Source organism: Leptodactylus fuscus, chromosome 3, assembly GCF_031893055.1.
Source record: "Leptodactylus fuscus isolate aLepFus1 chromosome 3, aLepFus1.hap2, whole genome shotgun sequence".
Taxonomy (NCBI): domain Eukaryota; kingdom Metazoa; phylum Chordata; class Amphibia; order Anura; family Leptodactylidae; genus Leptodactylus; species Leptodactylus fuscus.
This window is the reverse complement of record NC_134267.1, coordinates 102,433,435-102,721,792: the sequence shown is the minus strand read 5'-3', so window position 1 is coordinate 102,721,792 and position 288,358 is coordinate 102,433,435. Positions and strand designations below refer to the sequence as shown.

Genomic DNA, 288,358 nt, shown 5'->3' with positions numbered 1-288,358 from the left:
ACACTGAGTGGCCAAAAGTCATGGGAAGGTAATGGTTAATAGCGGGTCGCCCCTCCGTGAGCCCTGTTAACTGCAGCAAGACGGCGAGGCATGGACTTCATGAGGTGTTGTTAGAGTTCTGGAGGGATATTGATCCATGCAGTCTGCACTGCAGCCCAAAATTGGTCCTATTTAGTTGGCGCTGGGTGCATGGAGCGGGCACTGGTATCCACAGCATCCCATAAATGCTCTATGGGGTTGAGGTCAGGCGAGCAGGTAGGCCAATCAAGGGTCGTGAGGTCTCTGGTGTGTTCATTAAGCCAGTCCCGTGCCACCAATGAGCAATGACATGTTGCATTGTCCTGTTGGTGCACAGCATCCCCATCAGAGAACAATACCAGAAAGGGGTACAGATGGTCTGCCATAAGTTGCATGTATCGAGCACTGGTCATTGATCTCTGGACCCGGACAATGGGACCCAATTATGACCATGTGAACACGGCCCAGACCATGACGGAGCCACCTCGTGCCTGGACACATCCCTGGTGGCTTGAAGGATTCATGGCTTCATGGGGCATATGGCACACTCTCACACACCCATCGACTCTGTACAACTGTAACTGTGAGTCATCAGACCATGCCACATGCCGCCACTGTTCCATGGTCCAATGACGATGGCCATGGGCCCATGTCAGTCTTCGATCTCTGGGTTGTGGTGTCAGCAAAGGGACACAGATCAAGGGTCGACTGTTGAAGCCTATGCGGTGCAGTTCTTGACATACAGTCCTGGTGGAAATGGGGTCTTGGTGCCCCACATTCAAATCGGTGGCGATTTGACCCACAGTAGACCGTTGAGAGCCCCATACGACTCTGCGGAGGTGACGTGACATCTGTTCATTGAACAATCGTGGTCGACTGGTGCACTGGTTTACACAGCTGCCAACATTGTCTCTGCAATATTGCAAGTCCACCCGAGACACTGTTGACCTTGGAAACCCAAATTCCCAGGTAATCTCCAAAATGCTATGCCCCATGTGTCTTGAACCGATTATCATCCCATGTTCAAAGTCACTTAACTCGTGATGTGCTGTCATGTTCACGAGATTCCTGTCTGCATCAGACTGCTCAGATATCCTGGCGTCACTAGCGCCATAGGCCATATCGCGTCACATTGTTTGAGTGTCATATCCGACAAGTTTCTTATATAAAGGTATTGCAAAGTTTGTTATCTTTACCTGAACTATGGATTTATGGAAAAAAGGTTTAGTTCCATTTAATGGTTTTACTGATCTGAAATACAGGTACCAATGTATTACAAAATAAATGGAGAAAACAATTCCAAAATACTAGCTTTACACTGTTCAGGTAAGTATGCCTTCTTTGTCTCTCCCTCTCCGTCAGAGCTCTCCAAATAAGTCCACCTTGGTTGACTCCACAGAAAGCTCCTCAGCATCCTATCTTGCTGTCTGTACACCACATTGTGAAAAACGACTACTATACTCAATATCTTCAGTTGACTCCAGCTGCAGAGAATTTGCACTCTATGTTCTCCACCATTGCTGGTGTGACCACCACCTCTACTGAGCTAGCGGCCACCTATATCTTCTTTACCCCCAGGTTAATGGTTGCAATTCCAGAAAATCTTCATAAACCTCTGATCTTCTTCCAAAGTTCAGATGTTGTCATGGTGGCCCGCTGATTTACTGCCCCACTTCTACTACTACTGGGGATGAACCTTCCAAAGTCCCTGTTGTACCTGCTTCCTCTGACAATGATGATAGAGGAAAAGCCTTAACCAGGAGTCACACGGTGGCTCAGTGGTTAGCACTGCAGCCTTGCAGTGCAGGAGTCCTGGTGTTCAAATCCCACCAAGGGCAAAAAACCATCTGCAAGGAGTTTGTATGTTCTCCCTGTGTTTGCATGGATTTCCATCCCATATTCCAAAAAAGACATAATGATAGGGAAAAATGTACATTGTGAGCTCTATGTGGGGCTCACAATCTACATAAAAAAAAAAAAAGAAAAGCCTTAACCCTTTTCCTTGCATTTCAAGCTGGTGGAGCGGATGTTGCCATGGTGGATGGACTTTTTGAGTGCCACAAACATGCAGGGACATAAGATGTTGTGGTGTACCACTCAAGCTGAGTCTTCCAAAGGGTGCAGCTCCAATATGGATAACCATTGTTGGGATAAGACGCCCATTTCAATCTTCCCATCCTCTCAGGTTGATCAATTCACCAGCAGCATTGAGCCGCCAAGTCATACATCTGTGGCACATGGCGCAGATGATCTCCTATCTTGGGGTGTCCGTACTTCTGGCCTCTTACATGTGGGCATCTTCAACAGGGTGTGATTCATGCAGTCATAGGCTGCATTGCCATGGTTATGATACGGGGTTCTTTGCATCAGTTTTCTCACTTATTAGCACATAGCTATTATTTCCTGTGGGCAATTTTTGAAACAAATCTGGAATGAAATCTTCAACACCGACGTCAATACAATTTGCAATGTGAATTTGTTGAGTGGGTGTGGAAACTGGTGCAGATTTTAGATCTCACTCAGGCCCCATATGGCTGAAAAGGTTCTTTTTTTTGTTGCAGATATTGCTGAGTTTTTTAGATCCAAAGCCAGGAGTGTATTTAGCTGAAGGTAGAAGTATAAGAACTTCTTTTATAATATTCATTCCTTCTTGAGGCTAATGCTTCACATAGCAGGCATGAAAAACCACACATCTTGTTTTTTCCTGCAGCGTTTCTCACAGAGAGTCTGCAGAAGTTTCCTCTGTTTACTTTCTGCTTTAATTATACCCTTAGGGAAACCGTCAACATTTCCGTAGGTGTAAATGACATGCTGCGATTTCCAAAATCACAACAATTTTGGAATTTGCAGCATTTCCACTGTGAATATTTTCTGCAATGTGTGTATCCACTTTGCAAGGACTGTAAAACAATGCAGTTTTTGCCGTGGCATTTACACCCTGACCAAACCACAGCGTTTACACCGCGTGGGGCTCCAGTCTTATTCACTCCTGGTTTGGCTTCAAAAAACAGTAAAATCTGCAACAAAAAAAGATCTGTTTCTACAATGTGGGGCATTAGCCTCATACTATTATGTGCTGCTTAATAATTTGCATTAGCAAATGTACACCAATATTAGTAATAGGTCTTAAACACATATGACGTACAAATCTTTCCATTATACTTTCTTTCTAGATTCTACTTCTGGTTTTGGAACAAAATTACTGATGCAAGTATACCCTTAGGCTAAGGCACCATGATCCAGAAACGCAAAAAGAACACTGCATTTTACAGTACCAGCAAAGTATATGAGATTTTTATTAAACTCATCTATACATTGCAGAAAAAAAGCAAAAACCGCATTCACAAAAATGCAATAAAAAAAAACGCTGTGGAAAAAAGAACGCAATGCAATTTTCTGAAATACTGATAAAAAAAAAAAAGGATTCCTTTCCAAATATCAAAAAAGTGGATTTCATTGACATCTCATCTATTGAAGTCAATTGAGAAATTCCATGAACAAATCTGCCACCGAACAAACATTATTCTTTGAAACGACTAAATGAAGATCATCATGGATTCTAAGGATTAAGACTATATTGTGGAAATCCACCATGACTAAACTTGCCTCAATTAATCTAATAATTTTCTAGGAACCAATGTGGTTAAGAGTGGCAGTTACTATGGCGTACATTTGTTATGTCTAGAACACGATTCTTTACTTAGTAGCTGAACTTTTCTGTTACCATGTACCAATTCCTCCACTTCGGTTTGCTTTAGTAGCTCATGTACGTCCATGACCTTGCAACTCAGATCAAAGAGCTGTAAAAGATCATAGTGATCATGTCCAAATGATTAATGATGTCTGTATGTTCGGTCAGTCGGCAATCTCCTTACTACAAACTAAACAGGAATTATTCTTCTTGTCCAATATTCTACTTAACATATTTATTCTAATTCTTTAATTACTATTAATTACATTCTAATCTGATTCTTTCTGCTTGCAAAAAGTTTCAAGACCTTGATGCCGCGACGTATGTCTGTTTTTCCCTCAGCTGTCTCATCAAACAGTTCATGTTCTAAAGTTACAGGCCAGTTTCTAACTTAGTGGTTGTCCCGACGCATCAGGACAGGAGGCACATGATCTATAATTTATGGGGACACAGAGCTGTCATGTATAAGGCAGGTGGTGAGAAACAGGCAATCAGCCTGAGCGAAGAAAAAGAGTGTGACCTCAGCCTGGAATACTGTAAACTGGTAGCTGACATGGTCACAGGATAGCAAGCATTGACCTAAGGCGCTTTATAAATAAAATCATAGGTCATCATGTTAGAGTAGACTCTCGCATCTGATTCCTGGTAAACACAGCAGGGGAAGCAAAGTGATAGCAGTTCAATGAATTCTCCTGCGGCAAAGTCCAGTCCCCTTAGCTTCAAATATTTCCATCAAAAGTGCATATAGTAATAAAAAGAACAAAGCTCCCTATTTGCAGATGCATTGTGTATGGTGCTGGTTTTCAGAGCCGTAGTGTTTTGCAGAGCAGGAATGTATTGGTATATCTTCTAGACTCATGCATATGTAGAACTGCAAATGGTATATAGTGAAAATCATTTAATAGGAAACATATCTATAAAGTGGGAACAGTTTCACCAGTTTTTCATTTAGAAGCAGTTTCTTGGTTTGGCTCAAACACTAAAACATGTTGCAGTATTGTATCCAGTGTTTTTACTTCTATTTCTGTTGTATAAAAAAAATGGGCTCCCTCATTAGATCTGCATTTTTTAGGCTAAGGCACCACATTGTGGAAACGCAGCTTTTTTTGTTGCAGATTTTGCTGTGATTTTTTGAGTCAAAGTCAAGACTGGATGGAGCAGAAGGGAGAAGTATAAGAACTTCCTATATATTCCTCATTCCTTTTGTAGCCATTCTTGGCTTTGGCTCAAAAATCTGCAGTAAAATCTGCAAAAAATAAAATAAAAAATAAGCTGCGTTTCTGCAACGTGGGGCCTTAGGCTTAGAAATGAAATTACTAAAACAAGGGGTACAGAAAATGAATGTAGTTCCAGTAAACCCCATGTACAGGTCATATAGTTCTCTAGCATGGAGCTGCCATTCCTCTGTCTGCTTCTGCCTCTGTCAGGTGTCATATACACAGATATATTATCACTATAGGGTGAGTATACTTCCTGATATGCAGTGGAGCATGCCACAATCATTTTTCATTAAAGTTTATATGAAATCTAAGGGTCAGTGTACACTGAGTTTTCTGGCGCTGATTTTGACGCTGAATCCGCCTCAAAATCAGCCTCCAAAAAACGCCTCCCTTTAGAACTGTATTGGGAAGACTGGTTGGAGACTGATTTTGAGGCGGTTTCAGCATCAAAATCAGCACCAAAAAACTCAGTGACCCTAAGGGTCCATTCACACAGAGGAAAATGGTGAGGAATTTGGTGTGGAATTTTCCACGCTGAAAAAAAAAGCCTCCCATTGATTTCAATGGGTTCTGCTAGCTTTTTTTCCACTAGCGGAAAAAAATGGACATTTTTTAGTGAATTTTTGTGAGCCTAAAAATATAGACCCGGAACCAATAAAATCTAGAACCAGATCCAAAAATTACTCATTAAAAACATTATGAAAACTTGTGTTGTTCAGTTAAATTACACATAATTAAGAAATAAAAAACAGAAAACAAGACACTAATACATATGTTTAAAAACAAACAAACATGCAGACGCAAAAAAATACTGTAATAAAATGTTTACAGCATTTCTAATGAGTCTTTTGGGCCATGTAAAAACCTATTGAACTGATATAAACTAATATTGTATGCAAACACAAGTCAAACACATCATGAAATATACATAATATAAATGTCTTGCTTAGATTGCACCAGAATCATTTAAGTTAATAAATCTGTCTGATTTTTTGGTTTTAACCCCTTCCCGCCGACAGCATTATTTGATTTTCGTTTTTAGTTTTTGACTCCCCCACTTCCAAGACACTAAATGATTTTATTTTTCCACTCTCAAAGCCATATGAGGGCTTAATGTTTGCAGGACAAATTTTTCTTCATGATGCTACCATTAATTATTCTGTACAATGTACTGGGAAGCTGGAAAAAAAATTCAGAATGGGGTGGATTTGAAGAAAAAAGTGCATTTGTGCATTTATATGGTTTTATTTACATTTTAACCCCTTAACAAAAATCCAAAACTGTGCCAAAATTTTTTTTTTTCTAAAAGTCGCCATATTCTGACATCTGTAACTTTTTTTATACATAGATAAGAAGAATAAGCATACAGCTCACCACCTCCAGTTAGCTTGATAAGTCCTTATAATTTCTGGGTGCACGATCCTGGCCTCCGACTAAGGCAGTTTGTAGTTGAAGCATATAGAAAAGGATAGTAGGTTCCGCTCGACCAGATAAGTTAAAAAATAACTTTTAATCCGACATGGTTTACTTTTGAGTGTTTTTTAACCATGTCGGATTAAAAGTTATTTTTTAACTTACCTGGTCGAGCGGATCCTACTATCCTTTTCTATATGCTTCAACTTTTTTATACGTCCGTGTACGGGGATGTATAGGGCGTCTTTTTTTGCAGGGCTGGGTGTACTTTTTAGTTATACCATTTTGGGGAATTGTTATTGCTTTGATCATTTTTTATTCAAATTTTTATCAGAGGCAAAACAGTGAAAAAACAGCGGTTTGGCACTTTTGACTTTTTTTCCCGCTACGGCGTTTACCATATAGGAAATTTTCTTTCTATGGATTTGTAGAGCGGGCATTTTTGGTCACAGGGATACCTAATGTGTACGTGTTTTACAGTATTTAAGTGCTTTTATATGTGTTCTAGGGAAAGGGGGCGATTTGGATTTTTTATACTTTAAATTTTTTTTATATATTTTATTTTTTACTTTTTGTTTTTTTGCATTTCTTAGACCCCCTAGGAGGTCTTGAACCCCAGGGGGTCTGATCACTAATGCCATGTATTACAATGCTAATGCATTGCAATAAAAATCATCATTTCTTTTGCAGACTGCATAGAGCAGCCTACAAAACAAAATCACTGCAGACAGGCCGGAGAGCCTTTACAAAGCTGCCGGCTGTCATGCCAATGTGACGACGGCCCTAGAGCTTGCTCCAGGAGCTGGCGATCACTGGCAAAATGGCGGCGCCCATGCGCCGCTGGGAAAATGATACCTTGGTCAGCTTTGACGAGGCACCAGAATGGTTAATGCCCACAATCGGTATGGGCACCGACAGTGGGCATTAGCACATGGTGTCTGCTGTATGATGTAGCAGACACCAGGCGGCCGCCATAGTTAAACACCCAGCATCCGCCGTACAAGTATTTTGGGACTAGTCGGATGTTGGGAAGGGGTTAATAAGAAATAAACACAAGTGTCATTAAGTACTGTTCATTTGTATAAAAAAAAATAGAAAATGCAGCTAAAATCTGGTCCTAGAATCAAAGCCTAGATCAAGGCCCTAAACTAACTTAAAACTCAAAATGACTGAAACAAGACATTTTATTTTTTTCACAATAGATGGAACAATTGTTGAAGGATCTGACAATGGAATTATTTCAATGTCATCTTTTTTATTTCTTAACAGTAATACAAGTCCTCTTCGACAAGAATAAAAACCTATATATTCTGCTGTTTTTATTTAAACAGAAACTCAGATAAATTTAGTGTTTTCAGACTCAATCCATAAAAAAGCAAGGAATGAGCCTAAAATTGCTAATGCGGAGCTTTTAGAGATTATCCTTTCCTCTTTCTATTTTCTTTTGTAGATAGAAATGTAGCAAAGGTAATAACCGGTTATTCCATTACTAGTAGAAGGCAACGTAATGGGATTTGTCTTATTCTTATTTTAAAACAAACATACCGTATACTGTAAAATACTGGTCAAATGATGTGTGTAACTCGAAATTTATAACTGAATCAATAAGTGCATGTATAGACCCATATGTCGTTGTGATTTTGTGGTATACTCTCAGCTTTATATATATCAAACAATATAGTGATATTATACAAACATTTCTTTATTGTCATTGTTTTATTAGGTCTTGTAGTACTTTCCAGTCAATGAATTATTTAGTTAGGGGACCTGCACACAACTCTGCGTGTAGCCGAGTTGTGATTAATGGATAACATCCGTGTGCTCCCCATGCCTCCAAGGCCCCATTCACTGATGTCAGTGAGCGCAGACCGCAAAACGGACAGGAATAGGACAAGACAGGAATAGAACCTGTTCTGAGTTTCGCCCTGGACTCACTGCCCATACATAGGACTGTGAAAATACATGGTCTTGTCTACTGGGCTATAGCAATGAAAAACATGGCTAATACAATGAGAATGCACACGATTGTGTGCACGAGGCGTCAGGATACGGCCTCACGTTGCGGAAATGTAGCGTTTTTACTTCTGCGGGAAGGCTGCAGAAAAAAAAAAAAAACACTTTTACAGTACCAGCAAAGGGAATGAGATTCTGGCTAATCCCATCCACACATTATGGGATAAAAAATGTTGCGGAAAAGCTGTGTTTTAAAAAACAAGTGACTTTGGAAAATGCAGCATGTATAGATTTAAAAAGAAAAGAAAAACCACAGGGGAAGAAATGCTGCAAAAATACAATGAAAAATGCTGCAGAAAAAAGTGGTGTTTTTTAGCTGCAATCTGCATCGTGGGGGCTTAGAAAGTTATAACTTGACGGCGTAGAAGACTGACGGCAGAAAAATATGCTGCCCTTATTATTTCTATTTTATTTTAGAATAGACGTATGTTTATCCCAGGCATGTTTTAATAATTTGGGGGGTTATGGTTTACCAGCTTTCTGGAATACGAGGCATGAAAAAGTTACAGGGGATATGAAAGCTGTTGTTGAAAATGACATAAAATGTCTTCAGAAATCTTCCCCACTGACTGTAGGATTCCCAAACACACATTCTGGAAATTTGTTCCAAGCCTCAACTACTTTGACACTATTGATACCATAACATGTATCCCAAGCCACATCTCTTCACTAAATATCTTTAACTACTTTTTACAGTACTAAAGCTAATAGTAAAGTCTTTTGTTCTATTTATATATACAGTATTTACATTAATAACCAGACCATGACTGTTATACAGAAAAATATTATGGTGATGAGTATAATAATAATAATACATTTTATTTATATAGTGCCAACATATTCTGCAGCATTTTAGAAAACATTGAGTTCAAGTACAGACAAAAAGATACATTACATAGATATACTGTAGTCCAGTCACACAATGGGACTGAGGGCCCTGCTCGCAAGAGCTTACAATCTATGTTTTTAGTATTTTTAGTTTTTAGTATTTCATTCATTTTTCTTTAACCGCAAAAGATTATCAAGTGCTAGCAAGTTCATCCCTGCCCCAAATATACCAAACAGCGGATTTTCATAGGGAATAAAAGATGAATTTCTCAGCGGCAAGACTTTGACACAGGAAAGATATGTTCACTATGCCATTAACTGGCCCTAGAACAGCATATAAGTGGTTTATAAGCAGTTTTGGTGGTGCTTGAATACTTTTAAGAAAGGTTACCTTCCTTTATTCAGAAGGGATCCAGTCCCATTCTTGACACAGAATATACATCAGCCTCACTATTCTGCATAACAACCTTTGCAAGGGAGAATTCAGTATAGCATTTTTTTATATCTTATATACAGGATAGCACGACTAATGCTTCTCATTAGTTATGCAAAATTTTGGTGGAGACTTATGAAACAATTTAGAAGATAAAACTGTCCTTATTGCTCATGTTAACCAATCACAAGACAATTTTCACTTCATATACTATTCTGGATACCTGAAAGCTGTGCTGTGATTCGTTGCTATTTGTCATAGAGTTTTTCTTTTAAGTGGTTTCAAAAATCTGCATTAGTCTGGGGCCCTGCATTGCAAAAATGCAGCGTTTTACAATCCTGCAAAGTGGATGGGTTCTGGCTAATCCCATCCACACAATGCAAAAAAAAAAAGCTGCGGAATAGCTGCAATTTGAAAAGCGCTCATATTTTTCTGAAAATCGCAACATATCAATTATACCTACAGAAACACTGACATATTCCATACAAGTATAATAGGGGTAGAAAGTCCATGGAGGAAAACTCTGCAGCCTTTTTTTTTTTTTTTTTTTTTTTGCTGCGGCTCACTACGTGGGGCCTTAGGCTAAGTTTAGATGTAGTATTTTGTACCGGAATCTGAGGCGGAGGTTCCGGTCCAAAATACAGGGTGGCCGCGACTGGATGCTGGTGCAGTGTACTGGCATCTAGTCGCGGCACTGTGATCTGGATTAGGCCCAAATGAATGAGCCTAGTCGCGAGTGTCGAGAGATTGAGCATCTCCATTCTTTTTTCTGGGTGCTGAACAAACCGCTCCCGGAAAAAAAAACGACCGGCTCCCATTGAAATCAATGGGAGCTGTCCTTTTGGACAGGATTTTGAGGCGAATTCAGCCTCAAACTCCTGACCAAAAAAACTCTGTGTGAACTCAGCCTTAGCCTCACAATATTTTTCCTTCATTTTTTTTACCCCTCAAATGATAAGCACGCTTATCACAGTTCTACAAGTTCTTTTTTTTTCCAAAGTCTACAAAGAGTAATGGACGTGTATCACATTTCATAAAACAGGCAACAGTTTTTACTATGGTTTTCAGAAATGGCATGTGGATAGTGCTCAATACCACAAATATTATTACAAATATTTTTTTATGAATTTATAAATTACTGTTTCACCTACAGGTTTTATTGCAAATTATAATTCATTTATAAAAGGAGTGGCTGTCATTTCAAAAAACAAAAATGAACATTTTAGCATTTTACATTTCAAGTACTTTACGGTAAAGTTGTTGAGAATGACCTTACAGCACAGTACAAGCTGGTAAACAGTTCCTTCTGTCCTTGCTATTGTCCTTGAAAGTAACAATCGCATGAATAAGATTTGCCTGGTATATGTGTTTTACTTGTCTGCAAAAATCTCAACATTATTGTAAGGCTCAATTTATAAGATGGAACATGGAAAAGGGATTCATAGGTTAAATCCTTATATATAATCTAAGAAATATGACAAGGTGACATCGCTTTCCACTTGCTACACAGTTAACCACTGACATACCAAAACAGACATTTTTCATTCCCTAAACAGATATATTTACAGCTTAATAGAAGAAAAGTGCCATTACGTTTTTTCATATGTTATTATCCTTATACCCTGTTCACATCTGCTTTTGGAATCTGTCCAGGGGAGTCCGCATGAGGAATCCCTCGAACAGAATACCAAACACAATTGCAAGCTCTGTGCTGTGCTGTAGAAGCACACGGACCACATAGAATATAATGGGGACCGTGTGCTTGCCACCCGCTGCCCGCATGAATGATGCGGACAGGAAAGTAGATTGGGAACTACTTTTCTGTCCGCAAGATCCCTGCGGAGATCTGGCGGCAAGTACACAGACCCCATTATCGTCAATGGGTATGTGTGTTTTTACTGCACCAGCGCTTGCAATTGCATTTGGTATTCCGTTCAGGGGGGTCCCCATGCGGACTCCCCCAGACGGAATCCAAACGCAGATGTGAACGAGGGCTAAGTCAGTTACCTAAGTCACTTGTGATTGGCTGACCTGAATGTGTCTTACCTGTTAGTCTCCTGTGTCTTGGAAATACCGTTTTCTTATTAACTCCTTAATCTCACATTAAGTACTATTAAGTGCTCAGGAGCTGAGTCCTCTCCATACCTGTCAGGTGCCAGCTCTATTATACAGCAGGAAACAGCCACTAACAGCTGATATTGGGGCCTAAGACCAAGGCCATGGAAATCAGCATTTAAACACTGCCATATTGATCCTAAGCACCACCCCAGGAGTCAATGATCAGTAACCATGATAGCCAGGAGCCTATTGAACCCTCTCAGATTTGTCATTATTAAGCTTCTATTATATGCTGCCACAAAAGAATGGATTTTACAATGTACTTCAATCCAGTGTCAATAATGAACCACTACTAATAACACAAAAGGTCACTTTCTAATTCAAGGTTTTGGCCATTTTTATTAACTTTTAAATAGTATTGAAATCAACACAAAGGGATTCATTTATGCCATTATTAGCACCAATGACTTGCATTCATTGGTCAACAGCAAGCTTGTTTTTACCAGTATTTCAAGTTACCTGTGTAGTTCTACAATCCCTACGTCATTGTTGGGTTATGTGACCAGATAGGTGTAGACTGGCTTCCTCTATTAAATAACACTGCACACATTAAATGAAATGGGTGCAGTGCCATGCCAGTATTCTTCAATGGAGATTGTTGATGGACAAGTTGGGTCACATCAGTGGACATTAGTTGATCCTCCATCAGTGGCCATGTTGGAACTGAAGGGCCAAAGCACTGTATAGCCAGCTTTGAATACTGATGAAAAGAAACTAGAGGTTGAAATGTGAAAGTAGGCCATTGATTTCATGAGTGGATATCCATAAATCACTTGGATAAGTTTGAAAAGTTACTAATACATGACCAACTTTTTTAAAGGGGTTGTCCCATAACAAGGATCCTATCTAAAATGTAATGATCCGTCACTCGGTATTTAATTGATTAGGTGCTCAGAAAAGGCATCTCACCGCCATATTCAATGAAGAAAGAATATTTCTGGCACTCAATGGGAATTTTTCATATATTTATTTTAAGCATCCAGAGTTATACAAGTAGACGTTTCGGTCAATTTAGACCTTCCTCAGTACAACTACAAGAAAATAAACAAGAAAATCCATACAATAAATGAAAAAAGTCCAAAGTTTAACAAAAAATTGGAAACATAACATATTATCCCCCAAAAAAAACACAGAAACATCTATGTGGTATATAAGGTAGTGACAACAAGGTATCAATGAATCCAATAAAGGTAATAGAGAGTAATGAGTACAATGCAATGATATATGGATATACGGTCGTCCATAGATGTAATCAAAGTACTGGGGGATATCCCATAATTGTATAGTACAGCATAGTAACAAAATGAAGCGACATGTGATGATACATGATAATAATACAACATAATAATACAACTGTAGACTAGAGGGTGGTGCCCAGCTTGTAAGTATATTGATGGTCTGAAAAGTAAAATGAGCGTAACTATACAATCTTACCGGATGCAGGAAGAGTGAACACATGGTGATTAGGAAAAGGTCCAGTGTAAGAAAAGGAAGTCGAGGGGGTTTAAATAGGGAAGAGGATGGCGCCAGGAAGCTGTCAGACCGGAAGTGACGTCACAATGGGTGGTGCCGCCTCCGGTCCAGGTGCATCCAGTTGTAATTATACAGGGTAATTTTCCTCCCATGGAGAGGAGCAACATAGATCAAAATAATAAGGAAGGAAGCGACATAGGTGGACAGTAGTGTAATGGAGAGACAATGAGATCTGAAATTCGGCAGTGTATGCCGAAAAACCGGAAGTTGCGTCATGCATTCCAGTGTGGAACGCATGACGATTGGAAAAAAGGTCACTTCCTGTTTCGGAAACTTGAAACCGGAAGTAGCGCCATGCGTTCCAGTGTGGAACGCATGACGATTGGAAAAAAGGTCACTTCCTGTTTCGGAAACTTTCAGATAAGCATGATGTAATAGTTGCCAGTGTGATCTGATAACCTCGTTCAATGAATTTGGATCTCATCTCACTCAATCTGTAGGTTTTGAAAAAAGGTCCGTTTGTAGGGAACCGGTTCCCTACAAACGGACCTTTTTTCAAAACCTACAGATCGCAATAGCCTTCTTCATTATACCAGTTACCACCCATCTGCCACAAAAAAGTCACTACCAATGTCCCAATATCAAAGAGTGAAACGTATCGTGTCTGACGACTCTTTGAAACAAAAAAGATTGAGTGAGATGACATCCAAATTCATTGAACGAGGTTATCCCCCTCATATTACAACAACTGACGTACAACAGAAATCCAGACCCACACTTGACAATAAAGACCGCATACCTTTCATCCATACATATCATCCATTTTCCTACAAAATGCACAGAATCATCAGATCACACTGGCAACTATTACATCATGCTTATCCGGACATCCCCGCCTTTGCTAAACCTTTTCTTCCATGCTTTAGAAGGGCGGGTAACCTCAAGAATAAGTTAGTACGAGCTGACATCGGCTCTGACAGAAAACTTCCAAGACAGACATTTTTAGCATCCCGTAAGTTTGGTACTTTTCCTTGCCTGAGGTGCCCCCAGTGCAATAATATCCAAAAGGGAGACACCATTTCACATCCCCACACTGGAAAAAAGATCCGGATCAGAGATTACTTTTCATGTGATACCAGTTTCGTAGTCTATCTGATAAAATGTCCATGCGGATTAGGATACGTAGGCGAGACCACACAACCAATCAGAGACAGGATATCCCAACATAAAAGTACGATTCGTACTAAAAAATTTTTATTACCTATCCCACACCATTTCCATGAAGCGAAGCATTCGATCTCACAACTTTGTTTCCAGATTTTGGAACATATACCAATGGCCAGAAGGGGTGGCGATAGGGTCAGAACTCTTAAACTCCGGGAAGCATTCTGGATACATCACTTACAGACCCTTGAACCCCACGGTCTTAACCGGGATTATGACATCCGCAGCTTTTGTTGAATGATATTTTTACTTTGTACGATTGCTTCACAATTTTAATATACTCTTTTTTCCCTTTCTTACAGAATCGTTAAGCCCTAGGAGGGTATGGTGCCCGGGCAATCGCCTCTACCGGAGATGCAGTCACGTCTCTTTTACCACCTTGCATCACTCTTTATTTCTTTTTGTTTTCCTTTTCTTTGTCTCATCATGATACATTACCTCCTTTTCCCTGCTTCTTTAATAAAAAAATTTTTTATTTTTTTTCATTACTTTCTCCCCCTTTTTTCTCCCTTTTTTTCCCCATTGTTATTCTTTCTTTCCCCTTTGTTTTCCTTTTTTTCTTCCTTTTTTCTTTTCCCCACCCCCCTTTTGTTCCCTCTCTTTCGTTCATTATATCTGTCATTCTTCCTTATCTTATGTGCACATCATGCGTTCCACCTTGGAACACATGACATCACATCCGGTTTTCCCTACTACTTCCGGTTTCAAGTTTCCGAAACAGGAAGTGACCTTTTTTCCAATCGTCATGCGTTCCACACTGGAATGCATGACGCAACTTCCGGTTTTTCGGCATACACTGCCGAATTTCAGATCTCATTGTCTCTCCATTACACTACTGTCCACCTATGTCATTCCTTCCTTATTATTTTGATCTATGTTGCTCCTCTCCATGGGAGGAACATTACCCTGTATAATTACAACTGGATGCACCTGGACCGGAGGCGGCACCACCCATTGTGACGTCACTTCCGGTCTGACAGCTTCCTGGCGCCATCCTCTTCCCTATTTAAACCCCCTCGACTTCCTTTCCTTACACTGGACCTTTTCCTAATCACCATGTGTTCACTCTTCCTGCATCCGGTAAGATTGTATAGGACGCTCATTTTACTTTTCAGACCATCAATATACTTACAAGCTGGGCACCACCCTCTAGTCTACAGTTGTATTATTATGTTGTATTATTATCATGTATCATCACATGTCGCTTCATTTTGTTACTATGCTGTACTATACAATTATGGGATATCCCCCAGTACTTTGATTACATCTATGGACGACCGTATATCCATATATCATTGCATTGTACTCATTACTCTCTATTACCTTTATTGGATTCATTGATACCTTGTTGTCACTACCTTATATACCACATAGATGTTTCTGTGGGTTTTTTTGGGGATAATATGTTATGTTTCCAATTTTTTGTTAAACTTTGGACTTTTTTCATTTATTGTATGGATTTTCTTGTTTATTTTCTTGTAGTTGTACTGAGGAAGGTCTAAATTGACCGAAACGTCTACTTGTATAACTCTGGATGCTTAAAATAAATATATGAAAAATTCCCATTGAGTGCCAGAAATATTCTTTCTTCAAGGATCCTATCTATACTGCTATTTTATGTGGATATAAGACTTTTTCTCAATACATTGCTTTATCAAAACTACTTTGTTTGGCTGCTATCTTAATTTATTCACTTCATTGTTGACACTGGCCCTTGGGATTATCTGCTCATTTGTCAAGTGACAGGGAGGGGGAGGGGAGATCTTCGAGATTACTATGCTGTCTATCTTCAGCTTTATCACTTATCAGCCAGTTTAATTGAATTTGGCTGATAAAGGCTGAGATAAGTAGTCTGTTACCTCTGTATGTAATGCAAGCTGACTCAAATTCAGCTCTGCTACGTCAGTTTCCACATCAGCATCATACTGTGGATCATAGCAGATAGCAGAGCAAGTGAAACCCTGCCCACCAATGTGCGAGAAATTCAAGAAGTGAAGAAAGTACAGAGCCTTCAGGCTGCAGAACGAACAAGAGTTATGGGAATACCCCTTTAAGGTTCTGGAATTGTGTTGCAGTTCCTAAAGCAAAAGCATTTAATTCTACGTAGATATACTTTACACAAATAATCTTGTTTTTCAATGAAACTGGAATCTACCACCATCAAATCACTTCTATAATACTTATGATGTTTTAGAGTTAGTGGAATAGTGATCATACCATTTTTGCCTGTTTTCACTATTCAGCACTTTACAGTATTCACAAGGATTTTATGTCCAAATCAGAAGTGCTATTATTACACTCTGTGGTCTTTTTCAAACCCGACAGTATAAGCGGAGACCTTGGGGAGGTGCGGAAACATAATAAGCATTGGTAGTTAGGCCCAGTTCACATCTGTGTTCGGGTTTCTGTTGGGGGAGTCCTCTTGGGGACCCCAAACGGAAACCTATATGCATGAAAAAGTGGTTATCAAAGAAAACCCGCGGACCCCATAAACTATAATGGAGTCTGTATGGTTTCTGCTCGGTTTCTGCACCAAACATGCAGCGAGAACAGTGCTGCTTACAATAATTTTCTCTCTGCAAGAGTAATGTGATGAATCTCCATTTGTTCAGTTTTATATGAAAAAAAACAATTTGTGTTAAATTGGAATTGGGGTTGAACTGATGAGCTCATCTCTAGTTATCAAATAATAAATCTCAGAACACGTCTTTGAGGCCGGGGCCCCACTTATTAAAATGCTGTGTTTTGGTGGGTATGAAAATGTCATGTCAAAAGACACTGCGTTTTACAATACCTTCCAAGTGGAAGGGATTCCTTTTTTTTTTGCAAATTGCATGTAAATTATATCTACGGAAACACTGGCATTTTCCGTATAGGTATAATAGAAGCAGAGGAAAACTCTGCGGACCTTCTATGAAAAACACTGCGGAAAAAATAGCGATACGTTGCACAGTCTTTTCTGCAGCTCGCTACCTGGGACCTGAGGCTAAGGCTGGATTGTTGATAAACTTATTATTCTGTTCTGTTTAGCACATGTGAAATGTATAGAGAAGACCACAGGCAGATGTCCAGTAAATGCTGCAGACAAAAGCACTGGTTGAATTACAGTAGTACAGTCATAGGAATGTGAACTTGTTCTGGAATTTGTTAAGGATTTAGGCAATGTGATTATGCATCTGACTACAATAATGATTGACATTCCAGGCTAGCATCTCCTTACTTATTTATATTACTGGCCACCCATTTGCCTTTAAAAGACAACACAAAGGCGATAAGGATAAGATGTTCTTAGAAAACAGTGGAACTGCAAGTGTCATTCAAGGATTCAATGAATCTCCAGAATTTGTATGAAGTTTTATGTACATTTGTGTTACTTTAAAAGGAATTGTTCCTCATACCAACACTAAAAGGGCTACTGAATGACCTGTGGTCTATTACATTGTAGGGATATGTTGTGTGGTCAGCTCTGATAGACACTTGTTGATAAGTTTTACAGTGCATACATATTAGTTGCAAAATAGTCAAGAATGTCTCTCTAAGGACTGGCTGTGCCTGGTATGCCAATGAGTAAAATGTATGGCCACAGCTGTCCTGTCCCCACTGGAAATCTTCCTAACCCTCTAGCTGACAGCTGCCTTTCAGTTGCCTCCCTGAGAGCAACAGATGCATGTTCTCTTTCATGTAACAATTTCACTACATGTAGTGCATTCAGCAACAGCTAAATGTAGATGTTTCTACATCTTGACTACATCCTGTTTTACTACTTTTTACCGTGAATTCAAATAGTGGATTGCACTCATGAAATATCTTATAACATCTAGGGGAGATAAATCATGAAGAAAATAAAAATCAGATTTGCTTGAGTCTGTTTGCCTTAAACCTTAAAGGGTTATTCCCGTCTCGCCAAATTGTTGCTAAGTCTGGAAGCCTGGAAGTCGTGACTAGCAGGTCATGACTTATCGAATCTGATGAGCAGTGTATATAAATCTTTATTGTGATCAAGTGTTAAAAGAATTAATACCCCACCACTACCCTTCTGCCCCATTTAGGCTAAGGCGTGAACACATAGCGGTTCTTTCCACAGTGCTTTTAAGAGAAAGTTCACAGAGTTTTCCTCTGTGGACTTTCTCTTAGCATTATATCTACGGGAAAGCCGCCGGCGTTTCTGTAGATATAATTGACATGCTGCGATTTTCAAAGCTGCAATGGCTTTGCAAATCGTAGCGTGTCCACGCTACGATCTTTTCCGCAAAATGGGGATGGTATTCGCATGAATCCCATCCATTTTGCCTGCACTGTACCACGCCACGATTTTTCCGGCAGCATCTCCGCTGCAGGCAAATCGCAGTGTTTACGTCCCGTGGGGCCCCAGCCTTACAATGCTTCTCTCTGCATAATTCGTGGGGACACAATGTGGAAAACACATTATAATCTATGGGGTCTGTGTGGTTTCATTGCTCACCGCTTTTTAATGCATTCGGTATTCCGTTCGGGGGGTCCCCAAATGGACTCCTCAATCGGCATACCGAACGCAGATGTGAACCAGGCCTGACAGATCCTACTGACTTATATTAGGATCTGTTAGTTTTTAAGGCTTTCAGTAGTAAACTATATGAAACTGCTGAATAAAGTTAATAAAGCCAGATGGAACATCACCATTCTGTATCTGGTTGTGAGCATCTGTACTATCGTATTTTTAACCTTTATTAGGTAGCACATTATAACTGTGAGCTAGTCCATGTCCATCTGACAACTACAGCATTCTACTACCACTGGTTCTTAACCTTGTTTGAGGTACCGAACCCACCAGTTTCATATGCACATTCACCAAACCCTTCTTTAGTGATAAACCAAATATGATTTTTTTCCAAATCCAAGACATAGGTATATGTTTTTTTACTGGTACACATAATGAACTGTGCATACGTAGAGATGAGCGAACACTAAAATGTTCGAGGTTCGAAATTCGATTCGAACAGCCGCTCACTGTTCGAGTGTTCGAATGGGTTTCGAACCCCATTATAGTCTATGGGGAACATAAACTCGTTAAGGGGGAAACCCAAATTCGTGTCTGGAGGGTCACCAAGTCCACTATGACACCCCAGGAAATGATACCAACACCCTGGAATGACACTGGGACAGCAGGGGAAGCATGTCTGGGGGCATAAAAGTCACTTTATTTCATGGAAATCCCTGTCAGTTTGCGATTTTCGCAAGCTAACTTTTCCCCATAGAAATGCATTGGCCAGTGCTGATTGGCCAGAGTACGGAACTCGACCAATCAGCGCTGGCTCTGCTGGAGGAGGCGGAGTCTAAGATAGCTCCACACCAGTCTCCATTCAGGTCCGACCTTAGACTCCGCCTCCTCCGGCAGAGCCAGCGCTGATTGGCCGAAGGCTGGCCAATGCATTCCTATGCGAATGCAGACTTAGCAGTGCTGAGTCAGTTTTGCTCAACTACACATCTGATGCACACTCGGCACTGCTACATCAGATGTAGCAATCTGATGTAGCAGAGCCGAGGGTGCACTAGAACCCCTGTGCAAACTCAGTTCACGCTAATAGAATGCATTGGCCAGCGCTGATTGGCCAATGCATTCTATTAGCCCGATGAAGTAGAGCTGAATGTGTGTGCTAAGCACACACATTCAGCACTGCTTCATCAAGCCAATACAATGCATTAGCCAGTGCTGATTGGCCAGAGTACGGAATTCGGCCAATCAGCGCTGGCTCTGCTGGAGGAGGCGGAGTCTAAGGTCGGACCTGAATGGAGACTGGTGTGGAGCGATCTTAGACTCCGCCTCCTCCAGCAGAGCCAGCGCTGATTGGCCGAATTCCGTACTCTGGCCAATCAGCACTGGCTAATGCATTGTATTGGCGTGATGAAGCAGTGCTGAATGTGTGTGCTTAGCACACACATTCAGCTCTACTTCATCGGGCTAATAGAATGCATTGGCCAGCGCTGATTGGCCGAATTCCGTACTCTGGCCAATCAGTGCTGGCCAATGCATTCTATTAGCTTGATGAAGCAGAGTGTGCACAAGGGTTCAAGCGCACCCTCGGCTCTGATGTAGCAGAGCCGAGGCTGCACAAGGGTTCAAGCGCACCCTCGGCTCTGATGTAGGAGAGCCGAGGGTGCACTTGAACCCTTGTGCAGCCTCGGCTCTGCTACATCAGAGCCGAGGGTGCGCTTGAACCCTTGTGCACACTCTGCTTCATCAAGCTAATAGAATGCATTGGCCAGCGCTGATTGGCCAATGTATTCTATTAGCCTGATGAAGTAGAGCTGAATGTGTGTGCTAAGCACACACATTCAGCTCTACTTCATCGGGCTAATAGAATGCATTGGCCAGCGCTGATTGGCCAGAGTACGGAACTCGACCAATCAGCGCTGGCTCTGCTGGAGGAGGCGGAGTCTAAGATCGCTCCACACCAGTCTCCATTCAGGTCCGACCTTAGACTCCGCCTCCTCCAGCAGAGCCAGCGCTGATTGGCCGAATTCCGTACTCTGGCCAATCAGCACTGGCTAATGCATTGTATTGGCGTGATGAAGCAGTGCTGAATGTGTGTGCTTAGCACACACATTCAGCTCTACTTCATCGGGCTAATAGAATGCATTGGCCAATCAGCGCTGGCCAATGCATTCTATTAGCGTGAACTGAGTTTGCACAGGGGTTCTAGTGCACCCTCGGCTCTGCTACATCAGATTGCTACATCTGATGTAGCAGTGCCGAGTGTGCATCAGATGTGTAGTTGAGCAAAACTGACTCAGCACTGCTAAGTCTCTGCATTCGCATAGGAATGCATTGGCCAGCCTTCGGCCAATCAGCGCTGGCTCTGCCGGAGGAGGCGGAGTCTAAGGTCGGACCTGAATGGAGACTGGTGTGGAGCGATCTTAGACTCCGCCTCCTCCAGCAGAGCCAGCGCTGATTGGTCGAGTTCCGTACTCTGGCCAATCAGCGCTGGCCAATGCATTCTATTAGCCCGATGAAGTAGAGCTGAATGTGTGTGCTTAGCACACACATTCAGCTCTACTTCATCAGGCTAATAGAATACATTGGCCAATCAGCGCTGGCCAATGCATTCTATTAGCTTGATGAAGCAGAGTGTGCACAAGGGTTCAAGCGCACCCTCGGCTCTGATGTAGCAGAGCTGAGGGTGCACAAGGGTTCAAGTGCACCCTCGGCTCTCCTACATCAGAGCCGAGGGTGCGCTTGAACCCTTGTGCAGCCTCGGCTCTGCTACATCAGAGCCGAGGGTGCGCTTGAACCCTTGTGCACACTCTGCTTCATCAAGCTAATAGAATGCATTGGCCAGCACTGATTGGCCAGAGTACGGAATTCGGCCAATCAGCGCTGGCCAATGCATCCCTATGGGAAAAAGTTTATCTCACAAAAATCACAATTACACACCCGATAGAGCCCCAAAAAGTTATTTTTAATAACATTCCCCCCTAAATAAAGGTTATCCCTAGCTATCCCTGCCTGTACAGCTATCCCTGTCTCATAGTCACAAAGTTCACATTCTCATATGACCCGGATTTGAAATCCACTATTCGTCTAAAATGGAGGTCACCTGATTTCGGCAGCCAATGACTTTTTCCAATTTTTTTCAATGCCCCCAGTGTCGTAGTTCCTGTCCCACCTCCCCTGCGCTGTTATTGGTGCAAAAAAGGCGCCAGGGAAGGTGGGAGGGGAATCGAATTTTGGCGCACTTTACCACGTGGTGTTCGATTCGATTCGAACATGGCGAACACCCTGATATCCGATCGAACATGTGTTCGATAGAACACTGTTCGCTCATCTCTATGCATACGGCCTAGGGTTCGATCGAACACCGGTTAAGAACCACTGCTCTACTACTTTGCAATTCTTCATTTTCTGATTACAATTTGTATGTATTTTGTGATTATTCTATATATATGGATTGAAAGGTTTGTGTTATTTTTTTGTTGTTGTGTTAGCAATATCCTGCTTGTCGACTTCATTTTTAGGGCTTTAATAAAATTGGGTATACCAGCCCTGATAACTGTAATGTTTGATCAAAATTTCATATTTTACAGTGATGCACATTCTAAAATATTAAATCATGATAATCCTGCTATTGCTTATTATTATTATTATTATTATTATTATTTTATGTCTTGGAAGGGGATGTTTTTTATTACATTTTCATTTTATTTGAAATCATACCAAATGACCAATATCCTCCATTTTGAATGAACTAATACCACACTTTAATACTATTCCTGGACATCTTTCCTATCACAGCAACAGTGTTGGCCATTTTTCAATAGATGCTTTGTGATTGCTATTTTGCTGTGAGTTGTCCAGGATCTTCACTGGTTTCCAATGCCCTTCCAACTAGCTTATTTAGCTAAAGGCTCTGAAGCTGAGTGAGTGGAGCTGGAGATTCTCAAGATTCCCACGACATAGCAACCATGCTTTAGTGAGTTTCTACAGCTTGTTATGAGGCATGCCACTCATGGTTAGAAGAGCTATATTTTCATTTAGTCTGAATGCTTGGCACACTCAGACCGTAAACATAAGCCTAGGTACAAATAGAAGGGATTATTGGTTTTGAAAATGCCATGATGAAAGTGATTAATAATTATTATTACTAACACCTTTCAAAGATAAAACGTCCAAAGGCAAAATGTAACCACTTCCTAAGTGTCCGATACGACGTGTCAGGAAATGATTGCTAGCTAAGATCCTAAGTTTAGTTCTGTGAGCGGGTATTATTACTAAAATCCGTATGTCCTAGATGCTATGACGTCATTTTATTAAGATTGAATTGCATTGTAGTGCCTACATGAAGAAGGTGAACATGTAAGAAGTGCAGCTATAATTCACACATTTGCAACAATATTTATATAATTTATGACAAAACTACAAATGATTTCTATGTTTTTAAATAATAGCTTAAAAGCTTAACCACTTCAGTACCGGGCCAATTTGTGGTCCAGGACCAAACACATTTTCGGTTTATTTTGTATGTGCGGTTTTGAAGGCTGTAACATTTTTCTCGTATGTCTCATTCAACTAATTTTTGCGTCTTTTTTCAGGGACACATAGGGCTTTATTTTTATGTTGTTTTTATTTTCGAATGTGTTTTAATTTTTTAATGTCCGGGAAAATATAAACATAATAGGAGGGAAATTGTGTCTGGTTTTCACTTTATTATGATTTTTTATTTAATAACACAAAGTGCTACTGAAAAACTTTATAAAATAGTTTTTCCTCTCAGTTACGGTAATTTTTATTTTGTATGGTGTTCTTGAGCGTGGGGCTATAACCTTTAATAATGGCGTTTTATTAGCATATTATTTTATTTATTTTTTAATTATTTTATTTTAATTTTTTTTAACTTTTTTATTATATTTTATTAATTTATTATTTTTTCAGATTGTGTCCCCATAAGGTCATAAGAGATCTTTGGGGGCATCTGATCACTTTTTTTTTTTGTTAGGAAGGCTGATTTCCCCTGCAACTGAGGTTGCTACATTTAGCCTCAGCTGCAGGAGGAATACAGCCTCCTGCACACTGTAGTTTACACTTACAGAGCTGATCTGGGTCCTGTAGGACCCAGCAGCTCTTGTAAGACACTGAATTCGGCAGATCACGTGACCGCCGGGTCAGAGGGCGTCCGCATCATGTTGGCGCCTATAGCCGTGTATAGCCTCCTTGAGCGCTGTATACACAGTGATCTAGAAGGCAGGGAAGGAATAAACCTTCCCTGCCATCTCTCTGGGAGCTCCGGCTGAAGTTACAGCCGGCTCCCAGCTTCAGCAGCTGCACGATCTCTGTGCAGCTCCTGTGTTCTGATTGGACGTACCAGTACGTCCTGTCAGAACTAGACAACCACTTCCTTGATGTTTATAGTCTATGGGCGGTCCAGAAGTGGTTAAAGAAGCACTTCAGGAAAAACATTATGTTTGATCCCTGCCCTCCACACCTGACTGTCACTCCCCAGACTTTTTTCATGTATACTGCCCTCATATCCCTACACTCCAGCTTCTCCTCACTCCAGATCAGACTCCATCTTAACTTTTATATTTCTCTGCGCTATCAATCCAAGGATGCGTCAGTACAGAATCTCATGGGCAGCTAGAGGATTATACTATCACTGTTGCCAGGGGGCAATGGACTCATCCTTTTCTTTATACATTGTCCAAAATAATCAAAGAAACCAAAAATATCCAGACAGAGAGCCTGTACTGTGATCTCCAGTAGTAAAAAAAATAAAAAATAAAATTTGCCAAACTGCAGTTTTTACACTATTTTGCTTTTGCTAAAAATTTGAATAAAAAGTGATAAAAAATAGACATTTCACCAAATGGTATAACTAAAAAGTACAAAAAAGACGCCCTTTGCATTCCCACACATGGAAATATATAAAAAAAATTACAAGGGTCAGAATATGGCAACTTTTAGAAAACATTTTTAGATTTTTGTTAAGGGGTAAAAACTAGAGATGAGCGAACACTGTTCGGAACAGCCGTTCCGAACAGCACGCTCACAGCACGCTCCCACAGAAATGAATGGAAGCGGCCGGCACGCGGGGGGTTAAGCGACCGGCCGCCGACAAAGCGTACATGCCAGGTGCTTCCATTCATTTCTATGGGAGTGTGCTGTTTGGATCGGCTGATCCGAACAGTGTTCGCTCATCTCTAGTAAAAACGTAAATGAAACCATATATATTTGGTATCCCCGGAATCGTGTTGGAGCATAGAATACAGAGTATTGGCTGCAGAGTGAACACCGTAAATACGAAATCCATAAGAAAGTCACAGAAATGCACTTTTTCTTCAAATCCACCCTATTCTGACTTTTTTTTCCAGCTTCCCAGTACATTGTACAGAAGAATAAATGATAGCATCATAAATACCAATTTGTTCCACAAACATTAAGCCCTCATATGGCTCTGACAATGGAAAACTTAAAAAGTTATGAGATTTGGAAGGTGGGGAGTCAAAAAGAAAAATAGAAATCAAAAATGTCACTGGTGGGAAGGGGTTAAGTAGTAATAAATATTATGTTATGAATGGAATTATACATTTTGGGAGCAATCCAAGTTTACCGTAGGACTACTGGAAGGAATTCAAATTTCACGCAGCTTCTCTTTCTTTGTGTCAACAGGTTACAGACTAATTTATGACTGGTTGTGGAATGGTCCTCACGTACGGATCATGAGGAAAAACTGAAAAACATGAAATATTTGAATGGTTCATATTATCCTGAAGCAGAGTTACCCTTCGTTCACATCTACATTGGTATTCCCTCCTGGGGAGTCTGCACGGAGACCCCCCCAAATGTAATTCCAAACACAATTGCAAGTGCTGTGCAGTAAAAGCACATGGATCCCCATAGACTACAATGGGGTCCGTGTACTTGCCGCCAGATCTCTGCATAGAACATGTGGACAGCAAAGTAGTTCACAATCTACTTTTCTGTCCATATGATTTGTGCGGGCAGCGCATGGCAAGCACATGGACCCCATTATAGTCTATGGGGTCTGTGTGCTTTTACTGCCCAGCACTTGCAATTGCATTTGGTATTCTATTCGGGGGGTCTCCATGCAGACTCCCCTGGATGCAATACCAACGCAGATGTGAACGAAGGGTTACTCAGGTTAGTTTTCTTGCATATCACTTTCAGGAGATCTGGTTCTTTCACTGATGGTGGGAGGGCACATACTCAGGTTTATTGATGCAGTGTTTGAAGCCAAAACTAGATGTGGCTCATAAATGCTAAGAACTTATAAGGCTTAAGCCCAACGCATCACGTTTTTTCCCACAGGCTTTACACCATGTGGGACCCCGGCTTGAGGCTGAGGCCCCATGTTGCTGAAACGCAGCTTTTTTGTTGCAGATTTTGTTGCGTTTTCTTGAGCCAAAGCCAAGACTGGCTACAAAAGTTATGGGAAATATACAGTATATGAAGTTCTTATTCTTCTCCTTCTGATCAATCCACTCCTGACTTTAGCTTAAAAAAACGAAAAAAAAATCTGCAACAAATAAAGGTGCGTTTCAACAACGTAGGGCCTCAGCCTAAAGGACAATTTGTATATCTCAACTTTTTCAATCCACTTCTGGTTTGGCTCCAAATACTGCATCAATAACCGTGAATATGTGTCCTAAAAATATTTTCAAATGTTTTTTTAAATTATTTTAATAAAAAAAAGTATATACAGAAGAATAAATCCCTTGAATGTGCTTTGCAAGGGACTATCAAAAAATGTATTGCTTACTACAAATGCTTATAAAAGTGTTAATTTGCACACATTTATAAATATTTTTTAAATAATTTTTTTAATGTCCTATGTCATTATCTATGGAATAAATAAAATAATTTCATTTTTTTTTTTAAATAAAGCATAATAGGCTCAAACTTCCAATTCTGTACATATCAGTTTTATAGTTATTACCATCACAGAGCGCATGACAATGAATGGTAACAGCTACATACTGAATAGGTAGGTTTCTATGGTTGATATGGCTACTGAAAAGCATATTTCTAAAATAATGGTAACTATAGCTCAAGCAAGATGATTGTCCTATAATAATGTGTGAAAAATAGAATTTAAAAACTTTACAATTAGAAAATAAAACAGATTTAGAAAAAAATATGTATCGGTATAGGGTTTAATCATATACATGTTGATGTTCATACTCTATCATGTAGTCTTCACATTGTCATGTGTATTCTTTGTTTTACATTTTTGTTTTATTTTTGAAAAATTGTATGTTTTAGTTACTTAACCTGTTCCTACACAACATTATAATAAAATATTTGCAGTGGGACGGCAGTCACGAACATATTTTTCTTAAAAAAATTAGCATGTAGAGGACAAGACATGGAGTGAAAGGCGCCTATGTTTCTCGTCCTTGAACAAGTAAATACATAATATTAAAAACAGATGCTAATTTAACCAAATTAGACCATTTTAGTTGTGTATACATTTATGCATAACATTGGTAAAAAATGTCATAATTGTTAAAATCCATGTATAAAATTTTCATACAGATAAAGATACTTCTTAATGCTCAAAACTGATGGCATCAGCTTTTGGTTCACTTTATTATAGTACAGTGTTCTAAAAATAAAAAGTACAGTTACTAAAGATGGCGAGAAATGCACACGTTCCTTTCTTACCTCCTTATTATTAAGAAATGACAGGTGTCTATGTAAAGCGCCGATTCTCATCGACCTAAAGCTATTATTCTATGCATTCATCATTTACTAACATATGGCGTGCTTTAATGCAAGAGTACAGTGAATCCCTGTGATAAATCACATTCACTGTTCATGCCTTTGAAAAATCACTATAGCAGCTGCACATCAGTAGTGACAACTGTACACAATATCATTCTAAGAGGACTAACAAAGCAGACTTTTTATATCTAGGAGGTATTCACAAAGTGGCGTAACTAGGAATGGCAGGGCCCTGTGGCGAACTTTTGACATGGGGCTCACCCCCTCCTCCCCTGAAAACCCTGACCGACTGACCGTCCCCCCACACACACTCCTGAACATACTATTATGCCCCATAGTGGCCGTACACACTGTATTATGCTGCATAGTTGCCCCTGTACACAATATTATGCATCATAGTGGCCCCTACACACAGTCTGATGCTCCATAGTGGCCCCTGCGCACAGTATGATGCCCCACTGTGGACACCCATGAAAAATTATTATACTCTGGGGTCTTTTCAGACCCCAGAGTATAATAATCGTAGACCCAGGGAGGAAAAAAACATAAAAAAACACTGTTACTTACCTCTCCCTGGCTCTGGCACACTCCCTGCTGATATCAGCCATCTTCAATGATAGAAGAGATGTCACTTGAGCCGGGGCTTGTTCTGCGATGCATAAGGACACAAGCCCTGGCCACGTGATGTCTGGGATGTCACTCAACTAGCCCTGAAGCCTACTGGAGCCAGGAGAGGTAAGTAACCCTCCGATCAGGATATTCACGACATTGGTGCGAGAGCTGGGCAATTAGAAAACACCCAGACATCCCTTCTAATATATGGAGAAGCAACCAGTATGGTTGTTACTGCGTGCTAATCGCACCTGAACTTGCTCTGATAAGGTCAAAGCCATGTTTATGACTAAATGACCAATAATCCTGGGTAACTTCCATTGTCCTAATTAATTAGGCTGAGTGCCAGGCAGTAAAGAAGTCACATCACTCTATATGTTGGTATTTGTTCCTCTCTTAACCAAGAAGGAAATACTGACATACTTTTATTTAAGACCACCGGGGTTAAATAGTAGCAGAGAAAGTAAGAGAGATAACAACATAAATTTTCATATTCATTCCTGATTGGTATAGTACATCTCAATCAAAAAAGTTTAAGCAGTTCCATATATAGCCAGCTACTCCCGCTCCTGTGTGGTAACCTTAGGCAGCTGTCTTCTGGCAGCAAGCCAAGCATTTGTTTTTCTTGTACCCATCCTGAATGCAGGCGCCATCTTATCATATAATATTATACCAGTTTCAAGCATAAGCAATTATATATTATTATATAACAGTCCGTGGAGTCTCATCTTCCTCTTGTTTGGTGACAGCTGGACACGTATTGGGCAGCGATCTCCACAGTGGCCTCTTCTTCTCCCAGTAGGATGTAGAGTTTCCTCTTCTCGTCTGCAGATATGAAGTCTGGGATGTGGGCAGAGAGTCTTTGGTAGACGGCCCTCACAGCTGAGTATTTGGTGCAGTGTAGCAGGAAGTGGGTCTTGTCTTCTAGGGCCCCCTGGTCACAGTACTGGCACAGTCTGTTCTCCCATGGCTTGTAGTCTGCCTGTGTCACCCCGTCTCCATCTCCAGGTTGTGGGCGCTCAGTCTGTACCGGCTCAGGGCCTGTCTGTGTTTGGGGTGGCGTATTCTCTCCAGGTAGGTGGCCATGGTGTAGTCCCTTTGCAGTGACTGGTACACAGTGAGTTTCTTGGAGTTATTTATTGCGCTTCTCCATTCCTCAATGTACCGCTCTTTGTCTCTCTCAATGACTCCACAACCACAAAGATCTTTGAACAGGTCCTAAGGGGATGAAGACCCATCTACTCTACAACTAGAGAGAGCTCACAGGGGCCCTTTGCCTCAATCCCATAGACGGGGAACCCCCAAAGACATTATTTGTAAACTGCTGCCTTTCCATGTTAAGGAAGCTGTCCTCAACAAGACTCGACTTGCCTCTGACATTTCGTTAGAAGGTCACAAATTCTCTTTTTCCCAGGATGTATTCCCCGTGATGCTAGCCAAACATTGACAACACAAGAGCCTCACTGATCACCTGAGAGTGCTGAAAACACCCTACAAATGGCTATTTCCCTTCAGCATCTCCTATCATTTCAGAGACCGTCAATAAAACATCTATCATCCTAATGATCTGCATGCAGCTTGTCCCCCCTTGAAGTTGGATCCGTCCTCCATCCCTTAATGGGTCAATTTTCAAGATGTCACTGCTCTCCCTGACCTGCCTAAAGTTGAAGTTTGGAGGAAAACTAAATCTAAAGTCCAAAAAAAGAAGATGCATGCTGAACCAGATTCAGTTCTTTGCTGTTGTTTTCTACGTACTTCAAACTTGTTTCCCTTCACACTTCCTTTTGCTTTAGTTAATTAACTTTGCACTAATAGTTTTACTATCCTATCCTCATGTTTCATCGCCCTGTCGTCCCATAATCAGGATCGGTGGCCGTTTATATCACTAATCACTCAACTACTCCAACTACTTTGTTTCTCCATCACACTTTAAAGAGTTTAACACACTGTTTACTTCCCTTCCACCCCTCCATACTGATCCTGCACTCACTGTAGATCAGTGCATTAACTAACCTTTCCTTCCACATTTATGTCTTGTTATAATAACAACTTTATCATTTTCTCTTATTTTGTATGTCCATAGCACTTACATGTCATCAAAATGAGCTAAAGTTTCTATAAAACCATTTCTTTTGCAAAATAACGTCCATGTGTGTATAAAAACATGGACAAGCACATTTCCCCAAAAAGGGGTTAATTTTGAGAGTGTTTCAAATTTTAAAATGTGTAAAAGTGAGTGGTGGCAAAGTGTATAGTTAAACTTGAAGTTTGTATCCACTTCGGACCATCTGTTTTTCCACAGCCATACATATCAATTTCATTTTGACACTTTATTAACCACTTCCGGACCGCCCATAGACTATATACGTCCGGGAAGTGGTTGCCTTGTTCTGACAGGACGTACCTGTACGTCCAGTCAGAACACAGCAGCTGCACGGAGATCGTGCAGCTGATTTCAATGGGAGCCGGCTGTAACTTCAGCCGGAGCTCCCAGAGAGATAGCAGGGAAGATTTATTCCCTTCCCTGCCAACTAGATCGCTGTGTATACAGCGCTCAATGAGCTCTGTATACACAGCTATGGACGCTGCCATAATTCAGCTGCCCTCTGACCCAGCGGACATGTGATCCGCCGGGAGCAGAGTCTTGCAAAAGCTGCTGGGTCCTACAGGACCCCAGATCAGTTCAGTAAACTGTATATACAGTGTGCAGGAGGCTGGATTTCTCCTGCAACTGGGGTTAAATGTAGCAGCCCCAGTTATAGGAGAAATCAGCCTCAAGTACAAAAAAAAAGTGATCAGATCTTCCCAAAGGTCTCTTATCACCTTATGGGGACACAATCTCGAAAAAATATAAAATAAAAATATAATAAAAAAAGTTTTTAAAAAATGTAAATAAAATAATAATAAAAAATAAATAAATAATACACTAATAAAACGCCATTATTAAAGGTTATAGCCTCACCCCCGACGACACCATACAAAATAAAAATTACCATAACGGAGAGGAAAAACTATATTATAAAGTTTTTCAGTGACACTTTGTGTTATTAAATAAAAAATAATAATAAATTGAAAACCAGACACAATTTCCCTCCTATTTTGTTTATATTTTCCCGGATATAAAAAAAAATTAAAACACATTTGAAAATAAAAATAACATAAAAATAAAGCCCTATGTGTCCCCGAAAAAAGATGCAAAAATTAGTTGACTGAGACATACGAGAAAAATTTTACAGACCTCAAAACCGCACATACAAAATAAACCTAAAATGTTTCTGGTCCTGGACCACAAATTGGCCCGGTACTGAAGTGGTTAAGGGTCCATTCACGCGTGCTCAGTTTGGCAAAATACAAGTGTAAAAAATACACCTGTAAAGATAAGACTCCCATTGACTTCTACGACATTTTTTTACACATGTAAAAAAACACGTCAAAATACATGTCAATATAGACGTTAAAAAACAGGTCAAAAAACACGTGTAAAATGTCATTGAAGTCAATGGGAGTCTTATTTTTTACACGTGTATTTTGCCAAAATGAGCGCGCGTTTACTCCGTGTGAATGGACCCTATCTTTGGCTGTATTTGCCCTAGTGAGCTAGAAATTGGATAGATAGTTTTTTACGCTACACCACCTGATCCAGAATTAGTTACGTTTATAGGATATATGGAAAGTCAGTAATGAGGAATTAAGCTTCAGCCTGCAAAACTTTCAAACAATTTTAGATTTTCTGGCAACATTATTGACCTTAATAGATGCAGTAATGTACTTTTATGTTTTTTTCTTCTTTCCGCATTCTGTCACTCTGTACTCTTGTCAGAAAATCAATAGGTGTTCAACAGTTTAGGTACACTTTAAATGATGTTAGGAAGCCTCATAGCTTGGTGCTGCAGGGAAGGACTTCCTGCAAACCATCTACTTTTACAACAGAATCATGGTGCACACACAGAAACTGTGTGCTCACACCATGCTTAGCAGGTGTCAGCCTTTATACATGGCTGACACAGTCATCTAACACACCCTTCAGAGCTGAGCGCCGATCTCGGGTTTCACTATCTATTGGGGCCCCGATTGCCCTTGAAGTTTTCACAGGGATGCCAATGTTCTTATTTAGCATCCTGGGTCTACAACGCCACTTCCATTTTCTCATTTGAAAAGTTTTATTATGTAACAAAATAAAACAAAAAACAGTACATTTGGTATAACCACATCCGTAAAAATCCGAACCATAAATCTAAAACATTACTTAACCCGTATAGTGAACGATGTAAAAAAAGAAACATAGAAAACCCAGAAAAAATAATGATTTTTTTCGCCATCTTGCCTCACAAAATGTTCAATAAAAATTGAACGAAAGTCCTAAAGTCAGATCCACAAAGAACAAACTCTAAACCAGCTCTGACAGCAGAAAAATAAAAATGTTATGCCTTTCTTTAGATGGTGATGCAAAAAAAAAAAAAAAAAAAAAAAAAACAGATATTTTTTCACTTAATAGAATTTTATTCTGGAAAATTAGTAACACATAAAAAATAACATGAATTAGGTATCCACATAATTGTACTGACCCATAGAATAAAGGTGACACATATATACTTATGCTGTATGCTGCATGGCAAAAAATTTAAATGTTAAAAAGCAATTTTAGATGTGATGGGGTTTTTTTTTTACATCCCACCCAGAAAGAGTTAATAAAATGTAGTCAATAAGTGATAAGCACCCCAAAATGGTGTAATTAAAAAGTAAAATGTTATCACGCAAAAATCAAGCCCTCATATGGCCAGATCGCCAGAAAATAAAAAATATAGGTTGCACAATGTGAAGACAAAAAAAAACCAAATAACCAAATCCTTAGGTCAAACTGGCTGCGGGTACACCCCAGCTTTAGAGCTTATAAGGGAAAATACAGCAGAACTGACACCCGCAGAACACCCCACCACCACGTCTCATAGTAGCTAGTGGGAAAATAGCATGGGATTTGGTGTATCCAATGTTCTCCGCACAGCTTACATATTCACATCTGGGATACTAATGTTCACTACACCACTTGATAAATTCTTTGAGAGGTGAAATTTTCAAAAATCGGGTCACTTTCTGGTGGATTCCTCGTTACTGATCTGTAAGGTCAAAGTACTCACTGTACCCTTTGATAAATTCTGTGAGGGGTCTAGTTTCCAAAAAGGGGTCACTTGGTATCACCAATAGTTACTTTAATAGATTTTTGCTTTTATAGCAAGGGTCTACAAGCATGACTATCCAAAAGTCATCCCATGCTAATCCTCATGTCCTCATCCTCAACATTAATTTTCAGGCCCTTGGGGTGAGCCCTAAAAATTATTTTTCAGGCCCTTGGGGTAAGCCCTAAAACATTATTTGTAAGGCCCTTGTGGTGAGCCCTAAAACATTATTTGTAAGGCCCTTGGGGTGAGCCTTAATAGAGTTATATTAATAATTACTTTTTAACGGTGATGGTGGTGGTGTTAGAGGAGGAGGACGACAAGGAGGAGGAGGAGGAACTTGTGAGCTGGCAAAGAAACATGGAACTGTGTCTTGTCACTAGTACTGTCCACAGCCACTACATCGCCAGGAGAGGCAGACTGTTGTGTTATTACACGCCTGGAGGCAGTGGCTGACTGGCTGGTGCAAATGCCACTGGAAGCAATATCTGCTATCCACTGTAACATCGGTTCCTGGTGCTCGGTCCTCGTCCGCAAGGTACCCTGCACCCTGCTTGACGTTGTGGATGAGGCACTGCTGGCTGCCCCTCTCCAGTAGCCATTGGATCCGCAGTAGCTCGACTGCGGCCTGGATCCCCAGCTGGATTTCCATGTTCCCGTCCTCGTCCCCGTCCCTTTGTGATACCCTGACGCATTTTCAGATGTGTACAGGTGATGACAGTATGAAGCTTTCTTCTCACCCCTATGAGACAGGTATAGTGTATACCACTTGTAATCAATTTGAGCCCTAAAAAGGGATTTTGTGAAGTTTTAGCAGGTTGAGTGTATATACAGTTCAGTAAATACACTCTTCCTGCAGTGTAGCTCTGAAAAGAGCTTTTTGTTTTCAGCTTTCCTGCCTAGCAGAAGCTAATCGCTATCTGACCCTCACTACTATGTCTCTCCCTATCTCACCAAACTGCATCTGACACAAATATGGCTGCCACTATTCTTATAAATCCGAGGTCACCTGATTTAGCCAGCCAATTACTTTTTCCTATGTTTTCTTCGATGACTACGTTTTCCTGTATCCTGTACCACCTTCCCTACACAGTTGTCGGTGCAAAAATAGCACCAGGGAAGGTGGGAGGGGATTTTTACTGCGTTTACCGCGTGGTATTCGATCAAAATCGAATATGTCGATTACCTTAATATTCGATCGAATACCTATTCGGTTGAACGGTATTCGCTTATCTCTACACATTATCCTAGATAATATCTAGGGGTGATAGTAACTCATCAACTGTAACAGATTGACAGCCACATAGTAAACACAATCTTTTTGACCGATCCTATGCAAAACTAATGCAAAAGTCAAAAAAATATGTTGTAAATCTTTAATACATAGAATATAGAATATGATGAAAATAAATAGTAATATATATAATTAATAGAGATGAGCGAACAGTGTTCTATCGAACTCATGTTCGATCGGATATTAGGCTGTTCGGCATGTTCGAATCGAATCGAACACCGCGTGGTAAAGTGCGCCATTACTCGATTCCCCTCCCACCTTCCCTGGCGCCTTTTTTGCTCCAATAACAGCGCAGGGTAGGTGGGACAGAAACTAAGACATCGGTGACGTTGAAAAAAGTAGGCAAAACCCATTGGCTGCCGAAAACATGTGACCTCTAATTTAAAAGAACAGCGACACCCAGCTTCGCGTCATTCTGAGCTTGCAATTCACCGAGGACGGAGGTTTCCGTCCAGCTAGCTAGGGCTTAGATTCTGGGTAGGCAGGGACAGGCTAGGATAGGAAGGAGAAGACAACCAACAGCTCTTATAAGAGCTAAATTCCAGGGAGAAGCTTGTCAGTGTAACGTGGCACTGACGGGCTCAATCGCCACAACCCAGCTTTCCCAGGATCCTGAATGGAATACACTGACAGTGTATTCCCGTATACCCGATATATACCCCCGATACCCGTTCCAACGGTGTGCCCCCCCACCTTCACCCCAGAAATACCCTGCAAGTCCCCTAGCAATAGAATTGGGGCTATATACACCCACTATTTTTGCTACTGCCATATAGTGCCATTGTCTGACTGGGAATTCAAAGAATATATTGGGCTTACATATAACTTCAATTCCAGGGAGAAGCTTGTCAGTGTAACGTGGCACTGACGGGCTCAATCGCCGCAACCCAGCTTTCCCAGGATCCTGAATGGAACACACTGACAGTGTATTCCCGTATACCCCATATATACACCCCAAATCCCCGTTCCAACGGTGTGCCCCCCCACCTACACCTCAGAAATACCCTGCAAGTCCCCTAGCAATAAAGTTGGGGCTATATACACCCACTATTTTTGCTACTGGTATATAGTGCCATTGTCTGACTGGGAATTCAAAGAATATATTGGGGTTACGTGCACCCACAATTTTTGCTACTGGTATATAGTGCCATTGTCTCACTGGGAATTCAAAGAATATATTGGGGTTACGTGCACCCACAATTTTTGCTACTGGTATATAGTGCCATTGTCTGACTGGGAATTCAAAGAATATATTGGGGTTACGTGCACCCACAATTTTTGCTACTGGTATATAGTGCCATTGTCTCACTGGGAATTCAAAGAATATATGGGGGTTATGTGCACCCACAATTTTTGCTACTAGTATATAGTGCCAGTTTCTGACTGGGAATTCAAAGAATATATAGGGGTTACGTGCACCCACAATTTTTGCTACTGCTATATAGTGCCATTGTCTGACTGGGAATTCAAAGAATATATGGGGGTTACGTGCACCCACAATTTTTGCTACTGGTATATAGTGCCATTGTCTGACTGGGAATTCAAAGAATATATTGGGGTTACGTGCACCCACAATTTTTGCTACTGGTATATAGTGCCATTGTCTCACTGGGAATTCAAAGAATATATTGGGGTTATGTGCACCCACAATATTTGCTACTGGTATATAGTGCCATTGTCTCACTGGGAATTCAAAGAATATATGGGGGTTATGTGCACCCACAATTTTTGCTACTGGTATATAGTGCCAGTTTCTGACTGGGAATTCAAAGAATATATGGGGGTTACGTGCACCCACAATTTTTGCTACTGCTATATAGTGCCATTGTCTGACTGGGAATTCAAAGAATATATGGGGGTTACGTGCACCCACAATTTTTGCTACTGGTATATAGTGCCAGTTTCTGACTGGGAATTCGAAGAATATATGGGGGTTACGTGCACCCACAATTTTTGCTACTGGTATATAGTGCCAGTTTCTGACTGGGAATTCAAAGAATATATTGGGGTTACGTGCACCCACAATTTTTGCTACTGGTATATAGTGCCATTGTCTCGCTGGGAATTCAAAGAATATATTGGGGTTACGTGCACCCACAATTTTTGCTAGTGGTATATAGTGCCATTGTCTGACTGGGAATTCAAAGAATATATGGGGGTTACGTGCACCCACAATTTTTGCTACTGCTATATAGTGCCATTGTCTGACTGGGAATTCAAAGAATATATGGGGGTTACGTGCACCCACAATTTTTGCTACTGCTATATAGTTCCAGTTTCTGACTGGTAATTCAAAGAATATATTGGGGTTACGTGCACCCACAATTTTTGCTACTGGTATATAGTGCCATTGTCTCACTGGGAATTCAAAAAATATATTGGGGTTATGTGCACCCACAATTTTTGCTACTGGTATATAGTGCCATTGTCTCACTGGGAATTCAAAGAATACATTGGGGTTACGTGCACCCACAATTTTTGCTACTGGTATATAGTGCCATTGTCTCACTGGGAATTCAAAGAATATATTGGGGTTATGTGCACCCACAATTTTTGCTACTGGTATATAGTGCCAGTTTCTGACTGGGAATTCAAAGAATATATTGGGGTTACGTGCACCCACAATTTTTGCTAGTGGTATATAGTGCCATTGTCTGACTGGGAATTCAAAGAATATATGGGGGTTACGTGCACCCACAATTTTTGCTACTGCTATATAGTTCCAGTTTCTGACTGGTAATTCAAAGAATATATTGGGGTTACGTGCACCCACAATTTTTGCTACTGGTATATAGTGCCATTGTCTCACTGGGAATTCAAAAAATATATTGGGGTTATGTGCACCCACAATTTTTGCTACTGGTATATAGTGCCATTGTCTCACTGGGAATTCAAAGAATACATTGGGGTTACGTGCACCAACAATTTTTGCTACTGGTATATAGTGCCATTGTCTCACTGGGAATTCAAAGAATATATTGGGGTTATGTGCACCCACAATTTTTGCTACTGGTATATAGTGCCAGTTTCTGACTGGGAATTCAAAGAATATATTGGGGTTACGTGCACCCACAATTTTTGCTAGTGGTATATAGTGCCATTGTCTGACTGGGAATTCAAAGAATATATGGGGGTTACGTGCACCCACAATTTTTGCTACTGGTATATAGTGCCATTGTCTCACTGGGAATTCAAAGAATATATTGGGGTTATGTGCACCCACAATTTTTGCTACTGGTATATAGTGCCATTGTCTCACTGGGAATTCAAAGAATATATGGGGGTTACGTGCACCCACAATTTTTGCTACTGGTATATAGTGCCAGTTTCTGACTGGGAATTCAAAGAATATATGGGGGTTACGTGCACCCACAATTTTTGCTACTGGTATATAGTGCCATTGTCTGACTGGGAATTCAAAGAATATATGGGGGTTACGTGCACCCACAATTTTTGCTACTGGTATATAGTGCCAGTTTCTGACTGGGAATTCAAAGAATATATGGGGGTTACGTGCACCCACAATTTTTGCTACTGCTATATAGTGCCATTGTCTGACTGGGAATTCAAAGAATATATGGGGGTTACGTGCACCCACAATTTTTGCTACTGCTATATAGTGCCATTGTCTGACTGGGAATTCAAAGAATATATGGGGGTTACGTGCACCCACAATTTTTGCTACTGGTATATAGTGCCATTGTCTCACTGGGAATTCAAAGAATATATGGGGGTTACGTGCACCCACAATTTTTGCTACTGGTATATAGTGCCATTGTCTCACTGGGAATTCAAAGAATATATTGGGGTTATGTGCACCCACAATTTTTGCTACTGGTATATAGTGCCAGTTTCTGACTGGGAATTCAAAGAATATATTGGGGTTACGTGCACCCACAATTTTTGCTACTGGTATATAGTGCCATTGTCTGACTGGGAATTCAAAGAATATATTGGGGTTACGTGCACCCACAATTTTTGCTACTGGTATATAGTGCCATTGTCTCACTGGGAATTCAAAGAATATATTGGGGTCATGTGCACCCAAAATTTTTGCTACTGGTATATAGTGCCAGTTTCTGACTGGGAATTCAAAGAGTATATTGGGGTTACGTGCACCCACAATTTTTGCTACTGGTATATAGTGCCATTGTCTGACTGGGAATTCAAAGAATATATTGGGGTTACGTGCACCCACAATTTTTGCTACTGGTATATAGTGCCATTGTCTCACTGGGAATTCAAAGAATATATTGGGGTTACGTGCACCCACAATTTTTGCTACTGGTATATAGTGCCATTGTCTCACTGGGAATTGAAAGAATATATTGGGGTTATGTGCACCCACAATTTTTGCTACTGGTATATAGTGCCAGTTTCTGACTGGGAATTCAAAGAATATATTGGGGTTACGTGCACCCACAATTTTTGCTACTGGTATATAGTGCCATTGTCTGACTGGGAATTCAAAGAATATATGGGGGTTACGTGCACCCACAATTTTTGCTACTGGTATATAGTGCCATTGTCTCACTGGGAATTCAAAGAATATATTGGGGTTATGTGCACCCACAATTTTTGCTAATGGTATATAGTGCCATTGTCTCACTGGGAATTCAAAGAATATATGGGGGTTACGTGCACCCACAATTTTTGCTACTGGTATATAGTGCCATTGTCTCACTGGGAATTCAAAGAATATATGGGGGTTACGTGCACCCACAATTTTTGCTAATGGTATATAGTGCCATTGTCTCACTGGGAATTCAAAGAATATATGGGGGTTACGTGCACCCACAATTTTTGCTACTGGTATATAGTGCCAGTTTCTGACTGGGAATTCAAAGAATATATGGGGGTTACGTGCACCCACAATTTTTGCTACTGCTATATAGTGCCATTGTCTGACTGGGAATTCAAAGAATATATGGGGGTTACGTGCACCCACAATTTTTGCTACTGGTATATAGTGCCATTGTCTCACTGGGAATTCAAAGAATATATTGGGGTTATGTGCACCCACAATTTTTGCTACTGGTATATAGTGCCAGTTTCTGACTGGGAATTCAAAGAATATATTGGGGTTACGTGCACCCACAATTTTTGCTACTGGTATATAGTGCCATTGTCTGACTGGGAATTCAAAGAATATATTGGGGTTACGTGCACCCACAATTTTTGCTACTGGTATATAGTGCCATTGTCTCACTGGGAATTCAAAGAATATATTGGGGTTATGTGCACCCACAATTATTGCTACTGGTATATAGTGCCATTGTCTGACTGGGAATTCAAAGAATATATTGGGGTTACGTGCACCCACAATTTTTGCTACTGGTATATAGTGCCATTGTCTCACTGGGAATTCAAAGAATATATTGGGGTTACGTGCACCCACAACTTTTGCTACTAGTATATAGTGCCATTGTCTGACTGGGAATTCAAAGAATATATGGGGGTTACGTGCACCCACAATTTTTGCTACTGGTATATAGTGCCAGTTTCTGACTGGGAATTCAAAGAATATATGGGGGTTACGTGCACCCACAATTTTTGCTACTGCTATATAGTGCCATTGTCTGACTGGGAATTCAAAGAATATATGGGGGTTACGTGCACCCACAATTTTTGCTACTGCTATATAGTGCCATTGTCTGACTGGGAATTCAAAGAATATATGGGGGTTACGTGCACCCACAATTTTTGCTACTGGTATATAGTGCCATTGTCTCACTGGGAATTCAAAGAATATATGGGGGTTACGTGCGCCCACAATTTTTGCTACTGGTATATAGTGCCATTGTCTCACTGGGAATTCAAAGAATATATTGGGGTTATGTGCACCCACAATTTTTGCTACTGGTATATAGTGCCAGTTTCTGACTGGGAATTCAAAGAATATATTGGGGTTACGTGCACCCACAATTTTTGCTACTGGTATATAGTGCCATTGTCTGACTGGGAATTCAAAGAATATATTGGGGTTACGTGCACCCACAATTTTTGCTACTGGTATATAGTGCCATTGTCTCACTGGGAATTCAAAGAATATATTGGGGTCATGTGCACCCACAATTTTTGCTACTGGTATATAGTGCCAGTTTCTGACTGGGAATTCAAAGAGTATATTGGGGTTACGTGCACCCACAATTTTTGCTACTGGTATATAGTGCCATTGTCTCACTGGGAATTCAAAGAATATATTGGGGTTACGTGCACCCACAATTTTTGCTACTGGTATATAGTGCCATTGTCTCACTGGGAATTCAAAGAATATATTGGGGTTATGTGCACCCACAATTTTTGCTACTGGTATATAGTGCCAGTTTCTGACTGGGAATTCAAAGAATATATTGGGGTTACGTGCACCCACAATTTTTGCTACTGGTATATAGTGCCATTGTCTCACTGGGAATTCAAAGAATATATTGGGGTTACGTGCACCCACAATTTTTGCTACTGGTATATAGTGCCATTGTCTCACTGGGAATTCAAAGAATATATTGGGGTTATGTGCACCCACAATTTTTGCTACTGGTATATAGTGCCATTGTCTCACTGGGAATTAAAAGAATATATGGGGGTTACGTGCACCCACAATTTTTGCTACTGGTATATAGTGCCAGTTTCTGACTGGGAATTCAAAGAATATATGGGGGTTACGTGCACCCACAATTTTTGCTACTGGTATATAGTGCCATTGTCTGACTGGGAATTCAAAGAATATATGGGGGTTACGTGCACCCACAATTTTTGCTACTGCTATATAGTGCCATTGTCTCACTGGGAATTCAAAGAATATATGGGGGTTACGTGCACCCACAATTTTTGCTACTGCTATACAGTGCCATTGTCTCACTGGGAATTCAAAGAATATATGGGGGTTACGTGCACCCACAATTTTTGCTACTGGTATATAGTGCCATTGTCTCACTGGGAATTCAAAGAATATATTGGGGTTACGTGCACCCACAATTTTTGCTACTGCTATATAGTGCCATTGTCTGACTGGGAATTCAAAGAATATATGGGGGTTACGTGCACCCACAATTTTTGCTACTGCTATATAGTTCCAGTTTCTGACTGGTAATTCAAAGAATATATTGGGGTTACGTGCACCCACAATTTTTGCTACTGGTATATAGTGCCATTGTCTCACTGGGAATTCAAAGAATATATGGGGGTTATGTGCACCCACAATTTTTGCTACTGGTATATAGTGCCAGTTTCTGACTGGGAATTCAAAGAATATATGGGGGTTACGTGCACCCACAATTTTTGCTACTGCTATATAGTGCCATTGTCTGACTGGGAATTCAAAGAATATATGGGGGTTACGTGCACCCACAATTTTTGCTACTGCTATATAGTGCCATTGTCTGACTGGGAATTCAAAGAATATATGGGGGTTACGTGCACCCACAATTTTTGCTACTGGTATATAGTGCCATTGTCTGACTGGGAATTCAAAGAATATATTGGGGTTACGTGCACCCACAATTTTTGCTACTGGTATATAGTGCCATTGTCTCACTGGGAATTCAAAGAATATATTGGGGTCATGTGCACCCACAATTTTTGCTACTGGTATATAGTGCCAGTTTCTGACTGGGAATTCAAAGAGTATATTGGGGTTACGTGCACCCACAATTTTTGCTACTGGTATATAGTGCCATTGTCTGACTGGGAATTCAAAGAATATATTGGGGTTACGTGCACCCACAATTTTTGCTACTGGTATATAGTGCCATTGTCTCACTGGGAATTCAAAGAATATATTGGGGTTACGTGCACCCACAATTTTTGCTACTGGTATATAGTGCCATTGTCTCACTGGGAATTCAAAGAATATATTGGGGTTATGTGCACCCACAATTTTTGCTACTGGTATATAGTGCCAGTTTCTGACTGGGAATTCAAAGAATATATTGGGGTTACGTGCACCCACAATTTTTGCTACTGGTATATAGTGCCATTGTCTGACTGGGAATTCAAAGAATATATGGGGGTTACGTGCACCCACAATTTTTGCTACTGGTATATAGTGCCATTGTCTCACTGGGAATTCAAAGAATATATTGGGGTTATGTGCACCCACAATTTTTGCTAATGGTATATAGTGCCATTGTCTCACTGGGAATTCAAAGAATATATGGGGGTTACGTGCACCCACAATTTTTGCTACTGGTATATAGTGCCATTGTCTCACTGGGAATTCAAAGAATATATGGGGGTTACGTGCACCCACAATTTTTGCTACTGGTATATAGTGCCAGTTTCTGACTGGGAATTCAAAGAATATATGGGGGTTACGTGCACCCACAATTTTTGCTACTGCTATATAGTGCCATTGTCTGACTGGGAATTCAAAGAATATATGGGGGTTACGTGCACCCACAATTTTTGCTACTGGTATATAGTGCCATTGTCTCACTGGGAATTCAAAGAATATATTGGGGTTATGTGCACCCACAATTTTTGCTACTGGTATATAGTGCCAGTTTCTGACTGGGAATTCAAAGAATATATTGGGGTTACGTGCACCCACAATTTTTGCTACTGGTATATAGTGCCATTGTCTCACTGGGAATTCAAAGAATATATTGGGGTTATGTGCACCCACAATTATTGCTACTGGTATATAGTGCCATTGTCTGACTGGGAATTCAAAGAATATATTGGGGTTACGTGCACCCACAATTTTTGCTACTGGTATATAGTGCCATTGTCTCACTGGGAATTCAAAGAATATATTGGGGTTACGTGCACCCACAATTTTTGCTACTAGTATATAGTGCCATTGTCTGACTGGGAATTCAAAGAATTTATGGGGGTTACGTGCACCCACAATTTTTGCTACTGGTATATAGTGCCAGTTTCTGACTGGGAATTCAAAGAATATATGGGGGTTACGTGCACCCACAATTTTTGCTACTGCTATATAGTGCCATTGTCTGACTGGGAATTCAAAGAATATATTGGGGTTATGTGCACCCACAATTTTTGCTACTGGTATATAGTGCCATTGTCTGACTGGGAATTCAAAGAATATATTGGGGTTACGTGCACCCACAATTTTTGCTACTGGTATATAGTGCCATTGTCTCACTGGGAATTCAAAGAATATATTGGGGTCATGTGCACCCACAATTTTTGCTACTGGTATATAGTGCCAGTTTCTGACTGGGAATTCAAAGAGTATATTGGGGTTACGTGCACCCACAATTTTTGCTACTGGTATATAGTGCCATTGTCTCACTTGGAATTCAAAGAATATATTGGGGTTACGTGCACCCACAATTTTTGCTACTGGTATATAGTGCCATTGTCTCACTGGGAATTCAAAGAATATATTGGGGTTATGTGCACCCACAATTTTTGCTACTGGTATATAGTGCCAGTTTCTGACTGGGAATTCAAAGAATATATTGGGGTTACGTGCACCCACAATTTTTGCTACTGGTATATAGTGCCATTGTCTCACTGGGAATTCAAAGAATATATTGGGGTTACGTGCACCCACAATTTTTGCTACTGGTATATAGTGCCATTGTCTCACTGGGAATTCAAAGAATATATTGGGGTTATGTGCACCCACAATTTTTGCTACTGGTATATAGTGCCATTGTCTCACTGGGAATTAAAAGAATATATGGGGGTTACGTGCACCCACAATTTTTGCTACTGGTATATAGTGCCAGTTTCTGACTGGGAATTCAAAGAATATATGGGGGTTACGTGCACCCACAATTTTTGCTACTGGTATATAGTGCCATTGTCTGACTGGGAATTCAAAGAATATATGGGGGTTACGTGCACCCACAATTTTTGCTACTGCTATATAGTGCCATTGTCTCACTGGGAATTCAAAGAATATATGGGGGTTACGTTCACCCACAATTTTTGCTACTGCTATACAGTGCCATTGTCTCACTGGGAATTCAAAGAATATATGGGGGTTACGTGCACCCACAATTTTTGCTACTGGTATATAGTGCCATTGTCTCACTGGGAATTCAAAGAATATATTGGGGTTACGTGCACCCACAATTTTTGCTACTGCTATATAGTGCCATTGTCTGACTGGGAATTCAAAGAATATATGGGGGTTACGTGCACCCACAATTTTTGCTACTGCTATATAGTTCCAGTTTCTGACTGGTAATTCAAAGAATATATTGGGGTTACGTGCACCCACAATTTTTGCTACTGGTATATAGTGCCATTGTCTCACTGGGAATTCAAAGAATATATGGGGGTTATGTGCACCCACAATTTTTGCTACTGGTATATAGTGCCAGTTTCTGACTGGGAATTCAAAGAATATATGGGGGTTACGTGCACCCACAATTTTTGCTACTGCTATATAGTGCCATTGTCTGACTGGGAATTCAAAGAATATATGGGGGTTACGTGCACCCACAATTTTTGCTACTGCTATATAGTGCCATTGTCTGACTGGGAATTCAAAGAATATATGGGGGTTACGTGCACCCACAATTTTTGCTACTGGTATATAGTGCCATTGTCTCACTGGGAATTCCACAAATAATTTGGGGATTCATTCACCCTACATCTCAGGCTCTTGCCATATTCACCCAGGTTGTCAGTGCTGCACCAGCTCGTTCCCAGACAGCTCGGCCCGAAAAACATGTTACCTATTTAGAGGATTTGGACAATGAAGACAACATGTTCTAAATCTAATGTCTGCACCTTCTCCAGAATTAAAATAAAGGCAGCGTTTAACTTTCAAATAGCACTGCACAAAGGAAGAGCTTATCAGCTTGTCTCATGACATGCTACTGAAAACTGTCATTTGTGTATCTTAATGTAAATATAGTTGTATAAGCTTTTTGGGTTTTAGGCACTGCCAAGTTATTTATTACCACCCGCTCCCTTATAATGATGATGACGCTAAAGTCACTGTGGGTGTTCAGAGCTCACAGCTTTGGTTGACATTTGTCTTGCTCTCTGTCGGTACCAGCTGTCTTTTTGGATACCGTAAAGTTATGTTGACTTTATTAACAGCTATAGAAGCTTTAGCCAGGTTGTGACAGTGTGTAACCCTAACAACACTAAGTGGGATACACATTAATAGTCAGTCTATGTACGCTAAACGTATCACTGAAGTAATTTTTTTTCCCTCTCCCCTAATATAAGAAAGGAACAGACATTAGACCTAGACCGGGGTTCGAGGCTTGTAAAAATCCAGTATTATTTGTTCTCCATGATGTGAAATATGTGTTAGACTCTTGAAAAGCAACCCAAGATGAAGTCAGCCATGTGTGCCAGTGTGTTACTTGGCATGCCTTTGCTGGCCCCAACTGTAAGGGTCACTCTCCATTTCCTCCATTTTCCACTCCCCTTCACACCATTTGTGGTGAAGCAATGGGATGCACTGAAGTGCACCCTCTAGCCTCGTGTGGGACAGGGACATCAGATGCCACTCCAACCCCCTCGTCTTCCTCCGCCAGCCAACGGTGCGAAGATGAGAGGAGTGTGCTCTGAATGTTTTCTGCCTAGCAGAGGCTAGTTCTCACTTACGAAAATGGCCCCACTTTAACCTGTATATCAGGCACAATGGTGTAGGTTTCAAAGAAACATGGCACCAACAAGTTGGAAAACGTGGGCCATGCGTGGACCGTGTTTGAGTCTGGCAAGCTCCAGATCTGCTACCAGGTTCCAGCCATTATCACAGGTGCAAAAATGCCAGGCCCCAGGTGTAGCAGGGAAAAAAAATGCCATCTCAGCCAGGATGGCATCCCTGACCTCGGAGGCACTGTGCTGTCTGTCCCCCAAGCTGATCAGTTTCAGCACGGCCTGCTGACATCTCCCCACGCCAGTGTTACAGTGTTTTCCGCTAGTAGCTGGGGTGGAGGTTGCAGCGTCGTAGGGTTTCAGTCTACTCCTGCCATGAATTTTGGCCTGGGAGAGGAGATAGGACACCCCAGTTTGCACCCGGGGACCAGACTCCACCACATTCACCCTGCCTGTCATTAAAGATAAGCACTGCAGCATCCTTGACCACAGGCGCTTGTCCATGTGTCGGTGGTCAAGTGGACCTTGCAGCAAAGCGCAGAGCTCTGGGCCCGACTGATGTTATGGGACACATGCAGGCGCAAGGCAGGGACAGCACACCAAGAGAAGTAGTAACGGCTAGGCCCAGCATAGGGAGGTGCCCCAGCTGCCATCTGCTGACAGAAGGCCTGGGTCTCCAGAAGCATAAACAAACACCAACATCTCCAGGGCCAGCAGTTTATCGATGAGGCTATTAAAGGCTTGGGCATGGGGGTGGGTTGTGTTGTACTTCTGCCTGCAATGAAAAGCTTGGGAAATGTGGAGTGGCTGGGAAGAGGCGCATGATGGTGCAGGCCAAAAGGGCGCATGAGGGTGAACTCCCCAATGTGTCAGAGATAGGTGTGTAGGTGTCCTTGCATCATATACTTGCACCATATTTGGCTTTGGAAGTTAATTTTGTGCCAAAAAGTGGTTAAGACAGCGATCCCTCAGCTACTCCCGTTACACTGTCTAGTGAATTTACCATCTTTGGAAGTGGACCACCACTTGTAAGATCCCAAAGGAAGCAGGCAAGAGATGTGCAGTGCAGAAAAAAAGATGAGAAAATAAGTGTAGGCTGTAGAGCACAGAGGGATCGGAGAGGACAGAGCTGGTGTCGGCCAGGTATTCCCACAACATGCGCCTATACTTGACCCTCCTGGTGACACTAGGCCCCTGAGTGGCAGTAATTTGTCCAGGGGGGCCATTAACGTGTTCCAGACCTAGGAATAAGTCTTCCAACAGGGTAGAGTTTTGCATGCCTTTGCTTCTACCCACTGTTTTTGCTGCTTAGTTTCCCTCCACATCTACACTGCTTTCACCCCTAAACATCACCCCAGTTTATGCCTTTGCTTCTACCCTGTTTTTTTTTTTTGTTGAATTAGCTTCCCTCTACATCTACACTGCTTTAGCCCCTAGACATCACCCCTGTCCATGTGGGGTCGGTGGCCTCGTCATCCACCAACTCCTCTTCCAATTGTGCACTGGCCCCTTACTGCAAACCACACATGACCACAGCTTGCCCTGATGGCAACTGTGTCTCATGATCCCCACTTAGGTCCAGACAAGTCGGTGGCGGGTCCAAAACCCCAAAATTGGAAGGAAATGGCAGATGCTGCAGTATTTCTAACACCTGTTCCTGGTGCTCGGGCCTGGTCTGTGTTGTACCCTGCACCCTGCTTAACGCAGCTGCCATATCCGAAGTTGTGCTGAGCGCATGCTAATGTTTCGTGTCCAGTGCAATGGATGGGATGGGATTTCACATAAGTCTGCCACCCATGGCCACTCATGGTTGAGCAACTGAGGGAGTTGACTTTGACGAACCCGAGGGTTTTGGAGTTGGAACTACATCAAAGGTCTGTGCTGCTCACACACTCTGCTCAACACATGATATGTTTAGTGCCAGCAGTGTGGAGACGTCGCACAACAGCCGTTGTTCCAGCAGGTACAGGCGTTGTAGGAGTGCATAGAGGCTAGCAGCGGCAACTATAGGTTTTAAAAACTATCCGCACAAGCGCCACACTTTCACCAGTAGCTCAGGAACATTGGGGTACCTTTTTCAAAAGATTAGCAGCAATGAGTTAAAAACGTGGCCCAGGCATGGAATATGTTGCAGGCTGCCAAGCTACAGAGCCGATCCCAGGTTACGGCCATTATCACACATGACAACATGCCTGGGCCCAGGTGCAGTGGCAAAAACCACATTGCCGTCTCATCGAGGATGGCATGACTCACTTTGTAGGCAGTGTGCTGTCTGGCCCCCAAGCTGATGAGCTTCAGCACGGCCCGCTGACGTCTCCCCACACCAGTGTTGCAGCGTTTCCAGCTCGTAGCTGCGGTCAATTTAACAGCGGAGGAGGGTGGTGTTTCAGCCCTCCTCCCAGGAATGTTGTGTGGGGAGACAAGTCAGGCCACCACATTTTGCGACCCGGTCCACGCCTCAACTACATTCAACCACTGTGCCAAAATTGAAAGGTAGCGTCCCTGTCCGCATGCACTTGTCCATTCGTGACTGGTCACGTGGAACTTTAGGGCTAAGCGCTGAATTTAGGGACCGCCTCATGTTTGGGGGAAAGTGCTGGTGTGGACGGCACAGTGCGGTGGCGCAGTAGACACTCTGCCCAAAAAGGGCAGAGTGTCCCCCAGCCGGGATTCCAACATCTCCTGGGCCAGATTTCTTGAGATGAGGCCGTTGAAGCCTTGGGCATGCGGGTGGGTTGCGCTGTACTTTAGCATGAAATGAAAGGCTTGGGAGATGGGGAGTTGCTGGGAAGAGGCGCATGATGGCGCGGGCAAAAGGAGAAATGGCAGGAAAAGGTGAGGATGAGGGTGAACTCCCCAAAGTGTCAGAGGCAGATGTGGAGGTGTCCTGGCTGCTGGTCTGGACTGCAGCACCAGCCCTGTCAACAGTGGGAGAGGCAGTGGCCGCCAGGCCAAACGACGATTATCCTGCGCTTGCTCTCACCCACTGAGCCCAGGGCTTGCCTTCCAAATGATGGCACCCGCAAGAGGTGGTGAGATTCCTCTCTGCAGATCTCCAACCCATCTTGGACTTGCAAATTGCACTAAATTTGTCATGTAACTGACATGTATATGATGAGTCTATCCTTTGTCTGTTCATTTTGGTGAAAGTCAGCCTGTCAGCTGACAGACAGCTGTGCTTGTCAGTGATGATGCCACCGGCTGCTTGTACCCCCAGTTTTTGCTGCTTAGCTTGCCTCCACATCCACACTGCTTTTGCCCCTACACATCACCCCTATCCATGCCTGTGCCTCTAGCCATAAGTCTGCCACCCATGGAAACTCATGGTGCAGAAAGTGAGGGAGCTGACTCTGAGGAACCCTTGGGTTTTGTAGCTGGTACTCCATCAAAGGTCTCTGCTGCTCACACACCCTGCTGAACATACGGTATCTAGGGTTAGAGCGTGTGGTGACCTCGCACAACAGTAGGTGCTTCAGGCAGATGTAGGCCTTGCTGGAGTGTATTGCGGCTAGCTCCAGGTACTGTAGACTTGGGAAAGTGGGTGTCCAAGTGCCGCACTTTCACCCTTAGCTCAGCTAATTTGGGGTATGTTTTTAAAAATCATTGCACCACTACATTGAACACGTGGGCCAGGCATGGAACGTGTTGGAGGCTGGCAAGCTCCAGAGCCCTCCAACAAGACAAAAAAGACTGGCCCCAGGGGCAGCGGGGATAAACAAATTGCCATCTCATCCAGGATGGCATCCCTGACCTCAGAGGCAGTGTGCTGTCCGTCTCCCAAGCTGATGAGCTTCAGCCCAGCCTGCTGACGTCTCCCCACACCAGTGTTGCAGCGTTTTCAGCTCGTAGCTAGGGTCAATCTAACAGCGGAGGAGGAGGAGGGTGGTGTTTCAGCCCTCCTCCCAGGAATGTTTTGTGGGGAGACAAGTCAGGAAAATTCTTGAAACAGGGGAGAGTTTTGCATCTTTGCCCTTGCTGCCTATGGACATCCCTTTGCCTCTAGCCACCATTTTCCCTGCTTTGCTTGCCTCCACATCCACACTGCTTTTGCCCCTAGACATCACCCCAGTCCATGCCTTAGCTTGTACCCCCAGTTTTTCCTGCTTAGCTTGCCTCCACATCCACACTGCTTTTGCCCCTAGACATCACCCCAGTCCATGCCTTAGCTTGTACCCCCAGTTTTTCCTGCTTAGCTTGCCTCCACATCCACACTGCTTTTGCCCCTAGACATCACCCCAGTCCATGCCTTAGCTTGTACCCCCAGTTTTTCCTGCTTAGCTTGCCTCCACATCCACACTGCTTTTGCCCCTAGACATCATCCCTATCCATGCCTCTGCCCCTAGCCATAACTCTGCCACCCCTGGAAATTCATGGTGCAGAAACTTTGGGAGCTGACTTTGAGGAACCCTTGGGTTTTGTAGATGGAACTCTATCAAAGGTCTGTGCAGCTCACACACCCTGCTCAAGATATGGTATTGTAGGGTTTCAGCGTGTGTGGATGACGGACAACAGCCTGTGTTTGGACAGATGTAGGCCTTGCTAGAGTGTTTTTAGGCTAGCAGCGACTCCTGTGCACTTGCAAAAGTGGGCGCACAAGCGCCGCATTTTCAACAGTAGCTTCGGTACATTTGGGTATGTTTTCAAAAAACTTTGCACCACTAGGTTAGACATGGGCCAAACATAGAACGTGTTGGAGGCTGGCAAGCTCCAGAGCCGCTACCAGGTTCCAGCCATTATCACAGGCGTAAAAATGCCAGGCCCCAGGTGTAGCAGGGAAAAAAAAATGCCATCTCAGCCAGGATGGCATCCCTGACCTCGGAGGCACTGTGCTGTCTGTCCCCCATGCTGATGAGCTTCAGCACTGCCTGCTGACGTCTCCCCACACCAGTGTTTTAGCGTTTGCCGCTAGTAGCTGGGGTGGAGGTTGCAGCGTCGTAGGGTTTCAGTCTACTCCTGCCATGAATTTTGGCCTGGGAGAGGAGATAGGGTACCTCAGTTTGCACCCCGGGACCAGACTCCACCACATTCACCCTGCCTGTCCTTAAAGATAAGCAGCATCCCTGACCACAGGCGCTTGTCCAAGTGTCGGTGGTCAAGTGGACCTTGCAGCAAAGCGCGGAACTAAGGGCCCACCTGATGTTGAGTGACACGTGCTGGTGCAAGGCGGGGACGCCACACCGGGAGAAGTTGTGACGGCTAGGGACGGCATAGTGAGGTGCCACAGTTGCCATCAGGTCCGGGAAGGCGGGAGTTTCAACAAGCCGGAACGCCAACCTCTCCTGGGCCAGCAGTTTAGCGATGTTGGCGTTCTAGGCTTGCGTGGGTGGGTGGTTAGAGGTGTATTTCTGCCGGCACTCCAATGTCTGAGAGATGGTGGGTTGTTGTAAAGAAGCGCCTGATGGTGCCTTTGATGGTGCAGGAGAAGGAGATAAGACAGAAACAGGGGAGGATGAGGGAGAAGTCAACAAAGTGGCGGAGGCAGATGAAGTGATGTCTCTGGAGTGCATCGCCAGCACTGTGAGCAGAGGCAGTGGCATGAACGGCGGGCGACGTTTGTCCTGCCGTTGCTGCCTGCCACTGATTCCATTGCTTGGATTCCAAATGACGGTGCATTGAAGTGGTGGACAGGTTGCTCTTCTCAGGGCCCCTACTCGATTTCGAGAGGCAAAGTGTGTGGACGACACTATATCTGTCCTCGGCGCATTCCTTGAAAAAACTCTACACCTTCAAGAAACGTGCCCTCGATGGGGGAGTTTTTCTGCGCTGGGTACAAAAGGGAACATCTTCGGACATTCCGGGTCTGGCCTGGCTTCGGCAAAGCAGCTGACCTCTGCCTCTGGACATGTCTCTGCCTCTAGCTACCCTTTTTGGTGCTGCACCTGCCTCAACATCCACACTACTTTCTCAGCTTGACATCCGCCTTGTCCAGGTGGGGTCGGTGTCCTCGTCGTCCACCACCTCCTCTTCCAACTCCTGTCTCGCCTCCTCCTCCTGCACAATGCGCATGTCAACTGGCTGCCCTGACAGCAACTGCGTCTCATCGTCGTGGATGAGGGTGGGTTGCTGGTCATCCGCCACCAAATCGACCGGAGATGGAATGGAGGAGACTCTAGTGTTTGAGCATCTGGACACAGATACTCGTCTGTTAGGTCCGTGGAATCGCGAAATGGAGGGGCAGGTTGCGGTACAGTCAAAGGAAGGGAGAACAGCTCTGGGGAGCAGGGACAGTTGGGGTTATTGTTCTGGGAAGATTGGGAATTTTGGGTGGAAGGAGGACAAGACTGTTGGGTAAGAGGAGGTAGAGGCTGACTGGCTGGTGGACAATGTGCTTTAAGCGTTATCCGACAGCCATTGCAAGACCTGTTCCTGGTTCTCGGGCCTACTAATCTTTGTACCATTCAGCCTAGTTAATGTGGAACTTTTGTGCAAAGCGCAGAACTTAGGGCCCGCCTGATGTTAAGGGACACACGCTGGTACAAGGCTCAACTCACCCTAAGTGCCAAAAACACTGCTGGTGCAAGGCTCTACTCATGCCAAGGGCCTCAATCTCTGCTGGTAGCTCAGCTTAAGGTCCTGTAACTTTGTTTGGAAGGGCTCATGTTAAGGGCTAGAAAAGTGAATTTTGGAAGGTCTTACCACATCACACACACACACACACACACACACACACTCAAAATGACAGTTAAGGGTGAGGGCTTTTGGAATTCCCATTGCCTATTCCATTTGTGGTTGTCATGGGGAACGTGATTTAAAGGGGTGGTTGTTACTGTTTGTTGAGCTTAAATTGGGGTTTGTGTCCATCCATTTGGGGAGTAAAGAAGGTTTCCAGGTATTTTCCCACTTTGATAGAGGTTTTTTTGAATGTGGAAAGTGTGTAGTTGTTAGGCTGTGATGTTGGGGTAATAGAGGGTCTTTGGTGTGTTAGATGCCCCCAGACATGCTTCCTCTGCTGTCCCAGTGTCATTCCAGAGGTGTTGGCATCATTTCCTGGGGTGTCATAGTGGACTTGGTGACCCTCCAGACACGGATTTGGGTTTCCCCCTTAACGAGTATCTGTTCCCCATAGACTATAATGGGGTTCGAAACCCGTTCGAACACACGAACATTGAGCGGCTGTTCAAATCGAATTTCGAACCTCGAACATTTTAGTGTTCGCTCATCTCTAATAATTAACAAATGTGCAAACACTTTCCAATGTAACAGCAGTATTTAAGAGCAACAATCACCAGTAGCACAGATCCCTGAGGATGGAAACCACTTTTTAATTTTTGGAAACGCATCGGAGGAGTGCTGATGGTCAGAAATAGAGATTGGACTAAGTACAAGTGATGTCACGTAGTGAAGTTAGTTGCTGGATGAAAATCATGTTTTTCCTGCAGTCACATGGGACACTACCAGCCAGATTGTTCCCATGTAGCAGGCTTTCAGGACAATTGACAATGGTTTACTACTGTCTATGTATAGCACAAAGATTATGTTTTGCTGAAGTGGTGCTCTCACTGTAAGGATTGGAGTCAGGGTCAGGCAGTGCAAAGTGACACAGCTGGGAAAGCAACACTGTGCAACTAATGACAAAAGGGGTCGTAGGCCCTGCGGCTATGACTATGCTGTAGTATCTGAGATGAGGCAGACCAATGCACTTCCTAATTGAAGTGCGCCTACCACGACTCCTTACGCTTCTATCCCGGCGGCTAGGATAAGGGAAGAGGAGGCCCTGAAAGTGCTAGGGACTGGAGTCACGGGGGTCACACCTAAACAGAAAGCACAGTGTAAATGCAATGCAAAACAAAAGACTAAACAGCATGGAACCAGGGAGGACCACAAGTCCCAGCAAGACACAGAAGAGAAGGCGAGGTCAGACGAGCAAGAGGTCGAGCCAGGAGATAATAATAAAGGTACCGAATCAAAAGACAAGGGATAGTCAAAAATACAAGCCGGGATACAAACCAAGGAACAGACCGAATACAAACAGACAGGGAATCAGACTGAGCAGGGGAACCAGGAAACACAAAGTGAATGGCTGGCAAGGATCCATGCCTGGGTGGGGTTTAAATAGCAGCAGAGAACACATCTGATGGCTAATGGCATGGAGACTGAGAGCAAGGAAAAGATTAACCCTTAATGACCTAAGCACACCCAATAGAACTCCTAACACGTCTCCCAGGAGACCAAGGAGACCGCGGCGACTCTGAATCCTGACAGTACCCCCCCTTTGAGGAGGGGCCTCCGGACCCTCAAGAGGACCCCCTGGCTTAGTAGGGTAAGAACGGTAAAATTTCTCCACCAATCTAGGAGCGTGAAGGTCTCTGGCTGCCACCCAAACACGCTCCTCTGGTCCATTCCCCTTCCAATGTATGAGGAACTGAAGGGAATTCCGCACTCTGCGTGAATCAATGACCCGTTCCACCTCATACTCTAGTTCCCCCTAAACGATCACTGGTTCGGGTGGGGAACGAGTGACCATTGCCGGAACATACTTTTTGAGTAGGGACTTATGAAAAACTGGGTGAATATGGAGGGACCTAGGAAGTGATAATTTGAATGACACAGGGTTGATTATTTCAAAAATGGGATATGGACCAATAAAACGCAGGGCAAATTTAGTAGATGGAACACGAAGTTGGAGATTTTTAGTGGATAACCAGACCTTGTCACCCACCACAAAGTCAGGTCCAGGGCGGCGCTTTCTGTTGGCGAAATTTACTTGATTAGCCTGGGCTTTTCTCAGCGATGCCAGGCTTTCAGCCCATACAGTACAGAGAGATTTAGCAACGTCCTCTACTGAGGAAAAGGCGAATTCATTGCCTGTTCCTGAGGAGAATCTGGGGTGAAAACCATAGTTAATGTGGAAAGGAGACGACCGAGTCGAAGAGTTGACATGATTATTTAGTGCAAATTCAGCCATGGGCAAATATTCACTCCATTTATCTTGGCAATCAGACACAAAGCACCTCAAATACTGTTCCAAAGATTGATTCAATCTCTCTGTTTGACCGTTAGTCTCTGGGTGGAAGGCTGAGGAAAAAGAAAGAGAGACTCCCAACCTGTTACAAAAGGCTTTCCAAAACCTGGACACAAACTGTACGCCCCTGTCCGACACCACATTTGAAGGAATACCATGCAGACGTAAAATGTGGCAGATAAACAACCAGGCCAACAATTTAGCTGAAGGCAATTTTTTCAAGGCAACAAAGTGGGACATCTTAGAAAAACGTTCTACTACAACCTAAATTACCGATTTCCCTTTAGAGGACAGGTGATCGATAATAAAATCCATGAAGATGTGTGACCAGGGTCGATTGGGTAGCGGGAGTGGATGTAAAAGACCCGCTGGAAGTTCATGGGGCACCTTAGATCTGGCACAGGTCTCGCAAGAATGAACAAAATTTTTAACATCTCGTTGCCAAGATGGCCACCAATACGTTCGTGATAACAGATTCCCAGTACCAGCAATGCCTGGATGACCCGCCAGAACAGAGGAGTGGATCTCCTCTAAGAGCTCCAAGCGGAGGTGGCTAGGAACAAACAATTTACCTGGTGGTAGCGCACTAGGGGCAGCATCCTGAGTGTTGAGAATACGGGTTTCAAGATCCGAGGTCAAAACTGCCACTACCACCCCAGGAGCAAGTATATTTTCAGGTTCCCCATCAGAACTACCACTAAGACCAAAACTTCTAGACAAGGCATCTGCTTTAGTATTCTTTGAACCGGGACGGTAGGTAATTACAAAGTGGAACCTAGTGAAAAATAGAGCCCACCTGGCTTGACGGGGATTTAATCTTTTCGCCTTGTCTAAATATAATAAGTTTTTGTGGTCAGTCAGTACAGTAATTTTATGTCAGGCCCCCTCCAGGAAGTGTCTCCACTCTTCAAAGGCCCACTTAATCGCCAGAAGCTCTCTATTGCCAATATCATAATTGGCCTCGGTAGTGGAGAACCTCCTGGAAAAGTAGGTGATAGGTTGGAGGTTGGTAAATGGTTCAGTGCCCTGAGACAGGACGGCTCCTACACCTACTTCTGAAGCGTCAACCTCTACAATAAAGGGTAATTCAGGATCAGGATGGACCAGGACTGGGGCAGAAGTAAAGCGTTGTTTTAAGGTGGCGAACGCTACCTCCGTCTCTGGTGTCCAGGAGGCAGGATCCGCCCCCTTTTTGGTCAAATCGGTGAGAGGTTTAACAATAGAAGAAAAATTTTGGATAAATTTTCGGTAATAGTTGGCGAAACCCAGAAACCTCTGAACTTCTTTTAACCCTGCTGTTCTGTTTGCATTTGCTATACACTTGTACTGTTCCTGGGTCAATATGACCCGACCTATTAATTCTTGATTTTTAGCTACTCTAATTGTTTTATTTGAATACTTTTTTCATTGAAATACTGTATGTGAACATGTTTGATCATAATCAAAAGAAAAATTTAAATTCAAACTTAATTATTATTTTTTTTTTTTTTCATAAAAAGGTTACACAGGCTTTTTGCAATTATCTTCGATTGTTGACATTCTGCACACAAATAATAAAGAAGCTTTACATTACTATTACTAAAACATGAAATTTATCTTTTTGAAAACAAATTTTATAAATCAACAAATGAAAAATCATAAAAACTTCAACCATTTTAGAAAGAAAAAAGAAAAAACTGAACATGTTCATGCGTTTTTACATTGAGCACAATAATAAGACATGTCCTTTACACAGATATTTTGAACATCCAGCACATGTCAGATTAGTCTTATTGTCACAGGAAGATGGACAGAAGCTACATCTCTTCCTTTTTTTGCTGGTAGCTGTGCTGGTGGAGGCCGTGGATGTGGAGTCTCTTTCTTGAGCATGCTGGACACTTTTTACAATGGCTGCTGCTCCCTCACTTCTGGGGGTCACTTTTCTGCTCTCAATATATGGCCTCACCAGGGATTTTCCCAATTCCTCAAGAAATAATCTTCTTTTATGCAGCTTATTCCGGTTCCAATCGGGGTCGATTTCTCTCCATAAGACAAATGCATTGTATGCAGAAACGTCCAGTATGTTATAAAATAAAATCATTGGCCACCGATTGGTTTTGCGTTTGCATGTATATGTTGATATTACTTGGTCTAAAGTATCAACTGCTCCCTTTGTGGCATTATAATCCATAATAATGTCAGGTTTTCTGTCTTCTCTATCACTTACGGCATTGTCATGGTGCCTTGTGCTCATGAGAATTACCTGTTTATTTTTTTTTGGAACATAAGAAACAACAGTTGTATTTCTAGAAAAATAAAAAGTTGAACTGTACACCTCTCTCTTGCTAAGGATACCTTGCGGTAGTTCAGGTTTGTTTTTTCTCATAGTACCCAGCATGGTAAGTTGTTTTTTCTTCAACATCTGGCCTAGTTGATAGGATGTAAAAAAGTTGTCACATGTGACATTTTGTCCTTTTAGTCCATGAGTCAAATCTAGAACAACACGCATACCCTGATTTTTTTCAGGTCTTTCATCAGGGGCTTTTCCTGTATACACTTGAACATTTAGAGCATATGAACTTTTGCTGTCGCAAAGTGTCCAGATCTTGATGCCATATTTTGCTGGCTTACTTGGTATATATTGTCTGAATGGGCACCTACCTCGGAATGCCACCAGTTTGGAGACGAAGTACACATAAAAAATCATAACTTTTGCAGTCAGAAATAATCAGAGACCTGTAGAACAGTATAAAATGCTATCGGGTCATATTGACCCGAACAGTACAAGTGTAACAATCAGTGTGTAGCAAAAAGTAAACAAAAAACAGACAAAAAATAAAATAAAAATGTAGAGCTCCACAAATGAGGAGAAGTCAAGGAACCACTAGTTTCAAATCCTCATTAAAAAAAAATCTGCAGGGTCTCAAAAATAATTTCGGGTCATATTGACCCGAACATAACAGCAGGGTTAAGGTAGTAGGTTTCTCCCATTCAAGTACTGCAGATACCTTTCTGGGATTCATACCAATGGTACCAGGAGTAAGGATGTATCCCAAAAAACCTATCTCCTGGACTCCAAATTGACACTTGGATAACTTAGCACAGAGGTGGTTTTGACGTAGGCTAAGAAGAACCTCTTTTACTTGTTGCTGATGTGACTCCCAGTCCGGTGAGAATATGAGGATGTTATCTAAATAAATTACTAGATATCTACCTAACAGATCCCTAAAAATGTCATTCACAAAACGTTGAAATACCGCCGGAGCATTGCTCAAACCAAAAGGCATAACTAGGTATTCAAAATGACCTTCAGGGGTATTAAATGCGGTTTTCCACTCATCCCCGTCTCTTATCCGAATCAAGTTGTAAGCTCCACGGAGGTCAATTTTAGAAAACCACCGAGCCCCCACCACCTGGTTAAAAAGATCCGGGATGAGTGGCAGAGGATGTTGGTCTTTGACCGTAATTTTATTCAATTCCCTGTAGTCAATACAAGGTCGGAGGCCACCATCTTTTTTTTTCAACGAAGAAAAACCCCGCCCCCACAGGAGAAACTGAAGGTCAGATATGTCCTTTAGATAGGCTCTCTTTAATGTACTGGCGCATGGACTCGCGCTCTGGAGCTGAAAGGTTAAAAATGCGACCTTTGGGTAGTTTAGCTCCAGGAACCAAATCAATTGTGCAGTCATAAGGTCGATGTGGAGGCAAGGCCTCTGCACTGAGCTCGTCAAAGACGTCTTTGAACTCGGTAATAAATTCCGGAATTTTGATATCATTTTTGATAGTACAAATAGTATTAATATGAGAAGTACAGGAATCTCCCCATCTAACCAACTCCGAAGTTTCCCAATCAAACACTGGATTATGTACACGCAACCAGGGTAAACCAAGAATAACGTCTGCAGCCAGTTTTTTCATAACAAAAATGACACTTTTTCAACATGTAAACTGCCAACAAAAAACTGCACCTCAGCAGTACAGGCTAAGATTTTCCCTTCAGACAAAGGAGTTAGATCTGCTCCAGATACCTGAAATGGGTATTTCAAGGGAATTAATTCAATTCCTAGAGCTTGCGCCACCACTTCATGGATGAAGTTCATGGCGGCACCTGAATCCACCATCGCCTGACATGCAAAAGTTTTATTACCATTAACAAGAATAGCAGGGAGTAAACATTTCTCAATATTATTAGGAGGTACCTGTGTGCCTGAGTGACCCTCCCGGAAATCACTCAGGCATTGGAGTTTCCCTGCGGTGGTTTAGGTCTGGTTGGACAGTTTCTCAGGATATTTCCAGGTTTGCCGCAATACAGACACAGAGCGTTTTCTAGGCGATACTTTCTCCTGGAGGCGGATGTGGACCCCAATATCATTGGTTCTTCTTCAGGAATAGAACAAGAGGTAGGAACAGCAGAAGGAGGTATAGGTTCCGAAAGGACAGACCAGGATTTAGCTGAGGACCCAGGTTTGCTTAATTTCTCTCTACGCCTTTCCCTAAGCCTCCTATCAATAGAAATAGCCAAGGATATAAAGTCTCCTAGATTTTCAGGGACTGGATGACTTACTAGAGCATCTTTTACAGAATCAGATAAGCCTTGTCTAAAAAGGGTTAACAAAGGTCTGTCTGTCCACCCTGACTGAGAGCTCCACTGACGAAACTCCGTACAATAGTCCTCGGCAGTTCTAACTCCCTGCTGAATAGACAACAGATGGGACTCGGCCAAGGCAACTCTATTAGGGTCATCATAAATCTGCCCCCTGAAGAAGCAGGGGCGAAACGGTCCGTCGGGGCTCAGAGTGGAGGTCGCAGCTGGTGAGCAGTGGTTTAAGTATATGCTTCACATTTTGTCCTATGTAGGTTGGCTTATGTAATATTGGCATGTGTGTGTAACTTTACATTGGTTCTGTTACCTGATATGCTCTTACTATATAGTGGTGATGTGGGTATGATCTTTGCAATGCTACAGATATTTTTCAATTAGTGCCCTAATCTTGTGATATTGTGGGCAATAGGAGCCTATTTACATTTATATATACAAAATACTGGGCCTCTCTATACACACCTTTATTGTGGCTGTTCTCATCCCCTACACCACTAGCAGATTATACACCTGCTGGAGCTGCTCAGTCCAGTGCGACCTCCACTCTTGTTGTGTGTTTTTAAATGTTTTTATGTGTTTATGTTTTCCTGATACCAATATTTTTTACAATTAAAAACATTTTTGTAACAATAAATTTAGATTTAAAATCAAAAGAATTTTTTGTGTTATTTATACATTGATACTTAGTTGGTGCTTTGAGTTTTTGCGGGTATCTTTGTTTTTTATCTAGTATTGAGATTGCTTTGGGTTTGATCATCATAAATCTGACCTAATGTTTGAAAAAACTTATTTAATGAATTCCATTCAGGAGCTCCAGCAGGTAGAGCCAAGGCCCAGTCTTGTGGTGACCCTCGTAGAAGGGACACCACCAGCACCACCTGCTCTGCTTCAGAAGAAAGGAAATTAAAACGAAAAAATAAATGGCAAGATTCCCGAAATGTTCGGAATCTGTCTGGTTTACCGTCAAAACGGTCAGGCAAGAGCATTTTAGGATCCTGACGGGTATTCAATATAGGAAGAACTGGCGTTTTAATAGAAGAATCTGCAGCGGCTGATACTGGATCAGGCAAAGCATCCAGACGCTGCGAGACTTGGTTAATTAACCCAGCCATGCCCTGCACCTGCCTTGACAGTTCGTCCAGGCAGTCAGTTACGGAGTGTTCGGCATCCACACTAAACCGCCGGGCGGCCTGCCTAGGGTAAGGGCCAGCCATTATGTAAGGACTAGAGTCAGGGTCAGGCAGTGCAAAGTGACACAGCTGGGAAAGCAACACTGTGCAACTAATGACAAAAGGGGTCGTAGGCCCTGCGGCTATGACTATGCTGTAATATCTGAGATGAGGCAGACCAATGCACTTCCTAATTGAAGTGCGCCTACCACGACTCCTTACGCTTCTATCCCGGCGGCTAGGATAAGTGAGGAGGAGGCCCTGAAAGTGCTAGGGACTGGAGTCACGGGGTCACACCTAAACAGAAAGCACAGTGTAAATGCAATGCAAAACAAAAGACTAAACAGCATGGAACCAGGGAGGACCACAAGTCCCAGCAAGACACAGAAGAGAAGGCGAGGTCAGACGAGCAAGAGGTCAAGCCAGGAGATATAATAAAAGGTACCAAATCAAAAGACAAGGGATAGTCAAAAATACAAGCCGGGATACAAACCAAGGAACAGACCGAATACAAACAGACAGGGAAACAGACTGAGCAGGGGAACCAGGAAACACAAAGTGAATGGCTGGCAAGGATCCTATGCCTGGGTGGGGTTTAAATAGCAGCAGAGAACACACCTGATGGCTAACGGCATGGAGAAGGCAAGGAAAAGATTAACCCTTAATGACCTAAGCACACCCAATAGAACGCCTAACACGTCTCCCAGGGAGACGCCGTGCAGCAAGGAGACCGCGGCGACTCCGTATCCTGACACTCACCTTGAAAAACCAAGTAACAAACATTGAACAAATAGATCCTTGGTGTGGTTTATTAAAGTGCAGTGTTATGTGAGTTACATTGGAGTACGGTTACAAATATGTTGGTTGTGATTTAAGTTTTGTTGTTACTGTGGGCTTTAATAACATGCTAACAGCAGCCCTTACTCTATGGGGATTTTTGGAACTCATCCTTTCAGGTGCAATTTCACTAATTGTAATTGCTAGGTAGCAATTTATAGTAAGTAAGCTTCTATCGTACCTTTAAATAAGCTCAATTTTGTTTGTTTTTTTAAAACCCCTTAGGGGGCATTCACACGGAGTAATGTGGCGCTGATTCTGCCATGATAACTCGCGGCAGAATCAGCGCTGATAAAAAGACTCCCATTTACTTCAATGGGTTCCGTTTAACGCACGTAACACATTGAAATCAATGGGTAAAAAAGCCTCCCATTGATTTCAATGTTCTACACGCGTTACGGACACAGCAATTTTCTATTTTTGCTTTTTGGGATTTTTCACCCATTTTCAAAAATCTATAACTTTTATTTTTTTCTGGGGTTTTTTTTAGCATAAATTGTACTTCATAATTGCACAATTTATTATTTCCTAAAATGTACTGGAAAGCTAGAAATAAATTTAGACTGGGATGGAATTTAAAATTATTTTTTTTTTATTTAAATAATTTTGATGCATTTCACTCCTACATGGCTCGTCATTAAGACTAGTATATTTACTATCTTACTATATACCAGTCTTAATAAATTAGCTTCATTGTATTCAGAATGAGTACCCTATTAATAAAGCACTTGGGTGATTCAGAGTACGATTTTTTTTTTATTTAAACAATTTCTCGACTTTATAAAAACATAACAGGGGGGCCTTTTCACATTTTGCTATGGAACCACTAAACGGAACTTGCACACCCCATTATTTAATTCGCTAAGGGTCCCAACAGTTGAACACAAGCAATCAGACATTTATACCTTACCTTGTGGATAGGAAATAAATGTCATTTCAGAGAAAACCCTTTAAGGATAAGGCCTCACGTGGTGTCCTGCAGCAAGAAAGTGTTTTGCCGCCACAGATCTTCCTGCAGCACTTTGCACAGAAAGGTAAAAAAGGAAACCTCTGCAGACTTTCTTCTTCAATTATACCTATAGGGCAGGGGTAGGGAACCTTCGGCTCTCCAGCTGCTGTGAAACTACAACTCCCAACATGCTCTATTCAATTCCATGGGAGATCCAAGAACAGCAGAGCAAGTATGCATGCTGGGAGTTGTAGTTTTGCAACAGCTGGAGAGCCGTACGTTCCCTACCCCTGCTATAGGGAAACCACTAGTGTTTCTGTAGATATAATTGACATGTTGTGATTTCTAACAGTTTTATCGCAAAGTGGGGATAGGATTCGCTAGTGATTGAGCCAAACCTAGTACTGACTATAGAAGTAATGGAAAATAGGAACTTCTCACTTCTGCTTAGTCCACTCCTGGCTTTGGTGCAAGAAATAAAGCAGCTTTTCTGCAATGTGGAGCCTTAGCCTTAGTCTTTATTAAAGCAGCAGAATGTGAACTAATTGTAAAACTTAACTTTTATTCATACTCATAATACTCAAAATACTCAAAATTAGAGATGAGCGAACACTGTTTGGATCAGCTGATCCGAACAGCACGCACCCATAGAAATGAATGGAAGCACCTGTGACGCTGACTTTGCCGGCGGCCAGCCGGCATCACAGGTGCTGCCATTCATTTTTATGGGTGCGTGCTGTTCGGATCTGCTGATCCAAACAGTGTTCGCTCATCTCTACTCAAAATATATCATATTCATACACATAAAAAAGGACAGATAGCTTTACAAAGGGAACAATCTTTCCAGGAAGCCAATTTATCGATATGGTCCTCTGGTTCCAAAAAGAAAGGATGAGTAGCTATCTCAGCCTACTCTCATCCTAATTCCCCAAAAATTAACTCTCTTCCTGACATCGGCGGTTCCCAAGCATCACCTTATCAATATCTCACAAACCATGAAATCAAGAGATCTGCAAGACAGTGTAAACAAAATGCGGGACTTGTCACTACATAGGGTTATTTCTAATTATCCCATATACATTTATTATCCTTTATTGGATTATTAAGTAAAACATATTTCAAGATTTCATATACAGGGTGATTCTGTAAATGAAAATTTATCCAACACCTTGATAAGCCAAGTTATATATATTGTAGCAAATGAATAAGAGTTTCCAGTCAGACTAAAATGTTTGAGCTATAACATCATACTGTTCCTTTTACATTGATGCAACCAGAGTATCAGTGATGGGATCCAGTTGCCATCCAAGTTTCCATATTCTGTCACTTAAGGTCACATGACATTTGGGGACGTTAGACTTTGATTACCTCATTCTGCTGGGCTATATTTCTCCTGGATCTGTCAGAAGATACTGTAGAACCTTAATTGTAATCCTGCAAGTAACATTGACACATTTAACAACACCCTGCATTGCATGTATCCTTTGTTGGACAAAAACACAAGTGTTCTTCTAAGTCAACTAATTATAACATGGATTTGGTATTTGCTCATCCACAAGGCTCCAACTTAAAGACAAAAATAGGAGGCTTTTGTGGTGGTCATTTGTTTGTCAAGTAATAGGGCAGCGAGCCAAGACACATTTAAGACAGAAGGAATTTCTTGCTCCTGTGAAAATACAGTGCTAATATCATCCTACCCTCTCCTCTCTTTAGACACAAGAGGATCTGTAGTACGGCTAACTGTCACCCGAAACTAACAAGCAGGGCATGTCTCTTTGCAATCTGAGCTTCGGTCAAAAGTTCATGCCTTGGCAGCCCAATGCCAACTTGGAACAAGATTTCAGGAATGGCTAGAAAAATATTTTAATGTAATTCACCTTGCTGTGGTATTTCATTGATAACCTTTAAAAATGTAAAGAGTGTGGACTAAGAATGCCTGCACATGCAAGGCATATTGCTTGTAATGATGAAACATGACAGGCGAGATGTTGCCTAACCACTGGATTTTTATCCCCATGGCTTTATTTTCAAGTATATCATATAAAGGATTATTGCTGTGTTTACTAAGCAAATGGTTTCAGTTATGGTTGTCTAAATTTTAGAAACGAGAGCTAACAAGGCTATCCTATTGTTATTGACTTCTTTACATGTAAATTATACCTATTGAAAATGAGCCTCCCACCACCAAAATCACTTCTGTACCACTATAGGAGCAGTAAGTGGTGTAGTGAACATACCTTTTTTGCGTCAGCATGCAATTCTGCTGCTGAGTAGAGATGAGCGAACACTGTTCGATCGAATAGATATTCGATCAAATATCAGGCCGTTCGAGGTATTCCATTCCAATCGCACTAAAAATTCATATTCCCTCCCACCTTCCCTGGCGCTTTTTTTTTTTGCACCAATAACTGCGCAGGAGAGGTGGGACAGGAACTACGACAACGGAGGCATCGAAAAAAAATCAGAAAAAGTAATTGGCTGGCTAAATCAGGTGACCTCCAATTTATACGAATGGTGGATTTAACATTCGGTTAACTTGAGACTGTGAACTATGTGACTGTGAGACAGGGATAGATGTACAGGCAGGGTTAGCTAGGGACTACCTTTATTTAGGTGAGAACGTTACTCACCCAGCTCTTTGGGGCTCTATCTGGTCGGGATCCCTGTCAGCTTGTGATATGCGTGAGCTGACTTTTTCCCATAGGAATGCATTGGCCAGTGTTGATTGGCCGAATGCCATACAGAGTACACCATTCGGCCAATCAACGCTGGTTCTGCCGGAGGCTCGTCTGTGAGAAGGCGGAGTCTAAGATCGGACCAGAATGGAGACTGCTGTGGACCGATCTTAGGCTCCGCCTCCTCCGGCAGAACCAGCGTTGATTGACCGAATGCTGTACTCTGTATGGCATTCGGCCAATCAACGCTGGTCAATGCATTTCTATGCCGAGATGTAGCAGTGCTGGCCGTGCGCTTAGCTTGGCTACTCCGGAGTAGTCGAGCTGAGCGCATGGCCAGCACTGCTACATCTCGGCATAGGAATGCATTGACCAGCGTTGATGATGTGGATACATTATACTGTGTGGAAGGTCCGCTATGAGAATTTATAATGTGAGGTAGCCACTATGTAACATTATATCATGTGAAGGGGTCCCTATGGGACATTTCACAGTATAATGTCCTACAGCGTCTCCTCCACACAGTATAATGTCCTACAGCGTCTCCTCCACACAGTATAATGTCCCTATTACATACCTCCCAACTGTCCCGATTTCCGCAGGACATTCACGATTCTGGTGACGTGTCCCGCGGTCCCGGTTGGAGGGAGGTATGTTCCGATTTCAACTCAGATCTGCGTCCAGAGGACGCAGATCTGAGTTGATCACATACTCGGCTAAAGCAAGGAGCTGTCATAGTTCAGCTCCTTGCTTCGCCGCTGCACACTGCCTACTGGCTGTGTAGACGCGATGTAATGACGTCACATCGCATCTACAACTGTGTGCGAGTGAGAGAGAGAGAAGGTAAGAACAGGGGGAACGAGGAGAAGGTAAGTGTAATGTGTACACTGAGGTGGAACGTGAAACTGGGGGCAGATGAAGGAGAGGACGGCACTGGGGGCAGAGATGTGGGGACAAGAATCTGGGGAGAGAGATGGAGGGGACATGAATCTGGGGGCAGAGATGGAGGGACATGAATCTTGGGGCAGAGATGTGGAGACATGAATCTGGGGGCAGAGATGGAGAGGACATGAATCTGGGGGCAGAGATGTGGAGACATGAATCTGGGGGCAGAGATGGAGGGGACATGAATCTGGGGACAGAGATGGAGGGGACATGAATCTGGGGGCAGAGATGGGGGACATGAATCTGGGGGCAGAGATGGAGGGGACATGAAACTGGAAGCAGAGATGGAGGGGGGACATGAAACTGGGGGCAGATGGGCAGATAAAGGGTGTATATGAAACTGGGGGAGAGATAGAGGGGGAACATATAATTTACGGGTGACTGTAGGAGGATTATACTGTGTGCGGGCACATGAAAAATTAATGAGAATGGGCGGAGTCAAACAAAAGTGGGCGGGGCTAAATTTCCCATGGCGCGCTACGCGCGCCGCACATTTTGATCCCTCTTTCTGGTTCTTCAAAAGTTGGGAGGTATGCTATTATGTGGATGAGCCGCAATACCACAAATATTGGGTAATATCGGGAATATTGCAATTGAGTAAAATTATCCACTGTCCCTGCATGGCACGTCCTAAATTTCATGGTACACTGCTTTATTAACCCCTTCCAGCAGCAGGCATTTTTTGATTTTCATTTTTGATTTCCCACCTTCCACAGAGCCTTATGAGGGCTTAATGTTTGCAGAACAAATTGTACTTTGTAATGATAGAATTTAATATTCTATTTGGTGTACTGGAAAGCTGGGAAAAAAATCAGAATACAGTGGAATTGAGGAAAAATTGCATTTGTGAGACTTTGATTTTATAGGGTTCACTGTGCAGCCAAAATAACATATCATTTGTTTTCCTTCTTTTTTTTTTTATGTAGATTGTGAGCCCACATAGAGCTCACAATGTACATTTTTCCCTATCAGTATGTCTTTGGAATATGGGATGGAAATCCATGCAAACACGGGGAGAACATACAAACTCCTGGCAGATGGTTTTTTGCCCTCGGTGGGATTTGAACACCAGGACTCCAGTGCTGCAAGGTTGTAGTGCTAACCACTGAGCCACTGTGTGGCCCCTCATATCATTTGTTTTCTATGGGTTGGTACAATTCCATCAATATCAGATTTGTATAGATTTAACCCCTTACACAAAATTCAAAACAAATTCTTGAACTTAACATAATCTGGCACAGTTAACTTTTTTATATTTCCATGTACAGGGAAACATAAGACATCTGTTTTTTGTAGGATCAGATGTACTTTGTATTTATATCAATTTGAGGAATATGTAATGTTTCGAATGCTTTTTATTCAAATTTTTATTGCAGGCAAAACAGTGACAAACGCCAATATGGCTCTCTTTACGGTATTCGCATATGGGAAAAATATTTTTATGTTTGTAGACCAAGCATTTCCGAATGCAGGAATGAGAATGCGTTTATGTTTGTATTTTTATTTATTTTTATTTCAAATCTTGGGAAAGGGGGTGCTTTGATATATATATATATATATATATATATATATATATATATATATATATATATATAATTTTTTTTTTCTTTTTTTTTTTTTTTCTTTATGATGATGTTGACTAAGATGTGGAAACTGTTCGTCTTCCCTGCATTGCTTGAGTGTGTTTCCTGTAAGATAAACAGTAGAGAAATCACATTACAGATGCTATAGTTGTCCCTGCTGATAAATTTGGTGGTTTCTTCAAAAGGCTTGAGAAGCCGGCACACTTTCCTCGTGAGCCTTCAAGAATATATCTTAAAATAACACATTGTCCCTGTGGTCTTCTGTATGCAATAATCTGTATGCCTTCTACTTCTCACATAGATGCTCCAGTATGTTTAAGGTGGAGTTCCACCGAGTTGGAACCTTGTACATAAGGTGGAGCAAAGGCAGACCATTATATTGCTGCAAATGAGGCAGGGTGATTTTGCAACATAACAACAGTGAAATGCATAGATATTATTCTGCCCATGATTAAAGCGTAACTAAACTACACAGTAACATTCAGTGAGAGGCATAAACAGCTCTCAATACAGATTCAAGAGAAAGAGAGAAAAAATATGAACATAATAAAAGGAGCAAAACGGGGGGTACTCACCGAAGACCAAGTATCTTCTAAAAACAGTCCTTTATTGAGCGGATATAAAACCAACAGGGAAGGAGCGATGTCACAAAGGTAAAAGGCAACAGCCGTTTCGCCCTTACAACGAGCGCTTTTTCATCCGTCTTTTTTAAACGGACACCTTCACAATGGAATCCAATGGTAGTGTGAATCCTACCTAATTATACAATTACAATTTAAATCCACTCAAGTAAAAATAAAACTGATTCAATGGATAAAAAGCATCACATTGTTTTCATATATAAAGATATAAAGGGACAATGCATATAACTCATAGTCCACATAGATCAAAAGTGAATATGCATAATATTATATAGTAAAACAAAATCAGTGCCAATAATCCAATAAATGTACATCATGTGCAAAAAATCTCTCTCTCTCTCTCTCTCTCTATAGATATTTGTATACTGTGTGCTATATATGTGCTGTGAGCTATGTATAAATGTGCACAGTATGAAATGTCTACTCTTTATACAGACGATTGGCATTACTACTTCTGTTGCCCTGTATTTACAACAAATGCCCAGTACAGTGGTACTTCTATTACCATTGATATAGGGACACTGCATAGTACCACTACCCTGTTTCCCCAAAAATAAGTCATCCCGGAAAGTAAGACATAGCAGAGGTTTTGTTGAATTGCCTAATATAAGGCACCCCCCAAAAGTAAGACATCCCCCAATAATAATCTTTGTGCGCAAAGATTGTATGAAGAAAAACATTGCAGCTGGGTGCTGACGCTGCTGTAATACGTTGCATCCACTGTTCCTGCTGCTGTAGGATGAGCTGAGATATGCCGCTGTGTATGCACTACAGTAAGCATTGTATACTGTGGGGGGTCCACTCTCCCAGCTCATCCCACAGCAGCCAGTGGATACAATGTACAATACCAAAGCAGCTGGAACATTGGATACAATGTACAATACCAAAGCAGCCGGAACAGTGGATACAATGTACAATACCAAAGCAGCCGGAACAGTGGATACAATGTACAATACCAAAGCAGCTGGAACAGTGGATACAATGTACAATACCAAAGCAGCTGAAACAGTGGATACAATGTACAATACCAAAGCAGCTGGAACAGTAGATACAATGTACAATACCAAAGCAGCTGGAACAATGGATACAATGTACAATACCAAAGCAACCGCAACAGTAGATACAATGTACAATACCAAAGCAGCCGGAACAGTAGATACAATGTACAATACCAAAGCAGCCGGAACAGTGAATACAATGTACAATACCAAAGCAGCCGGCTTTCCTGTGCACACAGAGTACTGCACACAGCGTTCAACCGGCTACAATGTTTTACTTCATACAGTCTTTGCGCAGCGAGCACATCTCAGCGCAGTGCAGTGGTGGCAACAGCACACAAAAGTAAAGTAAGACATCCCCTGAAAATAAGACATAGCATATCTTTCGGTCCAAAATTTAGTATTAGACACTGTCTTATTTTCAGGAAAACACGGTACTACTTCTTTTGACCTAAATGCTGGGTGCAATACTTAGTATCTGCGCAATTTCTGTATATATGAGTATTACACAGTACCAGTTCTCTACTCTTCTATTAGGGCTAGTTCACACAGAGTTTTTTGTCAGTGATTTTGATGTGGGATCCACCTACAAAAACACCTCCCGTTCAGTTCAATAGGAGCCACTAACTTTTTTTTCCATTACTGTTTTTTTTCAGCTAGCGGGGAAAAAAGTGACATGAACTATCTTCAGGCGGATGGACTGCTTGATAGACATTTGGTGCAGACAGACTCAGTTCTGCTGCTGCTATGACCACCTACCATCTTACTATCAGATGATGTGGCATGGGTGCTTCCTCCTTGCCCATGTTCATTGTCCACCTGTCTTTTACCAGACATTTAGAGGTACTCTTTGTAACAAGAGAAAGCAATAAAGTGTAATGAAGTGAGAAGTATAACTGTTGCTCCGGTGTCAATATACTTTCAATTATTTTGTAACTAGACACTTACTTGAATATAATTAATAGCATTGCATTGGTACTATATGCCGAGTTGCCACTTCACTTTGACACAGAATATAGGGTGTCTGTCACCAGAACCCAGCACATCAACCTAACTCCACAGGATAGAGTCAACTGACTCAGTGTTTTTCTTATGTTGATTGATGTTTCCATTGCACAAGATATCACTGTTTTTGTCAATATGTAAATGAGATCTTTAAAGTAATGAGGATGTTGCTTTTGCTCCAAAGAGCTAAGCGGGAACACCCTCGCCGCTCCAAAGAGCTCATTTGCATATTAATAAAAACTGTGATATCTCGTCAATGGAGGCAACAATTCACATGGAGAAAATGCCATTGCTTATTATTAATTTAATTATTTATCATTATTAATTATTATTACCACTTATTCAGGTGACCCCAGTTTATCTATCTGTGGGGCTGGGTTGAAAATGGTGGAAGATGTGGAACTAGGTCTGGGTTCAAGAACTGAACTTGGGGAGGAAAGGGATGTGGGTATAGAGGGGGAATTGGATTATTATTATTATTATTGTTATTATTATTGTTTATTTATATAGCACCATTAGTTCCATGGTACTATTTCATAGTCAGAGAATGAGGGTGCTTCTTACTGTGGCAATGATGATAGTGACATTGAAACTGGCTAAGAAGATCAACCATGTAGGCGGGTGTGGAGACATCTTGGTCTTCAGACATGCGGGTGAACATGGCAATCTGCATGGTTTGTTACTTCCATGCTGACAGGCATATTATTAGCATCAAGCAAAAGAACGACTATTGGATAGCCATGTCTTTAGAGCCTCACTTTAACCCCTTCCCAACATTCGCCGTAATAGTACGGCGCTGCAGGGAAGGGCTTCCTGCAAACCGCCGTACTATTACTGCGGATGCATGGTGCGCACACAGAAACTGTGTGCGCACCATGCACAGCGGGTGACAGCCGTAATACACGGCTGACAATGCCCCGTAACACCCGCGGTCGGAACCGGGTCCGATCGCGGGTGTTAACCCCTGAGATGCCGGTGATCAACATGACCACCGGCACCTCCGGGGTTACAACGTCATATGGTGCCGATCGGCACCCCCCGCGCCGGTTTCGGGGGGTGCCGGTGTTCGTAGGGGGCAGCCCGGGGTCTGATCAGTGACGCCGGGTCTGCCCCATCACTTACCCCGTCCTCGCTCCTGGCAGATCCTGCCGTAAATGAAGCTGTCAGCCTGTGCGTCTACACAGGCTGACAGCTTCCTATACTCTGCAATACACGTGTTACACGTGTATTGCAGCGTATATCTATTGAAGCAGTGATCAGCCGATCACTGCTTCAATCCCCCATGGGGACAGAAAAAAAAAGTGAAAAAAAAGTCAAAATAAAAAAGTTTAAATAAGTTTAAAATAAATTATAAATAAATAAAGCCCCAAAAATCCCTTTTTCCCCATATAAAATGTTTTATTATGTAAAATAAAGAAAAATAGAAAAAAACATTACATATTTGGTATCGCCGCGTCCGTAATAACCTGAACAATAAAATTAAAACATTATTTAACCCGAACGGCGAATGTCATTAAAAAAAAACGTAGAAAACCGCACAAAATAATGATTATTCACCACCTTTCCCTTACAAAATGTTCAATAAAAAGTAATCAAATGGTCAGATGAAAACCAAAATGGTACCAATAAAAAGAAGAGGTCTTCCCGCAAAAAATGAGCCCTCAACCAGCTCTGTCTAGCGAAAAATAAAAACGTTATGTCTTTCAGAAGATGGCGATGCAAAAACAATAGATTTTTTTCCCTGAATTGAATTCTATTCTGCACAAATAGCAACGCATTAAAAAATCATATAAATGAGGTATCGCCATAACCGTACCGACCCGCAGAATAAAGGTAACTTATGCTGTACGCTGCACGGGAAAAAAAAAATGCTAAAAAGCAATGCCAGAATTGATGTTTCCTTTTACATCCCACCCAGAAAGAGTTAATAAAATGTAGTCAATAAGTTACACGCCCCAAAATGGTGGCATTGAAAAGTACATCTAATACCGCAAACACCAAGCCCTCATATGGCCACATTGCCAGAAAATAAAAATAAAAATCTACCTTGTACAATGTGAAGACAAAAACCCCAAAAGTCGCCAAATCATTAGGACATAAGTGGCTGCGACTAGAAGGAAATGTGTAAGCGGTGCGAGCGTTTTCAGGGGACACCCCATATTTAGAGCTTATGAGAGAGCATACACCAGCGCTGACCCCCCAGAATGCCCCTCTTCCCCGTCCGCGTCATAGGAGCTGGTGGGAAAATAGAATGGGATTTGGTGTACCCAATTTACTCCGCACAGCTTACACATTCACTTCGGGGTTACTAATGCTCACTACATCACTTGATAAATACTTTGAGGGGTGCGGTTTTCAAAATGGGGTCACTTTCTAGAGGTTTCCACTGTTTTGACTCCTCAAGGGCTTTGTAAATGCGACATGGTTCCTGAAACTGATCACAGCCAGATCTGCCCTCTAAAAGCTCTTTGGCGCGCCTTCCCTCCTGCGGCTCGCTGTGCGTCCATATATTAGTTTACACCCACAAGTGGGGTACTATGGTAGTCGGGAGAACTTGCCTAACAAATTGTGGGATGCGTTTTCTCCTTTAACCCCTTGTGAATGTGCAAATTCTAGGGCTAAACGAAAATATTAGTAAAATAAATTCAAATTTGAAAATTTCACCTCCATTTTGTATTAATTCCTGTTAAGCACTTATAGGGTTAAATTACTAGGTATATGTTGTTTTGGCTTATTTAAGGGGTGCAGTTTTGAAAATGGGGTGATTTATGGGGGGGCTTTAATACAAGGGTCTTTCAAAACCCCTTCATAACTGGATTAGGCCCTTTAAAAAATGGGTTTTGGAAATTTCTTGAAAATTTTGAATATTGTTGTTTCACTTGTAAATCTTATAATGTCCGTAAAAATTAAAAGGGTGACTAAAGTTTGATGCCGACATAAAGCAGAGATCTGGGACATGAGATTTATGATATAATGTTGGCGGTCTGACTATCTGTATGTACCGTATTTTACGGACTATAAGGCGCACTGGACTATAAGCTGCATTGCCCATGAGCGCCTTATAGTCCGTCTTGGTTCATATATAAGGCGCACCGGACTATAAGCCGCAGTCCGGTGCGCATTATATCTTATTGAAAGCGGCGGCAGGCAGACTTTGCCAGCGGCCGCTTAACCCCCCGCGTGTCAGCCGCTTCTATTGGAAGCGCTCGGCAGGCGAGGAGGGGCTCTATCAGCAAAATCATGCTGATAGAGCCCAACCGTAAACGTTAGGTTAAACTACCCCCCCCCCCCATTTTAAAATAAAAGCCTGAAACAGAATGTCAAACTTACCGAGCGGTGTAGGGTGGGCGGGCATTCAGGCCTCCTCTTCCTCCGATGTTCCGTCCTCCTCCAGCGCTCGCAAGCTGATAATGGCCAGGGCACATGCGCAGTAGAAGCATTATGATATTGCGCATGCGCCCCGGCCATTATCAGCGAGCGCCGGAGGAGAAGGACGGAACATCGGAGGCAGAGGAGGCCTGAATGCCCGCCCGCCCGCCCTGCACCGCTGGGTAAGTTTCACGTTCTGTTTCAGGCCGGCGTGACAGCAGGGCTGCCGGACACTTCCTATTCATTTCTATGGGAGCCGACATGCGAGCGCTCCCCATAGAAATGAATGGACTGCTTTTTTCCATTCATTTCTATAGGGAGCGCTCGCATGCCGGCTCCCATAGAAATGAATAGGAAGTGTCCGGCAGCCCTGCTGTAACGCCGGCGTGTACGGCTGTGATACACGCCGGCGTTCGGTAGTGTGAATGCACCCTTATGGTGCCTTTTATGTATGTATGGAAGCGGCACGCAGTCTTTGCCGCCGCTTCCATCCATATATAAGCCGCACCGGACTATAAGCCGCACTTACGATTTCTGAGGAAATCGTAGGTTTTTATGTGCGGCTTATAGTCCGGAAAATACGGTAATGTACATCATTTCAAACTTTATAAAATGCATATTTTTCAAAATTTCCACCAAATTTCCAATTTTTTTATAATTAAACACAAAACATATCAACCAAAATTTACCACTAACATGAAGTACAATGTGTTACGAAAAAACAATCTTAAAATCACTTTGGTAAGTTAAAGCGTTCCAAAGTTATTGCCACATAAAGTGACACATGTCAGTTTTGAAAAATCGAGCTTGGTCAGGAAGTCAAAAAGTGCCATCGGCGGGAAGGGGTTAAAGGCAAAATGTTGTTTTTTGGGGGGTTTTAACTGTTTCCCAAATGGAGAAAAGTTTAAGATAAGTTCTGTATGTAGTTTGCAACAGCTTTTCCCTGTCTGCTCCTCTCTTAGTCAATACTTCACTACCTCTACAACAAGTACTACTAATAACAGAATAAGAAACAGCAACTGATAATACAGCATCCGAAACTTGATGAACCAGAATTTTTTTCTGTCGAAGTACTGTATTAACTTGATGCACACATCACCTGTGGAAAAGGGAGAGATATTGGTCACTTGTGATGTAATAGAATTTTTTTTCTACCTGAAGACACAGATTATAACCCTGAAAGGAAGGAAGGAAACATTTTGTCCTCAAAACCTTCAAATCTATACTTGCTAACAATTACTTTACTTTTAACAGCTGCTTCTTCCTACAGACCTGGGGAACAGCAATAGGAACATTGTGTGCACCCACCTTCATTAATTTGTTCCTCTGGTGGCAGAAGTAGATGGGTATCTTTGGAGACACCTGGGCCTGCTGCAAGTACAATGTCACTATATAGAAATGTTAAATAGCATTAATATTGTTGTTTTTTTGGAGAGGTTCAGAAACAAAAATAAAGGAGCTCATTGGACACTAATGACTTCCATAACAGACTTACCCTGGAGTATTGTCATAAAGAACTTCCCTTCATGAATTTAAAAATCAAGGTATATTTGGGTGGAAGATATTCAAACTGATCTATTTTGAAAAAGATACAGAGTTTAACATTCTCCTCGATGCAAAAAGGCCCACCTGTCCAGAACAATATTTCTATATTCCTAGTGGAAAATTTTGGCATCTCTGAAGAAACTAACTCTTGATACAACAACAAAACAAAAGCATTTAAAGTGTTGACTTCTGGAGTGAAACTATTCTGGAAACATGGTCAAAAGGGCCTAGAGATGTACACTCCTTAGGCCAGAGTTTTGGAGAATCAAACAGTAAGGTTTAAAGTCAACAATGAGAGAGTTTTCCAGCACTTCGGGACCTCTTTGTTAAAAAATTAGCTTTTATTTCGGAGACATACTCCCATTAAAAAAAGTCCACATCAGAATAGAGTGCAGAAAGGATGGAGGGTCGCCAGGTTTTTTCGGCAACCCTCCATCCTGTCTGCACTCGGTTCTGATGTGTATATATATGGACTTTTTTTTTTTTTTTAATGGGAGTATGTCTCCGAAAAAATAAAAGCCAATTTTTTACCAAAGAGGTCCCGAAGTGCTGGAAAACTCTCTCTCATTGTTGACTCTTCACTGCCTTTGCCGGATTAGGCTTTCCGTGCACTGGAACGACGCCTCTTCATTCGTCTCGCTGCATCAAACATGTAAGCTGCAATGCTTTTTATTTTTATAAATTTGGTATGTTTTGGGCTGTGACTATTTTTGTTTTGACAGGAAGGTTTAAAGGTTTATCACCACATCCTATCCTACTAATATTATAAATGTGAAAGTTTGGATGTTTGTGTGTTTGTGTGTTTGTTCCTCAATCACACAAAAATGGCTGAATGGATTTGGCTAAAATTTGGCACATACATAGATAGGAACCCCGATTGAAATATAGGCTACTTTTAAAATGACGTCACTACATGACCGTTAAGCTCGAATTTAGACACACACTACGTTTGAGGACCTTTGATGACGTCATCACAGGCCCTTCAGTCGTCCCATAGGATCACGCTATGTGATGGGTGGGGCTACATGCTAATTTGAGGGTGGAGCTAAACAGGAGGGCGTCAGACAGTGTGAAAGCTGAAGAAAATTGAGTCTCATAGAAGATCAGGAGACTACAGAACATGCAGGCTGTGTCTGGACAAGAGGAGTGTATCGGGTGTAGAGTTTCAGTAAGTAGGACGAGGAATCTGTTGTTCTGCCTCGGATGGGGGAGAACTGTTGTACATTTCAGCAACATCAGTTCAGCTGTGTCTAACACACAAGCTGCTCAGACACTCTCACACAACACAAGCCCTGTATTCAAAATCAGCAAATGTAGCAGAGCTGAGGTGGCACGCTAGCAGTTTGTGTGTTTAATACAGGGGAAGGTGGTCTTCGGATGTGCTGGGGGTGGGGGAGGGTGAACTGTGTCAAATTTCACCAGCAGCCATTCAGCCGTGTCTAACACAGACGCTGCTAGGACACTGAGACAAGACAATTCCTGTGATACAAATTGCCTGATGTAGCCGAGCTGAGGAAGCACACCTTGTTCTGCTCTCCATACGGATGTGCATACAGCTGGGGCTGCTGCGCATATGCACAGATGTAGCAGAGCCAACACAAGGACGCAGGCGGATCACTACCAACCACATTTGGCTAATTATAAGTGGCTCATTGCCAACAACAACCCGCAGACGAAGTCGCAGGCAGAAGCTAGTTAAATAATAACTGGGATGAAATGTTGACAATTATTAGTCACCATTTTGCTATTGTGTCAGGGGGTGTGTTGTGAATAATTGAGTAATATACTTTATTAATCTATAAAATTTCCTTTTAATTGAAAATAGGCTGTAAAGTTCCCACTAGATATGCTGTAAGCATTACCAGGGAGACTCCATACACATGTACTCAATGCAGCGTGTAGAGCTGAATCATTTACCAAAGTGGAGTATGGTTGCTTCAAATGGCTGTATCTCCAGTTTTATACCACCTAGAAAAATGGTTCTGGTATCCCAAGAAAGCTGAGATCTGTGCTGTTAAGATTATATGTAACAAACGCTAAGTAGCTGTAGGAGAATTCGACACATCACTAAGTAAAAAATAGAGTCGGGAATGAGATTTTATATACAGCATGAACTAGGTGGTATACAACTGGAGATACAGCCATTTGAATTGACAGTCCCACCTTTGGTAAATGCTGCAGCTCTGCATATGTTACAGCCTGTTTTTTTATAATAAAGAGGAATTTAGTAAGGTTATAAAATATACTGCAAAAATGGTCACCAAACACCCCCCGACACAATAACAAAACAAAAAAGAAAGAAAAACAATGGGAGTTACACTTAAATGGGTTGACCACTTTCAGACCAACATTGACAGACAAATGCTATGGTTTGTATAATAAAAGGTTGCACAACTTTCCAATATACTTTCTGTATCAATTCCTCACAGTTTTCTAGATCTCTGCTTGCTGTCATTCATTCTGTTACTTCTAGAGGACAAAACTCTGACCATGGTCATGTGATTTACGGTCCATGGTCATGTGATTTACGGTCCATGGTCATGTGATGAGTACACAGGTGCACAGCTGATTACCAGGCAGATGTCTGATTACTGTGCTGTGACTATAACGAGCGGCACCTGTGTGCTCATCACATGACCATGGTCAGAGTTTTATCTGGTAGAAGTAACAGAATGAATGACAGCGAGCAGAGATCTAGAAAACTGTGAGGAATTCATACAGAAAGTATATTGGAAAATTGTATATCTTTTTATGTACAAACAATAACATTTGTTTCTTAATATTGGTCTGAAAGTGGCCAACCCCTTTAAGTTACACTTATGGTTTACTTCCATATCCTCCCTTTACTTACTTGTACTCCCTAGGTTTTCACTTTGGTATGGGTATCAATCCAGAGAAATACATTGTGGCCTCTTTATCTCTCTTTTATATGTCCAATGTCTGCTTTGTGTGCCATGTTCTATACTGTACTACCACAGTTGCTGCCACTGCTACCACCACCACACAGCCAGACATTGTGTCCTGCCTTGACAGTTGTGCTCCATACCTTACTGCTGCTGGTGACACTGTTAGCGCCATCACCACACAGCTGGACATCTCCTACCTTGTGTGCCATGATCCATACTGAATTGACACTGCTGCCACCACCCACAGCTGCTCATCATCTCCTGCCTTTTTTTTCATCATTGAACCAAAGAAGTAAAGAAGTGTGTATAGTGTGGTATTGGTCCTAGGAACAAGAAAACTTGAAGCGAGTGCAGCAGCTTCTAATGGTGACAGGAGATTCTGCTGATCAGCATAGAGCTATACATGTGCATATACAGCCCCACCTGGTGAGCGCCTTTCTACCTTTCTTTTTTTTTTTTTCATTTTCCATTTATCAGTATTACACTAGGAGCGCCCCTCTGTTTTGTGTTTCTTCTTTTACATCATTTTCCATCCTGTTCCATACTGTATTGCCTTTTGCTGCCGCTAACACTACCAACCGCCATGTAGCCAGACACCTATTTATCTGATGTTCTAGATCTTTAATTTGCAGACTTTCCAACCTGACAAATCATAAAATTATACTGTCTGGTATTTCTATTCAAGAAACATTGAGAAATCCTGTCATGTAATAGAAGTATTATTATGTTACACTGATATACACTTAAATCTTTATAAATGTAATTGTGCCCAGTCTGACCCTTTAGGGAATTAGGCCGCTGTGACACTAGGTCTGTACGTGTTCTGGATTTACCAGCCTGAACACTATGTCGGGAGAGGGACTCCTAGCATTATAGTTATTCATGATGATTGGAGTCCCTGTCTCCCAACGAAATACTATCCCATGGGGAGAGAGAAACACTAAGCACCATAACTGACTATAATGCTAGGAGTCCATCTCCCCTCTGACTTATATGATAAAAGAACAGATTGTTTATTATTAAATGGTTTAATAAAACAATGAATCAAACGTAAACAAATGGACATCTTGCAGTCAGTTTAGTGTACAAAGTAATTCATGCCACTCATAGTTGATGAGACAGGACTTTAGCATACACCAGATAAGATAAAATAAGATAATCCTTTAATAGCCCCACCATGGTGAAATTCAGTGTGTTACAGCAGCATAGATAATACAGTAATAATACAAAATACAAATGCTCCACAGTAGAGGCATTACAGTAATAATGGGTACAGATAAAAGGTAACTAATAAAGAAGATAGTAGGAGGGCTACCACAACTTCAGGATCATTTAGTTCTCTGTGTGGAGTGATCTCTGCTTAGCCTGATGTTGATTATACAGCCTGACTCCGGTTGGGAGGAAGGATCTCCGATAGCGCTCCTTCTCACACTTGGGGTGAAGCAGACGGTCACTGCCCAGTGCTGTCACGGTCTCATACATGGGTGGGAGTTGTTCTCCATGGAGCTCACCACGGACAGTATCCTTCTGTCACCCACCACCTGCACTGTGTTCAGGCATATAGGCAAAAATTGCTAGAAGGTAATTGAGGCTGTTTACATGCTAAATCCGGATGTTTCTATCATCATGTGACCTTCCTCAGCAGATATCTGCACCAACCTTAATGAAACATGGGGGCCTGATGGCATTAATTCTCCTACAATCCAACATAGCCACTAGAGCTGTCCTCACAGTCTTTGTATACAGATGGCGGTCACATGGCATACTACTATTATCCTGGCTTTAACCGCTGGAGTGGTGATGCCAGTAGTACAGCGTGTGACCACTGTGGTCGGATGTTGGCAGAAGGACAGCAGAAGCATCGCTGGAGAAATAAAGGCTTATTCATACGATTTTGTTCTATCAGTGAAACACGGTCTGTGCGGGCTGTATTTCCCAGACTGACTGTGGCCGTGTGAATGGAATTCATGGCATCATGGTGAGTTATGATGTAATGACTCCTGAACGGTCAGATCACTACTGCGCTGACAGCTCCAGCTCAGTCCATTCGGACATTCAGGAGCTCTGTACACAGACCATGTTTCATGCATGCATCATGGGTGTGTGACAGAGGTTTGTTTTAGACCATGTGCGGGTGTATTTATTTAAAACCTGCATAACCCCTTTTAATGTGCACGCGCCTCGCAGCTTATTTACCACTTGCCTAATTGTTTGTTAGATTTTTAATGATTTATATTATTTTCTTTATGATGACTTGATGTCTTTAGATTTTAGACACATTGCATCAGCACAGGGATCCTCTCGCATGTCACAAAGAGTCCTAATGTTTTATGGGACCTTATATACTGGCAGCCAGATATATAGATTGTAAGCCCTCGCGGGCAGGGCCCTCTACCCCACCGTGCCAGTCCATCACTGTTAGTATTATATCTACCTGTATATTTTGTGTACCATATGTAAACCCCCAAATGTAAAGCACCATGGAATTAATGGAGCTATATAAATAAACAATAATAATAATAATAATAATATGTTACATATAGCATTCTGCAGACACACAATTATCCCATATATATATGTATATATATATATATATATATATATATATATATATATATATATACATATATATCCCACCTTCTTAATATAGTGAGGGATATGACTAGCAGTTTTTGTTAACCCACTGTTTAGTATAATTTGCCTGTGTTCCCTTTAGCTAGAATGTGAATAGGGTCCTAGCCGCAGCAGTGTGAGCACTAAGGGTTAAGCGCAGCAGACAGTAGTGTGCACTACACCTCATACATGGACACGTCGCCGCCCCAGAGGGAGTGACTAAGATCCCTGACAAGGGATTTCCCTACAAACAAGGTAATGGAGGAGGATCCTTGCCAGGGGCTTCAGGCTGCAGGGGATACATATGTAGCAGTGGGAGGGGTGTCTCCCTAGGTGATGACTTAGGGGGTATACATTAGGACTGAGAGGATAGCACACACTGGCTCGCATAGGTCCTGGGTTTTACCTCATGCATGAATAAAGTGTGGCCATTGTAAGCTGAAGTGCAGGATCCAGCTTTTCTGTGGACGAGGAGCCGCACGGGACATTAATGAACCAACACGCCAGGCAGAGCACCCCTCCAGCAGCATCGCCCCCTGCCTCTCCTGCTAGCCATGAGCTGTCTGGATGTAATGTACCAAGTGTATGGTCCTCCTCAGCCTTACTTCACCGCCGCCTATAGTCCCTATCATCAGGTAGGTGATACTGAGGGGAGGGGAGTCTGTCAGTCCCGGCATTACTCACCGGACTACAATGGCACCTGTAACACTGGGCACAGCACTAACTCAGTGCCACTATATGGATTTGTTTAGACTGCTTGACTGTGGTTATAGGACGTGTGAAAGTCCTCAAGTGTGAAGTGTCCGGCACATGGCGAGCTCTAGATAATGAGGTGCTAAGCAAATATTTACTGACACTCTTACAGCAAATAAGTTCTGGACAGTGGCACAAAGCTAGATGTATACATATATGTCTTCTACTATATACATACTGTATCTACACATGAACAACTTCTAACACAATGCAATGTATTCAGACTGAGATATAGATATATATATATATATATATATATATATATATATATATATATATATATATATATATATACACACACACACATAGCCCATAGTTCATTGCTAGTGAACAGGTGTAGCAGTAGTTTGGACACAGCTCTTTGTTTGGTAATTGTGCAGACTTGGGTTACACTGTGTTTCCCATATCCTGCACCTGTTCTAGTCCATTTCATAAGCATCTCAGACAGAACTACTGTAGAAGAGTTCCCCTATTGTTACCGCCGCGCTGAGAGCTCTGCTATACCGCACTGTATTCGCGCACTGGCCATTGAATTTGTTTGGGAATTGTGGTAAGTTGCAGGCTTCAGGCTTTGGCGCATCTTTTGCACGTTGAGGTTGTTGTATAGTTATGGATTTGTTTTGCAACTGCAGTGAACTTTTTGTATGAAATCAGAACAGAAATAATATAGAAGGCGTTAAATCATGTAATTTTATTATTATGCATACACTAGTAAACAATAATACGTTCTGAGTACTATATGCAATCTGCACGATTTCTGATAATATGTCACCGTTTTATGTTGTGTTCATAATATATAATATAAACTATATCCTATTAGTTGTTCAACGCACCAGTTAACTTTAGAGTTCCCACTGGCTCATAGTTCTTTTTTACATTCTTTTAGAAGCTAGCGTTTTACTCAAAAATGCAGGAAGCACCTGAAAGTGCCAGCAGCAGTGCCAGTAGTAGCACCAGCAGCAGTGCCAGCTCATTCTCCACCCATGCCCCAGCCAGTATTAAGGAAGAGGACTGCAGCCCGGAGAAGGAGAGACCCCCTGAAGCGGAGTACATCAATTCCCGATGTGTCCTATTCACTTATTTCCAGGGAGACATCAGCTCGGTGGTGGATGAGCACTTCAGCAGAGCCCTCAGTCAGCCCAGCAGCTACTCTCCCAGCAGTGCCAGTGCCAAGGCGTCTCGACCTGCTAGCTCATGGAGAGGTAAGGGCAACAACACATAAATTCATTAATAATAATAGGTGGCAAAACTGTGGTTATTTTATGGTCATAGGGCAAAGCTTTTGTTTTAATAATGTCCGTCTATTATTATTCTTCCGTTGGACACCGGAACCCTGGAATATTAGTTTGTACTGAAAATGGTAAATTGAATCCAAAAGATGTACATAGGTAGAGCGCAGTCTATTAAAAAGGCAGATAAATAACCTAGGGTAGGACTAAGTCAGTGTCACTTTACTCATAGAAAGCGCTTTACAAAATATTTTTTTTAATAACTAGTGATGTGATATTTTATTTCATCAGAGACAACAAAATGTGTAAGAACTTCAAAATATTCCTGATTTCTTTTATACTTTTTGCTTACATTATAACTATAATGTAATAAGATTTATTCTCAAATTTAACTTAACCGGTTACTAAGTACAATAAACACACACTATAACATAAATGTATTTACTTATTACTGTGTGAGCACAATTTAAAATATAACTGCATATATAAATATATAACTAAGTATACCTTCTCTGGCTTGGTTTGTTTGCAGTTCTTGTAAAATAAAGCAGCTTTTTCCAAACATATCAAAATCCATAACACATATTACGTTACTGATATTAGAAGTGAGATTCCGAGTTGTGGTTATTGGGTGAGTTCACATGTGTCATGTTGTTCAAGTTTTTGAAGCTTATGTCAGAATTATATCAAAAAGTAGGAAGAAATATATAGAAAATATTTCACTTTTTACAGCAAAAATTGCATCAAAATGACATATGTAAAAGAATAAAAGAACTCTCAGTCTTTCCTCATTTCTTCCATTTACCTTCCTCTAAAGATAAAGAGGATTGTACTTTTTGCTATAATGTTTGGAAATGCCATGTTATATAAGTAAAACTGTTAATATCATGAATTTTAGGCAAATTGTTTTAATAAGTTGACAGATGATAAGATTTATTGCAAATGATTAATACAAGAGTCTATGGCTATAATGATAGCAATGGATACCTATACGTCTCTAGTTTCAGACTGGTAGTAAAGTGATGTAACTTTATTTTTGTGGTTAGTTCTGTATCTATCAAAGTAGTTTGTCAACTCAGTGACTTTGAATGGGCAAGGACTGCACAGGAACAAGGAATGAAAGAATTAACCACTTATAGTATTTTTCTATGCCAACAATCTGTTTGTGTAGCCCTTGACATTAAAATGTTGCAGACATAATAATAAAGTGTCATTTTACCCTTTTTACCATCTATAACAATAATGCAGTTGGTTTAGTTGTAGTCCAACACATTTTGACATTGAGAAAAATCAAGCTTAAAGTATTAGTATACTAGTATTAATGTGTATGTCACTTTTTAAGGTGTAGAGAAAGTCATATAAAACTTTACAATGTACCTTTAGTGCGCTGAATTTGGACACCAGTAACATGCAGAGGCTTCCTCTATAAAAACTCTTATTTCTATGTGTGCCCTACACTATCTGCTCTATTCTGTTTGTATTTCTACTGAAATTTACTGACAACCCCTCTCCCCCCTTCCTTTCCGAAGCGTTCACAGACTAAGAATCTGGGCTGGGACACACTGGGAAGAAAGGGGCGATCGGGGCTGTTAGTAAAGCTACTTAGTGAGTTGTTGAAGGGACACTTTACAGGCCATTTTCTAATTAAAATTATAATGAATATTCATATAAAAAAGTAAGTTGTGTATTCCTTTTTATCTCTATCCCTACAAATTATAAAAAAAAAAATTAAATAACACTTAGGCTATATTCACACAAAAGATAAAAATAGCCATGTGACAGACATTTTTTAGAACACATTGATTTCAGGGTTTTTTTTTGCCAGTCTTGTTCTAAAAAACAGGAACATGTCCTATCTCTGTCCATTTTCACGGATTCCTCAATAGACTTAAAGCGGCTGCAAAAATGGACAGTTTGATTTATTTCTCACAGCCATGTTTTACAATGTTCATATGAACGTAACAAACGTGACAAACTTGTCTCTGCTACGACTGATTTATTCACAATTAACTAGTAATAGCTGATACACCAGATTGTAAAAAAGAGTATGTAGTATTTATTAGCTCCTGTCAATAGGGATACATGAACGTCTTTTGGATGTAAAAACACATCCTAAAATATCACTTTAGTCAGATCCTTCCATATCTTTGATTTTCTTGACTCTTTCTCTGTGAATATACTTTCCCTCAGTTGAGCTGCAGCTGTCAGAAACAACTCTGCTATATCTGTGGATCACATTTCTCTTTTCCTTGTCTTTTATTAAACTTACAAGGATTGCGTTGGACATCTGTAAAAGGTCACATTTTTCCATGGTCTACATGTATTTTGTCGATGAAAAGGTTTTCTAAAGAGAATTCTATGCACCAAGTTCACATGCATGCAGCGATGTTATGAAGCTGGTTCGCATCACGTACAGATTGTTCCTTTTATGGTGACAATGATAGGCTTTATAAATGTTCATTTTATAGGCTATATGATAGAACCTTGAATAATAACGTGACCCTCAGTATCATGTGCTTTATCATAAGTCCACTAGAAGCCAGGGTATTATATGGAGGAGCTTTATTAACATTACAGCATTTACAAGGACTGGATTGCTGCTAATGAATAGACAGTTTCCCTCATCTTGTGACTTAGCAGAAAGCTATATACAAAATCTGGAGGTGAGATACTCATAGAAACCACTCTAATATACATCTTTAGTTTGTCTTCAGTGCCTATGAAACATGCAAAGAAAAGAGAAGTTCATATCCCTGGAATGTGACACCACCATAAGACTGTATAAGCAGGGAAAAGGCTCAACATGGCAAATTGGTTGCTAAAATCCATCCCATAGACCTAAAATCAATGCACATGGTGCAGGAGCAACGCCATCTACATGTATGGAGCAGAAAACTGGTACAGTAAATCTGCCATACGTGTAAATAATTTTACATTGTTTCTATGTTTCTTAGATAGAATTGCTTATGTACCATGTAAACGGAACATAGTTGTATCTTCAGGCCCAAGTAAAACCAAAGATAAATGAAATGACAGCTATATTCCATTACAATCCGAGATGTACTCCATCTGTGATCGTCTTTAGGGACACATTTAAAGGTTAACTAAAATTTGATTTTTTTTTTTCATACAATATTCCAGGTGTCTATTTTTAAAAAATGCATGTTTTTTCACTTATTTCCCTCCTCCATATCCCTGATCAGATCAGTACACAGAAGTCCGGTCAGCCTCTAGCTGCAAGTAGTAGTAGTCTATAGAGAGGGGAGGGGGAAGAGGAGGATGGACTGTTCAAGGGAGACAGAAGGCAGAGAAAGATGTTGGAAATGTTTTATCTCACCACAGAGCTGAATTATCAGTTGAATTACTGTTCAGCACCCTTGTGAGATATGTCACTAACTGTATCGCTTTATGCATGGAAGTGATGAGGGAATTTAGAAAAAGGATGTATGCATTTTTCTTTAATAGAATATACTATACAACAAAGTTTGTTATCTTCACCTGTACCGTTGATTTATGAAAAAGAAATAAGCTTAGTTACTGTTTACACGGCCTTTTACTGGTTTGATGTTTATCAAGGTTTTTTAATATACAGCAGAGGAAAATGACCTACACTGGATTTTCTACACTAGTCTCAATCTCTTGTGCAATGGACTAGAGATGCAACTCATCTATAAAGAGGCACATGCCGCCTAATGAAATAGGCACATACTCTGCTCTGTGCACCAGAAACTCAAGCTACCAGCAGACATAGATTTGAGTCAGGGGGTGTTCACACTACCGTTGATGTCCGCTCAGTAGTGTCCGTGGCTATTGTCCGTACAAGACTAGGACTAGCTGGTCCGTTTGCAATTTCCATTCATTTCAATGGGATTTTATCTTGTGTCCTTTAGTGTCCGTTTACAACCGTATGCATTTTTTCAAGGGGACAACAAAATCCTACATACAGGACTTTTCTGTCCATTTGGAAAAACGAACAGTAAGTGTCCTTTTTTTTTTTTTTTTTTTTTTTTTAACATTGAGGTCTATGGGCAACGGACATATAACAGACAGTAACTGATAGCCATCAGTTACTGTCCATTTGTGTCCGTTATGATAGGTGTCCGCTTTTTGTTGTTTGTTTGTTTTTTTAAAACGGACACCTTCTGAGCGGACTCCAACAGTAGTGTGAACCTCACCTTAGTATTTACACCAGCCTCTGACATAAATTATAATAAATCTGCTGGGCCATCGGAAGCCATGTTCTCTATCACTAAGCCCTACCCCACTCATCCACTATTTCGAAAAGTGGCATGTGGATCACAAAAAGATAAAACATTACTCTCTCTTTCGGCAAAAAATCAGCTGTGCATCAAAAATTATGTCTTTTCTCTACCAGAAAACTGACTCAAAGTTTAATAAATTTCTTCAATAATGTGCAGATAAAAATCAGAAGCTAACACCCTTTCAGACTTTACACTTCTCACAGTGTAAGTTTTGCCTGTATTGCATCTAGAATAGGGACAGCTTGCAAACAAGGCTGACATATTTTATATATTGTAAGGGTGAGTTCACGCGGAGGAAAGTGGAGCGCAGTCTGGCACGTATACACGTGTGAGCAGATTGCGCTCGCAAAAACATCCCATTCATTTCAATGGGAGTTAGGATCGTATACGCCGCGTTATTTTGCGGCCGTGATTTTGCGGCCGCAAAATAACGTGGCGTATACGCTCCTAACTCCCATTGAAATGAATGGGAGCATTTTGAGCGCGTCATCTGCCGGCATGTGTATACGTGCCAGATTGCGCTCCACTTTCCTCCATGTGAACTCCCCCTAACAATCTATTAGGCAAGAGAGAGGTTTGTGCTGCAGGAACATTGTGAGTGTACTGAAGACTGAACACATGTAGCAAACTCTTAGCTTTGTTAACTGTAAGGCCTGGTTCACATCTGCATTGTAGGACTTTTCTCTCTGCATGTTTCGTGCGGAAACCACAGGGAACCCATTATAGTCTTTGGGGCCTGCAGGTTTCACCGGTAATGCGTATAGATTTCCGTTCAAGGGGTCCCCAAGTGGACTCCCTGAAAGGAAACCCGAAAGCAGATGTGAACCAGGCCTTATCTCTACAAAAGTTTTCAGCATCTGGATTTAAACAGGGTTCTTGTATTCACTGACTGCAAGCAGATTTTGAAGATGAAGATTGATATTTTTAATAAAGAAAGAAATATCCTTTAAGTGCTGTAAAAGGGGGTGCCCATAATAAAGGTTTATCACCTTTCATCAGGATAACAATTGGGTTCCAACCCCCTGTTTCTCCTCACTACATAATTTCAGTGAGGAGACATTTCAGTGGTTTGGTGGCTGAGCATGTACCCTGTTTTTTATTCAGAGTCTATGGGGCTATCCAGCTTCACCAGCCTCATTAAAGCATATGCAGTGTGATATACCGCTAGAAAGCCAACAGTACGCTGAATTCAGCGCATTATCAGCTTTCCCGTTCTGTGCCTCCGATGAAGAGCTATTGGTGCCGGTACCATAACTCTTCACCGTCAGAAGGGCGTTTCTGACAGTCAGTCTTTTCCTCACAGCAGTATCTATAGCGCTGTAATGTGAGAGCGGTGAGCAACGCCTCCCCCAGTACTCGTCTATGGACGAGCACTATCAAGAGGGGAGGGAGGTGTTCCTCCCCGCTCTCACAGTACAGCGCTATAGGCGCTGCTGTGAGGAAAGGCGTTCCTGACGGACTGACTGTGAAGAGCTACAGTACCGGCACCGATAGCTCTTCACCTGGGGCACAGATCTTGAAAGCAGACAGTGCGCTGAATTCAGCGCACTGTCAGCTTTCTAGCGGTGTATAAACCGCATGTGCCTCAAGTGGTGCAAGGTCCTCTTTAAGAGTGGGGGCATATGTAGTGGACATGTTGTGCCTGGAAACTACACTGACACACATTTTACTAATTTCTATTTAATATAGAAATATATTACTACTTACTTATATTACTACCTAATTGCTTAGTGAAGCAGTGAGCCATTGCTACAATGTGATATGAGACTCTGGTGTATGATGTCACCAGTCTGCCTCTGCTCACTACATGGAGGAGGCTTTGCTGATGTCTAATATTAGACATTAGCACAGCCTTTGGAGAAGGTTTTAGGCTACAACGTAGGTAGTAATCTGAAGTTGTTCAATGTCCGTGATCTGAATTAGAGTTGCAGAGGCTGTGTCCAAATGCTAGTGTGATTTCCATGGAATTAAAACATTATGATTTTATGTAGGTATTGATTGATCCCTTTGGCATTCTGTGGGAAGTGACTGGAAGGTTACTGTTGCTGAAGCTTTATAGTTGTTGCAAATAAATGATTGTTTGTTATGTTCCCTTTAACATGGGACCTCCATGAGGTAGACAAATGTAAGTGAAGAAAATGAGGTGTAATATATGGCACCAATATTATTTTAGTGATTATCATTTGTTCTCATTTCTAAAAACTTATACTTATTAATTAAAGAATTTTAATGATCACCCCTAAAAGTAATTGTATCATGGTATTAATCTATTTGGATTATCAATGATATATGTACTATATCACAAACACAAGTCATACCACACATAGTATTGATATATATGATGTGTCTATGATGCACACATACACATTAGACTCACACATGTACACAATACACTTGTATCTATACACACACATACACCCCTAATGGTAATTGCTATATATGTTTGGTTGTTGCTCTGTGTGGTACCATTTGTTAGTGCCCCCAAATGATTTACTGTAATAGAGTATACAAATAACCATACTTAATGCTACAAATGATGTTTTTGTGTTATTTCACAGACCCATCTTTCCCAATGAGTCAACGAAGCTTTCCTCCATCCTTTTGGAACAGCAGCTACCAGCCGTCTGTAGCTCCACCAACCCTGGGCAGCAGCCTAGCCAGTCCTTTAAGTGGTCCTCATACTGAAATCCCTTTTGGAGCAGACCCTTATTCCCCTGCTTCACTTCATAGTCATCTACACCAGGGACCACCTGAGCCCTGGCACCATGCACACCATCATCACCATCACCACCACCCATATTCTATTGGGGGAGCTATAAACAGTCAGGGTTCCAGTTATCCACGAGCTGGCATGCATGAGGTATACAGTACACACTTTGATCCCCGCTACAGTTCGCTACTTGTCCCTGCATCAGTCAGGCCTCATAGGATCACACCTGCAGGAACAGCACCTAGTGCCACACAGTGTGATCTAAGTAAGGGAGAGTCAACTGCATCTGCATGGACAAGCCCTGGGCCATATCCAGGACCAGCAGGAGACATGGGACAAAGTCTTAGCCTCAATGTTGATGCAGGTAAGAGGGGTTGGGATTTATTCAATACCTCTTACAGATGACACTTCTGGAGGTGTCATTCTATACAATAATTCTGCATTTTGATCAGTGTTAGTCATTATTATTATCATTGATGTAGATAAAATGGCGCTTGAGTTAGGCTGGCTTTGTATGGAGGGATTCAGTTTGGGAGATATGGATCAGATGTTGGCAGTATTTCCTGGACTGAACCTGAGCAGCGACCTGATTCCCAGCATCAGTCACTTATGACGCTAGAAATCCCTGCTTCCCTGTGACACTACTGTCTCATGCTGTAGTTATGTTTTCAGTTAGGGGCAGGGGAGCTGCAGGTAAGTAATGACTCCTAGCATCATAAATGACTATAATTGTAGATGCTCGGGTCCCAGTTTAGGGTTCGGTCCAGGAAATACTGCTGGCATCCAGTCCATATGTCCCAGACAGAAATTGTCCTTGTGAAGCCAGCCTTAGGGTGCATGCACACTACGTATCGCCGGGCGTGTATGAGAGCCGTACACGCCGGCGTTACAGCAGGGCTGCCGAACACTTCCCATTCACTTCAATGGGAGCGCTCGTAACAGCGGCGTTTACGAGCGCTCCCATTGAAGTGAATGGGAAGTGTTCGGCAGCCCTGCTGTAATGCCGGCGTGTACGGCTCTCATACACGCCCGGCATTACGTAGTGTGCATGCACCCTTACTTTGATTATTTTTTCTTGAAAATGCTAAAAAGCACATTTTTTAAAACACAGCTTTTCGACAGCATCAAAAAAAGGCTGCTTTTCCTCAATGTGGGGCTTCAGCCTTAGGGTGAGGACATTCTTTGTGGAAAAGCTGCATTTTTTGTTGCAGAAACTTTGCTTTTTTTTTCGAGCCAGAGGTGAATCATTCACACGGAGTAACGTGCCGCGTGATGTTGCACGTATATGGCGTGTGAGACTTTGCGTGCCGTAAAAGCTCCTATTGATTTCAATGGGAGCCTGGATCGTATATGCGGCATTATTTTGCGGCCGTGATTTTGCGGCCGCAAAATCACGTCCGCAAAATAACGCTGCGTATACGATCCAGGCTCCCATTGAAATCAATGGGAGCTTTTACGGCACGCAAAGTCTCACACGCCATATACGTGCAACATCACGCGGCACGTTACTCCGTGTGAATGGACCCTTATGGTACTTTCAGGGTCCATTCACATGGAGGAAAATGGTGCTTTATTTGACGCTGAATTTTCCACACTGAAAAAAAGCCTCCCATTGATTCCAATGGTTTCCGCTAGCTTTTTTTTTCACTAGTGGAATGGGAGGATTTTTTTAAGCGTGGAAAATTCAGTGCCAAATAAAGCGCCATTTTAGAAGAGTTTTTTGACAATGACGTTTATATAACAATGAATACATGCACAGAGGTTTTTTTATGATGTTTTAGAGGTGTTATTGGGATCTTTGGAATTTTTATCATGCATCATACTCTAGGTATGGTGTTTTTTCTGTAGAGTCTTCTCAATAGTTTTGTTTTTTTAAAAAAAAAAAAAAAAAAAAAAAACAGAAAACCACTCTTTTAAAAAGACTCAAACACATGTATAAAAAATACCCTAAGGCTAAAGCCCCACATTGAGGAAACGCAGCCTTTTTTGGTTGCAGATTTTGCTGCAAAGGGTCAGTGCACACAGAATTTTTGGGGGCTGATTTTGACGCTGAATCCGCTTCAAAAAAAGCCTCCCAATAGAGTTCTATTGGGAGGCTTTTTATGGAGGCTGATTTTGAGGTGAATTCAACGTCAAAATCAGCGCCAAAAAACTCCATGTGTGCACTGACCCAAAGGCAGGAATGGATTGAGCAGAAGGTGAAAGTATAAGCACTTACTATATATTTTCCGTTCCTTTTACAGCCATTCTTGACTTTGGCTCAAAAAACCGCAGCAAAATCTGCAAAAGCTGTGTTTCCGAAACGTGGAAACTCAGCCTAAAAGATGCTTCAAATTGAATGAAGCTTGCCATGCATAGGGAAGATATATATCATACTTAGTAATATTTTGTGATGGGCAACTCCATTAATTCCACCATTTTATTGTTCAGTAGGACATTCAGTAGATCATTTGCCCTCAATTTTACAGTGTCTAAGACCTCTGATAAAATATAAATGACTAGCTCTGAAATGATTCTCTCAAAATTTCCATAGATATCTGTTATTTGTCACAGTTATGCATCCGTATTTATGCCATGTTTCCAGTTTGGTTAAATTTTGCCATGTAGGGTCAGCTGATGGCAAGCATAGCATCTTGGCATCTTACTCTTCCATGTATTCTCCATTGGAGCTCAAAATATAATTTACTACCCCAATTCAAGCATACAAGCCATTTACAGAATAAGTCTAGAGAAGGAGCCTATAATACTTCTAGGAAATATAAAATAATTGTTCCACAAAGCATCAGAGAACAAAAGTTACTTATTAACACCCATCTAATCTATCTTGTTGTGGTTAGCAGACTTCTCACTTAAAGTTCTTTGGAATTGTTTTTCAGTATTTGCACTGCTGTTGGTTAACTATTCATGCCATCCATGCAAAACATTCCTGCCCCCGCACGCTTGTTTCATTGTCTTTGTTTGGAGTTCTCTTTCCCGGATTGTAAAGATATTGTTACAGGTTCTTTGAGTCAGGATTTAGATAATTGATCAGTTCAAACCTTGTATATTGTGATGTGCTTTCACCCAAAAGCAATCCCTGTAAAGACTGATATTGGCAGCCTTGTTTATAGAAAACAAGGATGGTGTCATTCCTTCTTAACCACGGTAGAATAATATACTCTCAGGTTCTCAAGAGGATTACTTGCTGAACTGTTATGGCATGAATCCTGTACATTAGTTACTCCGCAGGGTTGTCAAGATGATTTTTTTCTTTAAATTCAATCATTCATTCCTATGGGTGCGTGCTATTTGAAACGGCCGTTTCGAATAGTACTCGCTCATCTCTATTCAATACAACAAAAATACAAATACATCAGAAAACCCTACTGGATCTTAAAGATTTTAAGTAATCTCTCTCTCTATTTCTCACAATACTGATACAAAAACATTTATAGCATTCACTGTATTAGCTGTATAATAATTATACTTATGGTCACAATATCCTACACAAACCACCAAGGTTCAAAATATATAACCAACATTATATAGGCTCTATAAAAAGTTACTTTTATAAATGGTCCAGGGATTTACTGGGGCTCAATAATCATATTATGAACTTTGCATCATCAGATGAGTTTTTAGCTGTTGAGATATATCTCTATTCAAAGTGTTTAGTCACAGTGGCAGAGACTGAGAGTTAAATGAAGTCTGTAAGAAAATTTTATCTTGAAGTTATGAGGTAGGCACAGGGAGAAAATCTGGGTCAATGAGAAAGGCAAAACTTAAAAAAAGTGGGTATGATGTCAGGAGAAGGAGGAAAACGCTTGGGGGGGGTTGATAATTGAGAAATAAGACAGCATAATAATAGCGGCAGAGGTAATATGGAGCTACAGTAAATACAGCAGAAGAGCCACAGAGATGAAAGCTCAGGTATATATATTATACTGTTTAACATAGGAACACAATACAGTACAACATTTTTGTCCTTTGAAAAGTACAGGCTCCAATTGCTCGTCTAAATTCTCTTATATTCATCCAACATTCACACTGAAATTTTAAGGGCTGTTATAGACACTTTATTTTAAACAGTGAAAGGGGTTCTATTGGTTTATATCTGGTTTGGTGTACATATATATTACATTTAGATATCTGTTTATATTGATTTACGTATGTCAACAAATATTGCCACCAAATACCTTGAGTCCAGAACATAAATTTAATATAGACGATATTGTGCTATATATATGCTATTCTATTTCTCTTCTAATTACGGCATATAGATCTATAGAATCCCTTATTATTTCCTCACTGCACCTATTTCCTCAGGCAGTGGCCACCCATACTATTATTATACCCTCTCCTTAAATATCTTGTACCTTTATTTCTTTCCACCCTTTGCAACCACCTCTCTCTTCCTCACTCTCCTTCTCTGCCTCCTCCATTCCCAGGTTTACAGCCTCAGGATAAAAGCAAGGATCTGTACTGGTTTTAAAACCTGTTGCCCCTGTAGATCCTCTCCACCTTGTAGAATTGGTGGCATTCTGAGCTGACATGGAGTTGCTTTGGTTTGGTGGTAACAGCTTGTGATCTTGGTTTACAGCTCGACGTTACACCTTCTGTGGAGGACCTCTCCTGAGCTGATCTTCTCAAAGACTCTCAGCCAATTCACTTAATCCAAGGCCCAGAACACATGTGTTCCAGCACTAAGACTGCAAGCAGAGGATGAGAAAAGGACTCCATACCACCGGCCATGCAGTAGACAATCTTAATTCCTACTTGCTCAAAGACTCATATTTTTATTTAAAATGTGATCGACAAAAGAATTGGTGCCACCAAAAATATATATAGAGATATAATTATATATTAATATAATTAACTTTCATTCGTATGAGGAAAAAGGACTTATTTTTGTTGTGAATATTTTTTATGTCTATGTGAAAATGTACTTTCCAAACCAAGCTGCCTGAAGAACAAACGTCCAATGTGATTGTAGTATCCTTTTTGTGGTTATACAGACTAAGCACACACATTACACATGCAGACTATGGACATAAATGAAAGGACTAGAGGTCGACGGACTAAAAGCCCATATGTGGACATTCAATCCAGTCTGTTATGAGTGGGAAGAATCTATCCAGGGCCACCTGCCCAAAGCTTATACAAATGCAGCTGTTAGATGGACAACTGTTCGAACTTCAGAAATATGACAAGCAAGGTGGCACTTCTCAGGGTTTAGCCCAACAATCGCATTTGATTTTTTTTTTTTACAAGAGAATTTTATGATGAAAGAATTGCTTTTCAAAACTGACAGCATGTACATGGATGGAACAACTGCAGCAGTGAAAGGTGATACTCTGCAGAGACACATTTCAGTGTGGCCAAAGTGTGTATATGTTGCTGTCATCTTGTCACTTTAATTTGTTTGGGGTACTGTGAGAGATGTATTTAATTGTAGGGTTTCTGCATTAAAATATCTTCACATCCTTAGATGTGTTGCTTTTTGACTAGGCCGCATGGGATTATTATTATTATTGTTATTCAGGGCTTATAAAAGCTTTATTTCATCTACCTGGTATAACACACAACCTACTTTTACCATTGCAATAGTTTTTATAGACATGGTGGCAGCTTATGAAGTTCAGTTAGGTACAGAACATGCAATAAGAGACCATTCTTTCCATACTTATTTTAACACTGCTGGCACTATACACAGTCGTCAGGATGGATAAATGTTGTTATTACACTCAAGTATCTGCCTGGGTGAGATTTCTGTGTCTAGAAATATTTCAAGGGAGCAACAGCTTGGTGATTTATTGCCTTGATATCTAATCCCATGCCCACTTTGTCCAGGTTCATCTGGCAATACCACAAGATAGTGTCTAATAATATACGAAGGATTAGTTTAATTAACATTCTGTTTCATTTATATGTGACACTATGTGGACACTTCTCAGTATGTCTACTCTTATCACCTGGTAAGTTCTACAGGTCTATGTCATACTATGCTCGATGACACGTCACATTCTTAACTTCGCAAACAAGGTTGGGTTCAATCATATGTGAAGAAAGAGGTATAATATATTTGTCTCAACCGTGGGATATGTGTGTCAAAATATGTCTTGCAACATATGAAATGAGATAGAAGAAAGGGAAAAAAAATGGGATGGCACGCCATATGTTCAACTGCTTGCAGAATAACATTTTAATTGCACATTGGTTCTGGACTCCTAGCTGCTCCTTACACTCCTTAGGTAATGGTTCCTCCAATGGGTTGGATTGCAACAATTTACCTCACTGCATCTTTGAGCCTATGCCTGATGAAGGGTTCATCCTGAAACGTTGCTATAACAAAAAATGTATGTATACAATTGGATATATTCCTACTGTGATATTTTCCGTGCTGTGAACCAATGTGCAATTTCTGCATGCATAAAAAAGTTACTCCCTAGCCCTTGATAGTCTTGAAACTTCTTAGTGTTCGCAGTAGCTCTTGTATCCATTCTATTAGATTTTCTTGAATTTTATGGCAGGAATAACACATTCAGGAGCAATATTTTTGCAAAAACAAAACTATATTAAATATCATAGGAACTTAATGAATCCTATTATAAGCCAATCAGCTATTTCAGGCTTTATCAGGATGACATGCTGCAATTTACAAATACAAAAGCATTTTTGAAATCGCAGCATTTCCACTACAGATATTTTTCTGCAGTGTGTGGATGAGATTAGCCAGAATCCCTTCCACTTTGCAGGTACTCTAAGGAAGCATTCACACGGAGTGAAGTGGCGCTGATTCTGCCATGATAACTCTCGGCAGAATCAGCGCTGATAAAAAAAAGACTCCCATTGACTTCAATGGGTTCCGTTTTCTGCGCAAAACACATTGGAATCAATGGTTTAAAAAGACTCCCATTGATTTCAATGTGTTCTTCACGGAACCCATTGAAGTCAATGGGAGTCTTTTTTTTATCAGCGCTAATTCTGCCCCGAGTTATCGATTTAGAATCAGCTCCACTTTGCTCCATGTGAATGCCCCCTAAGGGTCCATTCACACAGAGGAAAAGGGTGAGGAATTTGGTGTGAAATTTCAGCACTGAACCCATTGAAGTCAATGGGAGGCTTTTTTTTTCAGCGCTGAAATTCCAAACCAAATTCCTCACCATTTTCCTCGTGTGAATGGACCCTAAAACGCTAAGTTGTCTTGGCTCGAATAATAAGAGAAACTGTAAAGCTAATGTGAACAGAACCTTACAGGGATTTTAGAATGAATTACAGAACAGTATTAATGGAGGACTGACCTCTGGGTTCCCCACTGATAACAAGAGTCTCAAGTCCCCTCATCTACATTGAGTGGAAACAGATGCTACTGCGCAATTATGACCTTTTATTATTATTGTTATAAATGTATTTCATTAATTAGATAGTGTAAATCCATGTTATGATGCTTTTCACACATAAGGCAAATGTATAGCACAGACGGTTGCTCAGTTCAAATGTGTTCAAACATGGCTGTAAGTCCTATTCAAATGTATAGGAGAGAAGAGTTGCAGAAATAACATAATAACAGATCATTATCCTGCATGAATTATACAGGAATGAGGTGTTAATGGATATTAGCTGTACTCTGAAATACAAAGCAATACCATACATGTGTTTTCTAATCTAATAACTACAGTTATGCTCAAGGTTATATTTAATAGATGGAGACATTTTGCATCCGTTCTGTTCTATTTTTGATGGCCGAGTATTAGACCTGGCTCACATCTGCGTTCGGTATTCTATTTGGGGAGTCTGCTTTGGGACACCCCGAACGGAATACTGAACATACTGATAAGCGGTGAGCAATGAAAGCACATTAGACTATAATGGGGTCTGTGTTTATTCCGCGTGGTGTCCGGTGTACTTCAAGAACTACTTTCCATATGATTCATGCGGACACTGTGCGGAAAACACACAGACCCCATTATAGTTTATGGGGTCCGTGTGCTTTCAATGCATTCGGTATTCTGTTCCGAGGGTGCGGACTCCTCGAATGGAATACTGAACGCAGATGTGAGCCAGGCCTTACCTGTTCAGCATCAGTTTTTAAGTGTCTGGAAAAAAAAACAGATACATTTCATTTGGCTTTCCCATTGATCCATTTGTAATGGACTTAACACAGATGTCATTCCGTTTTACACCAGTTAAAGGAAGATCCATTGATTTTTATTAGGAGTATATGTCTGTGAAAACAAAGATAGAACATGTTAGTTTTTTTTTTACTGCCATGAAAAACATTTTAAAAAAATGATATGAATAGTTGCATCAATGTTCTCTCAAAAAGACCATGTAATGGCTGTTACAAAAACATCTGTCACTCAGCCATTTCTTCAATATCGTGTGAATAAGGCCTAATATTATGTAAAATTTAGATTATTGCAAACATAGACTAGATAGATGTAAAATGTACCTGACTTATCACGGTGACTGATGCTGGATGGTATATCTGCTGCAGATTTGGAATGTCTAGTCTAAGTTTATACCGCCTAAGTTGACTTGCCAAAAGGAAGAATATTTGAATTGTGGCACATTGAAGCATCTTAGTCCCTTCCTGATATCCGCCATAATACTATGGTGAATGTTGGGCCTTTAAAGATGGTAGCAGAGTAACAGCGGAGACCCGGAGCTAATGCCATGATCAGAATTCACTCTGATCCGGGCATTGTTGGCCAGGATCTCCCTCCCCAAGTTAAAAAAAATCGTATCTTTATTGTTGATGGCCAGGTGAGATCACAGGAGTCGACCTGTTTCTTTGACAGAGGGAGCTTTCTGAAGGTTCTCAGCCCTGTTATATGAATATTACTATTGAGGCTGGTCTATGAACAGCCTCAATAGTAACATAGCAAATCTTCCATAGACTGCAATACAGCTGTATCCTAGTTTATGGGACATGCAATAAAACTAGTGCAGGTTCAATCCTCATAGAAAGGCTAATAGAATAGATACTGTATATAGGTAAATAAATAAATTTAAAAAAAAAAGTTTTTAAAAAAATAAACTTTCAAGTCACCCTCTTTCCCTAGAGTACATATTAAACAAAAATATTACTGTGAAACATATACACATTAGGCATCCCTGTGTCTGAAAACACCAAGTTTACAAACTTAGAAAAATATTTTTCCTGTACGGTAAACACCATAGTGAAAAAAAGAAAAAAAATCAAAAGTGCCAGATCTCCTTTTTTTCACTGTTTTGTCTTTGATAAAAATTTTAATAATAATGGCATAACTAAAAAGTACAACTGGCCCACTAAAAAAAAGACACCTCATGCATCCTTGCACACAGTAAAATATAAAAAATTTACAGGTGCGGCAACTTTAAGTAAAAAGTGTTATTTGCAAAGTTTGTTATTTCGTTAAAGGGGTTGTCCAGGCAAAAATGGACAACCCTTTTAAAGTTTAAATAAGCTGGGGGCAGTGAAAAAAAAAGTATATTCACGTGTCCCCATTGCTCTGATATTCTCCTTCACCTCCCGGTTCATCTACTCCCGCGGTGTCTTCCTGAGGTCTATGGTAATGTGACTGCTGAGGCCAATCAGTGACTTCAGCACAACACCGGAAGAGACCTGGGTGAGCAGACGAATCAGGAGGCACAGGACGACAATGGAGCAACCCGGACAGGTGAGTATGCTTTTTTTTTTTTTTTTTTTTTTTTCACTGCCCCCAGCAGATTTACACTTTAAAAGTTTCACCTGGAAAACCCCTTTAAGAAGTTTAAACGTAAATAAAACTATATAAATTGTACTATAACATGGAATACAGATGACATGTCATGTTGGGTGCACAATGAACACTGTAAAACGAAGCCCGTAAGAAAGTTGCACTTTTTCTTCAATTCCATCCCATTCTGAATTTTTTTCCAGCTGCCCAATACTTTGTACGGAAGAAATGGCACCAATATGATGAACAATTTGTGCTGCAAACATATGGCTCTGTGAACAGAAAAGTAAAAAAGTTATAGGGTTTTCAAGTCAAAAATGAAAATCAAAAAATACCTGCAAAAAGAAGGGGTTGAAGTTTTTAGCATCTGTTAACACGTTCTGCTTCATTGCTTCCAGCACGGTTGGAATTTTCTCTACAACACTCCTGAGCAACAATTGTTGTAAATTTTGATACCTGATGGGCCATTTAATCTCTATAATGTCAGAAGGGCACTGGCAGGCAGGGTGTGTCTCAGTGAGCTCAGACTTACACCCCTTGTTGAATCCTGCCAGACACTGCCTACTGGACAGTACAGAGCCTAAATAGCATAACAGGCACTAAAAGAACAGCATTGATTAGTTGGGAATGGTAGGGGCTACAGAAAAATTTCCAACTGTTCTGGAATCAGCAGAGTGGCACCCCTTAAATAATGTAGAGAGCTGGACTTGTTGGAGGTGGTAAAAGGTCTTATTTAAGCTCCCCATCCTTTTGTCAGGTCTCACCCCATTCCCTGGTATAGATGCAAAGTAGGATAAATGGGGAGGGAAAAAAGTTATGGCCCACTTGCAAAAAGCATAAAGAAAGTCTTTGACGCACGTCATTCCTGAGAATACAGATGCACGGATGAATAGGTTTCCTCAGCTTGAAACTTGAATCCAACAATAGAAAAGATTTAAAAAATCCAGCAATCCGCTTCTTCATAAAACTTCACTTTTAATAAATTTTGACATGTTATGTAAAAAACAAGGTTGCTAAAAAAAACAAGCATTGCCTCAACTATATGAACAACATCTTAGCTCTAGCTGACGCGTTTCAGAACACGAAGAATGAATAACATGAAGAAGCGGACTGCTGGATTTTTTATCTTTTCCATTCCCTGGTATGCCAAGCCCCATTTTCAGGTAAGGCAAAAAAGTAAAATAGGGTACAAGGCATAAAAAGTCACAAAAATTTTAGCAAAACATGGTTTTGTGTAAAAAAAAAAAAATAATAATTGACTTTTTTCCACTCTGCATTGCCTTTTCCATTTTTCCAAAAGTGGGACATGGCAAGTGCATACAAAGGGCAAGGCCATCACCCTGCCATATTTAACAGAATTTACACCAGAAATACTGCTACAGAGCAGCCTCCATAGCTACCGGGTCTCCACTGTACAATGGAGATCTGGTGCTAGTGCCCACAATCAGACTCTGATCATGGGCATTGTGTGGCTCAACCCACCCCCCAAAGTCTAAAACTGTCCCCTCAGCCAGTTCCCACCGGTCCCTTACCTTCTTCGTTTTTCCAAATAGCTTCTGCATGGCGAGATCACTGGAGCCGTCCTGTTGCCTGGGCATCCAAAAGCCTTCTGAAGGCTTCCAGGTCTGCAATAGTAATATTACTATGGAGGTTGGTCCATGACCAGCCTCAATAGTAACATAGCAAATTTTCCATAGACTGTAATACAGTAAAACTAGTGCAGATTCAAACCTCTAGGTTAAAAATAGTTTAAAAAAAAATTAAAAAATTAATGTTTTTTTAACTATAAAAAAACAACAAAAACCTAGAAGTTCAAATCACACTCTTCCCCTAAATTTGTAATAAAAGTAAATAAACAAAAACAAACATAAACAAATTATATATCTCTGTGTCCAAAACTGCCCAATCTACGGTGAACACCATAGCAGAAAAACATCAAGAGTCGAACCGAGGTTTTTTCACCATTTTGCCTCACACAACAATTTGAATAAAAAGTGATCAAAACATCAGACATTCCACAAAATGGTATAAATAAAAAGTACACCTGGCCCTGCATGGAAATATAAAAAAAGTTATGGTGATTTCAAAAAAATTGTTTTGCCAAAGTTTTGTGTTTTTTAAGGGGTTAAACCATAAAAAACTATAAATTTTGTATCTTTAGAATCGTACTGACTAGAACAGCCGATCCGAACAGCACGCTCCATAGAAATGAATGGATGCACCTGGTACTTCCGCTTTGACGGCGGTCGGCCGCTTAACCCCCGCGTGCCGGCTACGTCCATTCATTTCTATGCGAGCGTGCTGTTCGGATTGGCTGATCCGAACAGTACTCGCTCATCTCTAGTACTGACCCATAGAATATAGTTGACAATATGTCACCTGACAAAATGTCATTTTGGCTGCACAGTGAAGACTGTAAAAACAAAGCCCACAAGCGATTCTCACAAACAGTTTTTTCCAATTCTCCCCCATTTTTTTCATCTTTCCTGTACGTCACACAGAATATTAAATGGTATCAATACGAAATATAATTTGAATAGAAAAATAAAAAGTTATAGGATTTGGAAGGCAGGGAGTCAACAATGAAAATCAAAAAATTCCACTGGTGGGAAGGGGATAATCTTCCCCAATGTGTCTAAACACATAACATATACATAGCCATTTTATGGCACAAATGAATCCAGACTTCTAGTGGAATACATTGCATTCACTCCAAAATGGGTAAGAAGAAACTGCTAAATGGTTCCCCCAGTTGGGCACATGTAAAGTTTAATGTATTGGACAGCAAAAGATGATCCCATTTGTGCGAGTTCATGAGATCTATCATCAAGAGTACATAAGATCTTTCAACAACACGTTGATAATATTGGCATCTCAACAAGATCTTATTACACAGTTAGGAGCACTGGATGAGCCCCAAGCATTTAGTGTGAAATAATTTCATAAAAGGGTTTAAACGTTTGTCTCCCAGCTCTTCAAAATGTCAACAACACCTACATTTGTAGGGGTTGTCTGAGATTAAATATAAGGCTTTGCTTTTACTAGAAACAGTGCCACTCTTGCATATTGGCCATATCTAGAATTGCAGCTCAGTCCCATTCTAGTAAAACTAATGTGTTGTAAATTTCTCATTAACTCTCATGAGTATAATATGTCATCTTAAAAGAAACATATATAAACCTATCATTTTCTTATCACTAACCCTTTAATTTTGGATAGATTGTCAATATTGCCACTTAGGCAACAGATTCCAGCACAGTCAGTATGTGTACATTTGTTCTCTTAAAGGTAAGCAGATGAAAAGGTGACCTCTAGCTACTAGATAAATGGTTGGTCATTTTTAGCATATTCCTTGAATGAACAGGTGCAGGGTTAGGTTTTGAGGCTAAGGCCCCAGGGGACGATATGCAGCGCTAGAGCGCTGCGGGAACAACCATGGTGGGAACACATCGCAGCACTTTATACAAAAAGTTCACAGAGTTTTCCTCCACGGACTTTCTGTTGCAATTAATATCTACGGGAAAGCCGCCGTTTTCCGTAGATATAATTGACATGCTGCCATTTTCAAAACCGCACCAGTTTTGGAAATCGCAGTGTGTCCGAGCTGCGGTTTGAAACACAAAGTGGGCATGGGATTCACATGAATCCCATCCACTTTGCAGATACTGTGAAATGCTGCGATTTTTCCTGCGGCGTTTCTGCCACAGGCAAATTGCAGCGTTTCCGGCCCGTAGGGCCCCGGCCTAACACTATACTCTCTAGAGCGTTCAAGTCCTTCCACAAAAGTAAAAGTAAACTAGTCTCAAATGTGCAACTAAAAGGAATAAACATATATGCAAATAAGGGCATGTATATTCTTCTACATACAGGGAAACTGGGTCTATTGCTATTTCCTTGATTCATATTGGTCAAAATGATCTGTAACAGTGGCTGTGCACTAAACACTGTCTCACCAGCAGTGATGGATAGAAAACTGACTTTCTATATGTTCTGAGGTATAACTAGAAGCTTCTGAGCCCAAATGCAAAATCTGTACCAGAGCCTCCATGTACCATCTGCTATGTATAAAACTGGTGCCTTCATATGCTGTATCAGTGGCGGATCCAGGCTTTGCGGGGCCCTGGGCAATTGACTGTGGCGGGGCCCTACTTACAAAAACCCGACATGCAGGTTTTTTCTGTCCGCTTGAAAAGTAGGACATCTTTAGGACAGGCATGGAGTGTAAAACAATGCACCCGATGTCCATTTAAAGGGGCTCTATCAGCAAAATTATGCTAATAGAGCCCCACATATGCGTGAATAACCTTTAAAAAGGCTATTCAGGCACCGTAAATGTTATATTAACCCCCGGTCCCGTTTTTAAATAAAAGCATAAAAACATATATGCAAATCTTACCGAACATGCACCGGGGGCGGTGATGCACGATGCCGCGTCATCTTTGGGCACGCCTGCCTCTTCTGTCTTCTTGGAGTGACGCCCTCTGGTCCCGTCTCTTCTGCCGGCTTCCTATTGGTCTTCTTCCGGCTTGAGGTCTTCAAATCTCGCGCCTGCGTAGTAGCGCTTCCCTCCGGATCGCTACTGCGCAGGCTCACTCGCCATTTTACTTAATGGCAGTTCGCAAGCGTGCAGTACGCTCGTGTAGTTCTACGGGGACTGGCAAGTGAGCCTGCGCAGTAGTGCCCCGGAGGGAAGCGCTACTACGCAGGCACGGGATTTGAAGACAAGAAGACGGAAGAAGACACGGAACCAGAGGGCATAACTACAAGAAGACAGAAGAGGCAGGCGTGCCCATGGTGCACGTTCAGGTACGATTAGCATATATGTTTTAATGCTTTTATTTAAAAATGGAACCGGGGTTTAATATAACATTTACGGTTTTTTAAAGGCTATTCACGCATATGTGGGGCTCTATTAGCATAATTTTGCTGATAGAGCCCCTTTAAATGAATGCAGAATGTCACGGACGCAGCTAGTGTCCGCTGTTAATATCCGTGCAAGATTTTGAACGACAGTAGCAGTGGACACTGACAGTAGTGTGAACGCCCCCTAAGATACTCCATGTGCCTCATATTAATAGCAATTAACCCTATCATGTCCTTCACATTAACCCCTTGTGTGCCTCACATAAGAGTTACTGATATGTGAGAGACATGGAGGTAATAATGAAGTATCTTCATGATTAGTACCCCCATATATCTCACACATCAGTAACCCTTATAGTGAAGTACACAGGGGGTTAATGTGAGGGACATGATAGTGTTAGTTGCTATTAATATGAGGCACATGGAGTTACCAAAACTAAATGAATAACTCCAAATGCCTGACATTAATAGGTATAGTAACCCCCTCCCCCCTCCAGCCTGTACCTGTGTGTTCTTTCTTTACTTTCATTTTGCTGAAGCTTTCTCTTCACCCTCTCATGTGTGCAAGATGCAGGATGGCAGGGTCCATCTTTTATATAGCGATAAGCTCCGCCTCCTGGGCTCTCCTCACCCTGTCATTGGTTGACAGAGGGCAGCCAGAGAAGGGGGGTGAGGAGGAGCTTCCTGAGAGCGCTGAGTGGAGCGTCCTCTATCCATGGCTGCAGCTCCCTGCGCTGGCTGCTCTCTATTAGCCGATGCTACAGGTACACAGTGTGCTTCACATATATACTTCCTAATAGAGAAAGTATATGTGTGAAGCACACTGTGTACCTGCAGCATTGGCTAATAGAGAGCAGCCAGCGCAGGGAGCTGAAGCTACTGATAGAGGACCGACAGGGGGCCCCTGCAAGTGCTGGGGCCCTCGGCAATTGCCCTGCTGACCGACCCGACCTGCGTTTTGTTAGGTCCGAGCCCTGCCGCGGGGCCCCGCTAGGCACGGGGCCCCAGGCGGTTGCCCAGCCCTGGATCCGCCCCTGTGCTGTATTGAGGCCTTTGGGCCTCCTCGTCCTCCGGGGAATGGTAGCAACTGCTTCTATAACTACTATAGCTCTGACCCAAATTATGCCACACATTTCACTAGGACTTTCTTTTTCTTTCATGGATGTCCAAGGAGATCTAATTATTTTGAGAGTATTCCATTAGCTTCGAAATGGGGTAAAATAAGCTGTGCATGACAAAATATATACCAGGAATCTATAAGATAGTGAAACCTCTGCCCTTTCTTAGAATTCTTACACTCCATGTCTATGGACAACATTCATATTATCATATAAAGTATCCAAACTAAAGTTCATATTTCCCTTATTCATAGCCGCATGCTCCCCAGCACACAATCCTATTGATTTTATGGACATGTTGTGACTCTATAACTGATTTATGTTTCTTGTCTGTAAAAATGGATAAACCATTTATTTTACAAAATGCCATACTTTACACTTGGATCCATTAAAAAAGACTACACATGGGTGGCCATCTTGTGCTGGATGTGGTATTCATGGACTCATAAACTCTAATGGGTGTGATTGGTCTGCACAATGAACTGAAATTGAGCAACTTTTTGCTACCGTATATACTCGAGTATAAGCCGACCCGAATATAAGCCGAGGCCCCTAATCAGTGCTGCGCCTCACCTTGAGGCGACCTGAAGCGACCGCTTCATGCGGCGCTATGCCAGGGCCATGGGGAGGCCGGCATTTTTGCTGACCTAAGCCAGTCCAGGACAAGCTGTCCTGGACTGGCTTAGGGTCACCGTCACTGAGCGGTGGATTGGGGAGGTCGCTGGAGCAGCGCTGCTCCAGTGCCCGCCCCTCACGCTCAGGCAGAGAGTAGGTCCTCTCCCTGCCTGCTAAAGATGATCGCTCCGCTCCACCCCACCCCCTAAACTTAGCCCGCCCCTACGCTTGGTCCACCCTGCCCCCTTCCGCTCGGTCTCGCCCCCTCCTCCGGGGGGTGGGTGGGTGGCTTTCTGACGTCTGCTTCAGGCGGCAGAAAGCCATGGATCACCCCTGCCCCTAATTTTACCACAAAAAATCTGGGAAAACTTATTGACTCAAGTATAAGCCTAGGGGGGAAATGCAGCAGCTACTGGAAAATTTCAAAAATTAAAATGGTCAGAGTTTTTGGGTGCAGTAGATGCTGGGGAAGGGGAGGGGGTGTTTTGGTTTTCAGTCTGCCCCTTCCCTGAGCTTGAGGACTGTTTTTTCTTCCCCCATTCAGCCTGGCTGAATATAGGGTATCTGCAATGCTCCTATTAACCCCTTCCCGACGGAACAGGAGCACTGCAGATACCCTATATTCAGGCACTTTCAGACACATGGATACCTAATATGTATGTGTTTCACAGTAATTTTCAACTTTTATATGTATTCTAGGGAAAAGAGTGATGTACAACTTTTATTTTTTTATTTTTTCTAAACCTTTTTTTTTTTGCATTATTTTATGAGAGATTCTATACATAGATATTGTGGCTGGTCATAGATAGAAAGTTAAGTCCATACATTGCAATTTGCAGAAAAGCAATTAAATAATTGTCATTTACATTACTCACGGGTTTGTACTATCCGTGTATGCCATGGATACTGAGACTGAAGGAGAGAGCCAAGTACTGCACCCAGTGTCTTTGACAAGTTTTCATAATTAGGAAGAGGGGGGCGAGCAGCGAGTACCAGCAACATGACACATATCACTTACCCTGTGTAACTCATTTCAGAGTACAAAAAAAAAAAATAAATAAATAAATAAAATAAATGGCCAAAAGGAAAACGGTTCCTATTTTCAGTAGATATTATAAATCCTCCCCAGCCAACTGCAACATGAGTGCTTAAACAAAGTGACAAAATAAGCAAAGAAAACAGGAGATTGGAATCTGTGGTAATTCCACACCTCATCCATAAGTCAGAGATTTATTGCAGTTCATCTATACAGTACTTCCATGTCACTTGAACATCTTCTTCGGCATAGTTGTACTGAATACTTACTTGTGTCTTGGAGGGTATATTGCACCCAATTTTATGATAGAGAGAGGACAGTAACAAGATACCCTGGAAACTGTCCATCCTAACATGACTCCTGTCGCCATATTATTCAGTACCTTTAAATTATCCAAAGCTTGCAGGGAAATAAATCTTAAAGGTTGTCTCAAGTTTCTTCTTCAGTCAGGAGCCCACTAGGATCTATCACTTGAGCTTTGAAGTTCTATTTAGATCTACGCCAAGCACCGGCTGAGATTAAGCCTGGATCTCTGAAAGGTTAGACATACTCCATGTTTTTGGACCCTGTGTCCTGTTAGCTGGGGTTGTATAGTGAGAAGAATAAACAGCAGTGTCATTATGATGTCCATTCGAGATTTCAGCACAGTAAGTGCTTGGACTGGGAGATGAAGTCATGGGTGTGTCGCTGAAAAATGGAGTAGTTTACTTTAGGTTTTAGAAGCGCTATTGTTAAGTTTTCAGATATTGCTTTTTTGTATATCAAATACACCTAAATTCACACTCTCCAGGAACATATGATATGGCATCTGCTCTAGAAGCAGATATAAATGACTGAATTGTACATATAGATTGACCATTTAGAGTTCAAATATTCAGGAGTAACCAATTTTTACCTTCAAATTCATTTATATGTTTGCAAATTATGACGTAGTGTTAAAGGGGCATTCCCATGTACATAATCATATCTATATTTGTAGATATTTAAAAGTTAAACATTTTTGCAAATATAAGTAATTAAAAATTCTGCAGAGTTTTAAAGACTTTCTATAACTTTCTTAGTGGTGACAGTCTTTTATCTTAATCGGTTGCCAAGGGTTACAACCACTAATACAGAAACATTCTATGGTCTAGGACAGGGGTCCTCAAACTTTTTAAAAGGTGGGCCAGGTCACTGTCCCTCGGACCATTGGAGGGCCGGAATATAGTTTAAAGGGATTCTACCATTAAAATCACATTTTTTCTCGATAACACATAGGAATAGCCTTAAGAAAGCCCCTTCTTCTCCTACCTTTCGATTTCTCCTTTGCCCCGCCGTTTGGTTAAAATTCCGTTTTCTGTCGGTATGCAAATTAGTTATCTTGCAGCACTGGGGGCATCCCCAATGCTGCGAGAGAACTCTCCAGCGCCGCCTCCAACTTCTTCTGGAACGTCGTCTTTATGCGTCTTCTTCTGGTGAAGGCAGAGCCGAATGAGCATGCCCACAGGCCACAAGAAAATGGCCGCTTACTTACTGTGCAAGCGGCCATTTTTCTTGTGGCCGCGGGCATGTTCAGTTGGCTCTGAGCGAGGCCCAAGGCGTACAAGTTTCAACGCCTGCGCGGGAAGAAGACGCATGAAGATGACGTTCCAGAAGAGGATAGAGGTGGCGCTGGAGAGTTCTCTCGCAGCATTGGGGACACTCACAGAACTCATTTGCATACCGACAGAAAACGGAGTTTTTAATGGTAGAATCCCTTTAAAGCTGACCCAGCGGAATGCACACACCAAACACAAGTGTGAATGCCCCCTGAGGTGTTATTAATCCTACAGTAAGATGATATAGTGCTTACTTCAGGGGGCACAGATAGGGTCTGGGATCCAGGAAGTCAGCAGGCACTAAACCAAACTAGTGAGGTGGCTTTGCCCACTGTAATTTGGGCTGCCTCAGGTCAGGTCATGTTGCTATGGTGACCTGACTGACGAAGTGATGCAGATGGGTACAATTGACTATATCGGGCCAGTCCATGGAGACAGCGCGCTTCACTTAACCTATTGGAGGGCACCACTCCTGATGTCTGCGAGATCTGCTCTGTCTCCGGTGTCCACCTGTGTCCTTCTGTCACATCGCAAGTATGCGATGTAAGGAGGACACAGGCGGACACCGGAGGCAGAGCAGATCGCACAGACATCAGGAGTGGTGCCCTCCAATAGGTGAAGTGAAGCGCGCTACATGGCCCGGACCGAGCTCCCCAGGAGCTTCATTATAAATGCGCGCCTGCCGGTGGTGCCGGCGGGCCGGACAAATGTGCTCGGTGGCCCACATGTGGCCCGCGGGCCGTAGTTTGAGGACCCCTGGTCTAGGACTTGTCAGGAACACAGCTATGATTTTCTTATTGTACCTGGGTTATCAGGCAGGGACACTACATGTATCAGAAGATATCCCGGCCACAATAAGGAAATCATGGCTGATTTTGTGACCTTAGAAAGTTGCTGCATTAGTGGTCGTATCCATGGCAACCTATCAAGATAATAGACTGTCACCACTAAGAAAGTTAGAGAAAATCTTTAAAACTCTGCAGAATTTTTAATTACTTACATTTGCAGAAATGGGTACTATTCCGTTATCGGGCCAGCAGCAGCGCAGTTCAGCAGCAGCTTTCGGGACAGCAGTTCAGCAGCGGGAATTACAATGACATCCGAGGACTGCTGGCCCGATGCTTGTGCCCAGTAACCAGTACATCGATGACCCCCCTCCCCCATCCTTCTCCTCCTGCCAGTGCTGCCCCCCAGCTCTCCTTACATCTTCCCCGTACCCTCTCCCCGCCACACGACTAGGCCTCACCTCAGCGCTAGTACCGAGACCGAAAGGAAAGACACCGGGGCTCAATCCAGGCCCTGACAAGAAACACGCCGACTATAGGAACGGTGAGCTACAGCGAGCCGGAGGGACAAACTTTCTGCAGCGTCCGGCGGCTATCTAGTAGCATTCATTGCTCAAGATTTACGGTGAGGCCTATTACAGGGAGAGGGTACGGGGCAGATGTAAGAAGAGCTGGGGGGCAGCACTGGAAGGAAGAGGAGGATGAGGGCATCGATCGATGTACTGCCTACTACACACAAGCACGGCCTCTATCATCGGGCCAGCATCGGCTTAGTCATGTGGCGGGGAGAGGGTACGGGGTAGATGTAAGGAGAGCTGGGGGGCAGCACTGGAAGGAGGAGGAGATGGAGGGGGGGTCATTGATGTACTGGCTACTGGGCACAAGCATCGGGCCAGCAGTCCTCGGATGTCATTGTAATTCCCGCTGCTGAACTGAACTGCTGTCCCGAAAGCTGGTGCTGAAATGCGCTGCTGCTGGCCCGATAACGGAATAGTACCCAGAAATGTTTAACTTTTAATCATCTACATACTCCTTATTTAACCACAAGCATACGCCTTATTAGAGATGAGCGAACACTAAAATGTTCGAGGTTCGAAATTCGATTCGAACAGCCGCTCACTGTTCGAGTGTTCGAATGGGTTTCGAACCCCATTATAGTCTATGGGGAACATAAACTCGTTAAGGGGGAAACCCAAATTCGTGTCTGGAGGGTCACCAAGTCCACTATGACACCCCAGGAAATGATACCAACACCCTGGAATGACACTGGGACAGCAGGGGAAGCATGTCTGGGGGCATAAAAGTCACTTTATTTCATGGAAATCCCTGTCAGTTTGCGATTTTCGCAAGCTAACTTTTCCCCATAGAAATGCATTGGCCAGTGCTGATTGGCCAGAGTACGGAACTCGACCAATCAGCGCTGGCTCTGCTGGAGGAGGCGGAGTCTAAGATAGCTCCACACCAGTCTCCATTCAGGTCCGACCTTAGACTCCGCCTCCTCCGGCAGAGCCAGCGCTGATTGGCCGAAGGCTGGCCAATGCATTCCTATACGAATGCAGACTTAGCAGTGCTGAGTCAGTTTTGCTCAACTACACATCTGATGCACACTCGGCACTGCTACATCAGATGTAGCAATCTGATGTAGCAGAGCCGAGGGTGCACTAGAACCCCTGTGCAAACTCAGTTCACGCTAATAGAATGCATTGGCCAGCGCTGATTGGCCAATGCATTCTATTAGCCCGATGAAGTAGAGCTGAATGTGTGTGCTAAGCACACACATTCAGCACTGCTTCATCAAGCCAATACAATGCATTAGCCAGTGCTGATTGGCCAGAGTACGGAATTCGGCCAATCAGCGCTGGCCAATGCATTCTATTAGCCCGATGAAGTAGAGCTGAATGTGTGTGCTAAGCACACACATTCAGCACTGCTTCATCAAGCCAATACAATGCATTAGCCAGTGCTGATTGGCCAGAGTACGGAACTCGACCAATCAGCGCTGGCTCTGCTGGAGGAGGCGGAGTCTAAGATCGCTCCACACCAGTCTCCATTCAGGTCCGACCTTAGACTCCGCCTCCTCCGGCAGAGCCAGCGCTGATTGGCCGAAGGCTGGCCAATGCATTCCTATGCGAATGCAGACTTAGCAGTGCTGAGTCAGTTTTGCTCAACTACACATCTGATGCACACTCGGCACTGCTACATCAGATGTAGCAATCTGATGTAGCAGAGCCGAGGGTGCACTAGAACCCCTGTGCAAACTCAGTTCACGCTAATAGAATGCATTGGCCAGCGCTGATTGGCCAATGCATTCTATTAGCCCGATGAAGTAGAGCTGAATGTGTGTGCTAAGCACACACATTCAGCACTGCTTCATCAAGCCAATACAATGCATTAGCCAGTGCTGATTGGCCAGAGTACGGAATTCGGCCAATCAGCGCTGGCCAATGCATTCTATTAGCCCGATGAAGTAGAGCTGAATGTGTGTGCTAAGCACACACATTCAGCACTGCTTCATCAAGCCAATACAATGCATTAGCCAGTGCTGATTGGCCAGAGTACGGAACTCGACCAATCAGCGCTGGCTCTGCTGGAGGAGGCGGAGTCTAAGATCGCTCCACACCAGTCTCCATTCAGGTCCGACCTTAGACTCCGCCTCCTCCGGCAGAGCCAGCGCTGATTGGCCGAAGGCTGGCCAATGCATTCCTATGCGAATGCAGACTTAGCAGTGCTGAGTCAGTTTTGCTCAACTACACATCTGATGCACACTCGGCACTGCTACATCAGATGTAGCAATCTGATGTAGCAGAGCCGAGGGTGCACTAGAACCCCTGTGCAAACTCAGTTCACGCTAATAGAATGCATTGGCCAGCGCTGATTGGCCAATGCATTCTATTAGCCCGATGAAGTAGAGCTGAATGTGTGTGCTAAGCACACACATTCAGCACTGCTTCATCAAGCCAATACAATGCATTAGCCAGTGCTGATTGGCCAGAGTACGGAATTCGGCCAATCAGCGCTGGCCAATGCATTCTATTAGCCCGATGAAGTAGAGCTGAATGTGTGTGCTAAGCACACACATTCAGCACTGCTTCATCAAGCCAATACAATGCATTAGCCAGTGCTGATTGGCCAGAGTACGGAATTCGGCCAATCAGCGCTGGCTCTGCTGGAGGAGGCGGAGTCTAAGGTCGGACCTGAATGGAGACTGGTGTGGAGCGATCTTAGACTCCGCCTCCTCCAGCAGAGCCAGCGCTGATTGGCCGAATTCCGTACTCTGGCCAATCAGCACTGGCTAATGCATTGTATTGGCGTGATGAAGCAGTGCTGAATGTGTGTGCTTAGCACACACATTCAGCTCTACTTCATCGGGCTAATAGAATGCATTGGCCAATCAGCGCTGGCCAATGCATTCTATTAGCGTGAACTGAGTTTGCACAGGGGTTCTAGTGCACCCTCGGCTCTGCTACATCAGATTGCTACATCTGATGTAGCAGTGCCGAGTGTGCATCAGATGTGTAGTTGAGCAAAACTGACTCAGCACTGCTAAGTCTCTGCATTCGCATAGGAATGCATTGGCCAGCCTTCGGCCAATCAGCGCTGGCTCTGCCGGAGGAGGCGGAGTCTAAGGTCGGACCTGAATGGAGACTGGTGTGGAGCGATCTTAGACTCCGCCTCCTCCAGCAGAGCCAGCGCTGATTGGTCGAGTTCCGTACTCTGGCCAATCAGCGCTGGCCAATGCATTCTATTAGCCCGATGAAGTAGAGCTGAATGTGTGTGCTTAGCACACACATTCAGCTCTACTTCATCAGGCTAATAGAATACATTGGCCAATCAGCGCTGGCCAATGCATTCTATTAGCTTGATGAAGCAGAGTGTGCACAAGGGTTCAAGCGCACCCTCGGCTCTGATGTAGCAGAGCTGAGGGTGCACAAGGGTTCAAGTGCACCCTCGGCTCTCCTACATCAGAGCCGAGGGTGCGCTTGAACCCTTGTGCAGCCTCGGCTCTGCTACATCAGAGCCGAGGGTGCGCTTGAACCCTTGTGCACACTCTGCTTCATCAAGCTAATAGAATGCATTGGCCAGCACTGATTGGCCAGAGTACGGAATTCGGCCAATCAGCGCTGGCCAATGCATCCCTATGGGAAAAAGTTTATCTCACAAAAATCACAATTACACACCCGATAGAGCCCCAAAAAGTTATTTTTAATAACATTCCCCCCTAAATAAAGGTTATCCCTAGCTATCCCTGCCTGTACAGCTATCCCTGTCTCATAGTCACAAAGTTCACATTCTCATATGACCCGGATTTGAAATCCACTATTCGTCTAAAATGGAGGTCACCTGATTTCGGCAGCCAATGACTTTTTCCAATTTTTTTCAATGCCCCCAGTGTCGTAGTTCCTGTCCCACCTCCCCTGCGCTGTTATTGGTGCAAAAAAGGCGCCAGGGAAGGTGGGAGGGGAATCGAATTTTGGCGCACTTTACCACGTGGTGTTCGATTCGATTCGAACATGGCGAACACCCTGATATCCGATCGAACATGTGTTCGATAGAACACTGTTCGCTCATCTCTACTCCTTATTCAACCACATAAGGACACCCCCCCATTTTTCAAATTTCATATAGGTCACTTTCTATGGTAATAAGGGTGGAACACTTTAACTTACCCAAGTGATTTTGAGATTTCTTTTTCTTTACAAATTGTACTTCATGTTAGTGGTAAATTTTGATCCATTTGTTGTACATTTATATATGAAAAAAGGAAATTTGGTAAAAATTTTGAAAAAATACAATTTTCAAAATGTGAAATTATTTTCATTGCATGGTCAAATGAATAAACACTTTGTTTTCCACATCTGTTTTGTATCGGTTATTATTAACTGTTAGTGGAAAAAAAAAGATTTTTTTTGACCCAACCTACTCATCTGTTTTTAGAGAGGATCTGTCACCAAATAAAAAAAACGCTAAATAAAATACATGATTTGATTCTTGTTGTTCCTCTTATCAGAAAGAAAATGAATCTGTCCACCCATTCAAGATTCTACATAAAAAGCTCAGATTCTCCATCTGGGTACGAATCTTATGTTTATTTATGGAAAAAAAAAGGTTCCCACCCACATGTAGAATTATCGTTCATTTAGAGAAGGCGTATCTTTTGAATAGATCTTAAAAAAGAAAAACACCACATTTTTCAGGGGAATGACAGGAATCAAATCATGTATTATATGTAGCATTTTCTACTTGGTGACAGATCCTCTTTAACATCAGTGAAACTAATACATCACCCTGAAAACATGTTAAAAACTGGGTCCATCAGGTTGGAATTTTTTTTAACAACTCCACAACACCACAACTTGTCTGCTGCATCCAGGCTGAATTGATATTATTACAATTCAATCATATTGAAAGTAGGTCACTTCAGTGGCTTACTGTCAATGTGATTGGAAGTGACCCCAGTCACATAGCTAGTGAAGAGACTCTTAAATAGTTTAGGAGTCCCTTCATTAGCTCATTCTTGTGCGCACACCTTTAGGATGAGACAATTCTGTCTTATCACCAGTCCCTTGCGTCAAAATAGAAGCAAGAATTTATTGGTCTAGTTTCTATTCAATCACCAAAGAAGAAAATAAATCAGTAGTAGGTGAGTATAATTTAAAAAAAAAAAAAAATTATACTCTTGGGTTTTTTTTTTTCCCTTTTTGTTTTTCAGGTTACTTGTAGAATTGAGTGAAACAATTCGTTATAAGTTGACATGCTTCGCACAATGAAAATACAGAGAAGACACGTGTGTGATGTCCTGGCATCACCTGACATTACCTGATAACCTCTCAGCCAATGGTCAGTGGTAAGAAGACACCTTACAGAGCTTATGTGACATATAGAACATAAGATGCTATAGGCAGGAAAAAGCAATCTAAATATAAGTTAAGTTAGGGAACAGATGTATTATTCACCACATAATCTAATGTAATTATTCCATTTTCTACTGTAACTTTTAAATAGTACTACAGAATCATAGGGGTAAGAGAAGTAGAACAAAGTGTAGTTAGATTTAATCAATTACAGGCAGATAGATCACAGGAGATAAATCATAGGATGGAGGGAAGACTATTTGCACTGTGCTGTGAGTCTGTGACTGCTGCATTACAGGCACTGGCGAGTTAACCATTTCATTGCCAATTATCAATCTGTTTTGCAATAGAGAAATTTAGAGCAAAACACTGATTCTACCTGGGCTAATCTGAAAAATTTGTTTCTCAGGCCATGGCCCCTTCTGGCATAAACGCCGCAGAAAAGAATGTGGCATTTTACACTCACTGCAAAGGACTAGGGAATGCCATCCACACATTGCAAACAATATATGATTTCCAAAACCATTGTGGTTGTCAACACCAGCAGTTATAATCATGTAATGTATGAAAAACATTGTTATCCTTAAAAACTAAATACTAGATATAGTTGCTTATGCTTGAAACTGGTATAATGTTATATGATAAGATGGTGCCTGCATCCAGGATGGGTACAAGAAAAACAAATGCTTGGCTTGCTGCCAAAAGACAGCTGCCTAAGGTTACCACACAGGAGCGGGAGTAGCTGCCTATATATGGAACTGCTTAAACTTTTTCTGTTTGATTGAGATGTACCGTACCAATCAGGAATGAATATGAAAGCTTAAGTTGTTATCTCTCTTCCTTTCTCTGCTACTATTTAACCCCACATTGTTTTAATAAAAGTGCGTCAGTATTTCCTCCTTGGTTGAGAGAGGAACTAATACCAACATTGTGTGTCTGTGTAATTTCCTTACTGCTGGCTCTCAGCCTAATTAATTAGGATGACGACAGTTACCCAGGATTATTGGTCAATTAGTCATAAACATGACTCTCACCTTATCACCTTCACTATAGATATAATGGACGCAAAAAGTCAACAGAGGAAACCTGCTGCAGGAAAAAACACAATGCATTGCCGTGGGGTTTTAGCCTTAGGTTAAGGTTCCACGGGACGTCCCACAGCAAAAAAGTGTTACAGGAAAAATTGCGGCGGCAACGCATCATGACTCTTCCCGCAGCACTTTAGACAGAAAGTTCTTAGAGGTTTCCTCTGCGGATTTTCTATTTCATTTATGCCTGTGGGGAAAACCACCAGCGTTTCCATAGGTGTAATTGACAGGATGCACGCCAGTTTTGGAAATTGAGGCCTGTCTGCACCACGTTTTTTCCTGCAAATGGGTATAATCGCTATAATCCAATCCACTTTGCCCTGACTGTAAAATGCAGCGATTTTTCCTGTGGCAAATACAGTAAATGTTACAAAAACATCATCATTATTATAGGGAAGCCAATTATTATAATTGTGCACTGTCACTAGACGTGTAGTATGGGGGGATGTAAAAAGAGATGAAGCAGGAAGAGAAGAGAGAGAAGGAGGGAAATAAAGCAAGTAGGAAGGAAGGAGGAGATGAGATAAGCATACCTCCCAACTTTCAAAGGACAGAAAGAGGGACAAAATATGCGGAGCGCATAGCATTCAATTTCTCTTTATGTTCCCTGCACAATAACCCCATACTATAATGTTCTCCTCAAATTGATCCCACAGCATAAAATCTCTCCCCTGGTGCACCCACAGTTTAATGTCCCCCTCCAGCTGCCCCCACGGTTGAATGCCCCCTCTAGCTGCCCCAGTTTAATCTGAGCGGAGGGAGCTGCCCCAGTTTAAACTGGGGGCAACTAGAGGGGGACATTAAACTGTGGAGTTAGCTGGTGGGAGACATTAAACTGGGGCAACTGGAGGAGGACATTAAACCGTGGACATCACATGGGCCTCTTCGCCTATCTCAGAAGGGGTTTCCCTTGCAGTAAGGTGTTGCAACCAAGTGAGGGCTGTGGAGCTAGAACCAATTGAAATTTCTTATAAAAAATGAGTGGAAAGCTATCAAGGCCTGGACTCTTGCCCACAGGAAAACTATGAAGAGTATCCATCAATTCTTTCAGCAATATAGACTCCACTTGAAGGGACATAGAAGTAATGGACACTGTGGAAAGACGGTGTAGAAACTTTTTTATCAAGCAGAATCTCTCTTCTTCAGCACTGTAAGATGTCCACCTACCACTGACTATTGGCTGAGAGACGGTCAGGTGATATCAAGTGATGCCAGGATGTCATAGTGACTCACAGACACGTCGCTTCAATATTTTCAGTGCGCAATGCATATCGCTGTAGCCATTTTACTTCATCCAAAAAGAATCAGCCATTTTTCAAACAATTTAGAATATTTGGGTCAAGCCCAACTTGGAACAAATCAGTTCACCCATCTCTAGTTTATGGGAATGAGAGGGGATAATAACCATAAATAACGAATGTGTGAAGAATGCAGAAGACTGCGATGGAAACATGCAAAGCTTGGCCTGGTAACCTTATTGTAAAATTAGTGGACTATGTTATAATGAATTGCATTGCCACGATAAGCAGCATGATACCCAAAACAATACTTCCAAAATTTGTTGATATGGAGATATTGCAATTTTTTTTTAAAAAAATTGTCATTTCTTGTTGCTACACATAACAGTGAATTACCTGTGATGTAAATGTTGTTATTGTTATGTATTCATTTTGCCAGCTTGTTATTTAGAGTGTCATTTACAGATGTACACGTTCACCATTTAAAGGCTAAAATCGGCTCGAAATACATAAAAACGTTTATAGATAATTGGTCATTTTGACCTTTTGGTAACAGTGTGGTGTAAACATCTTGTTGTTTGAAAGCAATTCCAATTAAAGAAAGGTTATCTTGTCTTTATTTGGAGAACGTGTCTGCCTTCTTCTCTTTTCATTACTATAGGGAAACACATTGTTTTTCCTTTTTATTCTCAGAGTATGTCTAATATAAAATCCATGGTGTTATTATTTGAAAAGAAGGATGACTATAAGTACAATTGTTACTACCAGCTGCCCCACTTATCTTTAGCAATCTCTTTTCTATCCATTCATCAAGTCCTTTTTTTCAAATCCTGCCTGTTGCCCAGGAACAGAGTATTCATGTTTTACGTTCAGTTTTCTCCCACCGTTTTGCTAAAGATAATAATTCCCATGCAAAAAGAAACACTGTGGGCATTGTTGTTTCAACATCACTCAGATCTATCTATCTATCTATCTATCTATCTATCTATCTATCTATCTGTCATCTATCTATCTATCTATCTGTTCGTTCTATCTATCATCTAGCCATCTATTTGTTCTATTTATGTGTCTATCTATATATCTATCTATCTACATCTGAACACAACAGAGACAGTCATCAAAGTTACTATCATTTCAAAATGTAGCCAATACAGAGGAGGAAAATGTTATTGTAACTCTTTTGAACCTGGCTTGAAGAAATTCTAATTACTGACTTAGTTATGTAGCTAAACTATTCCTGCTGTATTTGTATTGTTACATGGGATTTTACTCTTCATAGCCTTGGTACTACTCTGAAAGGAACCTGCTGTAATTATTTTCCAACCAAATAATAATAGAATCGGAATCATTCAGCTTTACTACATATGTTAAACTACATATTGAACTAGACCCCCGCTGGTTCCATGACCAGTCCACACAACACAGCAAAAAGTGCAACTGAATTAACATTAATAGAAGATTAGAATTTCAGATATAATAAAGGTTTAACAGCATAAAATGTCTAAATACTGGAGAAAGGATGATCTCTTCAAATAAATAAGTAAATGGACAAGTTATCCGTTTGGTAGATCTTACTACACATACTAATCACAGTTTGTAGTATAAGGAAGTGCTCATTCATTCATTCACTGAATTTAATAAAAAACACAATGTCAGCCCATCTAGTTATAAAAATGAAAAATCATATGTTTATCTAACTTGTAATTTGTTTATATTTCTCTCCAAACCTGTATAATGTAATATACATTTACTGCGTATATTATTTGATCTACATTTCTATTAGATTTGTAGTAATCATAATAAATAATCTCTCATGGTAAAGACAATGTCTATATCTAATGAGGTACTTCATAGTGTTCCGTTCATCAAAGAGGCAAAGCCCACCCACACACTTTCTGAAGAATACAGGAAGTAAAAAAAAAAAACAGCAGGCAAAGCAGCTGGAAAAGTGAGATGAGAATCTCCCTGTAGTCTAAAGCCCCACGTTAGAGATTTTGTTGCGGTTTTTTAAGTCAAAGCCAGGAGTGGATTGAGCATAAGAGCTTCCTATATAGTTCTCATTCCTATTGTAGCCATTCTTGTCTTTGGCTCAAAAAACCGCAACAAAATCTTCAACAAAAAAGCTGCTTCTCTACAATGGTGGGGCCTCAGCCTTAATTGTCTTTCCTTGCACTGTAATGCACATGCATCGCTGCAGTGCTGTTTGGAAAAACAACATTTTTATTGGTTTGGTATTACAAGAGATATTCTAGTTTATATTATTATAAAATATAAATAAAATATTATATTATTATTATTATTATTTTACTTTAGACCATTCAAATCAGTGGCTTTTCAATTTACGTTAACATACTGCAGGCTGCTGCAGCCCATCTGAGCAAAGTAGGGTTATTTTGACAAAACTATGAATCAAGGGATAGTTTGTCTGATATTAGGTATAAAAAATGCTGAATTTGTTCCAAAAGATTCAAATAGACTGTGGATCTCCATTAATTTATTTGCTAGTCCAAGAGATACTTCTCACAAATACATGTCCTGACTTTTCTATCTTCTCCCTAGTCCCTAAACCTTTGTTAGATTATGATATGGGCAGTCTAGGTGACATCTAGGACCCTATACTCATATGATAATCCACCACTGGTTACAGCTAATCTCTGATACAAAGAAGAAGAGTGATGAGCAGATCATACAAAGAAGCAATACTACAAAAAGGTGGCACACAGACAGAACAAAGAGATCTGAGGTCTGGAGAAAAGAGACTTAGTGTTACTCTGCTGTACGTAAGTGGGATGTCCAAGCTGAACAGTGGAACCAGAGTAGTAAATCTCCTAGGGATGGAAGAGATGGTGGTGCACAGCAACAGAGACGCATTATCCCTATCAGATTTAGTAGGTACAGAGGTGGGCTATGGCAGTAAACGTTCCCAACTGAACCCTAGCGTTTGCCCTAGTATCTTAGTCTATGGACTAAACCCAACAGGCTCAAAATTGTTATCCCTTAATGAGCTTCTCCTGAAGACTAAATATTCATTCTCCTGTTTTGGTGCCATTTGGTACAAACAGAGCTTCAAATACATGCATGTAAGTATGTTCAACCCCTTTGCTCATGTGATCAAAGCTTTACTTCTGTTTCAGCGGCGCTTTACATCAGATAAATGTCTGCAGGATGGAAAGGCAGAGAAACTGTAGATGTCATGATCAATAGCAGCTGCTTCTTCTGAATGGCTAGTAAGAGGTAAAGGGCATCCTCGGCCCTCGCCACCAGCTCACATTACACAATCATTTTGTTACTTACAAGCAATAGTGCTTTGGCATGCAAATGAGAAGATCGTGAGATGGGTTTTTCCAGGCGGAATCCACTTGAAGATTGGTCATGTCACTTTTTTTTTACACTAGCTGAAAAAAAATGCTAGCGGAAAAAACTGCTAGTGACTCACAGCAACAATACAAGTGAATGCTAATCTATATGAATACTATGTAGACAGTAAGGGGGCATTCATACGAAGTAAAATGGCGCTGATTCTGGCAAGATAACTCGCGGCAGAATAAGCGTTGATAAAAAGACTCCCATTGACTTCAATGGGTTCTGTTTTCCACACGGAACACATTGAAATCAATGGGAGGCTTTTTATCCCATGGATTTCAATGTGTTCCGCGCGGAAAACAAAACCCATTGAAATCAATGGGAGTCTTTTTATCAAAGCTTATTCTGCCGCGAGTTATTGTGCCAGAATCAGCGCCACTTTACTCTGTGTGAATGCCCTCTTAGGCTGAGAAATCACGGCCATATTTTAGTTCCATTCAGATGGATATCTAGTAAATACGCATTATCTATTCACAAATAATCCTTTCCAATACTAGGGAGTTATTAAAATGCATTTATAGATTACAATCCTAGGGTTTCAGAATGCTAATAAAATATTTTTTGAACTACTTTGACAAACTCCAATGTAAAGACTTCACGGCTAAGCCAAGGTATGGAAGGGGAGAGACCGTGGTAGCATTAGCATTCTTGCAGTTGCTGTTTGTGTGTAACTGAATCTGGGTATTTGCTCAAGCAGTGCAGTTAGACAAACAATTTTTCTTCATTACCATTTCCTTCATTCCCCACCTCCTTTGACTAAAGTGAGTGGAATCCTGACACAATGTGCAATTTCCAGCGCTGCCATCTCTAAAGTGCTCTCTTTCTGCCTTCATCTCACACCAGCTCACATGCCCACAAATGATTATTCTCGTCTCATCCCTCCAGGCTTAGGCAGACAGCTCTGCCTGTTCCTAACTGCAGCTTCAGGCTGCTGGATCAAGGCGAGATACTTGATAGCTGCTGTTTCCGTGGTTGAAATATTTGTGAAGTTAGCGCATAATCTGAAAGCAGAAGCTAATAAATTATAGGGTGCTAATTGGGGCCGGAGTAGAGCTGTCAATCACCTTCTCCAAAACACACAGAGACCCTCATAACCTAAAAAGGCAAGAGAATGTCCAAGAAGAGATCCCAGTTGTTTCTAGCCATGACCTCCACATGAAGGAAGAGCAGCAACAGAACTGAATGAACTGGAAACTAAGACGGTGCCAAAGGGTTTGGATTAAGTGCGACACACTGGAGGCCGGGGTGGGACAATAGATAGAAGTCAAGTCGTTTAAAGCGAAGAACATTATTTTTATGCACATTTATATTTGCAATTAGAATTATCTGCAGCTATTAATAAATTCTAAAGAAGCTCGAAAATAAAATAATAATATTTTAATATTAGGAGACACAGTCGTTATTGTTTTTTTGTGTAATTTCTGGTCTGATTTCTTTCATTTTGTCTTTTGCCTGTTGTGTTCTATTTATAATTGATTTGCAACTTTTTCAATTATTTTTAGACTTTTTCAAATCTTTAGAGTATGTGGCATCGATGGAACATGGAGACTTTCTGCAAAAGCCACATATTTGTTACACAGATGGCATATACAATGAAAGTGCAGCCCCTTCCCACCTATAGCTGTTAGTTGCTGGAATACAAAGTAGATGTAGTGATTTTTTTTTTTTTTTAAGCCTTTTTTTTGCAATTGCGGCAACGCATCACAGTTCTTCCCGCAGCGCTTTAAACAAAAAATTTGTGGAGTTTTCCTTCGCAGACTTTCTGTTACAAATATATCTATGTGGAAACTGTCAGCATTTCCGTAGATATAATTAACTTGATGCATTTTCCAAAACTGCGCCGATTCTAGAAATCGTAGCGTGTCCGTGCTGCCGTTTTTACCGCAAAGTAGGCATGGTATTCACATGAGTCCCTTCCACTTTGCAGTTACTTTAAAACGCCTCAATTTTTCCCGTGGCATTTCCGCTGCAGGCAAATCGTGGCGTTTCCGACCTGTGCGGCTCTGGCCTTAAAAGGTTTTCCAAGTTCATATGTTTATTATTTAATACTGCAGCTACTCGGGATATAAACACAAGCCATTTGGCTGACATAACCAATGATGTCCCATTCTTCACAAATGGCATTGTAGCCACACTATTAAATGAAAATATGAATTGGACAATCCCTTTAACACCTTCCCGCTGCGGGAATTTTTTGATTTTAATTTCTCATTTTTTGATTTTAATTTCTCTTTTTTTTTTTGACTCTCCCCCTTAAAACCCCATAACCCTTTTATTTTTCTGCTCTCAGAGCCATATGAGGTCTTAATATTTGCGGGACAATTTGTTTTTCATGATGCTACTGGGATGCTGGAAAAAAAAATTCAGAATGGAATGGATTTGAAGAAAAAGTGCATTTGTGCGACATTCTTATGGTCTTTGTTTTTAAAGCGTTTATTGTGCAGCCAAAATGAGATGTCACCTGTATTCTATGTTTCGGTACGATTCCGAGGATACCAAATTTATATAGTTTTATTTACATTTTAACCCCTTAACAAAAAAACAAAACTCTGCGAAAAAATTTTATTCTAAAAGTCGCAGAGGTCGTCATTCTTTGCAGTACCAGGTGAACTTTTTAGTTATACCATTTTGGAGAATTGCTATTGTTTTGATAACTTTTTATTCAAATTTTTAAAAGAGGCAAAACAGTGAAAAAACGGCGGTTTGGCACTTTAGATTTTTTTTTCACTCTAGGGCGTACACCATATGGGAGAAATATTTTTATAGATTTGTAGACCAGACATTTTTGGACACAGTGATATCTAATGTGTAGGTGTTTCACAGTATTTAAGTACTTTTATATGAGTTCTAGGGAAAGGGGGGTGATTTGAAATTTTTATTTTTTTTACTTTTTTTAAAACATTTTTTATGAATTTATTAGACCCCCTAAGGGTCTTGAACCCCAGGGGGTCTGATTGCTAATGCATTGCAATGCTTTGCAAAATAGAGTAGCCTGCAATAGAATCCATTGAATAACAGGCCAGGAAGCCTTCACAAGACTCCCTCTTGTCATGGCAATGGAATCCTGCTTCCGAAGATTGCTAGGTGTGTTATACGTGCGTATTACATTCAAATCAATAGGGGAAAAAGCCTCCCATTGATTTCAATGGGTAGCGCGCATATGCTGGCACTCTGGCAACCATTCAAATCAATGGGAGCTGCTTGTTACGCGCTCATTCTGAACGAATTTTACGTTCAGAATGAGCGGAGCGTAACATCGTGTGAATGCTCCCTCAAGCACTTAAGGCTGGTGTACCACATTGCAAATGCTTAACGGTTTGGCCGCGGTGGAAAAACTCCAGCAAAAAACGCTGCGTATTAGGGGGCATTCACACAGAGTAAAGTGGCGCTGATTCTGCCACGATAACCTGCGGCAGAATCAGGGCTGATAAAAAGACTCCCATTGACTTCAATATGTTCCATTTTCCATGCAGAACCCATTGAAGTCAATGGGAATCTTTTGATCAGCGCTGATTCTGTCGTGAATTATCCAGCCAGAGTCAGCGCCACTTTACTCCGTTTGACTGCCCCTTTTACTGGCATTTTACATATAGGTATGATAGAGCCAGAAAGCCAGCAGAGGAAAATCTTAAGAATCTGTCAAAAACACAGAAGAAAAAAAAAAAAGTATCTGCTGAGGTCTTTTAGGGTGCATTCACACTGAGTAAACGCTAGCTTATTCTGAACGTAAAACACATTCAGAATAAGCGGCGTCTAAAGCAGCTCCATTCATTTCTATGGGAGCGGGGATACGAGCGCTCCCATAGAAATGAATGGGCTGCTTCTTTCACTCCGTGCAGTCCCATTGAAGTGAATGGGGAGTGCCGGCGTATACGGCAAGCTCTGCTCATGCCGGAGCGTACACGCCGGCACTCCCCATTCACTTCAATGGGACTGCACGGAGTGAAAGAAGCAGACCATTCATTTCTATGGGGAGCGCTCGTATCCCCGCTCCCATAGAAATGAATGGAGCTGCTTTAGACGCCGCTTATTCTGAACGTGTTTTACGTTCAGAATAAGCTAGCGTTTACTCAGTGTGAATTCACCCTTACAGTGTTTTTTTGGCAGTGATTTGATGTGTGGGGCTTTAGCCTAAAAGGATTATTAAGTATCAACTATTGATGCCCTATCCTTTAGGGCCTATAACCTTAGGGGGCTTTGTGAGCCCCTGCTGCTTTTTTTTTATTAGGTCATTTCCTGCAGGAAACCCCAACAGGTATCAGACCCTATATATTTACCAATCCCTTTTCCTGATCAAAACCACCTTCGTTTCCCCTTCTGCCCTCCGTGGGGCCCTGGGCATCTCATATCATGTCACTGGGTCCCACTGGAAGGAAGAAGGGGAATTGGAGGTGGCCGTGAGCAAGAGTGGGGATCAGTAAGTAAGGCCGCGGGCCCAAAGGAAGGATATTTATTGGGTGAAACCTAACAAATACTGCTAATATTATACTGCAGTGTCTCTGCAGAATATGATCAGAGTTTGTGGCTGGTGTACCCTAAAAATTTTGAGTTCTTCTTAATCAGAAATTGTTGATTACAATGATCACTGTAGAGGCCATGATGAGACATAATACTGCATGGAGGGGCCACTATGGAACATAACTATTGAACATTATACTATATGAAGGCCACTTTGGGACATTATACTGTGTGGGGGCCAGGAAAGGGGACGCTAGTTTGCTATGGTACCCAGTCTTTGTTATTTATGCCCTGGGTTAAAAATTAATGAAAACAACAGGATGCATTGACAAATATAGCCATAGATTTATGAAAAAAATACATTTACTTACAATTTTTAACCCTTTCCCACCACAGTCATTTTTGTTTTTTTAATTTACTTTTTTACTCAGAATGGAGGGATTGAGAAAAAAGAAGACATGACTAGTAATGATGAAGGTTGTAGTGGCAGGGGTTGTGGTACTACTACTGATAGATGGTCTGGTAGGGGAGTTAGAGGGAAATCTGGAGGTGGCAATTCTGAGGTTGCGCATGGCTATGATGTTTCAGAAAAAAGTGGGGAAGATGATGAGATTGCCAATTATTCTTTTGCAGATAGGACCTGGCAACTTAATCAGGGTGACAAGGTGACATCAGATGATAGTAGCAGTAATGATTATTGCACAGATAACCAGAAAGCCTGTCCATGGCAAACCTAAGGGAAGCTCATGGGATAGGCGGATGGCACTGGTGGTGGTAATGGAAGACATGTTTCCACTGCTGCTGATAGTGGCAGCAGCAGCAGCTACATGAACTGGTAGAGAGGTTTTTTTTTACACAATATATAATAGTTTACAAATATACAATAGTTTAGAAAATTAAATTGTTAGTTACTATTTATCTTCTCTAGTCAGTGTGACTTGTTGGTACTGGCACCCTGAACCCAGAGCATATGATCAAGATGTAACCTCTTGTCTAGGAGATGCTATATATCGTGTCTGTGTCATTGAAATAGACAATGAAAATAGTTTGTAAATGTCACACATTGTGAAAGTTCCAAATTCAGCATGTTTGAAAGACAACAGCAAAATGCTCCCTAGGATACCTGTAATTTCTCAAGTGTTTGCCACAGAGTCCATTGCTACCGTTCGCTGGAGTCTGGTAAGAATGTGAGCAATGCTTTCGTTGCATAGCATCTCTTTATTATACTTTAGCAATACACATGTCCTACATGCCTGGTGATTTGCGACTACTAACACTAACATTTTCTGCATAATTCAGGGTTAACATTTCACACGCCTTTCACATGTAATGTTTTTTCCAACATCAAACTGCTGTTAAAGTTGCTGGCAAGTAACCCACTTGGAGCAACTTTAAATACTTGAAACATTTTAAAAATGTTGATGTCTCCCAAGCTGGTATCTTCATAGCCTTTGTTCCCTACGAATCAATTATCTAGGGAATAAATCCTAAAACTATGTCTTATAGCACCTGGGAGTCTGCTATGGAGTATTACTAGTTTTTCAATATAGAGGAGTTCTCCAATAAACACATATATGACATAACCTATGACAGTTCTGTGATCCCCACCTGTAGTCAGGACAGCATTCCATTTATTCACCATTTGAGCAAGCTAGCAGCTGCACATCTCAGGCCTCATTCATATCTGCATTGGTATTCCATCTGGGGGAGTCCACATGAGGACCCCCAGAAGAGAATATCGAACGCAACTGCAAGCGGTGTGCCAGTGAAAGCACACGGATCCCATAGACTATAATGGGGTCCGTGTGCTTGCTGCCAGATCTCCGCAGGGATCATGTGGACAGGAAAGTAGTTCAAAATCTACTTTCCTGTCCGCATGATTCATGCCGGCAGCATGCGGCCAGCACACGGACCCTATTAAAGTCTATGGGGTCGGTACTCCATTCGAACGGAATACCGAACGCAGATGTGAACGAAGAGTAAGTGAAGCCTGAAGTCTGCAAGATGGCTGAAAATCCATTCTAGTGACCGGGAGGTAATTTGTTGGAAGTGTCAATAGTGATGATCTATCTCAAAGACACAGCACCAATCTTGAAATCGTAGAAAACTCCTTAAGGCTAAGGCCCCATGGGCCGTATCCGCAGCACTAAAGCGCTGCGGGAAGAACCGCTGCGTGAACGCATTGCGGTTCTTTCCACAGCGCTTTTAAGAGAAAGTTCACAGAGTTTTCCTCTGTGGACTTTCTCTTAACATTATATGTACGGGAAAGCCGCCGGCATTTCCGTAGATGTAATTGACATTCTGCGATTTGCAAAGCGTGTCCGCGCTGCAATCTTTTCTGCAAAGTGGGGATGGGATTGGCATGAATCCCATCCACTTTGCCAGCACTGTACAACGCCACGATTTTTCCGCAGCGTCTCCGCTGCAGGCAAATTGCGGCATTTCCAGTCCGTGGGGCCCCGGCATTAAAGGAAAGGCCACCAAATATGAACCAAACTTTTATATCCTATTCAATAATAAGCAGGTATAATATATAGTGGATAAGTATTTATTTCAAGAAAATCTGTTAGCTGTATTAATAGAATATGTTTTTTATTTATGTAATACTCATAAAGATGAAGGTGGCATACAATACTAATCTATACCAGTTATTTGGCACAGATGAGTGTAAATGTGGTGTATCTTTTTGTGCATGTCCCTTTTCTGAGACAAAAATGCGCCACATTGTTGGTTCTGTATCCCACTCACCATTTTTTTTTTGTTAAACTGGGCAGAGTGTGGTGAATGCCTTTGTCTAACAAATTTACTATAACTCAGGTGCAAGCAAGTCCCAATATGCAAAAAAGCAAAACAAAAGGATATATATATATATTGTAAGCCGATGGCTGGTCTGGTAATGGAGGGGGTGTACATCTCACCCAGACTACTCAGGTGGGTGAGATGAGAAAACTCCAACTTTCATCTGCTGAGCATTTTGGTAAATGCTCAGTACTGGGCTGGATTTTTAGGAATGACAAGTAGGATTGGTAGTGGGACCTGTCATTCCGCCCCCCCCCCCCCTTCCCCTCCAGTCCAGTCCACACTTTGGAGATGTTCTGGCAGCGACTCAGCTGCAGAGAGTCTCCTCGTCAAGGAGGCTTAAGAAGTTGCTCCAGCAGCAACACTTTGGCAGAGCTTGACTGGAGAGCTGACAGAGAGGCCATATTTTTGGAGCTGTGTCCTGAGTGATCCTACTGTCTTTTGGATTTCTGTTATTCTAGGTGAGGTAACCTATTCTATGTTTAGTTAGAGCCTAGCCGGGCAGGTATTTATTTTTGTATTGTTTCCTTTGTTGCTGCACCACCTTTTGTGAGTGAAAATAAAACTCTACTCTTGTTTTGGACTAAACAAACTGGACTTGTGTGTCTATGCCACCCCACCTAGCAACTCCAGTCCCTGACTATATATATATATATATATATATATATTGTGGGGAACTGCTCAGGTAGATACTCGGTAGCAGTACAGGAAACAGGGACACAGACACTAGGCTGCACACAAGTTCAGGCTTTATTCACTTGCAGTGCATTAATTGCCTTTGCAAAGGCACAAATAACCAAAACAAAACCTTCTCGGCTGAGAACTAAGCTAAACACAAGCAAACTTTTCCCTGTCTATACAGAAGCTGGGCTACCAGACTCCCACCTTGGTAACAACGGGTGGCACAGTACCTGCTTTGTATGTTCAGTCTGGACAGGTCAGCTCTGTCAGTGTGGTGCCACACCGCTAGTCTTCACACACAGACTATTATCAGGCCTTGATTAGTCAGCTGACCTCCCTGGTGTGGGCCTTTACCAAACACCCATTAGCTGCCTTAGGCTGGGACACAGACTACAACTTTCACTCTCTCACTATATATATACAATATACATATATATATATCCTAATCCTAATATTCCAGGCACATTTTGAGCCAGTTGGAGAATTGAATTAGGGCTTAGTCGCACAGTGGAAAATTGGCTGTGTGATGGACGTTTTTGAAAATACATTGAATTCAATGGAAAAGATTTATGAAGATTGGCATGGATGGACATGGCTATTTGAATAAGTTATAAGTCTGGGGTAGGAAACACCAGTCTCTATAAATCCCTCCAGTATGCGTACTAGATTGTACATAAGATACTGATCTTTTAAATAGGTTGTACCGGTTTAGAATAACATGGTTGCTTTCTTCCATAAACAGCACTGTCTTTGAGGATAATAGTTTTCCATTCCTATACAATGCCTTTAAGAGCCTATTGCTAGTCATAAAAAGCATAGTTTACCTTAGCCCCTGTAAGAACCACAACAAAAAGCTTACAAAGGAGGCCATTATGTAATTACTTATTATGCATTCATTGTAAAATGTTATTATCCTTTCCACAATATTAATGCATGAGCATAACTATATAATCATCAGAATTGCTGACACAATGGCGTCTTACCACCTCCTAGTAACAAATATATTAACCAATCCATCTATTAATGGTTTAATTGAAATCATATTATATGTAATCCTTTTGTGGAAAAGAATTAGCACAGTCTTAGAAATATCTGACAAAAAAGTTAAATCGTGACATTTTAAGGCATCAAAGATTCACAGATTAGAGGAGAAGGACAAACAGAAATGGACATTTACTAAATTGTTGCATTAACCTCATGGCATTGTTGCTTAAAATCCTCACATAAAAGACACATTTTAAAACATGATGACAATACCACAGTATCCTTGCATCTGAAAAACATTCAAGACTTTAGTGAAATATGCACATCTACACATATTTCTTTTGTATGTGTTATATTAGAAAGTTAAGGGCCAAGGAAGAAGAAAATTCCTCTCCTATTTTCATGTCACTTGAATAGGTCACATATGATCAAGGACAAGGCTTCATTTTTCTTCTAAATGACTGATGTCGCATTTAAAAGACATAACTTTCACTTACAAACACTTAAACAACATTGCGGAGGAAAAAAAAATCTGTTTTGTTTGTATTTGCATTTTGTAGAAAAAAATTAGAAAGCATCTTGCAAAATGCGGATTTAGTCGTGAATAGCCTTGATACAAATAATGATCGAAAGGGAGCTGCTATGTTTTGTAATGAGAACAAGGGCATAATGCTCATGTATAGCTATGCTGTAGCTTCGCACATAGAAGGAAGCTTATATAATATGTTCCGGCATCTCGTGACAATAAAACGAAAAACAGGCGAAATTCTAAAGCACATGTAAAATAAGATAAAAGTGTACTGCAGCAATTTATTATGCTGTATATGGAATTCACTTTAATAACTCTGCATACAGATGCATTGTGAGGGAATTAAGATCATACAAATCATGATGTAAATGGGAATTCAGCAAGAGCGCTTTGTAAAGGATTTATAATACATTGATGAAGTTAACCAACCTTGCTTAGTTATAATGTTTGCTCACGTTTTATTGCAGCTAGGGTTGAGCCGATCTTGAGATTTCAGGATCGATTTTAAAATCTGATTTCCGATCATTTTCCAGCTGATCCCGATCGTGAAATTTGCTCGATCGCTGATCAGGATCTGATCTTACCCAATCCCGATCACTCAACCCTATTAATGATATATACATGAATAGGGTTGAGCTGATCTTGAGATAACCTCTGACCTCGATCCTGCCAGAAAAGATTGGGATCAGAATTCTGATCGCTCAACCCTAATTGCAATATCTGCAGAGACAGCAGAGTATCATGGCAATAAAACAATAAATCTACAGGCACTCCAGGCTATGTAAGGGCTTGTCTAGTATGCAGAACTAACTTTGGAATATGGAGTCTCTCATTCAGGAGAATTAAAAATATGGTAGTTCACTTTGTATGTTCTCCTCGTGTTTGGATGTTCTAACCGTGTTTGGATGTTCTGCCTGTCTTTGAATGTTCTGCCTGTCTTTGGATGTTCTGCCCGTGTTTGTGTGGGTATCCTCCAGGTACTCCGCTTTCTTCCCACACTTCATAGACATACGGATAGGGAATTTAGAGCTTGAGCAAGTGATTATATCATTTGTACAATGCTGCAAATGAAGTTGACGCTATATAGGCAAGTAAAATGCACAGAATACACACAATACTTCGGGTAAACATGGTGGCTCAGTAGTTAGCACTGCAGCCTAGCAGCGCTGGAGTCCTGGGTTCAAATCCTGCCAGGAACAACATCTGCAAGGAGTTTGTATGTTCTCCCCATGTTGGTGTGAATTTCCTCCCCTTCTACAAAAGACAAACTGATTGGAAAAAAAAAAGTTCATTGTGATCCCTATATGGGGCTGACAATCTGCATTAAAGAAAAAAAAAAAGGAATACACATAATACTTTGGCTAATGGCATTGAAAAGCTATACAACCACCATTATAAGATGCATAAATAAAATACCTCTGTATTATAAGATACAATTGGACAGACATTAGATTATGACCAATTACTGGTTGAATAATGTCTATTCCAACAGTTTTATATGATCAGACATGTGGCCATTTAATGCCCAACAATTGTAAAAAAAAAACAAAAAAAAAAACAGCTGGGATACTTGAATGCGGCCACATAGATCTGATATCTTGCAGACAGTTTTAAGATCCTTTCAACAGATTTTTCAGCATTAAACTATTCTTATAATATCTTATTCCGAGGAGCAGTTGTAGGCTGTTTAAAGATTTGGCTTCCACGAGAGAATCCACCTACAATCTGCGTAATAAGTATAGAATTTGAAGAATGAACACAGCCTTGTAATGGTTTGGGTTGGATCCAAGATTTTTCTTTTACAGGTTTTTTTACAGCTGTGAATTTTGCTAACAATGGTTGAAATATTGTAAGGTGAGATCAGGCGTGGGATCAAAATGTTTAACAACTTCCCTCCTTCAATAATATGTGAGCACTGCCCACGGCGTAGACGGACACAGAAAATTATTGTCAAATAATGCAATAAAACAATGACAGTGATCCAAATAATCAACATATTATCTTGATATATTTTTATTAACAGTTATGTAACAGTTACATTGTATTATTTTTTATATTATCTCGTGTGGAATAAATGCTGCAAAATAAGAATAGTTTAAGAATAGTTTTAATACAAAATAGTTTAAGGCCGGAGTCCTAAATTGTATAAACAGTTTTAGGCTAAGGCTGAGGCCCCACGTTGTAGATATGCAGCTTTTTTTGTTGCAGATTTTGTTGCGTTTTCTTTTTTTATAGCTAAAACCAGGAGTGGATCGAGCAGAAGGTAAAAGTATAAGAGCTTCCTATATATTTCCCATTCCTTTTGTAACCATTTTTGGCTTTGACTCAAAAAACTGCAACAAAATCTGCAACAGAATAAGCTGAGTTTCCGCAACGTGGGGCCTCAGCCTTTCAATACCTACAAAATGGAAGGCATTCTGGCTAGTCCCATCTGCACATTGCAGAAAAATATCCACAGCAGAAATCCCATAATTTAGTGACTATTTAGTATTATAAATATTATATATTGTAGGACTAAATGTTAAAATTTTAAGCTTAAAAACAAAACTTTCTTTCAAGTCCATCAATTCTTCCTGGATTTCCTGCATGTCACATACTTACACAATGGCATTGTACCACACAGAATTTTTGTTAAAGAAAATTTCTGAAAACTGCTTGTCCTTGAATGACCACAATAAAACATTTTTGAATGGATGTTGCCGCATAGCAGCCACATATACAAGAGATAAAACATGTACCTATGTTATTCAGACTTTGTAGCAATGATAAAATTTGGTAGTTTTCGTAACTTATTGTAACACAAACAGCTGCAGACCAAGATCAATTTTTTAGCAAACCTGATAAATATTCACATAAAATCAAAACGTTTAATATTCTCATTTGGATTGTTACAAATTTGTTCAAATAGCATTAGCTTTATATTCTCTTTATGAATATATTTGTTATCTGATATGCTGAGCATTTGGAAATGGTGGGTAATGCTATGACAGTGAATAAAGGGGTCCATTGTCACAGGTCATCAAAATATAGGTCATGTACTACATTTGGCAGTTTTTTAGGGATTCCTCCATACACTGAAATGTATGGGGGATCCATGAAAATGGGTGCTCCTTGGGTGCAACATAGCTGTGAAAAATTGATGTTTTTCACAGCCATTTTGCACATTGGTCATGTGAAATTAGCCTTAGTAGACCAACTCAGACTAACTTTTTCTTTACATTCTATTGTTATTAGCAATGGAAACTATTACCTGCACGGGACACTAATAGGCCATTACTATTGTAATAGTGCCCCCTTAGGTAAAAGCATTACTTATGTGGAGGAGAAAACTATTAACTGTGGGGTGGTCCAGCAGCCCAATCCCCAATACCAGGCCATGGAAAAATTGTCTTCAATAAAATTCGTCCTTTGTGCAAAAAGGTTAGGGACCACTTATATAACAAAATGTTTCTCTATGGTAGGGTTCACATTACCGTTGGTGTCCGCTCAGAAGGTGTCTGTTTATAAAACAAAAACAAAAATGGACACCTATCATAATGGACACAAATGGTCTGTTATATGTCCATTGCCCATAGACCTCAATGTTAAAAAAAAAAAAAAAAAAAAAAAGGGACACTTACTGTTCGTTTTTTTGAAACGGACAGAAAAGTCCTGCATGTAGGATTTTTTTGTCCGCTTAAAAAAACGGACATGGTTGTAAACGGACACTAAAGGACACAAGATAAAATCCCATGGAAATGAATGGAAATTGCAAACGGACCAGCTAGTGTCCGTTGCTAAAACTTGTACGGACAATAGCCACGGATGCTACTGAGTGGACACCAACGGTATTGTGAATGCCCCCTATAAAAGAATATTGAAAAGTGATCATTGTAACCACATTTGTGATTGTATTAATTTTATGAACATGTTGCTTTTATTAGTAATTTACAAAATTAATAAAACAATTTGAATGAAATACATGTCAAGTTCACTTTCAGAAACCTTAACAGCAAAAAAAAATCAAAGACATTATGATGACAAGGAACAAAAAGGACGCTTACTAAAAAAAAGCAATGAGAAGGAGAGCTTTTGTGGACCAGAACATGAACTGAATTCACATCACTGTGACAGCTATGGATTATTATATATGAGAACTTAAAAAAATTTGATTATTACAAATGAAAATCTAAAAAAAACTTTTGATGCATCTTAAGGCAGTTCTACATGCTGAGGATAGAGGATAGACAAACTTGTCAATTTGGGCAATACACATAGTTCTAATATATACAACAACAGGAATATCTGCCAAAGATATTGGAGAACATCTCACTCCTCCCTTTCTACTGAAACAAATATGTCCGCTCAGCTGAACTAAGCATTACGTTGTATGGGGAAGTCAGGAGGGAGAAATGTCAAGTTAACACATCTCATGTGCAAGCTCGTATGTGTAAATCGATTTATTTATTTGTTAAAGGAAGAATTATAAAAGTAGAAAAGAAATCCAAATTGTAAAACATTCTATGAAACCACTAATAATTTACCAATTCAGTCGATGAAAATAAAGAGAATACCTTAAAATAGATTGAAAATAAATTAAAGGTAAAAATGATTGTCTCAAAGTCAAGGATATGATTCATTTATGATTTGTCATCTAACCATATTTTCAGCAAATCCCATTCTATGGGTAATAAATATACAGATACAATGTATCAGTGACATGGATTTCTTCTCTAATTGGATACATATAAATACTTCAAATACTTTGGCTTTCGGAAAATGCGCAGTCTGTTCTCTGCCAAATGTTCAAGGTTTAGCTTTTTTTAAATAATATCTATGGTCCCAATGTTCTTTTCCTCAAGTTTTTTCCCGTTTTCTTTGCTTTATGTACACACCATTAGATAATTGAGGCCATCTACATTTCTTGCTTCCGTAAGGGTCAACGTACCAATTTCTTCTGAAGCTGAACCCGCAGCACTGGCATCTGTATCTGAAAAAGTAAACTCATATCACACATTTATTCAAGCTAAAGGCCAAGGGAAATGATCTGATTTGAAAATTCGAGCCAGTTGATGAAAAATACAACAAGCGTTAGTATATTGTTAATTGAATGAGATAATGGAAGACATGATTAAAAAGCTGCGAGAACGTTCTGCAGTACACAATGGAATGGAATTTAAGTAATAATAATATTTCACTTTCATACATAATGCTGGAGAACAAAGTAGAAACACTGTTTACTGAAATATAATGCACAAACTCTGTTTTACTTTTGATATTACTGTACACACTACATACAAAATATTAACAATTAATACAGATTTTTCATAGAAAATTGTAAAGGTTATTTGCATTAGTGAGATAATGGGTTTTGATTACAAAGAATTACAGAATGTCATTAGAATCTATGGCCTTGATGGAGCGACACACAGCCCCATTTCCAACAATAATTCATCCTATTTTTTTGGCACAAAAAAGCATAGCTAAAATACCAGTATACAACCCCATAAATCCCATTACATAGAGATTTTCTATACATCATTAAATGGTAACTCATGTACCTGAAAAGATATCGCTCAGCTTCAGTGTAGTAAAGCCACAGAACTTGTTGAACTTGTGAATAGTCTAATGTCTGTATGAATAATGTTTGATCCTTATGACATTGTGGTAAGTGAACATAAATTGTTTGACAGTAGCTGATTACATTATTATTAAGTTGGTGGTTGAGCTCTGGATTTACAATGTATTGTGTAGATGTTCTATATCAATGCATGCTTGTAATTGCATTTAGGTTGCTTGCAGGGATTGCAGTGGAGCTTGCTAATACAAGCTCATGCAAATGGGTCTTAAAGATTGTTGCTGATAATTTGCTTGAAGTGACATATTGGGTAAAATACAGCTATTGTATTTTTTTCCATCCAGCTTAAAAGTTTTATGTGGTCTCTGTTGCTTGGACGCAGTCCACAGATGTCTTCCATATAGGATCTTAGGTGGATTACTACAATAGTTGCCTGGGACTCAGAAGGCAGTCGTGTATCCCCCAGTTAGCAGGGGTCATGTAAGTTAAGCCACAGTTTCTCCAACAATGATGAGGAGCCATTGGGTATATTTTGGATAACACATAAGGGGTCAGATTCCGTCTGTGTTCACGATGAAGCTCATGGTAAAGCCCATGTTTGATTTTTACTGGGTTGAAAAGGAATGGAAAATAAAAGTTGTAGTAAATCAGCCTGGACCAAGGCGTCTAAAACTTTGTTACATTGGCGCATGGTTCGGGCCTTGGGGTGCACATATGGCACACGAAAAGGCCTTGCACCAATTCCTTTACACCAGTCTTCTGACATAGAGGGAATGATACATTCCTTTGCTCTCACAGGAGTTGAGCTGCCACCAGAGGTGTCTGACAGTGGTGTATTCCCATTTTACCCATTGAAAACATATAGACGCACAACCAAAAAAAAAAAATAATAAAAAAAAATATATATATATATATATGAGATGGTTGGGATGTGTAGCTGTTGTAATAGCATTCGGCCAACTGTTTTCAACAAATGTCATAAACTTTCAAAAAATGGCTACCGTGCAGTGTCGGTCCTTGACTTGTTTGCTTATGTTTTTTGGCTTCCAGTCTTTTAGATGGCCACTTCATAAATGCAGATCTCAAGATCATACAAGCCTTATAAATGTCCTTGACATCTGCTGTGTGAAGCTTTGTTTGAGGAACCACTTAATATAAAATCCTTAAAGCTAGACTGTTTTAAAGTATGTATTAAATAAGTCTGCACTATTTTCAATGTGCTCTTGAGGGGGAACATAATAATAAGGGTTACTAAATAAATCTTTATATTTATGTCCCAGACAACTGCCGGCCAGCCTGCCTATGTTTAGATCTCTTTCCTGTATAAACGTTGGGTGATGAGGTTTGCCTAAATGAAGCTGAATGAAGTCATGCTGATATTTTTATTCTCTATGTATCTAGGCTTCTATTCCTGTAAGCTGGCTGACTGTGGCATTAGTTTGACTGAGAATTTCTACAGTACTTGAGGTGTGCTTCCGGCTTAACACGGACTAAAGACAATGCTAGCTTTAATAGATTAACATGAAAATGACCCCAGGCTTTGTTCCTTATGATACCTTTAACGTATATTAAAGAAATCATTCACATTTACTAAATTATACCATTGTAATGCAGCTCCTCTCAGAAAACGGAAAATGTACGTAAATACACAACTTAAGCATTAAAGGGGTATTCCCATGTACATAATCATATCTATATTCGTAGATAATTAAAAGTCAAACATTTTTGCAAATATAAGTAATTAAAAATTCTGCAGAGTTTTAAAGATTTTCTCTAACTTTCTTAGTGATGACAGTCTGTTATCCTGATCAGTTGCCAATGGTTACGACCACTAATGCAGAAACTTTCTATGGTCTGGGACACATCAAGAACCCAGCTATGATTTTCTTATTGTAGCTGGGTTATCAGGCAGCGACACTACATGTATCAGAAGATATCCCGGCTACAAAGAAACCATGGCGGATTTTCTGACCTTAGAAAGTTCCTGCATTCATGGTTGTATCCACTGGCAACCGATCAAGACAACAAGACTGTGACCACAAGATATTTAGAGAAAATCTTTAAAACTCTGCAGAATTTTTAATTACTTATATTTGCAAAAATGTTTAACTTTTAATTATCTACAAATTTAAAAATAACAATGTACATGGGAATAGCCCTTTATACGTTCTAATGTGATTTATCATGTGCTGAAGTTTAATCTCATTAAGTATGTGGGGGGAAAAAAATGTCTTATTATGGGGTAAAAAGATGTGAATGTTCCATTAAAAGGATGAAACACTGCCCTTTCCCCAGAAATGAGAGTGATAGAAGAAGTGACTCTGTTGACACCAGTGGCGTAACTAATGAGGTAGTAGTGGCAGCAGCTGCCAGAGGGCACATTAAGGGGCCTGGCGACAGCCGCTACCGCTGCGTTTTTTGTTTTTTTTTGTTTGTTTTTTTGTAATAGGCCGTTACTGACTGGAGTAACTCCAGCCAGTAACAGGCCCCAATTACTTACCTCCCCGGGCTCTGGGCAGGCTTCAGGTCTACCAGTGTGATGTCCCTGATGTCACATGACAGGGGCCTGCATCCATATGCGTCATGACGCAGGCCTAGGTCATGTGATGTCCCGTATGTCATTGAAGATGGCCGACATCAGTGGAGTGGAGTGCAACGGAGCCAGTGTTTTTTCTGATTATTATACTCTGGGGTCTGAAAAGACCCCAGAGTATAATAATTTTTTATGGGTGTCCACAATGGGACATAATAGTGCAGGGGGATTTCAGTTGGGGAAGGGGGCCCTATGTCAAAAGTTTTCCACGGGGCCCCACCATTCCTAGTTACGCCACTAGTTGACACTGACCAACTCTACACAGCAAATCGGGCAAATTAGGTGCCGAAAACAGGAAATGTTATCTACTTTGTGTCTGAGGGGGTTATGTAAAAACTGAATTACTTCAACATATTTTACTGTGTATATTAACATAAAAATTATTTTAAAGAAATCAAAGTAAAAATTTTAGTAGATATGTTTAGAAAAAGTTCTCTCTATCGCAATGGCCTACATATACTAATTCGAAATCGTCTCCATATACTAAGCGCTGAATGAATGACTGACATTCATCCCCATGGCGAAACTATTTTTTTTAACCGGACACAAAGTCCTGCATGTCCATCTTTATGTCCGGTTAAAAAAAACGGTTTCGCCGTGGTCAGACACAAAACACTCACGGGCAGTCACTCTGCAAATCCATTCAAGTGAATGGGTTTGAAAACTGACTGCTGGGTTTCCGTCTCCTGTCCAGTTTCTCGGGAAGATTCCCTAAAGCGGGCACGGGCACAGGTGTGAACCCGCCCTTAGAAAGTAATCTGTGTATGAGATTCCATTCATCCTGACTTCATTAATTGTATGGGGAAAAAAAGCTAAAAAGATGCCATACTGACCTTCAAAGCCTGCATTATCAATACCTTCAAACAATCTTTTCTTTTTGGGTCGGGTACAACTTAAAGAGCAACCTTTGAGTTTTTCAAGTATTTTTAGAATCTGAGCAAAGTTGGGTCTCTGAGCAGGATTTTGTGCCCAACATTTCATCATCATGTCCCACCTAAAAAAAAACAAAAAAAAAAACAATTATTAATGTATAATCCCACTTTACTCTTACTCTTTCATTTAGCATCGTACTCATTTTTTACTTTATCATTAAAAATGTGCACCTAGATTATTGCTAACTACAGAATGTATATAGATATGTTAAAAGCAAAAGAAAAGTGAAGGAGACCATTGGAGTCCTGAAGAATGACAAAGGAGAAACAGTTAACATGGTGGAACAGCAGGTGGAGCTACTAAATTCATATTTTGTATCCATCTTCTCCCAAGAAACTAATGGAAATATCAACATTAATGGTGATGGAGATGAGGGGAAGGAGGACTCCAAGCTGACTATAAGCGAAGGTCTGGTAAGAGAGCACTTAGCCAAGTTACAGGAAACCAAGTCCCCAGGACCAGATGATTTACACCCTAGAGTCCTGAAAGAGATAGCAGAGGAAATAACAGAACCCCTTGCTATAATCTTCGGTAAGTCATGGGAAACAGGAGTGGTCCCTTTAGATTGGAAAAGGGCAAATGTTGTCCCCATCTACAAAAAGGGGAAAAGGGACGATCCAGGAAATTACAGGCCGGTAAGTCTGACCTCGATAGCAGGAAAAATCTTTGAGCAAATTGTCAAGGAACATTTACTTCAGTACCTGGATGGGAAGGCATTAATTAACCAGAGCCAGCACGGCTTTAGGACCAATAAATCTTGTCAGACTAACCTGATTTCCTTCTACAACAAAATCACTGAATGGTTGGACCAAGGGAATGCCGTGGACATAGTATATCTTGACTTCAGTAAGGCATTTGATAAAGTATCACATAACCTTCTTATTGAAAAAATGATTAAGTATGGCTTTGACAAAAAATCAGTTAGGTGGATTCACAACTGGCTTAATGATCGGGCACAACGAGTAATACTAAATGGCTACACATCCAACTGGAAGAAAGTCAAAAGCGGGGTGCCGCAGGGCTCTGTTCTGGGCCCAGTACTTTTTAATATCTTTATAAATGATCTGGACGATGGAATTATTGGGGAACTCATAAAATTTGCAGATGATACGAAGATAGGAGGAATAGCCAACACTAGAGAGGAGAGAGAGTGTATTCAAAAGGACTTAGACACACTGGAACAATGGGCTGAGGCGAACAAAATGGTATTTAACAGGGACAAATGCAAAGTTCTACATCTGGGTAACAGAAATGTAAAAAACATATATAGTATGGGAGGAATAGAACTAAGTGATAGCATAGGGGAAAAGGACTTGGGCATAATAGTAGATCACAAATTCAACATGAGCCAACAGTGCGGTGCTGCTGCAAAAAAGGCTAATAAAATTCTGGGATGTATTAAGACAAGCATTGAATCTAGATCAAGAGAGGTCATTATTCCGCTGTACTCTTCCCTGGTCAGACCACACCTGGAATACTGTGTACAGTTCTGGGCGCCTCAATTCAAGAAAGACATCGATATATTGGAGCAAGTCCAGAGAAGAGCAACCAAAATGGTGGAAGGTCTGCAAACCATGTCCTATGAGGAGCGGCTAAAAGAACTGGGACTGTTTAGTTTGTAGAAGAGAAGGCTGAGGGGAGATTTAATAGCAGTCTACAAATATCTGAAAGGTAGTCACAGTGCAGAGGGATCTACCCTATTCTCATTAGCACAAGGAAGTACAAGAAGCAATGGGATGAAACTAAAGGGAAAAAGATACAGATTAGACATTAGGAAAAACTTTCTGACAGTGAGGGTAGTGAGAGAGTGGAATAGGCTGCCACGGGAGGTGGTGGGCGCTCCATCAATCGAAATCTTCAAGCGGAATCTGGATAAACATATAGCTGGAATGATTTAGGAAAACCTGCACTCGCAGGGGGTTGGACCCGATGGCCCTTGAGGTCCCTTCCAACTCTACCATAAGAATAAGAATAAGAAACATAAAGAAAGATGGTTGAAATCATTTCCGCAGGCATGTCATGCTCTAATGCAGTCCCGCTGAAGCTCTTCTTCTTCAGACTGGCTAATGTTTAGGTGAAGAAACTCACCAGGAGATCAAATACTTTTTCAAATTACTTCAATGTCTTGTCAGATGTAGCTCAATATTTCTATCACTTACTTCTTCAGGCATGCAATATCCCAAGTACAGTTATAGATTGGAATCCCTCCAGTCTATCCTAAAATGTGCTGTTTGACCCTTCCACCTCTTATATTCACTCCTAATGCCAATTTTCACTTTTTTCATTGGTTGTGTGATATACAATATCATAGCCATCCAACAAAACCATGATTAAGACTGGGGCCTCACGTAGCGTAAACGCAGCAATTTGGCCAATTTTAGTGATTTTTATATTACCTGAAAAGTGGATGCGATTCAGACCAATCCTATCTACACATTGCAGAAAAATATCTGCAGCAAACTTGCTGAGATATCACAAACCTTTTGCAGCATGTCAATTCTACCTACAGAAATGCTGGTGTTTTCCATATAGGTATAATTGAGATCGGAAGGAAAACTCTGCAGACTTTCTGTGAAAAGCACTGCGGGAAAAAAAACAACCTAAATACGCTTCTGCCAATGTCTTTTCCACAGCCCTTTTTAGCTTCAACTTGCTACATGGTGCTTTAGCCTAAAGGGTTTGTTTGGGCTAAAAATATTGATTCTAGGGACAAGTTATCATTATCAGATTGATAGAGGTCTGGCCAACTGTCAATGGCAGTGACACCAAATTTCCTTCTGCTGATCTCCTGAAAATGGTCTGGGCAGGGACAGGGATGTATAGTGAAGGTACCACCTTTGTCTGAATGGTGGACAAGAACATTGTAGGAGCTGCTTGTGCTTGCCAGTCGCACAAATGTTCTCTTCTACTGGTCTGTCTGGGCATTATAAAATGTGTTTCCTGTGTGGGCATGGCCTCATCAGAGTACTGCTCCCAACACCTTCTAACACCTCAGTCAATACAGTCTAGATGTTGGGCAGTTCTTCAAAATGACCATCTTACTTCTCTCATTTCAAAATTTCAATGTCCCCTCTCAGTCTGACAACTGGACAAAATGTATTTGGCTGCATCAAAGACGAATGTCTAGCTGTCAAGATCTATCACCAATAGGTACACTACCCAAAAGTAGCCTTTAAGATCCTTTTTATAGGACAGCAGGAAAAGCACATTTATTCCTTGTTGGGGCAAGACCCAATGTCCCATCAGACCACATCTGTATAAATGTATATATCTGCCTGAGACATAACTACATGACAAGTTTTTCAGCAATCTTCTTTTCATGTCAGAGAATGTATCTATGTATAAAATGATAGTGCACAGTATAATAATATATTTGTGTCTCACTATTTATATATAAATGTATTATTTTACATAGTGGCAACATTTTTTGCTCCATATACATTATCGTTTCTTACATCAGTCTCTATCGTCACTGACTGACTACAGTGCTACAAAGGAAAAGCGCTAAACACCATACTGATCTTATAAAAGAAGTGACGCAAGCAAACAATTGTGGCTGCTTGTGCTTAGTAAATCACCTTGATAGCTAAGTTCCTATTGTCATTTCATTTCATTGTAACAGAACTGTTTTCACAGGCTGTCTTATGAATGACCATTAGTTGTTCTGCCTCATTACTAGTGCCGAGTATACACTTCAATGTTTCCCCGTTTCCTGGAAATAATAGAGAAGTCACAGTTCTTTGGCCTTCAAGGGACAGGATGTAAAGCAGATCGTGTTACTGACCAATACTTAGGCTGTTTATGCAAAATACAGATAGACTTTATCAAGTTTTGCCATTTCAAAACACGTGGGTTGGTATTCCATGGCAGAACATAGATAAATGTATCGTATACTAGACATAGACTCATGTTTTTCTTGACCATGACATCAATTTCACATGCACATGATCAAAAAAGTAACTATAGGGGGTATAAAGCTTGCAGTCACACTTAGACTCTGCCTTAGAGAGTCCAGCAATTCATCTGAGAATGTGTGTGTGCAATGTGTGTACCGTAGGTGTATTGTGCATATATGCCTCTGTAATATCTGTGTGTGAAACATATGTGCTTGTATTTAATGTGTATATGTGTGTTTTGTGTACATGTTTGTACTGCTTATATGTGTGTGTGTTGTGTACAAATACATGTTTTGCATACATGTTCATTTAATACATGTGTGTAAGCAGTATATGTACATATGTATCAAACAGAAGTAGTATAATGTATATTTATGCAATAGCGATACTATGTATGAATCTGGTATAGTGATATAATTGTTGATGCAGCCTGTATTAATAAAATACTATGCGATTTGAAATATTAAACTAAATTTGATTTTGTGAACAGTCGTATTAACACTTAGAGAGAGAGAGAGATTCAAGTACGGTAATACATTCTGGGGCCTAAATCAACTCCAAACCCTGAACTCCAAAATTGTCAGGTTCAGCTGTAGTGATGATTTTGGAAAATTCATAAAGCATCTGATTCATTACGAACCAGTTAGACCATCTTTAGACCCTTTGTCTAGAAAGAGTACTTTGGCCATGCTGTTTAGTGTTATTTAAGGCATGGATGAGAGTTTTGTATTTCTTGAGATCACAAAACAAACACTCCCTTATCTCAGCCTCTCTCCTTACACACGCCTTTCTCTTGCTAAGCTTAGTCTTCAAACATAACCACACATATAACACAATTACTGAACCAAAGAGACACAACATACAATCATACACAAGGCCTACCTCACACACAAAGGTGTCCTTTGAAACCCGCAGTGTCAACAGGACACAATACCTAAACAGCGGTCATACAAGTGGGAAGTCACAGTAAGAACAAATTGTCTCTCTCACCATAGTTTGGACCCATAATGGTAGCGTGAAAGTAGATTTTCATTGGCTTTTCCATTGTGAAGTCACGTGTCCTTTCCTTAGACCACAGAGCCCACTGATTGGCTTCAGTGGTCATGTGTGGTGTGGACTTCCACTAAAATAAGACTGTGAAACAGCTGGACCGGACCATGGTGGGAGAACCCAAACCATTGGGACAGGTGAGTATGTTTTGTTTTGTTTTTTCCTTTGAGGTATTCAAATAGTTTTTACATCTTTTGTGATTTTTATTATTCCTTTTTTTATTTTAATATCTGAGAAAATGTAAGCAAAGTGCTACTATATCAAAAATTTAAATAATTTTCCCTCCTCTGTTACAGTTATTTTTACTTATTGTTGTGTCGCTGGGGGTGGGCTAATACCTGTGACAATGGCATGGTAGTGGAATGTTTTTTCTTTTTTTGTATTGTTATTATTTTTAACGCCTTGTGCCCCCATAAGGCCATAATAGACCCTTGGTGGACCATTTCAATTTTTTTTTTTTTGCATACAGTCTCCTATACTGTAGCCCAAAGCAGACCTGGGTCCTTTAGGACCCAGCAGCTCTTGGAGTTCCTGTATTCCCAGTGGTCACGTGACTGATTGTTCAAAGGGGAGCCCATAACTGTGCACATAGCAATTGGGAGGACAGGGACGGTGATAAACCATCCCTACCTTTCCTATGGGATGTCCGGCTGTAGTAACAGCAGCATCCCAATCCCACATCTGCATGTTTTCGTGCAGCAGTCTTTCTTTGCAAGTACATATGTATACCTCATTGCAGGGTTAGGGCTTGGACGCATGTAGTATACTGTCTGTCCCAACAAGGTTAATATTTACAGTATTTTTTCTAAAATAAAGAAGATAGTTGTTGTTTGTAACATAAAATTTGCCCATTGTAACAAGTGACTAACAATTGTATCCCATAACCGATATATGACAAATACTACAACTTATACATAGTCCATTAAAAGTGTAAAAGCTAAGCCATCAGTAATGCAGTAGCTGACTGCTTTAATGAAGAGATGGACGAAGAATATGTTTAGGAAGCTGTCAGAGACTGTGGTATTCTTAAATGTTAGTAAGCTATGTGACACTATGTTTAGTGACAAGGTCACAGTAAAGTTGGAAGGTTTTGGTATGCATGTGAAACGTGAGATGGTCAGTTGATCTGTTAATGGGAAAAATAGCCTTAAAGGAAAAAAAAACAGTAAAAGACAAGTGTGTGCACAGGTCTAAATATATCATTCAAAGGAGCTGACACAATTTTGCTACTGTTCAAATGAAACAAACTGAACCATGTAACCAAATAACTGATCAAGTTTATTTTAACTGATCCTGAAACTACTAGAATATGTAGAACCATAAGCTAAATGCAGATATAATCGAGTGAATTGTAACACAAAAAAATGGAAAAGAAGGAATATCTTGTTCTTAAGTAATTGATAATTTACAGAAATAGCCATTGCTTCATCCCCAACATGAGCGATTACATTCTTACTAACAACTATGGCATTGAGAATATGTGGGCAGTCAGAGGTGACAAAATTATCACCATTTACTGCTATTTAATAATAAAATTTAAGAGGCAAGACAACCGTGCACCAGATAGCACACACAGAGCCCTGCAATGCTGAAATGATCGGCACTCACTTTTAATCCAGTGTATTCAATGAAATAAAAAGCTTGTAGTGCATTTATAGTATGGCTTATGCAAAGTCATCACAATCTGTAGAGTCACATAGCCAGATTGTCCATATGTAATCTCTTTACTGATTATTTATTTTAAATGTTTATATATTATTTAATATAAAAATTGAGAGTACGGTAGTTCAGTTCAGTAGTTGATACCTTTTTAATGGCTAAAAAAAATGATGACAGATTGCAAGCTCTCGAGACTACTAGGGTCTCTTCATCAGGCATGGTATGACACAATTTCTGAAGGGATGCATAATTATACACAAAAGGACCTTCAGAAATTGTGTTACCCATGCCTGATGAAGAGACCTGAGTAGTCTCGAAAGCTTGCAATCTGTCATCATTGTTGTTAGTCATTAAAAAGGTATCAACTACTGAGGACGCTCAATTTTTATATTTCATATCCACTGGCTAATACGGTACAAAGATATATAGTTTTCCTTATAAATATTATTTATAAATTATTGCATCATATATTAACTATAGGCATTTAATACTTCACTGTTGTATCATCATTCAATGGCCCAATGACAGAACCATAAATGGAAGCACTGTCTTCAACCATACTAAAGCGGCCATACAACATTGAAAGGGCACCTGGTGTAAGGAACAGCTCAGCGCAGAAGGATGTACAGCTAATAGCGTTCCCAATTATTGCTACAAGAGTTACACACTTAGATGTCCCATTTAGGCAAGCATTCTGTTTAAGTTATTACCATGCAAGTCTGTCTGCAATAACCTTTGTAGAAAGATTAGATAGCAGTTCTGGTAAAATTATATTTGCTTCTTGCCAGTCACATATTAGAGATGTATACATGTGTTTAGCTACAATCTGTATATATAATGTAGCTGACTTGGATAAGGATATTAATTTACATAGAACAATTTGATAAGCAGAAAGATAAATGATACATTTACTGTTAATAAAATTTGTAAATTTATGCTGATCATACATCATTGCATTAAACAATAATTTTAATTCATAAAAAAGGTCTGTACTAACATCATCACAATATGCAAATTCTGCATCTGATTTTTTAGTAAGAAATGCAAGTAGGAAAGCTCACAAAGTATTTGCAAAGCAAGCAAAAACAACAACTATATAGTATGATAAGACAACCAATTATTATCTGCAAAAAATATCAACACTCTATGTCAAATAATTAAAAAATGGCTTTAAAGATAAGTCCCCACATTGTGGGAAAGCAGCTTTTTTGTTGCAGATTTTGTTGCAGTTTTCTGAGCCAAAGCCAGGAGTGGATTTAACAGGAGGGAGAAGTATAAAAACTTACTATATATTTCTCATTCCTTTTCAAGCCACTTTGGCTCAAAAAACCACAGCAAAATCTGCAACAAAAAAATAAATTTTTCCGCGATGTAGGGCCTCAGCCTAAATAATAAATTATACTGCACCAGGCAATACTTCTAGTGTAAAGATGAATAGGATGCTAAACATGGAATAACAACACTGTGGATTTTCATTATTAAAGGCACAGGTTTTTACAAAGAGGAGCAGAAGTGTGAAAAAGATATTAGTGTTATAGGTAAGGCAAAGGAAGAAAAGCCCATAACACTTAAGTGAGCAATGACTGGACGGGCCCTGGGGCATTGCATTGTGTTTTTAAACCGTTAAGCAGCTATCGTTTTACTTGTCAAGACGACACCTTTTACTCCTTGATCCTTATAAGTCACCGAACATAAAACTACTAGACAGAAAAAGCACTTCAGTATGTCATCAAATTGTAAGAGGCATAAACATTTTCTAATCAATCTCTGTGAGAAATAACTGTTCCAAAGCTGCAATGTAGAATATTGGGATGGCACAACTAGACAGACACAATGTGAATATGCATTGTTATTTTTTACCTATCATGTCTGTCATTCAGACTTCAAGAAAATGAATATGCAAATACTAGTGACCATACGGAAAAACCTGTGCATACTATACATCTTAGTGTTTAAACAGTGCCCTCTAGTGTCCACATCGGTGGCCTCACATGAAACCTGGCTATAGGCTGAGCAAAACAGATCTTAAAAATAATCATTTTTCATTTTGTTAGTTTAATATATATCTATAATACTTCTATAAATAAAGTTACGGGCTAATGCTCCACATTGAAAAAAAATGCAGCGTTTTTGCTGATGCGAAAACTTCGCGGAAAATTACGCTTAATTTAACAGTACCTGAAAAGTGAATGGGATTCTGGCTAATCCCATCCACACCCTGTAGAGAAAAATCTGCAGCGGAAAGGCCCACGGTTTTGAAAATCACAGCATGTCAATTATACCTGCGGAAACACAGACGTTTTCCATATAGGTATAATATGGGCAGAAAGTCCACAGATAAAAACTCTGAGAAAATGCAATGAAAAACTGCAGAAAAAAAGCGCAATGCATTTTTAACGCATTTTTTTTCTGCAGCATTTTTTTGCTGTGTTTCGCTACGTAGGGCCTTAGCCATAAAATATGCTATACAAGTGCTACATTTTGGGAAAAAGACCATAGGCTTAAAAAAAAAATACCAAAAGTAAGAATGATGGGGAAAAGGACAGATAAAAGCACAAATTCATTTTATAATTTCCTATTGCTTTACAACAAACCTCTGTGTGAACAAATGCAATAAACTGCGAATGAGAAAGATATCGCAACAGATCCAAAATGTAAGGAATATACTTTATAAACAGAGGTCAACAATAAAAATGTACAAACAGGTACACGTATTTTAGGATCTAATGTTGAAGGTAGATTTATAAAGTCATTGCAGGGTGGAAAAGCGTAGAGTAATAGGACAGTCCAAATGCAACCGTTAATGATTAGAGATGAGCGAGTAGTGAAATATTCGAGATTCGATATTCGTTTCGAGTAGAGCCTCAATATTCGACTACTCTATCGAATATCGAATCCCATTATAGTCTATGGGAAAAAATGCTTGTTTCAGTGGAAACCACTATTCGACGAGGCGGAGACTAAGATTGGACCACAATGGAGACTGCTGTGGTCCGATCTTAGACTCTGCCTCCTCACAGACGAGCCTCCGGCAGAACCAGTGTTGAGTGGCCGAATGTTGTACACTGTATAGCATTCGGCCAATCAACGTTGGTCAGTGCATTCCTATGAGAAAAAGTCAGCTCCCGCATAACCGCAAACTGCCAGCTCTACCGACTAGCAAGGACGAACCTGCTGCAGAACCAGCGTTGATTTGCCGAATGCTATACAGTGTATAGCATTCGGCCAATCAACGCTGGTTCTCAATCGAATCTTTACTGCGAATAGCGATAGTATTCAAACGAATACCGTAGTATTCTATCGAATACCTACTCAATTGAATACTACTCGCTCATCTCTATTAATGATGTCAGCACCATGCAAAATCTGTTATAACATTCATCTACAAATAAAGTCGTTGTGCTGTAGTATTAAGAAGACAATTCACAGCTAGATGAGCTATCATAGAAAAGCTAGACATGAAATACCATGATAGTATAAAAATAAATGACAAAGTATGGAGCTAAAGGAGTAACACTCGCTCAAATGCTGAAATGTATAGTCACTGAGTCCCGAGCCAACCACTGATGGATTGCATGGAAACTGACAGCGTGTAAAAGTAAAGAAAAAAAAAAAAAGAGACAATTAATGGGCCTTTCCTCTGCTCTTCATGTTCACAATCATGTTTAGGATAAATGGAATGCAAAGAATTCCCCACTTCCATTAATAACTGGGTGTAATGGCAACAGACAATATCCTTTACTGACAGGAGGAGGATACAGGCGCTGAGTGCTGGGTGCATCCCATAAAAAGAAGTTTAATGACTTAAGCAGCTCTTCTGGGTGTTTGTTTAGACAGCAATTACTAATTTAGTTCATTACTTTTTTTTTTGCAAAATTTTTCTTACATCTTATTATAGACAGATAAAATTGTAATTGCTTTTGTTGTTGACATTTAAAACTTAGATGCTAAAAAAAAAACCCTTTGGTTTCCTTAAAAAAAATGCGTGACATGACAAACATTTAATATAATACTACATATAATAAGTCCACTTTTTTCATACTGTCAGCGCAGCCATAAGCTGTTGCAGTCCAAAAATGAGAGGAGACAAGAACAAGGTTTTCGGTGCAGATTCTTGATACAAGCATTATCTTCTGGAAAAGTTCTGGATGTTCACTATGGATTTCACTATATAGGACAAGATTAGTAGTAAATATGTGCACAACCTGCTGCCAAATTGGCATGTACCATGTGCCTCATAGCTAGTTTACCGCATGATCTGCAGTGAAACATTGACTATTCCACTACATCTTATAACCCAATTGGCAAACCACAGCTTCTCTACAAATATTTTTTTTATTTTTATTAAAAGGAGTCTATCATTGGCTATAGTGATTTTTAAATAAGCATATCTTTGCATAGCCCTTATAAAGGCTATTCTAGGCATGCCGTATTTGAATGAGCCCCGTTTTCTTTATATGCTAAATAGAAATGGAGGCGGCTAATGACGCTGCGGTGCTCAGGGAACAGTGAGAAGGCTTCCGCTGCTCCATGAAGAGTAATTAGCATATCAAGAAAACTGGGTTAATTAAAAAACGGCTGTGTGGAGCAATGAATGAAAGGTATGCCTAGAATAGCCTTTCTAAAGTCTATGCAAAGATATGTTTAGTTTAAGTTTGCTATAGCCAATGATAGACTCCCTTTAACAATATACAGTACTGCTGTGCCTGAATTATTTTTTTTAAGGCAGTGGCACACATACATGTCATTAGGTCATCAGTATATGATCTGTGGGGTCCTATACCCAGACTCCACACAGATCAGCTGTTGCAACATAGTCCAAGTACCAAAATCTACCAGTGGACAGGAAGTGTGTGCAGCACCAGAGGCGGCTTCAACAGCTGATCTGTAAGGGGTCTAGTTGTCAGATGCCAACATGTCCCATACTGTTCACCTATCTTGTGTATAGGTCACTCAATTTTGGGCCAGAAAAAACATTTAAGGCAGAACGCAGCTAGAAAAGACTGCAAAAAGAAACAGCTGAAATACATTGTGTTTTTGCTGCATTTTGCTTTGCAGGTTTTTCTTCCGCTATTAAATTTATAGAGAAAACGCAGCTTTTCCACACCATTTTTTGTTCCGCAATGTGTGGATGGGATCATCTAGAATTTCATTCACTTACCCCTCATTCACATCTGCATTGGTATTCTGTTTGGGGGAGTCCGCATGGGGACCCCCCGAACAGTCTACGAAGCGCATTTGCAAGCGGTGTACAGTGAAAGATCAGACAGTAAAGTAGTTCACAATCTACTTTCCAGTCCGCATGATTTGTGCAGGCAGCAAGCACACAGACCCCATTATAGTCTATGGGGTCCATGTGCTTTCGGAGGGGGGGGGTCCCCATGCGTACTCCCCAAATGGATTACCAAATGCAGAGGTCAACGAGGGGTTAGCCTTAAAAAGGAGATTTCCCTCATGCAGCCTCTCTTTGTAAAGCTGAGCTAACAATGGCCAGCTCTCATTTAACAGCTAGAATGTACAACTACTAAAATGTACACAGTATGTTTGGTCTTCAATGGGTTTCTAAACCAAACCTACATCATACACGGAAAAACGGATTGTCTTTGAGACAACTCCTTCAACATACTTACAACTTATTGTGCACTAACAAGTTCATACATTCAACAACAAAGACGATCTCATTTTCTACATACATGTCATCAGGGCAATTGTCTGGAGAATCCATTCTCTGTCCAGAACGGACATAATGTAAAACCTCCATGTTGGAATACCCCTGATAAGGTTGTTGTCCAAGAGTGAAAAGTTCCCATAGAAGAACACCAAATGACCTAAATAAAACAAAGATGTAATTTTTTTTTGTTAACTCCAGCTATTCTCATTGCCAGCAGGAATGATTCTGATAATACAAGAAGTTAAAAAATCTGTCCAAACTATAAAAATACATTGTGATTAGAGATGAGCGAACACTAAAATGTTCGAGGTTCGAAATTCGATTCGAACAGCCGCTCAATGTTCGTATGTTCGAACGGGTTTCGAACCCCATTATAGTCTATGGGGAACAGATACTCGTTAAGGGGGAAACCCAAATCCGTGTCTGGAGGGTCACCAAGTCCACTATGACACCCCAGGAAATGATACCAACACCTCTGGAATGACACTGGGACAGCAGGGGAAGCATGTCTGGGGGCATATCACACACCAAAGACCCTCTATTACCCCAACATCACAGCCTAACAACTACACACTTTACACACTCAATACCACCTCTCTGACAGTAGGAAAACACCTTGAAACATGTGTATTTGGCACTTGCAGTGAGGAGAGCTTGTCACCAGCAGTGAATTTGGCCCTTGTAGTAAGTTGAGGTTGGCACCAACATTTGTTTTGAAAATCAGGGTGGATTGAGCCTCTAACCAGCAGAGTTTGGGCAAATTCATGGTGGAGGGAGCCTCTAAAAACCCCAGTTTGGACCAATTCATGGTGGAGGGAGCCTCTAAAAACCCCAGTTTGGACCAATTCATGGTGGAGGGAGCCTCTAAAAACCCCAGTTTGGACCAATTCATGATGGAGGGAGCTTCTAAACAGCCCAGTTTGGGCAAATTCATGGTGGAGGGAGCCTCTAAAAACCCCCAGTTTGGACCAATTCATGGTGGAGGGAGCCTCTAAAAACCCCAGTTTGGACCAATTCATGGTGGAGGGAGCCTCTAAACAGCTCAGTTTGGGCAAATTCATGGTGGAGGGAGCCTCTAAAAACCCCAGTTTGGACCAATTCATGGTGGAGGGAGCCTCTAAAAACCCCAGTTTGGACCAATTCATGGTGGAGGGAGCCTCTAAACAGCCCAGTTTGGACCAATTCATGGTGGAGGGAGCCTCTAAAAACCCCAGTTTGGACCAATTCATGGTGGAGGGAGCCTCTAAACAGCCCAGTTTGGGCAAATTCATGGTGGAGGGAGCCTCTAAACAGCCCAGTTTGGGCAAATTCATGGTGGAGGGAGCCTCTAACCAGCCCAGTTTGGACCAATTCATGGTGGAGGGAGCCTCTAAAACCCCCAGTTTGGACCAATTCATGGTGGAGCGAGCCTATAAACAGCCCAGTTTGGACCAATTCATGGTGGAGGGAGCCTCTAAAAACCCCAGTTTGGACCAATTCATGGTGGAGGGAGCCTCTAAACAGCCCAGTTTGGGCAAATTCATGGTGGAGGGAGCCTCTAAACAGCCCAGTTTGGGCAAATTCATGGTGGAGGGAGCCTCTAACCAGCCCAGTTTGGACCAATTCATGGTGGAGGGAGCCTCTAAAAACCCCAGTTTGGACCAATTCATGGTGGAGGGAGCCTCTAAACAGCCCAGTTTGGACCAATTCATGGTGGAGGGAGCCTCTAAAAACCCCAGTTTGGACCAATTCATGGTGGAGGGAGCCTCTAAACAGCCCAGTTTGGGCAAATTCATGGTGGAGGGAGCCTCTAAACAGCCCAGTTTGGGCAAATTCATGGTGGAGGGAGCCTCTAACCAGCCCAGTTTGGACCAATTCATGGTGGAGGGAGCCTCTAAAAACCCCAGTTTGGACCAATTCATGGTGGAGGGAGCCTCTAAACAGCCCAGTTTGGACCAATTCATGGTGGAGGGAGCCTCTAAAAACCCCAGTTTGGACCAATTCATGGTGGAGGGAGCCTCTAAACAGCCCAGTTTGGGCAAATTCATGGTGGAGGGAGCCTCTAAACAGCCCAGTTTGGGCAAATTCATGGTGGAGGGAGCCTCTAACCAGCCCAGTTTGGACCAATTCATGGTGGAGGGAGCCTCTAAAAACCCCAGTTTGGACCAATTCATGGTGGAGGGAGCCTCTAAACAGCCCAGTTTGGACCAATTCATGGTGGAGGGAGCCTCTAAAAACCCCAGTTTGGACCAATTCATGGTGGAGGGAGCCTCTAAACAGCCCAGTTTGGACCAATTCATGGTGGAGGGAGCCTCTAACCAGCAGAGTTGTGGGAAAGCAGGGTGGAGGGAGCCTCTAACCAGCAGAGTTGGTGAAAATCAGGGTGGAGGGAGCCTCTAACCAGCAGAGTTGTGGGAAAGCAGGGTGGAGGGAGCCTCTAACCAGCAGAGTTGTGGGAAAGCAGGGTGGAGGGAGCCTCTAACCAGCAGAGTTGTGGGAAAGCAGGGTGGAGGGAGCCTCTAACCAGCAGAGTTGGTGGAAATCAGGGTGGAGGGAGCCTCTAACCAGCAGAGTTGGGGGAAATCAGGGTGGAGGGAGCCTAGTATTAGCAGAATTGTGCAACGCTTATGGTGGATGAGTATGAGGATGCGGAGGAATTGGAGAGGTTGAGTACAGACATGGAGTTTCATGTTGGGGTGCTTTACACAGGTGGGCACAAAAATGAAGGCTCTATCCAGTGGTGGTTCATTTTTATCAAAGTGAGCCGGTCGGCACTCTCAGCTGACAGACGGGTGCGCTTGTCAGTGATGATGCCACCGGCTGCACTGAACACCCTCTCAGATAGGACGCTGGCGGCAGGACAGGACAGCACCTCCAAGGCATATAGGGCAAGTTCAAGCCACAGGTCCAACTTCGACACCCAATACGTGTAGGGCGCAGAGGGGTCGGAGAGGACAGGGCTGTGGTCGGAAAGGTATTCCCGCAACATGCGCCTATACTTCTCACGCCTGGTGACACTAGGACCCTCCGTGGCGGCACTTTGGCGAGGGGGTGCCATCAAGGTGTCCCAGACCTTAGACAGTGTGCCCCTCGTTTGTGTGGACCGGTGAGAACTTGGTTGCCTACTGGAGGAACTGCCCTCCCTGCCGCCAACGTCACATGCTGGAAACATCTCCATCATATTCTGCACCAATTGCCTGTGGCAAGCATTGATGCGATTGGCCCTCCCCTCTACCGGAATAAAAGACGAGATGTTGTTTTTATACCGGGGGTCAAGGATAGCAAAGATCCAGTACTGGTTGTCCTCCATGATTTTGACAATATGCTTGTCGGTTGTAAAGCACCCCAACATGAACTCAGCCATGTCTGCCACAGTGTTAGTTGGCATGACTCCTCTGGCCCCACCGGAAAGTTCAATCTCCATTTCCTCCTCATCCTCCATGTCTACCCATCCGCGCTGCAACAATGGGACGATTCAAAGTTGCCCGGAAGCCTCCTGTATCACCATCACATCATCGGACAACTCTTCTTCCTCCTCCTCCATTAAACGCAGTGAAGCGGACAGATGTGTGGACCTACTCTCCAGCTGTGACGGATCGGATGCTATCCCTAACTCCTCTGTGTGATCTGAGTTATCCCTGATGTCAATCAGGGATTCTCTCAGAACACACAAGAGCGGGATTGTAAGGCTCACCATCGCATCCTCAGAGCTCACCCTCCTTGTGGACTCCTCAAAGACCCGTAGGATGTCACAAAGGTCTCTCATCCATGGCCACTCATGGATGTGAAACTGAGGCAGCTAACTTTATGGCACCCTAGGGTTTTGTAGCTGGTATTCCATCAAAGGTCTCTGCTGCTCAACCACTCTATTCAACATCTGAAACGTTGAGTTCCAGCGTGTGGGGACGTCGCACAAAAGCCGGTGTTGTGGCACATGCAGGCGTTGCTGGAGAGATTTTAAGCTAGCAGCGGCTACTGTCGACTTGCGAAAGTGGGCGCACATGCGCCGCACTTTCACCAGTAGCTCTGGAACATTGGGGTAGCTATTTAGGAAACGTTGCACCACTAGGTTGAAGACGTGGGCCAGGCATGGAAATCCGGCAAGCTCCAGAGCTGCTACCAGGTTCCGGCCGTTATCACAAACGACCATGCCTGGGCCCAGGTGCAGCGGCTCAAACCATATTGCCGTCTCATCGAGGAGGGCATCCCTCACCTCGGAGGCAGTGTGCTGTCTGTCCCCCAAGCTGATCAGCTTCAGCACAGCCTGCTGACGTCTACCAACGCCAGTGCTGCAACGTTTCCAACTCGTAGCTGGGGTCAATCTAACAGCGGAGGAGGAGGCGGTGGCGGAGGAGGAGGCGGTGGCGGAGGAGGAGGCGGTAGAGGAGGAGGAGGCGGTAGAGGAGGAGGAGGAGGGGGGTGTTCTTCTCGTGTCCCTGCCAGGAATGTTAGGCGGGGGGACGAGGTACACCGGGCCAGTTTGGGAAGCAGTCCCAGCCTCAACTACATTCACCCAGTGTGCCGTCAGTGAAATGTAGCGTCCCTGTCCGCATGCACTTGTCCACGCGTCGGTGGTCAAGTGGACCTTTGTGCAAAGCGCGGAACTAAGGGCCCGCCTGATGTTGAGTGACACGTGCTGGTGCAAGGCGGGGACGGCACACCAGGAGAAGTAGTGACGGCTAGGGACGGCATAGCGAGGTGCCGCAGTTGCCATCAGGTCCAGGAAGGCGGGAGTTTCAACAAGCCGGAACGCCAACATCTCCTGGGCCAGCAGTTTAGCGATGTTGGCGTTCAAGGCTTGCGCGTGTGGGTGGTTAGCAGTGTATTTCTGCCGCCACTCCAATGTCTGAGAGATGGTGGGTTGTTGTAAAGAAGCGCCTGATGGTGCCTTTGATGGTGCAGGAGAAGGAGATAAGACAGGAACATGGGAGGATGAGGGAGAAGTCAACAAAGTGGCGGAGGCAGATGAAGTGGTGTCCTGGCTCGTCCTCTGGAGTGCATCGCCAGCACAGTCAGCAGTGGCAGTGGCAGAGGCAGAGGCAGTGGCAGTGGCGTGAACGGCAGGCGGCCTTTGTCCTGCCGTTGCTGCCTGCCACTGATTCCAGTGCTTGGATTCCAAATGACGGCACATTGAAGTGGTGGACAGGTTGCTCTTCTCAGAGCCCCTAATCAATTTCGAGAGGCAAATTGTGCAGACAACACTATATCTGTCCTCGGCGCATTCCTTGAAAAAACTCCACACCTTCGACAAACGTGCCCTCGAGATGGGAGTTTTTCGGGGCTGGGTACGAACTGGAACATCTTGGGAGATTCCGGGTGTGGCCTGGCTTCGCCTAAGCTGCTGACCTCTGCCTCTGCCTCTGCCTCTAGCTACCCTTTTTGGTGCTGCACCTGCCTCAACATCCACACTACTTTCCCCGCTTGACATCCCCCCTGTCCAGGTTGGGTCAGTGTCCTCATCATCCACCACTTCCTCTTCCAACTCCTGTCTCATCTCCTCCTCCCGCACAATGCGCCGGTCAACTGGATGCCCTGACGGCAACTGCGTCACATCATCGTCGATGAGGGTGGGTTGCTGGTCATCCACCACCAAATCGAACGGAGATGGAGGAGACTCTAGTGTTTGAGCATCTGGACAGAGATGCTCCTCTGTTAGGTTCGTGGAATCGTGACGTGGAGAGGCAGGTTGAGGGACAATGAAAGGAGCGGAGAACAGCTCTGGGGAGCAGGGACAGTTGGGGTTATTGTTCTGTGAAGCTTGGGAATTTTGGGAGGAAGGAGGACAAGACTGTTGGGTAATAGGAGGAGAGGAGGCAGAGTCTGACTGGCTGCTGGACAATGTGCTGTAAGCGTTCTCTGACAGCCATTGCAAGACCTGTTCCTGGTTCTCGGGCCTACTAAGGTTTGTACCCTGCAGTTTAGTTAATGTGGCAAGCAACCCTGGCACTGTGGAGTGGCGCAATGCTTGCTGCCCCACAGGAGTAGGCACGGGACGCCCTGTGGCTTCACTGCTACCTTGCTCCCCAGAACCATTCCCCCGACCTCGCCCACGGCCTCGTCCACGTCCCTTTCCGGGAGCCTTGCGCATTTTGAATTCCCAGTTAGAAATTGGCACTATATACCAGTAGCAAAAATTGTGGGTGCACGTAACCCCAATATATTCTTTGAATTCCCAGTCAGACAATGGCACTATATACCAGTAGCAAAAAAAGAGGGTATTTATAACCCCAATATATTCTTTGAATTACCAGTCAGAAACTGGCACTATATGGCAGTAGCAAGAAATGAGGGTATTTATAACCCCAATATATTCTTTGAATTCCCAGTCAGACAATGGCACTATATACCAGTAGCAAGAAATGAGGGTATTTATAACCCCAATATATTCTTTGAATTCCCAGTCAGACAATGGCACTATATACCAGTAGCAAGAAATGAGGGTATTTATAACCCCAATATATTCTTTGAATTCCCAGTCAGACAATGGCACTATATACCAGTAGCAAAAATTGTGGGTGCACGTAACCCCAATATATTCTTTGAATTACCAGTCAGAAACTGGCACTATATGGCAGTAGCAAGAAATGAGGGTATTTATAACCCCAATATATTCTTTGAATTACCAGTCAGACAATGGCACTATATACCAGTAGCAAAAATTGTGGGTGCACGTAACCCCAATATATTCTTTGAATTCCCAGTCAGACAATGGCACTATATACCAGTAGCAAGAAATGAGGGTATTTGTAACCCCAATATATTCTTTGAATTCCCAGTAAGACAATGGCACTATATACCAGTAGCAAGAAATGAGGGTATTTATAACCCCAATATATTCTTTGAATTACCAGTCAGAAACTGGCACTATATGGCAGTAGCAAGAAATGAGGGTATTTGTAACCCCAATATATTATTTTAATTCCCAGTCAGACAATGGCACTATATACCAGTAACAAGAAATGAGGGTATTTATAACCCCAATATATTCTTTGAATTCCCAGTCAGACAATGGCACTATATACCAGTAGCAAGAAATGAGGGTATTTATAACCCCAATATATTCTTTGAATTCCCAGTCAGACAATGGCACTATATACCAGTAGCAAAAATTGTGGGTGCACGTAACCCCAATATATTCTTTGAATTCCCAGTCAGACAATGGCACTATATACCAGTAGCAAGAAATGAGGGTATTTGTAACCCCAATATATTCTTTGAATTCCCAGTCAGACAATGGCACTATATACCAGTAGCAAAAATTGTGGGTGCACGTAACCCCAATATATTCTTTGAATTCCCAGTCAGACAATGGCACTATATACCAGTAGCAAGAAATGAGGGTATTTATAACCCCAATATATTCTTTGAATTCCCAGTAAGACAATGGCACTATATACCAGTAGCAAGAAATGAGGGTATTTATAACCCCAATATATTCTTTGAATTACCAGTCAGAAACTGGCACTATATGGCAGTAGCAAGAAATGAGGGTATTTATAACCCCAATATATTCTTTGAATTCCCAGTCAGACAATGGCACTATATACCAGTAGCAAGAAATGAGGGTATTTATAACCCCAATATATTCTTTGAATTCCCAGTCAGACAATGGCACTATATACCAGTAGCAAGAAATGAGGGTATTTATAACCCCAATATATTCTTTGAATTCCCAGTCAGACAATGGCACTATATACCAGTAGCAAAAATTGTGGGTGCACGTAACCCCAATATATTCTTTGAATTACCAGTCAGAAACTGGCACTATATGGCAGTAGCAAGAAATGAGGGTATTTATAACCCCAATATATTCTTTGAATTCCCAGTCAGACAATGGCACTATATACCAGTAGCAAGAAATGAGGGTATTTGTAACCCCAATATATTCTTTGAATTCCCAGTCAGAAACTGGCACTATATGGCAGTAGCAAGAAATGAGGGTATTTATAACCCCAATATATTCTTTGAATTCCCAGTAAGACAATGGCACTATATAACAGTAGCAAGAAATGAGGGTATTTATAACCCCAATATATTCTTTGAATTACCAGTCAGAAACTGGCACTATATGGCAGTAGCAAGAAATGAGGGTATTTATAACCCCAATATATTCTTTGAATTCCCAGTCAGACAATGGCACTATATACCAGTAGCAAGAAATGAGGGAATTTGTAACCCCAATATATTCTTTGAATTCCCAGTCAGACAATGGCACTATATACCAGTAGCAAAAATTGTGGGTGCACGTAACCCCAATATATTCTTTGAATTACCAGTCAGAAACTGGCACTATATGGCAGTAGCAAGAAATGAGGGTATTTGTAACCCCAATATATTCTTTGAATTCCCAGTCAGACAATGGCACTATATACCAGTAGCAAGAAATGAGGGTATTTATAACCCCAATATATTCTTTGAATTCCCAGTCAGACAATGGCACTATATACCAGTAGCAAGAAATGAGGGTATTTGTAACCCCAATATATTCTTTGAATTCCCAGTCAGACAATGGCACTATATACCAGTAGCAAGAAATGAGGGTATTTGTAACCCTAATATATTCTTTGAATTCCCAGTCAGACAATGGCACTATATACCAGTAGCAAAAATTGTGGGTGCACGTAACCCCAATATATTCTTTGAATTACCAGTCAGAAACTGGCACTATATGGCAGTAGCAAGAAATGAGGGTATTTGTAACCCCAATATATTCTTTGAATTCCCAGTCAGACAATGGCACTATATACCAGTAGCAAGAAATGAGGGTATTTATAACCCCAATATATTCTTTGAATTCCCAGTCAGACAATGGCACTATATACCAGTAGCAAGAAATGAGGGTATTTATAACCCCAATATATTCTTTGAATTACCAGTCAGACAATGGCACTATATACCAGTAGCAAAAATTGTGGGTGCACGTAACCCCAATATATTCTTTGAATTCCCAGTCAGACAATGGCACTATATACCAGTAGCAAGAAATGAGGGTATTTGTAACCCCAATATATTCTTTGAATTCCCAGTAAGACAATGGCACTATATACCAGTAGCAAGAAATGAGGGTATTTATAACCCCAATATATTCTTTGAATTACCAGTCAGAAACTGGCACTATATGGCAGTAGCAAGAAATGAGGGTATTTGTAACCCCAATATATTATTTTAATTCCCAGTCAGACAATGGCACTATATACCAGTAACAAGAAATGAGGGTATTTATAACCCCAATATATTCTTTGAATTCCCAGTCAGACAATGGCACTATATACCAGTAGCAAGAAATGAGGGTATTTATAACCCCAATATATTCTTTGAATTCCCAGTCAGACAATGGCACTATATACCAGTAGCAAAAATTGTGGGTGCACGTAACCCCAATATATTCTTTGAATTCCCAGTCAGACAATGGCACTATATATCAGTAGCAAGAAATGAGGGTATTTGTAACCCCAATATATTCTTTGAATTCCCAGTCAGACAATGGCACTATATACCAGTAGCAAAAATTGTGGGTGCACGTAACCCCAATATATTCTTTGAATTCCCAGTCAGACAATGGCACTATATACCAGTAGCAAGAAATGAGGGTATTTATAACCCCAATATATTCTTTGAATTCCCAGTAAGACAATGGCACTATATACCAGTAGCAAGAAATGAGGGTATTTATAACCCCAATATATTCTTTGAATTCCCAGTCAGACAATGGCACTATATACCAGTAGCAAGAAATGAGGGTATTTATAACCCCAATATATTCTTTGAATTCCCAGTCAGACAATGGCACTATATACCAGTAGCAAGAAATGAGGGTATTTATAACCCCAATATATTCTTTGAATTCCCAGTCAGACAATGGCACTATATACCAGTAGCAAAAATTGTGGGTGCACGTAACCCCAATATATTCTTTGAATTACCAGTCAGAAACTGGCACTATATGGCAGTAGCAAGAAATGAGGGTATTTATAACCCCAATATATTCTTTGAATTCCCAGTCAGACAATGGCACTATATACCAGTAGCAAGAAATGAGGGTATTTGTAACCCCAATATATTCTTTGAATTCCCAGTCAGAAACTGGCACTATATGGCAGTAGCAAGAAATGAGGGTATTTATAACCCCAATATATTCTTTGAATTCCCAGTAAGACAATGGCACTATATACCAGTAGCAAGAAATGAGGGAATTTGTAACCCCAATATATTCTTTGAATTCCCAGTCAGACAATGGCACTATATACCAGTAGCAAAAATTGTGGGTGCACGTAACCCCAATATATTCTTTGAATTACCAGTCAGAAACTGGCACTATATGGCAGTAGCAAGAAATGAGGGTATTTGTAACCCCAATATATTCTTTGAATTCCCAGTCAGACAATGGCACTATATACCAGTAGCAAGAAATGAGGGTATTTGTAACCCCAATATATTCTTTGAATTACCAGTCAGAAACTGGCACTATATGGCAGTAGCAAGAAATGAGGGTATTTATAACCCCAATATATTCTTTGAATTCCCAGTCAGACAATGGCACTATATACCAGTAGCAAGAAATGAGGGAATTTGTAACCCCAATATATTCTTTGAATTCCCAGTCAGACAATGGCACTATATACCAGTAGCAAAAATTGTGGGTGCACGTAACCCCAATATATTCTTTGAATTACCAGTCAGAAACTGGCACTATATGGCAGTAGCAAGAAATGAGGGTATTTGTAACCCCAATATATTCTTTGAATTCCCAGTCAGACAATGGCACTATATACCAGTAGCAAGAAATGAGGGTATTTATAACCCCAATATATTCTTTGAATTCCCAGTCAGACAATGGCACTATATACCAGTAGCAAGAAATGAGGGTATTTATAACCCCAATATATTCTTTGAATTACCAGTCAGACAATGGCACTATATACCAGTAGCAAAAATTGTGCGTGCACGTAACCCCAATATATTCTTTGAATTCCCAGTCAGACAATGGCACTATATACCAGTAGCAAGAAATGAGGGTATTTGTAACCCCAATATATTCTTTGAATTCCCAGTCAGACAATGGCACTATATACCAGTAGCAAGAAATGAGGGTATTTATAACCCCAATATATTCTTTGAATTCCCAGTAAGACAATGGCACTATATAACAGTAGCAAGAAATGAGGGTATTTATAACCCCAATATATTCTTTGAATTACCAGTCAGAAACTGGCACTATATGGCAGTAGCAAGAAATGAGGGTATTTGTAACCCCAATATATTCTTTGAATTCCCAGTCAGACAATGGCACTATATACCAGTAGCGAAATGAGGGTATTTATAACCCCAATATATTCTTTGAATTCCCAGTCAGACAATGGCACTATATACCAGTAGCAAGAAATGAGGGTATTTATAACCCCAATATATTCTTTGAATTCCCAGTCAGACAATGGCACTATATACCAGTAGCAAAAATTGTGGGTGCACGTAACCCCAATATATTCTTTGAATTCCCAGTCAGACAATGGCACTATATACCAGTAGCAAGAAATGAGGGTATTTGTTACCCCAATATATTCTTTGAATTCCCAGTCAGACAATGGCACTATATACCAGTAGCAAAAATTGTGGGTGCACGTAACCCCAATATATTCTTTGAATTACCAGTCAGAAACTGGCACTATATGGCAGTAGCAAGAAATGAGGGTATTTGTAACCCCAATATATTCTTTGAATTCCCAGTCAGACAATGGCACTATATACCAGTAGCAAGAAATGAGGGTATTTGTAACCCCCAATATATTCTTTGAATTCCCAGTCAGACAATGGCACTATATACCAGTAGCAAGAAATGAGGGTATTTGTAACCCCAATATATTCTTTGAATTCCCAGTCAGACAATGGCACTATATACCAGTAGCAAGAAATGAGGGTATTTATAACCCCAATATATTCTTTGAATTCCCAGTCAGACAATGGCACTATATACCAGTAGCAAGAAATGAGGGTATTTATAACCCCAATATATTCTTTGAATTACCAGTCAGAAACTGGCACTATATGGCAGTAGCAAGAAATGAGGGTATTTGTAACCCCAATGTATTCTTTGAATTCCCAGTCAGACAATGGCACTATATACCAGTAGCAAGAAATGAGGGTATTTATAACCCCAAAATATTCTTTGAATTCCCAGTCAGACAAGGGCACTATATACCAGTAGCAAGAAATGAGGGTATTTATAACCCCAATATATTCTTTGAATTACCAGTCAGAAACTGGCACTATATGGCAGTAGCAAGAAATGAGGGTATTTGTAACCCCAATATATTCTTTGAATTCCCAGTCAGACAATGGCACTATATACCAGTAGCAAGAAATGAGGGTATTTATAACCCCAATATATTCTTTGAATTCCCAGTCAGACAATGGCACTATATACCAGTAGCAAAAATTGTGGGTGCACGTAACCCCAATATATTCTTTGAATTCCCAGTCAGACAATGGCACTATATACCAGTAGCAAAAATTGTGGGTGCACGTAACCCCAATATATTCTTTGAATTACCAGTCAGAAACTGGCACTATATGGCAGTAGCAAGAAATGAGGGTATTTGTAACCCCAATATATTCTTTGAATTCCCAGTCAGACAATGGCACTATATACCAGTAGCAAGAAATGAGGGTATTTGTAACCCCAATATATTCTTTGAATTCCCAGTCAGACAATGGCACTATATACCAGTAGCAAAAATTGTGGGTGCACGTAACCCCAATATATTCTTTGAATTACCAGTCAGAAACTGGCACTATATGGCAGTAGCAAGAAATTAGGGTATTTGTAACCCCAATATATTCTTTGAATTCCCAGTCAGACAATGGCACTATATACCAGTAGCAAGAAATGAGGGTATTTATAACCCCAATATATTCTTTGAATTACCAGTCAGAAACTGGCACTATATGGCAGTAGCAAGAAATGAAGGTATTTATAACCCCAATATATTCTTTGAATTCCCAGTCAGACAATGGCACTGTATACCAGTAGTAAAAATTGTGGGTGCACGTAACCACAATATATTCTTTGAATTACCAGTCAGAAACTGGCACTATATGGCAGTAGCAAGAAATGAGGGTATTTATAACCCCAATATATTCTTTGAATTCCCAGTCAGACAATGGCACTGTATACCAGTAGTAAAAATTGTGGGTGTATATAGCCCCAATTCTATTGCTAGGGGACTTGCAGGGTATTTCTGGGGTGAAGGTGGGGGGGCACACCGTTGGAACGGGTTTCGGGGTATATATCGGGTATACGGGAATACACTGACAGTGTATTCCATTCAGGATCCTGGGAAAGCTGGGTTGCGGCGATTGAGCCCGTCAGTGCCACGTTACACTGACAAGCTTCTCCCTGGAATTTAGCTCTTACAAGAGCTGTTGTGGTTGTCTTCTCCTTCCTATCCTAGCCTGTCCCTGCCTACCCAGAATCTAAGCCCTAGCTAGCTGGACGGAAACCTCCGTCCTCGGTGAATTGCAAGCTCAGAATGACGCGAACCTGGGCGGCGCTGTTCTTTTAAATTAGAGGTCACATGTTTTCGGCAGCCAATGGGTTTTGCCTACTTTTCTCAACGTCACCGGTGTCGTAGTTCCTGTCCCACCTACCCTGCGCTGTTATTGGAGCAAAAAAGGCGCCAGGGAAGGTGGGAGGGGAATCGAGTAATGGCGCACTTTACCACGCGGTGTTCGATTCGATTCGAACATGCCGAACAGCCTAATATCCGATCGAACATGAGTTCGATAGAACACTGTTCGCTCATCTCTAATTGTGATTCTAAGCTGTATATAAAGGAAACCAGTTCTAAATTTTCTCCCAATAGTATAAGAAGTAATCTAAAGTTCTACAAATGAATCTCACCAAACATCAGAACGAGTGGTAAATATGCCATCAATGAGACTTTCAGGAGCCATCCATCGAACCGGTAGGAGACCTTCTCCTTCCTTTCTGTAATAATCACTTTTGTACACATCTCTAGCCAGGCCGAAGTCCCCAATTTTTATCAGTCTCCTTGGGTTGTCATATTCTTTCACTGATACCAAGCAATTGCGAGCTGCCAAGTCTCTAAGGAGAAATAATTTCATATGTTAATGTCAACTGTGGTTTAAAAGGAATGTGTCTTCACAAAATGATCTATGTTCAACAAAGTTCTTATTTAAGCCATATTTTTCAGAATTTTTTTGGTTTTTTTTATTTAAATAAATACTAATCCTACAATTTTCACTCTGGCCTCTAAGCCTAATAATAGACTGACACTTGCCAATTTTAAAGAGTTTTTTTTTTTTTTTCTTGAAACAGTCACCTCATTTATATTACAGGCAAACCAGGCAGAATTCCTATAGAAAACAACACCTCTAGAGATGAGCGAGTACTGTTCGGATCAGCCGATCCGAACAGCACGCTCGCATAGAAATGAATGGACGTAGCCGGCACGCGGAGGTTTAAGCGGCCGGCCGCCGTCAAAGCGGAAGTACCAGGTGCATCCATTCATTTCTATGGAGCGTGCTGTTCGGATCGGCTGATCCGAACAGTACTCGCTCATCTCTAATGAATAACAGCAAAATCCTGCCTGTCTTCTGTATTCATGTTTTTGGGAGTCCGAGCTCTAGTTGATGTTTGCAATACATATAGTATATATACACATTGTATACACCATAAGCTATTATTTTAAATGTACTTTGTATATGAATGTGAGATTGAACATGAGTTTTAGGTGCAAATATGTGTTTTAGTGCATTTTTTCAAAAATGTTTTGTGTTTGTCTCAAAATTGCATGAAGGTGGATGTGGCTATCGATGACCCATTGGACATATGTAATCATCAAGTTGTCTACTTTCAAAAAATATATAGGGTTTAGGGGTTCACTTGGTTTTCACAGTGTGTATTCCCTACATTTTATAGGATGATACATTTTTAACATTTCCAGCTTCAAAGCAGATTTTTGTACCTTCCAGTTCTGGCGATTTTCTGAAGACTCGTACATGCGGGTGTAGACCTTAGTGATATGAATGAACTCTGCACATGTTGAACTCTTATTTTTAGGAGGTTTGGTGCCTATAATTTATTGTTTTGTTTCCACTTTTAACAACTAATATACATTTATTTGCATTTTTTCATAAAACATTCACTTTAAATCAAAATTGCATGAAGGTGCCTGTTCGTATACAGTACCAAGTGGCATTGAGACAATGCTGCAGGTGTGTACTTTAAGAAAATATATAGGTATGGGGGGGTTGGATGTTTATTTAATGTTGCAATTTAGCTTTGATTTGTCCATCTCAAAACTGTGAAAATTGCTCTGGCTACTGGAGGTGCAAAATTTCCAGAGACCCTTGGCAGTGAAGGGTTTAAAAGTTAATATTAGTATCCATATTAATCTGCTACACTTAGCCTTTGTACTGCCTAGGTTGTAAAGTGAAATGGCGCCCCCTCTCATCTTAAAAAAAAAAATTGTCTACTGAGTGCAAAAAAAAAGGTGAACTATGCTGTCTACAGCTTTTAAAAGGTATTGTAGGAAAATCAAAATTCCTTAACCTCTTCCATACATTTGACATGCATGCAGAATCCCATCCACTTTGCAGGTAGTGCCTTGGCAGAAACGCTGCATTTCTGCCCCGGTCTCAGACAAATTTTAGGGAACAAAACTGACTCTATAAGTTATAGATACAGCAAATAATGGTTCTTAAATTTAATATACAGTTGGGCATTTGAAATTATACCATAGACATATTTTTATAGTTACAAACTTATTGTAAAAATCTTATTAAAAATGATGATAGGATGGTACTATTATATTACCATTATGGCTAGGATAACTCATGTAAATTAATTAAGACCCTTTCACCAGCCAATATATAGGCAGAGAAACACGGCTCACGTGTAGGCAATATTTCCCAGTATTTTGAGGGGTTCACCTGAAGTGACTGAAGGCTCTGGGAGTATATTATACTGTGTGGGGCCACTGTGAAGCATTATACTTGGGGCCCACTGGAGAGCATATCCTATTGTGTGAGGACAGGGCCGCCATCAGGAATTTTGGGGCCCCATACAGCCTAAGTGTCTGCCCCCCCCCCCCATTTTAAAACTATTTTATTTTGCGACATACCAATTATGTATTACATTTCCCTTTATTTAGCAGCATTACAAGGCTTATTCAGATTCTATTTGCAGGTAAAATCTGCTACGTGTGACAGCGCCTATAGAGAGCCAACACCATCTATAAGAGCCCTCCTAATAAATCCTCAGGGCTTTTTCACGTTGCGTTTTTGGCCTCCCTTAACGGGATCCATTGGTAACCAGTCAGAATCAGCTGTCAACTTATCCCTGCATGAACAACTGGCCATTTAAAAAAAAAGGGGGCCTGCAGTTCTCCGTGCAGGAATAAGTGGGGAGCTGATTGTGACTGGTTACCAACGTATCCCGGCAAGGGAGGCCAAAAACGCAATGTGAACACTCCTTTAAAGTGAAAGTCCCACCCCCAAACAGGCTGCTATGCTAGTATCATAGCCGCCTACATCATTATTAATACAAAGCACACATACCTTTGGAGGTATTATGTGCTTTGTAGTTCTCCAGCTAAAAACATATATTATATATTATTGCCCCAGTTCCCTCTCCGCAGTGCCACACACCCGATGCCCCAACAATCCCCCTTCCCCCCCCCCCCGTCCACCTTCTAACATCTTTCCACTGCCCCCTGCACCCATACCTCCCAACTTTTGAAGAACCGAAAGAGGGACAAAATGTGCTCTTGCTCAGCGCACTCTGCGCGCTGCGGCAAATTTAGCCCCACCATTTTTTATGTTAACTCCGTCCATTCTCATTAATTTTTCATGTGCCCGCACACAGTATAATCCCCCTACAGTCACCCGTAAATTATATGTCCCCCCTCTATCTCTCCCCCAGCTTCATATACACCCTTCATCTGCCCCCAGATTCATGTCCCTCCATCTCTGCCCCCAGATTCATGTCCCCCCATCTCTGCCCCCAGATTCATGTCCCCCCTCCATCTCTGCCCCCAGATTCATGTCGCCCATCTCTGCCCCAGATTCATGTCCCCTCCATCTCTGCTCCCAGATTCATGTCCCTCCATCTCTGCCCCCAGATTCATGTCCCCTATCTCTGCCCCCAGATTCATGTCTCCACATCTCTGCCCCCAGATTCATGTCCCCACATCTCTGCCCCCAGTGTCATGCCGTCCTCTCCAACTAATATAAGAGGAAACAATTATACATAAGGGGGCTATTATGAAGGGAAATTATATATGGGTCTATTAATATGGTGAACTATTTATCAGGCGGGCTATTATTTATAAAGGAGGAACTATTTATAAGAGGCCTATAAAAAGGGAGAAACTATTATATATCTTCTAATATAAGGGAGGAGCTATTATTTATAAGAGGGGAACCATTTATAAGGGGGAAAATGGGGGTTGTTAGTACTGTTTTGAGGATAGAAAGGAGTCATTATTAAAAGGGTTGCCACTGGAAGATGATGGCCTTGTTTGTATATCAGCATTTGGGGCCTCACTTTTAATTTTACGTAGGGCCCCACTTTGTCTAACACCGACCCTGCACAGACCATATTTCATTTCCAAAAAAAGCTGTGTGAGGATAAGACAGTATGGGTTCAATAGGCTACAAATAGGCAAATTTATTTCTATTGCTTTAATTTGGTTTATGTGCAATTTTTAAGACTTTTCAAATTCTTATATTATGTAGTCTACAGAGAAATCCTTTTACCTGTGGACAAAATGCCTTTTCTCCAGATATGAGCAACCTCTAGAAATATCCAATGACATATCCAGAAGATCCACAGTTGACAACAATGAATCTTGAACCTATAAGAAATATAGTAAAATATAAGAAATTATTATTTACTATAAGAAATATAATAATATAGAAAATCTTTAATAAAAATCTTTAAACTTCTAGCAATCAGTTATGTAGATCATATTGGAAGAACTTTGGTACCAATTTTCTAAGTCAGGCACTCTGATATATGTATCTGTAATTGTGACTAGTGCGTCTTGGTGTTTTTCCTGAGCTTGTCATCACTACACTTCAGGCATCATTACAGCAGTGCATCAAGCTATGTTTACTCACATTACATATGAGATTAACTTAAACTGCAAATACCAACAAGCTCTTGACAGCTAATTAGAGAAATAATTATAATAAATAATATATAAATAAATAATTAATTTTAAAAAAAAAAATCCCAACAGCATATTATTTAGGACATAGTATTTTATACAGTGTAACATTAAAGAAACTAAATTTCCAGACGTAGGAGTGTAATATATGTAAATTTTACTTGACATAAGTGGCCACAGCATGCTGGACAGGTTTTTTAGTGTTAATTTTTTTTGCTTAATAATTGACACCCTAGCTGTGAAAGTAACCTAATCTAAATTGGTGTTGTGCAAATGGTCAAATGAACTGACTAAAACTTGCACATTCTCAGTGAGCGCCCTCTATTGGTGTGCATGCCTGAGGCACTGGCTTCCTAATTACATCATGGAAGTCAGATTTGCATATTCTTCCCATAAAATCTGCTAGAAAACTAGAGAAGTGTAATAAAAATCTGTGTGAACCTTACAATAATTGTAATGTGTAAACAGCATTTAAACTATGTGTAGAATGGGAAATATGCTATCAACTAATGCAAACTATCTGGGGATGAGCCATATTGGTCCATTAAATCACAGACAAGACTTGGATGCCAACTCAGAGGCAATGAAATATATAGCAAATAAAAAAAAGTTGATCGACCACACGGAGAATGATTAGGATTGTGTGGCCCATGACTAACACGGACAGCACATGTCAATATAAATTAGAGGTGTTAATACATCAAATGCGCAAAGTTGCTAATAGGTATCTAGATTTCCAATGGGAAAATTCTCTACATGAGCACATCCCAAACATGTGAAAGACTGCTTAAGGCCAGGTCCCCTCATAGCGTAAATACCAGTGTTTTACAGCCCCTGCATAGTGGATGGGTTTCTAGCGAATCCGATCCATACACTGTGGAAAAATACACGCAGCGGATGTGCTGTCATTTTGAAAACCATTGAAAAATGCCGATGGTTTCCATATAGATATAATTGAACCAGAAATTCCATGGAGGAAAACTTTGCAAACTTTCTGTGAAAAGCGCTGTGGGAAAACCTGCAATGTGCTGCCGCCACGGTTTTTTGCTGTGGCCCGCTATGTGGGGCCTTAGCCTAATACTCTATAGTGATGGATTTGTGACATATTGAAGCAAGGGATACAGTACTCATACTTACAAGCGTATTTACCCGAGCACCTCGTAAATATGAAAGCAGGTCTCCACCATCCATCAATTCCAGGATAATGTACTGAGGCTCATTATAAAGGCAAACCCCAAGCAGCTTCAGGATATTAGGATGATGAAACTGACTGCGCACAATATAAGTAAAATATGGTTAGTATGAACCTATCAATGAAAAAAGCTCAGTCATATAAGGGGATGCACTGTGACACAAATAATGCGCAGGATTAGAAATCCCAGTAAGGAAAATTTCATATTACTGAATTCTGAAATAAGAAAAAGAGAGTCTTGCGTTCATTCATTCATTCATTCACGTCAGAGTAACGAGAAGCTTCAAGGATGGTGATCATTCTAGAAGACCATGTGCACATTCATTATAATAAGAACTGTCTGCCATTAGGAGGTGCTGCAGGGAAACTGAACACTAGTTACCAGGTTTCCCAATAGTGAGGCACCCTGTGATCAGTTTATCATTGAGAGATACTTCACAACTAAAAAGGGTTTTTTTAGACAATATAACATGCCGATCGTTGGCTGATCACTGATCATGAGAACTGTGATATTTTGCATCTCAGTTTGTATGGAGTGGCAGGTCGGAAGTACATACTCCATCCATTTCAATGGGAACTACCAAAAATAGTCGATGATCCCCACCAATTGGTGAATTACTCCCTATCTTATGAATAATGAGTAGCTTCTTGGACTAGAATTTCCCTTTAATGGACTTGCACATTTTGGACAATATTTTTTTTGTTAGAAGTCTGTGGCAGTTTAGGGCAGCAGGCTAGTAGGAATAGCTAATAAATGTATGTGCACAGTTACTTGTACTGGTAAAATAACCTTATTGAATCCACAGATATTTTTGATTATTAGAGGAGAAAATATCAGAAATAACCTCTATCGCTGTAGAAAGATTTTGTACATGAGTGAAGTTCACATATCTGTGCAACACTTTCATGAACCAAAGCTTTACCCTACGCCAGCATGAATATCTCCTTTGTAGCAGTTCCAGATTGAAGAAACCCTTAGAATTTGGAATACGGTAAGGAGACTTATACAACAGTTTTCTTGTTTAAATATATTGAGAAATATGGGGTGCTGGTCCATAGAATAATTGCAACATGTTACTTATGTTATACAGTGAAGAGCCTAAAAGCTTAAAGGGGCTCTATCATTGGGAAAAGTCATTTTTAGATAAGCACATATTTGCATAGCCTTTAGAAAGGCTATTCCACACATACCTTCTGTATGTAAATCGCCTCTATAGTACTAGAATGAGCCCATTTTTATTCATATGCTAATTAGTCTCCAGCGTGCACCCAGAAGTCTCAGCGAGCACTGTCTCTCCTGTGTGTACAGCACAGGCTGCTGATGCTGCTGATGACAGTGCTCGCTTAGAAATTCCTGAGCTCACTGGAGGCTAATTAGCATATGAATAAAAAGACCTCATTCAAAAACTACTTAGGGGATTAACATACAAAAGGTATGTGTGAAATATCCTTTCTAAAAACTATGCAAATATGTGCTTAGTTAAAAATGACTTTTCCTAATAATAGAGCAATAATAGAGCCCCTTTAAAATGATCAAAAGGCTTAAAAAGGACCCTTCATGTTGATTTTCGGTATTATATATCGCTAGAAAGGTGACTGTCTGCTTTCACAGTATGCACCGGTGTTGTGAAGATATTGCTGCTATTAGTTTCTGCACCTATATCTCCAAATTGTCAGAAAAGCGGGCCTTACAGCCTAGCGCCATCAATGGACCTGGCTGGCCTGTCTATGGGTACGTTACAGTTGTTGAGGAACATAGAAATCTGGATAGTTCTAGAGAATGGTGGTGCCCCAGGCCCTAACACTACAGCTTCAGAGGCAAACTGTGTGACTTTTTGGCATTGTCTTAAGCCTGTATCATATCCCTCAACAGGGTGTGTGCACATGATATGTTTAATGAAAGGTAAAATAATATACCTCATCAAATGTGCTTCCTTCAGAAATTCCACTTTTTCATGGTCTGTTGCATCATTTTTCAGAGTCTGTTCAACACAAAAGATTAAATATATCCAAGTCAACCAACATGATCAAACTACACCAAAAAGAATGTCTTGTGTACTATATGTACCGCCTACATCAGTAGTGGATGTAGTAGGGATTTTCACAGTGTAAGGTAGTTTAGCAGCCTGATAAAAGCAAGAAGAGGCATTTCCTCTGATACAAGGTGTGTTCAATGAGTTATCTACCTGAATAGGAAAACATTTTCTGAGAAAATTGAACTTTCTACTAGTGTAATCCCCTTTGACTTCAGCACACTTATTCAACTTCGCCTCTAGTGATTGCTGCTCTCAGCATAGGAGGAGATTTCTTGCTGCAGGAATCCTCTTACTGCCTCTTTAACTGCTTTATCGTGAGGAAATCGTTTTCCATGCAAACATTTCTTCAGGTTATGAAAGAGTAAGTGATGACTGAGAGTCAGGTCTGGACTGTAGGGTGGATGTCTAAGCGCTATGAAGCGTATTCCCTGATAGCAGCTTGTGATTTGCAAAATTTGAGTTGGCGCATTGTCACGAAGCAGCAACACTCAACAACTTACCACAATGTATCCCTCTCATTGCCTCACATAATGCCTTCATTGTTGAAGCATAAATGCTACCAGTAAATGTTGTTCTCCACCATAAATTCGCCTTCTATATCCTGAAAAACTCTTGCCATGACCTTTCCAAATGACTGGAGTCAGTGACTCCTTGTACTTCCATTGCATGGACTCTTGTTTGGTTCATCAACCATAACAACCCAAGAATAGAGGTATCCTGGATTTTATCTAAGCATGTCTAAATTCTCATAATAAAATTGAAGGCAATACTTTTTTTGCTCAGACGTCAACATTCGTGGCACCCACTGGAAACTGACCTTTTACATCATCAGACCATCATGAATGATACTGGAAACCGTGAAAACTGAAATGCCTAATTCATAAGCTATAATAGTGACTTTGACCCAACGATCTTTCAAAACCATGACCTCCACTTTATGGCACAGTTCTTCTGAAAAAGCTTTAAACAGGTTACCCTGATCAGGGATCATCTTTGGTTGATTCCCTACCGCATTTAAATTGCATGGCAGAAGGAAGTTGCAACATCATCATATACAGCAGTCATCCTTTGGGCCCCTTCACACTACTGGTACGCTGCCTGATTCTGAACGTTAAAACACGGTCAGAATCAGTGCGTATAAAGCAGATCCCATTCATTTCAATGGGGAGCCGGCATACGAGAGCTCCCCATTGAAATGAATGGGCTGCTTTTTACTCTACGAGCGCTCCCATTGAAGTGAATGGGAAGCACTCACGTGTACGGCTTGCCGTGTGAAGGGGCCCGGCGCTCGGCTCAGTCCGAGCGGTACACGCGAGCGCTTCCCATTCACTTCAATGGTAGCGCTCTTAGAGTAAAAAGCAGCCCATTCATTTCAATGGGGAGCGCTCGTATACCGGCTCCCCATTGAAATGAATGGGATCTGCTTTATACGCGCTGATTCTGACCGTGTTTTAACGTTCAGAATCAGGCAGCGTATCAGTAGTGTGAAGGGGCCCTTTCATTGATTTTTTTTAGGCTTCTTTTTTCCTTTAATTTTAATCACAGAACGACACTCCAAGACCTGCACTGTACTGCACTTGCCATCCTGTCACTTCCAGTGCTTTCAACAGACTGAACTGCTACTGTGTATGTTGCATAGACATGCCTCAATCTGCACAAACTCAGCTTTGTAACACTGACAGAACATACTGAGGTTGGTAACTTATTGAACACCCCTCATATATTAAAAAGTCTCTGATACTTTATTATTTATTCATGCAAAGTCGGTTGAAACATATAGTATATAGCTAAAATGATCACATATAGTAGTATATTTATAGTATAGTTAAAATAATCAAATATGTTATAGTATATAGTTAAATAATGTACTATACAGATAAAAACATGGCAAATTTACTTGTATTTTACGCCTTTAACATTTACATTTTCTTATATTGTTTCTGATTCAAATTAGATAATTATCTAACATTTGTATAGAATTATATGATAGGAGTGAAAGATGAAATTTAGAAGTTACTGCATATATTGTGCACAGTCACAATCAATCTCTAGCAAAGAAGGATACCTTCACAGCCACATTCTCAGTTCCAGTTCCAGGCCCAAGGATATCCTTAGCAATGCCTTGATAAACTTCTCCAAATGCTCCACTTCCCAAGAAAACACAGAGTTCTAAATTCTCTCGAGGGAAACTGGGCAAGTTTTGCATTTCACTTTTTGTTGGCAGAGTACTATGAAAACAAACATAGGTATAAGATAAAATGTTGATCATTCATATTGTTATTTGTATTATATTTGTTGGTGGTGCTGTTCTTTGGGAACCAGGGGTCTCTTCAGACCACAGAGTACAGGCCAGCAAAACCTCTGAAAAAAATCACTGAACCTACTATTTTACCAAACTCCTGGCTAAACTTAGGGAATTCCCATTGTGCAGAAGCAAATCATTATGGGACGAATCACTACAAGATCGACTTCACTATCCTTACTAGCTTCCTTTTATATATTTGCCATACACCTTTTGTACTGTCTGTGGCACCAGTAAGACATCTCATCCCTATTGATACATCTACATTATCTTGTTATTCAACCCCTCGAATGTTAAAATCACCAACAGTAAGATCCCTTCTCTTCTCTTCGTAACTCTCATGCAAGGCAATTTTCCCTTAGAAGCCATATGATCCTGCATATACAGTCCTATGAAAAAGTTTGGGCTCCCCTATTAATCTTAATCATTTTAGTTCTAAATATTTTGGTGTTTGCAGCAGCCATTTCAGTTTGATATATCTAATAACTGATGGTCACAGTAATATTTCAGGATTGAAATGAGGTTTATTGTACTAACAGAAAATGTGCAATATGCATTAAACCAAAATTTGACCGGTGCAAAAGTATGGGCACCTCAACAGAAAAGTGACATTAATATTTAGTAGATCCTCCTTTTGCCTCTAGTCGCTTCCTGTACCTTTTAATCAGTTCCTGGATCCTGGATGAAGGTATTTTGGACCATTCCTCTTTACAAAACAATTCAAGTTCAGTTAAGTTTAATGGTCACCGAGCATGGACAGCCCGCTTAAAATCATCCCACAGATGTTCAATGATATTCAGGTCTGGGGACTGGGATGGCCATTCCAGAACATTGTTCCTCTGCATGAATGCCTGAGTCGATTTGGAGAGGTGTTTTGGATCATTGTCTTGCTAAAATATCCATCCCCGGCGTAACTTCAACTTCGTCACTGATTCTTGAACATTATTCTCAAGAATCTGCTGATACTGAGTGGAATCCATGAGACCCTCAACTTTAACAAGATTCCCCGTGCCGGCATTGGCCACACAGCCCCAAAGCATGATGGAACCTCCACCAAATTTTACAGTGGGTAGCAAGTGTTTTTCTTGGAATGCTGTTTTTTTTTTTTGACACCATGTATAACGCCTTTTTGTATGACCAAACAACTCAATCTTTGTTTCATCAGTCCACAGGACCTTCTTCCAAAATGAAGCTGGCTTGTCCAAATGTGCTTTTGCATACCTCAGGTGACTCTGTTTGTGGCATGCTTGCAGAAACGACTTCTTTCTCATCACTCTCCTATACAGCTTCTCCTTGTGCAAAGTGCGCTGTATTGTTGACTGATGCACAGTGACACCATCTGCAGCAAGATGATGCTGCAGCTCTTTGGAGGTGGTCTGTGGATTGTCCTTGACTGTTCTCACCATTCTTCTTCTCTGCCTTTCTGATATTTTTCTTGGCCTGCCACTTCTGGGCTTAACAAGAACTGTCCCTGTGGTCTTCCATTTCCTTACTATGTTCCTCACAGTGGAAACTGACAGGTTAAATGTCTGTGAAAACTTTTTGTATCCTTCCCCTGAACAACTATGTTGAACAATCTTTGTTTTCAGATTATTTGAGAGCGGGCTGTCCATGCTCGGCGACCATCAAACTTAACTGAACTTGAATTGGTTTGTAAAGAGGAATGGTCCAAAATACCTTCATCCAGGACCCAGGAACTGATTAAAAGCTACAGGAAGCGACTAGAGGCAAAAGGAGGATCTACTAAATATTAATGTCACTTTTCTGTTGAGGTTCCCATACTTTTGCACCGGTCAAATTTTGGTTTAATGCATATTGCACATTTTCTGTTAGTACAATACACCTCATTTCAATCCTGAAATATTACTGTGTCCATCAGTTATTAGATATATCAAACTGAAATGGCTGTTGCAAATACCAAAATATTTAGAACTAAAAATGATTAAGATTAATAAGGGTGCCCAAACTTTTTCATAGGACTGTATCAAACTGAAATGGCTGCTGCAAACACCAAAATATTTAGAACTAAAAATGATTGAGATTAATAGGGGTGCCCAAACTTTTTCATAGGACTGTAACAAGCCCCTGCTACCAGAGACTACATCCTTTTCTAGTTCAGATGAATGTGCACCATAGCAAGGCGAGAATTCACACGTTTACGCTCCACAATTCACAGTCTCTCAGAAATAAGAGTAGTCCTCTCTACTCTTGTCCTCTGAGGTCTTTGAGGTAAATGTGGTTGTTTACTGGGCTGCTCACATACTTCACAGTCTGAGAAAGCCTTTTAACCTCAGACTGAAAGGTACAAATTAAAGGTTAAAGCCTAACAAATGTCACCATATAAACCTGACAACCTAGAAAAATTGAGCAACATTCCTACTTCCATAGTGTACTGTGGAAACCAATGGCCAGACAAGTGTTGTGTTGCTCTAAACCAGACAACCTTATGAATGGTCACTAGACCAATTACTTAGTAAAACGACACATCTTTATCTCACTGCACATGTATCCCGATGTACTCAGTAGACTAGTATAATATGCACATGCGGTATACAAACTAGGATCAGTTTCTAAAACAAAAACAGATTTATCCTATTCTTGGTCCTTTTATTGCAAGGAATATCTATAGTCCCAAGCTTGAGTATCTGATCAGAAATGGGAAAGACACTATGGAAATTCAATAAGAATGAATGTCCTGCTTACCTCACAGCATAGCAAGCATTGGCCAAACCAACAGTAGACAATCCGCGGAGCTTCTCAAGCTCTTTATCCTTATCTGTAAAGCTTAGAATTTCCTTATTTTGCATGTGCTTATTCTGTTTCTGCTTCATTGCCCTGTAAATAACTTTAAGAAATAGCATTAAACTTCCACAAGGTGAATTTCCGTTGCTAGTGTAAAGTAAAGCTTGTGTTGAAGTGCTCCTACTTACCAAAACCAGATAACAATAGAAGGACAAGTAGTAGTACGCCAAAGACAGAACCAACAATAACTCCAACATAATCAAGAGAACTATTCTCTGAAAAAGAAAAAAATGTCATTACAGTTTCATACACATTGGCTTATCGTATATACTCGAGTACAAGCTGAATTTCTCAGCACAGTTTTTGTGCTGAAAAAGCCCCCCTCGGCTTATACTCGAGTCAGCAAAAAAAAATTGTATTTTTTATTTGGGGGGGGGTCTATGACCAGCTGCAATATCCATGTATAGAATCTCCCATAAAATAATGTAAAAAAAAATTATTTTTTTTTAAATTAAAGTTCTAAATCACTCCTTTCCCTAGAATAGATACAAAAGTAGAAAATGAGTGTGAAACACATTATACACATTAGGCATCCCTGTGTCTGACAGTGCCCGGTCTACTGAATATAGGGTATCTGCAGTGCTCCTCTTCTGTCGGAAAGGGGTTAATAGGAGCACTGCAGATACCCTATATTCAGCCAGACTGAATTCCAAATGGAGGGGAAAAAAACAGTCCTCAAGCTCAGGGAAGGGGCAGACAGACAACCAAAACACTCCCTCCCCTTCCCCAGCACCCAATATCTACTGCACCCAAAAACTCCGACCATTTTAATTTTTGAAATTTTCCAGTAGCTGCTGCATTTCCCCCCTAGGCTTATACTCAAGTCAATAAGTTTTCCCAATTTTTTGTGGTAAAATTAGGGGCCTCGGCTTATATTCGGGTCGGCTTATACTTGAGTATATACGGTATAAAATAATAGTAACACATGAAGAACATGTGACCATAGCAAAATAGTATGATACTGATAATGAAGATAATCATTATAGTTTTTACTAATGATCAATTGAATTCTCATGCTATATATGGCATACCTGTGGCCCCACATAGAGGCACAGCACTGTGGGAAAAACTGCAGCGGAAAGGTGTTGTGGTTTTGCTGCATTGTTTTTCACATAAAGTCTGGGAAGCTTTCCTCTGTGGACTTTCTGCTTCAATTATATCTATAGAGAAACCGCTGTAGGTATAATTGGCATGTTGTGATTTCCAAAACCACGATCGATTGGGAAATTGTAGCATTTCCGCAGTGCGTATTTTTCTGCAATTTGTGGATGGGATGTGCTAGAATCACGTTTTTTACCCCACCTTACTTACATTTTCACACATGGCCATGTTACTATTTTTCTTACAAGTATGTTCACCTATGATTTATTACTTATAGGAAGATTTGTTTTGTAAATGTAAACCAAAATATTAGATAATACTATATGTATATTTCTGCTATAACAGTGACACTGATTGTAAGGGGATGTCCTGATGGCTGGGTGCCAGACATTTGGCTTAAGAAACTCTTTTTTTAAGACCTTTAACCGACTTCTCTGCCCTATCAGATTATCTCTATCTCTAATTCTCGTTTTATTGTAACCTCACTTCTAAATAAACTTTCATCTGCTTTTACATACCTGAGAGATGGCTTTGTATAAAAGTTGCCATACACAATACCTTTGATGTCGTGTCGTGTTTCAGGATAAGGTATCTAGAAATCAGTGAAGTGCTTTTGTAGAATTACTGTACATACCCTATATATCTACAATTTATAGAACTTTGATCTGATTTCTATTTTATACATGTTTTTTAGAAATGATTTTTTGACAAACTGTAGCAGCATTATTATAAATGAGAACTCCTCTGGGCTTTCCAGTCTCCCTTCATTAAGACCAGTAAGAAAACTAAAGGACTGAATCAACTTCTTACCTATACACTCATTACTGTCTGTACGTCTGGACTGTAACAGTAAAAACTGACAACAGACATGATGGGAAGAAACGGAACAGATCCTCATCCTCCATCTCCAAACAGAGGACAGAGATGTTTATTGGCTTGTGGACAGTCTAGCTAAGTAAGTTAGTGAAGAGCTACTTTCTATAAGAGTGACATATATTTATGTAATAATAACTCCAGGCTACATAAATGAGTGTGTGGGTTTCTGTGAGGGTCAATGTTCCGATGCAGCTATAGGATGCTTATATGGCTACTTTAGCACACAGCGAGTGGTGTGGACCCTACTGTGGGCTGCCTGGCCTAGGAGCCCAGTCATAGGTTTGACCGCTGCTACCTCTATAGCATTGCACATACAGTTTTCTCTTGAATTTCAAGCAACCATCTTCTGTCTGAGATATATACCCTTGATAATTCCTTCAATAAAGACCACATTGAGAATGTGCCATTACGTATAATTTGGTGTGATTTTCCTCATCAAAAAGAAAAAAATCTACATCGATCCATTTTAGAACATATTCACACATAAATGAATGTGCCTATTACTAAAACAGGAAAAAATGTAGCTGAGAAATGGTAATATCTAATTACAAAGAAAATGAAAAATAGAGCTATATTGAGATATATAGAGAGAGATATATTGTACAATGCCAGTGCTTTTCTAAAGAAATATATAGTTATTTTTCAGTCTTCTTCACATGATAAAATACAGATTATTTTACTAGTCCCGTAATATAAATGAATGCATCCTTGGGCTCAATAGCAGATAAGCTTTGTAACAAAGACTGTCCCTTCTAGATAAGGAGATTACTTTGATGTATTATCATCTGATGACTGATTTGTAATAACTTCGCTCCGTCCATGGTTGATCAAGCTGACTTGATTATTCTCAGATTTTTGTCACATGACAGTAATACATTTCTCCTTTTTGTGTTGAAACATGACTGCTCTGAATGCTTTCATGTTCTGTGTTTGAATATAATATAGTTTTGGAAACCAGATGCCCTGTTAATGGCAGGTCGCCCCTCCGTGAGCCCTGATAACTGCAGCAAGACGACGAGGCATGGACTCCACAAGGTATTGCAAGAGTTCTGGAGGGATATTGATCCATGTAGTCTGCACTGCAGCCCACAATTGGTCCCGTGTAGTTGGCACTGGGTCCATGGAGTAGAGACTGGTATCCACAGCATTTCATAAATGCTCTATGGGGTTGAGGTTGGGTGAGCGGGTAGGCCAATCGAGAGTCATGAGGTCACTGGTGTGTTCATTAAGCCAGTTCCATGCCACCAACGAGCAATGACATGTTGCATTGTCCTGTTGCTACATAGCATCCCCATCAGGGAACTCCAGTATAAGTATGAGTATAAGATAAGCCATGGAGAAAGTATGGTAAGGAGTTTCTCCCTAAAATTCAAACCTTCAAATGGAGTTTTCATTTGGAAGAGAATTAAAGAGCCAGAGAGGAAGGAAAGATAATGCTTAAGCTGGAGTAACTACCAAGTACCAAGTGGGCTTAGCTCTAAAATTGTGATGAGGTGTTCTTGGGAGTACCATCCAAAACCATATCCAAATTTTTTTGCCTAGGACTGATCACAAGTAAGACATTTCTGAAAATAGGGTCATCCAAGCCGGGGGGGGGTGGGGGGGAATTGGAGTTACAGAGCTTCCTCTAGGAATGTCCAATTAACCTGGTCATAGGCTTCCTCACTGTCCATGAACAGCATCATTGAGGGCACCATATCCAAACTGGGATTGTGTATGAGGTTGACATATCCCTCATCACCTCTGTGCAGGTTTGAACGTGCCCGAAAAAATGGCTGCCCCCTTGGGATTTGTACGAAAGAAGAGCAGCATTCAGGGATTAAGTTTCTGTGGTCTGAGGGTGTGTCTGGTGCTGTTGTTTATCAAAAACTTTGCTGAAATAAGTGTACATGGATGGATAGAAATGTTCAAAGAAGATTGTACATTGAACACCCATCCATGTCCATGATATTGATAATTCTGGTCCCCACTCTGTCCCTTTGACATTATCACTCAGTGACCTTTGTTAATTTCCCCAGTCTTAACTTCCATTGTACCCAGTCATCACTGACTGCAACTCACCTCTGAGTTAAAATAGGCAATACTATACAATAGGCAAAACTAGCAGCTATGCCTGTTATTTGTGCAAGAATCAGTAATGGTCCACTGAACAACTTGTACCTACCTGGATATAGCAAAATATCTTCACTAATGTTGCTGTAATATCCAAGACCAATCATGTTGGCAGCTGCTGCTCTGAACCGGAAGGTTCCATCCAAAGTCCTAGACTTCCAAACACATACGTCACCACACGGGCCACTGTAAGCCAGTTTCCATGTCACTATCTCTTTAATATCAGTAACCTCTCTGAAGATGAAACGATTTATTAATAAACATTGACACATAAAGTTGTATATTCTCGAAATAGCAAATGGAATCAGGTAAAGATTTTTTAAATTTCAAACTAAACTAAATTTGACCAGTTTAAAAGGTTGTCTATTTGTATCCTAGTACTTGGAATTGCATTGTGAAATGTCTACTACATAATTCAAAAAGTGAAGCAGTAAATGTTAAAGGGGTTGGCCACTTTCAGACCAATATTGACAAACAAATGTACAATATAAAGATATACAACTTTCCAATATACTTTCTGTATCAATTCCTCACGGTTTTCTAGATCTCGGCTCGCTGTCATTCATTCTGTTACTTCTAGAGGATAAAACTCTGACCATGGTCATGTGATTTACGGTCCATGGTCATGTGATGAGCACACAGGTGCACAGCTGATAACCAGGCAGATGTCTGATTACTGGGCTGTGACTAACGAGCAGTGCACCTGTGTGCTCATCACATGACCACGGACCATAAATCACATGACCATGGTCAGGCTTCTATCCACTAGAAGTAACAAAATGAATGACAGCAAGCACAGATCTAGAAAACTGTGAGGAATTCATACAGAAAGTATATTGGAAAATTGTATATCTTTTTATTGTACATTTGTTTGTCAATATTGGTCTGAAAGTGGCCAACCCCTTTAAGTCAGTTATCTCATTTACATTATCAGATTCACAATTTTGGAGTGTAGAGCTATAGCTTTGTTTTCCTCCACCAGAGTAAATACTAATGCTACTTGTATCTACAGCTGGGCATATACTTGAGATAGCTGTGGGTAAAACTACCAACACCCCCCATACACGTGCATGCTCAATCTCTCTGACAGTGAATTTTCTGCTTCAGGAATGAAGAATTGAGCATCTTAAAATCTGACACAGACTCTGTCACCTGACATCAGCCAATGGTGGGTCTGAGTAATTTTCACCTAACATGTAGAGATGAGCGAGTAGTACTCGATCGAGTAGGTATTCGATCGGATACAGGGGTGAACCTGCCCCTTTCGCCGCCCGAGGCGAAGTGCAGAAAGCCGCCCCCCCCGCCGCTGGGGGAGGGGGCGGAGCGGGGTGTGGCTTAGTGGAGGGGTGTGGCTTAGCGGAGGGGCGGGGCTTAGCACCGTTCGCGGCAGAGAGCAGGCCCGGAGACTGCCTGCGCTCTGCCTGAGCGTGCGGGGAGGCTGCTGGAGCAGCGCTGCTCCAGTGGCCTCCCCAAACCACCGCTCGGTGCTAAGCCAGTCCAGGACAGCTTGTCCTGGACTGGCTTAGATTAGCAAAAATGCTGCCCTCCCTGAGGCCCTGACATAGCGCCGCCTGAAGCGCTCGCTTCAGGTCGCCTCATGGGAGGTGCGGCGCTGATCGGATACTACGGTATTCGAAATACTCGTACTCAATCGAGTACCACTCGCTGTTCGAATGTAAAAGTTTGATGCAGAACCAGCATTGATTGGCCGAATGCTATACAGTCAGCCAATCAATGCTGGTTCTTCTCCTACCTTTAGAAGTCTTCTCCGTGCAGCTTCCCCGCGGCGTCTTCCGGCTCTTCATTCACTCTGCCAGGCATCGGGCCTGGGCAGAGCCAACTGCGCATGTCCGCTTGTAGTGCAGGCATGCGCAGTCGGCTCTGCCCAGGCCCGATGCCTGGCAGAGTGAATGAAGAGCCGGAAAACGCCGCGGGGATGCTGCAAGAAGAAGACTGCTGGGAGGATCCAGCCCGACCCTCACTCGTGGACTTGGTAAGTATAATTTGATCGAACGTTACCTACCCCTGAAACGAGCATTTTCCCCCCTATAGACTGTAATAGGGTTCGATATTCAATTCGAGTAGTTACTGTTCGCTCATCTCTACTAACATGTATTATCTTTTGGGTAGGACACAATGGTTTGCTGGCACCCAACACCTTGCAACACTAGCCCATTCACAGTTATAACCCTGTAGACGTGTCTCCAATACATTAGTGGACAAGTGATAACCCAAGATACTTTTCAAACTTTTTATGAAAGTAGAAATATTTGCTCATGTCTTCAAGAACCATAGGCAACAGCAGCTAACAAACAATTCAGTTGGGGCAGGCTCTTAATAATTAGTTATGGAATACGCTATTTTATAGAAATGAGCCATGTTTTAACACAAATTTTCCCTAGTCCTATCATTTTTGTAACAACATTTTATTCAGACAGATAGAACATTGCTGCCCCGTATATGCTATGGTGCTGTACTTACCTGTACTCTAGTAAATTATATGTGAGGTTACTACCATTATCATTAGCAGTTTTCCACTGGATGGTATTGTCATCACCAGGCACTTTTTGTGGAGTTCCTGGTTTGCTTGGAATACCAGCTGAAGTGGAACAGATAAAACACAGCGAGTTACCACCAAATGCCTCCTATACAGTCACATTTAAGAAAATAATAAATGGTGCTATGTGCTATGCTAACCATAGAAGCTTACTTTATTGGGAGCACGCTTTTATCATATTTTAAATAAACATTAATTCTACTTTTAAACACAAAACTTATTTGTCAGCTCCAAGGACATTGTGGAGTATGCTCTTTTTTATTGGATATAATAACTAAATTCTTTCTCTATATCCATATCCAATTCATATTTGCCTATTTAGTAAACAAACCTTGAGAATTTTGCATTCAACAAATGTCATGTCCACATCATACATATACTTGTACATGTGCACAAATGCAGAAAGGCCAGTTTCACTTGTCTTTGAACTCTAAGCACAATAAAAGTTATAATTGTAATCAGGGTTGTTCTTTTGTCATAGTCTTTTAACCCAAATGTTCCATGAAAGAACATATTTATTAAATATGAAAATTTCCTAAATTATGTGGTTGCCCATAGTTTTAGATTACAATTGTCTAGAGTAGTTTGTAGTGTCCAATGGAGTAAACCATCACCATATTTGGCTACCGGTACCATCTTTATGCTGATGACACCCAATTATACACATCCTCCCGTCACATCACCACTGCACTAATACAGAACACCAGTGACTGTCTTTCTGCTGTCTCAAATATGATGATGTCTTTGCTCTATCTGAAACTAAATCTCTCTGAGGCCGGGGCCCCATGGGCCTGAAACGCCTTGATTCTCCCGCGGTGGAAATGCCGTGGGAAAAATCGCAGCATTATACAGTACAGGAAAAGTGGCTGGGATTCATGCGAATCCCATGCCCACTTTGCATTTAAAACTGCAGCGCAGACATGCTGCGATTTCCAAAACCGGTTTTGGAAATTGCAGCATGTCAATTATATGTATGGAAATGCATCCCTGTAGATATATTGGGAACAGAAAGTCAGCTTAGGAAAACTCCATGAGCTTTCTGTTCAAAGTGCTGCGGGAAGAACTGCGATGCGTTCCCGCCCATTAGCCTAAGACTGAACTGCTACTGTTTCCAACATGTAATAAATCTGTCTCTAATATATCCATTGCAGTCTCAGGCCTTATTATAACTCCTAGGCAGCATGCCCGCTATATTGAGACCTTTCTTTCACCCCCCAGACCTTTCCTTCACCCTCCATATCCAATCACTCACACGCTCATGTCATCTCCACCTCAAAAGCATCTCTAGAATCCTCCCTTTCCTTAGCAGAGATACATTAAAGAAACTTATTGTCGCTCTGATTCATTCTCGCCTTGACTACTGTAACTCCTTACTAATCGGTCTTCCCCTCACTAAACTCTTTTCTCTACAATCTATTCTGAATGCAGCGGCCAGGCTTATCTATCAGTCCAGACACTACAGCGAGGTCTCTGGTCTGTGTCAGTCACTACATTGGCTACCTATTCATTATAGAATACAATATAAACTTATCATCCTCATCCACAAGGCTCTCCATAATACTGCACCTCCCTACATTTCCTCCCTCATCTCTGTCTACCGCCCAACCCGTGCTCTCCATTCATTCAGTGACCTAAGTATTACATTTTCTATTATCAGAACCTCCCACGCTCGTATACCAGACTTCTCCCGAGTTGCACCACTTCTCTGGAATGCTCTACCCCAGACAATCAGATTAACTCCAAATTTCTACAGCTTTATGTGCAAACTAAAGACGCATCTTTTCAGACAAGCCTATCACAATTCCTAATGTAAACCCTTCTTTGCCGTAATTAGAATCCCTAAAATGAACCTTCCTCTATTCCCCCTCCCACATTACCCCACATGATATGATGCCCTTTCAGACTAACTTTATATGTCTAGGCACCATCTACACGTTAAAGAACACGACTGGTGACGGCTCATACAGTTTTATGTTTGTGTAATGACAGTAACCTCTATTAGAAGATTGTCTGACCACTGTATAAGCAATGCCACCCCTGCTACCTCTTGTGTCACCCCCTCTACCTCATAGATTGTAAGCTCTTGCGAGCAGGGCCCTCAGTCCCATTGTGTGATTTGACTATTTCTTTGTAATGTCTCCTTTTGTCTGTACAGTACCTGAACCCTACAAATTGTACAGTGCTGCGGAATATGTTGGTGCTATGTAAATAAAATTTATTATTGTTATTTATTAAATCATTTGCTTTCAACAGCATCATGGTTTTATTTTGTATTAGCTTTTGAGAATTTAGACTGGGGAAATGTACATCGAAATGTGAGCACTGGATATCATAATGCAAACAAAAATGACAAACCTAATGTCTTGAACTCTGTGGGATCAGAAATGCTCTGGACGCCAGTCAAAAAAATAACCACAGATTGTACTTGGTAAATAGTATTTGGTTCAACTCCCATAAGGGTGCAAGTGTAGACTGACCCATTTGTGCAGACTTGATGTGTTGGTTTATAAAAACTATGATCTCTTAACTGTTGGCAGAAAAGTAGGATATAAGAAAAACAGCAAACTGGACATGATACAAGAAACAAACCAGTCATATGTAAGGACAACATCTGCAAGGAGTCTGTATGCTCTCCCTTGTGTGGGTATTCTGGTTTCCTCCTACACTCCAAAGATATACCGATAGGAAATTTAGATTGTTAGCCCTATATGAGACAGTGCTAACAATATCTCTGTAAAGCGTTGCGGAATTTGATGGCGCTATGTAACCATTTCCGGAACACCCATTATGTATATACGTCCGGAAAGTGGTTGCCTTGTTCTAACAGGACATACCAGTACATCCAAGCAGAACTCAGCAGCTGCACGAGATCGTGCAGCTGCTGAAACTGGGAGCCAGCTGTAACTTCAGCCGGAGCTCACAGATAGAATGCAGGGAAGATTTATTACCTTCCCTGCCTTCTCGATCGCCCTTATACACAACTATGGGCGACGCCATGATGCGGCCGCTCTCTGACCTGACAGTCATGTGTTCCACCGGTGTCAGCGTCTAACAAGACCTGCTGGGTACTACAGGACCCAGATCAGCTCTATAAGTCTAAAAACACCATTATTAAAGGTTAAAGCCCCACCTCCGATGAACCATATAAAATAAAAATTACCGTAACAGTGAGGAAAAACTACACAGTCCAAATCACAATAAAGGGATTCTACGATTAAAACTCTTGTTTTTCTAGTTGACAAGTCAGAATAGCCTTAAGAAAGGCTATTCTTCTCCTACCTTTAGAAGTCGTCTCCGCCCCGCCGTTCGGTTAAAATCCCAGTTTTCATCTGTATGCAAATCAATTCTCTTGCAGCACTGGGGGTGGGCCCCAGCACTCAAACAGCACTGGGGGCATCCCCAATGCTGCAAGAGAACTCTCTCCAGCAATGCCTCCATCTTCTTCAGCAACCGCCTCTTCACTCGTCTTCTTCTGGCTGGGGTAACACTTCGACACCTGCGCAATCGGCTCTGCCATCGGGCCACAGGCAGAGCCAAGTGCACATTCCGGCGGCCATTTGTTTGTGGCCGCTTACACGAGTTTGCGCAGTATGCTCCTGTAGTTCTATGGCTGTATTTGCATACAGATGAAATCCGGGATTTTAACCGAACGGTGGGGTGGAGACGACTTCTAAAGGTAGGAAAAGAATAGCCTTTCTTAAGGCTATTCCAACGTGTCAACTAGAAAAAAAAAAAAGAGTATTAATGGTAGAATCCCTTTAATGTGACCACCTGTCAAAATCCAGAATAACCACCTTTTGCAGAGCGGACCACTGCGAGATGTGCAGGAAGAGAGGGTATGTTGTTAATATGTTCACTGGGATGTTGAGCCATGCCAACTCCAGTGCCGTGGCCAGCTGCGCTAGGTTACACTTTTGAGCATCCATGGCGCGAACAGCCTGATCGAGGTGGTCCCACAGATTCTCGATTTGGTTCAAGTCCGGGGAATTTGCTGGCCAAGGGAGTACGGTAAACTCACCTTGTTGCTCCTTCAACCACGCATGTACGCTGCGAGCTTTATGACACATCGCATTGTCCTGCTGGTAGATGCCATCATCCTGAGGAAAAACATTTCGCATGTAGGGGTGAACATGGTCTGCAAGGATAGATGCATACTTGTGTTGATCCATCCTGCCTTCCATATTGATGAGTGCACCCAGATGGCTGATGACACGTGCGTTCTGCGATTGGTTATTTAACGTTGATGTCAAAAGTAGGCTGTGGTCACATTAATATGACTGGACTGCGTATTTTATAAAGTTTTTCATTAGCACTTTGTGTTATTAAATAAAAATAAAAAAGTGAAAAACAGACACTTTTTCCCTCCTATTTTGTTTATATTTTCCCGGACATAAAAAAAAATAAAACACATGCAAAAATAAAAACAACATAGAAATAAAGCCCTATGTGTCCCCGAAAAAAGACGCAAAAATTTGTTGAATTAGACATATGATAAAAATGTTACAGCCCTCAAAACCGCACATACAAAAAAACTAAAATGTGTCTGGTCCTGGACCACAAATTGGCCGGGTACTGAAGTGGGTAAGTAAAATAAAATAAAAAAATAATATGGAAATGTTTACCTCTTTTAGTTGAAACCAGTATTCTGCTATTGCTACTTCTGGAGCTCTCCATTCTAGTACTACACTTGTATTCCCTGGAACTACATTGTGTGGAGCAGACGGTGCATTAAATGTTCTGTCATAGACAACACTGCTTTCAGAATACCAGGCCTCATCTGGATGAAATGCCAGGACCTAAGATAGACCAATAATACCATAACATGTTATGTAGACAGATAGACACATACATACATATACTGTATAGATAAATTTACTGTACCTTAAACCCATACTCAGTTCCTGCCAGAAGGTTATTTAAAGACCAGGCTAGGACTTCATTTGGAAATTCACTTTTTCTGAATGGAGAAGAAGGGCTTGGAGGCAAATTGTTGGCTACAATCTGATATCGAATGATTTCAAGAGGTCCATTTGGCTTGTTTGGCTCTGACCAACTGATATTTACTAATGTATCTGACAAAATGGTCACACTTCTAATAGCTGCTGCTTCGGGAACTAAAAAGGAAACCAAAAATCATATAGCCAGGTTCTTATCACTAGCTGTCCTACTTGTCCTAATGATGTTCTTAGCATTGAACTTGGATTGGAATTAGATGAGAAATGAAATAGCATTGAATTGGAATCCCTCATCAAATTACAGATCAATTAAGTGTGGAAACATATGTATAATATTAATACAATAGGATCACCATCACTGTAAGAAGCACATTCAGACAACAAATGGCCATGAAATAACTTACCCCCATATGCTGTCTTTACAGTGACTGTGGCACCCATGGGTTGTTCATCAAGAAGAAATGAATAATAGTTTGTAACATTTACTTCCAATTCATAGGTAGAGAAGGGCTGCAACTCAGTGATGGCTGCTATCTGATCCTGAAATTCCTATACAGATATACATACATATAACTCCATAGTGATGACATACATTAGGAACATTAAGTAACAACATCAACAGTGATTCTTCCTTTCAGTTTCTGTTCACATTTCCATATTTTTTTTATTTTTTTTATTTTTTTTCAGGCATAGCAAAACCTAAAATAATAGTGCCCGACGTATCATAGGATGGAGACCAAGAGTGTCTGAGTGACCCTGTCAGATAATAATTGTCTATCGATTTCTGGTGTACTGGAAGAACCAATAAGGCAACTAAAGCTGCAATATTTTTTTCTATAAAATTCAAATGATGGCGGCTCCTGGAAGCATGCTGAAGCATGTTATCTTTTTCCTATGATTTTTCATTGTCTTTTGTTGTGTTGTAAGAGATAACACTACAGCAGTCTAACCAATTGCAGAAGTTTGAGTTGATTCAGCAGCCACATTTGTGTATGCATTGCAGTATATTATGCCTTTTAAAAAACATTAACAGATTTCTATCATGCATTTCCCTGAAAATCCACAATTGATTTGGCTACTTCGAATCTGCCTTGAAGCTGACCATACATATGGGATAGCTCTCTCAAATCTTTTCTCAGCTGAAAGCTTTCTCAGATGGTTCCCCATACACATGCATGTTTGACGTGGCCAAGCGATGCCTGCATTCTGAATGGGCAAAGTGGAAAAATCTTGGCAATGGTTTGTCTCTCTAAGAACAAAAGGATCAGGCAGTGAACTCCAATTTTAATACCCCAATATCTGCTATCAGGGGCAAATTGAAAGCGCCACACACACAGTAGAAGGTTTGTTAGTCCCAATGACATGACTGAACATGCTTTGCAATACAAATCTAATGCACAGAGGCTGCTTTCATAAAGAGATGCAGGAGATGCGAAAACCTGACGGGGGAATTTATATGCTGGCAGCTGGAAAATTATAACATTAGACACAAAGTAAGCATTGTTTCAGTCCAGAAATCCAATTTTGAGCGCCAGATGTCAGATGTGTATTTGTATGTCCTCCACATGTTGCTAAACATTGGTATGATATAGGAATCAGCAATTTTCAGCACTCCAGCTGTTGTGAAGTTACAACTCCCAGCATGCAGAGTTACTCTGCTGTGTTTGGAAATCCCATAGAAATGAATGGAGCACATGCTTGCTTGGCATGCTTGGTAATAAAGCGTATTACCATTAAGTCAAAGGGGACTAAGCTGCAAACTGACTGATGGACATGAGATCACAAGGCCTGTAATGCCGAAGTGATGCTCACAAGAGATCCATTGCCAATTTGTCCACTCATTCTGTAAGGATCCCCAGTTTTGGATACCCCCCCAATCTAATATTGAAGACCTGCCCTAAGGATAGGTTATCAACATTTTACTCCTGGAAATCCTCTAGATTGGATTACTAATGCAGGAAATGATTATCTCATTAATGGTGATTCTAGGCTGAATGTGCTTGCCCTCTTCAGATCACAGGCACTGCACAGCTTCAGGCCTGGCAAGCACCAGCGTGGGAGACTGGCTAAAAATTATGATGATCTTATACAGTGTTGACTGTAGTAAAAGATATTGATTCTTCATGGCTTAGATAATTATCAGAATGTGTAATATAAAATAATTGAATAAACATCTTACTAAAATTGTCCTGTTGACATCGGTAAAATAGGTTGGAAGCTTGTAGTCAGTATCCAGAAGTTTCCTATACATGACTGTGTATGTTGCAGTACAGCTTTTTATAAATGGACAGGTTACTTTTGTTGCAACGGGAGGCAAACACAATGTAATACTTGTATTTGTGGTGCTCAGTATGATGGGGTTATCAATATGTGAAGCCAACATCAAACAGCTTTTGTCTATTAAGAAAAAAGCAAGGTTATTCAAAATCACCAGAACAATTGCTACAAACATATTAATAAATTCACCCATGTACTATATACCCCAAATATTTATAGTAAAACCACATCATTATTGGTAATGGGCAAACCTTGCTACATTTGTCTTAACAATATTTTCTAGGTTTGCCCACAAGTTTCTTAAGATAAGATCACCTTGGAAGAGGTCATCAATATAGGATGGAAGTACATTACCCCACAGATTGCTTCCAGTATTATAAGCAGACGGCTTTCATTATTTCCATTATTCTTATATTATAAGCAGATAGCTCTGTACACTTAGTACTGGTTATGAGCTATATGAACTGAGCTACAAAAGAGCAGCATGGCCACTGTACAGAATATGAAGCCTACTGTTTATAGTTCTATACACAGTGACACAGCTGACTGGTGGGGGAGCCAGGCATCGGACCACCACTGATTATATTTTGATGACCTATCCTAAATATATTCCACCAATGCTGTACTAGTATTATGTAACTATTCCACCATCCATCATAAAGAGAATGATGAGAATGACAGTGATAGTTCTTACTATCATTACTGTAAACAGCACATGAATTTACCTGGGAATGGTTGCAGGGAGATGCTATATGCTGTAACCTGGATATTTCCCTGTGTTGACTGCAACAAAACTGGAACCTTAGTCGCTTTACTTGCATGATAAATACTTGTATTTCCATTATTCTTAATGCTCCAATAGATGAAATAGTCGTCCACTGAAAGACTGGTCACCGATGCACCTTCTACAGAGAAACAAGAGTAGTTTGCAATAAAATCAATAATCTATTGTATCATAGATTTGAGTGTCAAATACTCCAAAAGGAGTTCCACTCTAGTGAATTCTGTAGGCTCTGCTGCTCTCACAGCCACTGTAATACCTCTAGATATTTATTTCTGTGAGATGGACTATACAAGGTAACTAGATTTTCTATACAGATTACAGATATACAAATACAGATAGGTCTGTTGCATGTTTCTAGCATCTAGAATAACAGATGCATAACTGAGGATGTTTCATTCAATCCAATCTCAGTTGCATATCTATTCTGGTATGAGTAATACGAAGGCTTGGCTCAATGGAGGACCTACACATTGCACTGCCCCCCTTTCATATTCTTATCATCTTATATCCTGACTTCAGCTTTGTCTCTCATTCTGCATTTAAAAAAAATTAAAAAAAATACGGTTGTAAAAAAAAAAACACTTCAACAAAAGACAAAAAGGCTTGTTTTATGTATGGGTAGTTTTATAATTGTAAAAGAAAAGAAATCACATACCAGACGGAAGAGGAATACTTATGACTTTCCAGCAAAGGCATGCATCCAAATCAGAGGTCCAGATCTGGGTTGCATTGCATAGGAAGAGTATAAATGGGTTATTTTCATCTGTGGTATCCAAAGCAATGGTGGTTCCTAGCACACAATTCTTCTTATAACAATCACAACTGATGGCTGCAGTAGGAACGGTGTCTCTATAATATCCCAAAATGCTTACCAATGTATCATTTTTTGTATCATAAAATGAAAATCTGTTACTAGTTTCCAGTGAATCAATCCAGTAAATACGACTGCAAAATGTAATAAAAAAAATTAATTAGGTATGTAAAATTAATAAGAAAAGTTCTTAAAAAATCATCTAAAAGTAATTGGAGCATAGGGTCTGAGTAGGACTTTATATGCTATTAATATCACTAGAGTTACAATTTTATACAGGGCCTGGACTTAAAAACACAATCTCCAGACTTATTTTGTAAGCATGTATTGGATATTCATCTTCTACAATAGTAGAAAAGATACCAGCAGGTTACTAAGATAGTCATACAGTCCATAACCTATAATACCATGGACCTGATTTTTCACAAAACCCATACACATACCAGTGGAAAAAAAGCTGCCATATTTATTTACTGAATATATTGTGGATTGTTATGCAAAGGGGGGAGAAATATCAACTGAAAATAGACAGATATAGTTATATAGTCTGATATAGTTGTCTGAAGAACCACCAAGGGACTTGGTCATTTCCCAAAAAGATTCACTGCAATACCACAAGAAGGCAAATTCTGGAAAAGTGTAACGTCTCTGCCTGTTCAGGTCTCTGTGCCACCCTCCATGCACAAGCTGCGGCGCAGGAGGCGTGTTCGGATTGATTCTTTGCTTAGACTTTTTCATTGCACTGTGTGAACACTGCTCTATTATCTATCCTCTGTAATTGAATTTCCACCACACCCATCTCTTGCACCTTGTTTCTCTGTTCATCAAATGGTTAATTCTAGCCTTGCCTGTGTTATTGACATCCTGTCTGCCAATCATGTCTAGAGCAGATCTGGGGCTTCCTATTAGCCCACACAGGTTTGCTGGCTATTGTGTCTCTGTCCTTAGACTTTGTCCCTGCTAAGCTCCTCTTTCTGCTACTATTGTATTACTGATTTCTGACCCTTGGTTTTTCTTGTGACTCCTCTTTGGATTACGATTTACACTGCGTTGTCTCTCTGGCTTTTGACCCTTCACTTGATGACTCCTCTTTTGTGTTGTTTGTCTTGTCTGCGCTCTGTGTCATAACATATCTAGAAAGGACTTGTTGACCAGTTGTCCTCTGCTGCCTGGTGGGATCAGCTTAGGGCTCACTGTCTTGTTGTGCCCCTCCCCCCATTGTTCACCAGCAGCTGCTGGGGAGTTGCTCCTCTAACAATTCCCTTACAAAAAGCTACTTATCTTGTTGCAGATTTTGCTGCGGTTTTTAGATCCAAAATCAGGAGGGGATCGAGCAAAAAGAAGAAATATAACCTCTTTCTTTATAGTTTCCATTACTTTTGTAGCCACTCCTGCCTTTGGTTCATAAAAATGCAGCAAAATTTTCAGTAAGAAGAGCAGCTTTTCTACAACATGAGGTTTTAGCCTAAAAAATGGTTCTCACATGAATTTAAATATATATATACATTTGTAGACAATTAAAAGATAAACTTTTTATGATCTGATACAACAGCTCAAAGAACGTCTTTTTTTGCCATATCATATAATGTCATAGAAGAGATATTCCATGTTCTGGACTCCCCTCAATCAGCCAGGAACAGTTTTTTTATTTGTAGATAATACTGGTGTGGGGGTGTACTTAGGAATAGTTTGGACTGGGCTTACTAATATATTAAAATGACTTTGGCTACATGTATGGCTCGCTACTAGAGATGAGCGAACACTGTTCGGATCAGCCGTTCCGAACAGCACGCTCCCATAGAAATGAATGGAAGCACCTGGCACGGTGACCGACTGCCGGAAAAGTGTACGTGCCAGGTGCTTCCATTCATTTCTATGGGAGCGTGCTGTTCGGAACGGCTGATCCGAACAGTGTTCGCTCATCTCTACTCGCTACATCACTCAAGCAATATCTGCTGATCTTTGGGCTGGCTTCAATCTGAAAAGTGCTCATCTTGCTGCCATGGCAACGAAGGAGCGCCTTTGTAAGAAGTATTTCAAGGTCCTGGAGTGGCCTAGCCAGTCTCCAAATCTCAACCCTATAGAAAACCTTTGGACGGAGTTGAAAGTCCATGTTGCCCAGCGACAGCCTCAAAACATCACTGTTCTAGAGGAGATCTGCATGGATGAATGGGCCAACAGTGTTTGCCGACCTTGTGAAGACTTACAAAAAACATTTGACCTCTGGCATTGCCAACAAAGGATGTATAGCAAAGTATTGAGATGAACTTTTGTTATTGACCAAATTCTTATTTTGATGTCAATTACAGGCCGACCTCATCTTTATAAGTGGTGGAACTTGCACTATTGGTGACTGACTAAATACTTTTTTCCCCACCGTAACATGCTGCCTGCAGATTGGACTTGCTAATTCAATGTGAGAGATTAACATTAAATGGGTTGTCCAGTTTCAGACCAATATTGAGAGACAAATGTTTTTGTTTGTAAATAAAAAGTTCTAAAATTTTACAGTATATTCTCTGTATCAATTCCTCATGGTTTTTCTAGATCTCTGCTTGCTGTCATTCATTCTGCTTATTTCTAGTAGCTAAAAAAAATCAGTCCATGGTCATGTGATGTACAACCCATGTCATGTGATACAACCCTGTACTATTACATGACCATGAACCATATATCACATGACCATAGACTTTTTTTTATCCATGGGAAATAAGCAGAATACATGACAACAAATTATAGAACTTTTTACTATGCAAACAAAAACTTTTGTCTCTCAATATTTGACCGAATCTGGACAAACCCCTTTAAAATATCTAACAATATAGTAGTTAAATATGCATTGTAGATAAATGTAGGAGCTATTATAAGTGATCATGTACCTAAGCAGTGGGTAGGCTACAATATTGTGTAAGGTCAGCTTTGACGATATCCCATATGCATTGAAATAATTGAGCACTTTTTCCTTTCGCTCTAGGTCGACAAAGAGAAGCTGTGAACCGTTCTGTTCCGAATGTACAGCCATGTAAATAAGCCTTGCGATCCAGTCTACTGTCATACTTTGACATCCAGAAAGATGGGCATCCTTCAATAACTACAAATGAAACAAAAGTTCAGAATACAAACAATATAAATGTATGAAACAATCAAAAACCATTTTTGATGAAATATCAAGTGGTTATTATTTGTGAATCTGAAAACCTTGCTACCTTTTTCAAGTGTGCACAAGTATTAAACCACTATTCTCACATATTGTTCTCATGTATTGTTTGGCACTTTAACAGTTCTAGCTGTAGCCATTTATCTGACCCGTATTTGGCACTTAACAAGAGGATTTCTTCTCATGTGAATCTGAAAGAGGTATTAATTTATTGAATAATACACTTTGCTTAAATTGTTAAATGTCACCATGGAGTGTCTCATCATCATCTAGTATGGAGATTTTAAAGGATTTGTGAAGCTATGTCTATTATTTCAGAGACCTTCTTTTGGTATTTTTGTATTGTTATCTCTGCATTGTATTATGGAGCTAACTTATCTCCACAATAGTACTTACTGTGCTTTTATATAACAATGGATGAGAGCAATTAAAAGTCCTAGACCCAAACATTACAATTGTTTAATTCACATCACACTGAATAAGACAAGTACCCGAACAGTAGACTGGTTTTTGAAATCATTCATGAAGAGCGTATCATTGTCCACATAGAAGAATTTTTCATCGTGGGCTATGTAGGAAATCATCCGGATGTTCTCGGCTTTTAAATGCCACAATGCTTGTGTTCTGTCCACATCAATAAAAGTTATTTTGTTTGAAGAAGTACTTATTAGAAGTGGAGGGGGATGAATATTATCTGGAACAGGAAAGGCAAGTCATAATGAACATCCGAAATTCAACGCTTCACTGAAAAAAACTGTAATGAGAAGTAAAAAATTAGCATCCATGGTCCGTGAAAAGAGTGGTCTCTTCACAAGAGCCCCATTTACTTTAAGGCGGCACAGATGCTAGCTTCAGTATCTATAATAGAAAGTAATCATGGATGATGGAAGAGCCATGGAAGAACAATTGATAAAAGAAGAGAAAAGAAGAAACATAGATAAAAGGAAAAAAAATGAGAGAGAGTAAGAAGAGTTTTTCTCCTGCACTCCATGGGTTATAGGCAACTAGTATAGTATAAAGGACTTTTCCCACTCAGCCATGGACATCTCACTAGACGGCTCCCATTTTCAGGATAAAATGTCCACTGTACCAGTACTGAAATCTACATCAGAAACTAGCACAGATTTTGAGTATATATCATGCCAACTTTCTGTCACAAGTCATAGTAAATTTATCGAGCAGCGGTATCCCCCTCCCCCCAAGGCCCACCTTGAACTCTATACTGCTGCACCCATTTTTGTAAAAAGTAGCAAGGAATGGCGGAGAAGACACAAAATGGTGCATCTTCAGTATTCCGACAAATGTGTTAAAATCATCAGTTTGCGTCTGTCTATAAATATGGCAGTACTCACCGCTGTCAAAAATTATACTAACTTTAATGGGAAAATACAAAGCAAGACTACTGTAAGTTATAACAAATGCCATTAATATTTTTCATTGATCCTCTCTTTGAATCCAATGGCAAATAGGTTTAAGAAAAAAAAATATCCTCACTGAATTTAATATGGGTGAAGTAACATTTTACCACAAATTCTATTTTTTACCAAGACCACTACTGATAAAACTGATGTAAAGAATGACAATAATAATGTGTCAACTTTTCAATCCTTTCTCATCAGTTCCTAAGAGAAAAACACTCTAAGGGTGCATTCACACACTGTATTTTGGCTCGTAATCTGGCACATCTACGCCGCGGGAGCTTTTGCGGGCCCTATACGCTCCCATTGATTTCAATGGGAGCCGGGATTGTATAAGCGGTGCTATGTTGCGGCCGTCATTTTGCGTAGACGTGCCAGATTATGAGCCAAAATACATTGTGTGAATGTAACCTAACCATTAACAATGTTCTATAAAATGCCGCAATCCTAGAAAGACCACTGTAACATTGCTTTCCTACTGTGAAATAACTTAATATTGCAATAATTAACTGTGATTAATAAATGCTTACAAATACTCATCATTTTACCTGAAAGGAAAGCTTCTGCAATTTCAGAAAATGGCCCAGGTCCAGCAGAGGTGTACGCTTGTATCTGGAAGACAACATAATACCTTCATCTTTCTACTGTTATAGTAAACTATATAATATTTTATACAACCTTAAAGGGATATTCCCATGTGCATAGTCTTTTTTTTAATTTGTAGATAATTAAAAGTTAAGAATTTTTGCAAATATAGGTAATTAAAGGGATTCTATCACTCAGACAAAATGGCCGCTTGCACAGTATTGTAAGCGGCCATTTTCTCGTGGCCTGTGGGCATGTGCAGTCTTCTCTGCCCAAGGCCTGAGGCGTAGAAGTTACAAGCCACCGCCGGAAGAAGAGGCTGAAGATGACGCTGCTGACGAAGATGGAGGCGGCGCTGGAGAGAGTTCTCCCGCAGCATTGGGGATGCCCACAGTGTTGTTTGAGCGCTGTGGCCCGCCTCCAGTGCTGCAAGAGAGCTAATTTGCATATCGACAAGAACCAGGATTGTAGGAGTAGCGACGTGGAGAAGACGACAAAAGGTAGGAGAAGGATAACCTTTCTTAAGGCTATTCCGACGTGGTACCTAGAAAAAAATGTATCTGAGTGATAGGATCCCTTTAAATATTTTTTCAGAGTTTTAAAGATTTTCACTAAATATCTTGTGGTCACAGTCTGTGGTCTTGATTGGTTGCCAGTGGATACGACCATGAATGCAGAAACTTTCTAAGCTCATAAAATCAGCAATGATTTCTTTATTGTGGCTGGAATATCTTCTGATACATGTAGTGTCCCTGCCTGATAACACAGCTACAATAAGAAAATCATAGCTGGGTTCCTGACGTGTCCCAGACCATAGAAAGTTTCTGCATTTGTGGTCATATCCATTGGCAACTGATCAAGATAACAGACTGTCACCACTAAGATGGTTAGAGAAAATCTTTAAAACTTTGCAGAATTTTTAATTACACTGGGTTCACACCAGCATCTGGACTCCATTGTGAGGTTTCCGTCTTCTGCCTGCAGAAGACAGAAACCTGTCAGACCAGGTCCGGCCGTGAGCGCCGGTGAGCGTTTTATGCTCTCCGCTGAAAAAAACGTTTTTTTAAAACCGGGCACAAAGTCCTGCATGTCCGACTCTGTGACCGGTTAAAAAAAAAAAAAAAAAAAAAAAAAAAAAACAGTTTAGCCGTGGAGAGCACAAAACGCTCACCCGCGCTCACGGCCGGACACTTGTCAAACCCATTCATTTGAATGGGTTTGAAAAATGCCTGCAGGTTTCTGTCTCCTGCCCAGTTTCGGGCAGAAAACGGAAACCTGAAAGCGGAGACCCCGGGCGCAGATGTGAACGAGCCCTTATTTATATTTTCAAAAATATTTAACTTTTAATTATCTACAAATATAGATATGATTATGTTCATGGGAATACCCCTTTAAGTAAGACATTTATAGTTCAACCAATTACTATCTCACCCGCTCAATACATACACTCTTTTTGCAATACATATTTATTGAATGGGAGAGGACAGTCCTTGGCAGAGTTCTCTGCCAGTTGCTTTATTTGCCTCAGAACACAAGGATCTGGCAATTACAATCCAACCTTCAAGTCAGGAGGACTCCATCCACATTATATGGATGGACCCGTTGGAATTGGCAGGTTTGGACAACAAGTATCTAATGTGTATTTGCTTGTGTATTTGAGCCCTCTGTCCACCCCTTTATAATATCAGCAGTGTATTCCACAAATATTTATGTCTTACCTTTGTTGTGAACATTATAGACTTATGTGCACTCCATTATAAAACACACTGTAATACAATGGAACAACATGCCAAATGTGAAACTCATCAAGTTGCCAATGCCAGTCAACCTCAATCAACCTCAGTCAGCATTACAATCTTCATGCTGTTGAAAGAGTCTTGCAGAAACTAGAGGTCTACCTTATGAGATGAGGGGTAGGTTATGGCTAAAGGAGCAAGGTTTAGCTTGCATAACTGAAGCCCGGTTCACATCAGTGTTTCGGTTTCCATTTGGCAAGTCTTCTTGGGGACCCCCCCAAATGGAAATCTATACACATAAAAAAGTGGTTACCTAAGAAACCACATGGACCCAATAGAAAGGAGTTTTTAAACACTATATCCAGTAAAGAGTTAATGCATTGGATGTGAGTCTTTACCTGAAACTGAAGGAGTAGTCCTGGAGTGAGGTCATGGAGAATAAATGACTTAGATGAAGCTGTTGTATTCACAGTCACCCACACATCATCTGTTTGGGCATCTTTACTTATATTGATTACTCTGTAGGAAATGGCGAAGCTTATCAGTATCCCATTGCTCATCACTGGGGGATCCCATCTCAGCTCCAAGTCAATATATGTTGCATCAAATACGCTCGCATTATGTAAACGATATACCCGAGGATTTAGAGGTGAGGAAGGAACTGCAAAGGGAAAAAAGACAAATTGAAGTAAGCTATGTCACATACTGTTTTTCTTGTTTTACTATATCTTTGTCCCCATAGACCAGTGGTTCCTAACCGGTGTTCGATCGAACCCTAGGCCATATGCACGGTTGATTTTGTGTACCAGTAAAAAAACCCATGTCTTGAATTCGGTAAAAAATCATATTTGATTTATCACTAAAGAAGGGTTCTGTGAATGTGCATATGAAACTGGTGGGTTCGGTACCTCAAACAAGGTTAAGAACCACTGCCATAGACATTAGACCAAAGGTAGCCAAACCTGCCAAATTCATAAAGACAGGCAAACAATCTAATGTTCACAGGGACTTCCTGAGCCTTCAGAGATGATGTCAAATGAGTGTTGGACAATGTATGGGCAACTTAAGATCTTAGCAATATGTCAGATTAATCCCCAACTCCAGCAGCTTCAAAGCTGCCCTATTTGCCCTACATCTATTTGGTCAGGTTTATCACCTGACCTGATCTTAGAATAGAGTGCAGATGTATAGAACAATAACACTTTATCCTTCCTCCTCTGTTCCTCAGATCCTGTCCTATCCATCTAGAAGTTACACTGCACTCCTTGCACATAGTATCTATTTATTCTCATATACCAGCTGGTGAAGCTGCATCTGTAGAAAAAACAAACTAAGCTAATATCATGTATTTAGAAACTCTTTAACTAGATTATATCTGCACTGTAAAATGGGGCTATTGTTACCGTAATTGCTTTTTTTGTGGTAAATCATGTTCTCATTTAAATGTAGGCTTATTGTACTAATTCTCAATTCCAATATGCAACATAAGTAAAATTAATAAGGATGTGTTTTTCATGGAAACAATAAGTAATTTCCAACAGGTTGACCCTCACTAATAACAATGGAATGCACCAAAAATCAGTTGTGATATTTTAGTTTTGTGGATATTAACTATTCTTAAGATATGTTATATCGCTGTAATCGGCTTTGTCAGGACCTAATATTCAGTGATGTGGCGATATCATGCATGACCCATGAGCACATACTGCCATCTAGTGCGCAATTAGCTGCTTTATATCCTGGACTTCAAAGATTTATCTTCTATTAAATATGGATGGGGTTTTTTAACACTTGCTTCCATATTTTTTATAAGATGCTGAACAATCCATATATTTCAGTGAACTGGTGGATTATCTCTTTTACATATTTCTATTTTAAGGCTCACGCCCCAAGTAGCGGTTTGCAGCGAAAAATCTCAGCGCTATTCACAGAAAGTCCACAGAGGTTTCCTCTGCAGGCTTTCTGCTTCAATTATACAGATAGGGAAACCGACGGTTTTTCAGTAGGTATAACTGATCTGCTGCAATTTGTAAAAATATGACATTTTTAGGATATCGCAGCATTTCCGTTGCACATATTTTTCTGCACTGTGTGGATGAGATTAATTAGAATCTGATCCACTTTTCAGGGACTGTAAAAGGCCACAGTTTTTGCTGCAACGTTTACACAACATGAGGCCCCGGCATAAGGCTATGGCCCCAAAAATGCACTGCAGGAAAAACTGCGGCGAAAATGCATTGTGGTTTTTCCCACAGCTCTTTTCACAGAAAGTCTGCAGAATTTTCCTCTGCAGACTTTCTGCTTCCATTACACCTACTGTATAGGGAAATCACCAGCATTTCTGTAGGTATAATTGACATGCTGTGATTATCAAAAACACAACAGTTTTAGAAATCACAGTATTTCCGCTGCATGCATTTTTCTGCCATTTGTGGATGGGATTCGCCACATGGGGCCCCGACCTAAAACTGTTTCTTTGTAAGCTAACACAAAAACATTGTCTGGGTTTATAGTCCATAAACCATCTACGTAATAATTAGAGATGAGCGAACACTAAAATGTTCGAGGTTCGAAATTCGATTCGAACAGCCGCTCAATGTTCGTGTGTTCGAATGGGTTTCGAACCCCATTATAGTCTATGGGGAACAGATACTCGTTAAGGGGGAAACCCAAATCCGTGTCTGGAGGGTCACCAAGTCCACTATGACACCCCAGGAAATGATGCCAACACCTCTGGAATGACACTGGGACAGCAGGGGAAGCATGTCTGGGGGCATCTAACACACCAAAGACCCTCTATTACCCCAACATCACAGCCTAACAACTACACACTTTACACACTCAATACCACCTCTCTGACAGTAGGAAAACACCTTGAAACATGTGTATTTGGCACTTGCAGTGAGGAGAGCTTGTCACCAGCAGTGAATTTGGCCCTTGTAGTAAGTTGAGGTTGGCACCAACATTTGTTTTGAAAATCAGGGTGGATTGAGCCTCTAACCAGCAGAGTTTGGGCAAATTCATGGTGGAGGGAGCCTCTAAACACCCCAGTTTGGGCAAATTCATGGTGGAGGGAGCCTCTAAAAACCCCAGTTTGGACCAATTCATGGTGGAGGGAGCCTCTAAACAGCCCAGTTTGGGCAAATTCATGGTGGAGGGAGCCTCTAAAAAACCCAGTTTGGACCAATTCATGGTGGAGGGAGCCTCTAACCAGCCCAGTTTGGGCAAATTCATGGTGGAGGGAGCCTCTAACCAGCCCAGTTTGGGCAAATTCATGGTGGAGGGAGCCTCTAAAAAACCCAGTTTGGACCAATTCATGGTGGAGGGAGCCTCTAACCAGCCCAGTTTGGGCAAATTCATGGTGGAGGGAGCCTCTAACCAGCCCAGTTTGGACCAATTAATGGTGGAGGGAGCCTCTAACCAGCCCAGTTTGGACCAATTAATGGTGGAGGGAGCCTCTAACCAGCCCAGTTTGGACCAATTAATGGTGGAGGGAGCCTCTAACCAGCCCAGTTTGGACCAATTAATGGTGGAGGGAGCCTCTAACCACCCCAGTTTGGACCAATTCATGGTGGAGGGAGCCTCTAAACAGCCAAGTTTGGACCAATTCATGGTGGAGGGAGCCTCTAAAAACCCCAGTTTGGACCAATTCATGGTGGAGGGAGCCTCTAACCAGCCCAGTTTGGGCAAATTCATGGTGGAGGGAGCCTCTAAACAGCCCAGTTTGGGCAAATTCATGGTGGAGGGAGCCTCTAACCAGCCCAGTTTGGACCAATTAATGGTGGAGGGAGCCGCTAAACAGCCCAGTTTGGGCAAATTCATGGTGGAGGGAGCCTCTAAACAGCCCAGTTTGGACCAATTCATGGTGGAGGGAGCCTCTAAAAAACCCAGTTTGGACCAATTCATGGTGGAGGGAGCCTCTAAACAGCCCAGTTTGGGCAAATTCATGGTGGAGGGAGCCTCTAAACAGCCCAGTTTGGGCAAATTCATGGTGGAGGGAGCCTCTAACCAGCCCAGTTTGGACCAATTAATGGTGGAGGGAGCCTCTAAACAGCCAAGTTTTGGGAAATTCATGGTGGAGGGAGCCTCTAACCAGCCCAGTTTGGACCAATTCATGGTGGAGGGAGCCTCTAAACAGCCCAGTTTGGGCAAATTCATGGTGGAGGGAGCCTCTAAAAAACCCAGTTTGGACCAATTCATGGTGGAGGGAGCCTCTAACCAGCCCAGTTTGGACCAATTAATGGTGGAGGGAGCCTCTAAACAGCCAAGTTTGGACCAATTCATGGTGGAGGGAGCCTCTAAAAACCCCAGTTTGGACCAATTCATGGTGGAGGGAGCCTCTAACCAGCCCAGTTTGGGCAAATTCATGGTGGAGGGAGCCTCTAAACAGCCCAGTTTGGGCAAATTCATGGTGGAGGGAGCCTCTAACCAGCCCAGTTTGGACCAATTAATGGTGGAGGGAGCCGCTAAACAGCCCAGTTTGGACCAATTCATGGTGGAGGGAGCCTCTAAAAACCCCAGTTTGGACCAATTCATGGTGGAGGGAGCCTCTAAAAAACCCAGTTTGGACCAATTCATGGTGGAGGGAGCCTCTAACCAGCCCAGTTTGGACCAATTAATGGTGGAGGGAGCCTCTAAACAGCCAAGTTTGGACCAATTCATGGTGGAGGGAGCCTCTAAAAACCCCAGTTTGGACCAATTCATGGTGGAGGGAGCCTCTAACCAGCCCAGTTTGGACCAATTAATGGTGGAGGGAGCCTCTAACCAGCCCAGTTTGGACCAATTAATGGTGGAGGGAGCCTCTAACCACCCCAGTTTGGACCAATTCATGGTGGAGGGAGCCTCTAAACAGCCAAGTTTGGACCAATTCATGGTGGAGGGAGCCTCTAAAAACCCCAGTTTGGACCAATTCATGGTGGAGGGAGCCTCTAACCAGCCCAGTTTGGGCAAATTCATGGTGGAGGGAGCCTCTAAACAGCCCAGTTTGGGCAAATTCATGGTGGAGGGAGCCTCTAACCAGCCCAGTTTGGACCAATTAATGGTGGAGGGAGCCGCTAAACAGCCCAGTTTGGGCAAATTCATGGTGGAGGGAGCCTCTAAACAGCCCAGTTTGGACCAATTCATGGTGGAGGGAGCCTCTAAAAAACCCAGTTTGGACCAATTCATGGTGGAGGGAGCCTCTAAACAGTCCAGTTTGGGCAAATTCATGGTGGAGGGAGCCTCTAACCAGCCCAGTTTGGACCAATTAATGGTGGAGGGAGCCTCTAAACAGCCAAGTTTTGGGAAATTCATGGTGGAGGGAGCCTCTAACCAGCCCAGTTTGGACCAATTCATGGTGGAGGGAGCCTCTAAACAGCCCAGTTTGGGCAAATTCATGGTGGAGGGAGCCTCTAAAAAACCCAGTTTGGACCAATTCATGGTGGAGGGAGCCTCTAACCAGCCCAGTTTGGACCAATTAATGGTGGAGGGAGCCTCTAAACAGCCAAGTTTGGACCAATTCATGGTGGAGGGAGCCTCTAAAAACCCCAGTTTGGACCAATTCATGGTGGAGGGAGCCTCTAACCAGCCCAGTTTGGGCAAATTCATGGTGGAGGGAGCCTCTAAACAGCCCAGTTTGGGCAAATTCATGGTGGAGGGAGCCTCTAACCAGCCCAGTTTGGACCAATTAATGGTGGAGGGAGCCGCTAAACAGCCCAGTTTGGACCAATTCATGGTGGAGGGAGCCTCTAAAAACCCCAGTTTGGACCAATTCATGGTGGAGGGAGCCTCTAAAAAACCCAGTTTGGACCAATTCATGGTGGAGGGAGCCTCTAACCAGCCCAGTTTGGACCAATTAATGGTGGAGGGAGCCTCTAAACAGCCAAGTTTGGACCAATTCATGGTGGAGGGAGCCTCTAAAAACCCCAGTTTGGACCAATTCATGGTGGAGGGAGCCTCTAACCAGCCCAGTTTGGACCAATTAACGGTGGAGGGAGCCTCTAACCAGCCCAGTTTGGACCAATTAATGGTGGAGGGAGCCTCTAACCACCCCAGTTTGGACCAATTCATGGTGGAGGGAGCCTCTAAACAGCCAAGTTTGGACCAATTCATGGTGGAGGGAGCCTCTAAAAACCCCAGTTTGGACCAATTCATGGTGGAGGGAGCCTCTAACCAGCCCAGTTTGGGCAAATTCATGGTGGAGGGAGCCTCTAAACAGCCCAGTTTGGGCAAATTCATGGTGGAGGGAGCCTCTAACCAGCCCAGTTTGGACCAATTAATGGTGGAGGGAGCCGCTAAACAGCCCAGTTTGGGCAAATTCATGGTGGAGGGAGCCTCTAAACAGCCCAGTTTGGACCAATTCATGGTGGAGGGAGCCTCTAAAAAACCCAGTTTGGACCAATTCATGGTGGAGGGAGCCTCTAACCAGCCCAGTTTGGACCAATTAATGGTGGAGGGAGCCTCTAAACAGCCAAGTTTGGACCAATTCATGGTGGAGGGAGCCTCTAAAAACCCCAGTTTGGACCAATTCATGGTGGAGGGAGCCTCTAACCAGCCCAGTTTGGGCAAATTCATGGTGGAGGGAGCCTCTAAGCAGCCCAGTTTGGGCAAATTCATGATGGAGGGAGCCTCTAACCAGCCCAGTTTGGACCAATTAATGGTGGAGGGAGCCGCTAAACAGCCCAGTTTGGACCAATTCATGGTGGAGGGAGCCTCTAAAAACCCCAGTTTGGACCAATTCATGGTGGAGGGAGCCTCTAAAAAACCCAGTTTGGACCAATTCATGGTGGAGGGAGCCTCTAACCAGCCCAGTTTGGACCAATTAATGGTGGAGGGAGCCTCTAAACAGCCAAGTTTGGACCAATTCATGGTGGAGGGAGCCTCTAAAAACCCCAGTTTGGACCAATTCATGGTGGAGGGAGCCTCTAACCAGCCCAGTTTGGACCAATTAATGGTGGAGGGAGCCTCTAACCAGCCCAGTTTGGACCAATTAATGGTGGAGGGAGCCTCTAACCACCCCAGTTTGGACCAATTCATGGTGGAGGGAGCCTCTAAACAGCCAAGTTTGGACCAATTCATGGTGGAGGGAGCCTCTAAAAACCCCAGTTTGGACCAATTCATGGTGGAGGGAGCCTCTAACCAGCCCAGTTTGGGCAAAGTCATGGTGGAGGGAGCCTCTAAACAGCCCAGTTTGGGCAAATTCATGGTGGAGGGAGCCTCTAACCAGCCCAGTTTGGACCAATTAATGGTGGAGGGAGCCGCTAAACAGCCCAGTTTGGGCAAATTCATGGTGGAGGGAGCCTCTAAACAGCCCAGTTTGGACCAATTCATGGTGGAGGGAGCCTCTAAAAAACCCAGTTTGGACCAATTCATGGTGGAGGGAGCCTCTAAACAGTCCAGTTTGGGCAAATTCATGGTGGAGGGAGCCTCTAACCAGCCCAGTTTGGACCAATTAATGGTGGAGGGAGCCTCTAAACAGCCAAGTTTTGGGAAATTCATGGTGGAGGGAGCCTCTAACCAGCCCAGTTTGGACCAATTCATGGTGGAGGGAGCCTCTAAACAGCCCAGTTTGGGCAAATTCATGGTGGAGGGAGCCTCTAAAAAACCCAGTTTGGACCAATTCATGGTGGAGGGAGCCTCTAACCAGCCCAGTTTGGACCAATTAATGGTGGAGGGAGCCTCTAAACAGCCAAGTTTGGACCAATTCATGGTGGAGGGAGCCTCTAAAAACCCCAGTTTGGACCAATTCATGGTGGAGGGAGCCTCTAACCAGCCCAGTTTGGGCAAATTCATGGTGGAGGGAGCCTCTAAACAGCCCAGTTTGGGCAAATTCATGGTGGAGGGAGCCTCTAACCAGCCCAGTTTGGACCAATTAATGGTGGAGGGAGCCGCTAAACAGCCCAGTTTGGACCAATTCATGGTGGAGGGAGCCTCTAAAAACCCCAGTTTGGACCAATTCATGGTGGAGGGAGCATCTAAAAAACCCAGTTTGGACCAATTCATGGTGGAGGGAGCCTCTAACCAGCCCAGTTTGGACCAATTAATGGTGGAGGGAGCCTCTAAACAGCCAAGTTTGGACCAATTCATGGTGGAGGGAGCCTCTAAAAACCCCAGTTTGGACCAATTCATGGTGGAGGGAGCCTCTAACCAGCCCAGTTTGGACCAATTAATGGTGGAGGGAGCCTCTAACCAGCCCAGTTTGGACCAATTAATGGTGGAGGGAGCCTCTAACCACCCCAGTTTGGACCAATTCATGGTGGAGGGAGCCTCTAAACAGCCAAGTTTGGACCAATTCATGGTGGAGGGAGCCTCTAAAAACCCCAGTTTGGACCAATTCATGGTGGAGGGAGCCTCTAACCAGCCCAGTTTGGGCAAATTCATGGTGGAGGGAGCCTCTAAACAGCCCAGTTTGGGCAAATTCATGGTGGAGGGAGCCTCTAACCAGCCCAGTTTGGACCAATTAATGGTGGAGGGAGCCGCTAAACAGCCCAGTTTGGGCAAATTCATGGTGGAGGGAGCCTCTAAACAGCCCAGTTTGGACCAATTCATGGTGGAGGGAGCCTCTAAAAAACCCAGTTTGGACCAATTCATGGTGGAGGGAGCCTCTAAACAGCCCAGTTTGGGCAAATTCATGGTGGAGGGAGCCTCTAACCAGCCCAGTTTGGACCAATTAATGGTGGAGGGAGCCTCTAAACAGCCAAGTTTTGGGAAATTCATGGTGGAGGGAGCCTCTAACCAGCCCAGTTTGGACCAATTAATGGTGGAGGGAGCCTCTAAACAGCCCAGTTTGGACCAATTCATGGTGGAGGGAGCCTCTAAACAGCCCAGTTTGGGCAAATTCATGGTGGAGGGAGCCTCTAAAAAACCCAGTTTGGACCAATTCATGGTGGAGGGAGCCTCTAACCAGCCCAGTTTGGGCAAATTCATGGTGGAGGGAGCCTCTAACCAGCCCAGTTTGGGCAAATTCATGGTGGAGGGAGCCTCTAACCAGCCCAGTTTGGACCAATTAATGGTGGAGGGAGCCGCTAAACAGCCCAGTTTGGACCAATTCATGGTGGAGGGAGCCTCTAAAAACCCCAGTTTGGACCAATTCATGGTGGAGGGAGCCTCTAAAAAACCCAGTTTGGACCAATTCATGGTGGAGGGAGCCTCTAACCAGCCCAGTTTGGGCAAATTCATGGTGGAGGGAGCCTCTAACCAGCAGAGTTGTGGGAAAGCAGGGTGGAGGGAGCCTCTAACCAGCAGAGTTGGTGGAAATCAGGGTGGAGGGAGCCTCTAACCAGCAGAGTTGGGGGAAATCATGTTGGAGGGAGCCTAGTATTAGCAGAATTGTGCAACGCTTATGGTGGATGAGTATGAGGATGCGGAGGAATTGGAGAGGTTGAGTACAGACATGGAGTTTCATGTTGGGGTGCTTTACACAGGTGGGCACAAAAATGAAGGCTCTATCCAGTGGTGGTTCATTTTTATCAAAGTGAGCCGGTCGGCACTCTCAGCTGACAGACGGGTGCGCTTGTCAGTGATGATGCCACCGGCTGCACTGAACACCCTCTCAGATAGGACGCTGGCGGCAGGACAGGACAGCACCTCCAAGGCATATAGGGCAAGTTCAAGCCACAGGTCCAACTTCGACACCCAATACGTGTAGGGCGCAGAGGGGTCGGAGAGGACAGGGCTGTGGTCGGAAAGGTATTCCCGCAACATGCGCCTATACTTCTCACGCCTGGTGACACTAGGACCCTCCGTGGCGGCACTTTGGCGAGGGGGTGCCATCAAGGTGTCCCAGACCTTAGACAGTGTGCCCCTCGTTTGTGTGGACCGGTGAGAACTTGGTTGCCTACTGGAGGAACTGCCCTCCCTGCCGCCAACGTCACATGCTGGAAACATCTCCATCATATTCTGCACCAATTGCCTGTGGCAAGCATTGATGCGATTGGCCCTCCCCTCTACCGGAATAAAAGACGAGATGTTGTTTTTATACCGGGGGTCAAGGATAGCAAAGATCCAGTACTGGTTGTCCTCCATGATTTTGACAATACGCTTGTCGGTTGTAAAGCACCCCAACATGAACTCAGCCATGTCTGCCACAGTGTTAGTTGGCATGACTCCTCTGGCCCCACCGGAAAGTTCAATCTCCATTTCCTCCTCATCCTCCATGTCTACCCATCCGCGCTGCAACAATGGGACGATTCGAAGTTGCCCGGAAGCCTCCTGTATCACCATCACATCATCGGACAACTCTTCTTCCTCCTCCTCCTCCTCCATTAAACGCAGTGAAGCGGACAGATATGTGGACCTACTCTCCAGCTGTGACGGATCGGATGCTATCCCTAACTCCTCTGTGTGATCTGAGTTATCCCTGATGTCAATCAGGGATTCTCTCAGAACACACAAGAGCGGGATTGTAAGGCTCACCATCGCATCCTCAGAGCTCACCCTCCTTGTGGACTCCTCAAAGACCCGTAGGATGTCACAAAGGTCTCTCATCCATGGCCACTCATGGATGTGAAACTGAGGCAGCTGACTTTGTGGCACCCTAGGGTTTTGTAGCTGGTATTCCATCAAAGGTCTCTGCTGTTCAACCACTCTATTCAACATCTGAAACGTTGAGTTCCAGCGTGTGGGGACGTCGCACAAAAGCCGGTGTTGTGGCACATGCAGGCGTTGCTGGAGAGATTTTAAGCTAGCAGCGGCTACTGTCGACTTGCGAAAGTGGGCGCACATGCGCCGCACTTTCACCAGTAGCTCTGGAACATTGGGGTAGCTCTTTAGGAAACGTTGCACCACTAGGTTGAAGACGTGGGCCAGGCATGGAACATGTTGGAGTCCGGCAAGCTCCAGAGCTGCTACCAGGTTCCGGCCGTTATCACAAACGACCATGCCTGGGCCCAGGTGCAGCGGCTCAAACCATATTGCCGTCTCATCGAGGAGGGCATCCCTCACCTCGGAGGCAGTGTGCTGTCTGTCCCCCAAGCTGATCAGCTTCAGCACAGCCTGCTGACGTCTACCAACGCCAGTGCTGCAACGTTTCCAACTCGTAGCTGGGGTCAATCTAACAGCGGAGGAGGAGGCGGTGGCGGAGGAGGAGGCGGTGGCGGAGGAGGAGGCGGTAGAGGAGGAGGAGGAGGGGGGTGTTCTTCTCGTGTCCCTGCCAGGAATGTTAGGCGGGGAGACGAGGTACACCGGGCCAGTTTGGGAAGCAGTCCCAGCCTCAACTACATTCACCCAGTGTGCCGTCAGTGAAATGTAGCGTCCCTGTCCGCATGCACTTGTCCACGCGTCGGTGGTCAAGTGGACCTTTGTGCAAAGCGCGGAACTAAGGGCCCGCCTGATGTTGAGTGACACGTGCTGGTGCAAGGCGGGGACGGCACACCGGGAGAAGTAGTGACGGCTAGGGACGGCATAGCGAGGTGCCGCAGTTGCCATCAGGTCCAGGAAGGCGGGAGTTTCAACAAGCCGGAACGCCAACATCTCCTGGGCCAGCAGTTTAGTGATGTTGGCGTTCAAGGCTTGCGCGTGTGGGTGGTTAGCAGTGTATTTCTGCCGCCGCTCCAATGTCTGAGAGATGGTGGGTTGTTGTAAAGAAACGCCTGATGGTGCCTTTGATGGTGCAGGAGAAGGAGATAAGACAGGACCAGGGGAGGATGAGGTAGAAGTCAACAAAGTGGCGGAGGCAGATGAAGTGGTGTCCTGGCTCGTCCTCTGGAGTGCATCGCCAGCACAGTCAGCAGTGGCAGTGGCAGAGGCAGAGGCAGTGGCAGAGGCAGTGGCAGTGGCGTGAACGGCAGGCGGCCTTTGTCCTGCCGTTGCTGCCTGCCACTGATTCCAGTGCTTGGATTCCAAATGACGGCGCATTGAAGTGGTGGACAGGTTGCTCTTCTCAGAGCCCCTAATCAATTTCGAGAGGCAAATTGTGCAGACAACACTATATCTGTCCTCGGCGCATTCCTTGAAAAAACTCCACACCTTCGAGAAACGTGCCCTCGAGGTGGGAGTTTTTCGGGGCTGGGTACGAACTGGAACATCTTGGGAGATTCCGGGTGTGGCCTGGCTTCGCCTAAGCTGCTGACCTCTGCCTCTGCCTCTAGCTACCCTTTTTGGTGCTGCACCTGCCTCAACATCCACACTACTTTCCCCGCTTGACATCCCCCCTGTCCAGGTCGGGTCAGTGTCCTCATCATCCACCACTTCCTCTTCCAACTCCTGTCTCATCTCCTCCTCCCGCACAATGCGCCGGTCAACTGGATGCCCTGACGGCAACTGCGTCACATCATCGTCGATGAGGGTGGGTTGCTGGTCATCCACCACCAAATCGAACGGAGATGGAGGAGACTCTAGTGTTTGAGCATCTGGACACAGATGCTCCTCTGTTAGGTTCGTGGAATCGTGACGTGGAGAGGCAGGTTGAGGGACAATGAAAGGAGCGGAGAACAGCTCTGGGGAGCAGGGACAGTTTGGGTTATTGTTCTGTAAAGCTTCGGAATTTTGGGAGGAAGGAAGACAAGACTGTTGGGTAATAGGAGGAGAGGAGGCAGAGTCTGACTGGCTGCTGGACAATGTGCTGTAAGCGTTCTCTGACAGCCATTGCAAGACCTGTTCCTGGTTCTCGGGCCTACTAAGGTTTGTACCCTGCAGTTTAGTTAATGTGGCAAGCAACCCTGGCACTGTGGAGTGGCGCAATGCTTGCTGCCCCACAGGAGTAGGCACGGGACGCCCTGTGGCTTCACTGCTACCTTGCTCCCCAGAACCATTCCCCCGACCTCGCCCACGGCCTCGTCCACGTCCCTTTCCGGGAGCCTTGCGCATTTTGAATTCCTAGTTAGAAATTGGCACTGTATACCAGTAGTAAAAATTGTGGGTGCACGTAACCCCAATATATTCTTTGAATTACCAGTCAGAAACTGGCACTATATGGCAGTAGCAAGAAATGAGGGTATTTATAACCCCAATATATTCTTTGAATTCCCAGTCAGACAATGGCACTGTATACCAGTAGTAAAAATTGTGGGTGCACGTAACCCCAATATATTCTTTGAATTACCAGTCAGAAACTGGCACTATATGGCAGTAGCAAGAAATGAGGGTATTTGTATTCCCAATATATTCTTTGAATTCCCAGTCAGACAATGACACTGTATACCAGTAGTAAAAATTGTGGGTGCACGTAACCCCAATATATTCTTTGAATTCCCAGTCAGACACTGGCACTATATGGCAGTAGCAAGAAATGAGGGTATTTGTATTCCCAATATATTCTTTGAATTCCCAGTCAGACAATGGCACTGTATACCAGTAGTAAAAATTGTGGGTGCACGTAACCCCAATATATTCTTTGAATTACCAGTCAGACACTGGCACTATATGGCAGTAGCAAGAAATGAGGGTATTTGTATTCCCAATATATTCTTTGAATTCCCAGTCAGACAATGGCACTGTATACCAGTAGTAAAAATTGTGGGTGCACGTAACCCCAATATATTCTTTGAATTACCAGTCAGACACTGGCACTATATGGCAGTAGCAAGAAATGAGGGTATTTGTATTCCCAATATATTCTTTGAATTCCCAGTCAGACAATGGCACTGTATACCAGTAGTAAAAATTGTGGGTGCACGTAACCCCAATATATTCTTTGAATTACCAGTCAGAAACTGGCACTATATGGCAGTAGCAAGAAATGAGGGTATTTATAACCCCAATATATTCTTTGAATTCCCAGTCAGACAATGGCACTGTATACCAGTAGTAAAAATTGTGGGTGCACGTAACCCCAATATATTCTTTGAATTCCCAGTCAGACACTGGCACTATATGGCAGTAGCAAGAAATGAGGGTATTTGTATTCCCAATATACTCTTTGAATTCCCAGTCAGACAATGGCACTGTATACCAGTAGTAAAAATTGTGGGTGCACGTAACCCCAATATATTCTTTGAATTACCAGTCAGAAACTGGCACTATATGGCAGTAGCAAGAAATGAGGGTATTTGTATTCCCAATATATTCTTTGAATTCCCAGTCAGACAATGGCACTATATACCAGTAGTAAAAATTGTGGGTGCACGTAACCCCAATATATTCTTTGAATTCCCAGTCAGACACTGGCACTATATGGCAGTAGCAAGAAATGAGGGTATTTGTATTCCCAATATATTCTTTGAATTCCCAGTCAGACAATGGCACTGTATACCAGTAGTAAAAATTGTGGGTGCACGTAACCCCAATATATTCTTTGAATTACCAGTCAGAAACTGGCACTATATGGCAGTAGCAAGAAATGAGGGTATTTATAACCCCAATATATTCTTTGAATTCCCAGTCAGACAATGGCACTGTATACCAGTAGTAAAAATTGTGGGTGCACGTAACCCCAATATATTCTTTGAATTCCCAGTCAGACACTGGCACTATATGGCAGTAGCAAGAAATGAGGGTATTTGTATTCCCAATATACTCTTTGAATTCCCAGTCAGACAATGGCACTGTATACCAGTAGTAAAAATTGTGGGTGCACGTAACCCCAATATATTCTTTGAATTACCAGTCAGAAACTGGCACTATATGGCAGTAGCAAGAAATGAGGGTATTTGTATTCCCAATATATTCTTTGAATTCCCAGTCAGACAATGGCACTGTATACCAGTAGTAAAAATTGTGGGTGCACGTAACCCCAATATATTCTTTGAATTCCCAGTCAGACACTGGCACTATATGGCAGTAGCAAGAAATGAGGGTATTTGTATTCCCAATATATTCTTTGAATTCCCAGTCAGACAATGGCACTGTATACCAGTAGTAAAAATTGTGGGTGCACGTAACCCCAATATATTCTTTGAATTCCCAGTCAGACACTGGCACTATATGGCAGTAGCAAGAAATGAGGGTATTTGTATTCCCAATATATTCTTTGAATTCCCAGTCAGACAATGGCACTGTATACCAGTAGTAAAAATTGTGGGTGCACGTAACCCCAATATATTCTTTGAATTCCCAGTCAGACACTGGCACTATATGGCAGTAGCAAGAAATGAGGGTATTTGTATTCCCAATATATTCTTTGAATTCCCAGTCAGACAATGGCACTGTATACCAGTAGTAAAAATTGTGGGTGCACGTAACCCCAATATATTCTTTGAATTCCCAGTCAGACACTGGCACTATATGGCAGTAGCAAGAAATGAGGGTATTTGTATTCCCAATATATTCTTTGAATTCCCAGTCAGACAATGGCACTGTATACCAGTAGTAAAAATTGTGGGTGCACGTAACCCCAATATATTCTTTGAATTACCAGTCAGACACTGGCACTATATGGCAGTAGCAAGAAATGAGGGTATTTGTATTCCCAATATATTCTTTGAATTCCCAGTCAGACAATGGCACTGTATACCAGTAGTAAAAATTGTGGGTGTATATAGCCCCAATTCTATTGCTAGGGGACTTGCAGGGTATTTCTGGGGTGAAGGTGGGGGGGCACACCGTTGGAACGGGTATCGGGGTATATATCGGGTATACGGGAATACACTGACAGTGTATTCCATTCAGGATCCTGGGAAAGCTGGGTTGCGGCGATTGAGCCCGTCAGTGCCACGTTACACTGACAAGCTTCTCCCTGGAATTTAGCTCTTACAAGAGCTGTTGTGGTTGTCTTCTCCTTCCTATCCTAGCCTGTCCCTGCCTACCCAGAATCTAAGCCCTAGCTAGCTGGACGGAAACCTCCGTCCTCGGTGAATTGCAAGCTCAGAATGACGCGAACCTGGGCGGCGCTGTTCTTTTAAATTAGAGGTCACATGTTTTCGGCAGCCAATGGGTTTTGCCTACTTTTCTCAACGTCACCGGTGTCGTAGTTCCTGTCCCACCTACCCTGCGCTGTTATTGGAGCAAAAAAGGCGCCAGGGAAGGTGGGAGGGGAATCGAGTAATGGCGCACTTTACCACGCGGTGTTCGATTCGATTCGAACATGCCGAACAGCCTAATATCCGATCGAACATGAGTTCGATAGAACACTGTTCGCTCATCTCTAGTGATAATGCCTTTTTTATCATGAACTAGCACGATTATAAATATTTGTGGGTGCAACACAGTTGGCTCAGTGGTTAGCACTGCAACCTTGCAGCGCTGGAGTCCTGGGTTTGAATCCCACCAGAAACAACATCTGCAAGGAGTTTGTATGTTCTCCCTGTGTTTGTGTAGATTTCCTCCCTTCTACAAAGACATACTGATAGGGAAAAAGAAAAATATGTACATTTGTGATCCCTATATGGGGCTCACAAGCTACATAAAAAAAAAAAATTATAGATATTTTTATTACAGACATGTGAAATATTTTAATAACAATATGAATAATTCTGGAATATGGATTCTGGAATCTGATGGGGCATAAAGACACCATTATTATAAAAGATACATAGTAAGTGGGGTCTTTGTTAAAGATGTCACAGTGGGGCCAAAAACCATGTACAGATCTATGGGAAAGCAAATTGGACAACGCATGGATGATATCTATATACCGTCCATGCCCTCCATGAGTCTATTCATTTTAATAATGAACCTGGGCTGCAGAAGAGATAGGAAAAGGACCTGTTCTGAATTTTGCCCTGGGCTCATAGCCCCCTACAGATACCCGTTATAATACGTTTGCTACCATAAGAAAATAGTGGGTCAGTGTGCTAACCATAAAAACACAGGTAGCACATTGACAAAACACATGGTCGTGTGCTTGGAACCTAAAGGTTATACACATTAACTAAAAACAGATTGTTAGACAACCGATAAACTATTATCTGGTGACACAGAGGCAGCCATACATTTTCAACAGTATTTGCTTTTACAGTTATTCAGACTGGCTACACATGATGCTGTGATGAATGATCATAAAATAGGATTGTTCTTTCAAAGACAGCTGCCTTGTTTTCAGAGAATAATAATGATATATCATTAGAGATGAGCTATATTCCAAAAAATTATTGGAGGTCCAATTCAAATTAAATGAACTGCCTGAACTTCTGGTCAAAATCAAAAGAGCCCCAAAAATTGCCATAAAAAATCATGCATGATACTTAGGGAGGGTTCACACGGTGTAATGTGCCACGTGATGTGGCACGTCTACGCCGCGGGACCCTTTGCGGGCCGTACACGCTCCCATTGATTTCAATGGGAGCGGGGATCGTATGCGCCTCGCTAGTTTGCGGCCGTGATGTTGCCGCAAACTAGTGCAAAGGGTCCTGCAGCGTAGACGTGCCACATCACGCAGCACATTACACCGTGTGAACCCTCCCTTAGAGGTCTCCTAGGACTGTATCTAACCTTTTTCAAGCTCTCTAATACTAAGACAGAATTACTAATATGATGAGGCACCTGGTGGTAAAAACATACTGTACTGTCAGATCTTTTTTTTATTTTTATTAATGGTCCAAAAATGATTTCTTTTTGGAGGAAGGTGCAGTGTTTATACATATAGTGGTATTGGAAGAAACAATGGCAGTATAGAACATGGTGGACAAGTTTAAGAGGTAACACCCTATGGTTGTTATTTTTAGCTAGTGATTTGGAAGCTCAGATTTAGGCTAAGGCCCCACATTGCAGTTTCGGCCAATCAATGCTGGTCAATGCATTCCTATGGGGAAAAAGTCAGCTCCCGCATATCGCAAGCTGACAGGGATCCCGACCAGATAGAGCCCCAAAGAGCTGTGTGAGTGGCATTCCCACCTAAATAAAGGTAATCCCTAGCTAACCCTGCCTGTAGATCTGTCCCTGTCTCACAGTCACATAGTTCACAGTCTCATATGACCCGGATATTAAATCCACTATTCGTATAAAGTGGAGGTCACCTGATTTAGCCAGCCAATTACTTTTTCCGATTTTTTTTTTTTGTGCTGTAATCTCACTTCTACATAAACTTTCAACTGCTTTTATTCACCAGAGAGATGGTTTTATGTAAAGGTATCCATGAGAATAGTGTACTGACAAACGTGGAAAGAATATTAGTACATGTTCTGTGTGTATCAGTCACCCCATATGTACAATTACATATACTAAAGCATGATGCCATACAAATAGTACTGAATAGTAGAGTTACTCTTATGTGAAAACACGAGAATCTCCAAAGTACATTTCACTTTCTCTGGGGGTCGAGACTATAATCCATTACAGTTTTGTGATTTTGTCTCGCAGGTCCATTTTGTGTAAAACCCTTTTTATACTATCTTTGGTTTTCAATAGAGATGACTTTAAATATTTGTAAACTGCTTTGGCTGGGTGTTTTCGTGATTTTTGTGTTTTGCTTTTTTATGCCAGTCAGAAGGTACTGTAGCATGATGCCAGTGTAATAACGTACAGGTCAATGTTTTGTTCCTCTCATAGATTTGAAACATTTTTGATATTTGATAATTGGCTTTGAAAGACTAAACTGTATTATGAAAAATTTTGTTATTTTGTTACATTTGCGCCATTCCCTTTGTTGTCTTTTCCGCATTAATATCACTAATAATCACCTCCAACTGAATTTTTTCAACGCGTTTTCCCTATTGTTAGAGCTGGAGTTAGGGCACCCAATGTGACAGCAGCAGGCAATTTTCAGTTTAGACTTATAAAAGACCTATTGTCTGGCTGAATGACATGACAACATATACTTATTAACACAAGATAACTTTTGGAACTGTGTTTCCGTATCTATGGACACTTTGGCAGCATATCAAGGTAATATGAAATCATTCTGCTCATAAACAAGTCGCCTAGTATGGAAGAGATGAGAGACGTTTTATAAGCAGAAACCTCTAGTACAATGAATTTAATGCATTAATGACACTAATACGATGTATTTCATCAGTGATGTAAAAAGCTTAAATACAAAACAATGCAATTCAGAAATACGTTATTTGTATGCTCACAATAGGAATTCTTTCTGCTTGTATTAAAAGGCAAATCATTACTATCAGATTCCCTGACATTTAATGTGGAACAAAACACGAATTATACACATGGAGATGAACCAGCAATGCATTGTATGAATATGGGCCAACTCTTTCCATATTCCATATAAAATAAGAGCGTATATAAAGAAATGTGATAACTTTGTGAGAGATTATAGAAAAGTTGATACGATACCTCCTTCTGGTGCATGGAGAACTAATGAGATTCTAGGTCCTCTTGCCCAATATGTGTAGGGAGTAACTGCAAAATCAAACTCTGTATACGGCTCCAGGCCTTTAACAGTATAGAACGATCCAGTAAATGTTTCAGGTGTAAGACAATCGTCATATCTTGTCCCAAGCTTAAAAAACATAAGGATATTGATAATGCATGTATTATTTATATAGTCAGTGAAAAATTCAGCTGCTCATAGAGACAGAATTGTTCCATTAATTTACATTATAACAAAGTGTTGTTCAACTCTATAGACATAGAGCTAGCAGCATAGTATGAGAGTATGAGGGTGTATATATAGCAATATGGTGACTGTTGTTATACATAAAGTTTTGGGCGGAGAATCCTATTTGATATCCTATATGATATCCTATTTAGTTCATTAATATCAGATTATCAGCAATCCTGTACTGGAGATGACCGGACCACCATGATGTCTGTAGGCGAAAGCCTGGTTCCCTGACCGCTATACATATCGTTAATGGAAATAAAATGTCACTGGGCCCCTTTAAAATATATGCCAGCCCAGGGTACGTGACTATAACTAAGAAATACTCACCTCTCCTGCGCTTCTGACATTCCTCTCCGGGGCTCTTTCGGCCTGTGACTGAGGTCGAGGCCAACGTAATAACGACAGCGTGTCTCACTTGACCGTTGAGGTCCAATCATAGGTTCCCACAGAGATTTATAGGGTGCGTCACCTCAGTCACAAGCAGAAGAAGACCAAAGAAGATGCCGAAGAGAGCTAGACGGAGCAAGGATGCCCAGGAGAGGTGAGGCAAAATGAGTATACCATATATACTCGAGTATAAGCTGACCCGAATATAAGCCAAGTCCCCTAATTTTACCACAAAAAAACTGGGAAAATTTATTGACTCGAGTATAAGCCAAGTCAAGTCATATACAGTCCTATGAAAAAGTTTGGGCACCCCTATTAATCTCAATCATTTTTAGTTCTAAATATTTTGGTCTTTGCAGCAGCCATTTCAGTTTGATATATCTAATAACTGATGGACACAGTAATATTTCAGGATTGAAATGAGGTTTATTGTACTAACAGAAAATGTGCAATATGCATTAAATCAAAATTTGACAAGTGCAAAAGTATGGGCACCTCAACAGAAAAGTGACATTAATATTTAGTAGATCCTCCTTTTGCAAAGATAACAGCCTCTAGTCTCTTCCTGTAGCTTTTAATCAGTTCCTGGATCCTGGATGAAGGTATTTTGGACCATTCCTCTTTACAGAACAATTCAAGTTCAGTTAAGTTTGATGGTTGCCGAGCATGGACAGCCCGCTCTCAAATGATCTGAAAACAAAGATTGTTCAACATAGTTGTTCAGGGGAAGGATACAAAAAGTTGTCTCAGAGATTTAACCTGTCAGTTTCCACTGTGAGGGACATAGTAAGGAAATGGAAGACCACAGGGACAGTTCTTGTTAAGCCCAGAAGTGGCAGGCCAAGAAAAATTTCAGAAATGCAGAGAAGAAGAATGGTGAGAACAGTCAAGGACAATCCACAGACCACCTCCAAAGAGCTGCAGCATCATCTTGCTGCAGATGGTGTCACTGTGCATTGGTCAACAATACAGCGCACTTTGTACAAGGAGAAGCTGTATGGGAGAGTGATGAGAAAGAAGCCGTTTCTGCAAGCACGCCACAAACAGAGTTGCCTGAGGTATGCAAAAGCACATTTGGAGAAGCCAACTTCATTTTGGAAGAAGGTCCTGTGGACTGATGAAACAAAGATTGAGTTGTTTGGTCATACAAAAAGGTGTTATGCATGGCGTCCAAAAAAAACAGCATTCCAAGAAAAACACTTGCTACCCACTGTAAATGCCGGCACCGGGAATCTTGTTAAAGTTGAGGGTCGCATGGATTCCACTCAGTATCAGCAGATTCTTGAGAATAATGTTCAAGAATCAGTGACGAAGTTGAAGTTATGCTGGGGATGGATATTTCAGAAAGACAATGATCCAAAACACCGCTCTAAATTGACTCAGGCATTCATGCAGAGGAACAATTACAATGTTCTGGAATGGCCATCCCAGTCCCCAGACCTGAATATCATTGAACATCTGGGGGGTGATTTGAAGCGGGCTGTCCATGCTCGGCGACCATCAAACTTAACTGAACTTGAATTGTTTTGTAAAGAGGAATGGTCCAATATACCTTCATCCAGGAACTGATTAAAAGCTACAGGAAGTGACTAGAGGCTATTATCTTTGCAAAAGGAGGATCTACTAAATATTAATGTCACTTTTCTGTTGAGGTGCCCATACTTTTGCACCGGTGAAATTTTGGCTTAATGCATATTGCACATTTTCTGTTAGTACAATAAACCTCATTTCAATCCTGAAATATTACTGTGTCCATCAGTTATTAGATATATCAAACTGAAATTTCTGTTGCAAACACCAAAATATTTAGAACTAAAAATGATTAAAATTAATAGGGGTGCCCAAACTTTTTCATAGGACTGTATAGCCCAAAATGGTACCAATAAAAAGTACCGCTTTTCTTGCAAAGAATCTAAAGTCCTCAGTCAACTTCGTCAATAGAAAAATAAAAATATTATGCCTCTCAGAAGATAGTAATTGAAAAATATATTTTTCCCCAAATGCATTTTTATATTGAAAATTTTGAAATGCATAAAAACCATATAAATTTGGTATCGCCGTAATTGTACCAACCCGCAGCAAACAGGTTGTATTTTATTTATGTTTTATGGCGAAGGGCAAAAACTTTAAAATATTAAAATGTAATGTCAGAATTGATTTTTCTTTAATCCACCCAGAAAGAGTTAATGAAATTTTTTAACAAACTGTGATGCATTTTCATCTTTAACCCTTGTGAATGTGTTGATTTTAGTGATATATGAATGTCTTATTGAAAAAAACTTTAAATGTCTAAATTTCACCTCCATATTGTTTTAATTCCCGTAAAATACTCTACTTAAATGGATAACAAACTTCCCAAATGCTGTTTTGAATTATTTAAGAGGAAAATTTTTGAAAATGAGGCGATTTATAATATATTGTCCTTTATAATCCCCTATAAAAACTGAAGTGGTCCCTAAAAACTTAGTTTGGAAAATTTTCTTGTAAATCTGGAAAATCACTTGTAAGCCTTCTAATGTCCAAAATAAATTTAAAATTATTCCACTACAAATCATAGATATGGTAGATGGGTTTATAAATTAATTTAGGTGGTATGACTATCTGTCTAAAAAGCAGATAATTTCACATTTTGAAATTTATTTATTTATTTATTTTTTTTTTACAAATTTCAAAAAAATTCCTATATTTTTCTTTATAAATAAAAACAAAAATATTGATCAATGTTTGCTGGTAAGATGAAGTACAATGTGTCACAAAAAAACAACCTCAAAATCAGTTGTGTACTTTATTTTGTCTCAAAGTTATTGCCAAAGATTTTGACTCATGTCATGAAGCCTGCTCCACTTTCAGGCAGTGTACCTAAGGGTTTAAGCAATTTCTCGATCTAAAAACTGGGATCTGAGGATTCATTGGATAGGTGGGGATCTCAAATTTGGAAACTATTTAACATTTATGACAAATCCTGTACAAGACCACTTTAATTTTACAAAATAATCTAATGTAAGTAAGAAGTAAAATAGCTGATGTTAGCAATATACCAGTTCCTGTAGCACCATGGACTCTACACAGTAGAATATTGTTCCATATTCAATATTAGATGGCTCCTTCCATTGAATGGTAAAATCAGAATAATGTCCATTGATTTCAAAGGAAGAGCTGGATATGATGTCAGGTATCACTTCGGGGATATATGAGAAATTTCCTGTATGTCAGAGATTTGGTAAATAAACAACATTAAACAATTAATGTTAGGTAACCTTGGGCAATAATTATAACATATCTTATAAATTTATTTGGGAAGCTACACAGTCCAGTCACATTAATGTGACCACCTGTCAAAATCCAGAATAACCACCTTTGGCAGAGCGGACCGCTGCAAGACATGCAGGAAGAGAGGGGATGTTGTGATGATGTTCACTGGTATGTTGAGCCATGCCAACTCCAGTGCCGTGTGCAGCTGCGCTGGGTTACGCGGTTGAGCATCCATGGTGCAAACAACCCGATCGAGGTGGCCCCACAGATTATCGATTGGGTTCAAGTCCGGGGAATTTGCTGGTCAAGGGAGTACGGTAAACTCATCCTGGTGCTCCTTTAACCACGCATGTACGCTGCGAGCTTTATGACACGTCACATTGTCCTGCTGGTAGATGCCATCATCTTGAGAAAAAAACATTTCGCATGTAGGGGTGAACATGGTCCGCAAGGATAGATGCATACTTGTGTTGTTCCATCGTGCCTTCCACAATGATGAGTGCACCCAGATGGCTGATGACGCGTGCCTTCTGCGATTGGTTATTTAACATTAATATGACTGGACTGTGTATATGGATCTTCTAGTTCAACTATATGGGAAAGAGAAATAGGCTGCAGGCAGTGATACTTGATCCCCTTGTTTACACCCTTACAGGTACACCATGGGTGGCATTTTTTCATGAGCCCTGTTTGTTTGTTTGTTTGTTATTTACTTTATGGGACTCTATACATCCAATGTATCACTAGGGCTGGATTCAGACCTGCATTAAAGTCTGTGTAGGAGACCCCTTCGGAGATTCTGTAAGAAAGACTTTCGCAAGGAAGACTTTTCTCTCTGCTGGTTTCAGTATAAAATAGGCGAAAACCCATCAGTCCTGTTAAGACCGTTTTGACATTCATGGTACATGTCCCTTGCTGCTATGGGGAGATCGTGTCTATTTGGTATCTTTACTTTTATTATTATTATTTTTGATCTATTAATTAATTGTAGCCTGCCGTGTGGCCCTGAGGCATAATGACTCGCCATATTATCACTATTCAGTCCATTTGCAATATGGACTAGTTGTCTCAATAGCCTCAGATTGTAGTGAGTATAGATTCCCTTTTTAACATACATAGGTGTAGTGTATGTGGTTCCACAATATTAATTTCCTTATTGCCGATAGATTAATAATAGATTAATAAATTGACATTTCATTATACATACATACATACATACATACATCTGGCATGCGTTTACAGAAACATGGAAGGTATGTCTCTCTGAGCAATGGGTGTAGTAGCAGCAACACTAGCGCATCCCACCCCACCCCTTCTGTGATTAACGGGGACGTGGCCAAAAGAGTTGCAACACGTAACAGAGGGGGCAGGCTGGGCTGGGGGGGGGGCTTTATAGTTATATACCTGGCTGAACACTGCAGCTTGTGGCTCATAACTGAGTACCAGCGCACACATCAGGGCTCCAGGAAATGCAGTTTTAACAAATTATCTGTCCAGATTTTCCATTATTTCCTGATGAATCCATTTTCACACTTTAGGGTAGAAAGATATTGAGGTTTCCTTACATATGTGGGATGGAGAGTTAGTGGTTAATGTCATCTCCTTGGGCTTAAAGCAGTGTCCATTTCATATATCTGGACATATGTGGGTTCGCTCCCAGGTCTGAACTTCTCCATATTTGAATAACTAGCTCATGGCTAAAATTTGTGAATTGACCAACTGGGATGTAAATATGATCATATCCGTAGCTGACTAAATGATAAAGTTATTTATGCACTGCCTGGTCTCTGATAAATGGAGAGTGATTTATGGACACTATACCAGGGGTAGGTACATATAGGTAATACATGTAGGGAGTTTTCCTACCTATCCCATAGTTTTTCTATAATACTACCAGAACTACCCTGTATATTCTTGAGTATCGCTTGGAATATGAAATTATATGGTTTTTTTAGCAGTTTATTTATTTTATCTGTAGTATTTATTAAGATTAAGTTTATGTTCCTCCAATCTTTTGACTTTTTCTAACACTTAGTGACTTACCCACAGTGAATAATATCTAATGTATAGATTATCAACCATGTAAGCCAGGAAAACCCATTAAAATTGCTAATGAGGAATGCAAATATTTTAGAGAACCTGAGATTTTATATTTTAATGCATTTTTATATAATATGATATCATTTATTAACAGTTGCAATAAAACTAGTATTGTGTCTCCACTCACCTGGCAATGGTTTAAGATCATTCAGTTCCAGTATAAAACTTGTGAATTGTTCAGGTTGGGATATTGGTGTAGAAGAACTTTGATTGATCTCTTGCACAGTTATATATTTCTGGCCATTAATCCAAAACAGTCGATTGCAATGGAACATTAAAGCATGCTGGGAAATTTCTGAATAACCCCATGATATATGCTCTGTGACTTTTGAATCAAAAATTCTATATGAAGATAAATCAATAAAACACAAAACTTAGCGAGAACATTTTTTCAGTAGAAAACTGTATCCTGGTCTATGGTGAATGCTTTAGCCACATCCACAAAGGGAATAATTGGGCCATGTTCACATGTGACAAAAATCTGCAACAGAGTGCTGTACAGTGCATGTCAATAGAACAAACTGCACAAATTTGATGGCATATTGAGGATTCTCAAGTATTCACACATTTCATACTTTATAATTCCTACAAACACTTAAATTCAATCCAAGCAAGGACAATATCTGCAATATATGCATGGGTTTCCTCCAGGTACTCTGGATTCTCCACACACTCCAAAGACATACTTATAGTAAATTTATCACTTTAATAATTAATTTCATAAATATAATACACAATGGACCAGAATTATAATTACTAGCTTCAATAAATTTAGAGCTTAGCACTGAGGCACAAACTATGTGATACATTCTTAGCATCTTGGCACATGTAATATTCCAATTCAACAAAGTCACTTCCACTTTACGCATGGTTTCGGAAAAAGTCTAACAAGGCTCAGTGTCTCAAACAGATAATAAAGGTGATGCATGTGCACCCCTTTTTGGTACATTAGGTTTTCAGATTGCCAAAACCTCCTTACCCTTCCTTGCGTGTGTTTGCATGGTACATATTGATATATAACCCATTCTTAACAAGCCAGTAAATGTGTCCATCTTTGAGGTTTAGCGTCAGGGTCACCACCTGCACAATATAAATTTAGGGAAATATTACAAATTCTGACAAGAATAAAAATAAATGTAAATTAACGTAACTTAAAGTTTAGCTAAATCTCTGAACTTCTGATTATCTGGGAGAATTTGTGTAATGAATATACTTTGTAATATTTTACAATATTATTTTATTATATGTATCACTCTTCTTCTCTATTGAGAGCTGTTCCTTCCTGTGTACAGTGTTAGAAGCTTGTGTGTAATGAAAAGGGACAAGGGTTGGGGGTCACTTCAAACAGTAGGAATTATATAAGACAGACAACCGTATACCATACGTGTGTAGCCATAGGTTTACATAACAATATATTGAACCAGATTTGCATTTACCTGTGAATTGGAAAGCAATGATAAATTCTGGATAACCACATGATCCTGTCCATTCAGTCTGCTGCTCTCCACTGTGTATCCTGTGGTCCAATATAAGAAAGCATTGACAGAATCCACTGCCAGGTCATTCACTAGATACCTGATAATCTTCACCGTTTCACTAACATGTGTCCTTAGGGATGTTCTGTAAATCTGTTACACGACAGTCCATGCTAAGAATGTGCACTTATCTCAAATTCATAAGAAAATATTGGATATTATGTTTATGTAACTGGCTTTAATTGATTTAACTGTAGATTTGCAAATTCACTATGAACAATAAATAATATAAATGTATAACAGCATATTGTGAGGAAGACATAACTTAGCAGGGTTTAAAATAGGCCACCAATTACATATCAGAGGGGTCTGACTGCCTCCCACACTGCCCTGACCCCTTACTGTAGGGCCACCCAGTACCAAAGGCATCGTTATTTATGGGGCAACTTTCCATCTGTTCCCCAGGAGAATGTAGCTGCAACCTAATATGTATACGGGCAATATGACAGTCATTGATCTAGCTGTTAGAATAGAGGAAAGCCACGGCAACCAAATCACCGTATATTAAAAAACCCTTCTCTTTAAGGCTAAGGCCACATGTAGCGGGCCACAGCAAAAAAAACAAACAAACGCTGTGGCAAAAACCACGGCGGGAACACATTATGGTTTTTCCTGCAACAGTTTTCACACAAGTTTTCCTCTGCGGACTTTCTGCTTCAGTTATACCTATAAGGAAACCGCCAGCGTTATTGAAGGTATAATTCACATGCTGCAATTTCCAAAACCGCAACAGTGTCCACTGCACATATTTTTCCGCAAGGTGGGGGATGATATTTGCTAGACATGAAACGTTGCTGACTCCTGCTGTAGCTAGTTTGTCTATACCTCCGCTGGGAGGTATGTCCTATCTTTAACTCATCTTTGTTATCCATAGAGTACACTGGTAAAATAGAGAGTCGCTCAGTCCCCGCTTCATCATTCAAAGAAGCAGAGGCATCACTCCTGCTACTCCTTAAAGCTGCCAGCAAGAACAGGGCAAGGTGTGTATTAGTTTTCATTTTTCTTTTTATCATTTTTCAGGGGAGGCTACAGGAGGGACATTCAAAATGTGGGGGTTACATTGAGCATTATACCGTGGGTGAATGTTGGGAGGTATACATATGCATACATTTATTGACATTTCCTTTAAATTGTGATATCTTATCTCATACCTTAGGGTTCATCTTGTCAGCCCAGTAGATGTATTGACCAATCCAATCAAATATCAAGGGACCAGCTCTTCTTATATCAGGTATATTCAGAGCAGTAAAGTCACTTGTGTTGCTTATCTTCCAAAGATGCACATGACCAGTTTCATTGCTCCAGTAGATGGTGCCATTGTACCAATCCAGATCTACAGAATATCACATAATCCTAAATTGACAGCTATGGTGTAAAGCCACATAAAATCAATTATAGTGGAAATAATGATGGTTGGCATGATAGCAATCTAATGGTTGGGTGATATTAGATAATATATTTTCTGTATATTAAACTAAAATTTACACTTGCAATACTAAACATCATGTCCACAATAGATGAAAAACACCAATAATAAATATTGCACATTTAGTCATTTATCCATTTCAATAAACACCTTCATGTATAATTTGCAGTGTAATCCAACCTTATATAGTGAAGTAAAAGGTTAATCAGTGGCTTTACTAGGACATAATATCCTGGAATAAGTCCTGGATCTATTACCTATTGCCTAAGAATTCAGTACTGCTGGAAACCATTACCTGGATAATCCCCCTCAACTACAGTAACGTTAGGTTCACATCTGCGATCAGATTTCCACGTAACTAGGAATGGCAGGGCCCCATGGTGAACTTTTGACATGCCCCCCATAGTGGCCCCTGCACATACTATTACCCCCCATAGTGGCCCCTGCAAACAATATTACGCTCCATAGTGGCCCCTGAACTTAATATTATGCCCCATAGTGGCCCCTATACACAGTATTATGCCCCACTGTGAACAGCCATGAACAATTATTATACTCTGGGGTCTTTTCAGGCCCCAGAGTATAATATTCCAAGACCGGGGGAAGGGGGGGAAACCAACATTAAAAAAAACAGTCACTTATCTCTGGCTCCGTTGCACTTCTCGGTGGTGTCGGCCATCTTCAATGACATGTGGGACGTCACATGACCTGGGACGCAGGTCCCGGTCATGTGACGTCATGGACGTCACACAACTAGGCCTGAAGCCTGCCAGGAGAGGTAAGTAACATTGTGTTTTATGTTCCCTTACCTCTCCCAGGCCTCTGATCTTTATACTTGGGGGTCTGAAAGACCCCTGAGTATAATAATAGTATTTGTGGGGCCCGCAGAGTCACTTACTGATCCCAGCCCTTGCCAGGATAGGTAAGTAAGTAGGGTCCATTACCGGCTGGAGTAACTCCAGCCGGTAACGACCTATTAAGTACAAAAAAAAAAAAAAAAAGCAGCGGTAGCGGCTGTCACCAGGCCCTGTGGCAGCCGCTACCCAGGTAGTTATGCCCCTGCTTATCTTTTATCCGCAGGACAGGGAGTCCAATCGCTGAGGTTCTGATCACAGGGTCTCCCAGGGATAAGAAAGACAGGTGACCGAAAGTCCTTCTAAAGCCTCCTTGTGAAGGTGGAGGAAATCCATAGACTGCAAGTAGTAGTATGACTAGTACTGGTCCTAGTTCTTATAGTATTTTTACAGAAATTTCCAAAAGGTTTCCTCTGCAGACTTTCTGCTTCAATTATAGCTATAGAGAAATCTTCTGCATTTCTTTTTTTTTTCCTTTTTAAAATGTGGATTGTGAGCTCCATATAGGCACAATTTTTCCCTATCAGTATGTCTTTGTAGAATGGAAGGAATTCCACGTAAACACAGGGAGAACATACAAAGTCCTTACAGATGTTGGTCCTGGCAGGATTACAAACCCAGGACTCCAGCACTGCAAGGCTGCATTGCTAACCACTGAGCCACCGTGTTGCCCAAAATTGTTGGCATTTCTGTAGGTATAACAGATATGCTGCAATTTCCAAAACCATTGCATAGCTTCCATGGCAAAATAGCTGTAAACTGAATCTATTCCCACAAAACTATACATATTTACATAGAATTGTACATACACTGACTAGCCATATTAATATGCAGTGGCGTAACTAGGAATGGCGGGGCCCCGTGGCGAACTTTTGACATGGGGCCCCCCCGACACCGAAGATCTCGACCGAGTCCCTCCTACGCATTCCTGCGCGCTCTATTATGTCCCATAGTGGCCCCTGCACACAGTATTATGTCCCTTAGTGGCCCCTGCACACAGTATTATGTCCTTAGTGGCCCCTGCACACAGTATTATACCCAATAGTGGCCCCCTGCACACAGTATTATGTCCCTTAGTGGCCCCTACAGGACTAAATACTGTCACCGCTGACCGCTATACCAGGACAAATTGTGGATAAAAAAAAAATCTGGTCCTGTGCATTACAATTTAGTAACTCCATGTGCCTCATATTAATAGAAGTTAACCCCATCATCTCCCTCACATTAACCCCTGTCTGCCTCACCATAAGAGTTACTGATATGTGAGAGACATGGAGGTAATAATAAAGTATCTTCATTACTATTACCCCCAAATGTCTCACATATCAGTAACTCTTATGGTGAGACAAACAGGGGTTAATGTGAGGGAGATGATGGGGTTAACTGCTATTACTATGAGGCACATGGAGTTACTAAAACACAAGTAATCCCCCCAAATGCCTGATAGTAATAAGTAACCCCAGTACGTACCTGTGTAGCTTCAGTTTCATTTTCCTAGAGCAGCTTCTTCCTCTTCTCTTCTGTGCTGGACGGCAGGGATAAGCCCCGCCTCCTCCTCTCATTGGTGGGCAGAGGACAGCAGAGAAAGGGAGGGGGGAGAGAGGGAGAGCGTCCTGCAGCGCTGACAGGAGCCAGACCTGAAGCGCCTGTGTCTCCGTTGCTGCAGCTTCAGGGCCCCCTGTTGGTGGAAAGTATTGCACCAACAGGGGGCCCCGATCATTATACTCGGGGGTCCGAAAAGACCTCCGAGAATAATGATAGCAGCGGTAGCAGCTGTCACCGGGCCCCTGATGTCCCGGGCCCTGTGGCAGCTGCTACCGCTGCTATGGTGGTAGTTACGCCACTGTTAATATGCAAATCTATTCTCCAGGATGTAATTAGGAGAACAGTGCACTCTGTACGCTGCCCTCTAGAGGGCAGCATCCTTAACATCATGCATGACTCAGTTAAAAAGTCTAATTAATCATGATGCAGATTAATTAGACTTTTTAACTGAGTCATGCATGATGTTAAGGAGGCTGCCCTCTAGAGGGCGGCGTACAGAGTGCACTGTTGTCCTAATTACATCCTGGAGAATAGATTTGCATATTTTTTACCCAGAATCCCTAGCGGAGCAGGAATGACTTGTAAGTCTCCGTACTGCCTATGTAGGCACAAACTCTCCCTGATGTGTACGATTATCCCCTGACCCTAGCCATATTAAAAAAGTGATTACCTGATACATATTTGAGTTTGTTGGAGATCAGTTGTCCAGGACCAAATCTTTCAAAAGGCTGCCTTAATATTCCAGTAAAGCCCACGGCTAGGAAATAAGGATGCTCCTTGGCTGAAAGAAAACTAGTTTATTAAAATTAGCAAAACAGAAAACAGGAATATTCTTAAATTTCTTGTAATGTAACACTGTTTGGTCAAGATTTTAAAAATAAGCAGAATAAATCAGTAAAAATCCACTACATATGCATTCAGTTTTAAAATCCCTATTCATGTGGATTGTACAAGACGAATATCCACAATTTATACATCGTGTCTGAATATGACAACATAGCTTATGGATATATATTAAAATAATAATTCACCTGGACAAAGAGTTGTTCCTTCGACAGGTTCCGTCCACTTACTTTCACCAGCAGGTGATGATGCTTGAACAGTCACTTGATAGCGTGTAGAAATCTCCAGACCAGTCACTGTTATTTGAGTTGAACTGATGTTAGAGATGATCTGCTGTGTTTCATATTCTGATAATATGGAAATTCTATATATCCACTTTTGCCACGCTGTCAGACCTTTAAAAACAAAGAAATATGACTATGCCATAGTCTGTCTTACCATAATATGTTTTGCCTCTAGATGAAAACCATTTACAAATCCAGCAATCTTTAACATGGCTTATCACAATAGACAACAAAAGCCACTGAGGAGTCACTGAATGGGTCAATTTAAAGCCTAACTAATCTTTTGGACAAGTTTCTGGCACTTTTTGTGACACTAAAGGGGTTGTCCCATGAAAAGCATCCTATCTATACTGCTAGTTTATGTGGATTTAAGACTTTTCCTAAATACATTGCTTTATCAAAACTGCTTTGTTTGGCTGCTATCTTAATTTATTCACTTCATTGATGACACTGCGTTTGTATGGCCACTGGGCTTATCTGCTCATTTCCCAAGTGACCTAGCTGCCTGCTCTCAGGGGGGAGGGGCTGACAAGAAACGGAGCTCCTCAGATAGGGAGGGGGGAGGTGAGAGCTCTGGGATTACTGTGCTATCTTCAGCTTTTCCACTTATCAGCCGGTTTAATTGAATTTGGCTTATAAGGGCTGAGATAAGGAGTCCCTTACCTCTGTATGTAATGCAAGCTGACTCAAATCCAGCTCTGCTACATCAGTTTCTACATCAGCTTTATACTGTGGTAATGCATTTTTCAACCAATCCCTCATTACTGACTGCAAACATAGCAGATAGCAGAGCAAGTGAAACCCCACCAACCAATGTGCCAAGAAATCCAGGAAGTGAAGAGAGCACAGAGCCTCCAGGCTGCAGAACAAGAGTTATGGGAATACGCCTTTAATATATTTTGTAATATACTTTATTAACAGCCTTTGTCTCCTTTATGCAAAATCCTGCATCTCTTTATTCTTTTCCTTATTGGCTGCCTCGTTGATAGCTGGGTCAGTGTCCGAAGCAGTGTTAAGAGTAAGGAAGCTATTAAGGGAGTCCACAGTCCTCCTTTTAATGCCAGGATCAGTCAGAAGGAAGTCATTCAGTCGCCAGCTAGAGCGTGGGGTTGAGGGTGGTCTGAAGACGACAACAATTATAATCAGGTCGTGGTCTGACCAGGCACAAGGGACATGGCAGGCATAGGTGAGGTACGAGAATAAGAAGGTAGAGAGATAAATCCTATCAATCCTAGTGTAGTGGGGATGTTCAGGGGACATATACATGTAGCACCATCTATTCATACTGAAATCACGCCAGGCCTCTGCAACATTAAGGGCCTGTAACGTCTTAGAGGAAACCTTATCTACAGAAGGGGAAGATATTGTCAAGGAAAACATTGGCAGTAAAATTAAAATCTCCACACCTGATCAATGTAGAAAAGTCTGATTGTCCTAAGAGAATGCATCGTTCATGCAAGAAGTCTATGGCGGAATCTGTGGGGGCATAGGAGTGAACAAGGCATACGTCGTGGCTGTAGTGTTTGCATTAAAAGACAATTTAGCAGTTGGGGGGGAATGGGATACTTGAATACACAAAATATCAGGTTTCAATTTTTCATATTGAAGAAATGCTTTTGGTGCTTCAACGGGGAGTTAATTCTTCGTACGTTATGTGAGGCAATCTTACACATAGGGTTAAAGATAAAGCTAAATAGTATAATCATAGGAGGGTCTGCACAGCTTAAGCAGTAAAAGGTGATATCAGGCAGGTCAGGAGTAAATTTAACAGAAGAGAAACATCTAAGTGATTCCTTTATATTTTGCATTCCCTTTCAAGCCTCTCCTGACTGGCTTTAAAAAAAAAAAGCAACAAAAAAAATGCTGTTTCCGCAACGTGGGACCTTAGCTTAATGCTCCTCTGATTCAGGACAAAAATATTTTCTAATTTCCTAAGAATTACCGTATATACTCGAATATAAGCCAACCCGAATATAAGCCGAGGCCCCTAATTTTGCCACAAAAAAACTGGGAAAACTTATTGACTTAAAGAGGACCTTTCACCACTTTTGGGCACATGCAGTGTTATATACTGCCAGAAAGCCGAGAGTGCGCTGATTTCAGCGCACTGTCGGCTTTCCCGATCCGTGCCCGGTGTAAAGAGCTTACGGTGCCGGTACCGTAGTGCTCTATGGTCAGAAGGGTGTTTCTGACCATTAGCCAGAGACGTCCTTCTGCCTCGCGGCGCCAATCGCGCTGTGCTGTGGAGCGGGGAGGAACTCCCCCCTCCCGCTCCTGATAATGCTCGTCTATGGACGAGCTGTGTGAGCAGAGGGAGGGGGCGTTCTTCCCCGCTCCACAGCACAGCGCAATAGGCGCCGCGAGGCAGAAGGACGTCTCTGGCTAATGGTCAGAAACGCCCTTCTGACCATAGAGCACTACGGTACCGGCACCGTAAGCTCTTTACACCGGGCACGGATCGGGAAAGCCGACAGTGCGCTGAACTCAGCGCACTGTCGGCTTTCTGGCAGTATATAACACTGCATGTGCCCAAAACTTAAAGAGGTGAAAGGTCCTCTTTAAGAATAAGCCGAGGGGGGAAATGCAGCAGCTACTGGAAAATTTCAAAAATTAAAATGGTCGGAGTTTTTGGGTTCAGTAGTTGCTGGGAAAGGGGAGGGGGTGTTTTGGTTGTCTGTCTGCCCCTTCCCTGAGCTTGAGGACTGGGGGATTTTCCCCCACTTCGAACTCGGACTGGCTGAATATAGCATATCTGCAGTGCTCCTATTAACCCCTTCCCAACGGAACAGGAGCAGATACCCTATATTCAGTAGACTGGGAACTTTCAGATACAGGGATACCTAATGTGTATGTGTGTCACAGTAATTTTCTACTTTTATATGTATTCTAAGGAAAGGAGTGATTTATTTATTTATTTTTTATTTTTTTAGGATATTTTTTTAAAGCTTCTTTTTTTTTCTTCACAATTTTATGGGAGATTTTATACATTACTATCGCGGCTGTCATAGCCCCCCCACAAAAAAAAAAAATATTTATTTTTTTTTGCTTGACTTGAGTATAAGCCAAGGGGGGGGGGGGGGGGCGTGTTTCAGCACAAAAACTGTGCTGAAAAACTCGGCTTATACATGAGTATAGATGGTATACAATATAGATAATTGAAAATTGGCCATGACTCTGACTCTGCAACTCCAACTCACAGCTTTGGGTCAAAGAGCCAAAAGCAGACAGCTCTGTCCACTGTGTAGTGGCAGTTAGCGATAATAGAAATAAAGGCACAGAATTAAGTAACAAACCAATCACATTTAGCCAGCGGATTCAAGAGTTCACTTAAACTGTCCATATCTTTTAGATACCTATCAGTGAAAAATTTTAATGAGGAGTCACAAAAATTTAGTTGACACAATACTCCAATTCAACTTACTGGCCCCAACTGTTAACCTTGGTGGCTTCCAAAGAATTTCAATGGATTGTGTTCCAAATGCCACCAACACATCTTGAGGAACTCCGGGCACAGGGATTGGCTGCGTAGACTCTCCATATAATACCATGTTGTTATAATCTGATAATGGTGGAGCTCGTATGGTACAGGTTACTAAATAGTCATTGTACCAGTAAGATCCAATTAAAAATTCTTCATACAAAACAGTATTTCCATCTGTGAACATTAAAGTGTTATTAAAATAAAGAAAGCTTTTTATTGCGTCATTATAGATTTTTCTCAAGCTTGTATCATCGGAGCCATCCAAAAAAACAGACTTTAGTTGAAAAGAGCCAGGAGCATCTCTCCATGCGTATACTAGTCTCTTAGACTGGACAGTGAGGATGAAATCCTGAATGTCATTGTGTTTTACAATATGCTCGGTCATATTATGCTTGATAGAAGGCTCAGGAAGAATCATTCTATGAATACCGTCCTCCATAAGAAGGAATAAGTAGCTACAATTGAAAATAAAAAAATATTCAGAGTTAGTCGGAGTTAGGCTAAAGAGGCCCAACTATTATCAGCAGAAAGCACTAATACCTAACATACATAATTAGTACACATCCAAACGTATTAAATCTAATGCACAATACAATATATAAGCAAAATAAAGAAATAGGGAAATGTAAAAGGTACCCGTTATATGGATCAGCTACTATTTTCTTGGGTTTCTGAACATCTTGTAATGGAATATTTGTAGTAGAAGTGCAGGTCAATAAATGGCATGTATAGATCTACAATACAAAGTAAACATATATACATTACATATACACATAATTTACTATACCTGGAAAGGTTGCTTCTGATGTACCTTGTAAATGTTATAGTGTATTGTGCTGGTTATGGAGATTTTTTTTTTCATACATTAAATATTTATTGTATTTATCAATTAAAATCCTCTGCATGGTATGAATAAGTTCACATGTTCAGTTTTTTGTTGTTTTTTTTTTTTGCCTGATGCAGCTACCAGGATAGCACAGAATAGAACCATAACCAAGTTGTTGAAAATGCTAATTATCCATGCATTGCTATGACTAGGTTCCCTCCAGAGGTGTAACATGATGCTCTTGGGCCCCAAAGTAAAATCTGTACCAGGTCCCACAATAATAATAATGTGCTTTTTATAGTCCACCTATTGTGAAGAGACACCATATGGGTTTTCTAATGCTTCTATGCCCAGATGCGACCACAACCTTTGCACCCCCTATACCCTCGGATCCTACTGTGTTTCCTGTATCAGTTCCTGTTGAAATTATCTATTTTTTTTTTATTAACCTTTGTTTGTAAGGTCTGAAAGGTCCAATGATATTCTTCATCTGATATGAGTAGTCACTCATACAAAAATACTGGCGGCACAAGAACCATTTCATAACAGCTCCAATGGGGTGTAGCTACTCGACAGTCCATTAGAGGGTACTATTCCCACCACTGGTGAAGAAAACAGCAGGCAAGGTTACTGTTGGTATGGCGGTTGACGAAAAACAGGAGTTTCCTCATAAACATAGGGACAGAGAAACTTTCTGACAACCCAACAGAGGCAGGGTAGCTTTGAGAGTCTGGCATGTAAGGGAGAACCAAATAGGGTGAGCTCACCTGTCGAGACTGCAGCAAGTAGTTTGGGTTTATTGTTTTTGCTTTCCTTCCATTATTTATATCAAGTAAAGCTGTTGAGTATAACTGGTTGTCTGAGTCCATTAGTTCCTGCATATAACAGGGGTCCATGTTTTTGTCAGATATTTGATGGAATCCATGATGGATGTTTCCAATGTTTCTTGCTGTGTTCATGTCTCCAACGCAGATGTGAACACAGCTCAAATTAGAAAATGGGCTTCGAAACAGATGGTAAATGGAACAGAATGCCTATCAGGGTCCTATAGCCATAGACTGACAGTGCAATAAAAAAACAGATCTTTTGGGATCCTGTTTTCCAATAGGATACGAAATTGACACAGCTAGTCTCTGCTTGTTTGTCAAAAATAAAAACTAACAGATTTTAAAATATATTGACCCCCGTCTTCAGTTGTGGTTTGTATTGTATAGTTATAGAGTGAAGAGTTTGCTTCTCGCTATTGTTACTTAATTGTTTGTTCTCATCCATCACAGGATAAGAGCAATAGACATTAACCTCAATCTCATGTGTCACAGGGTGTTTAACCCCTTCCCGACATGCGCCGTAATAGTACGGCGCGTGTCGGGTCTGTAACTATGGCGACCGCCCGGGAGCCGGGCGGCCATCATAGCCGCCGGGTGTCTACTGCTTTAAGCAGTAGACAACCGGCTCTCATGCCTCCGATCGGTCCCCGGACCGATCGGAGGCATTAACCCCTCCAGCGCTGCTGTCAAAGGCGCCGGAGGCGCCATTTTCCCGGCGGCGCATGGGCACCGCCATTTTGGCAAGGATCGCCGGCAAGGATCGACGTCATGTTGCAGTGACAGCCGGGAGCCTTGTTAAAGGCTCCCAGCCGGTCTGCAAATTCTCTCTTTTGCAGGCTGGTGTATACAGCCTGCAAAAGAGATGATGCTTTTTTGCAATGCATTGCAATGCATTAGCATTGTAATGCATTAGCATTGTAATGCATTGCATTAGTGATCAGACCCCCTGGGGTTCAACACCCCTAGGGGGTCTAATAAATGCAAAAAAAAAATAAAAAAAAATATAAAAAGTATTAAAAGTTCAAATCACCCCCCTTTCCCTAGAACAAATATAAAAGTAGTTAAAAACTGTGAAACATATACATGTTAGGTATCCCCGCGTCCGAAATCGCCCGCTCTACAAATCTATAAAAATATTTTTCCTGTTCGGTAAACGCCGTAGCAGGAAAAATAGTCAAAAGTGCCAAACCGCCGTTTTTTCACTGTTTTAATTCTGATAAAAATTTGAATAAAAAGTGATCAAAGCAATAACATTTCCCGAAAATGGTAGAACTAAAAAGCACACCCGGCCCTGCAAAAAAAGACGCCCTATGCATCCCCGTACACCTATGTATAAAAAAGTTACGGCCGTCGGAATATGGCGACTTTTAGAAAAAAAAATTTTTAACACCGTTTTGGAATTTTTTTTAGGGGTCAAAATGTAAATAAAACCATATACATTTGGTATCCCTGGAACCGTACCGAAACACAGAATATAGGGGACATGTCATTTTGGCTGCACAGTGAACGCCGTAAAACCAAAGCCCGTAAGAAAGTCGAAGAAATGCATTTTTTCTTCAAATCCACCCCATTCTGAATTTTTTTCCTGCTTCCCAGTACATTATATAGAATAATTAATGGTGGCATCATGAAGAAAAAATTGTCCCGCAAAAATTAAGACCTCATATGACTCTGGGAGCGGAGAAATAAAAAAGTTATGGGGTTTAGAAGGAGGGGAGTCAAAAACGAAAAGCGAAAATCAAAAAATGCCATCGGCGGGAAGGGGTTAATGAACATTTTTGTAATATACTTTTATTAACCTATCTAACTTAATTTATAATGGGAAACACTCTCCCATTCTCCCACGCAAGCCTCAAACTGAGCTGTTACCAGGAAAATCGACTGTTGTATTGAAAATATATAGAGCTGAAACATTTACTGAAGGGCATACTTATTTTAAGTGGCCGTATCTCCAACTTTTATACCACCTAGGTATCACAACAGAGATAAGATTCTCAGCTTTCATATGCTGTCAAGATTTAAATACTATCTGTAAAACAATCAGAGATATCACAGTTGGGAATGGGATTTTATTAGTAACATAAACTACTAAGGTTCCTTTGTAGCTGTATATTTTTCCAGGTGGTATAAAGGCGGAGATACAGCCATTTGAAGTAACCATCCCCTTTGGTAAATGCTACAGCTCTACATACTGCATTGAATACATGTGTAAGGACAGACTATCCCTGGCAATACTTAGTTACAGCATTACTAAGGGAAACTTTACAGCCTGTTTTTCTGTTAAAAGGAAGTTAGACAGGTGTAAAAATCAAAAGATCATGGACCCACTGTGCCACCTAGTGGTTTTAGTAGTATTCGTTCTTTCACAATGGACTCATTACCACCTAAGATGCCACTAAGCTCTCTTTTATAAAAGTGAAGTTTAAGTTTTTTAAACCTGAAATTGTTACATGCAAATGAATCCTAAATAGTCAAAGGGTCGCTAATAGAGATGAGCGAACACTAAAATGTTCGAGGTTCGAAATTCGATTCGAACAGCCGCTCAATGTTCGTGTGTTCGAACGGGTTTCGAACCCCATTATAGTCTATGGGGAACATATACTCGTTAAGGGGGAAACCCAAATCCGTGTCTGGAGGGTCACCAAGTCCACTATGACACCCCAGGAAATGATGCCAACACCTCTGGAATGACACTGGGACAGCAGGGGAAGCATGTCTGGGGGCATCTAACACACCAAAGACCCTCTATTACCCCAACATCACAGCCTAACAACTACACACTTTCCACATTCAAAAAAACCTCTATCAAAGTGGGAAAATACCTGGAAACCTTCTTTACTCCCCAAATGGATGGACACAAACCCCAATTTAAGCTCAACAAACAGTAACAACCACCCCTTTAAATCACGTTCCCCATGACAACCACGGATGGAATAGGCAATGGGAAATCCAAAAGCCCTCACCCTTAACTGTCATTTTGAGTGTATGTGTGTGTGTGTGTGTGTGTGTGTGTGTGATGTGGTCAGACCTTCCAAAATTCACTTTTCTAGCCCTTAACATGAGCCCTTCCAAACAAAGTTACAGGACCTTAAGCTGAGCTACCAGCAGAGATTGAAGTCCTTGGCATGAGTAGAGCCTTGCACCAGCAGTGTTTTTGGCACTTAGGGTGAGTTGAGCCTTGTACCAGCGTGTGTCCCTTAACATCAGGCGGGCCCTAAGTTCTGCGCTTTGCACAAAAGTTCCACATTAACTAGGCTGAATGGTACAAAGATTAGTAGGCCCGAGAACCAGGAACAGGTCTTGCAATGGCTGTCGGATAACGCTTAAAGCACATTGTCCACCAGCCAGTCAGCCTCTACCTCCTCTTACCCAACAGTCTTGTCCTCCTTCCACCCAAAATTCCCAATCTTCCCAGAACAATAACCCCAACTGTCCCTGCTCCCCAGAGCTGTTCTCCCTTCCTTTGACTGTACCGCAACCTGCCCCTCCATTTCGCGATTCCACGGACCTAACAGACGAGTATCTGTGTCCAGATGCTCAAACACTAGAGTCTCCTCCATTCCATCTCCGGTCGATTTGGTGGCGGATGACCAGCAACCCACCCTCATCGACGACGATGAGACGCAGTTGCTGTCAGGGCAGCCAGTTGACATGCGCATTGTGCAGGAGGAGGAGGCGAGACAGGAGTTGGAAGAGGAGGTGGTGGACGACGAGGACACCGACCCCACCTGGACAAGGCGGATGTCAAGCTGGGAAAGTAGTGTGGATGTTGAGGCAGGTGCAGCACCAAAAAGGTAGCTAGAGGCAGAGACATGTCCAGAGGCAGAGGTCAGCTGCTTTGCCGAAGCCAGGCCAGACCCGGAATGTCCGAAGATGTTCCCTTTTGTACACAGCCCAGAAAAACTCCCCCATCGAGGGCACGTTTCTTGAAGGTGTACAGTTTTTTCAAGAAATGCGCCGAGGACAGATATAGTGTCGTCTACACAATTTGCCTCTCGAAATCAAGTAGGGGCCCTGAGAAGAGCAACCTGTCCACCACTTCAATGCACCGTCATTTGGAATCCAAGCAATGGAATCAGTGGCAGGCAGCAACGGCAGGACAAACGTCGCCCGCCGTTCATGCCACTGCCTCTGCTCACAGTGCTGGCGATGCACTCCAGAGGACGAGCCAGGACATCACTTCATCTGCCTCCGCCACTTTGTTGACTTCTCCCTCATCCTCCCCTGTTTCTGTCTTATCTCCTTCTCCTGCACCATCAAAGGCACCATCAGGCGCTTCTTTACAACAACCCACCATCTCTCAGACATTGGAGCGCCAGCAGAAATACACCGCTAACCACCCACCCACGCAAGCCTAGAACGCCAACTTCGCTAAACTGCTGGCCCAGGAGAGGTTGGCGTTCCGGCTTGTTGAAACTCCCGCCTTCCCGGACCTGATGGCAACTGTGGCACCTCACTATGCCGTCCCTAGCTGTCACAACTTCTCCCGGTGTGGCGTCCCCGCCTTGCACCAGCACGTGTCACTCAACATCAGGTGGGCCCTTAGTTCCGCGCTTTGCTGCAAGGTCCACTTGACCACCGACACTTGGACAAGCGCCTGTGGTCAGGGATGCTGCTTATCTTTAAGGACAGGCAGGGTGAATGTGGTGGAGTCTGGTCCCGGGGTGCAAACTGAGGTACCCTATCTCCTCTCCCAGGCCAAAATTCATGGCAGGAGTAGACTGAAACCCTACGACGCTGCAACCTCCACCCCAGCTACTAGCGGCAAACGCTAAAACACTGGTGTGGGGAGACGTCAGCAGGCGGTGCTGAAGCTCATCAGCTTGGGGGACAGACAGCACAGTGCCTCCGAGGTCAGGATGCCATCCTGGCTGAGATGGCATTTTTTTTTCCCTGCTACACCTGGGGCCTGGCATTTTTATGCCTGTGATAATGGCTGGAACCTGGTAGCGGCTCTGGAGCTTGCCAGCCTCCAACACGTTCCATGTTTGGCCCACGTCTAACCTAGTGGTGCAAAGTTTTTTGAAAACATACCCAAATGTACCGAAGCTAATGTTGAAAATGCGGTGCTTGTGCGCCCACTTTTGCAAGTGTACAGGAGTCGCTGCTAGCCTAAAAACACTCTAGCAAGGCCTACATCTGTCCAAACACAGGCTGTTGTCCGTCATTCACACACGCTGAAACCCTACAATACCATATCTTGAGCAGGGTGTGTGAGCTGCACAGACCTTTGATGGAGTTCCATCTACAAAACCCAAGGGTTCCTCAAAGTCAGCTCCCAAAGTTTCTGAACCATGAGTTTCCAGGGGTGGCAGAGTTATGGCTAGGGGCAGAGGCATGGATAGGGATGATGTCTAGGGGCAAAAGCAGTGTGGATGTGGAGGCAAGCTAAGCAGGAAAAACTGGGGGTACAAGCTAAGGCATGGACTGGGGTGATGTCTAGGGGCAAAAGCAGTGTGGATGTGGAGGCAAGCTAAGCAGCAAAAACTGGGGGTACAAGCTAAGGCATGGACTGGGGTGATGTCTAGGGGCAAAAGCAGTGTGGATGTGGAGGCAAGCTAAACAGGGAAAAAGGTGGCTAGAGGCAAAGGGATGTCCAGAGGCAGAAGACAGCTGCATGACAGAAGCTAGACCTGAGCCAGCAAGGCCCAAGATGCCCTCTTTTCTAGCTTCCTTAGAAAAATTCCCCCATCGAGGCCACGTTCCTCGCTGGGGGAGATAATTTCTAAATGTATAGGTCGAGGACAAAGTGAGTGTGGTTTACACACTTTGCAATGCGACTCCCCATCTCCCAGGCCTTTCATTCCAGGCTAAAGTACAGCACAACCCACCCACATGCCCAAGGCTTCAACGGCCTCATCTCAAAAATTCTGGCCAAGGAGATGTTGGGGTCCCAGCTTGTGGACACTCTGCCCTTTTTGGGCCTGCTGGCTACTGCGCCACCTCACTGTCCCGTCCACACCAGCACTTTTCCCCAAACATGAGGCGGTCCCTAAGTTCAGCGCTTTGCCCAAAAGATCCACGTGACCAGCTACGAATGGACAAGTGCATGCGGACAGGGACGCTACCTTTCAATCTTGGCACAGTGGTTGAATGTACTTGAGGCATGGACCGGGTCGCAAAATGTGGTGGACTGACTTGTCTCTCCACACAACATTCCTGGGAGGAGGGCTGTAACACCACCCTCCTCCTCCGCTGTTAGATTGACCCCAGCTACGAGCTGGAAACGCTGCACCACTGGTGTGGGGAGACGTCAGCAGGCTGGGCTGAAGCTCATCAGCTTGGGAGACGGACAGCACACTGCCTCTGAGGTCAGGGATGCCATCCTGGATGAGATGGCAATTTGTTTATCCCCGCTGCCCCTGGGGCCAGGCTTTTTTGTCTTGTTGCAGGGCTCTGGAGCTTGTCAGCCTCCAACACGTTCCATGCCTGGCCCACGTGTTCAATGTAGTGGTGCAATGATTTTTAAAAACATACCCCAAATTAGCTGAGCTAAGGGTGAAAGTGCGGCACTTGGACACCCACTTTCCCAAGTCTACAGTACCTGGAGCTAGCCGCAATACACTCCAGCAAGGCCTACATCTGCCTGAAGCACCTACTGTTGTGCGAGGTCACCACACGCTCTAACCCTAGATACCGTATGTTCAGCAGGGTGTGTGAGCAGCAGAGACCTTTGATGGAGTACCAGCTACAAAACCCAAGGGTTCCTCAGAGTCAGCTCCCTCACTTTCTGCACCATGAGTTTCCATGGGTGGCAGACTTATGGCTAGAGGCACAGGCATGGATAGGGGTGATGTGTAGGGGCAAAAGCAGTGTGGATGTGGAGGGAAGCTAATTCAACAAAAAAAAAAAAGGGTAGAAGCAAAGGCATAAACTGGGGTGATGTTTAGGGGTGAAAGCAGTGTAGATGTGGAGGGAAGCTAATTCAACAAAAAAAACAGGGTAGAAGCAAAGGCATAAACTGGGGTGATGTTTAGGGGTGAAGGCAGTGTAGATGTGGAGGGAAGCTAATTCAACAAAAAAAACAGGGTAGAAGCAAAGGCATAAACTGGGGTGATGTTTAGGGGTGAAAGCAGTATAGATGTGGAGGGAAGCTAAGCAGCAAAAACAGTGGGTAGAAGCAAAGGCATGCAAAACTCTACCCTGTTGGAAGACTTATTCCTAGGTCTGGAACACGTTAATGGCCCCCCTGGACAAATTACTGCCACTCAGGGGCCTAGTGTCACCAGGAGGGACATGTATAGGCGCATGTTGTGGGAATACCTGGCCGACACCAGCTCTGTCCTCTCCGATCCCTCTGTGCTCTACAGCCTACACTTATTTTCTCATCTTTTTTTCTGCACTGCACATCTCTTGCCTGCTTCCTTTGGGATCTTACAAGTGGTCGTCCACTTCCAAAGATGGTAATTTCACTAGACAGTGTAACGGGAGTAGCTGAGGGATCGCTGTCTTAACCACTTTTTGGCACAAAATTAACTTCCAAAGCCAAATATGTTGCAAGTATATGATGCAAGGACACCTACACACCTATCTCTGACACATTGGGGAGTTCACCCTCATGCGCCCTTTTGGCCTGCACCATCATGCGCCTCTTCCCAGCCACTCCACATTTCCCAAGCTTTTCATTGCAGGCAGAAGTACAACACAACCCACCCCCATGCCCAAGCCTTTAACAGCCTCATCGATAAACTGCTGGCCCTGGAGATGTTGGTGTTTGTTTATGCTTCTGGAGACCCAGGCCTTCCGTCAGCAGATGGCAGCTGGGGCACCTCCCTATGCTGGGCCTAGCCGTTACTACTTCTCTTGGTGTGCTGTCCCTGCCTTGCGCCTGCATGTGTCCCATAACATCAGTCGGGCCCAGAGCTCTGCGCTTTGCTGCAAGGTCCACTTGACCACCGACACATGGACAAGCGCCTGTGGTCAGGGATGCTGCAGTGCTTATCTTTAATGACAGGCAGGGTGAATGTGGTGGAGTCTGGTCCTTGGGTGCAAACTGGGGTGGCCTATCTCCTTTCCCAGGCCAAAATTCATGGCAGGAGTAGACTGAAACCCTACGATGCTGCAACCTCCACCCCAGCTACTAGCGGCAAACACTGTAACACTGGCGTGGGGAGATGTCAGCAGGCCGTGCTGAAACTGATCAGCTTGGGGGACAGACAGCACAGTGCCTCCGAGGTCAGGGATGCCATCCTGGCTGAGATGGCATTTTTTTTTCCCTGCTACACCTGGGGCCTGGCATTTTTGCGCCTGTGATAATGGCTGGAACCTGGTAGCAGATCTGGAGCTTGCCAGACTCAAACACGGTCCACGCATGGCCCACGTTTTCAACTTGTTGGTGCCATGTTTCTTTGAAACCTACACCATTGTGCCTGATATACAGGTCAAAGTGGGGCCATTTTCGTAAGTGAGAACTAGCCTCTGCTAGGCAGAAAACATTCAGAGCACACTCCTCTCATCTTCGCACCGTTGGCTGGCGGAGGAAGCCGAGGGGGTTGGAGTGGCATCTGATGTCCCTGTCCCACACGAGGCTAGAGGGTGCACTTCAGTGCATCCCATTGCTTCACCACAAATGGTGTGAAGGGGAGTGGAAAATGGAGGAAATGGAGAGTGACCCTTACAGTTGGGGCCAGCAAAGGCATGCCAAGTAACACACTGGCACACATGGCTGACTTCATCTTGGGTTGCTTTTCAACACATATTTCACATCATGAAGAACAAATAATACTGGATTTTTACAAGCCTCGAACCCCGGTCTAGGTCTAATGTCTGTTCCTTTCTTATATTAGGGGAGAGGGAAAAAAAATTACTTCAGTGATACGTTTAGCGTACATAGACTATTAATGTGTATCCCACTTAGTGTTGTTAGGGTTACACACCGTCACAACCTGGCTAAAGCTTCTATAGCTGTTAATAAAGTCAACATAACTTTACGGTATCCAAAAAGACAGCTGGTACCGACAGAGAGAAAGACAAATGTCAACCAAAGCTGTGAGCTCTGAACACCCACAGTGACTTTGGCGTCATCATCATTATAAGGGAGCGGATGGTAATAAATAACTTGGCAGTGCCTAAAACCCACAAAGCTTATACAACTATATTTACATTAAGATACACAAATGACACTTTTTAGTAGCATGTCATGAGACAAGCTGATAAGATCTTTCTTTGTGCAGTGCTATTTGAAAGTTAAACGCTGCCTTTATTTTAATTCTGGAGAAGGTGCAGACATTAGATTTAGAACACGTTGTCTTCATTGTCCAAATCCTCTATATAGGTAACGTGTTTTTCGGGCCGAGCTGTCTGGGAACGAGCTGGTGCAGCACTGACAACCTGGGTGAATATGGCAAGAGCCTGAGATGTAGGGTGAATGAATCCCCAAATTATTTGGGGAATTTCCACTCAGAAACTGGCACTATATACCAAAAATTGTGGGTGCACATAACCCCAATATATTCTTTGAATTCCCAGTCAGACAATGGCACTATATACCAGTAGCAAAAATTGTGGGTGCACGTAACCACAATATATTCTTTGAATTCCCAGTGAGACAATGGCACTATATACCAGTAGCAAAAATTGTGGGTGCATGTAACCCCAATATATTCTTTGAATTCCCAGTGAGACAATGGCACTATATACCAATAGCAAAAATTGTGGGTGCACGTAACCCCAATATATTCTTTGAATTACCAGTCAGAAACTGGCACTATATAGCAGTAGCAAAAATTGTGGGTGCACGTAACCCCAATATATTCTTTGAATTCCCAGTCAGAAACTGGCACTATATGGCAGTAGCAAGAAATGAGGGTATTTGTAACCCCAATATATTCTTTGAATTCCCAGTCAGACAATGGCACTATATACCAGTAGCAAAAATTGTGGGTGCACATAACCCCAATATATTCTTTGAATTCCCAGTCAGACAATGGCACTATATACCAGTAGCAAAAATTGTGGGTGCACGTAACCCCAATATATTATTTGAATTCCCAGTCAGAAACTGGCACTATATGGCAGTAGCAAGTGTAAGGGGTTCAGCTCAGACAGTTGGGAACGGCAATAACACCATGCAGACAGGTAGTAGAATAAACAAGTCCAGTGTTTTATTTGAGCATTCGGCATAAAACACGGTGCCAGCAAAGAAACAAAACAACAAACAAAACCTAAGCCTTATCCGGCTCTATCTATACAGCAGGTTACCTCTCTGACCTACAGCAGGTTGAGTCACCATATGAGCCAGTCAAAGTCCACAAGGTACCTGTTTTCCTCACACACTCCTTGTGTGTACCAGGGCTCCTAACTGAGCTTCCTTCCCCAGTAGATAGCCCTAAGGAAGCTCACCTGTGAATGCCCCGGACTCAGGGCAAAACCCGTGGTGGAGTAAGGGTGTGGACTGGAAGGCTCCCACTACCAACCTGCCCTCCAGTCCAGAAAAGCCAGCCCATAATGTGGAACAAGAGTTCCAGCAGACTATGCTCTGCTAGAATATGATTACCCTGGCTTTCCTTCATCTCGCCTGGCTGAGGAAACCAGGCGAGATGTACACTCCGTCCACCACCTTACCGTACACTTTACCACACAAGAAATGAGGGTATTTGTAACCCCAATATATTCTTTGAATTCCCAGTGAGACAATGGCACTATATACCAGTAGCAAAAATTGTGGGTGCACATAACCCCAATATATTCTTTGAATTCCCAGTCAGAAAATGGCACTATATACCAGTAGCAAAAATTGTGGGTGCACATAACCCCAATATATTCTTTGAATTCCCAGTCAGACAATGGCACTATATACCAGTAGCAAAAATTGTGGGTGCACGTAACCCCAATATACCCTTTGAATTCCCAGTCAGACAATGGCATTATATACCAGTAGCAAAAATTGTGGGTGCACGTAACCCCAATATATTCTTTGAATTCCCAGTCAGACAATGGCACTATATACCAGTAGCAAAAATTGTGGGTGCACGTAACCCCAATATATTCTTTGAATTACCAGTCAGAAACTGGCACTATATAGCAGTAGCAAAAATTGTGGGTGCACATAACCCCAATATATTCTTTGAATTCCCAGTCAGACAATGGCACTATATACCAGTAGCAAAAATTGTGGGTGCACGTAACCCCAATATATTCTTTGAATTCCCAGTCAGAAACTGGCACTATATGGCAGTAGCAAGAAATGAGGGTATTTGTAACCTCAATAAATTCTTTGAATTCCCAGTGAGACAATGGCACTATATACCAGTAGCAAAAATTGTGGGTGCACGTAACCCCAATATATTCTTTGAATTACCAGTCAGAAACTGGCACTATATAGCAGTAGCAAAAATTGTGGGTGCACATAACCCCAATATATTCTTTGAATTCCCAGTCAGACAATGGCACTATATACCAGTAGCAAAAATTGTGGGTGCACGTAACCCCAATATATTCTTTGAATTACCAGTCAGAAACTGGCACTATATAGCAGTAGCAAAAATTGTGGGTGCACATAACCCCAATATATTCTTTGAATTCCCAGTCAGACAATGGCACTATATACCAGTAGCAAAAATTGTGGGTGCACGTAACCCCAATATATTCTTTGAATTCCCAGTCAGAAACTGGCACTATATGGCAGTAGCAAGAAATGAGGGTATTTGTAACCCCAATATATTCTTTGAATTCCCAGTGAGACAATGGCACTATATACCAGTAGCAAAAATTGTGGGTGCACGTAACCCCAATATATTCTTTGAATTCCCAGTCAGATAATGGCACTATATACCAGTAGCAAAAATTGTGGGTGCACGTAACCCCAATATATTCTTTGAATTACCAGTCAGAAACTGGCACTATATAGCAGTAGCAAAAATTGTGGGTGCACATAACCCAAATATATTCTTTGAAATCCCAGTCAGACAATGGCACTATATACCAGTAGCAAAAATTGTGGGTGCACGTAACCCCAATATATTCTTTGAATTACCAGTCAGAAACTGGCACTATATAGCAGTAGCAAAAATTGTGGGTGCACATAACCCCAATATATTCTTTGAATTCCCAGTCAGACAATGGCACTATATACCAGTAGCAAAAATTGTGGGTGCACGTAACCCCAATATATTCTTTGAATTCCCAGTCAGAAACTGGCACTATATGGCAGTAGCAAGAAATGAGGGTATTTGTAACCCCAATATATTCTTTGAATTCCCAGTGAGACAATGGCACTATATACCAGTAGCAAAAATTGTGGGTGCACATAACCCCAATATATTCTTTGAATTCCCAGTCAGACAATGGCACTAATCAAATCAAATCAAATCAAAAAATGCTTTATTGGCACGTCCGAATAGGTATTTGGCATTGCCAAAGCTAGTAAAGTGGGTGGGTGGGTGGGGGGGAGTTGGGTTGGGTGGGTGGTGGGTATGGGGGGGGGGTTTTGGGTTATAACAGTCCATGGAGTCTCATCTTCCTCTTCGTTGGTGACTGCTATATGGGGAGGGTTGGAGGTGGGGTGGGGCAGGGCGGTTGGTTTGGGGTATAACAGTCCATGGAGTCTCATCTTCCTCTTCGTTGGTGACTGCTATATGGGGAGGTGGGGGTGGGGGTGGGTGGGGCGGGTGTTTTGGGATAAATATAACAGTCCATGGAGTCTCATCTTCCTCTTGTTTGGTGACAGCTGGACACGTATTGGGCAGCGATCTCCACAGTGGCCTCTTCTTCTCCCAGTAGGATGTAGAGTTTCCTCTTCTCGTCTGCAGATATGAAGTCTGGGATGTGAGCAGAGAGTCTTTGGTAGTAGACGGCCCTCACAGCTGAGTATTTGGTGCAGTGTAGCAGGAAGTGGGTCTCGTCTTCTAGGGCCCCCTGGTCACAGTGCTGGCACAGTCTCTTCTCCCGTGGCTTGTACGTCTGCCTGTATCGCCCCGTCTCTATCTCTAGGTTGTGGGCGCTCAGTCTGTACCGGCTCAGGGTCTGTATGTGCTTGGGGTGGCGTATTCTCTCCAGGTAGGTGGCCATGGTGTAGTCCCTTTGTAGGGATTGGTACACGGTGAGTTTCTTGGAGTTATTTATTTCATTTCTCCATTCTTCAATGTACCGCTCTCTGTTTGCCTCTGTGGTCGCCTTTATTTCGGCCTTGGTTATCATCTGTTGGTGTTTTTGGTTTGGTGGTTGTCTGCTGTTTGGTTGTTGAATGTCTGGTTTGCTTGGGTGGCTTAGCCAGGCTTGGTGGTGGTAGGAGTCGGGCTTGCTCCCCTGGATGTGTGCCTGGAAAGCTAGCGCCCTCTTCTGTATGGTGAGCCATAGGGGGAGTCTGCCTAGCTCTGCCCTGCAGGCCATGTTGGTGGTGTTGCGATGGACATGGAGCAGGTATTTGCAGAACTCCAGGTGGAAGTTCTCTGTTGGGCTGGAATCCCACCTTGACTGGTCTGGGTAGGTGGCTGGGCCCCAAACCTCGCTGCCATAGAGAAGGATCGGGGAGATGACAGCGTCAAATATCTTCATCCAGACCCTCACCGGTGGTTTGAGGTGGTACAGTTGTCTTCTGATGGCGTAGAAGGTTCTGCAGGCTTTTGCTTTCAGGGTTTCTATTGCTGCTTTGAAGCTTCCTGATTGGCTGAGCTCCAGCCCCAGGTAGGTGTAGTTGTTGGTTTTCTCCAGTGTGGAGCCGTTCAGTGTGAATTGTGGGGTGTGGAGGCTTTATTGTGGCCCTTCTTCTGAAATACCATGATTTTGGTCTTCTTCTGGTTGATGGGTAGGGCCCATGTGGTGCTGAATTTTTCCAGCACTGACAGGCTTTCTTGGAGGTCTTTCTCGGTGGGGGCCAGGAGTAGGAGGTCATCGGCGTATAGCAGGAACTTCACCTCTCGATTGTTCAGGGTGAGGCCTGGGGTTGGTGAGGCCTCCAGGGCTGTAGCCAGTTCATTGATATAGATGTTGAAGAGCGTTGGGCTCAGGCTACAGCCTTGTCTGACCCCTCGGGCCTGTTGGAAGTATGCTGTCCTTTTCCCATTCACCTTCACACTGCACTGGTTTCCGGTGTAGGAGCTCTTGATGACGTCGTACGTTCTTCCTCCTATTCCACTCTCTAGGAGTTTTAGGAGTAGGCCTGGGTGCCATACTGAATCAAACGCCTTCTTAAAGTCCACGAAGCAGGCGAATATCTTGCCTCTTCTGGTGTTGTGGACGTGCGTCTTGATGAGGCTGTGCAGGGTGTAGATATGGTCTGTGGTGCGGTGGTTTGGCATGAACCCTGCTTGGCTCTTGCTGAGGACCCCGTGTTGTGTGAGGAAGGTGAGGATTCTGTTATTGATGATGCTGTTGAACAGTTTCCCCAGCGTGCTGCTGACGCAGATCCCTCTGTAGTTGTTGGGGTTATATTGGTCCCCATTCTTGTAGATGGGGGTTATGAGCCCTTTGTTCCAGTCTTCGGGGAAGTGTCCAGCATTGAGCACGAGGGTGAATAGCTTTGCCAGTGCCGCGTGTATTGCTGGAGGGCTGTATTTGATCATCTCTGGTAGGATGCCATCAGGGCCACTGGCCTTTTTGCCTTTCAGCAGGACAATTCTTTCCTGTATATCTTTTATGGTGATTGGTGAGTCCAGAGGGTTCTGGAAGTCTTTGATGACTTTCTCCATGTCCCTCAGTTTGGTGATTATCTGTTGCTGTTCTGGAGTTAGTTCTTCTTCTGGGATGTTTTTGTAGAGACCTCTGAAGTAGTTGAGCCAGATATTGCCATTTTGGATGTGGAGAGAGTTTTTCTTGGGCTTTGTGCCCATGTGGTGCCAGGTCTCCCAGAATGAGCTGTCCTGGAGGGAGTCCTCTAGTTGCTCAATTTTGTGGGAGAGATATCTCTGTTTCTTCTCTCTGAGGGTGCCCTTGTATTGCTTGCATAGATTGTTGTAGGCTTCCCTCACCTCCTTGTTGTTGGGGTCCCTGTGTTTTTGGTTGGAGGCTGTTCTTAGGGTATGGCGTAGTGCTTTGCAGTCGCTGTCGAACCATTTGTGGGACTGTTTGTTGGTTTGTCTTATTGGTTTGGTTGGTTTCAGGCCTGCTAGTTCTGCTGTGGTCTGTAGGATGTACTTGAGATCCTTCACAGCTCTGGTGACTCCCTGTTGGTCTGGCTGATAGGTGTTTGTATGGAAGTTTGTGAGCAGTGTCTTGATTTCGGGTCGGTTGATTGCATTGGTATATTCTATGGCCTGGTGGTTGGCCCATTTGAAATGTCTTGGTAGGTTGTAGAGGCCGGACTGTTGGGGCTCATGTGTGGGTGTTTTGTTCCTGGTTCTCATGTATAGTAGGATCTGGTTATGGTCTGATAGATGGGAGTCAGGTGCGATTGTCAAGTCTTCAATGTCTGACAGGTCTGCGTCTGTAATGGCATAGTCCACCACGCTATTGCCCACTTGAGAGTTTAGTGTGAAGCGTCCTCTGGGATCGCCTGTGGTACGTCCGTTTATTATGTACAGTCCTAGGCTTCGGCACATGTTCAGCAGTTGTCTCCCACTCTTGTTGACAATTCTGTCTTGGCTGTTTCTTCTTGTCTGTGTGGGTTCTGGGTGGTGGATCTCGCTACTGTGCATATGTGGGTTGTCGTCGGGGGGCAGGTAGTCTAACTCTGTGCCTGTCCTTGCATTCAGGTCTCCGCATATTAGTACTCTGCCTTTGGGTTGGAAGTGGATGGCTTCCCTTTGTAGGACCTCGTAAGTGTCGGGGTCGTGGTAGGGGGACCCTGGTGGGGGCATATATACTGCACAGAGATAGATGTCCTGCTGGCCGCTGAGGATGGAGCTGCTTATTTTTATCCATATGTGATTAGTTCCACGTTTGGTAGCTTTTACGTGTTCTTTGAGTTCCTCCTTGTACCATATTAGTATGCCTCCTGAGTGGCGGCCATGTTTGGTGGTCTTATTTTTCTGGGCGGGCACTGAGAATTCCTTGTAGCCCATGGGTGTTAGGGACTCGTCATCTGCCCGGGTCCATGTCTCTAGGAGGATTTGAATGTCTATGTTTTTTAGTCTGTCTATGAAGTCTGGATCTTTTGATTTAGATCCAAAGGCTGAGGCGTTCAGCCCTTGTATGTTCCAACTACTGATAGTTAGTGATTTCATCTTCGGTGTGTAAACCTTGTAATGAGCTGTCCTGCAGAGGACGGGCTGGGTTCTTGGTTGGTTGCAGTGTGGCCAGGTATTGGTTTATGTGCATTGCTGTTGTGGCCATTGTAGTGACCGCATGCTCTATTCTCTTTATTGTCTCTATGTCGGTGCTCTGGGTTGCTCTGGTTGGCTTTTTCTTGATAGGTGGCATCTTTGGGGGGTTCTGTCTTGGATATTGGCGGTTGTCGGGTATTATTTCCATGACTCTTTGTTTTGTTTGTTGTCTAGGCCCGGGGGCTCTGTTGAGCACTAAGTCTTTGAATTCCTTCGCTAGGAGGCTGACGCCATGTTTATTGAGGTGTTTGTCATCATATAGGTGACGCTTATCTATGGAGGGGTGTTGTGCCAGGGTGATGCCTGGTGTTTGTCTGATTCTGGTCGCCAGCTCTTTGTTGATCCCCATGATGGTAGCTTCAGAGATGCCGTCTCGTGGGAGCAGAGATGACAGGATGATACTACTGTCTGGGAACTGTTGCTTTGCTTTCTCTGCTAGTTGGACCAGTTGGCCCGCTGTCTGTTGGGGCTGGTCAGTGAGATCTTCTGTGCCTGTGTGTATGACAATGTGTTTCGGGGTAGTGAAGAAAGGCTTGCAAATGACAATGTTGGCTTTTTCAATGGTTGGGCTGTGGATTTTCTTGACTCTTTGCCGTGGGAAGAGCTTTCTTGTATTAATGTACTTGCCATTGGAGTCTATGATCAGGACTATATCTGGGTTTGAGGTTCTCGTTGTTTGGGTTCTCTCTGGCTCTATGTCTGGGGTGATGGGCAGTTCTGGACTTTCTTGTGATGTTTGAGGCATTTCTGGCTTATTGGTACCTTGATCAGAGTCTGTTGTGTTTTCCTCCCCCTCTTCCTTAGATCTTATCTCTTGTGTCTGTAGTTTCAGGCCTGATAACTCTTCCTTTAGTTCTGTGATTTCTTGTAGGCATTGCGTCATTTTATCCCACAGCTTGACATTCTCTTGCTGGCAGGCTGCTATCTCTTTTCTCAGATTTGTGTTTTCCTGGATAAGTTTGTGGATGGCTTTTGTGTCGCCATTTGTGCTGGACAGTTCGTTGACATTACAGTTTCTATTATAATTGTGTTTATAGATAGTAAAATCTCTCTCCAGCCGGGATACAGTCTCTGTGAGGGACTCTACTGAGAGGTGTGAGGAGTTGGGGGAGGGCTTGCTGGCTTGTGTCTGTGTACTGGCAGTGTTGGGGGATGTCACGGGTAATTCACCTGAGTCAGTGGGTGGTCCTGTGTCTGTGCCCCTTTTTAGTTGTGCCTGATTCTTGATCTCTGGGAATTTTTCTATGCATTGGTGAAGCCTATCTTCTTTTCCTTGAATCATTAAAGTCCCATTATTAAAAATGGATGTTGTGAGAATCACTTCGCCGGCCCCTTGTGGGTTTTTTATTCTGATTGTTATTTTGCCTGTGTCTGCCTCTTCTGTTGTACTCTTGTAGCAGTCACATATTGCATGCTGCCAGTCTCTTATATAATCGGTGTGCATAATGAGGTTAGTCATTCTTTGGTTTGATGTGTAATCAGCAAACAGGGTCTCAGCATGGGCTTTGAGGAGATCTTTCTTTGCATTTTTCTTTTCATTGGCACTCATGTTATCAGGGTATGTAGTCTGTAGAGTGGCCTGTCCCCCACTGTGTACAGAGACAGTGCTCTTCGCATAACAGTCAATGTCCTCTGTTGGCTGCATTGCTTCTTTCACACCTTCTGGGATTCCTGACCCCCTGCTGTGCTGGGACCTTGTCCTAGGTTCTATTTTATCCGTGGCTTTGGAGATCTTACTAAGTTCATCTAAGAAATCCATATTATAATCTCCCAGGTTCCCAGAATCTAAGGGTGTCCCCGATTTCCTTATTTCTGAGGGATAATCTACTTGCTTATGGGATTAGCCAAGTGATGGCCCTACCTTCTGTGATGTGGGATCCTGGGGTCAGATGTGATGTTCCTGTTGCATTCAGCCAGTCTGAGGTCTGTAGGAATCTTCTCTTGTATTTTAAAATCCTTTTTCTGTTCTTATTTCATTTTTCTCTTGGGATGTTTTTAGTCTCGCTTAGTTATGTCTTCCATGGAGCCGATATTTCCTGGTTTTCGTCTTGCAGGTAGCTCAATTACAAGGTTTACTTTGATGAAAGTCAGGAGCTCATGTTGGGAGATGCTTATCCTTCACAGACTGTCTCCAGTAGCAAGAAATGAGGGTATTTGTAACCCCAATATATTCTTTGAATTCCCAGTGAGACAATGGCACTATATACCAGTAGCAAAAATTGTGGGTGCACGTAACCCCAATATATTCTTTGAATTCCCAGTCAGAAACTGGCACTATATGGCAGTAGCAAGAAATGAGGGTATTTGTAACCCCAATATATTCTTTGAATTCCCAGTGAGACAATGGCACTATATACCAGTAGCAAAAATTGTGGGTGCACATAACCCCAATATATTCTTTGAATTCCCAGTCAGACAATGGCACTATATACCAGTAGCAAAAATTGTGGGTGCACGTAACCCCAATATATTCTTTGAATTCCCAGTGAGACAATGGCACTATATACCAGTAGCAAAGATTGTGGGTGCACGTAACCCCAATATATTCTTTGAATTCCCAGTGAGACAATGGCACTATATACCAGTAGCAAAAATTGTGGGTGCACGTAACCCCAATATATTCTTTGAATTCCCAGTCAGACAATGGCACTATATACCAGTAGCAAAAATTGTGGGTGCACGTAACCCCAATATATTCTTTGAATTCCCAGTCAGAAACTGGCACTATATGGCAGTAGCAAGAAATGAGGGTATTTGTAACCCCAATATATTCTTTGAATTCCCAGTGAGACAATGGCCCTATATACCAGTAGCAAAAATTGTGGGTGCACGTAACCCCAATATATTCTTTGAATTCCCAGTCAGACAATGGCACTATATACCAGTAGCAAAAATTGTGGGTGCACGTAACCCCAATATATTCTTTGAATTACCAGTCAGAAACTGGCACTATATAGCAGTAGCAAAAATTGTGGGTGCACATAACCCCAATATATTCTTTGAATTCCCAGTCAGACAATGGCACTATATACCAGTAGCAAAAATTGTGGGTGCACGTAACCCCAATATATTCTTTGAATTCCCAGTCAGAAACTGGCACTATATGGCAGTAGCAAGAAATGAGGGTATTTGTAACCCCAATATATTCTTTGAATTCCCAGTGAGACAATGGCACTATATACCAGTAGCAAAAATTGTGGGTGCACGTAACCCCAATATATTCTTTGAATTCCCAGTCAGACAATGGCACTATATACCAGTAGCAAAAATTGTGGGTGCACGTAACCCCAATATATTCTTTGAATTACCAGTCAGAAACTGGCACTATATAGCAGTAGCAAAAATTGTGGGTGCACATAACCCAAATATATTCTTTGAATTCCCAGTCAGACAATGGCACTATATACCAGTAGCAAAAATTGTGGGTGCACGTAACCCCAATATATTCTTTGAATTCCCAGTGAGACAATGGCACTATATACCAGTAGCAAAAATTGTGGGTGTATATAGCTCCAATTCTATTGCTTGGGGACTTGCAGGGTATTTCTGAGGTGAAGGTGGGGGGGCACACCGTTGGAACGGGGATTTGGGGTGTATATATGGGGTATACGGGAATACACTGTCAGTGTGTTCCATTCAGGATCCTGGGAAAGCTGGGTTGCGGCGATTGAGCCCGTCAGTGCCACGTTACACTGACAAGCTTCTCCCTGGAATTGAAGTGATATGTAACCCCAATATATTCTTTGAATTCCCAGTCAGACAATGGCACTATATGGCAGTAGCAAAAATAGTGGGTGTATATAGCCCCAATTCTATTGCTAGGGGACTTGCAGGGTATTTCTGGGGTGAAGGTGGGGGGGCACACCGTTGGAACGGGTATCGGGGGTATATATCGGGTATACGGGAATACACTGTCAGTGTATTCCATTCAGGATCCGCAGAAAGCTGGGTTGCGGCGATTGAGCCCGTCAGTGCCACGTTACACTGACAAGCTTCTCCCTGGAATTTAGCTCTTATAAGAGCTGTTGGTTGTCTTCTCCTTCCTATCCTAGCCTGTCCCTGCCTACCCAGAATCTAACCCCTAGCTAACTGGACGGAAACCTCCGTCCCCGGTGAATTGCAAGCTCAGAATGACGCGAAGCTGGGCGTCGCTGTTCTTTTAAATTAGAGGTCACATGTTTTCGGCAGCCAATGGGTTTTGCCTACTTTTTTCAACGTCACCGGTGTCGTAGTTCCTGTCCCACCTACCCTGCGCTGTTATTGGAGCAAAAAAGGCGCCAGGGAAGGTGAGAGGGGAATCGAGTAATGGCGCACTTTACCACGCGGTGTTCGATTCGATTCGAACATGCCGAACAGCCTAATATCCGATCGAACATGAGTTCGATAGAACACTGTTCGCTCATCTCTAGTCGCTAATCCTTATCATTCCAATCAGCATCAACAACTCACATAGGTGCAGTTGCTCCTGCTTCAAAGGTACCCTCACTGCCTAGAATAGCCTTGTTACTCTATCAACAAGGAATCCAGAACAAAGAAGCAGATGTAATGGGGCCTATATGAGATTTTCATGCTACTTTGGAAGGATAACAGGATGACATCACTGAGACCCATGTCAGTCATGCCTTACAAGGTACGTGAGGGCGACTAGTAAGATTATATTCAAAAGAGTATGCAAAACCCTCATCAAAAAAAGGTATAATCATTGTATTCAGCGCACAATAAAAGAAGCATCATGCTCATTGCTTCACAACTGAAACCACAGCACATGGTGTTACAATGGTTAGGCTGTTACGCTGGGACCTGCTAGGAGTAGAAAAACCATCTGATAGGTTCAGTTTATAAGAAGCCCTCATGGCTGACAGCTTTATTCCATGTTTTTCATGATAGATAATTAGATAGATAAATAGATACAGATATAGAGATATATTCTATATATGAAAAATATATACACATACACCCCATTACCTGGATACCAAAACATGCATATATAAGACATACCTAGACATGCAAATCTAACTCACGACTGGATGCAAAGCACATACTAACCTGATCATACATGATAAAATATATCTTGTTATGTAACCAGTCTACACACAAAGAAGTTATAGCCCCATGGCCAGTGTGAAATATCTTGGGATCAGAAGTGTCTGACATGTTATTGACTCCTTTCAACCAAATATTATTGTCCTCTGAGAAATAGACTTCTTCTGTGTGCACATTAACAGAGACACCTAGGAAAAAAAGGGAGATAGGAATTGAGATCCAGACATTGATTATACCCAATTAAGTCAATCAGATTGTCTGAAAAGATCATATTGACTGGCAGATAGGGAATTAAGGAGCTGTTCATATTATGTTTTAATCGTCTGTTTAGCAGGCACATTTTGAAACAGTAAAATGTGTTCCTCATCATCCCCATAATCTTCTGTTTGGTGAAACGGATGTTAAAAGTGTATACTTTTGACTTAGTTTTACCTAGAGTACTTCATAATTTATTGTATTTAACAGGCAGAAAAGTATAACCTAACCAATAAGTTATCAATTATCCTAAAATAGACACAAGAAGGATACCAATAGTGTGCACACTAAATTACAATAAAAATCGTCATATAAAACAGGATAAAATAATAAAACCGCCAGCCCGTCACAGCTATCACACCCGGAGCCTCTGCATTTTAGCGTGTTGTATTGTTGAAGTAGAGGCTAACTATGCCTCTCCTATATGCAATCCTAACCTTAATCTGCCTGGTTTGACATGGGTACAACAAGTGGTATCAAACAGCAGCCGAGTGGGCCCCCCGTGGAGCACAGGTTTGCCCGGGTTTGCCTGATCCTGGCCTTGTTGGCTGTTGTCTTATTGGATACTTTGATTATATATCATTCTCTATCCTCCATATCTGGGCTTACAATGGCAAGGGTTTTTACATCTTATTGAACGATTCTAAAAGGTTCTAACAGTTTGTCCTTGTCTTATATGATTGTTGTACAATAAAGATTGATTATTATTGCAACTTGATGTGCACTCTATTGTTATCCTTCTTGTGAATTTTATTGATATTAAGCCTATGATGACATTTTGCATTTTTTATGCTTGCATTGTACATTTATTGTAAAGATATGCTACAATGAACCATACACTTACTGTGTATCCTGCTGCTTGTCGAAAGACATTGAGCTTCATGTATATCATACTCCAGGTTTTCCCATAGTTTAAGAGTGTCATTATTTGACATAAGGAACCACTGAGAGTTATCTGGAACTAAATAGAGTGTGATCAGACATAGAGATTGCATTTGTCAATGTTAATGGTCTTGGCAGCCATAGTACCAATTTGTTTGTTACATAGAAGGAACACTCTGCTGAGTATCTGGCAATAAGTACGACAGTATTGAGCTACTCCTTGATGCATCTCCCGTGTTATTAGGTTACCATGGATATTTTCTTTTGACTTTTGTTTCCACAGGATTTGTGAGATTGTTATCTCCGTTAGATTTGTATGGTGCCTCTGATAAAATAGTTACTCAATGGGCAGTGCTACTGCTTTGTAATGAATGATCAATGGCCATAGCCAAGCTCCGCATGATAAAAATGAACAGATGCTGGTTCTCATCTAAATGGAAATTTAGTCTGTGTATACTTGGGGCTTGAAAACACATGACATATCACAGGACTGGTCATTTGGGTGAGATCTTTTTCCAGTGAATAAATATAAACCCAATTATGACAATATAAAGGCAATTTTGTTAGAACAGTACTCTTATTATGGAATTAGAACATTACAATGTATCTACTTACTATATGGAAAGAGTAGGTTACATTTATATGAGATCTGTTAATAACTCCTTTGTAATGAGGTACAGTGTCTGTATGTACTTTGAGGGAAGAGTTTCATTCAGTGTATATACCATATATAAAGATTGAGAGTCTTCAGTAGTTGATACCTTTTTAATGGCTAAAAAAATTATGACAGATTGCAAGCTTTCGAGACTATAGGCTAGTCTATAGACAAGTACTATAAGGAGGGAGAAGGCGTTCCTCATCATTCAGCATCATGGCTGGGTGGTAAGGAATGCCCCCTCTGACAGTATAGCGCTACGGACAGACTGTCAGGAGGAGCGTTTCCAGCCCTTCTGACATTGAAAAAGTATTGGTAAATGCACCGATCTCTTCCCCCAGGGCACATAATGGGAAAGCTGAATTCAGTGCACTGTCGGTTTTCTAGTGGTATATAAAACCGCATGTGCCCAAGGATATGAAAGGTCGTCTTTAAATAGGTATGATGCTTCCATGCACTGTGTTTTTCTCAGTTATGGTCAAGAGTGCTGGGAAGGGGCTGATGTATCTAAAGAGGTAGTGCTTTGCTATGCTTGGTGTCAACTGCAAAATTGCAACCAAAGAAGTAAGTAGACACTAAAATAGTCTACACCAAACAACATGGCCATACACAATACATTATGATGTCCAAACCCTCTAACTTTAAATATCTGATGTACATGAGGGCTATCCCCTCTTTCCCTAATGGCTGTTGTCAGTAGAAACAAAGATCAGACTGCTAAATATTAATCTATACTTCTTAGGGAAGATAAGGCATGGCCAGAAGAGTCCGGCAATATCTTACACCACTCTCCCCATTCAGAACACAGACATGTTCAGAAAAGCATGCATGTAATAGGCTTAGCCAGCAAGGGTTAAGGGTGGCTGACTTAGTTGGGCTCACACGGTCTTTATATAAGAGGGAAATTAGGGGGAAAACATTTAAATAAATAGATAGATAGATAGATAGATAGATAGATAGATAGATAGATGAGAGAGAGAGAGAGAGAGAGAGAGAGAGAGAGATGGATAGATAGATGGATGGATGGATGGATAGACAGACAGACAGACAGACAGACAGACAGACAGACAGACAGATAGATAGATAGATAGATAGATAGATAGATAGATAGATAGACAGACATTGGAGGCAGTAATATTATGGGTGAATATTTATTAAAGGGATGTATTAATACAAGGGGCATTATTTATATAAGAGCGGAACTGAAAACAAAATGAATACAAGGGACAATAAAATGTAAGGGGTATTTGGGACAATATTAATGCAATGGGGTTAAAAGGGGCATTATTAATACAATGGAGACCTTAATGTGGAATAATTATGTAAGGGGGCATTGGGGCATAAGTAATACAAGGGGGATTAATTCTGGCGAATTGAGCAGTGTTAATTTAAGGTGGCATTATTGATTTAAAGAGGTACATCGTGGGCATTATTAATTAGGGAGTACATAGGGGCTTTATTAGAGGCTTTATTTATTAGGGTCACACAAAAGGCATTACTTAATAGGGGCAAACTAAGGTATTAATTAAGGAGCTTTATTATTTTAAGGGGGCACACAGGAGCTATTATTCACTTCCAGGGAATTTTTATAATATATATTCCATAAATGGGGTCGCAGCAGAATAGGGTTTTTGTGTAGGTGAGGGAAATGTAGGTTAGCTGCAAGTCTCAGCTAGAGGAAGTGATGGTGGTGGTTTGGTCCAGATGAAAGCGACAGAAACTGTGAAGTGAACTGTTACAGAAAGAGGCGTCACCTGTAAGTTAATATATTTTTCCAGTATTCTAGAGTAGATCCAGTATATACCCACTTATGGTCAGTGTATAGTGATAATATTGGTCTACCTGGATCTACTTCGATGTGTTCACTCCCCAATGGTGAACCCCAAAAGAAATAGCTTTTGAGTTTTGACCAATGGAGCATTCAGCCAGCAGCTATCTAAAGTCTATGGCCATCTTACATCCTAACCCTTCCACAAAATTATTGTTCAAAACAAGGCATACATTTAGGAGGGCATGATAATACAAATACCTCCAGCTATTAAATAGTAACTCATACACTATAATTATCAAAGTGTTCCTTTTTCATCCTGCTGGCCATTGGTAGTCTTCAGACCACCAAATACTAGAAGGTATTATCTGTAGTAGGAGAAAGACCATCATTGTTTGACTTTATGCCTTAATTATTTCAGTACATTGGAAGATATTTAGGTTTGGTTTTGCTGCACAAAGCAGGAGCTATAGATAAAGAAGACTGATATGTTACTTAGCTGCTGTATTTGAATGATTTGCCAATATAAAATAGACTTACAAAAGGCTGCTTTATTATCGCTGTTAAGGCCTAATGGGTAGCACTGCATTACTCTTCTGTTTTCTTTTAATTTGTACTTAAATATACAAGTCAGCCATGGCATAACATTTTCCAGAATTTCTATATTACTTACATAAACCGTGTATAATACTATTAATGCTTGCATCATCATAGATAATATTTTATTATTTATTTTCATAGGAGATGCAGTTTGTAAATTGATTTTTCTTATATTTCCGCACTACCCACCCCATGGCAAACAAGAATCTAGTATTTGGGGTGATTCCAGCATGCCAAGAGTTCTACCATTGGATACATTTCAGGGGTGCGATTTGTGTTCCTAGTTTTTGGCACTCAAACAGAACATGACTATAAGTTATATCATGATATGGTTTTGGAAAAGTAGCCATGATAATAAGAAATAATGCTAGTATGGGGTATATATCTGTAGATTTTGCTTTGGATAATATACTTCTATAATTGAGGTCACAGAATGACAGCTAGTCAATATTCTAGCTCACAAAAGTCATGTTTTGTATATACTCTATGAGCTGCACGTTATCTATTTTTACTCTGAAGTGTCTTTACTTGGAAGACTTTATGATTATTTTAGTAAATTTAGGTAAATTTAGTTGATTAAACTTATCTTTATTGATCTCTGAGTGATTTACATTTGCAGTCTAAACAGTATTTTGTATTAACCATATATTAACCTCTTCCTATACTGTCTTAATAGTACATCACATAGAGAATTTCATCCCTGTGAAGCACTGCACTATTACAACGCATGTTTTTTTTTTTTTTTTGTTAAAGTTGTAATACATAATATACCTGCTGATCCCAATGTGGTGATGTTAGCATCTGCAGCAGGGCCTTCTCCTTCTGTATTTACTGCAGCGATGGAAAACCTATTAAACAATAAACAATGCGTGACTATGACATGCATTGCTAACATTGTGGAGCCTGGGGAGACCATTAAGAGTACACCATACTGTGTGGGTGATGCTGGGTTCACACCAGCGTTCGGGTCTCCGTTCTCAGCTTTCCGTCTTCTGCATGCAGAAGACGTAAAGCTGTCAGAGCGGGTCTGGCCGTGAGCACCGTGAGCATTTTATGCTCTCCGCCACGAAACCGTTTTTTTAAAACCGGACACAGAGTACTGCATGTCCGACTCTGTGTCCGATTTTTAAAAACTGGTTTCGCGGCGGAGAGCATAAAACGCTCACTGGCGCTCACGGCCGGACATCTTTCAAACCCATTCAAATGAATGGGTAAGAAAGAGTCCTGCAGGTTTCCGTCTCCTGCCTCTGTTTTGTGCAGGAAACAGAAACCTGCAGAACGGAGACCGGGCGCAGATGTGAACCAGCCCTAAGTAAGGAAGCATCATATTGTGTGGGTAAGTAAGGGGGCGTTTCGCTAGTAATAATGCAGCTGTGACAATGGAATTGTACCTGTAGGGGGTGTATATAGAACAGTATTGGGATTGGATTGTTACATAGCTGGATATGCCATATTTCTGTTATAAACTGAAGTACAGCTTTCCAGTACCTCTATACACCAACACAGCTCCAAATGCAAATGTCTTATTTGTTTAACACTGTGGGAACTTCTGCCTATCTTTTCTGTACATTTATCCCATCGTTCATTGCTTTGTATATTGCCTCTAGTGGAGCCACCTAGTGAGTTATATAGTATAAAGTGATGTGGATGTTCAAGAAAACATCCAAACCAATAACAACTGATACGCCACATGTCTACATGGGAAAACCAGATATTTCACCCAAACGGCAGGCTGCTATGACAAAACAAAATAGTCCTCTGCCTATTCGCTACAGCTGCCCGGCCACATGATATATATATATATATATATATATATATATATATATATATATACTGTGTATATGTACAGTCCTATGAAAAAGTTTGGGCACCCCTATTAATCTTAATCATTTTTAGTTCTAAATATTTTGGTATTTGCAACAGCCATTTCAGTTTGATATATCTAATAACTGATGGACACAGTAATATTTCAGGATTGAAATGAGGTTTATTGTACTAACAGAAAATGTGCAATATGCATGAAACCAAAATTTGACCGGTGCAAAAGTATGGGCACCTCAACAGAAAAGTGACATTAATATTTAGTACATCCTCCTTTTGCAAAGATAACAGCCTCTAGTCGCTTCCTGTAGCTTTTAATCAGTTCCTGGATCCTGGATAAAGGTATTTTGGACAAACAATTCAAGTTCAGTTAAGTTAGATGGTCGCCGAGCATGGACAGCCCGCTTCAAATCATCCCACAGATGTTCAATGATATTCAGGTCTGGGGACTGGGATGGCCATTCCAGAACATTGTAATTGTTCCTCTGCATGAATGCCTGAGGATTTGGAGCGGTGTTTTGGATCATTGTCTTGCTGAAATATCCATCCCCGGCGTAACTTCAACTTCGTCACTGATTCTTGAACATTATTCTCAAGAATCTGCTGATACTGAGTGGAATCCATGCGACTCTCAACTTTAACAAGATTCCCGATGCCGGCATTGGCCACACAGCCCCAAAGCATGATGGAACCTCCACCAAATTTTACAGTGGGTAGCAAGTGTTTTTCTTGGAATGCTGTTTCTTTTTGGACGCCATGCATAACGCCTTTTTTTATAACCAAACAACTCAATCTTTGTTTCCAAAATGAAGTTGGCTTCTCCAAATGTGCTTTTGCATACCTCAGGCAACTCTATTTGTGGCGTACGTGCAAAAACGGCTTCTTTCTCATCACTCTCCCATACAGCTTCTCCTTGTGCAAAGTGCGCTGTATTGTTACCGATGCACAGTGACACCATCTGCAGCAAGATGATGCTGCAGCTCTTTGGAGGTGGTCTGTGGATTGTCCTTGACTGTTCTCACCATTCTTCTTCTCTGCCTTTCTGATATTTTTCTTGGCCTGCCACTTCTGGGCTTAACAAGAACTGTCCCTGTGGTCTTCCATTTCCTTACTATGTTCCTCACAGTGGAAACTGACAGGTTAAATCTCTGAGACAACGTTTTGTATCCTTCCCCTGAACAACTATGTTGAACAATCTTTGTTTTCAGATCATTTGAGAGCGGGCTGTCCATGTTCGGCGACCATCAAACTTAACTGAACTTGAATTGTTTTGTAGAAAGAAATGGTCCAAAATACCTTCATCCAGGATCCAGGAACTGATTAAAAGCTACAGGAAGCAACTAGAGGCTGTTATCTTTGCAAAAGGAGGATGTACTAAATATTAATGTCACTTTTCTGTTGAGGTGCCCATATTTTTGCACCGGTCAAATTTTGGTTTAATGCATATTGCGCATTTTCTGTTAGTACAATAAACCTCATTTCAATCCTGAAATATTACTGTGTCCATCAGTTATTAGATATATCAAACTGAAATGGCTGTTGCAAACACCAAAATATTTAGAACTAAAAATGATTAAGATTAATAGGGGTGCCCAAACTTTTTCATAGGACTGTAGTTACCCAATAACACCAACTTATTGATTGGTAATATCAGAGGTAAGGGACTAAGGATAAGCAATAAATACAAAAAAATACAAAAAATATGGGATGGCCGTCTCTTACCACTTGTATCTGACTTCGAGGAGGTGCCAAACTCCGTTCCTGGACCATGGGAATCTTTCTTTAGCAGAGATAGAATACTGAGACCACGATGAATTTGCAACACTCCGAAGTCTAAAAAATCTTCAATGCTTTATTTCATCTTCTTAAAAAACAAACTGGCCATAAACCAGACAATGGGACGAAAAACAACGTGAAAATAAAATCACTTCGCTTACGCGTTTCGGGGGGCAGCCCCCCCTTAATCATAGCTATGATTAAGGGGGGGCTGCCCCCCGAAACGCGTAAGCGAAGTGATTTTATTTTCACGTTGTTTTTCGTCCCATTGTCTGGTTTATGGCCTGTTTGTTTTTTAAGAAGATGAAATAAAGCATTGAAGATTTTTTAGACTTCGGAGTGTTGCAAATTCATCGTGGTCTCAGTATTCTATCTCTACTAAGGATAAGCCTTGGAGAGATGGAACATGCCGTCATGACATAGAACAGTACTATTGGACATGTCTTTGGCTCTTGGTATGAGGGGCTTAGCTTTTATATATAGTTTTCTTTTCTATAAGCATTAACAGATGTGGTGTTAAGAGCATCATGAAACACTACATAAGGCATATACTATCTTGCTCCTCCATATAATTCACCTGTGATGGCACATTAGTCTCTAATGTAGAAACATATCTAGTGTAATTTATTTTAGGAATTACAACAACTAGTTTAAATAAGGACAGTTATATTACAAGTGAGGAGTGACACTGGAATATTGAATGGCACGCAAATATGTACCCTACAGTTCCCTCCTTCCTGTTTGCTATATAGAATGCTCATGGTTTAGGGATTTACCAGATTTTATGATGATTTATAGCATACTATCAGTCAGTCTAAAGCCTTGTACTTTTGAATACAGTAGTATATATATTGTGATTTGCTGTATATCAGATATGTATGTATTACCTGTAAGTTGTTCTTGGTTTTGTACCATAAAAATGAAACTGTTGCTTCCCAGTCACTGAAATGAGATTCGGGACTTCACCATCAGCAGAGAGTTTTAAATGATAGGCAACAATAGGTCCATTTGGGAAGAGTGGAGGAAGCCAGCTGACCTCTATTGTGTTGCCACTAAAACTGTGAAGGCTTTCAATCAGGGGTGCAGATGCAGGAACTGAAAAACACCAATAAATGGTGCAAATGAAGAACTGTATACATAGACTAAAATCAGCCAAATCCACTTAATTTGGCAGGAGCACCCAGGACTGCTTTAACCCTAAGACTTACTTTTACTGGGCCCTATGGTTTATGGAGCCCCCGGAGCAGGGCACCAGACTTTGTTCCTGGGAGAGCTCCACTCACAAATGTATCAGCGTGCTATGCTGTGCTATACTGTTGAAGTCTATGAAAGTGCATGGAACTATAAAGTCCTAGCTCTGCCATAGAAGAATTACAGTGAGGTCACTACATGTTTTGGCACAGGAGATGACATCACTGCATAGCGTCAACTGCGCCGGGCCGACCTGCATCAGTTTTCAACAACAGGAGAAAGTGTCAGCGGCTCCACTCATCATGGGATCGCGGTAAGGTGAGTATAAGATTTATTGATTTTTTTGTTTGTTTGTTTTTAAAGAGAAAGGGAACAATTACTGCTTAGGGGGCACTTATTTCTGAATATGGACACATCATTTATAAAGGGGTATTATCTATAGAGGGGGAACTATTATTTTTAAGGAGGGCTATTATAAAGGGAGGAACTAAAAATAAGTTTCCAACTCATAATAGTTCTCCCTTATAAATAATAGTTCTCCTCCTTATGGATAATAGTTCTCTATTATTAATAATAGTTCCCCTCTATAAATTATAGTTCCCCTGTAAAAATTATAGTTCTCCTCCTTATGAATAATAGTTCCACTTTATAAATAATAGTTCCACTGTATAAATTATAGTTTCCCTCCTTATGAGTAATAGTTCTGCCTTATAAATAATAGATCCCTTCTTTATAAATAAAGGGGAACTATTATTTATAACGGAAGGGGCTTTTAGCTATAAATAGGGACTATTATTTAAAAGAGGGAACTCTAAGGTAGTACTATTATTTATAAGCGGGGACTACTATTTATAAGTGCAGGCGCATGGCCATTTATATTGTATGGGGCCAGTAAGAAGGAATTATACTATGTGAGCGCCATTTTAATTTGGCTTAGTCAGGTATGTCAGGTATGTTTAAGTGAGCTGATAATTATACCTTTAGGCTGCGTTCACATGAAGTTTTTTGGTCAGGAAAAATCTGCTTCAGGAAAATTCATGAGACGTTTTTTGAGGCGGTTTTTGAAGCATTTTTCAGGCGTTTCTGCATGAAAAAAATCAATGCAAGTCAATGGGAGGCGGAAAATCCGTCTGGCATTTTTTGAGGTGTTTTTTGCCTCCCATTGACTTGTATTTTCCTGAGGCGGAATCCGCCTGAAGAATGGACATGTTCATTCTTTTTTCCACTAGAGAAAAAACCGTTAGTGGATTTTTCTGCTAGAGGAAAAGAAGTCTCCAGGCTGCCATAGGAACAGGTGGGCTCTTGCGATCTTGCAGCTTGCGAGCTGGCCTACAATGGGAAAGGTATGGGTCTGGTCTTCACGGGGCAATGTATTTACTTTGGCGGCAGTTATGCAGCAGAGCGGTCGCCATCTTTAAAAACCCGGCATCCGCTGTACTATTATAGCAGATGTCGGGAAGGGGTTAATAAGATACATTACTAAGTTTGATAATATATTAATCTATTAATTTAAGAAAAGTTGTATAACTGGACGTACGCTTTAAGAATCAAAAAAGAAAACAGAAGTTATTTAAATATCGAATAGCTCCCATTCTTACCTCCAGATGCAAGAGTCCTATAGGCAGGGCTAGGTTGAGAGTAGAATTGCAGTTGACAAATAATCCATATTACTCGGAAAAAATACTCTGTGTAGGGTTGCAGATTACTCACAGTATATGTAGGCTCTGTTACAGTCTGTAATTTGGGGAGAAGACAAGTTAGGCTTTCCCATCCCCATGTTCAGTAACAGTAGATAGTGTAGAAAGTACAGCAGTAGATTGAAAATATGACCAAAACTTTAATTTGAATGAATAGGGAAAATACATGTGTACATAAATCTAAGACTAAGGATATTTAACTCTTAAATGACCAGTCCTGAATGTGCTCACATAATTTATTTTGTGCTGATGCAATCCATTGAGCACACTAGGGATATGTATTATAACTACTGGCATAGATCTCCATTCTGGAGCAGGGACGTGCACCAGTTGAGGACATTATTGAAGAATGGAACACGATACAGTAGCCCTAATAAATCTGCACCACTGTGTTTACAGAATGAAATCTGCACCAATGTTTACAGATTTTGTTATACAGAATTTATCTCCCAGAATTATTATGCAGCATATGTTTTATATTAATAGATTTACCAAATGCATTATGCTTTACAAAATACATTTCTTTGTAACAACATTCTTTGTCAGAACATAACATTCCTTGTCAGAAAATATTGTGTGCCACAAATTGATTGGTTGATTCCTGTTCACAATGTGAATAACTGGCACCTTAGTTGCTTCCGTTTGTTACACAATGTAATGTGTGCTTTAGATTTATTTTGTAATTCTGTGACCACAAAAATGAATTCTGTGTGACAAGATAATTTGCGTGAAAATCAATTTTTGTGGTACCCAAATTGTGTTTTATGTGACAAAATTACATTTTCTACAAAAAGTTTTGTGGTATAAAATGAATTCTGTACACACAAAATAAACAGCATCTCAACATGATTTTCACAAAATGAATTATTTTTGTTCATTCTTTGAAAACAAGTTGACTGTGCGCACAGAAATAATTTCTATGATTAAAAAAATTTATGTTATTCTCCTCATTGTGATTCTGAAATCACAGTCTTCAATTCTGTGTAGATTAAAGGAATTTTATGATAACTAAATTAAGTTTATGCTATAGAACACATTTTGTGTCACAAAACACGTTATGAACAAACAGCATCCAATAGTGTATGAGGCTAAGGCCCCACGGGACGGCCAACAGCAATAAAACGTAAAAAATGCGGAAGCAACGCATCAGGTTACTCCCGCAACGCTATAAGCAGTAAGACTGCGGCATTTTCCTCCACGGAGGTTCTGTAACAATTATATCTATGAGGAAGCCGCCGGCGTTTCCGTAGATATAATTGAGATGGTGCAATTTCCAAAACCGCCACCGGCAAATCGCAGCGATGTCAAGCCGTGGGGCCCCGGCCTAAAGATGTTTCCTTCCAGCTATGAACATTTTGCACATATCGGTCTCCCACCATTCTGATATTGTTAATGTATACTAAGCATAGCTCCTTTTTTGAATATTGGGTTCATTATTATTGTGTTGGTTCATTTAATTTCATTTTCAGATTGTCTGGTCATTTAGATTTAATTTAGAGCACTATTATTGTTATTTATTGATAGTGATATTAGACCACCGCAGTGTACAAATTATTATTATATGGGGGGTTTTGGTCTGATCATGTGTGTTGTTTTTAAGCGTTTTTATTCTGTGTGTCTCTTTGTCCAATAAACTTTACATTACATTGAATTTACTTGGTGTACCTCTTATGAGATATATGCTGCATGTTTTGTTGAGTTCTACTGTTCTACTGTCTTGATTCACACAGTAGGTTCATTATTGCTGTGACATTTACATTGTATACTAAATATACCAATATCTATACATTTTACTGTTTTGCTGAAATTTAGTAAGTAATCTGAATAATTCTTACCTTGGTATTTTCCCAATCACTTGCAATGCTCACATATTTGTTCTGTACCATATATGTTGTTTCGGATATATTTGTTGGATTCCATCTTAATGTTATATTATGTGAACCAATAAAGGATAAAAAAGGAGGAGATGGCTCAATTGTACAGTCTGTAATAAAAATGTTTAGAAGACATTTACTCATATTAGTTTATGTATAGATAGTTGCAATTCATGTGTGTGCTTCCATATAAAGTCAAAGGTACTGTAAGGGAATTGCTAAGACAGCAATTCCCAGAACTGTTAAACCCTGGAGGGAGGGGCACAAGGGACAGTGAGCCCTAAGCTGAAGCCCCCCGCTTGCCCTTCCTATTGCCAGACCCTATCCTAGGTAATAGGCGACAACCACGAAGACAATCCCTCCCTGAATACGTGAAACACAAAACGCAGACAAGACGTACAACAACAAAGGGAGGTCAGGTAGCCAGGGTTCGGTAACAAGAGAGCGATGCAGTGCCAAATCGGAGTCAAGAGAATAGTCAGTAGGAAAGCCAGAGGTCAAGGATTAGCATACAAGTAAATAACAGCAAGAGATACCAGAAAGCAAGGGCAATAATCGGCACCAGTGTGACTGTGAGCCAAGACTAAATAGGGAAGGAAGAACCCGCCCAGAACCTGACAGGAAGAAAAGCTGTCAATCACAGACAAGACAGATTAACCACTTAATGAACAGAGGCAACCTTGGCAGAAGACGGGTGTGGTGCAAATCCAATTAAGGACTAGAGCCGTGTTCACACAGTGCGACTAAAAACGTTAAGCAGATTATCAAACTGCACACGCCTCCTGCGCCGCAGCACACGAGCAGAGGGTGGCGCAGAGGCCCGAACAGGCAGAGATGTTACAGGTACGTGTATGGTATAGCAGGTGTGAGAAAGTTACAAGTAAAGTTCTGGAAGGTCGCTATATCTCACCTAGATTCCTCACTGAGGGTAAGTTTACATAAGGATTTTTGGTCAGGATTTTGAGGCTGTATACACCTCAAAATCCTGACCAAAAAGACAGCTCCCATTGATATCAATGGGAGCCGCTCAGGAAGAAATGGCTCCCGGAAAAAAGAAGCGAGATGCCATTCTTCAGGCCGAGTCACCTTGCAATTCAGCCTGAAGACATTCCCTCCTCCGGACTAGGTAGTGCACCGGCTTTCAGTTGCGGCTACCCGGTTTTTGGTCCGAAACCTGAGGCGGCCTCAGTCCTGGGCAGTTCCTGGGAAGAGAGGAAGAGCCAGGTTCTGTCCTAACACTTTGACAACTGGTGAGAGACCTGTTGCTTTTGTTTTTGCCCTGTGTGTTGACCGTGTGGCTGGAGCAGGATTTCTGTTATCATTTTGCCTGACTGTTTGCCTGGCTTATTTTGTTTTGCCATTTTTGGAAAAATAAACGTACAGGGTAAAACCTGTTTGTTTCTGACTTTTTTGTGTCTGAATATTATTATTATTATTATTATTAATAATAATAATAATAATAATAATATCATTATAATCATTGTTTATTTATATTGCACCATTAATTCCATGGTGCTTTACATTTGGGGGTTACATACAGTACACAAAATATACAGGCAGATATAATACTAACAGTGGCTGACTAGCACAATGAGGTAGAGGGCCCTGCCCGCAAGAGCTTACAATCTATGAGGGAAGGGGGGTAGAGACAGAAGGAGAGGGGGAGACAGTTCAGATGGTGGTGTGGTGATAGTAGTGTTATTGGAGGTTGTTTGATTTATTAAATACAATGTAAGGTACAACAAGGAATATCAAGCTTACATGAGCAGACATTGTACAATTTTCTTTTTCTTGTGGAGGAAACCAAAACAGTCGGTAGTACAGGATTCATGTGGAAGATGGAGGGGAGGGGAAACAAGCAGTCAAAAGGTGGGTGGGAATAGGGGGCTTAAGAAGGGGAGAGAAGGGGGGGAAAGAAGGAGGTGGGTGGAGAAAGGGAGAGGGGTGGGAACAGCAGACATAATGCTTCAAACAGAACTATTACGACATTTTATGATATAACAGATCAACATCAAAACTATATACCAACAGCAGAGCAATGACCTATCAATGACTTATTAACGACTTAGCAATTGTGCAATGTGAAGGGAACGGGCTCAGGGAGCAGACATAGTGAACAGACACAATGAACAAACCCAAGGAACAAACAGTACAGACAAACACTAAGAAGGAAACCTAATTGGCTGGCGACAGGATAGCAGACAAAAGGTCAGTCAGCAGGGACCCCCTGAATAACAACCAAGGGGACCACGTTTTCAGGAAAGAAGATCTAGTCATGGAGTGCCAGTGAGCCAGTTCTTCTGCGTTATTGGAGGTTGTAGGCCTTCCTGAATTGGAGAGTCTTCAGGGCCTTCTTGAAGCCTGTGATTGTGGGGCTCAGTCTTATGTGTCTTGGTAAGGAGTCCCAGAGTATGGGGGATGCACGGGAGAAATCTTGGAGACGGTTGTGTGAGGAGCAGATGAGAGCAGAGCGGAGTAGGAGGTCATTGGAGGATCTGAGGTTACGTGTGGGCAGGTAGCGGGAGATTAGGTTGGAGATATATGGAGGGGACAGGTTGTGGATGGCTTTGTATGTTAATGTTAGTAGCTTGAACTCAATTCACTGGGCTATGGGTAGCCAGTGGAGGGACTGGCAGAAGGGAGCAGCTGATGAAGATCGGGGGGAGAGGTGGATTAAGCGAGCAGCGCAGTTTAACGTGGACTGGAGGGGGGCGAGGGTGTTAGCTGGGAGTCCATGGAGAAGGGTGTTGCAGTAATCTAGGCGGGAGATTATGAGGGCCTGGACGAGCATCTTAGTCATTTCAGAAGTGAGGAAGGAGCGGATTCGATGGTTGTTCTTGAGTTGGAGGCAGCAGGAAGTGTTGAGGGTTTGAACGTGGGACTTGAAGGATAGGTCGGGGTCCAGTGTTACTCTAAGGCATCAGGCCCGTGGGACAGGGGTAAGTGTGGTTCCGTTAACTTTGACAGATGGGTCAGGGAGGTGGCCATACAGGGTGGGGCAAAGATGATGAACTCTGTTTTCTCCATATTGAGTTTGAGAAAGCGGGAGGAGAGGAAAGAGGCTACAGCCATTAAACAATCTGGAACTCTGGCCAGCAGAGAGGTAATGTCTGGTCCAGAGATGTATATTTGGGTGTCATCAGCATAGCAATGGTACTGGAAACCATTAGATTCTATGAGTTGGCCCAGGTCAAGGGTGTAGATTGAGAACAGAAGGGGTCCTAGGACGGAGCCTTGGGGGACACCTACAGAGAGAGAGCGTGGTGAGGAGGTGGTGTGCGAGTGGGAGACACTGAATGTGCAGTCGGTGAGGTATGTCTGGGTCCGTTGCTGTTACCACTGAGCCAATCCTCCCAAACAACCTATGGGTTACGCATAATGTACTCATCCCCAAGAAAGACCAATATATATTGAATATATTGTAACCTGGGCCATTATGGGTGATCAGGAAGATGGCATCACTTTATCCTATTGCCTGCACCGAGATGCTGTACACACAAGAAGACGTAGGAATGGGGATATATGATTGCATATAGTATATATTTTCACACAAATCCCAGAAGTAGATAAAGAGCACCAAATCAAACAAATGAGTTGTTATTTATTTAGATGAAAATGATCCTCTATCAAATATCTGTAAGTGGCAAAAGTATGTGAACACTTAGGATTAGCAGATAATTTGAAGTAGAGATTACAGTCCAATTGTTTTTCAATCAATGGGTTGAGGAAAATACAGCAGGAATAAATAAAATTGTATTTACATAGCACCAACATATTCTACAGCTCTTTACAGATCATGCTATTAATGGTCTAAGCTGCTGTCATGAACAGTTTCATTGACCATTCATTTGCCATTACATGTCAAGAATAGAGAGGTACAGTGACGGTTACTACAAGAAAACAAGAGTCTGTTCTGTATCACTGTTGCAAGCCACGACAATGAAGTGACGGCTGTCCAGATGGGTTGTCTTACATTCCTTCTCAAGAGATCCCACACCCCAAAAATGATCCACCTAGGCATATTATTCCACCCATGACCCCTCTAATTCCTCCCCCACAGAAAAATGTACCCCTTCCCTGGGTACACCGAAACTTTAGAGACTTCATAATTACAGTCTAAGCAAAAACCTGACACCACAAGTACAGCAGAGATCCGAACATCTTTCATACCTGTGTATTAACCTATTATTTTGCTTGCACTGTTTGTACCACACAGCTGTATATTCACACTAATCCTATTAATATTTGGATGTTCAGATGTTTGTTCCTCAATCACGGAAAAACCGCTCCACTGATTTGACTCAAATTTTCCACAAACATAGTTAATACACCCGATTGCACAATAGGCTACTTTTCGTCACAATAACGCACATACGTTTTTCCCACGACCCACCCAAAAAGCCAACTCACATCACCATCTCTGCAATCTCACACACTTTGGACCATAGCAAGCCCTAAAACTTCACATACCCCTCTACAGCCTAGCCCCTAACCCCACACAATCACATTCACATATACTTCAGCACTTTCATACTAACCGTAACGATATTGCAGGAGCCGACCTGTTTCACTCTCCGGCCCAGCCATCTTTACCGACCCCCACCACTAGGAGGATCTGCGGCACCGCCCACCAGACTACTCCACTGTCTTCACAGGAGCATGCGCACCTTACACACATAGACAACGCGTTGCCAGCACACCACCATTTTGCGCCATTAGCTTACACATCAACACCCGACCCACTGGCTCCGGGCCGCAACACTCCCCGATGCCACTCTCACCTTCCTGCTGTTGATGGTCTATCCACCGGCCTACACAGCAACACCTGACCCACTGGCTCCAGGCCGCAACACTCCCCGACGCCACTCTCACCTCCCTGCTGTTTGCTGTTGATGATCTATCCACCGGCCCGACACTGGTAAGTGGCCATACCATTCTTGCATTGCCAGGACCTCTGGCCTGTATACTACGCTGGACCGACACCTTACGCTCCATAATAATCTTCCCCATCTCCCTCCGTACCCTGTCTATCTACTTAGCCTCCTCCAAACACCTCTCACTAACGTGCACCGCACTTCACCCTGTTAGTATGGCCCATGCCGCTGATGTTCCTATGCCAACTGCCCGCCATAGCCGCCGCTTATTGCCATAGCACCGCTGACTTCATTTCTACTGGCTGGGCTCCGTTGCCAGGACACGCCGTTCCATTATGGCGCATGCCAGCGCTTTCGCTGTAGCAGGTGCCCGGGAGCCGCACGAACCACATGGCCTGCTTAACCCCCGTGATGTCCCCCATTGCTGCCCACATTCCCTACTCCGCCGCCTTCTCTGAGCTGTACCGCGGCGAGCCGCACGGCCGACATAGCCTGCTCAACCCCCGTGATGTCCCTCATTGCTGACCACATTCCCTACTCCGCCGCCTTCTCTGAGCTGTACCGCGGCGAGCCGCACGGCCGACATAGCCTGCTCAACCCCCGTGATGTCCCTCATTGGTAACCACATTCCCTACTCCGCCGCCTTCTCTGAGCTGTACCGCGGCGAGCCGCACGGCCGACATAGCCTGCTCAACCCCCGTCATGTCCCCCATGATGTCCCCCATTGTTGGCCACATTCCCTCCTCCGCCGCCTTCTCTTACCTGCACCGCGCCTCCGGTCTGTCCCCCGCTGTACGTAGGCATCCTCTTCCTGATCTCCGCCGGCTACTCTGAGCTACCGGCAGGTTACTATAGCAACCACCGGGTCTCCCACGCCTGAAACTCAGCTGCCTCTGTCCAGGCTGCTGCAGGCTATGCTACATAGCCTGCAATAGCACTGGCACAATTAGGCAATGCATTGCAATACATTAGTATTGCAATGCATTGCATTATATTAACTTGAAATACCTCTGTTCCAAACACAATATGTACACTTTCCACCACCGATGTATACCAGGTGAAATAAAAAATATTTTACATGCAAAAAGTCTCACTAATTCTCTAACTTACTACAAAAACAACATATCAACTTACATTTCATATCCCAGACCTTTTACACACTATTAAAACATTGCCCGTGATTGCATTTACACACTTCTGCAATAACCGCAGACGAAGTCGCGGGTACCAGCTAGTAGGAAATAAAGTAAAAAAAAACAATGAATATAGTGATAAGGAGTCTAACCCTGCATCTTAATGGACATACCTTCTAAGAAGTCTTGTCTGCCAGACACATTTAGATAATCACAATGTACATCACAGGAAAATATCTGTAAAAATAAATATACATTAAAATACATAAAAAATAATTTGGTTGTGCAGAGGGGTGTGCATAGCAGATTAAAAATCCAGCTGATAGATTGATCTTTAAAGCAGAAGTAAAGTTTTGTACTTTTGATTTTTTTGGCTGTGTTTGTGTCATTCATAAATTTTGTAATTTACTTTAATAACAAAATGTGGCTCCTTTCAGAGAAATGCTGCATTTTTTCACTCCTTCCTTTTCTTCTGTACTGAGCGATTTTTCTCCCTCTCACTAAATATTAAGGGTATGCTCGCATGCTCCCAAATCCTTGGCCGATTTCACCCAAAATCTGCCTACCATTGTTTTCAATTAGCATCTTGTTCAATCTTACCACAGATTCCGCAGCTCTGGAGTACCTGTCAACTAGGCTTCATCTGCCCTAATCGGCAAAGAAAAACCTCAATAAAATTCCAATACAGAGACATTGGCATTCCGTCACAGCAAAAAACAAAGAGAAATTTTGCTTCATTTTCAACTGTGTGAACCTAGCCTGGTAATGGAAAAAGCAGCCCATTCATTTCTATGGCAGGCGCGCGTCTGCCGGCTCCCATAGAAAACAATGCGATCTGCTTTTAGACGCCGCTGCTACGGAACGTTTACACGCTCCAAAGCAGTGAGCGTATACGCCGTGTGAAGGGGCCCTTACTGTGTATGGGAGGAAGTATCTGTGTAAGATGTAGAGAAAATGAGGGGGGAAGGGGAAAGGTCACTTGAAACAGTTATATCTCAGGCCTTATTAAACATACAAACTTGACAACGGTATTTAAGGAGTACCACTATAATAATGTCTCCCATCAGGCCTCCTGCAGTAAGTTCGAGGAGGTAGCAATAGGCTGACTTCTTCTATATATTGCAATACACTTGTAGTGTATCGTACTGAATCAGTGATCAGAGCATCGCTTGTTCAGGTCCCCTAGTGGGGAATAAGAAAAAAGATTTTGAAAAAAAAAGTAAAATAATTTTTTTTCAATGTATAAGGCCCAAAAATGCCCCTTTCCTAAATAAAATAAAATAAATTAAAATAGAAGCTAAAAATTAATAAAAACAATACATATTTGGTATCGAAATGAAACATTGAAACAGTTTTTAATCTGCAATGTTGGTCGTAAAAAAAACATCAGAAGTAACACATTTTTGCCATCTCGCCTCACAAAATATGCCATAAAAAGTGATCAAAAAGTCATATGTTTTCCAAAATAGTACCAATAAAATGCACAGTTTGCCCCACAAAAAAATAAGCCATCAACCAACTCGGTCAACTGAAAAATAAAAATGTTACATTTAACCTCCCAATAGTTTTAATAGTTCCCATGAAATGCTAAAACAAATTATATATAATGTAAGCAGATGGCTGGTCAGGTAATGGAGGGGGTGTACATCTCACCCAGACTACTCAGGTGGGTGAAATGAGAAAACTCCAGGAATGTTTGTTCTCAGCAGACAACTTTCATCTGATGAGCATTTTGGTAAATGCTCAGTACTGGGCTGGATTTTTAGGAATGACAGGTAGGATTGGTAGTGGGACCTGTCATTCCACCCCCCTCCAGTCCACACTTTGGAGATGTTCCGGCAGCGACTCAGCTGCAGAGAGTCTCCTCATCAAGGAGGCTTAAGAAGTCAGCTCCAGCAGCAACACTTTGGCAGAGTTTGGCTGGAGAGCTGACAGAGAGGTCATATTTTTGGAGCTGTGTCCTGAATGATTCTATTGGCTTTTTGGATTTCTGTTATTCTAGGTGAGGTAACCTATTCTATGTTTAGTTAGAGCCTAGCCGGGCAGGTATTTATTTTTGTATTGTTTCCTTTTGTTGCTGCACTACCTTTTTGAGTGAAAATAAACTCTACCTTTGTTTTGGACTAAAAGAAACTGTGGGGACTTGTGTGTCTATGCCACCCCACCTAGCAACCCCAGACCCTGACAATATATATATTGTGAAAAGGTGACAGGCAGCGTGCTGGAGTCCAGATATATCAGCCCCAGGTTTCTGAAATATGTGTGGTCCAGGGTGGATCTGGAGTAGGCCTCAGCCTAGGTGTAGATCCTTGACTCATTACTGGGCCAGGAAAGGCTGCAGCTCATGCATTGTGTGCAGTGTGAGTCTGGTGAGACAAAATTGTCCTTGTTTGGTTCTCTTTAGACCCCCGAGTATAATAATCAGAGGTCCTAGGGAGGTAAGTAAACATAAAAAACAGTGTTACTTACCTCTCCAGGGCCCCAGCTGAGTCAAAGGTGTCTTCGAATCTCTTTAGTGATTTCATAGACATCATCTGGAGCAGCAGATTTCACCCCAATCAGTGGCAGATTCTTCTCTCATTCTGCCTCCCATTGAAAACAATTGGAGCAGGACATTGGAGAAAAAAAGCGTCCTGCTAAATCTTGTCGCAGATTCTATAGCTGATTCAGAGGTTGCTGCTTGAGACCTCACACTTATTAGACTAATAGATTATTAGATTCGATTAATTTTGGCCTAATCAGCAGGGGAAAGCTGCAACGGAATGCTTTGCATCCACCAACATGAGCAGTGGTAGAAAATAAAGAGAAATCCAAGAATGATGTCTGCCTTAGATTCCTCTTTACTTTCAGGGGAATATGCAAATCTAGTTTCCAGGATGTAATTAGGAAAACAATGCCTTTGTTCAATGCCACTTAACAGGTTCTATCTACTGGTATGAAATGTACTATATTACAGTCCACACCAATAGGCCTACCTCAGCAAAAAACACCCAATTTTGGTTGTTGTTTTTTGCTGCGGTGCTCATGAGTTGGTCCAAAAGGGGCCTAGTGGGACCCGCAAAAACCTGGAGTTGGCCCTGATGACATCTGTAATAAATAGGAGTCTGCTGACAGACAAATATCATAAATTATTTCAGTCTCAACAATGTGACGGGATACAGTTCCACCTTCAACCCCCTCACTGTAAGGAAACATTAAGGCTTCATGCACAGTCTGCCATCCAATGGGGTATCCAAGGGTCCATTCTGTTCCGAGGAAAATAGAGCAGGTCCTATCCTGCTCCGTTTCATTAGAACAGAACGCATCAGAATCCCCCTTACAGGTAAGTGTATAACGGAATGCAATCAGATGGCATTTGGATGTCACTCCGAGTGTCATCTGACTGCATCCCACTGCAAAATCGGCTCCAACTCAGATGCACACTTGGCCACGTGTATGGGTTCTAAGGCTCCAACTCATGTGCTTTGCCACATGTTTTTTTACAACTAGTACACTGACCTATTCATTTCTTTGACTGCTTACATGTGTCATATATCAAAAGCCCATGTATGTAGCCTTTAGCCCGGGGCAAAACTGCTATACTTGTCTGTCTTGCATCTCAGGCTCACTGACAGTAGTGAATGGGATGTCATAAATCATGGCCCGGCTACGTGCACACAACCTTATATTGTGTTACTGGGCACCATTTTACATCAGCTTCAGCTCTTATACACTGACAAGCAAAAGAATAACAGTTTAGAACTTTTCACTTTCAGGCTTCATATCTCACCATCCACTACAGCTTCAAACATGAGACCACCATCATTTTATAGACAATCATCTTGGCTATCTCATATATAAATTTGACTTGCAACTATTTAGCCATGAACAGGACATCCACTTTTTGGCTTTTGAATCGATAGACTATTCTTCCAACTATCATGGTGCTCACATGATGCAGTTTGACAATTTTCTTGGCCGAGAGACCGCTATTGATGAGCTGGATGACGCGATTTCTCGTTTCTTAGGAAATCTTCATGAATGATCGTTGATTTGAACCAGTGACCTGTCGCTTGGGAATCAACCTAATAATACACTGAGCTATTAAGGAATGTGAGAGCAGGTTGCAATTTATACAAAATAAGAAGAAAAAGATTTTTCCACCACCAGGAGCAAAACAATAACCATGTGTTACATGACAAGAATCTGCATAACTAATCATATGCTAAATAGTTGCAAGTCAAATTATGTGTATAAAATGATGGTATTCTCACATTCAAAGCTGTAGTGGATGGTGAGATATGGAGCATGAAAGTTAAAAGTTCTAAACATCGTTACCCTTTTGCTTGTCAGTGTACACAGAATGTTACAGTTAATGTAACCATTCACCATTCATTTCCATGGGTCATCATAGACCTCATATTAGGATTACTTTTAGCAGAGTTCAAGTCAATAGGAGAAAGGAGTGTGACTAATATCTGGTAGAGGGGATATTGTCACTCCATAGGGAGAGAACCACTATTTAGGTGTGTGGAGTCTTATTAAGCCATGAGCGCTCCACTGTGCAAAGGAGCATGCAAAACAGAATTTCAACATCAATGCAAACAAAGGCCTCTGAGAAGGTTGGCATGATGTTAAAGGGAGCGCCCTCTATTGGATGTCTTACTGAAACTCTGTCTTCCTAATTCATCATGGAAGATAGACTTGCACATTCTCAGTCAGCGTCCTCTTTTGGTGTGCATACTTGAGGCACTGGCATCCTAATTACATCATGTAAAATAAAAAATGTCTTTGTACCGTGTTAGCCAGTGGATATGAAATGAAAGAAATTTTTTGAGAGAAGTCCTCACAGCAGACTGGCACCGCAATGGGGAGCAAAATGGCGCCACAGTACGCTAATCTCTTCATGGCCAAGCTTCAGAGTGATTTCCTCTCCACCTGCACCACCAGGCCTCTGGCCTACTATCGCTTCATTGACGATATCCTGATCATTTGGACTGGGTCTGAACAACAGCTGAAAACGTTCCATGAACAATTCAACCAGTTCCATCTCACCATCAACCTGACGCTCAATTACGCCTTCTCTGAAATAAACTTCCTAGACACAGTCATCAAGATACAGGACAACAAAATTGAAACATCACTGTATCAGAAGCCGATTGACCACCCTACCTACCTAAGATGGGATAGCTTTCATCCGAAACACATAAAGAATTCCATTGTCTACAGCCAAGCCATCAGATACCATCGCATATGTTCAGACCCGGTGGACAGAGACAAGCACATTGGGGGCCTCAAAAAACACATTCTTGAGGCAGGGTTACCATCCAAGAACAGTTGAAAACCAAATTAACAGGGCCACGAGAATACCAAGATCGAAGTTATTAAAATACAATACCAAACAGGAGAACAATCGGGTGCCCCTGGTTGTCACATATAACCCCCACCTGGAGATGCTGAGAGGAATTACATGCAAATTACATCCACTACTGCAAAAAGACCACCATCTAAAATCCATATTTCCAGATCCCCCTCTCCTGTGCTACGGACAACCACCAAACCTCAGGAATATGATTATTAGCAGCTCTCTGTCACCTCCAACTAACAAAGGAACATTTCCATGTGGAAATAAGAGGTGCAAGACCTGCCCGCACATACTGACCACTGACAGGATAGAGATACCAAACTCTGATCGACACTACAAGATCCCAGGTAACTTCACCTGCAGCACACCTAATGTAGTGTATTTGATATTGTGTACTAAGTGTCCTGAGGGCCTGTATGTAGGTGAGACAGGACAGTCACTTAGGATGAGGATGAACTCACACAGACATACGATTAGAGAACAGAGAATGGACCTCCCTGTGCCAAAACACTTCTGCAATGAAAATCATAATATGACCCAGGATATGAAGATCCTGGTACTAAGAGGAAACTTCAAGAGCAGAAAAGATTGCCTCATATGGGAGTATAAACTTATGGTGACCCTTAACACTCTCCAAAGGGGATTAAATCAGGCCCAGGGTTTTATGGCCTTTTACAACCACTAGACAACACGTCACTGATCAAAGAAGCTACAAACCCAGAGAACTTTCCTGTGAACTGATATATATGTTTTTTTAAAACTGTTTATTTACATTATGTTCTGTTCTCCATCTATTTTGCCTCTAATACTCCATTTCTCTGTATATATATATATATATATATATATATATATATATATATACCTACCTTCAGAAATTGTGTTATACCATCCTGATGAAGGGACCTTTATAGTAGTCCCGAAAGCTCGATATGTCATCAAAAAACTTTTTAAGTTAGCCATTAAAAAAGGTATCAACTACTGAAGACCTCTCTCAAAAAATTTCTTTAATTACATCATGGAAGTCAGATTTGCATATTCTTCCCATAATATCTGGTACTGATTTCTAACCCTCTTTTTTTCCTAACTATGTGCTAAATTGTCTACTCCCTGTTAATCATTATCCCTAAGAGTTTCCCCTCCACATGAATATTGGAAGAACCTGAATATTACAGCAGGAGCAGACAACTGTCTAATGTATATTTCTGTTATGGAATTGCTTTGTAAGCAACTCACAAATTTGTATTGGAATTGCTGCTTGAGCAAGTCCTTAATATGCCGCAAGAATCAAATAAACTCTATTATCAGCAAGTAAGCAGCTACCTATAATCCAATACCATTTTGGTTCATATAGTAAGTATAGTAATTAGTATATAGTATAGTACAGCAATGGCTGAAGTCTGCAGAAAACAGATACTGAGATTCCGGATAAATATATGTCTTGCTATTGCTAGCCAGTTACTGTTGCCATCATTTGCAATGGAGACAACAATGAGAAACTGGATTTCTCTCATCTTTAACAACAAATCCAAATTCTGTTTGAGATGCAATGACTGTCAGTTCTTCAATACTGCCTTTGCTGTGGAGCAATACTGCCCCCAACTGTTGTTGTGGTGATTTGAAAAGCCATCACATCCAACTGTCAGTCTCCCCTAGATAGAACACTTACCAATATGTACAGGACATCCTGCAACCACGTGTTGTCTCTCTTGGCAAGTCTTCATTTTTCAGAAGAATATTGCTCAACCACACACAGCAAGGGTTTCCCTGGAATTTCTCAGCCAGATTGCAACACTTCCTTCGCTGGCTCTGTCACTAGATTTCATATGGTATCCTGTAGCATATTTGCCTACAGATTTGTAGCTGAATTTGTAAATTCTGCACATTCATAGGTTACTGAAGCTGGCCTGCCAGCTGGTCTCATCAATGCACAGCTGCACATGCACCAAGAATGCCTATAAAAGGAATGGGAGCTATAAAGGAAGTTCTTATATCTCCCTTCTGCTCAATCCACTCTTGGCTTTAGCTCAAAAAACCACAGCAAAATCTGCAACAAAAAAACCCTGTGATTCTGCAACATGGGGCCCTAGCCTAAGGGAGCCTTCACACGGAGTTTACGCTCGCTCATTCTGACCGTAAAACTCGTTCAGAGTGAGCGGTGTAAAAAAAAAGATCCCATTGACTTGAATGGGTGCCGGCATACGCGCGCTCCCCATTGAAATCAATGGAAGGCTTTTTTTACCTATTGCTTTAAATGCAATCCAATTGTGGGGATGTCAGACCTCTGCCAAGCAGCTGAAATGAGGACCCAGAGTCACTGAAACAAGCAAAGTTTACAGAGTCAGAAGCAGACACTGTTCGAGTGAATGGCAGCATAGTCTGTATTGGTACATAGCCACTACACAGTCTGTGGTAGTGGCCAAAAGTTTTGAGACTGACACAAATTTTGATAATCATAAAGTTTGCTGCTTCAATGTAGATTTTATAGTCAGGTTTGTCTATTGTATAATGTAGTACAATTATAAGCATTTAATAAGTTTTATAGTTTTATAATGTTATTGACAAATAAATCAAGTTTATGCAAAGACTCAAGCTTTATTTTTCAAGACTTCTGCAGTTCACCCTGGCATACCGGATATTTGTAGATTAATGTTTATCACAATTAAAAAACACCACCAATCCTATATCCATGATCTATCCTTAAAGATCTAAATCCCAGAAAAGCCTTTTCAGTGAATTACCTGTATCTGCATTTTACTTCCATATTTCACATGCCACCCCCATCCCTTGTGACACACTGTCCAGGAAGCAGACATATACGGAAATCCAGTGCTATCCTTACTACAAAGGCACTTTAATAGTTCTTTCAGCTGCAAATAAACTACAGTAACAATAGAACGTTACCCATAAATAGAATTATAATAGATCTATACACAACCACAGATGTTAGCTATGGTAATGTATAAAAATGTAAGCCTAGAACTGTTAGCTGGATCACAACTTGACACAAAGGATGAGAGTTGCAACTTACCTGGGCACTACCTTGCAGGCAGAACCAATTCCCAATGGTTAGCACAGCGACAACCCAGACGATATTTCGGGAGATTTGCCAATAATCAGCTTGCATAGTTAAGGTCCAATAAGTCCAAAGTTACTATAACCTTATATTTCTGTTATGATATTCTCAGTTTTAGTGTACAAAGAAAAATTGTACATTACAGCTGTCAGTCAATGGGTAAAAGTGACAGCGACAATCTTCCTTACAGGCTGTTACCTAAAGACATATCACTAACAGCAATAGGTGAATGTCGCTAGCATATGATAGATCTTCTCCATATTTAATCCGTCATGAATAGTTTACTAGTTTACAATCTAATTGTTCACAGTCACACCCTCCTATGACTGAAGTTCCAGGATAGTCAGACATAGAACTATGTAATAGGCTGTTCTCTAGTTACTCATTTACCAGGATGATGCATAACTTCTTATCAAGAATTGATCGCAGCCTAGAAACCTAAAGAAACTGACTTGAAGTATCGTGCCCATTCTACTTGTTATGTGTATTTGATGGCAAAAAATGATTTTTTGTTATAATTATATTAAAATTCCTAGTAAACCTAGTGTCCAGTAGATGGATTTGGCATTTATATTTCCGTTTCTATAGTGCATCCAACTCCACAGCATTAGAGTTTGATTTTCATCATTCTGATATTGAGGACCTATCAATCAAAATATAAACAATACAAAATAAAATCCTAGCTGTCTGGCCAGTACCTACAACACAGGTACCTAACTACAGAGAGCTGGGTCTACTGCACAGCTTCCTAAATACAACACACAGCAGTTTTTTTTTACTCACAAGGGCTTACCCAGGAACAGAGCCATATAGCCATAGAGTGATGTCTGCCCTTACATACACACCTGAGGATTCCAGTAATTAAAGGAGTTGCCAGTGAAGGGCAACCAATTTTTATTATGGAGCCACTACACAAACAAAAATTGAAATATGCCTGTGTGAAACTGGTTCCTTCTGATAGTACACTATATAATATATATACAGTATAGGAAGAAATGTATACTCCGTCTACCACTTTGCCCTGTGTCCTGTCACAAAAAAAAAAGGTATAACTGGTTTCAGAAGATTGCTGAGCAGATCCCTCCATCTGTAAACCAGTAAATGATGTATACAAAGACATGTTAAGGTTTCTCTGTAGCAGCCGAACCTCCACCTTTATTAGCTTTAGTTGGAGTTTTATTTCTCTTAACTCTTTCATTTTTGTCTCTCCATATTATATTTCTTTCCCTGTATAAAATATTGGTATGTATAGAAATATTTTGATATACATATATATTTTAACATACAATGTACTGGCGTATAGCGATATTTATCTACATACCAATACATTATGCAGGGAAAGATATATACTGCAGAGAGAGAAAAGTGAAAGAGTTAAGGGAAATAAAACTCCAAGTGAAGTTAATAAAGCTTGCGGCCTCAGCTAGTGGAGAGACAGTTCAACAAGCTGCATGTACTGTGTTCAGTCCCTGCTTTGCTTCTAATAAGCTAAGCTATAACATGATGGAGGGATCTCTTAGCAACCTCGAACCTGCCCCTCTCGCCGCCCGAAGCGAACGAGAGAAAGCCGCCCCCCCCCCTTCCCCAGGCCGCCTCATGGGAGGTGCGGCACTCTACTAGTGACTGGCAGCCAGGTGAAAATGACTGTTCATTGGGTGATCAGGTAAGGGGACCTGGAAACTGGGTCATGTCTGCAAGCCACTGATCCAATTTTAAAAACTGCTACTGAGTCTGATAGACCCAATAAAAGTCTATGGGTCCATCTTTAAAGGGAGTCTGTCATTAGAAAAACACCTTTTTAACTAATGGCACATTGGAATAGCCTTTAAAAAGGCTATTCTACTCCTATCTTCCATTTTTTTCTTCTCCCAATTGTTTCTGATAAAATCAGTTTCTTCTGTTATGCTAATTATGATCACAGAGCACCAGGGGTGTTCCCCCTGTGGTCCGAGCACCCCCGCGTCATAACTTTCCATCGCCCCTTAGCTCATTGTGTTCATTCCCCTCTTACTCTTCTCCATATCTTCTGTCTTTCTCAGGCATCGGATGCAGCACTGTACAGACCACCGGAAAATGGCGGCTCAGGCTCAGCTGACTGTGCATGTCTGGGCCGCCATTTTGCGGTGGTGTGTTCCAGCGTTGCCTCCGATGCCTGTGAAAGGAAGAAGATACAGAGAAGAGGAAGAGAGGAGTAAACACAATGAACTAAGGGGCTAATATATCAGTTAAAAAGGCAAACAAACTTCATTGGTCTTTTATTTTAACCAAACCCACGATAGCCATGAAAAAAACAGCTAAAAGGGCAGTATGGTGGCTCAGTGGTTAGCATTGCAGCTCTGGATTCCTGGGCTCGAATCCTGCCAAGGAAAACATCTGCGCAGAGTTTGTATGTTCTCCCCGTGTTTGCATGGATTTCCTCCCACACTCCAAAAGACATACTGATGGGGGGGGGGGGGGGGGACAGCTAAACCACATACATTAAAGAGGACCTTTCATCAGATTGGGCACAGGCAGTTCTATGGAACTGCCTGTGCCCAATCTGATGAAAGGTCCTCTTTAAAAAAGGGC

At 41.7% G+C, this 288,358-nt stretch overlaps 2 protein-coding genes across 3 annotated transcripts; one reads left to right on the top strand and one right to left on the bottom strand.

The window, feature by feature from the left end:
* The first annotated feature begins 81,366 nt into the window (after positions 1 to 81,366).
* On the top strand, positions 81,367 to 95,461 carry VGLL2 (vestigial like family member 2). Of its 2 annotated transcripts, none has more exons than XM_075266640.1 (4): positions 81,367 to 81,676; positions 82,681 to 82,996; positions 89,844 to 90,359; positions 94,575 to 95,461. In XM_075266640.1, exons 1-4 carry the CDS (start codon positions 81,596 to 81,598, stop codon positions 94,613 to 94,615), a joined length of 954 nt encoding a protein of 317 aa, XP_075122741.1. In that variant the 5' UTR covers positions 81,367 to 81,595; the 3' UTR covers positions 94,616 to 95,461. The 2 variants fall into 2 exon arrangements, with proteins under 2 accessions (XP_075122741.1, XP_075122739.1); XM_075266638.1 differs by having other exon boundaries at positions 94,423 to 95,461.
* Positions 95,462 to 135,523: 40,062 nt separating this feature from the next.
* On the bottom strand, positions 135,524 to 285,841 carry ROS1 (ROS proto-oncogene 1, receptor tyrosine kinase). The gene is made up of 43 exons (XM_075269523.1): positions 285,746 to 285,841; positions 285,456 to 285,584; positions 277,547 to 277,610; positions 271,328 to 271,476; positions 269,394 to 269,529; positions 267,492 to 267,699; positions 263,779 to 263,855; positions 259,947 to 260,063; positions 258,851 to 259,035; positions 236,589 to 236,686; positions 235,893 to 236,407; positions 232,376 to 232,582; positions 232,015 to 232,125; positions 228,671 to 228,852; positions 227,421 to 227,612; positions 226,964 to 227,064; positions 226,112 to 226,326; positions 223,671 to 223,834; positions 219,975 to 220,140; positions 201,290 to 201,552; positions 199,119 to 199,182; positions 197,644 to 197,846; positions 196,875 to 197,086; positions 193,840 to 194,129; positions 193,126 to 193,302; positions 192,303 to 192,520; positions 190,528 to 190,672; positions 190,050 to 190,282; positions 189,777 to 189,964; positions 187,728 to 187,766; positions 187,524 to 187,690; positions 185,093 to 185,210; positions 182,664 to 182,845; positions 178,651 to 178,737; positions 178,424 to 178,565; positions 175,484 to 175,646; positions 173,300 to 173,364; positions 171,328 to 171,460; positions 169,778 to 169,875; positions 165,897 to 166,100; positions 152,043 to 152,177; positions 139,645 to 139,805; positions 135,524 to 135,630 (listed from the first exon to the last, which is right to left on the bottom strand). The coding sequence occupies exons 1-43, from the start codon at positions 285,839 to 285,841 to the stop codon at positions 135,524 to 135,526; spliced, it is 6,906 nt and encodes a 2,301-aa protein (XP_075125624.1).
* Between the last annotated feature and the right edge of the window lie 2,517 nt (positions 285,842 to 288,358).

Bases quoted from the DNA above. Each gene is read 5' to 3' on its own strand.
- VGLL2 (XM_075266638.1), top strand. From the start codon at position 81,596: ATGAGCTGTCTGGATGTAATGTACCAAGTGTATGGTCCTCCTCAGCCT. The intron at 82,997-89,843 runs GTAAGGGCAACA...GTTATTTCACAG, and splicing joins ACCTGCTAGCTCATGGAGAG to ACCCATCTTTCCCAATGAGT. The intron at 90,360-94,422 runs GTAAGAGGGGTT...CTCCATTCCCAG, and splicing joins TAGCCTCAATGTTGATGCAG to GTTTACAGCCTCAGGATAAA.
- ROS1 (XM_075269523.1), bottom strand. From the start codon at position 285,841: ATGCAAGCTGATTATTGGCAAATCTCCCGAAATATCGTCTGGGTTGTC. The intron at 220,141-223,670 runs GTATATTGCTAA...ATGTTTTTTAAG, and splicing joins CCATGGTGCTACAGGAACTG to CTTGGGACAAGATATGACGA. The intron at 166,101-169,777 runs GTAAAAGGATTT...ATTTCTCCTTAG, and splicing joins AAAAGGCATTTTGTCCACAG to AGACTTGGCAGCTCGCAATT.